General features: G+C 41.7%; 12 protein-coding genes and 1 long non-coding RNA gene across 26 annotated transcripts; 6 read left to right on the top strand and 7 right to left on the bottom strand.

Moving 5' to 3' along the window:
- Positions 1–7101: 7101 nt before the first annotated feature.
- Positions 7102–13404, bottom strand: LOC118690237 (uncharacterized). The gene is made up of 3 exons (XM_036389012.1): positions 12820–13404; positions 7749–11335; positions 7102–7510 (listed from the first exon to the last, which is right to left on the bottom strand). Exons 2-3 carry the CDS (start codon positions 8176–8178, stop codon positions 7149–7151), a joined length of 792 nt encoding a protein of 263 aa, XP_036244905.1. The 5' UTR covers positions 8179–11335; positions 12820–13404; the 3' UTR covers positions 7102–7148.
- A 14689-nt stretch (positions 13405–28093) lies between these two features.
- On the top strand, positions 28094–42716 carry GYG1 (glycogenin 1). Of its 2 annotated transcripts, XM_036388748.2 has the most exons (8): positions 28094–28188; positions 31467–31602; positions 33475–33649; positions 33963–34125; positions 37577–37703; positions 40826–41045; positions 41662–41712; positions 41930–42716. In XM_036388748.2, the coding sequence occupies exons 1-8, from the start codon at positions 28182–28184 to the stop codon at positions 42089–42091; spliced, it is 1041 nt and encodes a 346-aa protein (XP_036244641.1). In that variant the 5' UTR covers positions 28094–28181; the 3' UTR covers positions 42092–42716. The 2 variants fall into 2 exon arrangements, with proteins under 2 accessions (XP_036244641.1, XP_036244642.1); XM_036388749.2 differs by lacking the exon at positions 41662–41712.
- A 15145-nt stretch (positions 42717–57861) lies between these two features.
- On the top strand, positions 57862–61827 carry LOC118690362 (tubulin alpha-3 chain-like). The gene is made up of 6 exons (XM_054515863.1): positions 57862–58043; positions 58488–58659; positions 59286–59508; positions 60045–60193; positions 60529–61209; positions 61430–61827. The coding sequence occupies exons 1-6, from the start codon at positions 57862–57864 to the stop codon at positions 61724–61726; spliced, it is 1704 nt and encodes a 567-aa protein (XP_054371838.1). The 3' UTR covers positions 61727–61827.
- A 790-nt stretch (positions 61828–62617) lies between these two features.
- HPS3 (HPS3 biogenesis of lysosomal organelles complex 2 subunit 1) lies at positions 62618–96063 on the top strand. 3 transcript variants are annotated; one of them, XR_004980764.2, is made up of 19 exons: positions 62618–62953; positions 63921–64415; positions 65678–65864; positions 66836–66921; positions 68609–68801; positions 69070–69151; positions 70926–71080; positions 72611–72713; positions 72923–73104; positions 73462–73639; positions 74281–74511; positions 76152–76337; positions 77500–77688; positions 78243–78350; positions 78703–78909; positions 80262–80352; positions 81486–81701; positions 88091–88273; positions 92228–96063. XR_004980764.2 is itself a non-coding variant. In XM_036389166.2 (17 exons), exons 1-17 carry the CDS (start codon positions 62731–62733, stop codon positions 81611–81613), a joined length of 3024 nt encoding a protein of 1007 aa, XP_036245059.1. In that variant the 5' UTR covers positions 62618–62730; the 3' UTR covers positions 81614–85435. The 3 variants fall into 3 exon arrangements, 1 of the variants encoding a protein (XP_036245059.1); XR_004980763.2 differs by having other exon boundaries at positions 81486–82040; XM_036389166.2 differs by lacking the exons at positions 88091–88273; positions 92228–96063 and having other exon boundaries at positions 81486–85435.
- Positions 83131–101925, bottom strand: CP (ceruloplasmin). Its single transcript, XM_036389167.1, has 20 exons — positions 101847–101925; positions 100418–100587; positions 98570–98814; positions 97376–97588; positions 96609–96782; positions 95780–96034; positions 94426–94591; positions 93354–93493; positions 92668–92799; positions 92334–92545; positions 91678–91828; positions 89867–90079; positions 89319–89526; positions 88078–88217; positions 87476–87604; positions 86816–86922; positions 85887–86103; positions 85093–85232; positions 84528–84690; positions 83131–83489 (listed from the first exon to the last, which is right to left on the bottom strand). Exons 2-20 carry the CDS (start codon positions 100570–100572, stop codon positions 83419–83421), a joined length of 3231 nt encoding a protein of 1076 aa, XP_036245060.1. The 5' UTR covers positions 100573–100587; positions 101847–101925; the 3' UTR covers positions 83131–83418.
- A 1368-nt stretch (positions 101926–103293) lies between these two features.
- On the bottom strand, positions 103294–113027 carry TM4SF18 (transmembrane 4 L six family member 18). 2 transcript variants are annotated; one of them, XM_036389241.1, is made up of 6 exons: positions 112953–113027; positions 107471–107681; positions 106579–106668; positions 105783–105925; positions 105506–105686; positions 103294–105102 (listed from the first exon to the last, which is right to left on the bottom strand). In XM_036389241.1, the coding sequence occupies exons 2-6, from the start codon at positions 107645–107647 to the stop codon at positions 105088–105090; spliced, it is 606 nt and encodes a 201-aa protein (XP_036245134.1). In that variant the 5' UTR covers positions 107648–107681; positions 112953–113027; the 3' UTR covers positions 103294–105087. The 2 variants fall into 2 exon arrangements, with proteins under 2 accessions (XP_036245134.1, XP_036245133.1); XM_036389240.2 differs by lacking the exon at positions 112953–113027 and having other exon boundaries at positions 107471–107788.
- On the bottom strand, positions 111495–116790 carry TM4SF1 (transmembrane 4 L six family member 1). Its single transcript, XM_036389239.2, has 5 exons — positions 116614–116790; positions 114764–114853; positions 114526–114674; positions 112953–113133; positions 111495–112023 (listed from the first exon to the last, which is right to left on the bottom strand). Exons 1-5 carry the CDS (start codon positions 116788–116790, stop codon positions 112009–112011), a joined length of 612 nt encoding a protein of 203 aa, XP_036245132.1. The 3' UTR covers positions 111495–112008.
- A 24249-nt stretch (positions 116791–141039) lies between these two features.
- Positions 141040–148461, top strand: TM4SF4 (transmembrane 4 L six family member 4). Its single transcript, XM_036389003.2, has 5 exons — positions 141040–141236; positions 141483–141572; positions 144645–144778; positions 148029–148218; positions 148444–148461. Exons 1-5 carry the CDS (start codon positions 141066–141068, stop codon positions 148459–148461), a joined length of 603 nt encoding a protein of 200 aa, XP_036244896.1. The 5' UTR covers positions 141040–141065.
- A 2713-nt stretch (positions 148462–151174) lies between these two features.
- Positions 151175–195305, bottom strand: WWTR1 (WW domain containing transcription regulator 1). The gene is made up of 6 exons (XM_036389066.2): positions 194671–195305; positions 172194–172330; positions 161414–161598; positions 156652–156785; positions 155991–156103; positions 151175–154929 (listed from the first exon to the last, which is right to left on the bottom strand). Exons 1-6 carry the CDS (start codon positions 195057–195059, stop codon positions 154745–154747), a joined length of 1143 nt encoding a protein of 380 aa, XP_036244959.1. The 5' UTR covers positions 195060–195305; the 3' UTR covers positions 151175–154744.
- Positions 195306–198499: 3194 nt separating this feature from the next.
- On the bottom strand, positions 198500–202071 carry COMMD2 (COMM domain containing 2). Its single transcript, XM_036389115.2, has 5 exons — positions 201889–202071; positions 201726–201803; positions 200852–200934; positions 199435–199608; positions 198500–198942 (listed from the first exon to the last, which is right to left on the bottom strand). Exons 1-5 carry the CDS (start codon positions 201953–201955, stop codon positions 198745–198747), a joined length of 600 nt encoding a protein of 199 aa, XP_036245008.1. The 5' UTR covers positions 201956–202071; the 3' UTR covers positions 198500–198744.
- A 251-nt stretch (positions 202072–202322) lies between these two features.
- On the top strand, positions 202323–220913 carry RNF13 (ring finger protein 13). Of its 3 annotated transcripts, none has more exons than XM_036388374.2 (10): positions 202323–202425; positions 205785–205912; positions 207991–208071; positions 212012–212137; positions 214053–214140; positions 215845–215935; positions 216415–216520; positions 218541–218634; positions 218986–219066; positions 219465–220913. In XM_036388374.2, the coding sequence occupies exons 2-10, from the start codon at positions 205799–205801 to the stop codon at positions 219827–219829; spliced, it is 1146 nt and encodes a 381-aa protein (XP_036244267.1). In that variant the 5' UTR covers positions 202323–202425; positions 205785–205798; the 3' UTR covers positions 219830–220913. The 3 variants fall into 3 exon arrangements, with proteins under 3 accessions (XP_036244267.1, XP_036244266.1, XP_036244268.1); XM_036388373.2 differs by having other exon boundaries at positions 202339–202456; XM_036388375.2 differs by lacking the exon at positions 202323–202425 and adding an exon at positions 202751–202772.
- Positions 220914–222953: 2040 nt separating this feature from the next.
- PFN2 (profilin 2) lies at positions 222954–228204 on the bottom strand. 2 transcript variants are annotated; one of them, XM_036388377.2, is made up of 3 exons: positions 227982–228204; positions 226818–227010; positions 222954–224677 (listed from the first exon to the last, which is right to left on the bottom strand). In XM_036388377.2, the coding sequence occupies exons 1-3, from the start codon at positions 228111–228113 to the stop codon at positions 224580–224582; spliced, it is 423 nt and encodes a 140-aa protein (XP_036244270.1). In that variant the 5' UTR covers positions 228114–228204; the 3' UTR covers positions 222954–224579. The 2 variants fall into 2 exon arrangements, with proteins under 2 accessions (XP_036244270.1, XP_036244269.1); XM_036388376.2 differs by having other exon boundaries at positions 222954–224991; positions 227982–228194.
- A 115-nt stretch (positions 228205–228319) lies between these two features.
- LOC118690042 (uncharacterized) lies at positions 228320–268082 on the top strand. Of its 7 annotated transcripts, XR_004980729.2 has the most exons (9): positions 228321–228594; positions 237823–237983; positions 240060–240271; positions 247422–247631; positions 250394–250477; positions 251201–251324; positions 260290–260501; positions 264844–267013; positions 267388–268082. It is a non-coding gene; the product is annotated as an uncharacterized LOC118690042 (long non-coding RNA). The 7 variants fall into 7 exon arrangements; XR_004980730.2 differs by lacking the exon at positions 267388–268082 and having other exon boundaries at positions 228320–228594; positions 235956–237983; positions 264844–265098; XR_004980733.2 differs by lacking the exon at positions 267388–268082 and having other exon boundaries at positions 228336–228594; positions 260304–260501; positions 264844–265098.
- Positions 268083–286053: the final 17971 nt, after the last annotated feature.

The following is a 286053-nucleotide window of genomic DNA, read 5'->3' as shown; positions in this document are numbered from 1 at the left end:
CTGCCAGCTCTCTTCTTGCAGCTCCAGCTCTGTGTTTCTCCAGCTTCTAAGGGCAGCATCTTGATCTTGGCTCCACCTCGGCAACAATTCAGTCCCCACACAAGCCTCTCACAACCCCCCCACCAGCAATATTCCAGCCCTGCAGTGATTTTACCTCCCGCCCAACAATCCCTTGTCACTGTGCCAGCTCCTGCATAAGTTCATCTCATTGCCCACAGCCCCATTCACAGGTCTAGGACCTTTTCTGTTTTCATTCATATCACAGCCTTACAGTCCACTTCCCAGCCCCACATTGATTTCAGTTCCACCTCGAGAGGTTCCATCCCAGGCACAAACAATATTCTACCATCGACGGGGTTTTCAGGCGCAAGGCTGCAGCCCCCTTTCCCGCTCCACACGTTCTGTTCTAGTTTCAGTCACAATCCCCAGCCCCTGCAGCCACGTCACAGGCCTACAGTGATTTTGACGCAAGAACACTAAGGTCTCCGTGCCAGACCTATAGTTCTTATGCTGTGTTCAGCCCTGATTCCCCACCTGCAATGAAGACAGCAACAGACCCAGTGATTTCAGCTCTTTCAGCTCTTGACCCACAAGCTTTATTTTACCATCTCCGTGCCAGCCCTATGGTTCTTATGCCATGTTCAGCCCCCATCCCACACCTGCAATGATGACAGCACCAGGCCTACAGTGATTTCAGCTCTTTCAGCTCTTGACCCACAAGCTTTATTTTACTGCCAGCTCTCTTCTTGCAGCTCCAGCTCTGTGTTTCTCCAGCTTCTAAGGGCAGCATCTTGATCTTGGCTCCAGCTCGGCAACAATTCAGCCCCCACACAAGCCTCTCACAACCCCCCCCACCAGCAATATTCCAGCCCTGCAGTGATTTTACCTCCCGCCCAACAATCCCTTGTCACTGTGCCAGTTCCTGCATAAGTTCATCTCATTGCCCACAGCCCCATTCACAGGTCTAGGACCTTTTCTGTTTTCATTCAAATCACAGCCTTACAGTCCACTTCCCTGCCCCACATTGATTTCAGTTCCACCTCTAGAGGTTCCATCCCAGGCGCAAACAATATTCTACCATCGACGGGGTTTTCAGGCGCAAGGCTGCAGCCCCCTTTCCCGCTCCACACGTTCTGTTCTAGTTTCAGTCACAATCCCCAGCCCCTGCAGCCACGTCACAGGCCTACAGGGATTTTGACGCAAGAACACTAAGGTCTCCGTGCCAGACCTATAGTTCTTATGCTGTGTTCAGCCCTGATTCCCCACCTGCAATGAAGACAGCAACAGACCCAGTGATTTCAGCTCTTTCAGCTCTTGACCCACAAGCTTTATTTTACCATCTCCGTGCCAGCCCTATGGTTCTTATGCCATGTTCAGCCCCCATCCCACACCTGCAATGATGACAGCACCAGGCCTACAGTGATTTCAGCTCTTTCAGCTCTTGACCCACAAGCTTTATTTTACTGCCAGCTCTCTTCTTGCAGCTCCAGCTCTGTGTTTCTCCAGCTTCTAAGGGCAGCATCTTGATCTTGGCTCCAGCTCGGCAACAATTCAGCCCCCACACAAGCCTCTCACAACCCCCCCCACCAGCAATATTCCAGCCCTGCAGTGATTTTACCTCCCGCCCAACAATCCCTTGTCACTGTGCCAGTTCCTGCATAAGTTCATCTCATTGCCCACAGCCCCATTCACAGGTCTAGGACCTTTTCTGTTTTCATTCAAATCACAGCCTTACAGTCCACTTCCCTGCCCCACATTGATTTCAGTTCCACCTCTAGAGGTTCCATCCCAGGCGCAAACAATATTCTACCATCGACGGGGTTTTCAGGCGCAAGGCTGCAGCCCCCTTTCCCGCTCCACACGTTCTGTTCTAGTTTCAGTCACAATCCCCAGCCCCTGCAGCCACGTCACAGGCCTACAGGGATTTTGACGCAAGAACACTAAGGTCTCCGTGCCAGACCTATAGTTCTTATGCTGTGTTCAGCCCTGATTCCCCACCTGCAATGAAGACAGCACCAGACCCAGTGATTTCAGCTCTTTCAGCTCTTGACCCACAAGCTTTATTTTACCATCTCCGTGCCAGACCTATGGTTCTTATGCCGTGTTCAGCCCCCATCCCACACCTGCAATGAAGACAGCACCAGACCCAGTGATTTCAGCTCTTTCAGCTCTTGACCCACAAGCTTTATTTTACTGCCAGCTCTCTTCTTGCAGCTCCAGCTCTGTGTTTCTCCAGCTTCTAAGGGCAGCATCTTGATCTTGGCTCCACCTCGGCAACAATTCAGTCCCCACACAAGCCTCTCACAACCCCCCCACCAGCAATATTCCAGCCCTGCAGTGATTTTACCTCCCGCCCAACAATCCCTTGTCACTGTGCCAGCTCCTGCATAAGTTCATCTCATTGCCCACAGCCCCATTCACAGGTCTAGGACCTTTTCTGTTTTCATTCATATCACAGCCTTACAGTCCACTTCCCTGCCCCACATTGATTTCAGTTCCACCTCTAGAGGTTCCATCCCAGGCACAAACAATATTCTACCATCGACGGGGTTTTCAGGCGCAAGGCTGCAGCCCCCTTTCCCGCTCCACACGTTCTGTTCTAGTTTCAGTCACAATCCCCAGCCCCTGCAGCCACGTCACAGGCCTACAGTGATTTCGACTCAATAAAACTAAGGTCTCCGTGCTAGCCCTATGGTTTCTATGCCATGTTCACCCCCCATCCCAGACCCGCAATGATGACAGAACCAGCCCAGTGATTTCAGCTCTTTCAGCTCTTGACCCACAAGCTTTATTTTACCGTCTCTATGCCAGCCCTATGGTTTCTATGCCATGTTCAGCCCCCATCCCACACCTGCAATGATGACAGCACCAGGCCTACAGTGAATTCAGCTCTTTCAGCTCTTGACCCACAAGCTTTATTTTACTGCCAGCTCTCTTCTTGCAGCTCCAGCTCTGTGTTTCTCCAGCTTCTAAGGGCAGCATCTTGATCTTGGCTCCAGCTCGGCAACAATTCAGCCCCCACACAAGCCTCTCACAACCCCCCCCACCAGCAATATTCCAGCCCTGCAGTGATTTTACCTCCCGCCCAACAATCCCTTGTCACTGTGCCAGCTCCTGCATAAGTTCATCTCATTGCCCACAGCCCCATTCACAGGTCTAGGACCTTTTCTGTTTTCATTCAAATCACAGCCTTACAGTCCACTTCCCTGCCCCACATTGATTTCAGTTCCACCTCTAGAGGTTCCATCCCAGGCGCAAACAATATTCTACCATCGACGGGGTTTTCAGGCGCAAGGCTGCAGCCCCCTTTCCCGCTCCACACGTTCTGTTCTAGTTTCAGTCACAATCCCCAGCCCCTGCAGCCACGTCACAGGCCTACAGGGATTTTGACGCAAGAACACTAAGGTCTCCGTGCCAGACCTATAGTTCTAATGCTGTGTTCAGCCCTGATTCCCCACCTGCAATGATGACAGCACCAGACCCAGTGATTTCAGCTCTTTCAGCTCTTGACCCACAAGCTTTATTTTACTGCCAGCTCTCTTCTTGCAGCTCCAGCTCTGTGTTTCTCCAGCTTCTAAGGGCAGCATCTTGATCTTGGCTCCACCTCGGCAACAATTCAGTCCCCACACAAGCCTCTCACAACCCCCCCACCAGCAATATTCCAGCCCTGCAGTGATTTTACCTCCCGCCCAACAATCCCTTGTCACTGTGCCAGCTCCTGCATAAGTTCATCTCATTGCCCACAGCCCCATTCACAGGTCTAGGACCTTTTCTGTTTTCATTCATATCACAGCCTTACAGTCCACTTCCCTGCCCCACATTGATTTCAGTTCCACCTCTAGAGGTTCCATCCCAGGCACAAACAATATTCTACCATTGACGGGGTTTTCAGGCGCAAGGCTGCAGCCCCCTTTCCCGCTCCACACGTTCTGTTCTAGTTTCAGTCACAATCCCCAGCCCCTGCAGCCACGTCACAGGCCTACAGTGATTTTGACGCAAGAACACTAAGGTCTCCGTGCCAGACCTATAGTTCTTATGCTGTGTTCAGCCCTGATTCCCCACCTGCAATGAAGACAGCAACAGACCCAGTGATTTCAGCTCTTTCAGCTCTTGACCCACAAGCTTTATTTTACCATCTCCGTGCCAGCCCTATGGTTCTTATGCCATGTTCAGCCCCCATCCCACACCTGCAATGATGACAGCACCAGGCCTACAGTGATTTCAGCTCTTTCAGCTCTTGACCCACAAGCTTTATTTTACTGCCAGCTCTCTTCTTGCAGCTCCAGCTCTGTGTTTCTCCAGCTTCTAAGGGCAGCATCTTGATCTTGGCTCCAGCTCGGCAACAATTCAGCCCCCACACAAGCCTCTCACAACCCCCCCCACCAGCAATATTCCAGCCCTGCAGTGATTTTACCTCCCGCCCAACAATCCCTTGTCACTGTGCCAGTTCCTGCATAAGTTCATCTCATTGCCCACAGCCCCATTCACAGGTCTAGGACCTTTTCTGTTTTCATTCAAATCACAGCCTTACAGTCCACTTCCCTGCCCCACATTGATTTCAGTTCCACCTCTAGAGGTTCCATCCCAGGCGCAAACAATATTCTACCATCGACGGGGTTTTCAGGCGCAAGGCTGCAGCCCCCTTTCCCGCTCCACACGTTCTGTTCTAGTTTCAGTCACAATCCCCAGCCCCTGCAGCCACGTCACAGGCCTACAGGGATTTTGACGCAAGAACACTAAGGTCTCCGTGCCAGACCTATAGTTCTTATGCTGTGTTCAGCCCTGATTCCCCACCTGCAATGAAGACAGCACCAGACCCAGTGATTTCAGCTCTTTCAGCTCTTGACCCACAAGCTTTATTTTACCATCTCCGTGCCAGACCTATAGTTCTTATGCTGTGTTCAGCCCTGATTCCCCACCTGCAATGAAGACAGCACCAGGCGCAATGATTTCAGCTCTTTCAGCTCTTGACCCACATGCTTTATTTTACTGCCAGCTCTCTTCTTGCAGCTCCAGCTCTGTGTTTTTCCAGCTTCAAAGGACAGCATCTTGATCTTGGCTCCAGCTCGGCAACAATTCAGCCCCTGAACGATCCTCTCAAAGTCCACTCCACCAGCAGTATTGCAGGCCTTCAGGTATTTTAGCTCCCGCCCAATAATCTCCAGTCGCTTTGTCAGCCCCTGCATAAGTTCACCTCGATTCCCACAGCCCTGTTCACATGTCTTGCACCTTTTCCACTTTCATTCAAATCCCCGCCCCACATTCCTTTCAGCTGCACCTCTAGAGGTTCCATCCCAGGCGCAAACAATATTCTACCACCAACCACGTTTTCAGGCGCAAGGTTGTAGCCCCCTTTCCCACTCCACACGTCCTCTTCTACTTTCGGTCACAATCCCCTGCCCCTGCATCCATGTCACAGGCCTACAGTGATTTCAGCACAAGAACACTTTTGTCACTGTGCCAGCCCCTGCCTAAGTTCCCCTCGATGCTCACAGTCCCATTCTCAGCCTTAGTTTCTTATCCATTTTTCAACCACAATCCCAGCCCCACAGTGATTTCAGCTCGATCCCTAGAGATGCCATTACAAATCTCCGCAATATCATGGCATCGACGGGGCTTTCAGGCACAAGGTTGCAGTCCCCTTTTCCATTTCACATATCCTGTTCTACTTTCAGTCATAATACCCAGCCCCAGCATCCGTATCACAGGCCTGCAGTGAGTTTAGCACATAAATCATACAGTCTCTATGTCAGCCTTCCAGTTTCCATCCCATGTGCAGTCTCAATCCCAGCCCCACAGTTTCCCTTTCCCAGCCCCAGGGATTTCAGCTGTTGACACACAACCTTTATTTCACTGCCAGCTCTCTTCTTCCATCTCCAGCTGTGCTCTTTTCCAGCTCTGCCAGGCAAAGCTGCTCTCAGGTTGAAACAGGGTTTTGGCTTTGGCTGCAGTTTTGGGGTTTCACCTCCACGTTCAGTATCACCATTGCCACCCCATTTTGGCAGTTATTATTCTATTTCCAGCTTTTTCATTTTGTGTCCCATTCTATGGTTATTTCTCAGATCTACAGTGAGCATCCCTTTGAGCAGTGATTGATGCTGCAGCACTGCAGTCCCCACCCTGGCCCCAGTGATTTCAGCTCCAGTCCCACAAGCTTTATTACACTGCCAGCTCTTCTGTTCCACTTCCTGCTCAACATCTTCACAGCAATGCCACATAACGCTACTTCTGCTTCTCAGGGCAGGATCTTTGCTTTAGCTCTAGCTCTGTGTGGTTTGAGCTTAGATCACAGCCCTTACAGCAATTTCAACTCCAACCATGCAGCTCACCTCCCAGCTCCACATTCCTTATTCCCAGCCCCACAGGGGTTTTACCCCAAACCCTACCATATTTCTGTCTCCTCCAGCTCTGCTGCCTCAGCTCCAGCTCCTCAGCTTCCTACTGGCTGTAGCTAAAAGCTGCTCCTGCTTCTCACTGCAGCTTGGGGCTGTTGGTAAGGTCACAAATCAGTTACTGCCATCATTTCAATATCTCTAGAAGTTGTCCCACCCACCCCTGTGGGATCCCAACTTTGGGGACACTTGAAGCCTGAAGCTCAACATCTACTTTCTCCCTCACTCTGGCTCTCAGCCCAGCACCTGCACAAAGGCCCCCTCACTTCCTCCCAGGCAGCTCCAGGGGCTGGGAATAGCCACCGGGCTCCTGCTCCCCCATCCCAAAAGGCACCCTTGGGCTAGTTCTTGGGCCCTGGAACCCCTCTGAGCCCCCACACCCTCAGCCTCTCTGCTTGGTACCACGGGGCAGGGGCTGGGAACCCCCAGGCATATCCTGCAGGCCCTGTGCTGCAGCTCCGTGCCCTTCTCCCATGGCATTTATCTAGCCCCAGCATTTCCACCGCTCCACATTGTTTTGGGCCTGACTCATGTCAAAATCATTATTCCACACCCTGGGGTTTTATATGCCCACTGATCTCACAAATAGTGTTTCAGCCCCAGTCCCACAACCCTTACTGAATTAACATCAGATATCTAGTAAAGAAAACAAATCAAACCAAAAAGATGTAATAAAACGAGCAATAATAACACAATAAAGACAAAATAATTAAGTAGAAACAAAATAAAGTAATAAAAATTCAAAAAAAGCAAGCTTTATTCCTCGTATTCTGAACAATACTTTAAATCCAGAAACCGCGAAACGGCTTCTTCCCGGCCCCCAGTGACAGCAGCCGGTTCCCCCCCCGCGCCACTCCAGGCCCCACACCAGCCGCCAGCTACCCGAGCCGCGCAGGGCGCGGCAGAAAGAACTGGACACAACCGGCTCCCAAATGCTGCCGCAGGCGTCGCCTCCGTGCTCACCAGCGCTCCCCGGATCAGCTGCCACTGGGGTCCCGTCCTGGCGCAGCGCCGCTCCTCCGATCGCGCATCCGCAGCTCCCGTCGCTCCCACGGCGCCGCTCCTCCGATCGCGCAGCCACACCTCCCGTCGCTCCAGCTCCGCCGCCGAACTGACGCCTGCGCCGCCCCAACGCACGCTATTTATGCCCCAGGGCAGGACCAGCCAGCCAATCACAATCCGAGGCAGCGCCTGCCAGCCCCACCAATCCCAGCCCGCCCATTCCCGCCGCGCTCGGCTCCGCGACCTCCCGCAGTTCCCTCAAGCGCTGCTCCCGCCGGCATTGCAGGGGCCGCGTCCGCCCGCTCCCCGCCGTCTGCCCGTTTCCCTGGACCAGAACCTGATCCCGGTCAGGACCTGAACTGAAGCTCGCTCCCGGCCCGCCCTTCCCGGCCCCAACAGCGCCTGCCGAGGCAGCGGCAGCGGGGACACAGTTCCGCCGGCTCCCAAAGCGGCGTGGCGGGAGCGGCGCCTCAGGCGTACGGGGGAGTGGGGCCAGGCTGAGGGGCCGGGCCGCGACTGAGCGGTCTGATTGGCGGGACAGCGCCCGGATTGAAAGGCTGTGATTGGACAGGGCGGGCGGAGAAAGGCGGGCCGGGATTGGCAGTCTTGGGAGCCGTGAGGCTGCGGCCCGTGGGAGCGTGGGGCGGAGCCTGGGCTGCCCGAAGGGTCCGCGGGCGCCGTGGGTCCCGCTCGCGAGACCCTCCCCCGTCCCCTCATCCGGCCCTCTCTCGTGCCCAGGTCCTGGCGAAAAGACCCCCGCAGAGCCCCTACCGGAGCGCCCCATCGGCACTCGGGGCAGGGGCGGGGGCGGTGGGGGTGGTGCAGCCCGGGAGTGGTTCCGGGTCGCAAAGGCGGACTCTGCGACAGCAGCGCGGACTAGGGAGCGGCGGCGACTTGGTGAAGAGGGGTTTTGGTAGCGGCGGCGACATGGTGAGGAGAGGGTTTGGCAGCGGGGAGTGGGGAGGGCGAGCAGAGCCCGCTCCGGGCTCTGGGCGCCTCTTCCCCTGCAGTGCTTCCGCTTCTGCGGGGACTTGGCCTGCCCCGACTAGCCGAGATCAGCGCCCTGGCCAAAGTTACGTGCCCGCGTCCCCCCGCCCGCTGCGGGCCCGCTGCTCACCCTCCTTCTCCCCCACAGTGGTCGGATGTTATAGATGATAAAACAATATTGGCTTTCCCATTCATAGATTAGCTTTTTGCATCACAAGTATTTTGATATGGTACAACTTGTACTTACTTTTAACTGCTTTGTATTGTGTAATATGCCAGTTTATGTATGCACTGTGTATTTCATATGAATAGTAGTGTGATAAATACATCGTAGGCTTTAACAGAAAGTTAAAATAGAAACTAAAATACTTCTATGTAACTAACTCAGAGAATGGTGTAAAGCAATTACTGTGTTTCTTGTATCTGCGGAGTGGCCCGGCCAAGTGATAAGATAACAGTGACAAAAACAAAGCATAAGCATCCAGGAAGATTTATCAGCTCTGTCGGCGCTATCAGGGAGTGTGAAGCAACAGGATAAAACTACAGAAAGAAATAAAATATTTAGACCTAATTTACAGAATGTTCTGCAGACAAGTCAGAGATTAAAACCAAACAAGAGAGTTCCTGGAACACCAAAAACTCAAAGGAATGTTTGAATAATGTATAAGCTAATGAATATGGCATGTAACCCCAGCAATGTAACCATATATATTGAACATGATTTTAAGCTACCTCTGTGCTCTGTGGCCGTGTGCCAAAAGTACCCCAGTGCTAGATTATTTTGTCCTTTTATCCTTTATTAAACTTTTAAAACTTTTAAAGAGTGAACTCTGTTTATCACATCAGTGATGCTTAAGCTGATCTGCATCCCAGTGCTTCGGGACCTGCTGGGGGAGGCCATCGAGGTAAGTGTGGGGCTACCACAGTGGAGGCCAAGTATTTCAACACCACAATAGCATAATCAGCAACATTAATTAATTTTGTGTTCTTCATGCAAGCCTCAGCGTTAGGAACGCTACCAGCCTCTACTAGCATTAATAATATGCATAGTAAGTGTTATTAGTATTAATATTTGGGTAAGAATTGTTAGTGTTTACACTGGTAGTAAGTGTGTTAGCTGGTGTTTACTGTGAAGCTCTGCTCTCCCACAGTATGACAAGATCCTGAAGCTGTCCTCAGGTGCAAAGTTAGGTGAGCACTGCTGTCCTTACCACGATCCCCCGATAGAGCCATGTTCCAGAGATGGGCAGCAATGAATCTGCAGATGCCTTCCCAAGGTGACAGAGCTCGCCCTCCCTCCCGTCTGCAGTCAGGGGATGTGAAGGCAACCATTGCTGTCCTCAGCTTCATCCTCTCCAGTGTAGCCAAGCACAGTATAGACAGTGAGTCTCTGTCAAGTGAGCTGCAGTAGCTAGGACTGCCCAAAGACAGGGGAAACCCTCAGGGTGGCACCATAAGCCAGACCTGATGGGAGGACAGGCTGCCTGCTGTGCTGTCCTCCATCAGCTCCCTCTGTGCCATCAATCCCTGGGGGCTCCTCAGGTGCTTTGGTGAGGTTGGGCAGCTGCAGGTCTGGTGTGAGCAGAGGGATTCTTCTCTTGTCTCCCCTCATGAGCAAAGCATGCCAGCCAGTTGTGCTGTTCTACACATGACTGACCCACAAAACTGCAGGAGACTGAAGACTTGTAACAGGTGCACAACAGGTTCAAAAGGAACTTGGGAAAAAACCTCTGTCTTTCTCAGTCCAAAGGGACAGCAGAGCTCACATCTGCTCACAATAATCCTCTGGAGAGTGGAGCAATGTTTGTATGGAAAGATGATGGGGGGTAAAATCAGAGAAAACTAAGTTACATTTGTATTCTAACAGGAGTTACAACGGGACAGAAATTTTAGGGTAAAATACAGGTGCTGTTCCCAGGATGGAACTGGGTTGGCATGCTGCACAATGATTCCCCATACAACCATAAGCACCTGCTAAGGGAAGGGTGCAGTGGAATGGAGATACCTCGACCAGGCTCTGCCAAAATCCTTGGCAGCAACTTGATGGTACTTTGAAGCTGATTAACTGCATAGCAGCTGTGAGAGAGATGTCTTGCTGCCAAGCTAGCAACGTGGCAAAATCGCTTTCCTCAGATGAACGTGGTTCATTATAGCCTAATTGTAATATTAATGCATACCTCCATCCCAAAGTTAACTGCCTCCAAATTATGAAAACCTCTCAATGGAAATGAGCCCTATACATTTTTTTGATTGTATCTTTGAAAGTGAAGTGAGAGGATTTTACACCAATCAGTAGCAAATATATGCATGAGTAGAGTCACTCAAGCTTCACCTAAATATAAAGAAATACTATAAAAGTAAGCCAAGAATGGAGAAAAAGTTAGTGAAGGCTCCATCATAACTGCTGGGATCAGTCAATGGGCTGAACCTGTCTTCTGCCCCATAGGAACCCCTGTTGGGTTAGAAATGCACTCTGCCTGCTGAATATTTTTATTGGGGACTACAACTTGTCTGTATATTGCTTTGAGTAAGTTTTTGCAGTCAAATACTATCACTGACAGATGCCATCACCAACAATTCCTGAACCTTAACCTGTCACAATTTCATAAAGAGCATAGTTCCATAAACTGTTCCATAAAATTCCAAAGTGTGACTCCTTCATGGATGCTAGCAGTTGCCAGCAGCAGGTAACATATTCAAATAAGAAGTCCTACTGAGAGGTCATAAAGTGGAAAGACCTGCTGAGGGGTCTCCATTACGTTCTTGGCCTATTTCCGTGAATGTCAGTCAGACTTCCCTCCAATCCAGCAGGACTGCTCAATGAAGGGTCCCTGTAACAGGATGCTGACAGACTGGTCAGCTTTTCTGGCGCACTGATAGCTGGGCAGCTTGTTTTTCCTGGAATTTCTTGAGCAGCAAAAGTGCTCCATAAGCACTTCTCAAGTAATATCCTCCTGTGAAGGACAGCAAAGAAAGAACTTCTCAGAATGGTCCCAGTCACAAGTACAGGCAGTTTTCTTTGAGATACCTAAATATCCACAGAGAGGCACCCAGCCACACACATAGATATGAGAGTCCCTGTATTCTATTGCCAAAATATTTACACACAAAAGTAAAACAGCTCTCTTGCTTGCAAAACACTGGAAGGTATGTTCTCAGCTGCTCAGAGAGATGCAGTGGTTGCATGGGCTCCATATTACACAGCAGTGCCCATGGCTGGTTCCTCTTGTGCTGAGGAAAGCTGATTCCTTAAATGACTCCTGAGTGCTTACTCCACTCTTGGAACACCAGCTTTATTCTAAACAATTTCCAAACACTGTTTTAGTTTCTTTCCAAGCTTTGGAGGTGGATGAAATAACCATGGCTGTTCAAACAAAGTAAGACAGTCTACCAGTGTTCATCAGCTTAAAAGCAACCACCCTCAATGGCAATAAAGCAACAACTGAGTGTGAGATTTGTAGTCTGGAATCATCCCAAAGAATTGCCTTTGTTTTTAAAACAACAACTGATCTGTCACCTTCTTACAATTCCCCATAACATCCAACTAGTTCAGGAGATGGTGTGTACAGTCGTGCATAATCCACCTTTATAATAGGGGTAGAGAACAAATTAAAGCCACAAGAGAGTTGCCAATGTACTAAAGAAGCTGCAGGGTCTCAAGAGTCTCAACAGGAGGTAACAGTCCTCAGCAACCAGAAGAAACAAAAGACATGCTGTCTACTTTTCTTTTTAAAGTCAACTATTTGAGTGGGAGTGTCTAGCTAAGAGGTAGCACAGTCTCTTCAGAGGTATTCAGATGCATTCTATGCCCACAGTAGTATTTTCTGTATTACTGACAGCATTCCCTCTCAGCCTTTAGCTTTGCAACAAGATTAACATATAAAATTCATGCAAGACCCATTAGACAAATTTGACAATACATTACAGTTGAAATGCACAACCCCAAAGCACTAAACATTTTTTTTTCTGTACAGTAGAGCTGAGCTAGTGCAAATGACAGGCCCAGCCAATAGACGGCCTTCCTTTGCTGCATTCAAAACAACATGACAATAGTCCAGTAAACCTTTCTGCTTTTCAAACACGTGCATGATCACCAGCTTCACATCTCAAGTATCTTCCATGCTAAGATTCCTAACAATGCACTCAAGGATGCTCTGTGCCCCAAGCAAGGTACAGACTAGTGCCAAATTGGAGGAATCATGGCATGAATTCTCTCAGGCATACCGGCATGCAAAAGGATATAGCAATTTCAGAAAGCCAAGATATAGCAGGAACAGGAAACCTCCCTTTTGATTGCTCACTACAGGGGTTTCTGGTATAGAAACCACTGACCTGGACTTCACTGAGCTGCAACACAAAGCTGCTCACAGCAGTCAAAGGCAAGAAGTGCACACAGCACCAAGAAGCAGCACCTGGACTTCGGGGAACACAACCTTACCGAGCTCCAGAGGGGATGACGTTTAGGAACAATTCTTGCTGACTGGAAGCAATTCAGGCCACAGAAGCAACAGGAGACTACGAATGCCTGGCGGCAGAAGCGCCACAGCTGTGCGATTTGCACTCTGGGCACTGTGGCCCCACAAGGGCAGGACAAGCACGAGGCGGAGGCGCCCAGGGAAGGCGTGAGGTCCCGGCTGCGGTACGGCACGTTTGTTACAGCACGAGGCGGCGGCACCCAGGGAAGGCGCGAGGTCCCGGCTGCGGTACGGCACGTTTGTTACAGCACGAGGCGGCGGCACCCAGGGAAGGCGCGAGGTCCCGGCTGCGGTACGGCACGTTTGTTACAGCACGAGGCGGCGGCACGCAGGGAAGGCGTGAGGTCCCGGCTGCGGTACGGCACGTTTGTTACAGCACGAGGCGGCGGCACCCAGGGAAGGCGTGAGGTCCCGGCTGCGGTACGGCACGTTTGTTACAGCATGAGGCGGCGGCACCCAGGGAAGGCGTGAGGTCCCGGCTGCGGTACGGCACGTTTGTTACAGCACGAGGCGGCGGCACCCAGGGAAGGCGCGCCGTGTGGGCGGCGGTCCCGGGGCACTGCGCGTGCGCAGCTGCGGCCGCTCCCTGCACACCGCGGCTCTCCGGAGTCAGCATCACCTCCTGTCAGCCAGCAGGTGGAGACAGCGAGCTGTCCCAGACGCAGCTCCCCCCCCCCCCCCACCCCGGCCCGCCGTTGTGCATGCGCAGTAACTCACTGTGCTGCGCGTGCGCCGCTCTCCGAGTCGTCGCTCATCGCTTTGCTTTTTTGAGTCCTGCCGCTATGTGCCCGCATTTTTGCTGGGTGTTTTTATCTTTGAGGAGTTTTATTACTCCTTTTTAATTGCGCATGCACGGTGCTGCAGAGTTCGTATGCACGGGTGGGATTCTCTGTGCTGCACACTATGTGCAGCGTTAACGAGCAGAAGAGCCCAGCCCGTGCTTACGTTTTGGGACGAGTGCAGCAATGCACAAGATGGATGTTTCAAACAAGGCAGGTGATTGCAGTGCAAACAACCTGGCAGGTTGAGGGTGGCACAGAACAAAAGACTACTGCACAGTAGCAGAAGTCAGAATTGTAACGTGGAAAAACATGCTCTCCTTCTCACCCCCAACACAGGAGCCCGGGATGGACGTCCTGGAGCACATCCAGCAGAGCAGCAAGGAGCTCTGCAGGAGCCACAGCCCTAAATTCTCACGGTGGCACCGAACATCTTTGCGTCCTGTCAACCTCACCGCCCTTAACTGGCCCCAGGATGGCATGAGGCACTCAATTCTGCGGCTTGTTCCCATTCACACGTGGATCTGTCATCACTGGCCTCATTAGGGAGATCTCTGCCCACACTCATTAATTTTTGCTCTAGTAAGGATGCACATAACTTAGGAATTAATTCAGAACTCAAGTGTGCCTCTGACTGCTCTGAATGCAGAAATAATCATCTTGAACCAGAACTCCCTCTGGTTCAACACACACACACGCTCCCATCCCCTATAATACTCCAAATGTGTCTTGCATACTGAAAATCCATATAGAGTTGACAGACATTCACATGCACACTAGAAAAAAAAAAGGTAGATCAGCTATCCTCCTACTGCCTATTCATCATGCCCAGAAATAGATCCAGGGTATATTTACCAGAAATGTAAATGTATCAGCATATAGTTTTGAATTTAAACATGCTGAAAAAATGCCATTGCATGAAAATTAGGCTAAACCTTCTCCAAAATTGGCAACCTTTAGGCTTAATACACGAGGTCTGATAGGTCTGATCAAGGAACCTACATAACCAAAATGTGCATGCGAATGGAAAAAACGGGAGAAGAGGGGAAAAAAAAAAAAAAGAGGGAAGAAAAATGGCAATAGAAGTGTCTAATTTAAATGCAGTAAAATTCAATTCTGAATGTTTCTTTCCTTCTAAGACTATTGCAAAAGGCAACAACCTGAAGGTCACCACTAATCCCATAATTACAAAGTACCAGAACTAAACTGTAACCAGTAAGGAATTTTGTTATTGATTGCAGATTACAGTTCTGTGGTCTGAACAACTCTGTGATGTTGGGAAATTAATTATGGAAAAGTAAAATCACTTCCCCCTTGGAATAATCCTACTGATGGTGGAAAAAGCACTGCTGGGTAAGGTTTTCAGTAATTATGTTCAGTATTATGAATCTTGGCAAGGAGTATTGTACTCATTTAGCTTTGACTTGATCTAATGGGAGGGGAAGAAAAGAGAAGAAGCACCTACTTTCAGGGTCTTCCATATGTGCCGGAAGAGTTCTTGCAAGTTAATAACTAGAAACAAGGCAGAGAGAAAGTAGTTTAAAAATTGCAAAAGTATCCGCAGAAATTTGCAACAAGCTAGCAAAGTTCTCTTTCCTTTTTACATCCCAAAGCTTCCTGTCAGATCTTGGTTATCCTAACCCATTTGCCCAACCGAAAAAAATTGCAAAATTTAATATAAATCCCCATAAATTAGACTTCAAATTGCTATTGCACAGTTATTTCAGCTGTGAAATGTTTCTGGTAGCAGCTTGTGACATCATCTTCATGATCTATAGTCTGCTTTTTAGTCACCATAACTGCCAACCAGCTCACTGCTTAGGCTCAAAAGGTGTGGCTAACAAACCCCTGAATTTGTAGAGTTCACTTCAATAAGTTCTTAACTCCCACAACAAACTCCACAAAGAGGCTGGCTCAAAAGCCACACCACTAATACCCAGAGGTGATGACTAGCAAGCCACAAGACAACATTAAGCAAAGGTGCTGTCTCACAAACCATAACACACTTCCACAAGCTCCCCCACTTGAACAAGAGTTCAGTACAGCATAGAATATGATAGCTGTACTTTGCTCAGGAAAAGCATGGGAACAAAACAAAGAATTTCATCAGTCCTTAGATCCTAGAGTGCTCCTGCTGTGTGAATAGTCCGAAGCTGAGATTGCAAGACAATGGAAGAGAAAGAAAAAGAGAAGGGAGGAAAAAAGAGACAAGAGGAGCAAGCGGGCCCGATCCGCTCCCTTTTATAGTTAATATGATGCACGCCTCTTAGGCAAACTCGATTTTTCACACAATTCTCACATGCACAGCCAGCCCTTAGAGCCCTCAAGGGAGTGAGTCGGGGGCGGGGGGACGGAACTGACCACTCGTATCAGGGTGGAGCAGGAAGTTGGCTCAGAACACACTGCCCCACCTCTGCAGGACCCTCTCCTCTGATCACCTTTCCTGTAGCAATACTCAGAATGTTTGAGACAAACCATGCTTAGGTCTGGTCCTCTACAGCCACAAAGCAAGGAGGAGAGCAAGTTCCTGGGCATGGTGAGGTAAATTGAGACCTGACGATTTCTTGAGGATTGAGGCAGCCTCTTCCGCCTTTTACTTGTCAGTCTGAATACAGCATATGCAACTTAACTGCATAAATCATGAATAAAACTTTGAGAAATGCATTACTGTGAATTGAGTTACATTTTCCCTGAAATCTTAACAGTATGCACAGAAAGCCAAGAATGAAAATACAGAACAGCATATGGTTTAAGCACAGCTACTCTTCTGTGCAGCATTTTAGCCAAATCTAACATCCTTAAGTTGTATCAAATAATTTAACCAAATCTTGCACAATAAACATGACAATGGTCAGTATTTAAAAGAAAAGCAAGAACAGCTGAATGCTTTTCAAAGCAAAAGGAAAATCTTTTTGACAAAAATATCACACAGCAACATAACAAGAAGGGTTACAAAGATAATCCATCCTCATTAACAGTGCTTTCTCCGTCCATTCTTAAACATAGTTGCACTTGAATCTTTGGTCATTGAAATGAGATTTATGAGGATAGATTCTGGTAGGAGCTTGTGACATCACCTTCATGTTCTACAGTCTGCTTTTTAGTTCAGCATCAAAATCTTGCATGGGCTTCGACACAAATGAAGCTTTGACAACTGATGTCATCTGAAACCAGCTAATGGAATCTGTCAATGTTGCATACCAAATCCAATACACAAGGAATATAGTTTGAAGAAAAGAGTTAAAATTCTAAATTTCTCAAAGAACATGTTTCAATTCTTACCAAGAGCAATGGCTGGGGAAGTTCTGGAGTGGCCAAATGTGCTGTCCAGAATTGGATCATCTCCTTTGCCTCCACACGGATGGACAGAAGTTACCCCTCTGCATGGGATGCATTTTATACCATGTATGTAACTACAGGGTGGCTTGAAGGCACTTTTTTCCTGAATTTTTACAGTTCTAGAGGTAGCACTGTTATTGACACAGGATAGCCTCTTTACCAAAGTGAAAAAGGAAAGATTCAGTTCTCAGTAAAAGTATGATTTTAAAAGTGACTATGTCTGTGCATGTCAGTTTTCAGACGCTTGGCTGAGCAAATGAACACTTAGGAAAATCTAAGAAGAATTTTCAGATGTTTAAAGATTTACTGAGAGACAGATAAGAGGCATATTTGTTTCTTGTTATTTCAGCCATTAGCACAAGAAAGGTAATGTTATCTAAGTACTGAGGGTTTTTAGCATCGTCTTAAAAGCAAGTGCAATGTAAGATGTGCTGCATTTAGACCCACCAAGAATTGTTTCAGCTAATTCCATTCCTTTACTGGAAAATGAGACGTAACTTTGTTAAGGAAAGATGGAGCAGAAAAATCTAATTGAAGCCAAGTGGGATGTAAAGTATCGTGCAGCCTTAGTGGCTGTACGCCAGTCCAAGCGAAACTGCTGACTGTAACCCCCTCTTACATACTGCAGTCCAATGGGTTCCTAGCAAAGTCTTGCTATAAGGAGGCTCAGCTAATGCTCTTCTTGTTTTCCACAAGTCTTCAGGGCAGGTTTCAAGAAATACTGCCAAATAGCCATACCTAAGAAAGCACTCTAACATGTCTTCAAACTTCTCCCCCAAATAATTTGTAGCTTTCTTATTCTCTCAGCATTGAAGCCTTTTAAAAATTCATCTCACTTACTGTCCCTGATTTTCAGCCAAAGTCCCTGATTTTCTCTTCTCACTTCACTAGATCATTGTCATCTCCTTGCCAAGAACCCAGAAGAAATATTGTTTTTATTTTTGCAGGTTTCTTCTGATTCTAAAACCTCTTCAGAGCTGAAATTCTTTTCAGCCTTTTGTGCCTTTCAGTTTCACTTATTCTCATTTATGCTGTGCCCTTTTCCTTTTTTCTTTCAAGCTTTCCTGTACTTTACACTCCTTTTCTTTACAGCTTTTCCTGCATTCTCCCTCACTATATAGATGCAGAGAGAATGGTTTTTGCCCCACCGCAAGCCCAGCAACCAAGTCTCTGCCCGTGTAGTTCAGCTGAGCTACACTGTTATTTGGTCTGGCTACTCTCTTCCATTCCATAATAAAAGAAGTCAGGGAGCCAGGTGACAGCCTACAGCAAATATTATCTGCTGGTTTTGTTCTCTGTCTTTTCTGAAAAGGAATGCTGAGAAATCTAAATAGAGAGTTTCAGCTGAAACTATAAGGGCAAAAGGTAGAGCGAGACGTATGTCTCCCTGTGATTAAAACTGGGGCCACTTTTAAACCAATAATAAAAATTTTCCTGGTGCAATGACCTAACATCCTGAGTCATTCAAAGACTGCAGCACAGCAATATAACAGATTCCAAGAGACCTCAAAATAAGGAAACACTTCTGGTTTGATAGTATAAAGGACATTTATCATAAGTGTTTGTCACTGAATGTATTCTTAGCGGACTCAGTTGAATGAAATGAATTTTCAAAGAAGTACAAATCCTGCAGTGGAGTCCCAACAGAAAGTTGAGAAAAGCAGATAGAAGAAAAACAACATTGGAAATCTATATGACTTATGCCTTATGCCCACTTTACTGGCAACCAAGAAGGGCTGGAAACAACCTCACATGAGCGCATGTGTTTGCTTGTCCAGGTTTATTCATAATGTACTTGAGAACTGAACTAGGGTCACCTAGCTGTTGCCAGGAGTTGGTGACAGATGATCTGTACAAATACTGAGAGCCTGCCTGGTCAAATGTTAATAAAGGTTTGTTCTTTTACAGGAGGTTTACTCCTATAAATAGTGTGATTGAATAAACAGTACTGAGCTTTAGAAAACCTGGGATGGTCAATAACCTTGTTGCTGCAAAGGAGAGAAACAAAGCTGTAGAAATTGCACTAATTACTCCTCTTATATCCCAGAATACTTCAGAAGACTGCATGGTGGAAGGCAAAAAACACAAGCTTCAGTCCCACTAAGCTCACCAGCATACAGCCAAAGGTCTAAGTATCAATGAATATGCGTAAGGAGACAAAAGGTGAGAAATGCACTAAGACCAGAAAGTGATACCAAGATCTGTTACAAAAGCTACATGGCCCTGGAAATGTTTCTGCCTTCACAATGTGCAGAGTAAGACATTCCTATATTAGGGGCAATGAAGATCAGCATTTCTGGCCTGCTTCCTTATATGGTAAGGAATTGTAAGGCTTTGAAGAGAAACATAAAATATAATAGCTCTTAAATCAGTAAAACTCATGTCATTGCTCTTTTCAGTATGGTGGATCCAGTATGCATTCAAGTTTTTCTTCATTCATGTTCTCGTCCCTCAAAAATTAATTGTTAGATTTGCAGATAATCATAGAATGGCTTGGGTAGAAGGGATCTGAAGGATCATCTGGTTCCAACCCCTGCCTCGCTTCCACCATGGGCAGGATGTCAACCACTAGAACAGGTTGCTTAGGGCCCCATCCAACCTGCCCTGGAACACTTACAGGACTGGGACAAGAGGTATTATGCTGCATCAAACCAGTAGCTGGGAAAAAAAAAAAAAAAAAAAGAAGAAAAAATAAAGAAAAGAAAAAATAAGACAAGCTTTTTAAAACATTCAAAGGTTTTCATTGGGTTCAAAAATGATGTGGCAGACCTAAATAAAATTAGCTGACCTATAGACAATTTGAAGGCAATTGCTCAGAGTTTAGCTAGGTATATATCAGCTAGATCATCTCTGAAAGAAAAGAGAGCGGACGCTTTGAAGTAAAGGAGGAGTTAGTAACACTGAAGACAGTGTTAAGGAAGAGAAACAGGTAGTTTGCCTTATTAACAGAAAAGTTAAGGAGGAGGTTTATTGTGATATGCCATAAAACGAGTGAGGTTATTACTGAGTCCATGGTTCTATTTGAGACCAAAGAATGTCTTGCGTCCAATAGCTTGTCTACTTTCTTCTACTAAATCAGCTGATCTAGTAAAGACCTCTACCTGTGATTTCTGTTTCTTATGTCCTGCTGTATTGTCCACGGTCACATTTCAATGTCACAGACATCATATTGAAGTAAGGGGAATTCCACGGCTTGCTCCCCCATATGCTGCAACTGGCACTAAAACTCTCTTTGTACCAGCCATGATTAGCTGTGAAGACACACTTGGACACAGGTATTTGAAGGATGTGATGAGCAACAAAACAAGATTATAGAGATTTCCCTATGAGAGTTGTTTCATATAAGCAGCTCATAAAAAGCCAGATTAAAAATTGGAAGACCCCGACTTCAATATATAGTTTATGGTCCTGTCCATCTCCGTTTATCATCTTAATAGTTTAATGGCCACATTCTCCAGCATGACTCTGCAGTGCATAAGAGCACTCTTACTGACATTTCCCAATCCTTTCACCTATCACAGATGTCCCCAATTGCTACTCCTGCTGCTGCCTCATTTCTTGCTCTTTTGCTCTTCTTTCACTTCTCATCTGGACCAATGCATAGCTTTGATCAGTCTTAACTCTCCAAGTGCAGTTAAGAAGCAATACAAAACAGAAAAACAGTGTGTAATTAGTAATTTTAGGAGAATGCAGAGCTTTCCCCTTCATTTCTATTACTTCAGAACAAAGCTCTGTCATCTCTAATACAAGTAATCACAGAAGGGTGTCATTACAAGTTTCTATATAATATTTGAAGACTACCAGTGGCTCCACATATACCTAAGATCCTAGAAAAAAGAAACGCATTATTTTAAGTGAACTTAAAGACATTAAATATTCCAGGGATGAAGAAGATAATGGAACCAAAACATTTTCTAATTTGCTATTTGTAATTGTTACTGGCTTCATAAAGAGAGGTTTACTCTTTGCTGTACCTTTTTCTCAATGAAACACATTTTCTCAACATATATTGACATAAACGACTCTGTGCTTTATCAAAATGGGCTTCTTGAACATAACCTTTATTGATGTTAAGTGCTTAATAACTACAAGCTAAATGCAATGGTCTCTCAGCTGGACCATTATACCCATTAAACTTTTAAATAAAACAATTTTCAACTTATCTACAAAGTAGGATGTTTGTAGTATTTTTTTAAAGCAAGAATCATGCCACAAATAATTCTGTACTATAGCATTTTTAAAAGAAAAAAAAAAAAAAAAAAACAAAAAAAAACCAAAAAAACACCCAAAAAAGCATTTAAAAGAAAAATACTGGCTGGGGATTTCTACTACAAAATTTTTATTCCTTTTATAATAGAGAATACAGGAATAAAATCCAGAAACTTCATAGCAGTCATCCTTATGGGATCTAAAATATTCAGAACATCCCTTGATAATGGCTATTAGAAGACTATATGGAATCCCTTAAATAACAAAAAGTATGCCTTAAACTTTTCCTGAAACACTAAAAATTTCATTTTAATCAGGGCTCCTGCAGAAGATACTGGGGAATACAGAATGAGAAAGCTCTGTAGCCTTGATTTAGTGCTAACAAAATGTTAAAGTTAAGCACTGAAGTTTACTTCCTACCTAAGATGTTTCAGTCACAAGCATTGCAGGCCTTCTAAAAAAATTTAAATAATCACGGAAAATATAAATTCAGCCACAAAAATAATACTAAAAAACTCTAAGGTTCAAAAGGCACTCAAATCCCCCTGCTTTGTATCTTAAGTGTCACCCAAAAGAACTATATGAGTGTAAATTGCTATACCAAACTGATCTTCATAGGCAATAGCTGCATCAAAATATAAAGTCACTAGCAAAAGTGTCAGAAAAATGCAAACAGAGCTTAGGCCTTCTTACTGTGTCAGTCATGGATTTTAGGACAACCAACAAAGTGTCCTTCCATCCCCAGTTTGTACTATTAAATTTATCTTTCTATGAGCAACTAATGTAAAGAATGCAGGGCATGGGTAATGTGATTGCTGTTGCCCAGTCCAGTGAACAGAACTGCTGCATCTGCATTGTGAACAATCTGGAAGCTGTGGGGAAACATTGATGAAAATCCTGATAAAAGACAATGAAAAAATAACCGGACTGTACAGTGAGAAAAGCATGAGTGTTGTTTCAATGTTTGCACAGGATAAATAATGCTATGGCCTGTATGAACTATGCTGCTGGAAAATCATCATTGAACCACACCTGATACACATGGATCAATGATTAAGAGAAGGCATTGTCAAACTACTTATGTCCAGCTTCTTAACATAGTCCCAAAATATTTTTAAGAAACCCATTTCATATACTGCAAGGCAGCTATATTTGACAGGTATTGTAACTATGAGAGAGTGTAAAATTAAGGATTAACCTTTTAACATGTGGACATTTTCTTGGAATGATGCACCTGAGATAGCAAACATACCCAGCACAGCCAACATGACAGAGCAAGAAGTTGTTTTCTACAGAATTTCAACAGAAAAACAATTCTTTATCTCTTAAGTGAACTTTACAGCACTACAGCACACAATTAGTGGGATTGAGGCACTCATAAGACTGACTCAGCACTCCTTTAACAGTTCGCCAAATACATTTTTTATGCCCAGCCTAAGTATTTTTTAGTACTGTAACAAAACCTCTGTCCTTCAGCACCTCTGACATTGGATTTAGCAGAGAGATGGGACTTCATGCCTACAGACCATATCGTGCTATGATGGGTTTGACAACAAGGACTTCTCATCATCTTATATCCTAGTCTAATGGCCTTTTTCTAATGCAAACCTGCACATCCTAAGATAAAACTCTATTTAAAGAAGACCCTACTAACTAACCCTTGAGCACACTGGCATTCTTAGGTCAAGAACCCAGGAATCTGTACCTCTAGGTTCACATCATTCAGCTCTGATGTCAGTGAGGTCAGGTGCGGAACTTGTTACACCACAGATCTATACTGCTGATGTTCTGTGGAGTCCTGAGGAATTAGTGTAAGAAAGACCAGTGTTACCCAAACTGATGGGGTCATGCTGAAACAATTTCTTTGAGGTCAATTAAAATGATGTCCCAAGCAATGTTGCTGTAGCTTCATGCTAGCAGAAACTGCAAACTCTCTGCCCATTTAATCTAAATGAGACCTAGGATCACTTCAGTAAAAAAATGAATGTAGTAATGGTTAAATGCTCAAAGATGGGGAATTAATACTTATGTAGATTTTTGACAACTATAATTGATGCGCATTATTGTTAGTGCATCATCTCTATAGTAATAGTCTAATCCTACACAAAGACACTGGCTCTGTCTAGTTCAAAAAGGAGACTGAGGAGCAACTTCACTGCTCCCAGCAGGTTCCTGAGGAAGGGGTGTGGAGGGGACAGTGCTGGGCTCTTCTCCCTGGGAGCTGGGGACAGAATGCCTGAGAATGGCTCAAAACTTTTCCAGGGGACATTCAGACTAGACATTATTAAGGAAGCATTTCTTTACCAAGAGAGTGGTGAAACACTGGAACCGGCTTCCTAAAAGATGGTTGATGCCCCAGGTATGTCAGTGTTAAGAGGCACTTGGATTGTGCCTTTAATACTATATTTTAACAATTTTTCAGCCGTGAAGTGGTAAGGCAATTGAACTAGATGATCAGTGTTGATCCTTTCCAAATGAACTATTCTAGTCGAGTCTAGTCCTGATGCTATTACACTTTAGCTAGGGAAGAGGTCCAAGAATCTCAACTTGGTGATACTAAGGTTTTTCAAAAGGGAGTAAGTGCATTCACTTATTATTAATCCTAAATGCCATTCCCAGTATATCACCCTGATTTTTTTTTGGTTTTGTTTGTTTGTTTGTTTGTTTGTTTGTGTTTTTTTGGGGTTTTTTTGTGTATGACTTACCCTAAAGTTAATTGCTTGGCCTGGCCTGGAGGAAGTACTAGCTTGAAATTCAACAAAAATCTAGCATGGAACAGAAGCATTGCTCTAAGTCAGAGTAACTTGGTAGAAGTATTGCCATTGCTTCCTCTCAAATCCCTGCTAAAATTTCTTGATAACTTTGCATCTCCAGGAATTCTATCATCCACTAGTTTTTTAAGTATTATAAGTTTTAGCACTTCCTGTGTAAGGAAGAACATGCATGTTCAGGTGACATACTAGAATTTTTCTATTTTGAGTTTAAAACTCTGGTCTGTGGAGGTAAGCAATTATAAGAGTTGTTGTTACCAACTGAGATAGAATACAGCTAGAATTCGGATACATGATTGCAACTCCCCTGTACAAATATAGAGCAAGAGAGCGTTTTACTGTTTCAAGTCAAGTGGCAAAGAGAGCAAAAAAAGAGAAATACATAGCTGTCCTGCCTGAACTTATCACCATGGCAAATGACGAGTGGAACTGGTAATAAGCCCGTGCTTTCTGCTCTCAGCCGCATGTCCTGATCAGTAGGTCTTGTAGCCTCCCATCCCAAAAGAATCACTAGAAAAGGAGAGAAGGCAAAGATGAAGCAGAGGGCAAGTTAGGAGAAAAACACACATACATCTGCCCTGTTTAGCCTATTTGCCAAAGGAAAGGAGGCTTATAAATCAGTTGTACATGGTTCTGTGTTCCTCAGTGATACTTAAACCTTTTCATTAAGTATAGGAAAGCAGCGGGAGGTCTCAGCATTAGAACTTTTTAACAGTCTTGTAAAGACTGGTGAGAGAAGTAACTATTTCTCCAATGCACCAATTTTCTTCTTAATAGAAGGCAAGTTAATCATGCAACCAGGAGAACAGCTTCTACTGTAGCTTGCTTGCATCGCAGATCACTGAGAATCCACCCAAAAGACAATACAAGAGAAACTGAGATCTACTCACTTCCCTGCTTATAGGAATGTTTATTTTATTGTGCTAAGTAGAAGAAATTATAATAATTCCTCAATCCATTAAACATCTGTTCACTGAAATGCATAAATAACATGAACCAAGCAAATTACAGAGCCTAGCTTTTTAGAAGACTATCACATTTATCTAGCAGGTGGATTTTTTTTTTAAAGAAAATAAGGTCAGAACTATAATTGGCTTTGGGACGGGCAAAGAGAATATCTGTTAGGAAAGCAGAATGTGAAAAGCTGAAATAAGTTAGAGTGACAACATAATATTTTGATTATTCAAATAGAAACATGAAAGTCTTTTCAGTCCTATTGGAGTAAGCTACATTACATTGAAATCCTAGCACTGGGAAAAGTTTGTGCCACATTTTAAAATTCTATGCAGACTACTCTAAGGACTCAGTAACTGTTCAGTCTAACTTCACAGTAAGGTCAAAATGAGAAGGGCTTCAAAAAGAGGAAGGGATGACCCAGTACAGTTTTTGTCATCAGGGAAGTTTGTGACAACTTCAGGACAAGACAGAGATGGCTGGACAAAAATGAAATCAAATCTCTCAACACAGTCTTGAATTGGGCTACATTCTTTTCACCTATCTATGCACTTCACACCATTGAGGCCTCTTTCCCAACCAGACAGAGTACCATTTTGATGTTGTAAAAACTGAATTCTAGTACTTTAAATTTCGACTGGATATATCATATTGATATATTGACTCTTTGGGGTTGCTTTTAAAATTTTTTCCCCCTGGATTTTGCAGAGGCAGAAATAATGTTTAATTCTGAAACCTTCTCTACGAAGTTTTATTAACTTAATGGTTGGACTCACTGTGCACATTTGCAAAATTATAATTGTAATCAATTTAAGTGGCTAATCATGTACTTTAGAAGTTTACACTAAACAGTCCTGTTACAGGGATAGCAGTTTCTGTTACTGCTATGTAAATCCTAACTATATTTTAAAGCTACTTCTTAGTACTTGGTATTTTGAAATGCTTTTTAAATTACATTATAAACAAGTTTCTATTAAAATAACACTATTAGTCATTAAAAATAGAAAATTCTAAAATGTATAAGGGTAACTGGACTTCTGTGACATGCATGGTGATCGAATTTTTTAATTGCAGATGACAGGATCATTTTCCATAGGACTTGCACCTTGTTCAGTGTGCCAGTATTCACCTAATGAGCTGCTAAGCAGCACTTTATCCATTCTTTCTGAATGCTGTCTCTTAATCCAGCAAAATCTATTCCTTCTCCCTTCTCATTATTTTTTTATCAAGTCTTATTGTGTGCTGACAAGTAAGTTTCCCTGGTTAGTTCCCATCCTCATATCTTACTTATCTTTTACCTACTCTTAAATTTATTCCCTTCCATAGAAGCTGAGGCCTAGCTGTTTTTTTTGTTCAGCCTATCCTAGCCGTCACTTCACGAGATGTTTTCCTGAGCATTCTTCTCTTTTCTGTAAGCTTTTTTCCTTCTATCCTCATGTCACATGATCTTTTCTTCCATTTGTACTGGAAGCCAATGGGAGACCTGTTTCCCAGGTTCTTCCTGTGACTTCCTACAGGTTATAGAGAAAGAAGTATAAACAGTCAGTACAAAGGCACAGATGTACATGCAATTGAGTCACACAAGGGAACCATAAAATTTACAGCCTGTTCAACCATGAACATTAGAAAAATTGCAAAAGTGCATGTGCAAACAAGTGTTAGCATAGGGGTGGATGTTGCACTTCTCTGTCACACTATCAAGCTGAACACTGGCAATCCTAGGGATTTTTTTCTGATTGTTTAATGTGGAAACCAGAAGGAATTATGCTCTTTTGCTCCACTCTAACATAACACAAAGGAAGCAAGGGAAGGGGGGGAGGGCAGTCACCAACAGTGGCTATTCTATTGTTTTCTCTCAAAAACTTGGCAAAGCAACAAGCTAGACACAGCTGAAATGTGCTGGCTAAAAACTTCTCAAAACTTTCATCTGAGACAGACACAAACCATCCCTAATACCATCATAGGGAAAGTTTGTCAAAGCCACAGATACCTGAAAAAAGGGTTGCATAAAAAAATAAAATATTACTAATCCCTGTACATGTACAACATTACCAGTACTGCCTACAATTCTGATTCACATGCTTTTATGCATACGATGCATGAATGACAAATTAATGGTATGCTCTAAATGCATATTTTGGTTTGGGGTTGTTATTTTGTGCTTGCTCAAGGAACACTTCCTTGATTTTGGTATTTTTAGAAGTACATCATTTGATTTCAAAACAGGTCTACAAAAATTGTCTCAGCTCAAATATGATCTCCCATACTGAGGAAATTAGGAGTCGGAGGGCTCTTTGTTCATTAGTTTGCATTTGAGATTTTTTTTGTTTTTTAAATCCGTTCATGGCTTATTTGCCATTTCAAGTCAGAAAGAAATCCCCTTACTAACAGACTTCCCTCCATTTATCATGATCAAAAACCAGTCATATTTCATTGTCTTGAGGAAGGTAACAGACTACAGGAAAGGATCTGGGCATCTTGGGGGACACGAAATTAAACACGAACCTAAATGTGCCCTTCCTGAAAAGGTGAGTGGTATCCCGGGTTGCACGAGGCAGATGGAGGGAGGGGATCCCTGCCCTCTGCTCAGCACTGCTGAGGCCACACCTGCAGGGCTGTGCTGAGTTCTGGGCTCCCCGGTTTGGAAGACATGAACACAGTGGAGAGAGGGCAACAGAGGGCCGCAAGGATGATGAAGGGACAAGAAACCATCTCTCCTAGGAGGAAAGACTGAGAGAGCTGGAACCGTTCAGCCTTGGGAGAAGAGGCAGCTCGGCGGATCCCGTCCACCTGTACTAACACCTGCAGTGCCAAGAGGACGGGACTAGGCTCTTCCCAGTAGTTTTAGTCCTTCTTCCCCCAGGGCTTAGCGGCCACAGAAGCAACGCTCCTCCTGTGTACCACCGCCGCTCCCAGCCTGAGCCACAGCACTCTGACACGGTCCTACCCTCCATTCGCGCAGCGGAGTATTTTAAGCTTTTTCAAGCTCCGCTTTACCCGAGAGGCACGGGAGCGGGTGGGCGGGGGGGTTTGAGGCCTCCCGGAGAGGACGCGGGGTCGGCCCCGGAAGGAGGGGGGGGGGGTGACGTGCCGCCGCCGCGGGAGGCCATGGCGGGGGCTCTGCCCGCGGCGCCGCGGGGATTCCTCGGGGCGGGGCGTCCTCCGGCTGCCACAGACGCGCCGCTGCTGGCCCCGCCCCTATATAAGGGGCGGCCTCAGCGCGGCCCTGACCGCGGCCATCGCGTCTCCCGTACCGACCTGCGTTCGGGAACCATGGCAGGTCAGTGTGCGCTCGCCCGGCTCGCGCCGCTCTTCGCGAGGGCCGCGCTCGCGGAGCCGCCACGCGGCAGCGGGATCTCCGCGGCGGGATCGCCGCGGCCGCCCCTATTTTTAGGCAGCCGTCCTGGCGGCGAGCTGGCTTCGGCTGGTGGGGGCAGGGGCTGCTCGCGGGGGCTTCAGAGCCGTCCCGCCGGGCACCGCTGTGCGGTTTGAGAGGACGCGTACGGTGCCGGCTCTTTCCGCCCCTCTCTCGATGCTCTGCCCCAGGCTCCGTCCCCTAACGGGAGAGATGTCGCCCGCGTGGCGGGGAGCAGGATGGGCCGGAGAGGCCACTGTAGGGGTACAGCGGCTCACAGGGGAAAACCCAGCCCTCTCCTGAAACGCCGAGAGAGCTTGTGATTTCTGTGATTTTGATACTTTGCAGTGAGTAGGTCCTTACGGCTTTCCACGTACGTGTTACTTCTTTCTTCCGTTTTTTTGTTTTTGTTGTTGTTTGGGGTTTTTTGTTTGTTTGTTTGTTTTGTTTGGGGTTTTTTGGGGGGTTTTTCCTTTTTTCCCCGATTTTCACCTAAAGTTGTCAGCAAAGTCGGTTTCATTTTCAGGTCTGGAAGCCTGCAGGAAGTCTGCCCTCCGATGCATGTCTTGATAAGATGCTCCTGTCTCTCTAGGAATCCTGTACTCAAAAAACAAATGAGATATACTAGCACCTAACTCAGAGAATAGGAGAAAAGGCAAGCACCTGTGAACTCTGGCTATGCCTAGGACAAATCTTCCAGGAGAGTTTTTTAAATGATCTGGGGCAAGCACTCCAGTAACCTCTGCAAGCCATCAAATGAAAGATTGCTTTTAGCTCAGACTTCCAGGATGCTAGTGGGTGTGTAAGGGCTAACACAAAAACTCTTGCAGAGATATTATAGCCTATGAACTGGGCAGCCAGAGAGTTCTCTGAAGTAGCATGGTTTTATCTGGGTAAGTCAATTAGGAAGCTGGGCAACTGCCTCTCATTCTGTGTGGTTTTGAGGACATACTCTCACCGAGAGTTCATTATGTTTCAGGCCTAGCAGTGGCTGCTGTGTAAACACAAGATTCTGTGAAGAAAGTGTTTACAGAAAAGGGGAAAAGGATGAGAAGGGAGACCCACACAGCTGAAATACTTGATGTTTTGGTAGAATGGACTAGTCTTTTGCAGATATAACTTCCATAGTAAGCACCAACTGGTCTTGCCCAAATTGTAGCATGAGCTCGTGTACTTAGAAATTATATGGAATAGAACACTTAGGTACGATATATAGATGATATTGAACACAGGGTGATATAGAGTAGATAGAATAGAAACTTTAGATATAGAATAAAACATAGTTTATTCGAAACTTTGAAAAGTTATGCTGACTTAGATGGTCTCCAGGTTGGCAATATTAACCTCCTGTCAAGCAGTTGTAAAGTTTCCTCCTAGAGTTGGGACGCAGTAGGGTTCTGCATCATTAAATTGACTTTATTTCCCTAAAGACCTTTGTGTGTGTGTGTGTGTGAATATTCAGTTTCAAGAAGATGAGACAGAGTAGAAGTGTACCTGCTAACAGGTCAATGAAGAAAAGATCTGTCTTTCAGTGGCAGGGTCACTTTAAGAATTAGTGCTACACTGCTAGGGGAAAAATACCCAAACAACATTCAGATGAATATTGGGCACAATCCCACTTTGTCTACGCTGGATTTTTAGTGAGCTGTCTGAGAGCAGCGTGTCAAACTTCCATGTATTGAATGGTAACATGCAAATTACCTAGTGAAAAACCCTGTCCTATTAGGAGGCTGTTTATACAACTTAAAATATTACACTCTTGCCCTTTAAAGAAACATAAAGTTGTTCTGCAGATTTGCTGAATATGAACTAGTACAAATAGGCAGCTAAAAGTGAATTGAAACAAAATATCTTTATTCCTGGCATTATAGAAGCTTTTTTTATCTTTGTGATTGACCACTATAATCTAAATCCCTTGGGACTAGTTGGTTTTGCTGCTAAGCAAAATAGAAGGTTTTGTAGCTGGTCTATAGATCTTGCAGACCAGGTTTGCAGAGCTTATAGGCAATTATAGTACATGATTGTCTGTCGTCAACTGTTAAGGGAGTATTAAGTTAAAAAGATATTGATGATGACTGCCTCGTGAGTTTAGGTGTTGTGCCAAACAACAATTTTTCTGAAAGGAGTCAGTATTTTAATCTTGCTACTAGGCTTGATAGTAAGCCTTTAAATGCCCAGAATTCTCACTCTGATCTAACCTAGTTAACAGCTTTTGTAATGGAAAGAAATCAAAGTTGATAGAATAAATTTGACTCTTGAAATTCTTATGAAGAAATTGTTTTGTTGATAGAGTGAAAATGGATTGGTAGGAAAGACCATGCTTTGTAAAGCGATATAACTTTGAAAGGAGGTCTACATTAAAATAGCTAACAGTGAACTGAAGAGCTTTTATAAGTTACTTGTTTGCTTTTATGAGTCCCCCTCTGGCAGTTTAAAACAACATGAAAGAAGGAAAAGCTTGTATAATATGGCTTCAATAAGTACTATAGGGTAAAACAGTCTGTCTTAATCTATATTTAAGATACAGCTGGAGCAGGAGATTATAGTATCTCTTTTTGCTCAAAGAGTAAAAATTGTTCCTGCAAGTTCTAAATTGCTTTTTGTATTACTAGTTACTTCCCGTTTAAATCTTGCATTCTTGTGACAGAGCTGCAATCATGGGTTGCAGAACAACTCATCTGCAAAATCCTGAGCTAGCAAAACTTAAATCTGTTGTCTAAGATATAATCCAATGCTTACTTTCATTTAAAAATGAATTGCAAGTTTTACGCTGCTTTAGCTTCAGGGTTGAGAGTTGTAGAGAAACTCTACATCCACTAACTTTAGGCCAAAAGCAAGCCCACAGACTCCAAACACTTTTTGTATAATAGCATATTAGTGGCCTAAGTAGAGCTCTTTAGAATTTTCGATTGTGTCTACTTTTGGCACGACTTATTTAACCTGTGGGCAAATTTGAACTGGTGCTCTCTTGAAACAGTCTTGATTTTTGTGGGTCATTTTACTGCATTTTGCCATGTGTCAAGTTACCAATAGCAAATATAGCTATGCAAACAATCTGCTTCATTGAGTCCCTGTACACAGAATTAAAGGGCACATCTTAGAGGCCTCACTGCAAGATTACCTAACAATACTAGGTTTCTAATGTATCTGTCTCAGAATAAAGTAGTGGATTGTGCTAACTTGACCACGTTCATTTCTTCCAGACCAGTCTTTTGTGACTCTAGCCACAAATGACTCCTATGTGAAAGGAGCGCTGGTACTTGGTTCATCCTTGCAACAGTATAGAACAACAAGGAAGCTGACTGCACTCATAACTCCTCAGGTATCAGATCTTATGAGGTAAGGTCACTTAAATGCTTCAGACTGCAACAGTTCCTGCTCATGTGCAGGTTGAAAAATGGAAGTTAACTTTCTTAATAGTAACCTTTCAAAGCTCTGGAAGCTAAACAGCTAATTTCAGCAGAACTCAACTTACCTGGAGTTCTATAAGTTCTTCAAACATGAAACTGTTTATGTTTTGGTGTGTTTTTTTTTTCTTCCCTACGATGAGTTGAACAAATAGTCTGCAGTTAGAGCTCTAAACCATGACTTGATACTGATATTTCTGCTGGATCTTTGCTCTTTTGTAGTCCTGCTTAGAATTGTCCAACAATGTAATATTGCCCATACGTTTGTTAGTGCTATGTGTATGCATGTGGAGGTGGGGGCAGGAAATTAGTGTTTGTTTGTTTTGCAGAAATATTCCCAATTGACATAATATAACACAAGCTCTATTGAAATCTAGCAGACACTTCAAATTTTATCATGGGAGAAGCGAGCAGAACTGAGGTAGCACCAAGTATGTCAAATCAGCAGCTGAACAGAGGCATCTAACAAGGTCACCACAGTACATCAAATGAAAGTAAGAGGCAACTGCTTCCTACAGCCTCCTTAGAATAGTCTCACTATGGAGTGGACTGGATTCTTTCCACATGTAAGAGGGTAAAAAAAAAAACCAACAAAACAGTTGATAGCTATGGGAACTACAGATAATAAGTCAAGATTCTCTACATGGGAAGTAATTCTGAAAAGAGTTATCAGTGTGTAGACACAATAGAGAGGTGACTCAATATAAAAATGCAGTGACTTTCCCTGGAGTCTCCTGGCAGCTAAACGGTTGTATTGCTTTTAAAATGTTGCATATAGGAACATCCATTTCAGCCTACTAGGTGAGTGTGCTCTTCTAAGATGAACCTTAAATGTGCCCATGTGCTAGTGAAAGCCACCTAGTACTGTGCCCTTAGACCGATGATACTTATGTACCTAATGGTGTAATTGGAACTTGCATTTCTCACCCTGTCTCCACTAACAAAGTATGCCTGAAGTTCAGAAGCACTGACCCACCAACTGTCAGTATAAAGACTGGCTTGCAAGGCAGAGTTCCAAAACTCATTTAAAAGCTCTGTGGGGCTTATATTGTACTGGCGATTGCTGAGCATTCAAGATATGCTGAAGAACAGTAAGACTTTACTGATGTTTCCTGTTTTAAGCAGCACGAACACCTTAATCTCTTGAACTAATGGTAATTCTCTATTGATGGTAAAGCAAAGGTTGGATATCTGCCACAAAATTTCACTACGCTGCCTGAAAGTTTGTCACTCCAGTGAATATGATACTGGTTCAAAACATTTTGTACCTACAGCCATAACTAGTTAGTCTTGAAAAGACTTCATGGGATAAAGAAAGTTTTAGTAACTAGGTCTATGCAGATGTCTCAAATGTCACAAATCCAGAACAGTGTAAATATTGCATAAAATTGTGTCTCAGCTGTTTTGGATTCGACTACTGTCCTGCTCAAGCTAGTCTAATGGCTTCCCATTTCTTAATTGTCTGCTCAGAGTAGGCTTTTAAGTTGCTAGATATTAGAGTCTGGATGAAAAAAAACCTTAGTGTATGATTTACTGAACTAGATAGCAATGCCCACTAAAACTCTGTGGAAGAAAAAAAAAACCCAAAAGACTTCTTTGTTCCCCAAAATGTGCACATTACAAACTTTATGGCAGACAGGTGTACTTGTGTGTTCCAAAATATGCAGTCAACTCTTACTACTTTTCAACAAGAAATGTTGAATAACAGGTTTCCTGTTATTCCACTTCTCTTTACGGAATCTGTCACGTGGTCTGCTGTTGGAGTAACACTAGAACTAAATCTTGCCAATTGATTCTTCCCCAGGAGAGTGCTGGAAAAAGTCTTTGATGAAGTCATATTGGTAAATGTCTTGGATAGTGGGGATTCAGCACACTTGGCATTAATGAAAAGACCTGAGTTGGGCGTCACACTAACAAAGCTTCACTGCTGGGAACTGACACAGTTTTCAAAATGTGTTTTCATGGATGCAGACACAATGGTAAGTGGCTGTGTCTCATGGTACTTCTCAAAGCCTCGTATCAGGGTTGTTGGATTTTTTTCTGTGTTTGTTTTTTTTTTTTTTTAAGAGTAGGGATAATAGATGGACTAGTAACAGTAAGAATGTGTGTGCCTTTTAAACTAAATTAACTGTTGTGAAGTCTGTGGGGACTATTTATGTCAAGTATTGTCTTCTGTAACATGAACACTGATAAAAGAACTTTCTTTCATGAATTAGTGTATTTGCCAAAATCCATGAAAAACATGATACAATTCCTCACCTAAAAGCATTTTTTGAACTTCTTTACAATTAGGTTTTGTCAAATATAGATGAGCTTTTTGAGAGAGAAGAGCTATCTGCAGCACCAGATCCAGGCTGGCCCGACTGTTTTAATTCAGGAGTTTTTGTTTACCGACCTTCCATTGAAACATACAGTCAGCTGTTACAGTTTGCCACAGAGAAAGGTAGCTTTGATGGTATGTATTAATTTGTATTTCAGTGTAAGTTAGACCAAAATGTAACCGTAATTACTATTGTCCAGTCTAACAGTATTTGGGATGGCTCAGTAACCGCATACATCTCATGGGGACTCTGTATGATAGAATTCTCAATGTAACCATGCAAAAATTGTATCCTTCTCAGAAATAGAGGCTATCATTACAATATGTGGTAAAATTACTTTTTTCAGGCTTAATGAAATAAAAACTGAGTTTGGCCTCCAGACTAACAGGTGTAGAATCATATAATAAGAAATGAAACTCCAGTAATATGCTTCAGACATTCCTAACATTCAAGGCTTGGATGTTCTATAGTAACTCAAGCTGCTATAGAAAAAATAGTACTGGTCAACTTGAGCACAGCTTCAGAGAATCAAACATTTGAAGATAGAGAAATCTCTTTGTATGCTATGTGATGGCTTCCTGTCATTATAGGGTAGTGACTGTCTCTTACCCAGTATCAAGTGCATGTAGTAGCCTTGGCTGCTTCCTACCATAGGTTACTTGCGTTCCGCCACTGTACCAGGTTTCAGCTTGAGAAACCAAGTTGTGTCGTCCTGTAAGTCTACTTAATCTGTTACTGTTGCAGGAAAAGCTTATGTCCCTTGGAGACAGCTGTAGTTAAAAGCTTCTGAGTATCACTGTCTCCTGTCACTTAATTTCATTATGTAACTACTGTGGTAGGAAACAAAGTCTAACTGAAAAAAAAATATAGAAAATGATGTAAATAAGACCATAAAATGAAACTCTCAGATAAAAGGTAATGTTGACTTACCTCTCAGTACTTTGTGAAAAGTAAAATATTCAGATGTCACTCCTAGTCTGCAGAATAATCCTTCTTACTGTAGGGATTCTTGTAAAGAACATTGAGCAGTTGCATGCTCAATGCTACCTAATGAAAATGAATACTGCCATGTAATAAAGGTCAAAGGTACAAACTGATCACCAGCTATAGCAAAATCTGTAGCATAATTCTGAATTGTTGCATTAAAACAAACAAAACCCCCAAAACCAACCAAAGACCCTGTCCTACCCCCCCCCCCAAAAAAAAACCAACCCCAATCCCCCCAAAAGCAACCAATCAAAAAACCCCCAAATGAATAGAACCATTTTTACAATATGCTTTCTGGCATGAATGCTAAAGCCATGCAATGGTGAAACTTCCTCTGTCCTAGACGCAAAGCAATTGTTGCAGCACTTAACAGCAAAAACAGTGGGCTAATTGTTTTCTTATCAAATTTCTGGAACTGTAATTTGTACTTCAGCTTCAAAACCTTAGTTTTTATTAAATGGTAGCACTGGTCTGAGTAATGATGCCATGGAGACCTAGACCATCTGTATAAGCTACTGCTGAGCTCAGGAACTTGGTAGGGAGAAAGGGAATTGAAAAATAAATTGACCTAGAGAGTAATAAAAGGGCCTAGGAAACTTAGTAAGAAAAACCTATGAAGGGTCACTGCTTTTAATGGGACACAGGGATGCAAACTTAACAACCTACCAAACTATGTGTAGTTGAAGTCAAGCTGCAAGTGCCTTGTCTGCAGTAGGAGTAACTAGGGCATAGAAGACCTTCCAGAATATTTCTTGTATGTAACAGCAGACAGCTGCCTCCATTACTGTTGTCCAGAAATGGAAGAATGATGGCTACATATGTAGACATCTACTCTGTCTGTCTAAACTTCACGTTTGTAGATAATAAAGATGCAACTACTCTAGATACAATCTAAAAGTAGTGGATAGGAAAGAAAAATTTGGTTTTAGAAGAAATCTGGTAGTACTGCTACCTTAAGAATGTTGCTATTGCTTAGACAATCCTCTTGCTCTTTAGCCTGGGATCCAAAATAGTCTTGCTGTATTGTACCTCGATATGTATTTGTAAATATGTAGTTAATATTAAGTACTGCCTGATTTTTCACCTTATGTGTGAGATCCTGTTTATATAACAATACTCCTGTTGAAGTCTGAATTAGGACAGCTAGATACTGCTTTCATTGTCTGCTTTGGCACAAATGCATGCAATCTGAAAAAAGGCCAAGGACGTAAACCAATCTGAGCAAGAGAAAGTCCTGCAGAGTAAGTTAAATACATGGTTGCTGCCCCTTCGGTTCTCTTATGATGGATACCAGTTTTTCAAAAGTGCTTTCCTTCCTTTACGGATTGAGAGGCAAGTCAGAGGTTTGAAATTGCTGGACTGAGTCTCTGGCTGTTTCTCATTCTGCAATCTGCATGTATGCTGACAGCTGTAACAGGATACCTAGAATTTATATTTGTCAGTGTACTGTCCGTACATCTAAGTTTATGCCCAGCGTCTAGATACTTCAGCTGCAAAAAGCAAATTCTGCTCAAATGGCACTGATGGTATAAACCTTAATACTGCCCTAAATTGAATCATAGGCCAATAAAAACCTTTTCCTGAGTCAGCAGAGACTGAGTCCTTAAGAAAATGAAAGATTAAAATGAAACATTGTCGGCTAACTAAGCTATCTATTTACCTACCCCTTAGTAATACTACTTGTGCATGCAGTGATAGGTGAAAGAATACAGCAAGTGAAAGTCAGAGGACTCTCTTCAATCTCCTTGATAAGAGGGATTATTACCATTTAAAGACTAATCGTATTCATTGTGATAAAGAATGAATGGATGTAGATAAATAGGTTTTTACTTCTCAGTTGCTGCTTATAAACTAGTCTACTCTGGCCTGAAGACTATATTTATTTTTTAGCTAATCTACTACTGAGATACCAAACAACTTCAGATTCACTTAACTTTGTAACAACCTCTACTTGCAAACTAAGACATGACCCTTCTGAACACAGATTGTTATCCTCATTTAGTGGTTAGTCAGGAGCTTTTTAGTACAGAATTAGGAACACCTGTTATCTGTTAAGGAATTTGATGGAGTTTTACTATAATTGTCAACAAGACTACATGTGCTTTTCTTATCAGATCAGTGTGGAGGTAGATGCATCTGGCACTGCAGGTCTAACAGGCCACTGATACCCTAACTCTGTCAGGGAGATGATGTTGGTCATGCATCTGTAAGCATAAGTAATAAAACTTATTGCTGCCATTTGATCTTCTGAGCTACAGCTGAGCAGTGCTCAGTTGTACTGTTTTATTGTGGGGTGTTATTGCTGTGTTATACCAATTGAACTTAAGCTATAAAAGAAACTGAATGGCAGAGTTTGTGAGCAGCTTCCTATCTTTAACAAAAGTAACCCCAAAATTTGCTATTTCATTCTCTGCATTTTTGGAATATTCAAAGGCTGCAAGGTTTACAGGGTTGTTCACAAATAGAACTGTAGTGCTCTGTGCCAGACTTCAACAGGACACGATAACTGCATTACCAACTCCTGCTTAGTAAAGTGACTGAAAAAGATCTTCAAATAGCTGTCTGATGGTCGTGGCCTATTAATGCTTTCTCTTTTAGGTGCAGATCAGGGGTTATTAAACACCTTCTTCAGCAGCTGGGCAACGACAGACATGAGCAAACATCTACCGTTTATTTATAATTTGAGCAGCACTTCTGTATATTCCTACCTTCCAGCATTTAAAGCGTAAGTTGAAACTTCAAGAACGCCTGCAGAGCTTACATAAACTAATTTCTTGTAACAGAATGAACAGGCATGATGTGAGCTTATGCAGGTTTTTTAGAAGTAGACTGTTTCTCCCACTCAAAATATTGTAATTTCTTCTCTTGAAAAAAAAAAGTTGAATTGATGAAAATCAAATTCAGCTGTATCTGCAGCTTAAACCACTCATCCCTGGTGATAACATGGAAGTTGAGTAAACACATTTGACAGGTCACTTGCAAAAGGAAAAAACACTCCTCCAGGAGAGGATACAGTCTAGACAAGTTCGAACCAATGGCAGTAGGCTCTTTAATCAACTTGAGCTGACTTTCAGCATGTCACTGTGGTTTCCTTCCCACTTAGATAACTTGCCCTTTCTTCACTCCAGTTACTTAGGGTATTTAACAACCAGTAGTTACAGTTTCATCTAATCAACCTATACCATTAAAATAAGTGTGGTGAACAAAGATTTGTATCAAGCTAGAATTCTCTCCTAACAGTCTTTCTAGACCTCTCTCTGTTCCTTAAGTAACAGTGAGATTGAACAAAGAATACAGCCAACCACATATCATTGCATATCATTGCATATTTCCTCTGTGACAAAGCCTGTATCCTCCCTAGCTAGCAGTGTTAGTGTGGCATGCGAGTAAACTGTATGTCAGAGGCGGGGTTGCTCAAAGTGTTACAGCAATCCAGGAGAAAGGGGGCGGGGTGAGGGGGGAAAGAAGGGAAACTGAAGTGTTACACAGAAACTCTTTATCTATTATGAGCTACAGAAGTTGGAGGCAAGGAAGAGGGAAAGTGCCAAGTGCATAAAAACAATCTGATCTCTGAATGACATCAGGTTACTAGTGTCTAAAGCAGCAGCTGGCATAAGCAGGCCTTGCTGGCTCAAGGTCAAACTATGTCTTGTGATCAGAATACTATTTGGAATCTTGTCATGCTAAAAGTGGAACACTTATTTAAAGAAATATATGCAAGCCTCAGAATGACTAAGTAGCTGGATAGCATTTGATAAACTAACATCTATTGTAAAGTATGCCCTCTTTCCATGGCTGGCTGTTAGTCACATGACCTTAATTTTACAAATTACTTAGTTGACACAGAACACTAATTGGAGCTGGGAGTTCTTGACAAAAATTACCTTCAACTGATTGAATCAGTTGCTTAACTGAATTCATCAGACCTTCAAAAATAGAATGCTGGAAGTGCAGCCCCTTGTAAGCAACACTCCCTGCTCAATAGGTGGAACAAGTTCCCTTGGTTAGATCAGCAGCTACACTCTTGATGATCAACAGTTAGAATATAGTGAAATTTAAACCTACTGACAGTAATAGCTAAGTTTTTTGCAGCTTTGTACAGTGAGACTAGATTTCACAGCAGTCTCAGTAATCCTTTTTCCAAAGGAAAATGCCAATTCATGACAAATGCTCTCTGACTTCAAAACATTGATGAAGGACTTTTCTGGGAGATGTGGAAAGACAGATTAGTTGCTGAGGCCAGTGTGGACATAAAGCTTCCTAACAGTTGAGCTTAAATGCCCAAATAAAGTATTGCAGGTCCAGAAAGTATCTAGAAAGCAGATGCTGAAAACATTGTAGAAGCTTGGCATCTGTTCTGACTGTAAGTAGACAGGATACCAAGAGTATACTTCTCTATTTGCAACAAATGTCATGATACTTCTTATGCATTCTATTCTCTAGCTTAACTTCCCTTGATTTTTGAACAATAAGTTTCCTTAGAACAGCAGCAGCCCAAGATGAAGAAAACTCAGGTTTAGTACTGACAGCTAATAAAACTAAGGTAGTCCCCTTACACTAAATCTTGACTTTTGGGGTTTAAAGTTAAAGCCCAGTAACTGACCTCTTGAAGACACTTTTTTTCATGCAGTTAAAGCAAATACTTGGCCTTTCATGCACACACAAGTCTTCATTCTGCAGTAAGTTCAGTTGTATTGAAAACATTGAAATATAGTCAAGGACCTTAAAATAATATGAAACCTACAACCCCATCCAAATGCATACTTGGTTTGAATAATCTATGGCTTTTGAAACACACCCGTATTGTCTTCATACACAAAACTCTTTAACACCCGAGTCCTGGTCAAAATGACCAGCATCCGCTTAATAAAACATATGCCAAGCTACTTGATGTTACTCTCCATTTCAGTCATATTATGTTGACAAGAAAGCCTAATGTGATACAAACTGAACTAGGTGAGATAGTCACTGTTAGCAGACGGACTAGTATTGCTTGTTCACAAAATTGAATCAAGCTAAAACCCAGCTCTGGAACTGTAGGAGAATGACATGAATGTTGTCTCTTTCAGTGTTTAGTTCTCTACTTGAGAAGAGGTGCATCTCATCTTTACTTTTAATACAGAAGAACATACTAACAGCTGGGAAAAAGCTAGAAGTCCATATTGAAAATAGTTTAAATGGTTTCAAAAAGAAACAAAAATAACCCACTACCAAACTCACGCATGGTTGCCCTAAGGTTGTTTAGGAAGTAAGGGTTGTCTAAGCAAGACCCTGCTGCACCAAGATCAGGAGTGTTCTGAAATGCCTTGGTTATACAAAGTTGCTATTTTTCAAGGACATGGTCTCCTTGCAGCAGAGCCATCCAATGATACATTTCTACAGGGCTATAAACTGAAAGGGTAACTCTTAACACTGACTGTTCTCTACATAATACTTGTAATGCTTAACTCTCTGGCTTGCTGACTTTGGAGTAGAATCTTTTTCACTTTTAAAACCAGTTCCGATTGCAACGGCTGCTTGAGACTGCTCTCCCCTGAGCTATGGACATGACCCTAAAGACTTGAGTTGTCTGTAAGTATTTAAATAGCCCAGACCACTAGGTTTTGGCTGTATTCTGACTAGTGCAATGTAGAATTCAGCTTGCATTTTTTCCATTGTTTCACAATGCTTTCAGTCCCAATAGGCCTTGGCAGTTTGACCATTTAGCATTTAGCCACCTAAATATTCATATTTCTGTTTTCTGGACAAATACAGAAATAACAGGTTAAAAAAAGTTATGTCTGACTGTCTAAACTTGTTTTCTAGACACATGTACAAACTGACTTCTAAAATTTTTCTGCCCAACAGGTTTGGTGCAAATACTAAGGTAGTGCATTTCCTGGGAAGCACAAAGCCGTGGAACTATACATATGACTCCAGAACAAAAAGCATAAAGGGCAACATGGATGACCCTAAAATAGTTCACCCAGAATTCCTCAACATGTGGTGGGATACCTACATAGCTGATGTTTTACCATTACTAGAACAGCATGGAATTGTTAAAGAAATTCCTACAGGGGTAAATATGGTACGTGCTCTAATAATCTTGTACATCCATACCTAAGTATGGATGACAGGTTATTTACCATTGCATCAATGTCCCTTCCCTCTGTCCATCTCAAAGCATGGGTGTGGTTTAGTTTGTGGGATGCAGGGTATTTTAGTTTTGTCTTTTTAAGCTTGGAATAAATAATACTATAAAAGAGAAGCATGCTAGACAGGTCTTGGACATGGCTGTATGCTTGCCTAAAACAAACTGTGTACATAGTTAATGTAGCACCAGGTCTTATACTGTAGTAACTTCTTTGATGTAGTAACTTCTTTAATTTATACAGAGAAGGGTCTAAGTCTTAATGTGTTGCAGCTAATAAGGTTCTCAAGCAGAAGAACCCCAGTTCAGCATGCAAATATGTACATACAGATCTTGCATGGTGAATCACATTGCCTAGGACAACCAAAATAATGCTTCTAACTCTAGTTCTCATTCACAGAGTTTAGCAGCCTGCATCTGACTGCGGACTTCTTAGTTTTAGCTTAGTACATGAGCCAGTTTAAGTTCTCAGCCTTTTTAAGACCAAAGTTATTGACCTCTTCAGATGTGCTTCTCTTGGTAATCTTGCATCTTTCTAACAAACTATTTGCAGCTATCGGGCTTGGTCTATACTCTGGCTTTCTCTTGTGGCTTCTGTAGAGAGGTATGAAGAACTGAAATTTTACTTTTTTCTTTTTTCCCCTTGCTAACATCTGTAACTCTGCTTTGTTATTTTGCTAGGAAAGCTGCACAATCCCTACCCATTGGCAATGCTTGCTATTGCGCATGATAACATCAACTTTGTTGTCCCATTCTATGGCCTATTGCTCGCTTTAGCTGCACAAAGTATTTCTATATTTTTACTCTACCTTTCCTTTTAGGCAGAAGTTACAGAGGCAGTGTCCCACGTATCAGTATCACCACTATTACCAACTGAATCTTCAGAAGAACGCAAGGAACGGTGGGAACAGGGCCAAGCTGACTATATGGGAGTGGATTCCTTTGACAACATCAAGAAGAAACTTGATACCTACCTTCAGTAGAAGTGCCTGTCTCAAACAGTGGTGATGCAAGGACTTGTTCCAGAACTAACAGCTAGAAAGGTATAGATGGTGGTCAGTTACACTTGCTAGTAGCTTGAGGAAAAACTTCTTGGCTGAAGGCCTCTGCAGTGCTACAGATGAAGACTGAGCAAAAGCTAGGAAGCAGAATCCTTGGGCCACCTATTACTGCCCAATTTCCAATTCTCCATACTAGATAAAGCCAGGTATTTTCAGCTTAAAATTTCTTCTGTTTTGATCAATTGGCTCAACATATTCTTTAAACTGGGTTTGTTACCTCACCTCATTAGTGATTAGCATTGATTCCTTTGCTTGCTGTTTTAGATGTAAAATCTAATTCATGGGATTGCTCATACACTGGAGTGGTAGCCATTCTGCTTTACCATAAATGTATTAATGACACTGGGATACATACATGTAACAGTAATAGCACTGCTTTGCTCTTCCAGTCACAATTGCACTGAAATTTTGACCAGGTTCTTACGCACAGTGCCTGCAGCATGGCAGAATGCGTTTTTCAGTTCTGTATACTATGGGACTAGTAAACTGAGTTTTATCTGTTCCTTGCAATGTTGCACTTGATACAAAAATAAAAAGTTGTCATGCATTTCTGTCTTCCCTAAACTCTTGAGCAATTAAAAAAAGGAGCTTTAAAGCAGTCTAACTAAAATATTCAACAGGTATAAATATCCCTTAAGCTTTGCTGATGTTACTCAAGCTCTCATTAGCAAATGTCCATCTTTTAGTTCATAATTATTTAGAAGTACTTAGTCATTTGCTAGGGAGTTGTTTAGGGCCAATCCCTGTATTAACTTGACATAAATATAGGACAAGGCACATGAGGAAGTACCTGCTGAAGGTGTTTACATTAGTAACTTGACATTTGGGAAGAAGGCATCCTTCTTTCAAGTGACTAAAGAAACACCATCCCTAAAATGTAAGCCCTGTACACTGAACTTAGTCATAAAAACAACTGTGATACTACTTCGGCAAAGAAAGATTACATAGCTGCTTAAGTAACTGCACCTACCTTGGTAAGGAAAACTACTCTTTCCATGTATAAAGACAGTAAAGGAAGTGCTTTTTTTGCCACACTCAGGCTACATGTACTCCAAGATACATGGAAAAACAGTAAAAATAAAGCATGCTGATGACAGACAGATTGCCTGTCATCTGTACTAAGGTTTTCTATCCTTTAGTCAAAAGTCTAAACAGAGCAAAATTAGTGTTTTTTGACAGCTGTACCTTGCACAAATCCAGAAACACTAAGAAAATATTAACTCCTTATTTCCTAGCAAAGGAGGATTTTGGCTGGAATTTAGTGATGATGCTAAATCTTGAGCCTAGAGATAAAATAAACAATCACCAAGCTCTCACCATTTGCTGGTAAAGCAGAAGACATAATATGACTATAAGGGTTGGTCTATTTTAACTTGTTTCACTACTCAATTCCTCTATGATTTAGTTGTCCACCATTTAGAAAAAATGCTAAAAGATGAGGTCCAAACCAATGTAGCTTGTAACTACTTAAAAGAACATAGTATCTGAACTGCAGGTTGTAACTAGCCCTTTCCTGTATGGGTTTTTCTTTTGCTGTGTTTTTTTGTTTGTTTGTTTTGTTTTGTTTGTTATTTTAACATAGAAATTTGAAGTTGTGTGAAAGCAGGAGGGATTACTAGTTACAGTCTGTAATGACAAAAGTATACTTTATCAAACAAATATTGGAGAGTTCTGCATACTCAAAGACTACTCTATGGAAAATAGTAACATACTCTTTTAAAGCCAAACAGTCTACATTGTCCTCCCTTTGTCTGTATTCATACTGGAGAGTAGGGACATTACTTCTTTTTAAGCTTAGTTGGAGAGAACCAAGAAAGTATAAAAGTATGATACTCATTACCTGCCTGAAAATTTGGTTTAGCATGTATGTTTCATTACATTAATACAATAAGATAAGGAGAGATGCTGAATAAGATGAAAACCAGCATGTTTTGTGTTAACAAATACAGTTAGTGAAGAAAGATAACCTGTGAAAAGAATTCTGCTGTAGCCTCTGTAACTCATACTACGATCAAGTGTTTAACCACAGCCTCAGGAAAGGTATGACATCTATACCAAATTCTATGCAGCTTATTTTGAATAAAATGACCTTTATGTCATTGTTTGCCACTATTTCCTTCACAATTGCTGTAGGCAGCTTTTGCAGAAAAGCAAAAATCCCTTTTTTCCCTTGCAGTAGCATCACTTGATACATCAAGCAGTTTTCTGCTCTAATCTGAACATACTCAAAACAGCACTGTACTCTAAACATCATTATTCAGAAGAATCACAGCACTGCTTAGATTGCAACTCAAATATTGGAACTTCATTTGCCATTATGAAACCTATAATCTAAGGTTTTCCTTAAATGGTGACAGCTCAGAGCAACTCTTAAAAGCTTAAGAAGCATTTTTTCCATATACATCTTTGTTTTATGTATAAGGTAAGAAAAAAAAAAGGAACAAAAACCTCCAAACAAGCAAACAAACCCCAATTAAAATCAGAATCACAGGCTACTAACTCAATCTTTGGAATTAAAAATAATTCCAAAAGCTTACTCCTAGAACATACCATTCAAACTTCATGAAAGAGAATGCCAAAAGCCAAAGACTACTTACAGATCATGAAAAGCAGAAGAAAAATCCCAAACAGTCAGAACACCAAGGTGTTTAACTACTTGCTTACTGAACAGCTCCATCAAATCAGACAGGACTTTTCTGTGCTCAGGTTTTACATCTTTTCTCTCAGATATATTAATGGCTTTCTTGGGAGAGACCATAAAGCTTAATACTACCTTCAGTGAGTTATATATGGCTTTGGAACTTGGAAATAATAATCTAATAGATGAGAAAAATACTAGTAATTTGTTTTAGTTGTTTTCATAATCATACTAAGCCATTTTACAAAATGTCAGCATATGTTCACGTAAGTAATGATGTAGCTTGACTAGCCATAGAAAAGGTACTCTTGCCTGTGAAATTCTTACTTGCAAAATGGACATAACAAAAAAAAGGCCAAATTCTCCTTCATAATTGCAAATTATTTTTCCAGCTTATCTCTAAATATCAAAATCTGTAACAGCAAAACACAGAGTTTAACTTGCATAAACTCTATGCCAAACAAAAAAAAAAAAAAAAACCACAAAAAAAAACCCCAAAAATGGCACTTAAAACCCAACTTCAATCAGGTTTAGCTGTCTTCTTGTTCTTTTTCAGCTTTCCAGTGGCAATCAGGTACTGGGGTTCATGCTGTCTTCCATTGTTTGTGTCCTTCTAATTCTTTCTCTAACAGACTTAAAGTATGCCCTTCTCCATAGCTAAGGTCCTGGCTCTCCAAAAGTGGCATCAGTTTGATAGTTTTCTTGTTTTTACTTCCTTTCTCACTCCTTTCATTAGCCCTCTTGCTTCAGATAGTAGATATCTTCCCTTTATTTCTCAGTCCTTTTCCACTTCCTATGTTTGCAATTCATCTTATAATCAGCAGGTTGGTATTTTCAGACGTAAGAGGTGAAAGGCTTTACAAGCTTTATGGACTCCATTTCTCTGCTGTCAAGTACACTTCCCAAATCTAAACAGGACATAAATACAGCAATCTATGACTACAATTCGAAGTCTGAGCATCACAGTGAAGGGAGCAGAATATGTGTTAGGTAAACACGTTATCAGAAGATAAGAATCAAATGGAAAGAAAGGAACAGACAATAAATATTCAGCTAATGCTCAACTGAGATTCTTTAGTGCTGTTTTTTACTCTGTGGTACATGAACGGGTGTAGTTTACCAAATTCTTCCTCCATAAGTCAAGTGGCATGCAGATCAGCATTCCACTGAGACATATGTATGGAAGTGAAAAATGTGTCATTTTTCCACTGCAAGTGGAAAAGCAGTAAAGGAAAACTGTTAGAAAGCTGGCAGCTATAAAATAATTTGTTTTAATTTATTTTGCAAGGACTACCTCATTCACTGACACACGAGTGGATCAGTTTCTACTTTGCATCTACCACGGTCTTATTGTTCAAAGTGTCTATTGAAATTACTAGATAGCATATTGCAATTCATGCCTATGATTCTAGCATTTCATAAAAAAAACTTTACAAAAATCATTGGAGTTCTGTTAAGTAAAATATTAAAAGTGTTTCACAAATTTAAGTACTGCCTTTTTACTAACTCCTGGGAAGTAATTATCAGAGGAACTCCCTCCTGCACCTGTATATTATTCAGAAATAGTAAAAAGTACTTTTAAAATTTTGAATTAAATACCTTCTTTGGACATAGCCTGCAAAAGTAAGAATTCTTATGATGTGTCACTGACCACCTTTTCTGAAACAATCGGTCCAGATGATCTCTTTGTTTATCAGGCAATACTAAGATAGAAACATGAAACTAATTGATTTAGAGAGGGTTTTGTCTGAAGGAGAAGACACATTATTTACCTTTTATTACCTTTTCACCTCTAAAATGAGATGAAACGCTTGCAGATAATGATGCCTTAGGTTTTAGCTTTTATATTTTTCAGCTTCTGTACTGCTTTAGTGTGTAGCTCAGAGTTTCATATTAAGGGATGGTAAGCTCTCTTCACAGAGTAGCTAGACAAGACAATTCCTTTCCTAGCTTGGGACCAAGGACAACCACCCAAATTTCAGGCCCAAGAACATAAACAACATGGACTGAAGAGAGAAAAACAAGAAGGATGGGACTTCATAACCTAAAGCTATAATTGGACAATTAACTCCAATATGCTAATGGACCAGAACTTATAAAAGTGAGAGACCTTGTGACTGGTGGTCCATTTATTTGTGACCATTTTGGGTTCATCTTGGATGTAGCTCTGGCTGGGCTCTTGGGCTGCCCAAGGTGTATCCATTGAGGCCTTTTAATAAATTCCTACTTTAGTCTTTAACTCCATCCAGCCTCTGTTCTAGGTCAGCCTTGGTATGGCATCAGTTAGAATGCATGAATACACATTTTGGTTTTGAGGCGTTTTTTCTGCTCTTAAGTACTGTACTAACAAGCAACCTTTTGAAGAAATGAACACTGAAAAAATTTCAGGAGTTTGCATGCTTCTAAATTAACATTTAGGAGCAAATTAGTTTTTATAATTTATTTGAAGCATTTATATTTTGAGCACAAAGACAGCAAAACTGAAAATTAACATGGGACATGTAACCTGAAGAGAAGTATTATCCAAAATATTAAATATGTTATTTATGTAAAATACCATAGGATCAAGCTATAAATCAATCAGAGCCTTAACTTCATTAATTTTTTTTTGTTATATTTCACTTGCTGAAGGCTTTTTGGTAGCAAAGGCTCCTGCTGCAAGTTCCCTCTTCTTGTTCTGAATTTTCAGGATATTATCTTCTACTGAATCCTTCACAATAAACGAAAAAAAGAAAACAAAAAAACCACCCACCCAAACCACTGAAATAAAGATGTTACTTTTCTCTAAATAAAAGTTTAAAATGAGAAGTTTAGGTATTCTGGGAAAAATGCTAGGGGGCTGAGTATCCTAAGTACAGTTGCATTATTTAGTTATTAATTTGTAATCACAGAGAAAAGGGTTGTAAAGCAGTTGGAGGAAAAGATGAGGTCTTTTAATTTTTCTGGGCTTTTTTTGTTTTAAACATTTATTGGAAGGAAATCTATATCTTCTTTTAATGAGGCAGGCTAGCTGCTCTTCCACAGCTAAACAAGCTGCTATGACAATGACAAAAGCGTTCTACATACCTTCAAGATAATGAACTGTAATAGCCAGGCTAACCAACAGCTATACTACCCCATCTGAGTCACTCCAAATAGCTCGAGACATTCAATTTCTAATATTAAAATCTTACAATCCAAAGCACACTTCAACAGTCACTCCACAATTTAGTTTTACTGGTGAGACTGTGATGGCACAATTATTTTTGAAATGCTGTAAAGCTTCTTGGAAAAAAAATATTTATTCATAACCAGAAAACTGTTGGGATTATCTTTTAACTGACCTTAGTAACAACAGCACTATGCTTCTGACCCAGAATGCGACACGTCAAAACGCTGGTCTTCTGCAGGGGGATTCCAAGCTATTAGTAGCAGAAATGAAAAAGTTAAATAATCTCCCTTCAAAACATAGTAGTATGCACATGGCATCACAAAGCAGATATTGTACCATCAACATCATCTTCAACAAATACTGCCTGCAGATGAATTACTCCCTGCCTAATACTCTTTAAGTATTCCACTGTAAAGAAAGGTTTTAGAACTTCTGGTTATATGTTCATAACAAGCAGGAACTTCAGGGAAATGCTTTAAAAATAGAGTTTGTCAGGAATCTAGGAGACATCAAAACAATCCTGTTATTTTAATTCTGAAACAAACACTGCATATACTAACTGCTTCAGTACCCTGAAGAAAAATCTAAATCAGCTGGACATAGGCAGTTACTTAACAGTAAAGTGGACTGTTAAGAAAGCCCACATATGCTTTCATTAGTATATACAATAATCACCATGTTAGATAAACGAGAAATTTTGCCAAACACAAAATGATAGTGTAGCTATTACTACTTATACTTTTGATGTAACATTAAATGTGAGGATCTGTGAAATGCCAGGACTGTGCTCTGCATTTTCCCAGCATGTGTCATCTACCTACAGGTACAGTACTACTAGTTCTCAGAAAATAGATACTTTAATCTACATCAACTCTAATAATGTTCTGTCTCTTATATGGAAGTCTCGTGCAATGGGCTCGCCTTGTCATGTCACCCACATACTGCAGGTTGTCTAAGAATTCTTCTTAATGACTTGTTTTAGATTCTAAGAACCTCTGATGCCTACACACACTCAGAGACATCAAGCTGCAAAATTAGATAAAAGCCAAACAGGTCTTGTTTCTCCAACCTATGGTAGCAAGCAAAAGAGCAACAAATTATGTATTTGTCACTGCAACATGAATATTCCTGGCAAGCTATATACGGCAAACTGTTCTATTATTAATCTCACCATATGAAAACAACATGCTGTCTGGAGGAAAGACCTAGCCCAAACATGCAGAAGTATGTTCCATTCTATTTCTGCTGTAGTCAAGAAAGACTGAAGTGTACCACTTTCACTCTTCTCTCATCAGTCCAGCACAGAAAAAGTGAATTACAGTACTTCTGTACCTTTCTGGAGTATCATCTCATATAAAGGATACTGTATTTTACATTGGAAAATATTAAAAACACCTGAGCCCTAGAGAAATATCTGTATACTTGTGATACTCTCACATTAAAGGGTCATATTTCTTCCTAAAGGTGAGAATTCTGCATCTACGATTGTATTTAAACAAACAAACAATTATAAAGGATGGGGGCAGGGAGAAAGTAATCTAGTTGGATAAATATTCCTCCCTTGCACTGTGGTATTATACCTCTCAGAGAAGGAATACAGCTCTCCAAGTTACAGTTCTACAATAAATCCACAGAATTTGAAAAACTGATTACTCCACTGGTATTTCTGCTTCTTAAATCCTATTACTGCTGCTACTGCACTTCAAGGAATGCTAATGCATGAATGACTCTCATTTGGCACTGTTTATTCAAAAGTGAGATCATAAAGAAAGGATCATGTGGGCCCACTGCTCCTCCATCAAACATACGCAGGCAACCACTGCCATTTGGGGTGGTTACCATCACAGGATGGCTACCAGCAGCATGAGAAGTCACTGTTCAGTGGTCTATAAAGGCAGCAGTTATATTTGGCCCTGGGTTGTCAGATATACCTAGACTTGGTGTTAGCAATGCTTAGCTTATTTTCTTACAACTGCTTGCCACAATATGATGAATTCATTATACCTTATTCATTATCTTCACAGAAGATTAAAATTATTTTGCAGTTTCTACAAGTATTCAGAGAATTGTTGGGAAAAAAAAAACAAACAGACAGACTTGATGGCATTATGGTAGTGTAGGCCCCTTCCAACTGAATGGATCAATGCAGTCCTTACACAGACAATATTTGTGAAGATGCATTGTGATTCATGAAAAAAATTCTTTCATGGCAACTTCTCCATACTCTTACTCATACTTAATTTCTTTCATTTATTAAATAAATAGGTTTTGTCTTCATACTGTTACTATCCATTACCTGATGTCCAAGCTAGTACTTTTTCTTTACAATTGGCGGTGATGGATGCCCAAGTCCAAAGCTAAACTATTGCTTTAATTTACTCTGTTTCTTTCAAGTGCAGATTTTGTTACAGTTTCCAACTGTCAAAAAATTTGGGAATTAACAGCAGAGGAGTGAACAGGGGAAGGCAGGAAGTGAATAGAAAACCCTTAATCTGGTACAATGACACAACACATGAATCAGTTTTGCTCAGGAAACTATTTTGTTATCAATAAAGGTAATTTACATTTTTATTCTTTACAAATAATTTTGCATTTCTGAGTGCTTTAATGAAAGGAAAAAAACTTCCTAAATGTAAGTATTACCAGTTTCCCATGACCACAAAAGGTAACCTCAGACTAATGTCTTAATTTATAAATAAATTCTCAGTAATAGCAGAAGAGACTAGAACAGACAAGTACTACATTAAATATATACTGTTCCTCAAATTCCACTTAATGGCTTTTGCAGTTCATAAACAACAAACAGAAAGCCTCATTGAAAAGTATCGGAAAGAAAGAGAGATATGAAGAATGAACATAGCATATGCTACACTGTAAGATGTCATACCACTCTGTTAGTAGTATTACTAGCATTCTTTCCACTCATAGTAAATAAATGGACAGCAAAAAAATATAGTGTTAAAACAAGAAGATTCTAGGGAAACAAATGAAAGAAAGTTCTATTTGTCTTTTAAACAGATACTCATCATTGTCATTCTTTCTCAGACAGGTTTTCCTTCTGCCTCTTAGAAAAACACCAAAGAAGTTTCACCTAGATTAGGCCATATCATTATGAACAACCCATTACCACAACATCCATTAAAAACACTAGGAAAGCTGCTGTCACATTTAATCCAACTCCACCCACTTTCAGAGACAAAAGCATTATAGTTCAGGACCCTGCTTGGTTGCTTTGGAAACAACAAATTGCTTTCATTCTTTTCTTCTGTGCCATTGACCCATCCAAATGAATAAATGCAAGCCCTGATTCTCTAAAGAGAAAGTAAAAATGTTGAATTTAAGAATCCATTTTGGGTGACAACAGGAAATAAATACATTAAAATCCTGACCTCTGCATATTTAAAACTCCATTTTCTTTGAGAGATCTTTCTAAAACACCATAAAAGGATGTGTTTATTGAAAATAACATCAGTTCTACTTACTTCAAACAGTTTTCTATCAGTGACAAGAAAGTTGCGAACTGACAAACAACCAGACATTTAGCAGCCGGACTTATCCCTCCGTAGTTCTACTAAAGCATGCATAAGAGCGTTTATCTGAAATCAAATTAAGTATTTATCTGAAATGAAAGGAACTTATTTTGACTTGGTTAGAGTCCATTCCTACAGATGGCTTTGACAAAGTTCCCATTAACTGAGAGAAATCACTGTTCAGTAATACCTTTTAAATGAACTAATCTTGAATTCTGTGAGTAGGCTTTCTTCTAATTTCCATAGGAAACTATGGGTTCAGCATTTTTAATAGTCACAAACTACAGGGTGATTGAGAGTGCTTTGGGAAGGAGAATTCAGAACCAATTTTCCAGACATACTTCACATTGTCAAAAGTCTGCAAGTCCTCTATCTCCAGTGTATATGGAAAATAGGAACAAAGTACTGGAACTTCAGAGAATAAGGCTTAAGCCATGGACAGCCCCAAGGCAAGCGATCTACCATAGCAATACTCAAGAAGTGAGAAAGGCTTCCCCCAGATATACTGAGGCAAATAAGGTATGCAAGACCCTTGGCTAGGTATGACAGGGAATAAGGAGGCATCAGAATCTGTCTTGGAACTGACATGAGAACAAAAGGAACAAGGAATGGGATGTGAGGCAGAAGAACGCTGCTAGTTTTCTCAGTAAGGTTTAGCTATGATGACATAAAGGACCACTAACTAGAGAATGAAAGTAACTGCACCAGCTAAAAAGAAAAAGAATAAAAATCATGGTTTATTGTAGAGCATAATGTCTTAAATTAGCTCTTATGTCTCCACAAAAAGATTTTTAAGGAACAAATTTGTAACCAGCATTTGAAAGAACAATTTCTTCATTAAACGTTAAAAACTTAATGTTTCAGAAAAGCAATCCCAAAATGAAAAGGTCAAAGTACAAACAGAAAGATACAAATTCTGGCAGCAAATGAAAGTGAGACAAAGAAAAATGATGTGGCAGAGCTTGAGAAACAAGTCTACAAAGTAAAATAAGAATACTGCAATGTTTTTTCTGACAAGAGTTGTATTGAACATATGCCCATTTAGTTTTCCCCTCTAGAGCAGAATATATATTGCTTAAGTAAGATTTAAGAAATTATTTATTTAGAGTTTGTTTCCAAAAGTAAATTAGGATTTGACTAAGTTTCAGTGGTTATAAAACTGCTCTATCTTCAAAACCTGAAACAAAAAGCAAAGCTCTTTACCCGAAGTTTTATTTAATTAACGCACATCTATGTACCAACAATGACCAGCACCAATTTACAAGTGGTATTCCTTTTGTCTTGTTTCCCTGCTGCAAGGGAATTGCAGTTTGTTTGTGGTGTGATTTTAGTACGCATTTTCTTCTGTGCTGGCTAGACATGCTTGACAGACTTCTAAATAATAACTTAAGGTATGTTATCCATACATATATAATGTTCAGTATATTTACACAATTATAGAGTATGCTCTACAAAGCCGTAATGAAAGCTAAATAAAACATAACAGAACGCACCTTTGAGTTAGATATCCACTCCTGATCAGGCTTCTTTCCATTACTGGAGTCTATTTCCTCTTCTAGGGGACCATTCCACCAAGTTGTCTACTTGAAGCTCATTCCTACAGAGAGGGCATGTGGCTGTGCAAAAGCCCAAACAACATTAAAAGAAATGTATTAAATCTAGTTATTTATAGTGAATGATAAATACCACCTTTACAAAGCACCTTTTATGCATTTATTATATTGATGTAAAAACATCCTCAAGGATTCATTCTTGTAACACAATTTCTCATTTCTGATGTGACAGTCAAAATATTTTATTTGCAAGAACATTAACATGAGCTAAATGCTGCACATTTTATAAACACTCAGCCTTCCTTAAAAGTGAATTGGTCTTCTTTCTGAGCATATTTTTATTGAAATATGTATCTTAAGGTTTTAAAGCAAGGATATATTTGGGCTATGAGAGTAAGATTATTTAAAATATGAGAAAAATAAACCATCTTTCAAAGACAATATCTTTCTTAGTTACAAACAAAAGAATGACCTTTTACCCTTTTTCTTCAAAGCCTGCACAGAAATAATAGCAGTCTGATGAAATATGCTTTGTCAGGACCAGACATGGGGTATCTTCTCTTTTTCCCCAACAGACACATGAAATGAGACATAATTTAACACCAAAAGCCTTTTCCTCTGAAGTACATTTTAGATAAATCAAAATTTATACAATGGCACTTTCATAGGACTACTAAGAAAATTTAATCATAGACTGTGTGCACTATACAAATGGACAATTTTGTGAGGCAAAAATGACAGACATGAAAAACTTCTCCCTAATGAAGCAACCCTTTAAAATTAGGTAACACTATTTATATAGAAATCTGGCCACAGAACCAAGGCATCTTTAGAGAGGATTCAAAGCAGACCTCACAAAGCACATGAATACTGGGGGCTGCTAATCTGGAATGAATTGATAGCCAATTAGAGAGACTAGCAGTCATAGTCTGATACATCAATTTATTGCAGCAATAAAGATATCTTTTCAACAGGCAGACTCTCTAACACAAACAAATTTGAAATAACAGTTTTCCAAACATAGTGAATGAATGAGCCATTCCTGATTTGTCAGCAAACCCAAAATCCTCCAGTGACAGGTCAAAATAAATGAATTCTATTAAATCTGAAAAATATTTTCTGGAAAAAAACCCACAACCTCCTAACAGTGATCATAGACTTTTTATTTTTCTTTTTTAATAAAAAATTCACATCTTTATGCATCCCTTCTCCACTTTAGTACTGTAATTATAAACAAAACACAAAAGTCAGCTGAACATTGCCAACACAGATACTGAAGACTTATGGTAAAAGCATGTGAAAATGACAAAAAAGTCTTACAATGAACAGCCAGAAGAAAAAAAAAAAAAAAGTTTGAATGCACATCTGGATGCACATCTGGCAAGCTTTTGTAAGAATGCAGTTGATACACAAAGACAGATTACTACAGAGATCTTACAGCTTTATTGTGGCTTCTGCATAGGATTTTTACTTACTTGCACAACTCTAAATTTAGTCTCAACAGAAGACTAAAATGAAGGTAGTATTAACTCTCAAGCTGTTACATACCAAGAAGTTTTTCCAATTTTGGTAAATGCTTTTAGGTTAACATTAGAAAGATAAAATTATTTCCAAGTTTGTAACACTGTGACATGCCAAACTTTTCACTCAGCAGTTTTGTGCTTGCAGCTTCACATCTCATTTGTATTAATAATGGAAACCATCATCTTGCCTGGAAGAATCCTGCTTGAACCCAAGTTGCTCTGGGGAGAGGGTATTTTGGTTTATTGGTCTGCTTGTTTTCAAGGTGATACCTAAAGTACTTTCCCATGTTATTTACTATGAGAGAATTGCATTGTAACTATTCAGGCACAGAAAATGCCCAGATCAAATGCAGTATTAGTACAAATACCTATCATGTGGAAACAGTGAATTCCTTTGCAATTTAGATGCATTTAGATGCATGTCAGAGTCAACTTTGGAATTTATAGATGCATGTTTAGATGTCAGTGTTTTGGCTAAAAGCTGCAAAAACTTCCTTGACAATCAGGAATCATTTTGAAGGTAAGAAAGCTTATTCACTCACTGTTTTAGAAACTTATGATAGTTCAAAAGAGCAGAACCCATACCCACCTCTGTTCAGACTTCACTACTGTGAAAGCAATCTATAGACCAACACAGGACTGGACAAAGGCGGTAGTTCTGGAGATTCCATGGTCCTTTCTTGGCAAAACATAGTAAGTAACTTGACTTTACAGTCAAGTAGTATATAATGATGATAATTCCATCACATCATAACCCAGTTTATTTCTCTCCACGTTAAAATCACCAGAAGGTTCAGTAGGGACACTGACTCCTACTAAGAACCTTTGCACTGGAAAAAGGCCTCTGCAAGTGCTCTTTCCTTCACTAGTTTCCCTCAAATTTATCAGAAACTCTAGAGGGTGGGATAGCTGCATCAGAATTTTGTGTATCTGGCAATGGAACAATGTCAGTCCAGAATCCAGACAGAGCACCCTTTCCACCTCTGTCTTCTTAGGTTGACTGACTATGCACAAGCAGGGACTAACCTGTCCCTCCCTGCTTGTTCCTAATAAAGAGCACCAGCCCGGTTTGTGCTAACATTTGCAGCTCTATTCTGAGGGGGAGTCAGAACAACTCCCAAGAGTAAATGCAGCAGAACTAGATACAGATGGTGAGACTACCATGCCATTATATTTCCCTAGAAAGGGCAAATAAAAAGGAAAAGTATGTCTTAGAAGCACACAAGAAAAATAAATACTATGGTTTTCAAAAGAGCAATTCAAGTATACTCATTCACAAGCTTTTCCTGGAGAAAGCCCTGAGAAGTGACTAAAGATGGCCCTTTAGCAAGACAGCTATTTCATTGTCCAAGTTTATCAGCTTTGAAAAAGGAGTGTAGACATGATTTTAATTCAACAGCCAACTTCCAATACACAGCTTTGGTCTCTTTTAAGCACAATAATATATATGATCACATACAAGCAGTGAAGAGGCACCCAACCATGTGGAGGCATACAATGGCTGCACACTTTTACCCCCGGGAAAAAGTAAGGTAAGAACTACAGAACAAGCTTTTGAAAATACTGGTAGACCTTACCACTGTTCAGTTTGACAGCTACTCTCTCCATAGTTTGACTTCAGGCCAATAGTTTTTACAAGCCAGATAACTAGGTTTACACGCTTCACAATTTAAACGAAAAATAGCTTCTGGTGATAGCAGTTTATTGCTTTTGAATTGCTATTAGAATTACTTTTAACCATAGAACAACCAACCTCTTAATTTCTGAGGACATCAAAAATACATGCTTTACAAAACACATGTGCACAGTGTGTTATCACAGGAAGAGTCAGTGATTCCAAGCAAACTGTGCATTCTTCATCTGAACCAGACCTCAGAACCAACTTAATTTTACTCACTAATGTCTCACACAATTCTTTAGGAGTTTTATCATTTGCAAATACAGAAACATACTTAAACCCAGAGATTTCCATGCAGGAAACATTCTGATCTCTCATACTTCAAAACAGTTCCATTGATCAAAATGCAATCAGAACACTTGAAACACAGTGAGGATATAGGCTACAGTGCATAAAAACGCAAGCTGTCCCATACTACAGAAAATTCTGGCCTAACATTTCAAAATATATTAAGAGTAATCCTACTTGGAAAAGCGGTACTTAGAACTTAAAGTATGTGCAGTGATAAGTATGTATGCAACACAATGCCTAAGAGGAATAAGCAATTTTCCTGTGGCAGCTGTTCAAGAAGCAATTATACTATGGATGTGGCATTATTTATAGTTAAGATTGCTTTAAATTTTAAGTAAAGAAATTCAAGCCATACTTGGTTAATAATTAAGCTCTAAATAATTATTGAACAATTTTCAAATATTTTTTCCATCCTGTATTCTTTAGGAAAATAAACAACAACCTTCTAAAAAAGGTTCTGACCATATCTCATTGGTCTTCCGGATCCTGAAAATCAACAAGTGTGTCCTCCTTGTTGTCTTACAAAAACTGCAAATAACACATAATGTTCAAAGAGGCAAAGATGTTATATTTTGACCTATTTCTTTGGAATACCCTAGTACTCTTATATTTCAAGAGCAAGAAATCTTTTTATTTGGCACTTCATTTGATATCCTTACTAATATTTCAACTGAGCATATAAGCAAAAAGGCACCTGTCTCCTCCCTCTTCCTTGGTTGGTTTAAGGAGTTAATGACACAATCTCCAGAAGTGTCAAAGTGAATCTGCCTAGTCAAAAGCAGGGAATGGAAAGTGTGCTCACTACTCATAGAATGGCACTGTAATTACAGTACCACCTCAGTTTTGTATTTCTATCAAATAAATCTCCCTTGGGAAAGCAGATCTGTATGCTTTTACTATCAGGACAGACCACAGGAAGTAGTACTTGTCTATCACTACACCAGTACGGACCAAGCTGACACATGAAAACAACACAGCACTGTGATACCGCCCCACCTTTCCTGCAGGCCTCGGCAGCGAACCCCGGCACCCCGCGGCCCTTTCCCGCCTGCAGAGGACGGGCCGCGCGCGCCCCGCCCCGGGCCGCTCAAGCCCCGCCCCCGGATACAGCCCTGCCTCGTGGCAGTCTTCCCCCTCGGCGGCAGAAGAGCACCCTCGGCCAATCAGAGGCCTTCCCTCGCGCCCCGCCCGCGCGGGTACTGGCCAATGGGGAGCCAGCACCTGAGGCGAGGGGTTCGAGGCGGTTAACGGTCGGCAGTTGGTGCTGGTCGGTCGCGGCGGCGGACGTATTGTGGCGCAGTCGGAGTTCGTCACCTTAACGAGGCACCATGGTGGGAGACGGGATCCTTGCGGCTGTGGGGGGAGAAAGGGCGTTTGGGAGACGGGATCCTTCTGGCTGCGGGGGGAGAAAGGGCGTTTGGGACCGCTTCTGTTGCCGCACTTCAGGGGAGTTCATGACTGCACGTGCTGCGGCGGAACTCGCAAGCAGTCTCTGCTTGAAGTCCCCGTGGTAATTCTAAGGCAGAAGGGTTGGGGAGAAGGTGAGAAATTAGTATGAAACCTTATTAAGTTTAGGGGAGGCGAGGCATAGAAACCGACCGGTAGCTAGCAAGACGAGATACGTGCAAAGGAACTCTGTTCGGAGCAGGTACCTCCCGCGCGAAAAGGCGAGGGACGAACTGAAAGCTCTGTCCAGGCGGCGGGGAGATAGAGGGACAGGGCATGGTGCCGCCGGCCGGATCTATATGCCGGTTTTGTGCCGCCCTGGCGCGTGAAGCCGTAGAGGGCACGGCGCGTGCTCGAGGGACGGCGGCGGTGAGGGCCGGGCCAGACGGCGCGCGCCGTGAGCCGCTCCCTGGACATAGCCAATCAGAGGAGGGGGTGTGGTCGTCGGATGTCAGGGGCGGGCCGGGCGGCGCGTGCCGTGGGCCAGTCGCTGGGGCTAGCCAATCAGGGGAGGGGGAGTGGCCGGCGGCGGTGAGGGGTCCGGTGGGCGCCGCGAGTCTCGTAGCGGATCTGCGGGACTGGAGCGGAGACTGGAATTTAATGAAGCTACCAAAGAAACGGGAAAGAGCACCCAGACACCTTGCTTTTTCTTTTCCGCCTCTGCTTTTTTTCCATCTCAGGTGTAAGGCAGTTGAAGTATTGGGAGATTAAACATACATGGCACAGTTGCTTAGAATCAAGAGCTAGCTTAAGGGGCAGATTATATTTGATTGGGACTCTTAAGACGATTTCACGTAGGAATATGTGTGAAAAAAAGATGTACTAATTGCTAGGACCTAGATACTGGTATGCTTATTATAAAGGAAAATGTACTGAATGGTCCTGTGCAGGAAAGATTCTTGCAACAGGTACCCAGTATGTGGTGTGGTAACGAGTCAAGGAGATTGGGAGGATATTATATAAAGAGGTCTTCCAAAAACTAAAAGAAGAGTAAAAAGAGACTAGGCTGAATATTAAAGTTGGAATATATCTGCATTATATATATATATCCCATTGTAAGGGATAATGAATTTGTATTCACCCATGCTTTCATAGGGACTATGTTGTCTTTAGGATCTTCCAATATTCACAAAGGCAGTGCAGGTCAGCAACGGTGAGTAGTGCCTTGCCAGCAGCCAACAACTTGTTCTCTTAAATTGTGACTTAAGGGCAGCCAGGGAATATTGCAGCAGAGAAAGATCATGGAAGGTACAACCCACGGGCAAGTAGCTCCGTGTCTCATTATCATTCTCTTTTTACTTTGCAGCGTGAATGCATATCCATCCACGTTGGCCAGGCTGGTGTTCAGATTGGCAATGCATGTTGGGAATTGTATTGTCTTGAACATGGGATCCAGCCTGATGGTCAAGTGCCTAGTGATAATACTATGGGACGTGGAGATGATTCATTTAACACTTTCTTCAGTGAGACAGGAGCTGGTAAACATGTTCCGAGAGCAGTGTTTGTAGACCTAGAACCAACCGTAGTTGGTATGTACCCAACATTAAAGATCTTAAGTGAAAAAGTGAGGATCCTTTATGGATTCCCTACTGTCTTTTTTTTTTGTTTGTTTAGAACACTATAGATTTTAAAATGTGTGTCTGGATGCTGTTTTGACATATGTGGTTATTGTTATTGGAAAGAAATTAAATAATGGTCTACCAGTAACAATATCTGGAAAACAAGAGAACTTTTTTTTTATCTGGATCATCTTTCCAGACTGCTGCACTGCATACAGAGTTTTGCTTGAGTGCTATCCAGTATTGTGTCTGTACCTGTAATGTAGTTTTCTGAGTGATCTCTGTGTTCCTTGAGTACAAATACTGCTTTGTGTATGCCTGATGTTTACCCTGAAACAAAGGGGCAAAAGTTGAGCCAATTTCTTAGGCTAGTCAGACACGCTGTGTGTAGTCAGAAATGCTGTCTACACTCTTTTGACACGTGTGCTTTGTGTGTAGTCACTAGGCAGCACACACAGAACTGAACAGATCAAATTTATGATGTGGTATTTTGGGTTTTTTTGTAGATGAAGTACGTACAGGCACGTATAGGCAGTTATTCCATCCTGAGCAACTCATTACTGGGAAAGAAGATGCAGCCAATAATTATGCCAGAGGCCATTATACCATTGGAAAAGAGATTGTTGATTTAGTGCTAGACCGCATTCGCAAACTGGTGAGGATTCATGCTGCAAATTAGTATTTAAAGTACTTGATACAGTTCTAGAGAAAGCTATATTGATGGTTTGCTGTTTTTTTGTTAACAATTTTGTGCATAGTTAATTTTTCAAAACAAAATAAACCTTTTATTGCCTGGTGTGCGCCATCCCCCTTTTAAATAAAAACTCAATCAGTTAAACCAGAACCTTTCAAGAACACTGTTTTTTAAATAATCACAATGTAAAACCAGCAAACTTATGACAGAAATGCTTTTCAATTATTATTTTAATATTGATTTCTCCAAAACCATCAATAACTTTTTTTCTCCCATTTTTTTCCACCTTGTTATAGGCTGACCTCTGCACAGGGCTGCAAGGCTTCCTTATCTTTCATAGTTTTGGTGGAGGCACTGGTTCAGGGTTTGCATCACTGCTCATGGAAAGGCTCTCTGTTGACTATGGCAAGAAATCTAAACTGGAGTTTGCAATTTATCCAGCACCACAAGTTTCCACTGCTGTAGTGGAACCCTACAACTCAATTCTAACTACCCACACAACATTAGAGCATTCAGACTGTGCCTTTATGGTAGATAATGAAGCCATTTATGATATATGTCGTCGTAACCTGGACATTGGCCGTCCTACTTACACTAATTTAAACCGATTAATTGGGCAGATTGTTTCATCCATCACAGCTTCACTACGTTTTGATGGAGCCCTCAATGTAGATCTGACAGAATTTCAAACTAACCTGGTTCCATACCCACGAATCCATTTCCCCTTGGTAACATATGCCCCTATCATCTCCGCTGAAAAAGCGTATCATGAGCAGTTATCTGTGGCTGAAATTACCCATGCTTGCTTTGAACCAGCCAACCAGATGGTCAAATGTGACCCTCGCCATGGCAAGTACATGGCCTGCTGCATGTTATACAGAGGCGATGTTGTGCCCAAAGATGTCAATGCAGCCATTGCCACTATCAAGACTAAACGTACCATTCAGTTTGTGGACTGGTGTCCAACTGGATTCAAGGTATGTAGCCTATTAAGTACATGATAACTAAGTGATTAAGAATTGTGTAGTCTTCAGAGATGTCAGTTGTGCTACAATGTTGTAATGTCCCTGTTAAATATTTTGAAAAGTACAAAATTAAGCTTTTTTATTTACTTGTAATCATGGTGATTTTTGTTAACAGAATTGAGTCTTTAAGCCTTGGCATTTCTAAAGAAAGTTCTCATTTGTTTTCTTAAAGGTGGGCATTAACTACCAGCCTCCAACTGTGGTGCCAGGTGCTGATCTTGCCAAGGTGCAGCGGGCTGTGTGTATGCTGAGTAACACAACTGCTATTGCAGAAGCATGGGCTCGGCTCGACCACAAATTTGATCTCATGTATACTAAGCGTGCCTTTGTGCATTGGTATGTTGGGGAGGGGATGGAGGAAGGAGAATTTTCTGAAGCCCGGGAAGACCTGGCTGCCCTTGAAAAGGATTATGAAGAAGTTGGCCTAGACTCAGTAGAAGCAGAGGCTGAAGAAGGAGACGAATATTGAGAAAACTAAAGCCTGGAAAAATCTGTTCACCAAAACAAAAAAAAATCGCAGAACCCTGTTTGTTTTCAAATGTGCTTCCAAATAAAGTTCCAAAGATTATACTGCTGCTTTTTTTTTCTTCTTCACTATTAATGTGCATATTCATGAAGGAAGGACAATTTGAGATTGCAGGTTTTGGTAGTGGATCTTACCTGCTTTAAAAGTACATAGTAATTTTTAGCTTCCTACATTAGCATAGTAAAAAAAAAAAAATCTCATATTCTTTACTAGTATGGTGACATGAATAGAGCTTTAGAGACATATGGAAGCAGCTCTATCATAGGACATTTGGCTGCAAAAAGTGCTGACCCAGCTGGTTACGGCATGGTGCTAACAACACCAAGGTTGTGGTTTCAGTCCTCGTGTAGACCATTTAGCTAAGAGTGATCCTTGTGGAAATATTCTGTGAAATAACTAGGCTTTTGTTTGGGCGGGGTTTGTTGGCTATTAAGAAAGAATTGGTGTATTTACAAAAAAAGCCTGCTTTTGACGCTGGGAGACGGGAAGAACCCAGGTTTCAGTAGTCTAATGCATTAGGTACGCTCCTGCTGGCAGTAGCAGCTCCAAGCCGTGCCCAAGTGAAAGCTGCTCTGCACACAAACCACCGACCAAACACCCGTCAGCAAGGTCTTCCATTCATGAGCCACCGTTCCCAGTCCTCCGTCTCACGCTCCTCATGGATCACTCTCAGTTTCTCTTTCCACTCGACAGCTCCACCAGTGTAAGGCGCTGCTCTGCCATGACGGAGGATTCCCGGGGGTGCTCACCGAGCAGCTGAGTCACGCCAAGGCCATACGGAACCTCGTACGAGAGTACCTGTGCCGAGGCAGCCACACCGCCGCCCGAGCCCGCCCCGCACAGCGCCGCGCGGAGGCGGGTGGGTGTGCCCACCGCGGAAGTGCTGGGCGCCGCCCCGGCAGGCTGCGGGTGCCCTCTCCGCTGCCGCGCCGGAACTTTTCGGGACTATGGTGCAGCTTTACAATCTTCACCCGTTCGGGTCGCAGCGAGTAGTGCCTTGCAAGCAAGAACCGGCGCACTTCTGCTGCGGCCAAGACGTGCTGTTCGTGGCCAGCACGGCGGCCAGCTGCAGGGTGGACGTGTTCACCGTGCGCGAACAGGGCCGCTGCGAGGCCCTGGGCTCCTTCGCCACACTGGGTCCGGTGCTGCGCATGGCGCACAGCTCGGCAGGTCAGTCCCGGCCATCGCTGGGTCCGTGAGTGCTCGGCCAGGGAGACCGGCACGCGTGAGGTCTGAGTGCGTGGAGCGGCCCTGGGGCTCCGCCGGGTGGGGATGGAGGGCCAGCAGGGCCAGGGGCCGGGGGCTGCGGGAGGCGGGCGGCGAACAAAGCCGCTCGGGCTCTGCCGCGGAAATAGTGCCTGGCCCTCCCACCCGCGTCTCCCTCAGGCTCTTTCTCAGGGTGCTTCCGAGCCGGAGGTGGGGCGCACCTGCTGGAGCGGGCTGGCCTGCGGGCCGGGCAGGGAAGCGCAGGCCGGTCCCAGCGCTGGCAGCGCTCGGGCCTGCAGGGAGGGTGGGATCCGCACCTCCCTTCATCGTCTGCCTCCGCCTCGGTTGCGGTCTGTGCACCTGCCCCTGCTTGCTTTTTTCTTTCTTTTTTTTTTTCTTTTTTTATTTTGCCGGGGGGGAATAGTTGATTTTTTTTTTTTTTGGCGGGGGGGTTATTTGTTTTGTTGTTGTTGTTGTTGTTTGTTTCGGGTTTTTTTCTTGTATTTTGTTTTTAGAGCACGGAGTGGGGTGGTCGTTCCAGCCCATTCCACAACTTTTCATGAATCTATTGGTCCATTGCTTTCCATGGTCTGTAGAGAACAAAATATTTCCTCATTAGTGGATATCAGAAGGCGGGGAGGTGGGGGGAACCTTGTGTGCAATCACAACTTACACAGAGGATTCACACAGGAGTTACTCTGAACCTACATCTGTAAGTCTTTGCTTTTAGTAATGTGTGAAGTGTGTGCCCCCTAGCAAAGAAACCTGTGCTTTGTATTCAGTTAGAGGAAAACTGGTGAAAACTGTTTCTGGAATTTTTTGTAAGAGTTGAGACTTGAAGATGTTTTTTGTAGCATACTACAGCAGATAACGAGCTCAGAAACTGTAATCTATTTTTAAATGATTATCAGTATGACTGCTTTCTTTTAAGGAGACTATCTAGTGACAATTGAAGAAAAAAGCAAAGCAACTTTCCTAAGAGCATATATGAACTGGAGATGCATGTCTGCAGGGAGTTCTCGTGTGTGTGTCCGGATGGTTGGTCACAAGATGGAAGAGTCATACAGTGAAGCCTTAAAAGAACAAATGTCAGTTGTTGAAATGCCACTTTCAGATCCTCCACTGTGCATTTCATGTTGTCCTGTGAATGGAGATCTACTTGTGGGCTGCAAGAATAAACTTGTCATATTCTGTTTGAAATACTGTGTCATAAACCAGAATTTGACTGTGTTAGATTTTGAACGCTCCTTAATTTTGCACATTGATAACCTCATTCCTGCTGAAGTTGCATTTTGTGCCAGACATATAGCCATAACAACAGAGCTGGATGTTCTAATCCTGAAACTGGAACTGGTCCAGCAAAGTGCAGACAGGACAGAGCAGTATGCTCAGGGAGTCAGTGCACCAGAGAAGGCTGTGGATGGAGGTAGGTGCTGAAATAAATTTTTAAATTTTTTTAATCTCCAAGAATCTGCTAATTCATTCCCGTTGTTCTGAAAGTAGTCTCGAACAAGGTCTTTGCCCTTCAGAAAATATTTCCAGATTGTCCTATCACTGACTATCAGCTGAATATTCTAGAGCATGAAAAGTTGTAGCAACCTGTAGTTGGAGGTAACATTTCAGACAAATATGCCATTGTGCTCCACCTTTAGAAGATAGTACAGCCTCTGCAGACGCAGAATTAGGTCCCTGTTTTAGGATGCCACAATGGGCCAAGTTAAAGTAGTAATAGTTCAGTGTGCTGTGTTCAGAAAAATTATTCTATCAGTGTCACTGCCTAAGTAACTGGCATACACAATGAAGAATGTTTCTGTTGTGATATCTGTATACTTTTTTAACTGTTAGGATCAGAACCTGCCATAATCAAGCAAATTCTCCTTTTTCAGTCCCTTATCTTATTCAGGAGCTTGTCTTAGAATTATAGAAATCCCAGAAACAGATGTACTCAGGAGGTTTCATTCCTGTATATTGCAGGATATTGATCCATATGTAATCAACTATCAATTCCCACTTTTCCGAACATATATGTATCAGATCAACACCAACAAACCTTAGGAAGGTCCTTTCTTTATAATTGAAGAAACTTAAAAGGAGGGTCATTTAGAAATGGAAACTGTACCTAGAAAACATTTATAGGTAAATAAGACTTTTCAGATAGGGACAATATAAATGCAATGTTCTTCACTGAGTGAAGATGGGTCTTTTCTCAGATAATGGTGTCCTCCCCCTGTTGTTTTTTTTAATTACTAAAAACCACATAGAAAAGTTCTAGTTACTTTCTGAGTGTTACTAGGATTTGCTTTCCAGTACTTAAGTGAGCAAAAGATAACACAGCTTCCTGTGATAGCTGCATTTGCCTTCTCAAAATCTCTTCAGCCAAAAGTGAGCATTTTTTGATGACCAGTCATTTGTGGCACCAGTTGCCGTTGACTCACCTTCTAGTGAGCAGTTTACCTGTTAGGGTTTTTTTCCCCAGAAATCTTGACTCTTAAGTATTCAGACTGTTAAGGCTTAAATAGGAATTGTTCCCATCTTCTAGTATGGCTGTTTTCAGAATCTTGTGGTTTGAGGAAGCCAATGCTAGCAGGGTAGCTGTAATTGGTGTATTTAATCAATATTGTCATACTATTTTCTTACTGCTGTGGTTGGAGTGGTTTGAACAATTAAGATAGCATTTTCATTGCTCAGGTGTGAAAGATGAAAGTCCTTCAACACATCCTTTACAGCTTGAATTAGATGAGTTCATCATATGTCAGAAGCCAGTGGAACTGCTTGGGGAAGAAAGTAAGCTATGTGAGATACCTGTCACACTGGAATCTACAGAGTTACCTACAGAAGACACAAAGCACTTCCAAGTGCAGTATCTGCTTTTCAGGTATTACAGATATATTTTCCCTTTTATGGGTTAATTTACTACAAAAAAACCAAACTGCATTGTGTGTTTTGTCTTTTTGAAAGGAAACCCCTGATGTTTTGACTTCTGGGGTTTTTGTAAGGTTTGGTTTCTTTTGAACTGAGGAAATCATGGGATACCAAGGAGAGTCCATTTTTTAGTATCTTGGAATATTTCAGTCAGAAGGGATCTGCAGCAATCATCTAGTGCAATTGCCTGACCACTTCAGGGGGGAGCCACTCTTAAAGTATATTGTTAAGGGCACAGTCCAAACGCCTCTTAAACGGTGACAGGTCTAAGGCATCAACCATCTCTCTAGGAAGCCTGTCCAGTGTTTCACCATTCTTGGTAAGAAAATGGTTCCTCACGTCAAGTGTAACCTTCCCCTGGCACACCTTTGAGCCTTTCCCAGGATCCCATGGAGAACAGTTTTCCACCTGTGTCTCCAGGTCCCCTCCTCAGGAAGCTGATTTAGTCTTCCTTTTTCACCAAAATTTCTGTCAAAAGCTAAGGAAGAATTGATGCCAGGGTCCAACAGTGAATTCCAAAGTAAAGCAGGGAAAAGGATGACACATAGTAGGAAAAAAATAGTGTTGGACATGGCCTGGTGTTCCATATAGCTCAGTGAACTAAAAAGAAAGATGAAAAAAAAGATTAAATTGACGTCAAAAATCAGTTGTGGGATTTCTTCAGTGATGTCAAACTTTGACATGCATCTTGCAGACAACCAAAGAGAGAGGATTTAGGTTGCAGGAACTCTATTAATAGAGTTCCATCTAACTACCATGTGCTTCTTTGCATTGCTATTAACGGCATTGGTAGTAGGACTGTGCATTGTTGTTGAGTGTTAAAACATGAGCTTTCTTTCTTTTATCCAGTGCTGTTTACTTGTCCAAAGTATATAATCATAATTTTTCACTGCAGTCTCATGATTTTTTGGACTGTTTTCCTAGACGTTTTGCACCTGGCCAGTCACCTTTTGGGTTTTGTGAAGAGATGAAGTTGCACTCTGTTCAACTGCTTCCTGTATACCAGACAGGTAAATGGATATGCATTAATACACCATGGACTGTGTCACAGGAGGCTTGGAAAAGGAAAGAGCTTCATTGTGTATCCTCTTTCATACACTGTCTATGATTTGTTTTTAAATTGAGATCTTTTCTCCCTTTTCAATGATTTAAACTGAGCTTCTGTTAACAAAAAAATATTTTAATTCCCCCAAGTTCTACATAAAACTTGAACTAAAATACCAATTCAACGCACTGTGTGACTAAATCAGCTCTTATCGGTTCTTTACCAATAAATTTTGTGTTGCAAACCAGTTACTCTTTACATTGCATTAATAAAATTCTCCTTTGTATTTACTACAAGATACTAGACTGCACTCAGCCAGCTGAGGAAATCAGAGTAGTAAACATTAATAATCACTAAGATACTGGTTACCTTTCTGAAGGGCCTTAATTAAAATTGGAAGGGATGAATGCAGATTTTAGGGGTTCACTAGCTCAAGCCCCAAAAGATCCATGGAAGAACTTAATGCTGTATGTTAGCAGTCAGATTTTGTAGAATCATAGAATGTCCTGAGTTGGAAGGGACTCACAAGGATCATCGAATCCAACTCCTGGGCCTGTGCAGGAGAACCCTAAGAATCCCACCAAGTGCCTGAGAACATTTTCCAAATGCTCCTTGAGCTCTGGCAGGCTTGGACCGTGACCACTGCCCTGGGGAGCCTGTTTCAGTGCCTGACAACCCTCTGGGAGAAGAGCCTTTTCCTAATAGCCAACCTAAACCCCCCCGACATAGCTTCATTCCCTCAGGAACTGCATGTAGAATGCTCTTAGATCTCTCCTCCGTCTCCTCCAGGCTGAACAAACCAAGTGTCAGCCACTCCTCCTATGGCCTCCCCTCCAGACTCTTCACCGTCCTTTTAGCCCTCCCTTAGTCTCTTGTCTAATAGGTTTATATCCTTCTTGTATTATAGTGCCCCAAACTGCCCCCAGGACTGAAGCTAATGCTGCCCCAGTGCAGAGCAGAGCAGGACAATCCCATCCCTGCCCCCCCAGCAATGATGTGCCTGATGCATCCCAGGATACCGTTGGCCCTTGACTTTTACTAACTCCTCACTCATTTTGAGATGGTTTACTGTCTGCTAAGTAGCAATGCCTCATTTAACTTGCAGCTGACTGAAAAGAATAAGCTACTTGCCATTTAACTCCAGCTGTCTTATGCTCTTGTGTGATTTACAGGCTTTGTTAAGAGGGTCTCTAGAATATGATCACAGCTGTTACCTGCTAAAGTGGCATCCTATAAATTCTGCGATTTCCAGCCTTTTGTTCCCTTAAGTAATACCTACTTTTTTGTAAGCTGCAGCTCTGGATGAGCATTCATTCCAACTCAAAAGTAATTGTCTAAGATCAAGCTTTCAGTCCATGGATGCTTAGTTCTGGTGAATTTAGGACTCTCTAATGCTGTTACATCTGTAAATTTCTTCTCTAGGTGCTACATTCATATTTTTGTGAAAATGCTTCCAAATGAGGTTACATGCCATACAATTTTTTGACATATGCACTGAGCTTCATATAAAACTTCTTTTTACTAGCTACTAAGAAAACTAGTCTGCAACTTGGGCAGGTTTGATTCTGTCCTTTAGGCATCAGGCTTGGAATGGAATTGCTGGGTTTTTATTTATGAAGCACATAAAATGCCTTTCTTATTGTTATCTTTAGGAATTCCTGCAACAGCCTATGAGGAAACTGAGAACAAGAGAAAACTTCTGAGTCTCTTCTGCTTTTTCTCTTTACCTCATGTTGGATATCTCTACTCTCTTGGGAAATTAGTAGAACTAATTTCTACCTACCAATATTCAGAAAAGTCAGAGCAGGCAGTCCTCACTCCACAGTTCCTACACGTCATTACAAGGTACTATGCTTATGGTTTTACTGATAGTATTACTATGTTTCTCTGTGCTGCTGTCCTTTCAAAATTTTTTTCCCCTCTGATGTGTCCTTCGTAGCCTCCTGGAAATCTCTGGGCAGGCTCATGTGCTAGTTCAACATACCCTCCTGCTTGGGCTTTTAAGCCCATTTCTTCAAAGGAAAAAGAGCTGATTAACTGTAATCTTGGCTACATGACTTTTTCAAATCTTAATTTCTTTTCTTCATTGTTGTGTTTTCCTCTTTTCCTCTAGTCAGAACCTGCAGTGCTTCACAGTGCGATGCAGTGCAGCAGCAGCTCGTAGTGAGGATCCATATATTGACACGACTGTGAAGGTACACCTCTCATTACCTCACTAATAGAATGGGAGTAGTGGTATGGCACTTAGTTGACCTAAGGTTTAAAATCCTGTTCGTTTCTGGTGGCTGAACCAATAAAATAACATCCAAAATGAATGGCATGTTGTATTTTGGTGGTCTACAGATGTCTCAAAATCTGTTGTTGCCATGTAAAATTTTAGACCATTATAGAATGTTTTCAAAAACATGAAAAGCAATAAAATCACGTATTTTTAAAACTAAATTCCATGCTTTTCTGTATAAAATTGAGCAAAGGGTGCAGAGTTTTCTTTTATTGTATGATGTTTCTCTCTCTTAGGTGTCCTTGAAAAAACAGTTTTTCTAAGAGGCATGTAGGCAATCAAACAAGTCTGCTACCAGATACTTAGGGCATGTTTTTTAGAAGGAGGGCTTTTGATCCTTGGAGGTCTTAACTTTTCCCCTTCCTTAAATTGCTTATCAGTAAAAATCTATTGAATGTAAAGATTGTGATATACGTGAATAAAAGTAGTAGGAAAGATAGACGGAGGTATATTCTAAGGTAGCATTTAAGGATTTCTTCTGAGCATGTAGATAGCAGATATAAAGAAACCATAGGACATTAAAAGTTTTATAAACTTTTCAAGAGCCAAACATGTATTCTCTGCTCTGGATAGGTAATACCAGCATGTGACACAATCTCTCCTGTCCATTCTCTAGTCTCAGCTTTCTACATTTTTACTGTGCGTTATATTAACATCCATCATAGTTCCTCCAGTCAGTCAACAGGCTGCCTCCTGTGTCTGTAGGAGTTTTGGAGAGGTGTGAAGGCTGCAGTCCTACACAGATTTCCATGCTGCAGCTTGCCATCCACAGTGTGTCCACCCACTCTGGCATGGATCCATCCATGGGCTACAGTCCCTTCAGGGACATCCCCGTGCTGGTGTGAGTCCTTCATGGGCCAATTCCCTCATGGGTATCTCTGCCCCAGTGTGGAGTTTGAAGTGTTATGGCGGTTATTTTTATTATTTGCCATTACTATTTTTCCTGCTGTTTTTTTTAAACCAGGTTTAGAGCTGCCTCATTCTGGGTCTCACGAGCCCAGGGCAGTCTGGAGCCTCCAGACCACCACTGTAGGCCTCCACCTCTTACAAGAAATTGAGGTTTCTTCAAAAAGCAGGTTACTCATGTAACACTGTGTTGTTTTGTTTCACTGTATATGTTAATTTGTAAGTGTACTATTTTATCTTTTTAAAGCTGTAAATTTAGAATATTTCTGTGCAAATGAGGCTGCATTTTTCAATTTTAAGTCCAGTATAGATGATAGCATATGTTTTACGTGAAAAGTGCATATAGAACAAATTGGGAAAATAATACTGGCTATGTAAGGTAACAATAAGCAAACAAATATAATACTTCTATCTGTACTTGCTTTTTATAAGCAACTCAAATCAAGACTTTTATAATCAGCGGCCAAAATCAAACTAATCAGGATAAAGTTTTCTGTGTTAGGCATCTATTTCAGGTTCAATTATTTTGAGAAGCATAGCTGAAACTGTGCAGTTGCTTTGAAGAGTGAAATATTTTTTTTTTTCCACTCATTAAATAATTCTTGTCAGGCCTTTATGAGTATTTTTATTCTTGCTTATATGATGCACTCAAAGTTAGGAAAGCCAGTGGATGCTTTTAATGTCAGATCATTGTACAAAGGTTACTTTTTTTTTTTCTGATTTATTTAAAAACTCAATGTGCATACCAAGTGGAATTACAAAACAGTCACTTTCCTTTATAGGCTTGTCCACCTGTCACACTGGATGTCTGTACATTAAGAATGCAGCTTTTTATAGGACCAAGAGCTATCTGTCATTTCAAAAACCATATAATTCTTTTGACTAAGGCAGACACAGAAGATATTACCGAAAGAAGAAAGCCTACAAGAAGGATGCTGTAAGGATTTGTGTCTTTTAGGGAGCTGGTACTTACAGCTCTGTGTACAGTGTTGAACTTGTGGATATTGCAATTTAAGAGAGGTTCTTCTGTTGAAAAACTCTTGAGAAATAGTTACCTTCTAAGTGACTGAGAAGAGCAATCAAGCTTTTATTTTTTTCAATTCTGTTGTATTTACTGACATAGAAGAAATGAGCATAAAGTCACAAATGCCTGAAATCAACAAAATGTTAAAATAGCATTAGTAAGAATTTATCATGAGAATTTACAAAGTATTTATCTTGAGAAAAAATGTAGAGTACCAAAAATATGTAGTGCCATAGCTACAGGTCACAAAATATGTCGCAGCACAAAATTAAATGTCTTATCTTGGCCTAAGGGTTCTTGCCAAGAAAGTTGTGAACATCACTGTAGTTATCAATGACAAAAGTTGGTCAGACTTTGCCCCAAGTTACAGTTGTAGCATGTGTGTAGCCAGAGGTATATCTGACTTTTTACAAATTTCCAAGGAAACTGCTATTCCCTTTCCATTTTTGAAGGCTTTTCATAAAACAGCTAAGGAGCTATTCTAAGCAGTTATTCAGAAACCACATTTATTAAAGTTGGTTTAAGTTAATTAACAAGAGTGGGACAGCTTTAGTTGATTGAGGAGTTAGTTGACCCATATTTCATAAAGTCTAGAGCAGACATTATTCAGAAGAAGATAAGGAGAAGCCTGTCAGGAAAAACGACTATTCCAAATACTGTAGTTTTCTTGTATAAAGCACATTTTCTGCCAGTTGCATTGTTTCAAATATTCAAATATTCTATCAAATTGACATTTGAAGAAGATACGCTTTTTACCTTCTGTAAAAAATGTAATGGACAAATACTAAGCTACGTAGCACAGTCATTTGAAAATAGGATGTAAAAATCTTCTCGTCTGTACAGTTAAAATTAAATTTAAAAACAGAACAAAAAGAGTCTGTTTTCTTACAGTTTTTTTAACCTTAGGGCTTTATAGACCAAGCCAAAGTTTTAGAATAAAAGTATTCTGATACCTCTTTATGCCATGTGTTGGCAAACACTTTGATAGAGCTGCAGGGGCAACCATGCACTACTAAGTCCTTACAGGAGATTAAACAGCTAATTTAAATTACTTAACTGTTCAAGGTGTGGTTGGATAAGGCTCTGGGTAGTCTGACCAGTTCAGTGGGTGGCATCCCATGCATGTGATGGGAGGGTTAGAACTAGATGATCTTTAAGGTCCAAGCCAAGCCATTTGATGATTCTATGCTTCCTGATACTCCCTGGTGTTAAGCACAGGAGAAGAGGTAGTGGACAGTTCTGATGATGACTCATATGTGTGAACATGCCTATCCCTGTTCTGTTATTAGCCAGTATGACTTAAATTCACAGCTTAACTCTCCAGCACTTACTGGTCTGCAGACATACCTATTTATGCATTTGAATTACAAAATGAGTGGGGGTTTTTTGGTTGCATGGCGTTTATTTCAACACTGACAACTCACCTTTTTTCTCTGGTTCCAGAAAGGCTGACTGCATTAAATCCAGAACAAATTCTGAGTCAGAGCCGGGTTGGAATTTATATATTATAAACACTGTTTCAACAATTCAGCTTTACAGAGAAATGGTATTGCTCAACTCCTGCTTTTGTTATTTGCTAACTGAAAATAAGTACTGCTAGTTAATCTCTGATGCATGTCATTGCTGAATATGGTGTAATATATTTCTTGTGAATAGCCCATAGTCCTATTTCAGACAGATGCTGTCCTCATTAAAATTGTTCCTGTATATTCTTACTTTTGTCAGCAGCCTAAGTATATGCTGTGTCTGTTCTAGGTAGAATATAGTAGAACTTACGAAAATGTTAAAACTGAGAGCTGCATCCATCTTTTAAGTGAGGCTCACTTACTGGTCAGAGCAGCTATAATGGACCCTCATTTCCTTAAATCAGATGAGAAGGAAGATCTTCTAAGAGCATTCAGAGAAAGTTGTGCCTTCTTAGGAGACTGCTACAGCAGGTATGTTTTAGATGTCAAAGTGGCATAGGCATGTGTTTCCAGTGGTGTAACCTTAAAATGAAAATCCACAATTCTTTGCTATTTTACATTAATATTGCATATGTCATACAGACCTTTCTGTTTTACAAAACCAGCTTAATCTAGTCTTCTCTTCTGGTTGTCTTTATTGTCATTAAACAGAATTATTCAGAATTATATTGAATTCAACAGAATTATGTTGAATATGAACAATATGTGCAGATAACTGATGTGCCTGTGACTTTGTTTGATGTACTTTTAGTTCTTACAAAGAGTGATGGCAAAAGCATTGCCCTTAGTTGTTTTGTTATTTTTTTCCTTCCTCTCTATTTCCTTCAGGTTTGACACAAAGGATTACCACCTTGCTTTGCCATACTACAGAATGTCAGGTTTATCCATGACTGAAGTTTTAAAGAGACTAGTTTCAGAAGGTGATGAAATACAGACATACGAGAGAGGATTTATATTTTACTTAACTCATTCTCTTAATGAAGACTCAAATGAAGAATTAAGTAAGGTAGAAATAAGTTGGTTTATTTGTAATCTGCTAATGTAATTCTGATTTTAAGAATTGTGTATCAAATATTAATCACCTTCCCTTTGAAAATGATGAGCTGCTTTTCTAGTTTTACAGTTATTCTTTTTCACATTATTTTTATTTTCCCACTGTTGTTGAATAGCAAGCAGTACCTGTGATGCTTTGGACTGCATTCAAGCAATGCCTTACACGTTTGGCTATCATGATGCATGTTGCTATGATCTGGTTCCCACTTGCACAGAGACACTTCTGTTTTAGGAAAGCCCTGCCTCAAATTTCTGTCATCTTCCATTTCTCTAACAAAACAACCTGTTTCTTTGATCATTGCTAAATTGTACCAATTGCTAAAAACAATTCATTTTGGTGGTAGATATTCTCCTAGCATGCCAGAATATGAGTTGAATCACTACCAGTTAGAAATCCTTTACTTTTACCAGTAGGGAGGAGAGAGGCAGGAAAGGTGCTGTGATTTGATAGCTAAGCTGAACTTGTCTGTTTTTAAAAAAAACAAACAAACCTGTCGCAAAAAACAAAACAACAGAACTGCAGTACTTTCAAATGCCATAGAAAAATGAACATCTGAAAAGGTCTGAACTGTCAAATGGCTTTTATTTCAATAGGAATCAGGAAATAAAGTTCTCCAGATACTCTATCTTGCGGACCCTGTGCAGCTTCCTGATATCCTTTGCAGTCCCAGCATGAGAAACATATGTCCTTTGACAGCTGTGAAGTATCTTCAGAAAATAGAAAAGATGATGCCATCAGTGGTCCTGACACTTACTAAGGCTTTCTTTGCTCTGAAAATGGGAGACCTGGCAATGTATGAACATGAAATGCACTCCTATAAGGAGGTAAAGTATGCCAAGAGCATGAGCTGTTCATGCTTTACAAAGTCCAGGGCAATAGTTTGACTTGTAGTTGCATTTTACAGTAAAAGAAGCTTCCAGTCACTCCTCTTTCTCCTGATAGGCTGTGTAGACTCCACTGAATGTCTGCAGTAACAGTAGAATGGAGGGCTGACATACACTGGGAGTGTACAGTTTGCCCTACAGGTAGGGTAGTCTTGTCTTGGCGAAAACTTACAAAATAAGCAAGTTTTGAAGCTCTTTATTATGATCAATTAAATGTTGTTTTACTGGGATGTAACCAACTCTGCCAGTGCTCTTCAGCTGCATGGGAGGATTGTATAGAAGCATTTCTACACCTCTCCACCTGAAATTAATATGTGATATGCCCATCAAAACACCTGTATACAAACAGCCATTTTAAAATTTTTCTTGAACAGAGTATATGTTCATTGTGCTTACAAACTGAAGTTTCTGTATACAGTTTCACATCTTATGTGGAATCAAAGCACTTAACTCTTATTAAGACCAGATCAGAACCTACTTCAGAGCTATGAAAGTAAGAATTCCTCATCACTGGGGGCAGAAATGTTAGTGGAGCTGTCTCTGCCACAGATACTCACATTGTGTGAGACCAGTCTGTAAATTACTTCTTGTTGAGTTTGATCAAGACTGTGGAATATTAAAAGGTAGTAGAGGCTTTTTCTTATAGTGGAATATTGGGAGTCTAAACACTTTTGAAATAAATGGATAGCTGTTTCAAACTTAGATATCATGCTTTGGTGGAAAAAGTCCTGCAGAGTTTTTAAAGTTAGCTGGTTTTGAGTTGCAGGGTCAGAACTGTGGGGAGCTGTTTCAAAAATTATATTCAGCACCACCTGCTTTTGCAGCACGATCAAGTGAAATTGCCATGTTGTGAGCACACACACTGCCTGGATGTTATTTTGAGAATAAGGTGGCTTAGGCTTGAGTCTTTTTGGTTGGATTTTCTTTCTTTCTAATCTGATCTGTTAAATATGTTGTATTGCTCTTCACCTTTAAAAAAGCATTTTATTTCAAAGTAGGAAAAAACACTTTCAGAAAGCTAATCTTAATATTTCTTCTAGGTCTGCCTTATATGTCTTGTTTAATTTAATTTACTTAGGCATTATTTTGCCACTGCCTTTAAAATGGGAATAATATGTTATATTCACCTTCATAAGCACTCACATAACTCAAAATAGCTTCTTGTTACACAAAGTGAAGCACATTTTGATCATTGTTTCAGCGGTATTTTCAAAATAAAAATCACACTTCTGCGAAGTAGACTCTTGAAAAGTCAGCCAGTGATTTTTCAAACCACCCTGTATATCAAATGTCTTGGATTACTTAGTGAAATCCATTTTATGTGCTCACTAACTCCATCTTTCAACTGAATATTACTTTCAGTGTTCAGGTACAAGGCCTGTTTTTCAGGAGTCGCTGCTCCAGAATGTAGTTTGGATCTCTGTCTCTGGAGAGCTGCTCTGTGAATTGCAGAAAGGATTTGCTTTCTTCCCTGACTGCTTCCATCTAAATTTCACTGCCAGAGGAAATACTGAGTTTACTGAGTAGAATAATCTATATATTGAATTCTTTACCTGATTTGTATCTATTGATGTTTGTAGACAACACTGGCTTGCGGCTTCATTGGGCAACCACGGCTCCTGCAGCAGCGTAAGGAAGGAATTGTTACACCAACTGAGTTTGCTGTTCACCTGAAGGAGATGCAGCCTGGTTTACTGGTGGCTGCCACTGTGGCTTTACATGAGAACAGTAAAATTGAACTAGAAGAAGCAGATACCTTTTTCAAGGTTGACCTGTGATCATGTGTTTGCTTCTATTTTTTTCATGGTGACATTGTTGTGGGAAAGAGAAGCAGCCTCAGCTGCTCCTTCACTCACATTTCAGCATTTCTTCAGAAAGAGCAAGATGACAGGTGGAGATATTCTAGTCATGATAGATGGTTACAGAGTCAGAAACCGTACCTTATGGAATGAAATACTGGTTAAGTAAAGCAAAAAAAGAAAGCAAGAAACCAACCCATTAAGTTCTTTGCTTTTACCCTGTCATTTGAATGGAAAATACCCTCATCTCGGAACCCTTTCGGTGGCTTCCTAGTAATTGAGCTTTCTAAGGCCATGGAAATGTTACAGAATTTAGATAAATTAATTCCATAATCTTCTTTTAAAGAAATCTTCAGAATTAAAACATACCTCTAAAGAATCCAACTTAAATATGTAACAGATATGTAATGTTCTGATGATCTGTATAAATCAGTGAAAGAAAAGTATGTGTCTGCAGTTTATAAGAAATACTAATAGCTTTTCTAGTGTCCCTGAAGTTTTCTTTCTCTCAACTGGGACTAGACAAATGTGAATAGCAACACTTAGGTTAAAAGATGTGTTCTTCAATGTACGTGTGTTGCAGTCTTAAGTATATCTGTTACTGTGAAAGACCTATATCAAAAAGAGCAAGTCATGAAGTTCCAATTAGAACAAGTGTTGTTGTTTAAAACCATTTGGAAACCAAGTAAGAACTCTTTTTGCTGGCACAGCAGGTCCTAAATCATCTTCCTTGTGGGTTCTACCATGATACCCAGCTGAATTACACAGCAGATGTTATAATGGACTATAGAGACTTCTTTTCAAGACACTTACTTGTCTATCGACATATGTAAAAATGCTCCTCATTAGCAGTCTGTAAATACTTGCTGACAGTTGTACTGACATTTCTGGCAGTAGAGTTAATCCAGAAGAAGAAATCACATCTGTTGGTCAGAATTGATTACCTTAAAATCATCTAATGAACTTTTTACTTTGCATAGCAGTGTATTACATAGAATCACAGGACAAAAATGAAATCAAAATTCTGCTTCTAGTAAAAGTGAAAAACTGTTCCTCCTGTTTTTTCTAACTTTTGCTACTAATAATTACCATAGTCTAACTTGCTGTCTTCTATCATTTTTGTTCTTAGATGCTGTGTAATAGCAGTGAAAACACTATTCCCCAGCTCCTGGTGGATTTCTGGGAAGCTCTTCTTGTAGTGTCCTCTCAGAAAAAAATACTTCAGGAGCTCCTACTGAGGGTTACTTCTCAGTATGTTTGGAGAATATCAAAGAAGCAACTTCCTGAGACTAAGCCATTGAAAACAACAGAGGATCTAGTAAGTTGTAAACCACACAGAGTAAGTTTTAGGACTGCAGTGTTCCTCCACAATCTATCCAAGTACCATCCTTAATATTTTAATTCTAGATAGTTTATCTCTTAAAAGAAGCAAGACTGAAATAAAATAAGTTGATGTGCAGTTTCAAATTAGTATTTCTGTCTTTGGCCAGTCTTGCTCCTTGGGGACATTTGCAAATACACTTCCAACAGGAGTCAGCTCTGCATAGAAATAAGGGTTAAAACGAAACAGAATTTGTCAGGTGGGTTATTTACAATTTTACTAAGCTAACTAAATGAGGAAATCATGTGAATGATTAATTCTAAAGAATTATGAACAGGAAAGCTGAAATACAGACGTTAATAGAAGTTATAAATAAATAGAAGTGTCCAGTTTATTTGTTATTAAATTGTACAAATCAGGCAAGAAGGGGTAGGTGCTCTTCTAAATTATACTGTTTGAGATTAAAATTTTCTTTACTCAAATGAGCTTCATATGGTACTGTCACTAACAGAAATGTTTCTTTTATTGCAACTTAATTCTGTCTCATACAGATAAATTCCTGTAGTCATTTTGGGTTGATTGTTCCATGGATAGCTTCCATAATGTCAGTGGGATGTTCATCTGACAAAGATTACCATGAAGACATCTCAAGACTACAGGTATGAAACAAGTATTACATCTTACTGCTTTACATCTTAGATCCATTCTGCAAATATTCATGATTCTGTGACTGACTTTCTCCAGCAGACTCTCCTTCTTCCCCCCTAAGCTCTCCAAGTCAAAATAAAAGGTTGACTGAAATGATGCAAGAAAAAAATACTGAAGAGTTCTGTTGATAACAGTATTTACATTTGCATCTACTCTAAACTTGCTTTCCCAATTTTCAACAATATTTATTAAAGGAAGTATATTTCAGGATTATTCGAACAAGTAAGGGCTTTTCTTCTAAGGTTATGGTTAGCATTTTTTGCAATGTTTGTCTTAAATCCAAACAATACTTCTTGTCTTCAGTCTCTTTTATGCAGTCAGTCAATCAGTATAGCTTCAGTGCTGCCTGTTTTGGAGCCCCTGACAGAGGCTGACAGTGTTGGCCTCACTGTCCGTGTTCTCTGCAATACCCGTCTGGGCAACTACGAGGAAGCCATTGACCAGCTGCTCAGAAGGTGTCCTGATGCAGCTGTGTTCTACGCTCAGCATGAGCTGAAAGGTGACAGTCAGGTGGGCTACTTTCGATACAGTTATTCACTATCATTTGGGGTTTTTCCCAAACTGAGATGCTGTATGTACAGATGGACTCTGGATGGATCACATAGCCTAGCTTTCAGGCAAAGTAAATTGCTTAGCTTGCGTTCCACCTCTTCCTTGGCGTTTTAATTCCTTAACTCAGTCCTCAGTAATTGTAATGGAATATTTTTTTCCTCCAGTTTCTTTTGCCACGTACTCTATTCACTGAGGTAAACTTAAAGCATAGTCTTTTTAGATGGTACAGTGCCTCAGAAAAAAGAATATGTTCTTTTTCTGCTCTAAATGAAAAGCTTCTAGTTTCTCACTGACTGACTATGTTCTGAATTGTTTGTCAATGTTTATAAAGTGAAATCTTAGTAATAAGCTAACTTGACAAGAGAACATGGTCCCTTGAATAAAATTGCACTAAGTATGTTCTTCCTGTGTTCTAGTGACATCTTCTGATCTTCTAGCAATCAGAATGGTACCAGTACACTAGTGGAAAGATTGTATCTTTGTGTCCCATTTTCCCATTACACCTCTGTACAGTTTTAGCGTTGGAGCAGAATTTATTCTAGTGTTCCAGGACTACGGGAAGTAGTCAATAGAAGTAATTTCCATTTCCCAGCACAGCAACTCAATTAATTGCATGGAGCTCTGCTGACCAGAGTCAGGAAGTGTGATCTCTATCAGACAGATGTACTAGAACTCTATTCAGAACCAAATTTGAGCTTTTTATTCAGATCTGGAAATTGTTTCTGTGATTGTTCCCACATTAGAATAGAATGTGAGGTTGCAGTACTGCATCTGAACACAAGTGAAAGAAAATAGTTACCAGTTTTAAAGGAGGAAAGAAATCCCTTTCCTTCTCTCCATTCTTACCTACAAAATTGTGCACAATACCTAATTTACTACTACAGCTGTTGGAATGAGACAGATCAGGTCGGGAGACAGAGCAATGCTATTCATCACTTTCCATCAAGCTGTTTTCAGAGAAAAAATTCTCTGACTGAATTGGTATTGCTAATTAGGTGCTAATTGGTATTGCTAATTTTAGCTAATTGGTATTGCTAAAAGTTTAGATTGCTAATCTAAACTTTTTTCTATAGAGATATGAGGGACACTGTATAAAGAGCAGAAAAAAGTTACACTGAAGATTGAAAAACACAACATATGCAAAATCACTGCATTTCAAAGCATTATATAAACGAATTATTGAGTTCATAATAACTGACCTGTATTTGTACACATCTGAGCTTAGTTCAGGTTATTTTTAGCAGGTCTTTCATACTCTTAATTTCAGTCTTTGTGCATTTATACATTTGCTATTGGATTTTGTGGATTAGGCTCTGTGGTGGAACAAGCTGCTTCCTGAACTTTGCAAGAGAACTAGACTTACTGGAAATGACTGCCCCGTTCTTATTTCATCACTCAAAGGTAAATCAATTGGTTGTGACTCAACTCCAGAAGGCTTTGTTTATCAGCTAACATTCTTAATAACTGTTCAGGCTAAGGACTACTGAGATGATAATTTGAAAAAAAAGGGTCTTTTTCTTCAGTTAAAGCTAATGCAGTTTAGCAGCCTTTTTGGTCATTAGCACAGAGTTCTGCAATGTAGACAGTGTAGCCTCGTAAAAATCAAGGCATTAATTTTGTATTGAAAACAGGTAAATTGTTGTAATCATACTCTTTCTGTATAGGTAAGGAATAGACACCATTAAAAAAACCTCCTAAACAGAACTAATTCTGATTGGTTTTTTCTAGGCTAAATGACTATATGGTTCTTAGGTAATAGGCTGTTAGTGATAACACAGGGGAGGCTTAAGTGTGTATTGATGGTTAGTTCATAGACTAAAAAAAACAGTAGGTAAATACTAAAAGTAGAGAAATTCACCCTAGTAGTTCTGTAGTCCTATCATTATATGTTTGTAAGAAATTAATAATATTGTGTATAGCTGAGGGGCCAGTGTGATTGTTTTGACAAATCAGGAATATTAAGTAAAGCACATATACTGTTCGAAGTATGCTATTAGAATGCCTGAGAAAAACAGCATTGTGGCGTTGCATTGTGCAGCACAGTTCTTGTGAAGTCCTAAGTTTCTGGTGCCAGCAGTTTTTCTTTGGATTTATTTTCATGCAGTAACTGTGTTGTAATTGCATAAGAACATAACATTACACAGCTTGGTCTGAGAAACTTCTTTTAGAGCATCCAGTTTTACAGATAGTGTTGAGTGAGGGTACTAATAAGACTTCTAGGGCTTGCTTTGCATTTCCTGCAAAACATGTGAAATACTAGATCAGACTTCATTAGTGTTAGTGCCATGTGTAGACCCGATGTGTCTTGTTAGATAGAGGCTTGTTTTTGATTGAAGTCATAATTTCAGTTTCCTTTTTAGATGTCCCATAGTTGTGTTTGCGCACAAATGGCTATGTCTCAAATGTCATTCCAGTTGCAATATTTAAATAATTTGATTACTTAATTATTAATTACATTGTTAATGCTTTGGGTTTTTTTTCTTTGTTCTAAACTCAAAATACCTAAACAATATTTTCTCCCCTGCTCTGAGCAGAAACTTTATCAATTGTTGCAATGGAACTGGAGCTAAGGGATTTCCTCAGTCTTCTACCAGAAGATGGAACAGCAGCATTTTTTCTGCCACATCTTCTTCACTGCAGCCAGAGGAAGCTGCTGACCTAAAACAATGACCTATGGACCTGCTGTCCACTCAACTACAGTGTGGTGTAATAAAAAAGTAAATGAAACAACCAGTAGAACTCCTTATAAGGTACTGCGGGCCTCCCTTCACATACATCTTATGTCAACTGCTGAAGGACAGCTGTTTCCTGAGGCAAAGCATCTGTTTTGAAGCTAATTCTGGTGCCAAAGCAGCTAGGAAATACAGACTCTACAGTACAACTGAACATACAGTGTTCACTGGAAGTAAAATAGAAAGTCAGTCTTAAATCTTTGTTAGTTGGATCATGGACCTAGGGAGGAATTCAGGCGCAGGCATGTGTCAACTGTATGAGTAAAAGTGAGTACCTTACTCTTCCAAGTGGAATTGAGCCCAACTGACTTGATATTGCAACACAGAGATTTCCTTGAATTTCTTCTAGGGTTTTTGGTAAGCATCTCAGGTGCTTATGCATGTGTGTACTGATGTTTGTCTGTCTTGTGAGCAGAAAGCATCTTTCTGCTCCTTTAGAGCTGGAATTCAGTAAGCTGTCGCAATGTTTGTAATGTCATTATGAATGTAGTTTGGAGTTTTTGACAATTACCAAAAATACAATGACTCCCATGATACCATAACCATCTAAACCATCTAAAGGCTAATTAGCTGACAGTGACTCTATAAAAATGTTTTCACTGAAGTTGCAATGTTATTTAAACCTGTAGAAGTCAGTCAGGAGAGACCATCTATATTTCAGCTAAAATACATTAACAAAAAAAAAAGATAAATCAAAAGTAGTATAACTTACTCACATAGCATTCCTGCTACAGGTAAAATGAATTATCTAATTTGCTGATAGGTATTATGCTGGTTTCAATGTAACCGTTAAAAAAGACCTAAGCAATTTAGGCTTGTTAAGGAGAAGCAATTTCATTCTTGCAGGCATAAAGCCTAGATATCTTGCTTTCCTTTCCTGTCCCATACATCTTTCCTTCTCATTTGGCACAAATCTAACATGAGGAGTTGGGTTATTGAAATGCAACCATATCTCTCTTACTGTTTTTATTTTTGAGTAGCATCAGCCATGCTCTAACACTGCTGCTTCCACCTGTCAGGAAACACTTTCTTTTTCCTTTGCCAAGAGCTGCAACAGCAAAATGATTCCACTGCAGGGTTCGTCAGAGCAAAGCTTTTCAGTACCATAGTTACTAAATTTTGGCCTTCACTGTCTGCATTTCATCAGGCTTATTTCAGCCTAATTTTGGCTTGGAATTATTTTCAGAACAGAAAACCAAGTCTTTTAAATGCACATTCTTGAGAGTTACTACTGAATAAAATTGTAAAGTAATTCAATAGAAATAATATAACCATTTTGTTAACTGCTCAATTATACAATACTATATATCTTTTCAGAGTGAACCTATGGATAACGTGATAACCAAATTCCTGTTTTCTAAACATTTACTACAAACATACTAATAAAATGTGACAGTATGATGACTGATATCCCAAATTTTGCTCTTACTCAGGGTTATTGGCAAACTTTAAAAAAAAAGAACATTTTATTACCTCTTCCATGTTCCTCATCTGCTAAATAACAAGCATTAGCCATCACCTAGAATATGTTTCGCTTGCAAGATACTGTTTTCATTTACAGAAACATATATTTATAAGCTGTTACATCCATTCAGCTGTTTTAGTCTGTGGTTCTTTTCTTAGCCACGGCCATTATGCGAAATCTTCCAAACTTTGTAGAGATGAGTGGTCCAGAAGAATATTTTCCAAGAAATTAAGGTAGACCTTGGAGTATCACTGTATTAAAATGCTTTCATCATTCTTGAGTGCCTGGCATGCCTTTACGCTTGAACTGATGGAATAATCTTGGGAACAGAGACTGCTTGTCTAGAAGGAGAAAAATAGCTTTATTGTACATTTCATCAGAAGAATAGTCTGTGCATGCGGCCAGCAGAGTCCAAAATGAGCACAGAGGATCCAAGTACTTTCTGGGCATTGTGAGTTAGATTTAAAAACAACTTTAAGATGCAATGAAGGTTACATTTTAATGCAGTCTAGATGGTTAATAATAAAAAAATCTGATGAAAGTCTGTTTTTACATGTCTTTCTGTAGACCCTTAAATTAGCCTTGTTATTGTCTGGACATCTGGAATAACATACTCTGTAAATCAGTTTTAGTGTTTATAAAATTGAATTAGGTTCTGTTTCATATTCCAGTTGTTTATCAAATAGATTAGATTTTCTGTTTAACATTGCATTCTGTATTTTTTAGTATAGCTAAAATGTAAATCACATGGTTGTATATATATACATACATCACATATTTTGAATTATTTCTACTGTTCTCTTTCTCTCAATACCTGTTATGCTCTGTCTTTTGAGTACTGAAAAATGTTGGTTTTAAAATTGAATTAACTTTTTAGAAACAATAACTTTTCTTCAAAATTCAAGTTTTTTCACTGGTGATATTGCCAGAGCAAGGTGATAGTGTCCGTAAAGCTACAACATGCCCTTTAGAAAGTAAACACTGTTTTAGTTTTTCAGTACTTCAGCTGTATGGGGATGATGAATTCAGCTGTATTTATCAGTGGTGCTTGTTTTAACAAAGATTGAGATGAAGTCTGTCACTACTGGGTACAGAAATACTCTGTCTCATGAAGAATTCTTTTTAAATAAAAAAAATCTGTCATGTAGATTTCATGGATGGTAAGTTGAAGTAATAGTCAGTTATCATCCAGTCCTTTAACTACTTCATTTTCCTGAGCAGCACTGAAGGAAGTATGACCAGGTTGCCTGCAACATCTTGGCTCCTAGACATGGAATATTGCTGGGTGCCTGAAGTAGTTCTAAGTATGCTGGCCTGTCTGTGAGCCCCATTGTGCATCTTAAAACATAACAAACATTACTAAGCTAGGTGCCTCTTACCTTCCTTTGGGAGTACAGTGTAGGTCGCTTCCATGCCTGCGTGGATGTGGTCAGTAACATGACAGTGTAACAGCCAGGTTCCAGGGTTCTGTGGGGTCATTTCCACAGTTTGAGATGTCCCAGGGAACAGATCAAAGACATCTGCCCGGTAAACCCCTGTTTGCTTCAAGACAAAAAGAAGCAACAGTTAAACTGTGTTAAACACACGTTCTGTGTATCATTTCTACTGAAACATCACTTTGTACATCCACTTCATGCTCCAAAGTTTAATAAACTAGCAACTAAGTGGAAATGAAGGAAAACTATAGGTTTTGTCTTACCACAGCCATGAAAAATTCACAACTATCTTGTTGAAATAATGTCTGAGGTTACCAGTGAGCGAATGCTACTGGCAGATATTCTCTGGCTCTTGTATGTTGATCAAATACAGGTTTGAGTCATAAAACCCTTATGGTCAAAGTACAAGCCCTGCTTAATATTGCAAGATGACTTTTCACCACAGATAACAGTCCCTGATATTTGACTTACCTCTCATTCTTAACACAGCAAGAAAAAGACCTGATACCTTGTAGTCAAAGCTGTGACCATGGAAGTGTACTGTGTGAATGTCTATCTCATTGCCCATTCCCATCAGATACCAGCTGACATTATCTCCAACGTGCATGGTCAGGCCATGCAAATTTCCAAACACCTTTCCATTAATGGCTAAAAAGAAGGAAAGTAAGACAGAGAAAACAAATAAGATTTTGTATCGTGTATTGGTACCTCTAATATAATACAGATTGAAAGATTTAAAAGCCAATGCCAAACAAAAGTAATGGTTTTGGATGGTACATGATGAATGGTTGTGTTTATGTTCCACATTAAACTAGAAAGAAAGACATAATAAAGGAAATGTCTTTGCTGTACATCGTTGCTAATGTTGCAGTTTTTAAAGAGCTGTGGGAATTGCAGGTCTTTTTTTAAAGATCTGCAGTTCCTGTCAATCTTTGTAAAAGAGTAAGCTTTACGAAGACATGCTTTCAGGATTCACGTAGACTTTCCAACATATCCAGAGCAGTTGTTTACTGACATCAAATCAGAACTTAAAATTTCATATTTATTCTTTCTCTACTAAAACTTCAACATAATAATATACCAGGGGATTTTGTTGTTGTTAAGGGGTTTTTTAACTCGTGAAAAAAAAGTCATTCACTGGCATCAGCAGTGTTTTCAAACAGTTTGAGTAAAGTTTTTCAGGCCTTCTGTCCTGGAACTGGAAATTCGAGGGGCTGAGAAAGTTGAATTTATATGCACCACTTTCAAATACATAATTTTGTAGAATATGCAGAGCTATATGAACTAAATTGGGAAACATACCATGCATTTTATTACTTTCAAGGAATCCCTCATCCTCTTTGTCAACAAGGTGTGGGTTGGTAGAATACATTTTAATGTTTTCATCCAAGTACCATGACTCATTTTCATCAAAAACCATAAAGAGAAGAGCAAACTGAACTTTCTTTTTAGTATGAAATGATGGCCAGTAATGTCTGTGACACACAATGAGTGTGCCTATTAATCCACTATAAGTGTCCTGAAATGACAAATGAAAACCACATACTTGCAAGATATAACTAAACAGAAATACTTTCCATGACATGCAGGAATCCTTTTACTATCTTCACAGCTATCAGTATCTGGGAAGAAGGGAAGCCAGTGTCAAACAAAGTTATTTCTCCACTGTTACATGCTACGCAGAAATCAAGTTCAATGAAGACTACCTCATTTTCATCTCTTGTTATAAATATTTCTTCCATATTAATTTACTGCTCTTTTTTCAAACTATTTTTATAATTTTGAGCTTGATTTCCATTCAAAATATACTTCTTGACACTGTTTGTATTTATTGAGACAATGGCAAGAATACATTAATTTCCATTAAAAATACTATATTAAGCTAATTCATGTTTGGTAAAAAATAGAAGAGTTGTGTTTCATAGTTGCATTTCAGTTTTCCTCCAAATGACTGATTAGATATTGAGCAAGCTATAAAGTTTTAGCTTTGAGAAGGGAATGTGAGATGACCTGTACTAACAGCAGAACAACCAGGAAGCAAAACCATGAATGTCTGTAGCATTGAATTTCTGCCCTGACGTTCTTGCAACTTGCCTTCAAGAAGCATATAAATTCAAAGGTATGGTAATAGGGGAAATACCTTAGCAGAGAAAGCAGAAAAATTTTCAAACTCATCTACGTTGACTATATCTATGTTGGAGACACAAACAAAACTGATATCAATAATATACCTTAACAATGTCCACTGTTGAATGGTATGCCCATGCAATACAATGTGAATCTCCTCTCCCAGGACTAGATCTCTCTGGGATTTTCCAGACATACATTGTTGTATCACCTGAATTAAATAAGTATCAATTAATTTTTGAAGTTTTCAATGTGCTGACCCAGGTGGTCATCATGAAGCAGATGTTATTTCCATTTACAGCTTATTATATTTGTCTTGAAGTTCCCATTTACTGCACTGACTAGCTGATGGCCCCTTCTGCAGATCCATGATTCTTCCTGACAGTGGTTTTGTGTGTGTGAGTGTGTCTGCACTGTCCAGATCACCATACTTAACAGTCGGTTGAATATTTTGTAAAGATCACAGAGGAAATTGAGAAGTAATAGCATAAGCTATGCTTTCCCTGTGGAGCCAACCTGTTTGCTTTCATGAAAGGTGCAGCCACATTGTATCAAAAAATTACTGATCAGTCAAGGACTTGGACACACAAATAATTATGAGGGGCATTTGAACTGTAGAAGTATTAGTCATAATCGGTGTCAAAAATTTAAGAACTTGAGGCAAGACAAACAAAAATGATGTTTTTCCTGCTTCTGCAAGCTTGCTAAATCTTACCAGAAGTCTTGATGTTATCTGCTGGAAATAAAAAAGGGTGGTTTGATACCTGGGTTAGTCACAGCAACAACAGAACTGTCTGTTTTCACTCCATGGGCATGGATAGAATAAGGTCTTGATGCTAAGTTTTTAAAAACTATTACAATTTTATCTCCAGTGTTTGACACAAGCAGCGGCCCTGTTGGATTGAAAAGAAAGATTAACTTGGTTTTACAAAACATCAGAACAGACAGCCAGCCAGCTTGTTGTGTTCCAATTCACAACATTGGCTTATAAGTCAGATGAAAACTGTATAAAGAAAATGTTCACTATGACATGCCAACTTGAGAAGTTAAATTTAGGCCTCTACATCTCAAGTTCTGAGCACTTACTGTGTACCTGAAGTCAGTTTGGATGTTGCTGCCCAGTTTTATGCTGACTTAGAATCTCTGACCAAGCAGCAAACCAAAAGGGTTTTTTTTCCTTGTAGAGCAAGCAATGTTATCTTGCAGGGAAAGCACTGCAGTAAAAGTAGCACTTCCAAGTAGGTTTTCCATTTAGATTGAGGCAATTTTTTGTGGGTAGAACTGCACTCAATATTATTCAAATAGTATCTTTTGATTTGTGTGACTGCATTTTTTGCATTTTCAAAACTGAACATGATGACTTTACCTTGAATTTCCAGGTGCTGCTGCTCCTTAGCTCTGTTTTTGGGAGTACTGAATGTCTGATCGGTGTACTCGCGATATACTACCTTTTTGTACTTTGAGCCAATGAATTTGTCATCTTTATTTAAAAATGGATTGCCTGGGCTGCCAAAAGAAGAAAGAAGTGCATTCCTTCATGTATTTTACAACATCTTTTGCAGGTATGTCAATTAACTATTAAGCAAGAATCTGGCTCAAAAGAAGTAGTAATCTCATAAACTGCAAGTATCTTCAACATGAACACATTCTTGTTAAGCTGGGAGGTTCCCCTTTAGAAGGTTAAAAACCCAACTATAAATAGATCAAGTCTATGGTACTTGAAAAAATGCTGAGTGCTTGGCCTGGCAAATGCTGCAAACTGCATGAAGACACACAGCAACTTGCACACTGGAAAACAGAGCCTTTAGCAACTTCAGTGTACACCTAAAATGAAGCCTAAAACTTGTAAAGCTGAACTGCATGGGGAGTGGACACAATATGGAGGGGAAAAGTCTGTTAACAGCATAGTCCATATTACTTGTGCTTAGAATTATGTCAGAGTCCACAGGGCAAAATATGTACTATCAAACTGAGGAAAAAGAAGAAAATACAATTCAGTTAATAACAAAATACAGTTATAATCTGCTACTCAAGTTATTCAGGTAGAACACAGAAATTCGTCATTCTTGTTTAGCCTTTTCTTCTAATTGGCATGAATTAGTTTATCTAATCAGTTCTCTCTCACTGAGATTCAAATACTGGAAATAAAATACCAAGACAACAAGCTTAATGATCAGTGAGTTCATTCATGAATGTATCTTGTATAAGCTCATGAAATTGAGAGGGGTCAAAGAACCTTACTCAGATTACAAATAAACATGAGACAAAGACCTTGTTTATCAGGACATATGACAACGAACATTTTAAGCTTTCCACATCAAGGACTACCAACATCAGTAAATAACAAATGCACATGCATTATCCAGGATCCATTAAAATCTACACTTGTCCCACAGAAGATCTGTGTGATTTCTCAAGCATTATGCTGTCTGGCTCAGTTACATGGCAGCACTGCTGGGTAAGAAGAAATTCGAGTGAACTCAAAATATGTTTATGAAAAGAAAGTGTGTCTAGAAACGTCTGGAAGAGGAAAAGTTTCAGAGGAGAAATGAGTTGCTCCTTCGCTTTTTTTTTGCATTTTTCTCCCCTGTGTACATTCTGAAGTACCTTTCCTCATGGTATTGATGCCGCTCGAATTCCCATGTCCTGTTAGGAGAATAGTCCCATTCAACTTCCACTGCAGCAATGTAGTAAATCTTTTCTTGCAAATACTTAGATAAATCTACATTCCACTGGTGGCATTTTTTCACTTTGTAGTTCTGTTTCATGCCCCCAGTGTAGTGGTCTGCTGTCAGGCAGGACACCTCAAAAACTCCTAGGGGTCATATAAGAAACAAAGACTTGAGGAGACTGAGACACAGATTATTGCTCATATAAGCAATATCTTAATATAATTATCTCATATAAGCAATGTCCAAAATCTTTGTGCAGCATGGCTACTTGTAATAAAATTCAGCCTACAGAGGAGCTAGGATAATTAAGGATTTAGCATTAAGAGCATATGTCCTTACAGTTGGCTGCCCTTCAAACACAACTGTGCATAGTTTTAGCACCAGGATCAATATACCACCTACTTAAAGCTTGTCTCTATGCACAAAGCATTCATAGGTAACAGTTTCTGCATTAGTAACAGAATTTTTAAATAAGACATTTACCTTCAGAATCAGGCTTCATAATAGCTGTAAGAACTGTATGTGGAAACAGATTTGCTGTATCCCTTCTTGTTCCTTTAGTTACAAATGTGTTTTCTGAGAAGTATATCCCATGGACGTCAACTTCTGAACCCAAGCCCATCAAATGCCAGGAAACAACACTTCCTTTACACATCTCAAGACCAGGCTGATTTCCATACATATAACCATTAATGGCTATAGAAGATTTGAGAAAGCAAAAGCCACCTTGATTAATATATTACTTAATTCTGCAATAGAGATTAACTAATAAACACTTCAGATGTAATGTCATGCCTTAGACTGGCAGAAATATCAATGATAAAATACTTTATCACATCAACAAAACTAAAGAATCAATTCAAGCAAAACAACTTTTAAACCCCAGTGTTTAATTTCCAACTGTTTCCCTTTTCAATGTCCACAGCACTTATCACTACCTTGGCCAAATGGAAATTTCCCTGCTTTCTACTTGTCATGTATACAGGATGAATAAAAGATCCTGTTTTATACCCTGCAACACCCTCCATCTGTAGAGTGGAGGCAATCAGAGGGGTTTTTTCATTTGAGTTACTAACCCTTTCTAGATAGTCCTTGGCAAAACTTTCCAATTCTGGGCTTCTCAGGTACTACTGAATGCTCAGCGCCAAGAGTCTGTAAACAGGAATGGCCTGAGGTGAATTTTTTTTCAAAATGCATAAAAAAAATATGCTTAAAGATTAGGACTTAATAGCAGGGTTAGGGCCTGAGGGTAAAAACGTCTTTTTCCCATGAAATTTGAAAAACATTTCTGCAATACTAAAACACAATCAGTGTGAAACTCAATTCTGCCCTTTTAAAGAAGCAAAGAGCCATTCTGAGGCAAAGTCTAGCTGGCAGATGGAGGGAAGGGATCCCTGCCCTCTGCTCAGCACTGCTGAGGCCACACCTGCAGGGCTGTGCTGAGTTCTGGGCTCCCCAGTTTGGAAGACATGAACACAGTGGAGAGAGGGCAACAGAGGGCCGCAAGGATGATGAAGGGACAAGAAAGCTTCTCTTCCTACGGGGAAAGGCTGAGAGAGCTGTGATGACCCTTCAGCCTGAAGAAGGGGCAGCTTGGGGGATCTCACCCACCTGTACAAACACCTTCAGGGAGAGTGCCAAGAGGATGGAGCCAGGCTCTTCCCAGTGGTACCCAGTGATAGGGACAGAAGCCCTGCTGACACTAACAGACACCAAATGGCACACAGGAGATTCCCTCCAAAGACCAGGAAACACTGTGAGGCTGACCAAGCACTGGCAGAGGCTGCCCAGAGAGATGGTGGAGTGTCCATCCTTGAAGGTATTCAAAAGTCATCAGGACATGGTCTTGGGCAAGTGGCTCTGGGTGGCCCTACTTGAGCAGGGTGTTGGACCAGGTGATCTCCAGAGGTCCCATCCAGCCTCAATTTCTCTGTAACTCTGTGAAAGACCTCCTTTCAACTACACCATCTGCAAAGCAGAGGTCAGTCTTGTCTTGCTGACTGGTTGCACTCATAGTGTTGCATACAGGCTGAAGACCTAATTCTTCCTTCTATCTGCTCGAAGTGGTACATAACCATGTTTTCCCTATTACAGGGAAAACAAATGACCTTGAACAGCTGGCATTATACTTTAAACTACCACATTTGGTTGAAACTGAATTGCACTGAAATGTTTGGGGTTTTTTCCCACTGGAAAGGAATGCACTATACAGCTTTCCTGCCTCAAACATGAAACCATTAAAGTAAAAACCTTACTGCAGAAATTAATATTTCACTAACTTATAATTTTCTTACAGTGCATTTTGTTAGACTCTTGGAAGTCTTCATCATCTTTGTCAATTTTATCAGGACTTAGTGTAAACATCAAAATATTATCATCCAAATACCAGCTCAGATTCTCATCAAATACTGTGGCAAGTAGAAAAAACTCCATGTTCACATTTTTCTGTTGAGAAGAAATAGTAGAAGGGAAAATAGAAATGAATGAACAGAAAATGTCAGGGGCAAAACTCCTATGTTGTAATAATTTATGAGTACAAGTCACAAAATAGAGTAAATGCATACATTGATACTGCATTCTGATAATCTCAAAGCTCTGTAATTGCTGTATCTGGTAACTAAGTATCTACTGCTAATGTTCATTCTATCAGCAACGACCACCTCTGGAAGTGAGTTTGTATTTGATCTTTAAAATCTCTACATTTTCCTAGAGATTCTCATCCTATCTGAGACTTGAATGCCAGCAGCTGCTCATGACAGTGGTGTTTTCACATAGCAGTGACTGTCTATCTGGAGCCATATTGAAAACCAACCCCACTTTCTTCATGTTGTTTATTCCCCTTAGGACATCGGTGAAACTGTAATGTGGAGAGGAGGTGGTGCGGTCTGAGAAGAGAAAGCAGATTCAGCTGTGGCAATGCAAATGTTTCCATTTTTCTTCTCTGACTGACCTGTTTCCCAGAAGAAAGCAGAGCTCCTTTCCTGCACACTAGGAGAGGACCCACAAGGCCAGAACTGGTGTCTCTGACTGCATCTACAGCTGAGTAATAAAGCCAGGTTAAGCAGTCTGGGTCTTGGTCTGTGGGACCCACATCTTCTGGCACATCCCATTCATATGTAAATGTGGTGCCAGGACTCACATGAGAGGCTGGAGATTCGGTACCTATAACAGAAATCAGCATTGGGAATTACGCCAAGTGCACATTCTTTCTTTTCTCACCTGCAGCATATGGGCAGGTCAGACAGTGAGTGCTCAGATGCTGCAGCACCCTGTGGGCGGCTCACCGGTGCCGAAGCGCGCCCCCGCCCCGCTCCTGGGGTAGCTCACGCCGTGGGGTTGGATGCTGAACGGGCGTCTGGCCTTGTTCCGGAAAGTCACCCTGATGCGCTCACCCACTTCAGCCCTGATCACAGGTCCTGGAAAAGCGTACACGATCTAATTATGGGATATTTCCATCAAATGGTCACCTTGAATTTATGGCATTCAGTGGCTGGCTTCTTTTTCCCTTGCATGAGGAATGCCCCTGGGCCTCTGTGGCCACAGACCAGGTCCCTGGCACGTGGCCTGAATCACACAACTGCCCAGCAGCAACCAATTCCAGTTCACTTGGAGGCCCAGTGACTTTCAGGACAGTTCCTTTCCTTCAAAAAGCAATTTACAGACATTAGCACCAACCCATGCCAGGAGCAGCAAGGTTATCAATAGAACTAGATCTGCCTAGCCTGGCTTTGTAAGTAAGACCCTGACCTTTGGAAACCATGGCATGCTCCTACAGGGAAGCTGGGTACCATGGCAGTGTTGCATCAAGAGCTTCTTTACACCTTGGGGGAAACCACAGGCACTAGTGACTGCCAGAGGCAGGGAGAGCTAAGGGCTTCTCCTTGGAGGTGGGAGCACTGCTTACTAACCAGTGGAAGCGACTGTTTACTCACATAAATCTTTGACACAAAAAAAATTTAGACTTTCTTACCTAGGAGTCCAAGGTGTGCTTCCTCTGCAAGCCTTTTTTTATGTTCAGTGAAAGAACCATCTGTATATTCTTTGTAAATTGCTTTTTTGTAGGAGCCACCAATTCTTGTCTCACTTTGTTCAAAAAAGATGTGAGATTCACTGTGTAAAAGAAATTGCCATAGATGCAAACACTTCAAGTCAAATGCTCAGTTGTAAAAAAGCAGTAAGACCTTAACTCTGTTTTTGGAGCTATGGCATGCTGAGTTTGTCTTTTGGGTTTCTTTTCAGTGGTATGGTCACACACTTATATGCAGTGACTTAGAAGATGTGCAGGAATCCATTATCCTTCACTAACTTATTAAGAAAAATCCACTGTGCTGAGCTGCCCTTACAAAGCCAGTCTGCTTAGAGATTGATTAGTCAACATTTCATAATCTTGAATTTACTCTTTTAATTAGAAGTTACAAAAATTCAACAGGAGCAGATGCGAACACCAAGAATATGTAACATCTATATAAAAAGTGAGAAGATTCAGTCGACACTTCTACTCTTTAAGAAAGGACCTTTCAGTGTTTTCCAAGCACTATTCAAACATTGAACTGTGCCTCATTGCTTGTGGAAGAGCAAGCAGATGAAAAACTTGAGGAATCAATGTATTCAGTGTGTCCAGGTCGTAAATATGTAAACACAGTGTAACGAGCAAAGCTATCCCATGCAATCTGTTTTCTACATGAGATGCTGTTAGCATGAGTTTCATCATTGAAGGCAATGGTCATGATCTCCTGCCTTGTTCCCTAACTCAAGATAATCAACCATCTTGAATAATAAGGAGTCACAGCCTGTATATGACACAATAATTCATCTTAATCACAGTGAAACAACTAACATAGTAGCAAAATTTAAGGTAAGATTACAGGGAAAACAAATGACCTAATTTGATCTGATACTTATTCTAGCACTAATATTTAAGCACAGATGAGGACAATGAGCAATTATGCTTAAAAGTCAGTTCTGCCATATGCTTACCTTGTTTAGCATGCTTAAATCAATTCTTCCTGGAAAATAAAACTTCTTTAATTAGAGGCATTTACCTGTCAACAATTAATTCTTGCCCTGTAAAATGGTTCACTGCAGATGGGCCATAATTCCAGATGATCTCTTCAGCAGCAAGGAAGTACTGTCTTATCTTTGTACTCTCACTGTGACCTGGTGTGGATTTCTTACAATCTTCTACTTTAAAAAGGGCCTGCATACCACCTGGGAAAAAATAGGTAGAGAAACCTGGGGAGAAGGAACTGCATTTTGTTTTCTCTTTCCCTGCATCCAACAGCTCTTCTGTTCCCTGGACAATTCCCACACCATTGATGGATGTGCAAATCACAAAATGGAAGATAAATGCTGTAAAAGAAGGTGTGCCAGCTGAGCTGGGATATAGAAACACAGCTGTGGTATCCACAGCAGGCAGACAGGCATGGTAAAGGGCATTCTGCTTGTAAAGCTGCCACTGGCATGGCTAAGAGGATTAGGGTAGAGTGGACACAGTGCTGTCCATGAACCATTCAGCCAAGGTCAGACTGACCATCCTCTATCTAAATATATTCAACAACTTACTTGTGGAACTCCCAAGTCTGCATCCTAAGGGAAGCAGTTAGCAAATCTGCTTGCTGGAGACACAAATAATATAGTGAAGAGAGCCCTTTTACAGCTATAAATCTGGCCAATTTTTAGGGTTTAAGTCTTGATCAGAATGCCTCAGCCATATCAGGATATTGCTTGATCTGATAAAGCTTGGAACCTCTGTGTCATTGAATCTGTAGGTTACACACTTTTTATTTTGGAGTTTTCAAATCTTGGAGAATGACTTTCAGTTCTGTGTTCTTTCCCACTTTGTGATAAATCACTTTGCTCACAGGAATATAGATCATACAAAAGCCTGGAATTAGCTTCTAAGTATTTAATATGGCTATTAAAACTGAAAATACAGGACAATACAGAGAAGCGAAAAGAACATCTCTGCTTATTCATGAATGCACTTTCCAGAACATGTATTTGTCAGTAGGCAAGTTAGCCTGCCTGTTCTGTGCCCTTTTTCAAAGATGGAATGAGCCCCAACTTTTTTGTTGGCAAACAGAAAATTGTGGTTAGTTATCTCCAGCAGGGGGCAAACATCATGCTGGTTTTTTGCCCAACGGCGAGGCTTGCAAAAATGCAGTTGGGCTAAGTGCTGCCAGCTGATGATGATGTCCATTAGGGAAAAGAATCCCTTGATTCCCATCTATACAGGCTCAAACCCATCTAATGCGCTTGTAGGCATTTCATTTACTTGAGAGTTTTTTTACCTAGAGGAGAATATTGCCTGGCATATCACCAGGTCAAGAGCTCTGCAAAAGTGACTCAGTAAACTCTTAAGGTAAAAAATTCTGATCACTGAAACTTGTACTGTACCTTCAATGTGGTCATTCACTTGGCAGCTGAGCAGCCATTCCCCAGGGCTCCTTGGTACCATGACAGCATCAATGAATGTGGCTGGGAAGAGGCTGATGGTGTCAACTCGATGATGCCTTTCTATTAAAGTCTGTCCATGAAAGTAGGCTGAATGGATATCAGCTTCATTACCCATGCCAAAAAGATGCCATTTTATCTTATCTTCCACACACATTGTGAGGTTTGGGAGGTATCCATACATGTATCCATTGATTGCTAAAATAAATGTTATTTATTACAGTTAACTTCACAGACCTTAGGATGTTTTCTTCAAATGCAGATATCATACAACCATTGCTCTATTCTTCAAAATAGAAAGAGCTTCAAAAAAAAGCTCCACACTTTTGAAAATCACTGCCAGTACCAGACACATGCTTCCTCTACATAGCTATGATTCTGGAATACATGCCAGAGCCAGAGGTATCTTATTTGTTTACACTAACAGTAAGAACTGTTTTTCTAAACTATGACATTATAGTACAGAGCTCAGGACTAAGAAACAGAACAAAGTAACACAACGCTGTTTACACTGCCTGGGAAAATTACACTGGCAAAGAGCTTCATGGCCCCTAAGAATTTTGTATCACAACTCCAAAGATTTGATTGTACAATACCTGCCATCACTTTTAAATTTTAAAATTTTTATTTGAAGAATCTGTCTTAATCCTCTAAGAAATATTCCCAATTTAAAAAAAATAAAGTTCTACAATTCATCTTTAAAAGAGACAAGACAGAAAAATATTACTTCACAAGATCAGTGACAAGCAACATTGATATAATGTTCTCTCACAGTGCATTTTATTGCTTTCCTGGAAGTCCTCATCATCTTTGTCCACTTTGGAAGGCTCAAAACAGTATGTTCTGATATTGTCCTCTAGGTACCAACTGAGATTTTCATCCACCACAGAAAACATAAGGATAAATTCAGCATCAAAGTGTTGATCAGTGTCCCTATTCATTGTATCTGAAAAACAAAGGGGTATATTCAAAATCTTGGTAACTAACATTAATGTTTTTGTCAGTTTTAACTCTAGTCTCAGTGGGGCTGGACCCTGTTTACTTCATGTTTTGACACTTTCCTTGAGCATGACTGTATACATAAACTTATAGACACACTTAAGAAACAAAAAATCTCTTTTGATAGATATAAAATTACTATATTATTACTATAAAATTATTAATTACTATATTAATTAAAATTTTAAAATATTATATAAAATTATTAATTACTATAAAATTACTGAGAATAAATATTGCATGTTAATCTCTTTCTTATATTAGTATTTACAATTCCTTGCACATTGCTAGCATAGCACATCTCACTCATATGAATTTGTGAACAAAGCATTCTGCAAATTATATTCACTCTCATACACAAAATCAGACTACTTCCTACACTATTGAAGGCAGCTGATTGAGAAGACCAAAAGCAGTTATTTCAAAATCAATTGTAATCTTCTCCTCTTCCAGGAAATTATTTCACTGATACTTATCAATAATAATTATCAATCACCTTGCATTTGTGTTTATTTACTCACTTATTTATTTATGGTTTACCTTTCCTGCAAATTATTAAAGGCCCAACAAGCCCTGAGGCAACATCTCTGGGAGCATCTATGTGGGAGTGGTAAACCCTGGTTATGCAGTCTGCATCTGATTTAGCTGGACCTTGATCTTCTGTCACATCCCATGTGTAAGTGTACTGGCCTCCAGGCTCGACAGCATCATCTCGCTTTTGCAAATCTTTGGTGGTGTCAGGATAAAAAGCACCTGAAGAATTCCACATAGTTAACATTAGCACAACACATTCACAACAGGGTTTTAGGATAGCACCTGCCATGCTGAAAGTTGATTACATGCTGCAGCAAAATGGACTGAACATCTGAATATAGGTTAAAAACCCACAACTTTTAAATCAGATGAGTAGATGTCTTTCTCTTTAGGAATCTTTTCATTGGCTTTTGAAGTCCATAGGAGTACTTCAATTAATGGCCCATTAAAGATAGTCCTTAATTTATTTGGAGGGGACTATGTGCTTCCTGTAAAAAAGATAATAATTAAAATATTTGGAAAACATTTCTTAAATATTAATCTTGGAAACCGTTCTAAAACATTGCATATGCCCTGAAGGAATATAGGTGTTGCTGGAATGATAGCAACAGAAAATAGTTCTAAAACATTGCATATGCCCTGAAGGAATATAGGTGTTGCTGGAATGATAGCAACAGAAAAAATTCTGAAAAGTGTACGTACTGCTACATAATACAATGTTTTGATCTGACAGAGTGTGTCACATGCTAGTTGTAATGAAAACAAATTACTAAGCAGTATCTGTTTACCCATTTTAAGAAATTCTTGTGTATCTTATATACCATATACATAAATTTAGTGTTAAGAATTTGGAGCAGTACATTATTATCGTTAACGTCTTCCTCACAGCATCAAATTTTTATATATCTTCCATACCTCAATCTCTTATATACCTTTATACCCTTATTTTGGTTGAAGCACAAATATTCTTATTTCAGGTAAAATGTTAATCTAAAATTGCCTCCTTCACAAATTCCACTTTTGGCTTTGTATTTTACTCCTGAAAAATTATCAAACTTAGCTCCTATTTTAAATTGATTGTGTCCTAATTTAAATCTCTTTTTACTTGACCAGTCTTCTCTCTGATGGAAGAACACCACTTACACTCAAAGGGACGATTAACTTTTGATAAATTCTGGTCCAGAATGGAATCAAGCTTACCTTCATTTTCTTTTGTGTATCTTACACCATGGGGATGCAGCGTGTAGTTTCTGGAAGCAAAGTTTTTCAAGTGAATAGTAATGGAATCGCCAACTTCTCCCTTAATTATAGGACCTAAAAAACCCAGCCAGGAAGGTTTTTCAACTATCACATCATATAAATGATTAGTATACTGAATGTAGATAGCCTTCTTGTAAGTGTTTCCTATCCTGTGTGGTCCTCTTTTCAGAAAGACTTCAGCCTGCCTGTAAAGAAAAAACATAAATGCATCTGTCATGTGGTTTTTAATTAATAGTCTCAAATAAAGACCAGGTCTCTGCAGCACTGTGCACAACTACACGCAAGTCTTGTGGTGAAATAAGTTAATACTGCCCAAAAATGCAAAGCATTTTCTACAAGGTGGAGTTTTGTTTGAGCATATGGGGAAGGAATTGTAGGTGCCTTGGCAAGAGCAGGTCAGAAGTGCAATTAAAATGCCAGTCCAGAGCTCCACTTGGAGAGAAAAGGCTCAGTTACTATAATTCTGAGTACATGAGGCTCTTGAGCTGCAACCTAAATCGAACATGTATGGTACGGCTCTTCTTGGACCTTTTAAACAGCTGCCATTTAGTTGTAGAGTATTCCTTCTGCACTGTGTTTTTCCCTGCCCCTATAAACATCCATCTCTACACAAGCACACCTTCAAAAAGCATCCAGGAGGAGAAGCTGAAACTGAAAAGTACAATACAAAGGACTGGCTCCATTGCAGGCATACAAGCACTGAAAACCTGAAATTAATGTAGCATGCAGCATGTCACCACGACCGGGGGAAAGCAGTGAAATTGCAGTGAACAGCAGTGGCTTGTTGTATTACAACACAGCTCTGCGATTCTCAGACAGGATGCCCTGTTTCCACCCCCAATCCGAATTACTAGCCTGCTGAATCCCTGGCAGTGTCTTACCGCTCACAAAGTTTGTGAGTGGAAAAAATGAAAAGCTAACTGCTTCATCTCACATCTGATTGAGTGGCAGGTTATGGCTGAGGCTCTCACTAAAGGAAACAAACCACAGGAAATCTTGTAATCCCTCATCCACAGACTAAATGAGAACTGCATTTTTGAGATTTCTGACTTTCAAATTTCTGATTTCTCTCATCACTGTTTTTGCTTTGATACAGTCCTATATAATTTTTAGGGCACTGCAAAAAGAGAAGAAAGGAACAGTTTTCCTCTCTCAAATATTTTTCTGATGCCTTTTATATCTGGATTTTCTTCATTGATTATTCAGACCTCCAGAATGCTTCCCCCCTCCTCACCCTACATATCTTCAGCCTACTTACTGCTCTAACTCTACACAGGACCCTCTTTGTCTTGTAATGAGCAACCCAGCTCCTCCACTGTGGGTGGAAGTACCCAGCTGTGCTTCTGCACCAGTGAAAACCATCCCTGCTGACAGTGAATAACTAAAAAGAAAACCTGTACTCAGTAGGAAAGTTTTAAATTTATAATTTGTTTTTAAATTTGTCAGTTCTGCATTTAAAAACAAAAACCATGTCTTCAGCACTAGCACCTTAGACATTCAAAATTAAACACCATTAGATATTCAGGGTCTTATTCTAGTCTCTACTGAGTAAATATTTCATTACAACAAATTCACACTCTACTGCATATTCCAATGCTTTGAATTAGCAGAACATTGGAATGCAATTCTCAAGCAAGCCTGGAAAAAAAATCAAAATTCCCATATATGTTTGACAGAAAATCCACTGACACCAAGACTCATTTCACTGCCTTCACCAAGTTTTCAGTACAGCCCTGGTGACTAAACCAGATGAAGTTGTAAAATAGAACTCAACACTGCTTTACTTACTCTTCTTCTGCAAAAAGCTGCCCAGAGATGGCATTAGCATTGCCCGGTGCATAGTTCCAGACAGTCTCTCTAATGCCAATATAGTACTCCCGGTTCACTGCCCCAACGTGGCAACAGCAAGAAACCAGCGAGCAGATTAGGAGAAATAGCTTCATTTTGCATTCATGGACCTTGAGGAAAACATGAAATAAAAACACAGGATGGACACATGCAATTTCCTTTTATATGTTCCTATCCCTCCTACTCCCCATATCCTTACTTCCCCCTCCCTGCTGCTGTTTGCTTTTGTGGAAACAATAAAAACAATTGCACAATGTCTCTGTGTGTCAAGAGCAAACAAAAGATTCTGGTAACTTCATCAGTTCAGAAAAGCAAAGAAATTTTTTCTATTTTTGCAAACCTACAATCACACAAAATAGCATTCAGATTGTTGTAGAGTGCAAATCTTGTCACTGAATTGAAAGCAGATTTAAATGGATTTACAGACTTGGGAATTCTTTTAAAATGTCATCTGTGCTCTGAGCACTGACACAATTATACTCATTCTAAACTAAAATTACAATTTTCCATTGTATGGCAACTTAAAATTATCTGTAATAAGCAGGATATCCTTTTAATCTATTTTAATACTGGGCAGAAAAATTATGATTATTTTGGATAGAAGACTAAGATTCAGAATATAACTAAAATATAGCAGTTTTCCTTTAATGACATAAAAATCTAAGTCTTGTTCACCAGGACATATAAGATAATTCACAAATTTTAATCACTATTCCTATCAGTCACTGTCAGAATATTTAATTTCTTCATATTTCTACACATTTGGATTAAATGAAGGATTCTACTTCTCTCTACATGACAAAGCCAAAGCTGAGATTTTGAAATCTTTCCAAATCTATGATGAAATTCTGGAGTTTCACAGGTTGATGTCACATTATCAAAATTATTTCTGTAGGGATTTTTTTTCCTTTGCCACAGATGAAGATAAGTAGAGAAGTGTAAAGATCCACCTATTGGGGGTTGCAAATACCCATTTGTAAATTAAGTGAGGTAAAAATGAGAAAGCTTTTACCTCCTATTAAAATACTTTAATTCAAAGTCATTCCTTCATAAATCAGTTGTTCATGAGTATGTAGGTTTTTGATATATTTTTGTTCAGATTTCCATTTGATTGAGGAAGAGAAAAAACAACACCAGCAATACCCTTGAAATCTCCACATTTATTTGAGGGTAAAAGTATATGCTTTACTTTGCCTCACACCCCTGAATATTCTAAATTACTCTTCCTTGATTTCCAAAAGAACTGAATGGTTTTTTAATGTAAAAATATAACAAAAACTTCTGACAGGCAATATTTTCCACTTCTGCTTTTAATGGCACCTCCCCCAAACTTTCAGATTATCTGTATGCCTAAACACACTCCTCTTACCTTTTTCTTAAGGAGCTCAAAAGTACCTCAGTTTCTGAGGTCTGTTTTATCTTCAGAAGGTGTCTGAAAAGCAGGAACTTCTCTCAAGACCTAAATAAAAAGACCCTATTTATTTGGTTAAATTATGGGTCTGCAGTTTGGTGTCCTTAATACTCCTTAATTGCTTTAAACCACAGTACCTAATTTCTCATATTGAGGATGCTGAAATAGACTGTTTCTGAAATCCCCAAAATTGCATTGAAAAGATAAAGCAAATATTTTACTTCCAAAATTTTCCTTGAAAGAAAATAATAAATAAACCCCCAAATTGAATATTCTGACAAAAGGTCACATATATATTCATATTCATAAGATATGCATATCATATATATCATTCATAAGATCACACAGCGAGGCTGAATTGAACCCCCACCATTCACAATTCTCGCATTTGAATGATGTGTGTCTGTTGCCTGCTGCTCATGCTGCTGCTCTGGTTGCCTGTAAACCTCTGCAGTTAAGCACCATTTAAAGAGCTGGTGCAGCTTCATTTATCCTCTGCTGCTCTATGTGGAAAACCCCTCTATCCATAATGGGAACAATCAGGAAATTGTAGTTTTGCAAGAGTCACTTTTACCTACACAGATATTAATATATACTTTAAAATGCAAAGGTGTGGATGGGGCTCCACAGTATTTTGCTACAAAACTGGATGTCTACTGTGATTTCCACCTGCAGTCTTTTAAATGAATGGCATTACTGTCCCAGACACAAAATCCTGATACTCTGGCAAAATGCACTGGCTGTGGGGGACAAATAATGCTTGAACTCCTACTGCAGATTCATCACTAATTCCTCTCTGCCAGGAGTTCATAAACTCATATCCGCAGCTTTCTTCCTCCTGTGCCTGGGGTGTTTACATGGGGATTTCAGCATCTCATGTTCAGGAACTCTTGCGCAAAGAAGGGTTTCTCCACATTCCAACATGGTGCAAGCCTTGTTCTGGCCCTGAGGGCCACTTCTCCCTGTTGTTGAGGTCTGTGTTCTGCAGCTGCACAGTCACATTGCCTCAAACACCACCATCAGGCTCATTGGTTATGTCTAGATTTCGAGCCAATTCGAATTCAAGTTAATTAAAATTCTTTGCAGGAATCTTGGTTCTGCTACCAGAGACAGCTCATAGAGCCACTTTTTAAACACAATATACTTAGGATTGAATCAGGACTTAAATTGATTAGATCAAGGTTAACTTTGCCTTACATCCAAAAGGCCTGTGTGAAACTGGCTGTTAAATTTGGAAATACAGCCTGCTGTTAGCCTTTAGTATTCTTAACAATTTCAAATCAATAAACTGAATCTTTGAAAGCAGAACCACCAAGTTTCAGTTGAGGCTGGTTGTGGTAATGGAGATGCCAGATTCTGGATTATGGGTAAAAAGGGTTGCAGGATCAGGAAGCCAAACAAGAACTACATTACATGTCTCTTTATTTAATTTAAGCCCCAAAATTAAGAGATGTCTGTGATAGATTGGAAATGTAAATTCACCAGGCACAATCACACAAAAAATGATAAAGACAGATCCAGAGTTTGTAGGCAAGAAATCAGCAAGATTCTCTGAGATGTTTGGTGGGAGTACAGGTCGCTTTTTAAGTTTTCTTTCTTTTCCTTCTGTCCACAAACAACATCCACAAATCCATAAAAATGAAGGATTATAATTTAAGATAAATGATATGTCACATATTTAAGTCTAGAGAAAAACAAGTGTGCAATGGCAGTCTTCATTTTATCATCATGCCTTTGTATCATGCACCCCTGACAATCCATGCCAGGGTGAACCATCTCCAAAAGACTAGCCCCATTTTTAGATATTATTAATTACTTTATACTTCTTGCAACTTAAAAGAAACTAAGCAATTAAAATTTTAGATGCATTCTTGAAATCCTACAGGAAGAAATCAGCTATACAAAACCATCTGACAAAGGAATACGAAGGCAAAAACTCAACATTGTCTTGAAACAGAACTAAATGACTGATATATTCTAATTTTTTCTAAATAATTTACCCAAAGCTGACACTTATTGTATGGTTTGCATTTCTAACAGTGTTTAGTATTTGATGACAATGTACCTGAGTTTGCACTAGTTCTGATGTAATAGGCATACATGCATTATTGTAAGTCTGAAGTACATATTTCTCTTTCCTCTTAGTGTTCAGAGGAAAAAACTAAAAAAAAACCAAAACCACGAGTGCTAAATACAGTCAAATGCTGGCCATGCAACTGCAAATGAGCCAGGTGTCCACTTAATTGTGAATCCCTGAATTTTCACTGAGAATGAAAAAATAATTCTCTGAGAAAGTAAAAATACCTTTTAGCTGCTAATTTAAAACAGGTTATTCTTTTTCATTGGATCATCATTGTCAAGAATGTTAGCCTTTCAGTGTAGCAAGGTCAGGATACTTGGAAGAATATTAATAAGCTAGCACTGGGTGCCCACAAAGTTCCCTCATAAGTTCCCTCAAGTCAATCATACTTGACTAAAAGAAAAAAATTTTCCTCTAAGTGTAAAGTGAAAAAAAAACCCAATGCAGCTATTGATACGTACCAATTAGTAGAGCTGAGTTCAGACCTGTATGTCTAATATGTCAATCAGGCCCAGGTGCCTTTCTTACCACAGAAAGACTTGATAGACGTTTTTCAGTAATTGCTTTTTGCAGTTACAAACTTCTAAGATGGAAGGACAAGTGTAGGTTCTGCCCACCTCCTTCCATGATTGCCATCATGGTCTGTCTGTAACTAAAATTCATTCATTTAGAAATCATGGCTTCAGTCCGTGCACTAACAACCCCTCTTGATGTACTAGGCTTTGAACCAGGCCCTTTTGAAACCACAAACAGTCATATGGTCTAAGCAATGACAAGGGAGTACAAAAGCAGTTCTACAGCATCCTATTAAGAAAAAACAATAAGGTGATTTCAATACAAAAGCAGTTCCATTATATTAAAATATCCCTACTGTCATAACAAGTTGGAGGGTAAAAAAATTAAGTGTCCCTGCCAGGCGCAACAGGACAGGTGAAGAAAAATGTAGATGTCAGACAGTTCAAATAGACTTCATCCAAAACATAGAAGTTTGACGGACAGAGATTTAAGATAAGGGTATCATTTTTCTTTGTAGCACTCAAATCTACCGCTATGGATTATGGAGAGGTTCTCTCTTTTTCTGGGGATGGGGGAGAAGCAGCAACAATTTCCTTGCCATTTTCAGAGAATTCCAGCCTGCAAGTAAAAAAAAAAGTGCAAATCTTTCTCATTATTGCTGTGAAAGCCACACATTAGTAAGAATGTCTGTCAATTGAATGTTAGAACAAAGGTGTTCAGCAACCTCTGCTGACAAAATAGTAATGGACTTGGCATCCATGTTAATTTCCTAAACACTTTTGTTTCTCCTCAGTCCTAGTCTAAAAGGTCAGAGTGAGCAGCCACTAGCCTCTGTATACCACAAGAAATTAGTGGATGAATCTAAACAAACAAATGTATTATCAGTACATATTCTCTGGAAAAAATATGCCATAGCATAGAGAATGCATAAATCAAAAGGGTAGGTCTACAACTGAGAGAAATTGCTGAAGCTACAGTGACAAGGAGATGCTGAATAAATAAACCTCAGATGTTTTGTTACCTGCACAAAAACAGAATAGGTCCCACAGAGTGTTCGTTTCAACTCAGTGGCTACTTTGAGAATACAGATGATCAACTGCAGTCCGCTGAGTGCTATCAAAATCGAGAGTAAAATAATATTCCACTCCACAACATTAGCAGGTTCTGTGCACTTAGACCAGGCAGGGTAATCTGTGAGGTACCTATTAGAGAAACACCAGACTGAAGTAAGAAGAATGTTTCTGACTACTGATTTGATAAACAATTTCTTCCAGAAGAGTTAGACCAATGTTTCTTACCCCCCAGCAGTGTCTTTGAAAATATAATTCCATCCACTTGATGAATTGCAGAAAGGGCCTTGAATCAAATGCAGGGTAAAAATGATGCAACTGTATCCCGAGAAAGCAATTCCAAGAAGGGCTAGCACAATAGAAATAAAACTCTGAAGTAAAGAGAGAGAGAGAGAAGTATTACCTTGTGGGGATAGTGTCAACAGCAAATATGATCATTCAGTCTGTCTAGCTACTTCCTTGGGGCTGAATTTCACATTTGATTTTCCCAGTCTTCACAACCCAGAAAGAAAAATAGCAGGTAAAGAATAGTAAGAATACACATACAAAAGAAAGATTAAGACAGGGTTTAAGACAGTTCTACAACTATAAGTTATCTATTAATTTTGTGGGGTTTTTAAACTTGTGTTTTTGTAAAGTTGTTTCCCAAAATACCAGAGGAATGCAGCTGTGTATTAAATATGTCTGCATCCCAGATAGAGTGTATTGAGTAATTTCTGAAAAAAACCACTTCCAAATAATACAGGCAAAGGGATGAAGCTATTTAGCTGGTGTGCTTTGTCCTGTGTTCTTATTTTATTTTACAAGGATTTGGGGAAATGTGTGTCTAATTTTTTTTAATCCTGTTTATGCTTCAGATGAAAGAAGCTACACTTTCTGTGACCTTGCAACCCAATTTAGAATCTTCTGTGAAAGGAAGTGAAAACAGAGCAGTGGAGAGGGCAGCAGGATGTGCCGGAGCAGGAGCAGGAAGGCATTGGAAACAAATACTAATGTGATGCACAGAAATAAAACACAGACTCACCCTGTAGGTTTTGTTACAGCTCTCACTCTGGCAGCACCGATAGAACACACTACACTCCAGTGTTATTAGAATTACTGCCAAAAGAAGGATCTATAAGAGAACATCATACAATCAGTGAGATAACTGCAGATACTAAGCCAAAGTCTCCTTCACCTTTGGAAGTCAGGGACTGCATCTCTTCTGCTGTCTTGATATTTTAAAGCTGATCCATAGGACAATTACTCAAGGCATACATGGAACTCGAGTGGTTTTAGTAGGCTGCTGGTGCACTTGAAAGACAAAGAGTACAGCCTCTACCATCACAGTAAAGTGCTATGACCTTGGGCACAGCTACACCAGTGAAGCTGAAACTATAAAACCAAGGTCACAAACAAAAGAATCAATACCAGTGAAAAGAAGGATATTTTATTGATACAAACACATCAGTTCAACACCTTCTTGCTGACACAGGCACACAAATCAGAGTATTGCCTTCCTTACCAACACATTCACTCTAGAAAAAGTCAGTAACACAAACTTTTGATTACATTCACCTGGACTTTCATTTGTCTTTGAAGTTCATTTGGGTATAAGACCTCTAATTCAGCCTCCACAGGTGATTAAATCAATATACTGTTTGCCTCCATAATGTAAGCATAAATTACATATAAACAAAAAGACAGCAGAAAAAAAACCCCAACACACCCTGCAATATCATTTGCACTTAATAACATACATAACTTGTCATTCAGTATACTATTTTTTTCAGTTTGATTGAGTTTTCTGCCTGCAGTGGTTTTTATTGAAGAAATCCATATGCTCTTTTTTTAAAGCAATTACATTACTGAAGAGTAATCCAATATTATTTGCAGTAGAATGCAATTCATTAAAAATTCACAGACTGAGCACTTACCATCACACCTGAGAAACAGATGCCTTCAAAATACCACTCATGGCTGGGGAACTGGTAACTGGCAGCAGGCAGAGCTTTCCCGTTTGGAAAGTATAGGAGGATGTTCACAACAATACTCCAAAGTGCAAGAGGTACCAGCAGGCAACTCAAACAGTTTCCACATGTCTCCAAAGCCATCTCTCAAGAACTCTGGAAGTTTTCTTCTTCTAAGCTAATAAAAGTTTACAAGACCTTCAATATAAGAAATATTTTGACCTCCCCAGCTTGATTCAGTATTTCATATTCACAGGAACCAGTGACTGGGGTGTGATTCCAGGAACAGAAGTGCTTAACAGTTAGCAGAACAACAGATTAATATCACTGTGTAAACTCACTGTCTTGTGTTAAACATGGCTTTATGTAGTCATTTCCCTTTTAAAAGATCCTCCTTTGTGATCTTCCAAATGAAATATGTCTAGGAGTCAGACTCAGGAAGGAACTTCAAAGCTCTCATTTCCTAGTACTGCTCAAAAATGTCCTCCTCCCCACCACACAAACTGCAACATAGTTTGTGACAGAAGCAAGGTTTTTCAACCATACTGCAGCATAGGGAAGGGGGCTCTAAGAAGATAAATATGCCCAGCCTCTGTACAGAAGACGACACTTTGCCTTATACTACAGAGATTTATTAGGAGGACCCTAAGGGGGAACCAATGAGATAATGACTTTCAGCAGCAGGCTGAGTCTGGGCCATCTTGCAAAGACTACAGAAGCCCAATTAACACTGGTTAGAAACTGCAAGGCAGACTTATTTTCACACTTTTAATCAATTACTCTTTCCCACAGCATTATGTGGCTCCAGTACTTTGCAAATTAAATCCTGCTATTTCTCCAGTTGTTTCATTCTGTGCTTACAGCTGAGCTTGCACAGCTACAAGCCTGACCTATGTACATGTGATTTCTTGTGCAGGACAAAAGGTCTGGCTGTTGTTTTGAAATGCCTGCTGTTTGCACTGTGCAAAGCCAAAGTCAGACAGCTTTCCAATAGTCTATGTCATCATTCCCCAGCCCCAGAGCACCTAAACGCTATCCCAGTAACACAGAGCCAGGGCAGTTTGAACACTTGCAGCACAACCCAAGCCTTCAGTCTTATGCCCCTGTGAGTCACCAGAAAAGTAACTCAAGAATGACCTTACGCTTTACTCAATAGCAAAGTTGCAGCTGGAGAACAAAAAAAAACCAAAAAAAACCCCCCAAAACCCCCAAAACCAACCAACCAACCAAACAAACAAAAAACAAAAACCCCCCCCCAAAAAACCCCAAAAAAACCACCCCCAAAAAACCCAAAAAATCCCCAAAAAACCCAAAAACCAACCAACCAAACAAACAAAAAAAAAAAAAAAAACAAAAACAAAACAAAAAAAAAAAACCCACCACAAAACAAATAAAAAAGGGGCCTCTATCAAAAGCAGGAAGGCTGTTTCTAGAAGCAATGACATCCCAATGTATTTTCCTTCTGTTTCCATGTGAGCTGTTTCAGGCTCGTCACACATGAGGCTCCTCTCATCCTCTCATAAAAGCTGTTTGGATTGTACGTTGTAACTAATTCCATACTATCGCTTAACATGAGATCACACAAGGAAATGGGCAGGGGCGGTACTCACACAATTCCACCATTCTTCTACCTGTTCTCTGCTGTGACTCTCCTCTTTTCCTAGGAGGCTTCATTTTGAAGTCCTCATTCTTAATCTTCTCATATTTCCTGTTTTACTCTCTCACCACTACAGATACTTTTTTTCAGGTCTTCCTCTCATCAGAATTAGTAGCAAACCTGCCTTTCCAGACTCATAGGCAGAGACAGAACTCATGTCATCAACACTACGCCACAGAGAGCAGAGGAAACAGCTGCATAAAAATCACGCACATCCAATCCCCATGATTTTTTTAGTACAGAACTCAAATATCATATAATTGGCTGAAATATTTTCTTAAAAGCAAAGGCCAAAATTAATAGCAAGCATCTTATTTTATAATCAAATTTAATGTAATTTTCATCATAACCTGTTCTGATTAGAAACTACCTTGAGAAATGATGACTGAAGCAGCATTTGTTCTGCAGTACAGCAGTCTGCTTCATGACTTTGCTTTTGAACTGAGCCCTGCAAAGCTCAGTGTGGTTATTTTTCTGGCACACAATGCCACTAGAACAGGAAACAACTACTTTATACTAAGAATTAAGCAAACCTGTAAGCTAGTTTCTCAAGCATCTTGCCAAGTGTTGCAAGCACTGCTTTTCCATTGCTGTCATTATTCATGAATTGATTCCAAGCCTGTTACCGAAAATTCATGTTTACTCTGTGTGACTTCTCTGCCAGCTGATATGAATACAACCTAAACCAATCACTTCTTCACAGTGTAACTGATAAATCTCTCAAAACAATGTCTTATGCACCGGACATCAAAATAATCCAGCTGGCCATTTTTTACATGACAATATAGAGAGTGAGCAGTAATGCTGTGCATTAGGGCTACAAGAATCTGTTGGTGCTGCATGCATTTGTGCTGAAGTTTTGAGTCTAAACGCTAGCCTAATCATTCTATATATTGGAATTCTATATATTGCAAAATTGTTTCAGTTCTTTAAGTTATTGTGTGTACCAGAAAAACAAATAAGCATTATGCAAGAATAAAGGCAAAAATCCTTAAGTTGCATGGTAATTATACATTATTCTATTGAGGACTTTCTTTTCCATTTTCTCTCCTTCCATACCCCATTTAAACTTGAAGATATTTTTTTTCAAAACTGTATCTTCACACACAAAGACACTATCACACAGCTGCAAGGAATTGTGTGTGTATACATATGTGCATGCACGTATTCTCCTTCCTCCCTCCCACAGCAGGACAGGACAGGGATAGACACTACAAAGAAATGGCATTAAATGGCAATAAAGTCCCCCAACTACCTCTATGTATTTAGGTATGAATAAATACTCTTGCAAAATTCAGGTATCCTGAGATTCTAGATACAAACTCTTTTCATCTGACAATTCTTTTGCTGGTGTAGATGTACGTAGACAATTTTGCTTTCACAGTTCACTTCTTTTTTTCAGGTATGTATTTGTACAGGGCAGACTTAACTGTGCAGACAGCCTGAGATACACCTGAAGTTTCTGGCTGTCTTTAAGGACCACCCTCCTTGTTACAAATAGCCTAAGGATGCACTGTCACTCACTGGAACTTTTTTATCCCATGAATAGAAACTAACTTGATTGTTTTCAAGGACAGTATGAACAGCTAAATTCAAAAACTGAGCCTCATTCCTTTGAAATAAAGAGCATGTCACATTTTGGTTTTCACTTGAAAAATGCCATTGCCAGCAGCAATGCTACATGCTGGCTTTGCCAGCAATGCTGTTGGCAGCACATTATTCAGATGTACTTGTGATGAAACATTCACTCTAATGTGCAACAAGCTATACTTCAAAGGTTCTTACCCAGGACCTTACAGTAATGCCTTCAAGCTGATAACCAGTAAAGTCAGGTATTTCAGATTAATCTGTCTTTACTGACCTGAATTTGGGCTGCATTCCTTGAATGCTGTGAGGCCTGAGGGTAGCTGAGGCAAAAAACAAGAGTCATGCCCGCATCTTGTTTTATCTCAGGATAAAATGGAGCAATCAGGAGGTGATCCCCCTTGGGAGACCAGGAGGTGCTAAGCTAGGCTCAGATGTGCAGGGACCCTCTCAGCTCCCTGGTTGAGAGCTGCCAGCCCTGACCCAGGACTAAGTCTCCACATGTGCTGTTGTATCTGACCCAGAGCTGTTGTTGAACCCTTATTGAGGAACAAACACCTGTTTCAGTTCAATGAGCCAAACCAAGCAAGGAAGCAGTTCCTACTCTGGCAGAGCCTGCTGGAGAAGAAAAACAGGTTATAACCTGACTGCATTAAATCCATGTTCTCAGGCCACCACTGTCCTTTCCTCCAAGACCAGGCAAGCAGTGTTTCAACATGGGCAGGGAAGGAATCAATGACACCTCCTGGGTATTTTTAATACAAATCTTTATTTGTGAAATACAGGGGAAGTTCAGAAAAATTCTTAAAAGCCCTCAGTCATCCACATTTTACTGCTGCTTTGGTTTTGGTCCAGCTAACCAAAACCTTTTATCCAGGCCAGGCTGGATTTGGTTTGTGTTCATTCCAAGATCGGAATGAAAGAGCAACTTTATTGGGAAAACAGGACAAAGTACAGAGCTGTTGTGTCAGTAGAAAGAGAAAAATAAATAAAGTCACTTTAGTGACATGTTTTAAGGCAGTTGCCTGTACCAAGATCAAATGAACCAAAGATATTCAGGATACATTTACTTTCAGTTCAGGCAGGTTAGTGGAAAACCTGCATATGACTCCAACGGCAAAGGCCCCAAGTCAGTTAAATTCATGGCAACAGCACAGATTGACAACAATGTGTATTTCAGTTTGCCTGGAATATTTAAAAAAAAAATCCACAGTATATTCATTACAGCACACACATGCACCAATGTCAATACATGGTGAGGTTTCTAGCAAACATATGTCTGTGGGGGGGAACAAAAAGAAAGAAACATATTAATAGAAAGAATGCTAATATTGTATCCAACTAAAAATGCAAAAATTAACCTGAGCACAATTAGAAAACCATAGCATAGCTCTTCTATACTGGAGTTAGAGCAAGGAAGACAGGGGGAGAAAGTGGCAATAGCTTTGAAAGAGCCCCAGCACCCAACTGTGTCAATTAAAAATGTGAAACACATGCTTACCTATAGTGTGTGATATAAATTATATCTGGTTCATGCTTTAAACTATGGTTTTTCAAACACTAGCACTCTGATACTGATTTTGGAATATGTCCAAACTATTTAACAAGGCTTTAAAGAAATTTGGAGAAAATTTCCTTTCCTCACTAAAAAAAAAAAAAAAAATCCACCTTCCAAAACCTTCCAGATTTGTCTGCAGATTTTATTAGCTATTTGCAATTTAATTCTTTCTCTTATCTTACTTCCACTGTGCAAGGCCAGGATGCTGCAGTTTTCATTACATGCAGCATATTGTCAGTGGCTTATGAGCTGCTGTGGACAAAAACCAAGGCTAATACAATATAGTTAGAACAAGCACCACAAAATAACACAATGGTTTAGGCAAAGACCACAAACACCAGGAGATCAGTATCTCAGTTATATCACCTATGCAGTGTGATGATTGCATGTGTCATTGGACAGACAAAAGCCCTCTAGCTCCTAGCTCTTAGGCAGATTAACATTACGGTGACAGTTGAGGAATCAGCTGAAAGCATGTGATCAAACACTACATGAAAATTCTAACCACAGCAGGGCTATAGGAACAGCTGTACAGGGAATTGTTGCTTAAGAATTCCTATAAAGTAATTGCTGAGTAAAACCCCACAGTAGTATAAGTAACAAGTTATATGTTCATCTGAGAAGCATGGGTACGTCTGCAAACTACTTACCTCCTCATGACTGCAGCACAACCCACACAGTCCTCCAAGAATGCCATTGATTATCTGTATGAAGCACAGAATGAATTCTATTCCTCCCAAAACAAGCAGGATGGAAAAGAGGGTGACGTTCCACTGCACGATGTTTTGAGGTTCCTGACATTCAGACCACTTGTTATACTCAAACAAGTACCTGTACACAGCAATTAAAAGCATATTAACATTGTGTCAGAGTAGGATACTTACCATACACTATAACCAAATTATGTCTAGCCTGTAACTCTATTGAGGCTATTCACTCTATGGAGTCCTAATAGGCTAGGATGCCTTAGAAATAGACTCCTAAGGGAATAGAAAAAGCAATGTTTTACTCTATGCAAGGTTTCTTTAGTTTAGGAAGATGTTGAAATATCAACCACACATTTTTGTTGTGTCTTAATTTCTTTTTAAAAAAATAATCTAAGGTATAAATGCAGGTTAAGGTTTCCTGTTGCTGGTTAAAGTGAGGCACAAACTCAAGAAAGCTGAAAGAGCAAAGGTTTTTCTCAAAACAGTCACATGAGCTTTGCAAGATTGGGCTTTTTTTCTAAAGATAGCAATCATTGATCTGAGGCAAATGGGTCACTTTCTCTCCTGTGTCACTGTCTTTGGGCCCTCATATGCTTACTTGGATGAGCCAAACACAAAAAAAATATGGTGAGGTACTGCAGTATTTCAGCTGTTACTGCTCACTCACATCTTGAGAACATCAGAACTTGCCTTCAGCAAGGACCTAAATTAGTTCTTCTACACTCAGTCACAGTCAGAAAGATGGAGAAAGAGGAATGATACAAGTGAAATACAAACTATACAAGAGATACAAGTGAAATATAAAATTCAAACTCTGCTGCAAAGAGCTTTATGTGGTTTCTTAGAACTCCAACTGTCTCTAGTCTGGCATCAGCCATAAGCTGTTGCTAGATACACCCTTGAGGTTGCCAGCCATACAGACACTTTAAATGCCCGCCGTGATATGAACCACATCAGGATTTATGTGCATTAATGGAGAATAGCACACTGAGACTTTTTTCGCAGGAGAACCTTAATTAGGGTTAGTTAGGAGCTTCTTGCCCTCTCTGTCCTGCAGTGTACAAAGATTCTTATAAATCTTCTCAAGTTTCATTTATGAGATTCTATGCCATTGTCAGTAATGTGGGCATTGTGCCACTTTATGCTGGTACAAAGCAGCTTCAGAAGCAAGATTGACAAAACAGACTCTGACACAAATGATAAGACAAATATCTTAACAACCACTATTCCTAGTTTGTAAATACTTCAAAGTCCTAAAACTTTATATTTTGTTAGAGATGTTCCTGGACATGAACAGTATATGATGTATAGATTTAATCACCTATATTTTTTTAATGGCTTTGATTTTATACTCTAGGAGCAAGGGTAATTGATGCCATTTGTTAAGTTCGAATTGGGAAGGATAGATTTATGAATAGATTTTGGTATATGGTTACTGAACATTGCTGAAAGGTACTGGAATAAAGCCCATGTGTACATTGGGAAGAGATAACTTCCTCATGAACAGACAACTTACCCTCCAGAGGAGTCAGTGAAAGGATAGATCCAGTTTCTTTCTAGGTGGGTAAGACAATACGGTCCTTGAGACAAGCCCAGTGCTGAAATGATTATACAGTATCCAGAGCCAAGGATCCCAACAAAGGCTGCCAGAACTGAGGACAGCATCTGCAGAGCAGACATAAACATGAACGTTCAGCACAGCCATCGCCTTGTCTTTGGGATTACCTGGGACTGGGATGTACAGGCTCACTTACCGCACAGCTCTTTCCACAGCCCTCATGGCCAAAGCACCCGCAGCAGTCGTCATTGTGAAGCCCAATGAACACTGCAGCTGGAATGAGTACCTGGGTATGGAAAAAAAACCCACACTGTTCTTTTGGTTGCACAGAGAGGGCAGATATAATACAGTACTCAAACTGCATTCATTTATGTTGCTACTTGGCAGTAAGCTGTACAGGTCATTCAGCTTTAGTCCTATTTAACACAGTAGGCATCTCACTACTGACATCACCAACTCCAGCACATGTACATTTCTATTGCCACTGTGGCAATATTGCACTTAAGCACAGAAAGAAACTGTTGGGGTGTTGCTACATTTAAAGTATTTCAGCTTTAAAAATTTCTCTTTTCATTAAATGCTGTATTTGCAAATAAAATGCTTTGCAAAAAAAAAAAAAAAAAAAAGAAGGGCATTAGCTTTATTCCAATGAGGACTACAAAATAAAGTTATTTGAAAAACAGCTGCTGCCAATATACTTGTTACTTAAGAGCAATCATAATTACCTGTGTGAAAAACCAGTCTGACTACAGTAGAAAGTCTAATAAAATTTTGCTCAATTCAGACAAACATCTTATTATAGACATCTACTTTTTTCCAAGATTTCACAACCAGTTCCCAGTGACAGAAATGCAAAGTAACAAAGCAGAAGCTATCCATGAAAAGCATAAACCATCCTGAGTTTTTAGCATAAAATCAAGAAAGAACTGAAGGAGCTGAATGAACAAGAAGGAGCTGATTAAAAAGAGGATCCTCCCACCAGCAATAATAGCACTTAACAGTGTCCACTTAAGACTCTACACCCAAGAGTACTCTGGAAAAAAAATAAAGAAAGGGTAGAGAGTTATTTGCAAATGCCACAGACTTACTTAACATGAAACTAGGACAATAACTATCCTGTTGAACAGACACATACTTGTCAACCCTTACTCAAACCCAATGCTGAGCCTCAATGCTTCAAGTCCAGAAGAGGTTGTACAAGTGCACTGCAGGAGAAGTTCCACTGGTTCCATTTGTATTATTCTGTGTGTAAAGCCCAGTCTTTGCAAATCCCACTCTAGGTCCCAATGGGACTGTAATACAGCTGTAAGCACCTCTCACAACACAAAACACCTTAGCATGCAATTGTTTCAACCTGTGATTTGCAGACACCTTGAGATCATAAAGTCATAGTCTTAAGAATTGGAAGGGACCTATAACCTATTTCTAAGAGGACTTCTAAAAGAAGATGAAAAAGGAAGCCTGGAGTTAGAGGTCTTAAATATGCTGCAGTGTGATCCACAAAACAGAAAAGATAGAAAATAAGAACTTCAGATTAATGACATCCTATAATAAACACACTCAGTCCTTGCATCCTGTTACTCAAATGCAAAGCTTTGACAACTACCACTCGATTCCTCTGAACAGCTAAGGCAGAGAAATAGCTGTCAGCATGTCAGATAATAGAAATTAAGGAATTATATCTAAATGCTCATTATTTAGGGACATTTAAAAGGAAAGTAGTTCAATAATATAACAAAAATTTAAGATTTAACCATTTATGCTAACTGTGACTTGCTGAGAGGCTTTGTTTCACTTTTGCATTTGGATTCTGTGCCCCTGACCCTACGATTTTTTTAGCTTTAAAGCGACATAATGTTGTAGATAACAAAATCAATAATAATTAATTATAGCTATGGGATAATATAGCTCTTTTTTATATATACAACTACAGAGACACCTGTTGACAAAGATATTTGATTAATAAATTCAGGTAACCAGTAGAGAAAGAGCAGTACCAAGTACCTCCAAAATAAATTTGAAAGAAGACACTAGGTTAATACTTACCAGAAAGCCTCCACCTAGAATGCCATGAAGGCACTCCACGTATTTGCTGAGGTGATGCTCTGAAGCAAATCTTGTTTCACCATTGGGAAAATAAAGTAAAGTGTTGGCCACAATGCAGAGGAGGGCAAGGATGAGCAACTTATAACCAACACATCTAGCACACCTTCCAAAACACATATTTTCAACTTTAAAAATCCTCCTTCAACTTGTCCAATTCAACCTATCTCACACCTATCCACACCTAAAAGAAGATCAGTGTTTATTCTTACCTCCTTAAATACCAGGGGTTACCTAACTACCTAGATGACGTTTATAACCCTTCCTAACCACCATTCTCAATTGCAGAGTGAGAGGGCAGGGATGGCAGAACACCACCGCCCTTTTAAAATGCATTAATTGTAGATTAACCAAGTGCAATGAAGGAAATACTGAATACTAGGTGATTTCACACAAACATATGATGCTTGGAATAATCACTGGTGAACATGATTAGATGTGAACAACAGGCTTAAACCACAACACAAGTTCTGTTAGGAATTGAAGGAAAGATGTTTTGTTTTCTTTGTTAGAAGCAGCCTTGAATTTTAGGTTTATAGGCTGATTCAGAACAACCTGAAGCCAGGGAGAGACTTGGCTGACTTCAACAGCATTGAGTCAGAGTTTTGGATATAAACAGAAAAAGGTCTACAGCAATAAGAAGTATGTAGAGCAACCTCTCACTTTACTATCCTGTTGATGGAACAACAGAAAACCTCACCAGGAGGTTGGAAAACAAATAAAAGGAACAGGTAAGCTTCTTAGGATTGTCCTTGTTCTTTCCATTATAAGAAAAGCTGATTTTAGATTAACAGTCAATTAGTAAATGGTTTGGTAACAGTTAAACCAAGCAAACACTCATGAAAAATACTGCTTAAAAAAAGAATTATAAAAGAGAGTCCTTGCACTGAAATATCATGTATAGAACACACACAAAAGAAAAATGCCAAGAAAGAAACAGATTATATCCAAGGTTTCCAAATGGTGTTTTATGTACCAGTAACATTAATTTCCATAGTAAATAGAGACACAAAGTGCACTATAAAAATTAAGATCTAGCCTTTTCTCTTTTCCCTCTTGCAAATTTTTCTAAAATAACCCAGAGCCTTTTTCTTCAGACACAGCTCAACACAAAGGTGTGAGCTGCCATGCCTACTGCCATCACATGACAGGAGGTAACTAAAATGCACAGGCCCAAACTAGATCCAGGTGGTGCTGCTGCTGCCATCATCACAGTACAATGTATTTCTCATTGCAAAACCAGAAGCTAGACAAATCGAGTTTGGTAATGTACAGGATATTAGAAGACTATAAGGAAACTTTAAAAAAAATATTCAGGTTTTATTTTTGAAGGTGGAGTGGGGTATGTTTAATAGCTAAATAGCATGGTATACACAAGCCCAAGTCAAAACCATGGTATTCTTGCAAGAGATGTGTGCAACTTATGCTGAGAAAGAGTGTGCAAAAATAAAAGGTGGGGGGTGAAGCAGAGGAAGAGAGCAGGCTGGTGCAGCTGTGGCTTTGTGATGTAACTTCTCCGGGTATTGTTGATGCTGACCTTGGAGACTTCCTTCATTATGAGAAATATCCTCCAATTGTACAAATATAGGCTGGCCATTATTGTGTGCTTCACCTCTAATGACTGAAACAACCCTAAACATTATTCTGCAAGTTTCCTCTGCAGAAGAAGACAGACGCTCAACTGAAAACTTCCTTTATTTTGTTGGGCTAAAAGCCCAAACCACTCCTTCCCCAAAACTCACCACCCAGTACTCTTCCCCCACCTCAACAACCACACCAACATATCACCTGTGGGACATGGATTTAAAACCCTAGCCCTAATCATATATTTGAAAACTTGTAAATTTGTTCTATTTACAACTTAAATAATGGTTTTCGTAATACTTCGTTTAAAAAAAAATTATGTCATCAAGAACACCCTGTGTTTAAAACCAATTCTATATTTAAAATATCTTCCAATGACCTTGAAAACAGTGGAAAGAAAGAAGGGAAGGGAAGGGAAGGAGGAAGGAAGGAAGGAAGGAAGGAAGGAAGGAAGGAAGGAAGGAAACATGGTATTTGATGCAAATACAATTTTTTTACATTGAAAGATCTGGTCAGGTGTGAATCAAGGGGGCTTGACTAGTGCCACTGCCATTTGGACACCCTATGATACAGCTTCTACCAGAAAGTCTAACCAGAATATAACTTTTCTTTGCAGAATTTTCATTAACATTTTCACCATCAGAAAAATTTTAATGGAGGAAAATGACTCTCATGGAAGCATTGACAGGATGTGGTAACTGTATGGCATCTGCAGGTGAAACACAGCAAAGGAAATAATGGCATGGGCTTCACAGACTCATTTGGAAAGACTGGGCAACATAACATATGTATTTACACAGGTTAATAATTCCCACGTGTATTCTCTTGTAAGCTGTTCTCCTTTGGTCTTTTACTGTTTAATAGGTTGCTGCTCATGGGGGCCAGTGCTGACTCAGACAATTGTTGGGACCATAGTGGGAATGTGTGGTCACCTGTTGGCTAAACTAAGGGCAGGGTCTTGGCCAGCTGTGCAGACAGAGCTCCTGGTGACCTTAGGACAACTCCAACTCCCTTTGACCCATCGATGCTGCCATCCATTTCTCAACGTTCAAATGGTGCATTACCCATATTTTCCAGTAATCATCCACAAAAAACACTGTGATGCAGCTGTAATTGTCCTCACCACCTCTCAAGCCTACATTGGTTGACAAACTCGACCTGGATAGTCACAAGAGGAAACTGCTCATCATGAAGCCCTTGGTACCTATGGTCTCCTGGCCACAGAGAGAAGAAAGTCTCCAGATTACTTTTATTAATTAGATCACAGCTCCTCAGATGAACTAATGAGCTACTAATGAGCACAAGCAACTACCTATTGTTATGAGAGCAATTGCTCCTAACACAGCTGTAATACACATGCATGTGCTTGCTTGCTATCTCTGTCACCACTTTGAGACAGAAATCTGATCTGAACCATAGAAGTCAGCGTGGAGTGAGTGCTCACACTTCTATGTAGCAACACACACTGACACATACAGAAAACATTTCGTTTATTAGTAATAATGCTGACCTAAGAAGGAGTCAGCAACTATGCAACAAAAGTAGTTTTTCCATTTAACCTACCAGTTTGGAGACTGAAAAGCTTACAATCAGGGCAGAGCTACCACTAAATGAGTGTACAGAAATCCCTCTCTTTAAAGAAGAACCCATAAACATTACTTAAGAACAACTATTACTGACCCTGGAGTTGCAATACCACAATCAAATAAACCACTTCAAACACTGTTTTCTGGTGACATACAAAAACCATGCTGTAGCCTGCATTCATTAATTCTTTCAACAATGTTATTATGATAAAAGTAGGACATAGGACAAACAAATCCTTTTTCTATTTCTGCAGCAGCCTGTAGGTGAAACCTTGGCCTTGCAAAATGGCCAGCAAAAGTTTGTTTCACTTGGACTGTACTATTTACCCACAGGTTTGCATTTTAGATTTCTAGTCTATCCCTAAAAGTGTGATGTTCTTGCAAAAGTTAAACAAGCATGAGGCATTAGCATCACAGTACTATAAGCATCCTCTCTTCTACATTGTGTGTTTGTAATGACTGTATGGGTCAGAAAATTGGCATCAGTTTACCATACAAAGTCTGCATCGCACAGTACAAGGAACAGATGGTCTTACAGCTCGCAGTGTGTCACTGATGTCTCCCCTCTCCTGCAGCAACCACAAAAAACAGACACTGAAAACATGGAACAAAAATTACCAGTGTTATGTCTTTGGGTCTTGTGGTGCAAAAGTCAGTCATTAATTACCTTTGTGTTTTTCTTAAAGTGATCCTGTTGGTAGTGAACTACTAATCCAGAAGAAAAAAAACAGACTACCTCTATCATACCATGTATTTTAGATCTGTAAGCTGAAAAAAAAGGAAAGAAAATTGAAAAGTACCAAATCATTTGCCTGGTTTTTTTTCCTTAGCATATGCTTCATAGATTGGTCATGCAGTCTTGCATCTGGAATTAGCCATTAGTAAGTTCATGTCAATTAAATGTTTTAATTATACTTGCTGAACAATCCCACAACTGTTGCTTTGGCTGGGAACAGTCTACATATTTATTCCATAGCAGCAGGATGGGAAATGAATGTTTAAATTTAACATGTCTTTCACATTAGCATGACTAATATTCCAGCATGTTGTCTTTACTTGCATATCGTTCAGCATCAGTGGCAGTTGAATCAGACATCACAACCAGAAAAGCAAATCAGACATGATCACAAGACTCTTAAAAAATTATTTCCTAAACTGCAATCCCATCCCTCCATCAATCTTTGCTATCATCATTCTAATTGGAATTCTGAAATCCATTTAACAATATACACTCAGCACACAGAATCTTTGCTACAAGATGTTCCTTAAAATGGCGGTCAAGGATAAAACCAACCATTTAACTCATGTTCCTCCAAGGGGTCTGAAAAATGTTATACAAAAGTAGCACACATTTTTAGTAAGATGGAAATTTTAGGAAAACCCCCAAACCATTATTTTAAAATTATTTAAAAAAAACAATTAAAAAGAACCAATTAAAGACCATTATTAAAAAACTAATTAGTTACAGAGGATTCTTTTTCATCTAAGCAACATTTGAGGGAGAAAAGCAGAAGAAAATAACATTTAAAATTGATTATGATTTAATTAATTCTTAGTATTTTTTTAAGGTAACATACTGGAACAACACAACTGAGACTGTATGCTGTGTAAATCTGCAAGACATGTCTACCATGTGGTACTAGATACAGCACTCTACTGCAGCTGCTCTATTCAAGGGTTTTCAAATGCACAGATATGGTGCCTTTCTAATGAACTGCAATTGGCTTGGAGGATGGGGAAATACTAATTTCCTGAATTAGGACTTTTCTATTCCTTTGTACTGTAATTACAGCTAAAAGTAGCTGTGTCATTTGGGTATAAAACCATGGAATTTCATGCTGCAGAAATACAGATGTGTTCATTCCAGAGAAGCATTCTGTCCCGCAGCCATCTCCTCCTAGGAGTCAGATCCTGCCCATGGGACTTTTTGCCAGTGCTCAGAAGATAGACTACCCCAAGAATTCCACCAGCTCCCTCTAGTGATAATCAGGCTGTGACCAGACAGGTCCTGCTGGGCCCATTCATGGGCCTTTGACTTCAGTGACCTCTGGCTCTCAAGTCTCCCACAACAGCACCTGAAATACCATCTTCAGGTGAGAGGCATCTGCCTCTGGTGGAATACAACAATGGTCAGTAACAGCTCCTGGTGGCACAGGAGCCAGGCACAAGGCACTCTTACAGGAAGAGGAACTGAACGAAGGTACCATGCCCACCAAGTGACACCTTTGACCAGACAGGTGGGATTTGGTTCAGGTGTTAGTTCCAAAAGAGAGTTCTTCCAAAATATATATATTATATATATTATATATATATATATATAAAACTTATAAATGTTAAGTTAAAAAAGAAAATAAACCAACTTTCTTCTTTTACAGAAAAGTAGTCCTGCTCTCTGCTCTCCATAAGCACAAAGACAAAGGAAACAAAACAAACTGGAAGCTTCCCCTAAAGGTGAGGAGAAAAAAAAACCCTCAAAAAAATCAAAATACCACAGTTCTTCCCCAGTGCCTACACTGAATCAGATGGAATTTCCCTCCAAAAAGGCAGGCACCATCAGGCAGAGGAAACTGCAACCCTGTCAACATAGTACTTGCCTGTCAGGAAAAACATCCTGGGCTTTTATGTGTTATACTCCATTGACTCCTGGGATTTTGATAAATTACACTCTGCTCTAAGATGAAGACATAGGGTTACTAAAGGAGCACTACTTAGAGACTACAAAGGGCTCAAGGAAAATTAGGATGCGTCCTGTGAAATCATTACAATTACAAAGCCATTACAGCATTGTTCACATGCAGACTTTTAGAGTAGGTTGCTGATTAATCCAGCCTATGATTAATGTGCAATGAATAAAAATATTATCCCAACAGAAATCAGTTTACAGTCAATTTTCATTACAATTTATTATTATTATTTTAATTATTGAGCTCTTTATCTCAACCCATCAGTTTTCTCACTATTAATCCCCATCCCACTGAGGGCAGAGTCAGCAAGCAGCTCTGTGCTGGCTGGGTTAAACCATGACAAGTGTCTGAACAGTACATTCCTAGTAATGTTAACAACAAGGTTCTATTAAATTTTATTGCTAGTACCTCAATCCTGATAACACTAGGATCATGAATGAATGAATGTTGCCAAGGCAGAATCTGGATTTTGCTTTTAATTATTGAAGATTATAAAACAGTAATCTGAAAAATAGAAGACATTTCTACTTTTCTGTCAAAATAAAATGAAGACCTAAAATTTACAAGCTCATCTTGCAACAATCTCAAAGATCATCCTTAACATTGTAAATTATACTTACAAAGAGGAAAAAGAAAAGTAATCATCATTGGTTAGAGGGTACATAGTTGTCAGGGCTATATAACTTTGCACTGTTAATAGAGTCATTTTATCTTGATGATAAGGAGTCCCAGTACCTTAGAAGTCATGACAGACACTTCTGTCTTTCCTTGCCTTAAAGAAAAAAGGCTCAGATACAGCCACAGAATTGCAAGAGCATAACTTCACCGACACTGCACTTGCACAGTTCTGCATGGAACTATGGCACAAGGCAGAACTTAGACTGTGAACTATAGACAAAAGGCTAACCTGCTGAGGCTAGTGAAGGTGTGCAACACCCTCACCTCCTAGATTCAGTCAACACACATCTGACAGTCTCTCCTCTCCTGGAATTTCACATCTGCTCTGCAGAATGAGAAAACAGACAGAAGAGGCTGGAACTCCATTCCTGTTCTCCTTTTGCATTAAGAAGGTGCTCTGTGAAACAAAAATGAGTTCCTTTAGTCAGGCAGAGCTTAACATCAATAGAAAATACATATTTTTAAAAATTTGAAAATTAACTATCCTGTCATGTAAGAGTAGTATAATTTGGACTGTCTGATCATCTTCTCAAACAGTCTTCACAGACACTAGAACATGTTTTATTGGTAGGTACTTTCTCACTTGTGGTCCAAGTTCTTAGCTATCTGGAACCAGTCCTGTTCCAAAGCCCATGCAGTTGCATTTGAATAGAGTGCAGGCCTCAAGGCATTAGTTCAAGGATCCACCACAGTAAAGTAATTCATCTCAATTCTAGTGGCAATACATTTTCAAAGCTAGATTTCCTACTGCTTGAAACACAGAAAATAAAACTTAGCACACACAAAAGTTCTGTGTCAGTTAAAAATTAACTATTTTATACCTATAAGACAAAACTTAGCCCTGTATTGTGAACTGTCCTACTGGAACCAAAGGATATAGTCAAACAGGCATATGACAAAAATAGGATCCTAATCCATATTCACTTTCTTAAAGCAAAGGACTGTATTAGGCTAGATGTCTCACACTAGTACAGCACTGGAGAACTTTAAGGAGAGTAATTCCATATTGGTAGAATAAGCCATAATGTGCCAGCCTCATGTTGTGCCAAGGGAGGTTTAGATGAGATACTTGGGAAAATTTCTTAGCCAAAAGGTTTGACCAGCCCTTTGGTGGAGTCCCCATCCCCAGAGGGATTAAAAAGCTGTGTAGATGTGGCACTTGGGTGAAACAGTTAGGGTGGCCTTGGCAGTCCTGGGGGAATCATTGGACTCAACGGTCCCAGAGGGCTTTAATAAACTGATTCCATACTTCTATGATAATCTGAAACAATCGAGACACACCAAGGTTTAGATAGACACTTGGAAATGATAGGTGTTATCATATGAAAGACAAAATACTACATGGAGCCAAGGTCCTCTAATAGTTTTATGGAGCCAAAGTCCACTAATAGCTGTAAAATGCCTATATCCATAAGACATTCAACTTTATAACTAATAATTGGTTAGGTTCAAATACAATCCTGACAATAAATTAAAGTAAACACATCTATCTAAAGTACACAAACCCAGACTAACACAGCCTGTTACTTACACACATGGTAATTTCTACCTCTGCATAAGTAATCACTGTGATCATGGATTTCCTTCAGTTCATTTTATAAAGCAGTCATTATGCAAAGCATTAAGATGATTTTTAGCTACAAGATCTTACTAAGCATAGATCCAATTGAATTTAACCGGACTGCAAACCTCATCAGCCTCCAATATTTCATTTCTTCCCCTCAAACACACTAATGAAACAAAACCCTTAAATAGAAAGATCACTGCTGACAGCCAGCTCTTGGGAAGCAGAATGGCGTGGTGGGTGTTTGGAGAGCTTCACTCTAGGGTCCTTCTTCCAAGCTCTGCTCCACACACACTGGTGCAGCTCCTGCCATGCTGAGCTCTCAGCTGGGAACAGAAACTCTGGGCCTGGACATCTGCCACAGAAAACAGAGGAGCTCTTGGGAGAACTGCAGTTCTCTTTGTTTGAAGACAGTCTCCCTCTTCTCCCCTTCACCGAAGGAAGAAAGGTTGGCTGGGATGCTGCTGGTACTGCATGTTCTGCCCCATGTGACAGAGACCAGCTCTGAACAAAACAGCTGCCAAGAGGTACCAACACCTAAAGACACAGAGACTTAGGAGCTCCAAGCTGTGCCGTAGCATTCATTTGCTTCTCTGATCATGAGATGACTGAGATCTAAGGTTTAAACCAACTCTTTTTCCTTTTTACTATTCTCTGACTCTCCAAGCAACATTTTTTATATTACTGTTAGGAAAGAGGAAAATATCACAATAATATCACAAGAGGAAATTACACAATAATTTTTTTAATTGAACACTTTCCAGCTTTTGCTTAAAATTAGGTTAAAATATCAGTGCATCTCTTCCCTTTCTTTACTTTTTAGCTGATTTACAATCCACAGATTACTTGTTTTTAATAGGTATTTGCTGCTTTACTACTTTAACAATGATTATTTTCTTTTTTTCTAACTACTTTTATTTTTTTTAAGTAGCACATGGACTAATGTTATAAAAATCCCAGGACTAATGTTATAAAAATGAACAACTTTTTTAGCTGAATTATTTAATGGCGACATACTTCAAATACTTGTGAGGGAGGTCTGACAACCATTATATGTACAGACATGGTTAGAATCCCCAGTGACAGATTTCCTCCTCACACTACAGAGTATGCAAGGGAAGAGAAAATATCTCTAAAATAACCAGCTGAGAACACCCCTTAGCATCAGATCTGGGCAGGCTGTTTTCCCAGGTGCCTTGTCTGTCAGCACAGACTGAGTGAAGTGAAGCTGAGTTCCACAGCCTCAGCACCTAAGAGCAGCAGCAGCAAAGCTGCAATTGCAGTAGATTTACCACACGTTGTAACACAGCCCGTGCTACTGCACAGGAAAAAGCAGTAAAAAACACTGTGTATCCAGACATTATTCACATAGCTGAAGGTACTAATTTCATCATATTGCTCACAGCATTGTGCAGTAGTTAGCAATGAGAAATTCTGAAAAGATATAGAATTCTTTATAAAAATCAGTTAAATCATACTGGAAATTTTATTTAAAGTTTATTTTGTTGCTTGCAAAACATAATATTTTCAACACAGAATTCAAAATGGTCTCATACTAATAACCTCTCTCCAATAAAATCACACTTCGATTAGAAGTAGAAAACTATTCATTTTATAGGTTACCTGATCTGGAGCCTTGCCTTTCACCTGTGTCAAGGAATACTCCTTTTGGACATTTTGAACATTTTTGAACAGTGCCTGAAAAATTTTGTGGATTCATTCTTCTGTGTCTGAATCTTACTTTCAGAGTTAATCAGATTTGAAAAACAAATACATGCCTCTGAAATTTCTTACTGGATATAAAAGACATACCTTTAACATTAGAACTCTCCAAAATGTTTATAGTCAAACCTATGATTCTTTCTCCATTTGGAGGCATTTCCCAAACGTTCACACACTACAGGGAAGAAAAAAAGCTTTTTCTTCCTGCTTTAAACAAAACAAAACAAAATCATTATTAGAAATTCCTATTAAAACCAGCAGAGTGAATGTATTTCTTCATAATACAAACTCCCAAAAGCAAGGTAGTCTTTCCCCACTTCTCTAAATCAATCTTAGAATAAGATATAAGCATTATGAATTAGCACAGTGTTCTGCAGTAGCAACCCAATTTGCCCAATCCAATGTAAGAAAGTCCTAAAACTGTCATTATTATTACATGAGGGGAAATCTTGTTCCTTCACACAGAATAGATTTCACTTGCAGATGAGTTACAGAAGGGTGGTTTTCATAATGCACTTGAAATTTGCTTATATGTAACAGTCAAAACAGTTTATAAGAAATATGTAAAATTATGAAAAGCCCTTTTTTACCTTCAGCATATGATCTTGAAACAAAATAAAAAGCCTGGAGTGCCAGTCTGCCTGCTCACAAGAGGACATCAGTGGAAGCAAAGTGCCCTGTAAATCCTGCCAAATATATTCACACCTGAACTTTTACTTTGTTGGAAAACTGTTACTCTAGTCCTGAGCTCCAGGACACAGCTCACTGGGCTGCTGCTGCTCTGCTGTACTGGGCGCCTCTCAAAACCTTTTGCTACTTGAGATGGCACACAAGAAGGCAGCACAGCCCGCATGACCTGCCTACTGATAAGGTGTTTGACAAAAAGATGTGGTCTACTAAATCCTGAGGCTGAGGAAGGCCTGTGACTTTCCTCATGTTAAGGAGGAGTTTTAATGATCTGTTGTCAAGAATTGGGCATGCCAACTTTTCCTACATCTGTACTCTAAAAGCAGTGATGTTCACTCCAGTTTTAAAATGTGCCTCTGCACAAAATTATTTGCTCCAGCCTCCAAAATCTACCTCATTTCTTTGACAGGATCAAGGCATGACTCACTCCTCCTGGCTAACAACAAACTCAAGCAGCCAGCTAGATCCATCCCAATGGGAGGAATTCCCTCTCCCTGCCACAAGGCTGACACAGTTAGCCTCACACCTGCTGGAAATTAGTGTCAGTTCTGAGGTGCCTTTGCAGGTGTCACTACAAACCATGTCACGACAGATCAAGCACTTCTCTTCCAGCATACATCATCCTGACCTCAAGCTAACCCAAATTATCTTGCTAAGTCTACAAAAATCTTGTGAGGTTTTATGTCTGCTTTCAAAGATGCTATGTACCTGGATATTTTGGTTTTAGCTCTGCTAAGCACACGAACGTTCCCTCTTTGAAAATAGTTGATTCACTTGCCCAACAGGTAGCCCATTATATTTAAGAGTCTGTCCTCTGTTGCTCAACCTGGACACAGCTGTCATGGATGTAATTAAAAAGTTTCCTCAAGTAAAGGCTACAAGCATGGGTGTGGATGTAGCCAGGTATTTCAAAATAGTCTCTGTGAGCCATGCTGTAGACTTCTGCTTCTTTCTAAAAATACTTCTTAATAGGCAATGTGTGTGCCACTGAAGGAATGACTAAGAACTTTTTCCTGTGAGCCCCAGATTAGATGGAATGCTCTCCCTTGGTGTTACAGGGTGCTGCGTGTAAGAGGCAGGTGTGCAGAGTATGCTGACCTGCCTGCTGAGAAAATGCAGCTCATAAGTTCTAATAAAAACCTTCTCTTTTCCTACACACTTTGCAACTCAACTATCATTATATAGTCTCACTATAAAACAGAAATGCACAAGTTTTCAGGAGTATTAGGAATATTAGGAAAAATAAGCAGGCAAAACTGAAATATCTAATCAGAAATAAATAATAAAAATTTAAAAAATGCAACTCTGCTTTTCTAAGTATAGTACTTACGAGGCATACCTACACATTCAATCATATCTATACCTTTTGGGTAGAAGCATTCCAACTGAAAAATAACTTGGGAGCAAACTCTCTGTGTATCAAATGCCCTAGAATATTATGTAGGACTAAACATACTGGTCTTTATTTTTTGTATTTTTTTTTCCTAATATTCTTACTACGTTGTAACACCCGCTATGCATTTAGCAGAAATGCCTGTTATCAGGGATAATTATTGGAACAGTCAAGAAAACAGAGATCACTTTTTAAATAGCCTTTGTCTTAAAAGTCCCGTATTTGTTACTTTTTAAAGACTAACAGAAGTTCTGAAAACACCTGTTTCCACATCATTACAGATATGACCTAAATGCACCACCACTAAGGAAGTATCATTTCTACGGTCTACCAGCACTATTCAGAAGATTTCCTGTTTTCAAGTGGAGCAGGAGGAAAATACCCACGCAGTACACACCACCAGGTTCAGCAGCAGATTTCTCACCATTTAAATCTAAAGAGCACAGTGCATTCTTAGTGACTGCTTCCAGCATAACATGGCTGAACAGGCATGGGAATTCCTCAGTGATTTCCACAGGCTCCACAAGGGAGAAGGCAGAGCAGATACGTCTGCCATCTGTCAAGTCAAATCTTCAGACAGAAAATCACCACCTGAGCTTGTCCCAAAGAGCATCAGGCAAAAAGGGCACTGTTTTCAGGGAGGAAACAGAATGCTCCTATGTGAGCAGCACAGCACAGGGACTGAGCAGAAACAGTGAAGGAGCACAGAGCCAGGCTAAGCACCAAGTTTCTAACACCACTAATTGCAGAGGAAGATCTCTGCATGAGGGCTACGTGTGTTTCCTGGAAAGACACTCAGCTTGTACGTTCCTGCTGAATTGTTGTTCCTGCTGCAAATTGGTTGCAGTTTACGCACCAAATCCCAAGGGGATTTTAACTAGTGTATTGTGATTTTCAGCATCTTGAAATTCAGGTCACTTACTCTGTTGCCTAAATAGAAATCAGAAATAGAAAAGCCCATGTCCCTCCTTGATTTTCATTTAAAGACAGACAAAAACTAAGAAAAGCCAGGAGTTTTGACAAAATCAAAGTGCGTATCTGCTGTGTCTGGGAGAAACTGGTTCTACCTGCAAGCATAAACATGGATTTGAAACAGCTATTCAGACAGAGCTTCTTCTTCTCTTCAATGCTAGAGAAATGGCAATTTTATCCCATGCCAAAGAACATATAAAAGGCTATAAAAAGCTTAGCACTTTCAAAGCTGTTGTCAAATTCACAGGATGAGCTCCACATTGTAATTAGAGACTAATAAGTCAGTAAAAACAGCAAAATACAAAGATGAAGCCGGGAATAAAGACCTCATTGTATTAAGATGACAATTCATGTAGCAAGTCAGGTAGTTTTAAGCTAGTATTGATATACATATTTCAAGAGTATACAATAGCTTTACTCAAAAAAGGCTAGGGTGTGACAAGAGGTGAAGCCCTTGCACAAGATCATACAGTAACCATCAGAGGAGCCAAGGTGAATCTTGACAGGCCACTTAGGGGCAACCTGGAGTGGTACTATAATGCATAGTGGTTATGATCTAAAAGAACCTACTTTGCTAAAACCAGGTTGTAAAGGTATACTAAGGTTTTGGAACATATTCACCAGTTAAAAAAAAATTTAGTCTCCACTCTAGAAAGGTAGTGTTATTCCCAGCTCCTCTAAATGGTGTGAGAATTGGCTACCAAGAAGCTGACAAACAAATAGCAATTTCCTACACATTGAACTTGAAAAGAAATGCTATTAAAACAGATCCTTACTACCATATATGTAAGTTCATTCTGGAGTCCTAAAATCACTCCAGACCGCTAGAAGTCCAAGAGGGAAAATTGAAACAGAGAGACACCTCAAAAAGAGTTTGATTAAACTATTTGCACTTAATCTAACCAGGGACTTCTCTTGTCAATAACAGCTGCATGCAACCCAGCCCATCAGCGCAGCCCTCAACAGTAAACTCCCTGTATTCTTCTGAGATCCCGTTCACACTCATTCCCTGAAATTGGTCCTAGCATTCCTGTGGTCTTACTTGGACTGGATCAGAGAACTAACAAGGATGAAAACTAGCCCAGTGGTGGAAATTACAAATTACAAATTTTCAAACCACTTTTGTTCAGCCAGATCAGCCCATCTGCAAAGGGCAGTGGCACCATGCCAGCACCATGCCTGCTCCTCTGGGTGCTGGTGGAAACTCAGGTGGACACTGCTGACCCCCAGCCACAAGGAGGCCCGGGTCTGCTGCCTGGGCCAGGACAGGAGCCCTGCAGCCTGGAGCAGCCAAAGCACCCCTCACTACCAAAAATGTGCTTTCTGTGCTCTTGGTGAAGTACCAAAAACACAACAAAGGGAGCAGGGGAAGCAATTGGAGAGTCTTAACAAAGTGCCAGAGAGGATGAGCCTGTATATTGGGGTGGTATCTTTTCAGATCCCTGTTTCTGCAGAACAGAGGCACCTGCTGCGATATTCCTTCCATCAGAGTGTCTCACTTGCAGAGGTGATGGTGCTGTGCGTGGGGACAGGGGGGAGGCAGAGCCGTGGCCATGGGGAAGTGGCAGCAGAAGGCACCACATCTCAGGGGTGCAATTGATCTCTGGCCATGGTGACAGGAGGAGATGATACAAAAGACAGCTTAAGGGACAGACAGGAAAAACAGAAGATGTGAACTCTAAGGTCTGCCACAGTCCCTTGACCTCAGGCCAGCTTCAAATGCTCAACATATTTTTCATGATGAAATACAGATAACTAACTAGAATGATCTCTTTTTAAAAAACAATCTAAATTATTCCTATTTTCTTGCTAATCACTCTAAGTCCAGAATTAGGCTCTTGGAATCTGAATGTTTGCACTGTTACAGTCCATGGCAGCCCTTACATAAAGATAAACACAGCAGAAGCACTGCACTTTTGAGGTCATACAGTACACTTCATCCCAGATCCCTGATATAAATGCAAGAGATCCATTATCTGTCAAAACAATATGGGAGTGTTCTGAAAGGAACAGGGTACAGCCTGGTACCGTACCATTAAATATTAACACAAGTGATAACTAATCTACTCAAGGTGAGTCAACTCTGACCACAGTTTTAACCATTTACCAAAAAAAAGAAAGTTTAATACATCAAGACTAAGCACATAAATTGTTGTAAAACATGCTACATTATAGTTTTGTGAGAAAACACATATGTGAAAAAGATCCAAATTTTATTTTGCTGCTTGAAAAAAAATAAAACCAAAAAATTTTGTAACCAACCCTGAGTTTGCAGTTCTAACAATTTCACAAACCCCAGTGTTTTGCATTCAAACTGGATTACTTCTGCGCCTTTAGAAAACAAAATAAACCATTAACCCCTACATGATAAATCTCAAAAATAAACTGCATTCTGGTAAATGTCTTCTGGATTTTGCAACTACATGGTAGCCAACATCAAATTTTATGCAGAAGCATCAAACTGAAACAGAAGCAAGAGGTTATTTTCCAGAATAGACTAATAGTTACCTGGCTCTATCACACTCCTAAACACATTAAAAATTCAAGAGAGAAAGCAAGAGAGAGAGGGGAGAGAGAGAGAGAGAAGGAAAGAGAGAGAGAGAAAGAGAGAGACCTTGCATTATGCTTCCTGCAGCTGAGATCCTGTGTGAGCTTTTAGCCTGGATGAGCCTGCATTATCAACAGCCTCACTCTCAATTACCTGTTTATTTTTTGCTGACATTCAATTCTCATCAAACTGTAACATTGCATTTCCTACACAACTATCTGTTCGTGATATGGAAATTTATTGTAGTTGCCCACTTACAGCTGCACAGAAAGGCCTATCTTCCACTCTGTTCAGCCTTACTGACACAAAGTTGTCCATGAAGCAGAAAGAGTTGCCATGGAAATAAAACCAATTTAACAAAAGCTGCTGAAAGACCCCCATTTATTAAGCTATTATAATAAAGCAATTTTTCCTCTCAATAAGTGTAGCTAGTATCATCTCAGTGACGCAACAAGAAAAACCTGTTGTTCTCTTCTGTAGATTCCCTGCTTTAAGGAAAAAGGTTTCAGTTGACGGTCTTGCACCACTCATGGTAGAGTTTAAACTGAAGTGGTGGAAAGGAATTAATTATTTGTGTCAACTTTGAAAACCCAAGTGAAGGTCATCGAATATAACTTGTTCCTGACAATAAAGGTTTTTTACTTGTTTTGAAACAAAAAGATCTGATTTAAAATACCACTTGTTTCAAGTTTGTTTTCACTTCTGAAATCAAGACTCAAATTCTTTTGGAAACACGTATCATGCCTGTCTTCACTATGTTGACAAAATGAAATGGTCCATGTAAGTCTCAGAAAAGAAAAGAAACTTTAGAGTATAATAAAAAACACATCTGTGAAGTAGTTAAGACATTCCAACTCTGTGTACGACATACTACACCTAAAAACCATATGGGCTTTCAATGAGGGAGTAACAGCTAATTTGGTTTCAAGCTGGGACAAACTTGGTCTGCAAAAAAAAAAAAAAAAAAAAAAAAAAAGGAAGGTGTAATCAAATGAAGGGAGAGCTCAAATGTCCTTTTGTTTAGTAACAACACAACAACAGAACCCGAAAAAGATACTGCATAATGACAATGACAAGAATTATGCTGTAAGAAGGGACAGGGCATGCCCAGAGGCAAGATTTCCATTGCTAAGGTTCATTTGAAGCTTAATGTAGATACTGTAACCAGCAGTATAACTCTACTCCTAGCCTAGCAAATTTAATAGCAACTAATCCATAATCACCAGGCACAAGCAGTGCCTAATACAAAACATTTGCCTTAGACCATCTGGATGTCTATTTACAGAGCAACCACTTTGTTGCTGTACCTGCTGTAGATTTCATGATTGCAAAGGGCTGTAGTGGAGGGTGAGGGAGCAGCATGGAACATGCACCCCCACTCCTGTGAATTCGCCAGACACAGGGACAGGGCGAGCTTCTCAAAGCTGCAACAGCACAGAAAGAACTGAAGGGGCAAAGATGCTGGGAGAAGGTGTAGATGTTGTCCCATCTTCCCTCTGAAACTCTAATTAAGAAATCCAAGCTAAAAAAAAAAGCACTTATGGTCTGATAACAGGAATAGCATGGCTTGTCTTTGCTCTGTGGGCTTTTCTTTGGAGAGTTGTCTTTGGGGCTGTCAGTTGACAGCATGTCAGTAGACAGCATACAATTCACAAAACCCCCAAGTTTTCACACATTTTCAACCAGTTCATAAAAAGAACACAAACTTCCACAAAATTTGCTGGAAATTAGACTTAATGTTGCATGGTCTGTCTCAGTTTTTAAATTTATTTGTTAACTGAGAAATCAATTAATTACTACAATGGTGCAAAAGCAAATGCTCAGTCTCAGAGCTCCACTACTGCAGTGACTACTGCAGACAAGGCCACAAACATGTAGTCTCACATTGCCCTCCACGAGCCTGTGGAGCCTATTGCTGATAACCAGGAACTCCAAGGTCAAGCCACTAGCAACTTCAGCATATTGGGTAAAATAATACCATTTAAATTGTGGATGAAAAAGGATTTGGGTAAGACAATTTCTCATTTCTTCTACAGCAAGGCTTCCCACAAAAGTTTGAGGGAGCCATGGATACATCCAAGGTATACAACTAGGTTCTTAATGTATTTAGTAAAAACTAAATGTTTTATTTATTTTGGAAAAATGAAGAAAAAGTCACAGCTGTGAGTTCTAGGCATTCCACAGATAAAAACCCAACCAGCTGCTTCCTTTAGAATTTCTTGATTCTTGCTATCAGAGGAGAGCAGCATAGAAAAACATACTATTCAGTCTTGACAATCTTTCTGTAATAGAATTGCAGCATGAGGATAACAAAGAAAACAACTGAAGAGGAAATAAATTGTAAACCTGGACTATGACCCCACTCTTAACAAATGTCCGGGTGAAATCAGCACAGGAGGTGGACTAGCCAGCTGGAGGCATGTTTGTAGTTATGAGTAAGAGAAATACGAGGCATTACACATCCCAGTCTCTCATCAGATGGATTAAAGAGAATGGTGTATATAACATTCTTACTGTCAATCAAAAGCTGTACAGAATTGCATCTAAGTACATGACACATACAGTTTGGAAATACCTACAGCAATCCTTAGATTTGGATACACTCAAAACTGTAACAGTCTTTCAGATTTGACCCAAAATGGAAACAGTTCTACTTCCACAGAAAAGATAGCCTTCCTTCCTTTCATTCTTCATTCTGCCTCCCTACACAAGCCTTAAGGCAGACATATCCCTTACAGAATTCTGGAGAAGCAAGAGAGCAAAGAGCCAATTAGCCACAATCATGCCATTTTCATGGAGCATGTGATCAATTCAGTTGGACAACACAAGTGGAGAATATGAAACAAAGCAGCAAGGATGAAACTTGACAGAGAGACTGGGTTTGACGGATGTGGAGCTCACATCTCCTCATTACCACAGGAACCAGCATATGGGAAAGATGTTCATCATCACAAGCAAGCTGTAGAAAGAAAGAGCTGGCTCTCTTCTACTCCCATCTCCTCCAAGACTAGAAAGAAAGATGAGAGGTAAGTATTCTCTTCCAGGGTGAAAGTAAAGCAACTCCATGAAAGTTTGCGGCATTATTCCTGTTTTGCATTTGGGGCCACATAAGGTTCCTAGTTATGGTGAGTTAATGAATTCACAAAAGGATTTTCATCTCAATTACACTGGTATCTAGCAAGGGGTAAGAATGCACTGGCTTTATCTCTGGCACCTACCTTCCCTTAAGGCTATGTGTACACTTGATGTTTGCACCCCAGTAAAGACAGAAGCAATCTCCACCTGCACCAGCGCTGATGGTTTGGAAACAAGGAAGGCAGCAACCACAGCCACAGTAGCCACAGCAGCACTCCTGGCATTCTATCGGGTATTTGCACCAGAAAGGCTGGTAAAACCCTGGGCTGTCTGTAAGAGCCCTTGAAAGGAGAGTGGGAGAACAAAGCCAGCTGAACGGCTTTTGTCACACACTATAAGAATCTGAGTGCTTATAAAAGCAAAGAAGGAAATTCCAGGTCCAGGCATGTGATGGGAAAACTTAAAGATGTTAGTTGTTGCAAAAGACAAAGGGATAGAATAATTTCAAAATATAGACATAAAAAGCCTGTTAAAACCAACAATACAAGAATTAAAATCTGCCCTCCCTGAATATGATGGGAACTATGTGTTTCAAGTTGTAGCCAAGATCTCACTCAAGCAACAGTAATTTCAATTTCTCATATTTTCAAAGATTTAGAGTCCTTGTACAAGTATTTCTTACAACTGAAATTTTCTTGTGAAATATCAGGTACGCTGACTGCTAGAAAATGAAACTAGAAGCAGACCAAAACAGGAAAAGCACTGGGTTTCTGTGAGGATAATACACATGGAGACACACTGTATATTGCTGCACTCTTCAGAAACACACCGAATCAGGATGAACACTGGGCTCTGAAGACATATAAGTGACTAATAGTCACTTTGATACAGAAAACCAAGCCCAGTGATAGCATCCTGTGACACTTCCCTGCAAAGCAGGGAAAGAATAAATGCGTCTGGTAAAAATAGGAGGCAGATTAATCCGTTTCTAAAATTTGAAGCAACTGGCATAATTTCCCAGGTATATCCTGCTTGTTTGCTTGTTTTTGTCAAGAGGAAGAAGAAAAACTAAATTACAGCAGGAGGCTAATGGTACCTGATGGACAGTTGTGCACTTCAGCAGGCATAGTGACAAGAAGAAAATATAACTGCAAATGCTGTATAACCACTGTAAATAACAATTTGTGTGACTTGGCAAAAACTTGTAACAAGACAATAAAGAGCACACAGCCCCACAGAGAAATAAGTAACAGGTAACCCTAAAGGAAACAATTCCTTTGTTCTCTCATTTTTGTAAATACCTTAGGTGGAATTTTTGTCCTAATTGTTAAAAGTACTTCAGTGGTGCTTAGGTGGTCCACCACAATTCTGAAGTCCCTTTGCTTTCTCTTACAGACATTGTGGATTACAAAAAAGGAAATTTCATTAATACATAACAACACACTTTTCATACAAATGAACAAAAATAAATATCATAAGATTCAAGAAATGTAACAGTAGAAAAAGAGAGGTATTACATACATACAGTCATGTAATTTTTGCTTACTTTAAAGTAATATAAATTAGAGAAGCATCAGAGATTGCTTAGAGCCCACATGCCCATTTGCTACTGGTTGACAGTTACTTTTGGACTCATGTTCAGAGTATGTCTCCAGGAGAATGAAGGAATGGAATTTTATTAAAACCCTTACAGAACACACTCCATGTCAAAAAGGGCATTTGTGGGAAAGCTGGTGAATGAGCAGTGGGGACATGTAAAACAGAACATGACTATGGAACAGCAAAGTATAAAGTTGAGTTACAGTACAGTTGAATACAGTAGTTCTAATGTGCCTTCCAGCCCCCTTCTTCTAGACACTCGTCATCAGCATACTTGGCTTTTCTGTATTCACGGTGATGCAATGTCCATGTGTCACTGAGGACACCACCCAGTCCAAGCTACGTTTTCCATAAGCTCTGAGCTTTGACAAAGGTCAAAAAGATATGAGGGAAATACTATGTATATCAACAGTCTGTCCTCAGAGCTTGGGAGAGTCCAGCAGCTGGGGCTGGGACAGGAAAACCTGTCGTGAGGAAACCCATGAAACCTAGCTTTTCCTTAGGCATCTTCCCCTCTCTGCTCTCAGGTGCCTCACATACAGCCAGCCCCCAGGTCTGACAGAGGAGCCTGGGAATAGGAAAGGGAATTAATTTCTCCCATGCCAAAGCTGTGTATATGGGTGCAATGGTGGCTTTTACTTTTGTACATACATAGCCCCATTTTCAGCTTCTCACTGACATGCATTACATATCCGTGCATTTCACGGTGAAGGAGTGCCTGAATCTCCAGCAAGAGGAGCAGGGTCTGCCTCCTCAGTACATCCCACTGGATGTACCCCTTTACTACACAGCTGTCAGAGCTGGAGGGCTTTTTAGAGGTCTCAAAAAAACAGCTTGTGCTAATGTGATCCTTCACTGCAATGAAGATTTGGGTCACATGAAGGGACACATTTTTCAGCTCATTCTCCTTTGCACTCTCTTGAAAGAAAGAAATTTGGTGCACAGTTTACCAGCCTCTCTCCAGCCCTCAATGGAACTGCACAACACCAAGCATGCATTGTGTTACACGTGTTAAGAGCAATTTGATGCAGGAACATCCTTCAGTATTTCTTGCTTGACATCTATGTGTCATCATATATATTTTGTAAATTATTAAATATGTATATGTGTAAATGCATACACACAAGTTTACTAGCAACAGCAGAGGCTTGAGCAGACCTGTTTTCTACTAGGCTAGTGTAAATCCCATCCTACCTATAAATTTGTACCATCCCACTCCCTCCTGGCTCAATTTAAGGGAGGGTCAGTACTTGTCACAAGCTTATCAAGCTCCAGGTATCAAAAATACATTTAGAATATGGAAGCAGCCACACAAATCACAAGAGCAAGGACTTATGACCTCAGGTCATAACTGTCTAATGAGTTCAGTAATTGACACAAAAAAGGATCAAGACAAACCTATCTACAATTCCAAATTACTAGATACATCAAAATACAAAATTTGAAAGGTATCAGCACTGCTTACATCCTCCTGAAACTACCAAAACTGAGTGGCCTGATACTCCTATAATTTTCTACAGGAAAATTTGTCATTTCACTTTTCTACACAGCATGGACTTCGTATGACTCAGGAGATGAAGAGTGAAGGAAACACCTTGCTCAAGTACACCAGAAAGGAGTGCCTTCCATTATGATACTACAGTTTCTATATACATGCTGCTCAAGAGGACAGGATGACACAACATTGAAAGACTGGTTCCACCCCAGTTACCAGAGTCTCCAAGATGAAACATTTATTCCAGGACTAGAATTGTGGCTAATGTTTGACAATGGGTCACTCCTCCCAAATAGATGGCCAGAGTTGGAAAACATGGGTGGGAATGGAAGGGAAGAGCCTCTTTCAGAGCAGCTGAGTGTGCAAGCCAGTCAGTTTTTCCCTGGGGAAAATGCTTGACTCAATCTGAGTGCTGCTTTCCAGCTCAGGTTGGATGCCACTTCCCTGCTAAAAATAATGTGCAGCTTAACTCCTCACATAAAAGCTGGCAATAGTTTAAAAACTCCATGCATAAATGAGTATAGTTGAACAGAGGGGTCTGGCTAGACTTCAGTGGCACTGGCAACGTTAGTGAGTGGAGGAAGGAAAAGTGCAGGAGTGCTGTGAACACCTGGCAACAACCTGATGGAAGAATCTGCCTTTGAACCACTTGCTGTGAAATAGGATGGCAGGGTGCTGGATGCAATAAAACTTAAAACTTTTCCTCTTTACTGCAAAGCCAGGATTCACTGGCTGCAAAAACAAAGCCACATTGTAGTCAGATAGAGAAAGGGAGAAAGCCAACTAAGACTTATATTCCAGCTACAGGAAACATTTTCCCAGTGCCTGTTACCAAGGCACTGTAAATTGGAGACAAATTACAGGGGTTCTCTACCAAATGGGAATGTTGCGAAAGCCTCTTTAATGTATCAGGTGACATATGGAGAGTTTTCAGGTTCTGAATCTTTGACACAGAATCAATTACTGGCTGTTGAAAGCCATGAAAACTGCTTACACTGGCCCAACTGACATCCTATCGACTACCACATGTAAGCTGTGCTCTCTCAGGATTTTTTTTCTTTGCTTGCTCTTTGATTGCATAATAGCTTACTTCTTGAGATGAAAAGTTGAATTTATGAGCATGTGCCTTTCAAAATGCTATCCTCAGGGACCATATCTATGTTGCTGTTACACAGACAGGACCAGAGGCTCCTCTCTCCTTCAGGGACCAACCAACAAACCAGTGGCAACACCTTGGGCATTGTCGACTTTGTGCAGAGGAACAGCAAGGTCAGACACACCACACCCGGACACGGCTGGCAACACCCTGGCAGCTCCCAGTGCCTGGCAGAGACAGCTGCTCTGGCTGAGCAGTGTGAGCTGCAAAGGGCCATGCTTTCCAAACTGTACCAAACAGCATCTGTTGCTCTAGCAAAAACACTAAGGGGAATCATGATGACACATGAAAAACAAAAACAGTACAACCTCCAGAAACTGTTTGGTAAATCATCAGCTGCAGGCTCCTGTGCCAACAGCATGGAATGCACTGTGATTCATGGGGATCTTCCAGTCCACCAGGAACAACCACTGTCACTGTCCAGGCTGTTCTGCTAGATCTGCACTTCATACCAAGAACCTGTTCACTTAATTCCTGTTGCATTATGTGCCAACTTGAGAAGCCACTCAAAAATTCGTCTTAAAAAGTACCTGAATAAAACCTTTTACAAAGTAAACTAGTGTCATTTCATCAGAAATCATGAGTCTGCTCAGCACTGCAGTTCCTAGGACTGGTCCTCACAAAAAAATCGTCCTCTGCTCTTCCTAATATAATAACAAATACGTATGATTGGCAGTGACAATCATTTCTTGCCATCCTTTATTGAATAAGCTTAAGTTTATTAAATATTGTCCTACGAAAGTAAAAAAATGTATGAGTTATCATAAAACATGGCATATGCCATAATTTCAAAATAAAATCTATGGAAAATACTGTCAGGTTTTTGTTCATCTTCATCATATAACTTAATATTTGGTGAAGAGGGCTATTAAATATTAGAGCATTTCTAATTCAGTCTTTCGTGCAGTCTTCCATCATGTAGAATATGAAATTACAAAATAAATATTAAATCAATCTTTTAATCCCAAAAATAGAGAAGAAATGCATGCCCTGATGCACAGTCCAACCACCTAACTTCAATAAATAAGTGCTTCTCATCTCGCTGCAACCCAAGAACTTTCTTGGGTTTGTGGATGTGTATCTTTATTGGTCTAAAATGGCTCATTTTTGTATTAGCTAGTTTCTCTACTGTTTCAATTACAGAACTGTCTCACGACATGTAAAAACTTGGACTATGAATATGTTATTCATATCAGCTGACTCATTACGCATTTTTTGTCAGTCCTTGCAAAATAAGTGTTTTCTAGTATGAAGAAAGATCATGTGTTGTAAAAATGATGATCCAGAACTAAGACATGTATCAACCCATGACCTGAGCCCAGATTATGAAATGTGTCAGCCACCTTAGTAAAATATTAACAGATTTTGTGGGTTGTCATAGTAAAATGAGAGGTTGCCCTGAACGTAATTTCATTTACGGATGTTCAGAAAATTGACATCACAGCTGCAAGGACATATAAAAAACCAGCACAGTGCCTTTTCAACTGACTGCAGGAACACTGACAGGAGCATTCTACAGGCTCAACTCCTCTAACAGCACAACAGAAACTGGATTTTGCAAAGTACACCCAGAAACTTCTTTTTATAAATCAGTTCTGAGAACATCTGAGAGATTTTATCTTCAACTGTGTTTACAATTCCTTTAAAGAAGCATGTGCACGGGAGGCTGTGCCAAGTGCCTGGGAAGTACTCTCATCCCCCTGGCTGTGCTCTGCACCCTCGCTAATATTTTGTTGTTTTTCCCTGGAGGAAAAGTTGAAGAGAGTGCACACATTACAGATGAAGTTTGGTACTTTGGAGGGATCTTGGGATCAGGTGTATTGGTAAGTGTCTAAATTCAGACATTTATACCTTTCCCCCACCCACAGCCATGACTGGCATTGTTGAATTTTCTCAGGACTGCAAATTCCTCTTGGATAAACAAATAAGTTATAAGCCATCCAAAGGTTTGGCAATAAGTAACCTAAACTAATGATAAGGAAAAAACCCAAACCCATAAAATTACTATATTTAAAAGAAGATGTAATTTGAATTAATCCCAGTTCAAACTATATTTATATTATTCATAGATGATCTTCCCTGCCTTGGTATTTTTGGGCCTTCAGAATAATGATTGCTGTGGATGCTGTGGTAATCGGAGCTGTGGAAAGAGGTTTGCGGTAAGTGAAAGGAAACATGGCAAAAAAAGTAAAAGCTGAATTGTTACTGATATATGTATTTTCCTCTCACAGTCTTTGCGAGTCTAGATAGAGGCTTTCTTAATGTGGGACAAACAGCCCTGCCATTTGTTTGAGTGCTGGGAAGTAGAAATAGCAGGCTGTAAAAATTGTATTATGCCTCTGATGTTTTACCACAGGTACTACAACAGTATGGCCTCGTTGGTTTTTGCTATCAGGATAGCAAAAGGATATCAAGATACTTATAGTTACTATCACAATTAAAATTTATTGCTGAAAGATCTACATTTTGTTTTGCAGAGTCCTCTCCTTAGCCATTTTTTGTTGGCAGCTTTTAAAATCACTCTGGCAGTTAGACACTACATTCCCAACTCACTACAGGCCCACAAAATGAGATGTGTCTCATTAGATACAGAGGAAGATTTTCAGGAAGGAATAGACCTCGGGACATCACCTAATACAACCTCCTACTTTAAGCAGTGTGAGTGAGGTTCCACTTTGAATTTATAGCTATCTTACTTTCACACTAGAAAAGTTTCCAAAGAATACTTTCAGACACTAGTAAATACCTCAAGCATTTTAGTTTAAAAATTAAATCAGAAAAAAATTATTTCTAGTAGGAAAATATGTCTTTTTGAAATAAATTCTCTTGATCCAGTAGATCAGTAAAGTTTTTAAACAAAGGAACAGATTTTCCAATGAAAATTAAAAAAAAAAAAGAGAGAAAAACAAATAGGAAAAGATTCATGCCTATGAGGTTGACTGAAGAGCTTTCCCTAAATTCTCTTTTTGATGCTGTCTTCATGCAATACCAACAAAACAGGTTGAACCTTGAGAAGGAGGAAATGGAGCCATCTGTTTGTCTTTACAACACTGCATGATCCATTTTCTGCAAGCAGTCAAGAGAAGCTGGTTGAGTTTTGCAGACCACATACCACTCCACAGGCAGCCAAGAACTGCAGTGCTGCTGCTGCTCAGCCGGGAGTGACCAGGGCCACACGCGGTGACCAGGGCCACATGCGGTGACCAGGGCCACATGCAGTGACCAGGGCCACACGCGGTGACCAGGGCCCCCCTCCCGCCGTGACCAGGGCCACACGCGGTGACCAGGGCCCCCCTCCCGCCATGACCAGGGCCTCCCTCCCGCCGTGACCAGGGCCACACGCGGTGACCAGGGCCCCCCTCCCGCCGTGACCAGGGCCACATGCGGTGACCAGGGCCACACGCGGTGACCAGGGCCACACGCGGTGACCAGGGCCACACGCAGTGACCAGGGCCCCCCTCCCGCCATGACCAGGGCCTCCCTCCCGCCGTGACCAGGGCCTCCCTCCCGCCGTGACCAGGGCCACACGCGGTGACCAGGGCCTCCCTCCCGCCGTGACCAGGGCCACACGCGGTGACCAGGGCCTCCCTCCCGCCGTGACCAGGGCCACATGCGGTGACCAGGGCCCCCCTCCCGCGGTGACCAGGGCCTCCCTCCCGCGGTGACCAGGGCCTCTTTCCCGCCGTGACCAGGGCCTCCCTCCCGCGGTGACCAGGGCCTCTTTCCCGCGGTGACCAGGGCCTCCCTCCCGCGGTGACCAGGGCCTCTTTCCCGCGGTGACCAGGGCCTCCCTCCCGCGGTGACCAGGGCCTCTTTCCCGCCGTGACCAGGGCCTCCCTCCCGCGGTGACCAGGGCCTCTTTCCCGCGGTGACCAGGGCCTCCCTCCCGCGGTGACCAGGGCCTCTTTCCCGCGGTGACCAGGGCCTCCCTCCCGCGGTGACCAGGGCCTCTTTCCCGTGGTGACCAGGGCCACATGCGGTGACCAGGGCCCCCCTCCCGCGGTGACCAGGGCCCCCCTCCCGCCGTGACCAGGGCCTCCCTCCCGCCGTGACCAGGGCCACATGCAGTGACCAGGGCCCCCCTCCCGCGGTGACCAGGGCCTCTTTCCCGTGGTGACCAGGGCCACATGCAGTGACCAGGGCCTCCCTCCCGCGGTCACCAGGGCCAGCACTGGCTGCATGGGAGCCAACCTGCAGGTGTGTGGTGCTGCCTGCAAATCAGCCTGCCTTCTCTGCTGACAGCATGCTAGAGTGCAGCTGACTGGCAGTATTGATACAGTCAAGAGTGCCAAGTACACTGTACTCCAAGAGTCCTATGGACCTTATCAGCATCAGCATGTCTGAGAACCAAATTTGGTATTTTAGCTGAAGCCCATTATTTTGATGTCTACTACAAAATCATAATTTTAAAGTTAGCCCTGACAGATATATCAACATAAAAATGCATGCCAGGACTCAAGACAAGACTCTTGCAATGAGGTCTGAACAAAAAAATCACATTGTACTTGATGATATTAGAGGTCATTTCCAACCCAAATTATTCTGTGACTTGAAAGTAATGGGTTTTTTTCTTCACCTGTATCACTTTATTCCAATAAAGCACATAACCTTAACCTACAAATTGTTATAGCTACAAGTATTTCAGAATTCAAGCAGTGCATTAGTTCTTGCATGATTTTACTTACATATTAGTATATATGGAAAATTCTGTAATAGAAACCAGAAAAATAAAGACATACTTTCCCATCTATTCCAATTGTAATACTAGAGCTTACACCTGTGAGGAGAAAAAGTATACTAATATGAAACCTAAAGGGAGACTTGGGAAGGAAAACTATAATTATTTGGTCCACATATAACCAAGACACCAAAGCTAACTTGTAAAGGATACTGAAGATTTTTTTAATGCCTTGAGTGGTCCAAGACTTTAGTCTTGCTTGCAGTGTCCTGAGATGAAGGTCTGGCCACAGGGGAGCAGGAGGCCCCAGAGGGGAGCAGTGCCATCTGCTGCCAGTCCCTGCCTTCTCCTCCTCAGGAACACGGGGCCAATGCTGCTAAAGCTTTAAAATACCAATACAAGTATGCATTACACATTTTCTATGCAATGGAAACTAATAGACTTCAGCTGTTCAGGTGTTGACTATTTGACTATTAACAGCTGAATTTAGGGAACATTTCAGGGAACAGCTGAAATTAGGAAACCAAAATAACATTATTTTTCTCTTCATCAGATGTTTTCTTCTATAATATTTGCTGCCGTTGGAGTTCTGGGAGCTGGATACTGCTTTATTTTGTCAGCAGTAGCCCTGAATAAAGGCCCTAAATGTCAAAGTCAAGGAGGTTGGATCTACCCTTTTGAGGCTGGGTAAGACAAGGCAATCAGAAAGAAAAGATATACATGTTTTAAGTTTGTGAGATGATTCAAATTCCAAATCCGTTGTATAAAAATGAGAATGATATTGCTTTTCTAAATTATACAAGATCTTACAAGTGCTTGCAGCACACAGCAAGACTTCATAAGGTTCAAGAGCATGGATGTAAAGAAAAGCAAGTACAATAAAAACTACTGAGTTTCAAAGGGGCCTATAAAGAGAAATGCACAGCCTCTTCCTAGGTTATTCTTGGGATGATAAGCAACATACGGGAATAAATTCCACTTTGATGAATAGCAATGACACATTGAGACATCTCTCAGAGTCTTGAAGGAATTGGCTGATGTATTTGCTTAGCCACTCTCCATATTTGAAAAGTCCCAGCAGTCAGGTGGAGCCCCAGGTGTCTGGAAAAGAGGAAACAATACACCCATTCTTTCAAAAGGGTAGAAAGGTGGACCCTGGGAACCATCAACCTGTCAGTCTCCCCTCTGTGCCTGGGAAGATCACAGATGGAGCAGTTCCTCCCAGAAGGTCTGATGATGCACATGGAGGACAGGGAAGTGATTTGGGTCAAGCAGAATGTCTTCACCAAAGGCAAGCCCTGCCTGACCAACCCAGGGGCCTTCTATGATGGGGTGACTCCATCAGTGGATAATGGAAGAACAACAGAAGTCATTTGTCTGGACACAATCCCCCACAATATCCTGCTCCCTAAATTGGAGAGAGATGGATTTGATGGGTGAACTGTTAGATGGAGAAGAAAGTGTTTGGATGGTCGCATCCAGAGGGTGGTGGTCAGTGGCTCAGGATCCTTGGACATCAGTGACAAGAGGTGTCCCTAAGGGACTGGTGTTATTTCATATTTTCATTAATGACACAGATGAAGGAGGCTACCAATGATGATCAGAGGGATGGAACACCTCTTCTATGAAGAAAGGCTGTGAGAATTGGGATTCTTCAGCCTGGAGAAGAGAAGCTTCAGGGTGATTGTGGCTTTCCAGTACCTGATGGGAGCCTACAAGAAAGATGGAGAGGGACTTTTTATAAGAGCATGTAATGACAGGACAAGATAATGGCTTTAAACTAAGAGTAGGTTTAGATCAATTATTAGGAAAAAAATTCTTCCCTATGAGGGTGGTGAGGCACTGGCATAGGCTGCCCAGAGAAGTTGTGGATGGCCCATCCCTGGCAGTGTTTGAGGCCAGGTCGGGCAGGGTGTGGAACAACCTAGGACGGTGGAAGGGATCCATGACCATGGCAGGGGGATTGGAATGAGATGATCTTTCAGACCCCTTCCAACCCAAACCATTCTGTGATTCTATGATTATATTGAAATTTAATGGTATTCAAATAATTACAATATAATATAATATAATATAATATAATATAATATAATATAATATAATATATTCATAAATATAATCTATGTATAATTTTATTTTGGCTATGGCATTTCAAAGCTGCTTGCTCCTCATGCTCTGCAACTCAAAGATGTTCACTTTCATGTATATTTATTGCTTAATCCCAGCTATCTCACTGCTCAGACTGAAGTCAAGTTCAACAAACAACAGGTCACAATGTGCTACTGAGGAGAGCAGGTGTGATGAGAACAGAATGGCAAGGGCTGTAGTAAACTCTCCATTACCTCAGAGCCTTTAATGTAGTCTGCCTCAGTCAAGAGTGACCTGGCAGCATTTCTTATATAATATACCAAAAAAAAATTACTTGGAAAAAAAAAAGAAAAAAAAAAAAAAAAAGAAAAAAGAAAAGAAGAAAAAAGAAAAGAAAAAAAAGAAAAGAAAATGAGACGTGTACAGGTAGAGGATTATTTGTTCATGGGCCAGTGAGTGCCAGAAACCAACTCCCTTGGTCTCAGTCTGAGTCTTTGGAAATATGCTCTGTTTCAAACATAGTTTTGATTGCAATCCAGAAATCACTTGACAAGAACACAACTCAGCACTAAGAATATGCAGATGAAATATAGCCAGTGGTTAAGCAGTTTACAATTAAATCAAAATGTGAAGGTAAAAATTATGGAAGTTATTACCTTTACTTTACATGAGGCATCTAGAACAGCAAAAGCTGTTATTTTCAGCTCAGTGGACAAGAGGTGACATGCATAATTTCATGATTTGTTTTGATAATTCAGTTGCTTTGATTACAATGTACTACTCCCTTGTTCTCAACTCTACTTTGAGATACTGGATTACATGCCCTGATCACAGTCTCCCACCCACCCCCATACACAAAAAAATGCTGTAATCAAGTAAAAGCAGCAAAAATGCCCCTGACAAAACACTGTAACAGATAAAACCCATTTGGCACATGCTTGGCTAAGATCTTTTCTTCCCAAAACACTAAAAATGGTTCAATTGTATCAAACACATACTTGTCTCCAATCGCTCCCTTCTGATGTCTTTTCCAAATCACTTGCTTCAACTTATCTAGAAACTAAACTGAAGTCAATTGCTAGACAAGTAGCACCAGTGTGACAATGGAAATTTGTCGGGTCCGGCTGTCTGTCTCTGCCCCGACACGAGTAGTGTGGTTCTTGGGTGGCACGCGTTTTAAAGGACGAGTCTGGACTCTTCAGCTTTTCGATCTTCGATTGTTTATTATTTCTTATCTACAAAATTTTCTGTCTGCTCAACAGAGGTCTGATCTGCAAGCAGTCACAGGCACTCTCTGACCACCCACGGGGCGGTCATGTCCTTTTATACTAATATCTACGTACACAATATTTACCTTTATTTTCCAATGCTTTTCACCCATGTTAGCAAGTGCACCTTCACCATAAACCAATCCCCAAATGCCAACATCACCACAGGAGATGGAGGACAAGAAGAAGAAAGAAGAAGGACGAGACACGCCCTGATCCCTCCATCTTGTCTCCATAACCCCCCTGTACCAAAAACCTTAAAGTCTATACTTCACCCTCTAAATGTGTCTCTTTTACACCTTTTACTCTAAAGTGATTCTCCTGTCCTCAAACTCTTGTTATTTCTGTGGATGGATCAAAATCAAGCCACCAGACACTTCTGGCAACATTCCAGGATTTGCGAGACCCCCAAGGGTTCTCCTGGCATCTCTGGACATCGGGAACGATGTGCTGAGATCCCACAGAAATTCACTGAAGTGAGTGGAACCTCGGCCATGTCGCAGCAGTGACAGCCTCTCAGTGGTGAGAGACTCCTTTGTGAGTTAATATAGCTTCTTCCTAACTGTTTTGTTCTCATGTAGGGATTACCTTGCTGACCATGCATTGTGGAATAAGTGTACTTCACCTGATAATATTGTCCCATGGCACCTGACCCTCTTCTCCTTGCTGCTGGTGATGAGCGGGATCCAGGGAGTGCTCTGTGGCATTCAGGTGGTGAACGGCCTCTTTGGAACCATCTGTGGGGACTGCAAATGCTGCGGATGTTGTGGGGTGAGCAACTGATGGCTCTCCTTTGTTATTTTGTGTACTGATGAGTTACATACACACCTCTAGCTGACAGTCAGAAAAACTAAACTGCCCTTCCTCCAGCTCCATGATCATGTTTTCTAACATACTGCCAAAACCATACATTGTTGCCATTAGGAAATAATAAAAGCCTTTGAGAGTCACAGCAATAGCAACCAGGAAATTACCTCCATGTTTTTATTCTTACAGGGAGAAGGAACTGTCTAATGAATAGGAATATTGCAGACAACTCTCCTCATCCTGAGAGAATCCCTTCGGCAGCTACTCCACAAAGCAGCCCTCAGATGCACTGGCTCTGGCTAAGATGAGAATGAAGGGCTCCTCCTCCCACTAGTGTTATGAAGCCCTGACTCCCTTTCCAGCCTTCCTGAAATCTCTCATCATGGAATAAAATAAGTGAAATACAACTCTCACATTCATATTTATTTTTGTAAAAGAGCTTCCATTTAAAAAGAGGGTATTCTCAGGCAAAATACAAATTTATGTTACAGTTTCTATTCAGGTCAGTTAAGCAGCTTGTAAATCCCCAAAGTTTCCAATCTACACATGAGCAAAAATGCTGTTCATTAATCTTTTTGTAGAAGTTCAATTTAGCTGTATTTGGCACAATACTATGAAAGAGAGAGGAAAGACAATGAGAGCTAGCTCAAAGGCAAAAATACCTTTTAGAAAGAACTTTTAAAACTTTAAAAGAAAAAGCTACTTCCCGAAGGAATCAAGAAGATAGGAGGGATTGGAGATATTTGAGGGATTCAAATAAACTAATAAGCTTCTTTTAAAAAATTCTGAAACAAATTTTCACATACCAGCTTGCCAGGTTGGATGTCTCAATGCTTCTCAATATTGGCCATATCTGTTCTGTAAATTTTCCTTCTGAAATAATGATTCTGTGGTCTGTGCTTTCAGAAAATGTATGTCATGTACTGTGTATATACACTAGGAGATATCTGAAGAATCTAGAAGTACTTGAAAGCACTAGAAGCTGTTGAGCAATATGCAGAAATGTTAAACAGTTTGATATAGGTACTGAGAATTATGTTGTACAAGATGATAAATTACAAAAAACCTCTTCATAAACAGCTGTCTATCCCACCTGTTCTACTGCATTGCCCAGGAACTTGAGAGCACCCTTTATTTCAACATTGTGCAACTATCTCACATCTATTCTTTCATCTGTGGTGAGCAGCTGTCCTGCACCTCGTCTCACATTTGCCCTGTTTGATTTTTATGAAGCCTTTGGGAACAAGGAATGTTTCTCATCAGTGTTCAACAAGGGGATGGGGTAGCTGCACTGAGTACAGCCTTGATATATCAATAAGCAGAGTACATAAATTTTTGTGGGAGATGGGATAAGAAATAATGGGCAGCAAGCTATGAAACCTAAAACCATAATCAATGAGCTACTGCTTCTAAGAGACACCCAGCTATGTGATGGCTTTCTAATATGAGCTAATATAGAACTGATACTGACACAAGGCGCACACATTTCATCTTGTGATCCAGACTGCATTCACACCTTGGCCTTCAGGTGTACTGAAAAAGGGTAAATGAGCCAGAACCAGCAGCCCAGCTGAACCCACACTTTGGAGTGCCAACAATGATATTCCAAAATCTATTCAGTTAAACTAACATCTGAGGCTCTCTCCTAGCACTTAATTTCAAGCAAATCACACATACACAGTATCAATTCTGCAGTAACTGGAGATTGTTCTGTGTTTTTACTCAGCAAAGCATCCAGTAAAATGAAGGAGAGGGATTAATCCTAGAACCTCATAACAGAGAATTATGTAAAAAGCCAGTGTTAATTATTGAAAAGAAGGCACAGATAAAGAGAGTGCAGTGCTAGGAAGGGACAGAAAGATTGTGGTAAGAAAGAAGGCACAAACAAGGATTACTGAAAGTGTTAACAGACCTCAGGAACCCTGACCAACTTAAAGACCACACTGTGTTACAGTGTGTAGAATTATGAACATACACTAATACAGAAGTAAAAATAATAGTAATCAAAAGAAAGAATATTAGTATTCTTTGCAAAAATCTCAGAAATATCCATGCTGGCTGATGCTTTATTATTCACCCCTTAAAACTGTCTGCTGGGTAAGCAGGGTGCTGAGAGCATGGCAACTTCAACACGGCATGGCACTGTTTTAGCTGAGAGCTATCATAAAAGGATACACATCGGTTATCTAACAACTCAGATTACAACATGTGGAGTATGAGCATGTGACTTTGAGTCCATGCACTTCAGTGGGACAAAAGTGGTTAAGCCCCTGCACAGCTGAACTATATACAGTTAGTCTTTTTTGATTGTCTTCAATAAATAGACTGCAGAGAAATGATACATTAACCACAGGACAGGGTCATCTTTCAGGGAATGATGCATTAATTGGAGACTCTTTGCAAAAGGTTCACCTCTAAAGCAGGGAAGTAACATATACAATGTTGAAAAAATATTTGCTCAGCCCGGAACAAGGGATGTTTTCTCACATCATTCCAGTCTTGAATGTTCATCACCTGTCTCCAGTTCAACTTTAGCTCCCTCTTCATGGATTGTACATCACTCATAACCAGTTGCAAGGCAAACAACATCAAACCCTGGAGACATTCCAGCTGTCAGAGGGTGGAAAGGCTAGCTTCTTCCATTACGCTGACATGGGTGGGGTCTTAGCCCCCATATTTTAATTCAAATGTATATTGAATTGAATATACATATTGAATATGTATATACATATATGAATAATTGACTATACAATATAAAATTGAATATTTTAATTCAAAATGCATGCCTTTTTCACAGAACAGTATGTCCACACCTTTATTCTAAGCAATGTTTTACAGTCCCCTGGAAGCCCATAATAAAACCCTCAAACCCACCCTTCCCCTAAAGAAATTATTTTAAAAAAACAATATGCATCCAAAATCTTTTAAGTTCATTTGTATTTTTTCATGTAAAAGATCAAAGGAATAATTTTAAAAAAACCAATACAGAATCAAACCCAGGATACAACAGTTTGATCTGATTGCCTCTAGTACAATCTATTGCAAGGTACTAAAAATTAAAAATAAATGCTCACACAAGACATATAAAAAATGAAAAAAGTAAATAAAATAGTTAAAGAACTAGCATGTACATGGATGTATGTATTAGGAAACAAGTTTATTTGGACAACCACCCACATTTTTCTGTAATTAAAACAGAGATTTAAATCCTTCCTTTCCCCCAAACAGTATTTATTGACAAAAAGTCAAACCCAATCCCTCCCCAAGTTACATTCTAACTGTATTACCAGAATACAAACTGTAATTAACCATGTCCCATTACTTCTGTATCACCAAGACTTACATATGCCCCCTCAGGGATGGTCACAGCAAAATTGTCCAGCTGGCACATTGGTTGTATTTATACTACAAGTAGACAGTGTACAATTTAGTACAGTAAATGCTCAAAACCTGAAATAGTACAGTGAAATATTGTCAACAAAAAATTTACTTTCATATTACATATGCTTTGAATACTGAAAAATTCTGCCATAAGTCTGTTTAAAGCCAAAAACTTTTTTTAAAGATAACTTTGAAAAATAGATTTTATTGTCATTGCACTTCATCGGATACATTATCTCCGTAACAAAAATTAAAAGCTGACAGTGTAAAGAATCACTTTTAATTTAACCAAGATTTATTTCATGACTGAGTAAAGATCTAACCTAAGATTCTGGCAGCTGTGTCAGCCTGAAAGTGCTGCTCCACTCAGTACCTTCCTGTTTCAGATCTGCTACTGGTTTACTATGGAAGTAACACAGAAACAGAGTTTATGATTGCTTTATCCTTCTAAGGTCTTTGCACCAAGGCACTCAACCACCAGAAATAAAAAAGGAATCAAGCTTGCAGCTTCACAATTCTGATAAACACCTGATGTGATTTCACTAGAAAGTTGCATTAGTTTTCCCCATACACAGAACAGCCTTTGGCTGACAACAATGCATGTGGCTGGGCAGGAATCAGCACCAGCTACCTCACAGAGCTGCTAGCCAACCTGCTCAGAATATCTTCTCTTATGACAAACTGACATGTTAAATGCTGCAGATTTGCCAGTAAATGAACAAACTGTATTCTCTGAAGGTAACGTGTGGATGGGCACTACCACCTGGATCACACCAGCACGCAGGTCCACAGCTGCTGTGGGTCATTCCAGCACCAATGGCTGCCGGCTCCTTATGCCAAATGAGCAGTGCTGGTGACATGGCCTTCAAAGTTGGCCAGAAAATCTCCAATTCTTTACAAACATCAGTCATGGTACTAAATAATAAAGGCTTAGGACCATCTGTTTTTCATTTAGGCTGACAACCTGAAGAAATCCTTAAAAGAGAGAGAGGGATTAAAACTAATTACAGTAATATTGGTCAGCCCTGCCCGGTCCCTGTTTATTGAAAAGAAGTTTATGGTATCTCAACAGTTAGCAAAACTATCAAGAATAAAAAAAAAAAAAAACCAACTAATAACCCCCAAAAGAATAAAAGAAACACAATGCCCATTCAGCGATTAAATTCTGTGCAGACACAACTCCGCTGTTACATCTCTTTTTCTATTAAAAAAAAACAAAATGAGAACATTTTTAAAAAGCTACTTTTTACTATGTCATAAAACCTCACAACTGTAGGTCTTTGCCTAATATCTCTTTTTTCAAAATTTCAGTGTGTGTGCTTTTTATTTTCCTTCCTGTGACACCATGTACACTTAGAAGTTCAGCACAGACACGGTCATTTACTTTATTGAGTGCTTCTCTTATGTTTTTCACTGAACACCGGAGATTCATTTGCTATGCATCCCTGTCTGCAGCCATCCTTCCCAGCAAGGATCTACATTTATAACCTCATCATCATCTTCCAAATCTACTCTGTATTCCCACCACTTCATCGCCGACCTTTTCACCTACCTTCACCCAACCAGATGGAAAAAGGTCTTTAAGGGTCAATATTCTGATGCATCAGTAAGATCTTGCTAAGTGTTATCAGACCCGGCAAACACACATTTACACTTAGTGCTACATCTCTTCTTCTCTTTACAAAGCCTGGATTAAGCTTAGAGAAAAGTTATAATGCCTTTCATAAAATTACCTATTCTTCAATACAAAATGCTTATATCCATTAATTATAAATAAGATAATTTCAAAACATTTAAGAATATTCAGGACTTCATTTGCATTTCAGGGGAACTGCAGACTTAATGTTCTTGATGCCTTCTCAGTCCCAAACCTCTGATAAAGAAGTTTTGTAGGATATATAGCAGGCAAAACCACACAGCACATGCCTCGTGTCCTGTGCACCAGTTATGGTAAATGAAAGACATAAAAACTAAGCAGCTTTACCAGGTGAGTCCCAATGCTGCTTTAGCAGTGCCCTGATAAAAGTTCCTGGTTCTTTTTCATGTATAGAACTACATGTATTTTTACATTGTCAGTTATAAACATCACTGAAAACAGTATGAGGAAGATTTTTCTTCCCCTATGTATGACATTAACAAGTTGTGCCACATTTTCCAGAACTGATTTTAAAAGAATATTTTTGCATTTAAGATACTTGCCACAGATTTCATATATATAAAAAATTGCTTGTTCATGTGTTAAGTTACAAAACTGTAGTGCTTAATATAATAAACTAAAAAACCTAAGAATTTTTTAAAAAATGCTTGTTCATAATACATTTCTTTGTTTTTAAAAGGCAACAGTCAGTACCAGCCTGGTTTATTTTGTAACAATATTGTAGTGTAAAAATGTTGCTAAATAATTCTGGTACTTTGAGACTAGATGTAATTATTTTCTGAAAACTATACAGTAATTTACTGAAAAAAAAGAAACTGCTACAGTAGTGTTTGTGCCTTCACAAATATATAATAGGAATTATTATGCTTGATATGGATCTTATTTGAACTGTATTCTATAGAGAACAGTTAGTCACTAACAACTAAAAAAGCTTTTTAAGGCTTAAGTAATTTGATTTTAAAAAAGCTTCTGATAGTATTGTCATAAACATAATAATAAAACTGCTCTCATGTCCTGATCCTTTGCACTTTTTTTGAACCAAGTGACCTAGGAGTTAGCTTTTCTGATGCACAAAGGGTCTGTGATGTCAATCAGTACCCAGGAGATCAGTCAGGGATGTGTACAAACATCAGCCACTTTCTGTCCTAAAACTGAAGCGTTTCTGCCCGGTTTGAAAAGGTAAAAAAGTACACAGATGTGTAAAGTGGTATGTTTTTTTTTTAAGAAATATATATCCATGTATGTATTTTATATATATAGGTATAAATGTATTTCATACTTAAATTAGTATCAATCAAATTCAGACAGATATTAAACTGACCATAAAGATGATGTAACAAAAGTCAATATGGCAGTATGTTGTATCTCTTGAGGATATTTAGATATTCTATGCCTACCCCAAGAGGAAAAAGAAATCTGAATTGCACTGTAGGCCCAACAAGCATTGCTTGATTACAGCCAGGTAAGGAAGGGCTCGTTTTTGTTAAGCACTGACTCCACGTCGTTGAGAATAGGGATCAAGTCTTCTGACTCTAGAGTCCCAAGATCAACGTTTGTCCCTGGAAGACAGTCGAGGAAATCGGGGAAACGTGTTTGTTGTGGGTTTAAGTTCATTGCTGTCTGTGCTAGAGTTTCTCCTAGGAAAAGTAAAGAAGAACTTTTGAAGTACCAAAGTCTTATTGTGAGTAAAAAAAAAACCAACAGAACTACATAAAAATGTATTCCCCCTTTCCCACAAGCACTTGGGAGCACTCCTACTCCACACAAATTTTATCTCAAAACTGCATTTAGGTATAGAGTACATATCCTCCTAAGAACATTCACCCTGGCTTTGATCTCAAAAGCACAAAAGGTCATTTCCAGCAGTGCTCAAGGCATCCAGCTCTGGTCTGCCACTTGGGAAGCATGACAGTTTCAAGTTTGTTTCCTGGTCTGCCCAGGAAGCAGCAAAGGGCCCTCATGTACACCTCCATCCTGTTCCCTGCACCAGGGGCAACGTTGTCTGTAGGAAATAACTGAAAAAAGTGCTTTACAGCAATTTAGATCTGTAATATGACACTTTTTTTCCCCCCATAAATTAATAAGAACAAGCATGAAAACCTTTAATAGATAAATCTTTCATTCTCTGCATAATACTGAATTTCTAATGACTTCAAAAGGAAGTTTAGGTGAGGAAGTGCTGAGAATTTCACTCTCTGAAAAAACTCATGATTTCCTAGTAAATTATTTCAGTATTTTAAACACCATGAGGACATTAACATAAAATAAATATGTATCAAAATGTAAGCTAGCTAAATACATTCTGTTTGAAGGAAAATGCAACTTAGCCGATGTAAGAGACTTACAAGCAAGACTGATTTCCCAGAGTTAGAAAATGTATTAATTTGTACATGTAACACATAACAAGCTTTTTAGTCCCCCTACCATGGACAATAGTATGAAAACAGAAATTAAGGCTTGCATTTTCCAGGTTTTATTATTCTGTTTAATATCAGTCTGAGGTAAAAGAGCAGAATCTGGACCTAAGTTAAAGCTGAGAACTTTCTGGGCACTAAGCACCTTCTAGGCCTTTTCTCCCACAATGTCAGTCTGTTCTCTTGATTAGGAAAGCTGCAGATTATCATTCAGTTATGCAATTATAAAACATTACTAGCCATAATACATGGATTATACTTTAAGCTAAATCTGAGTATTCTACCTGTATCCATCTCATCTACGTTGCTGAGGAAATCTTCAGGTGTTGTTGGTATACTGTAGCATCCTAATCCCAAGCCACTGTCTGTACTCTGTTCCCTGGAGTGGTATGGCCCACTACAAATTGAAACATGAAAAACACTCAGTAAAGATGCTCTGATAGACACAGTTCCTGAGCACAGTGTTAGAAGAGAACACAGAAATAGATACTGAGTCATTAAGCCTCATCCTGTAACTGTTGGCCACTGATCAGCCAACATAATATTTGCATCACATCAGCCCAAACAACAAAGTAATTTAAGCAAGGTCACTCTTACATTTTGAAATACACACATGCATATATAACTCTCTAGCTGAAATCAGTTCTGACAGCCTAAAAAGTTGCATGTATTTACTTTTTTGTTACTTAGATAACATACCTATTCTACCTAGTCTTCTACATACACTAACAATAGAATTAAAACCACCTGTTACAATTTATTGCTTCTTTTAAAGATTCCTTCTTGAAGCATAAACTGAAAGATTTCAGGCCAGCCACTCAGCCATACCCTCTGTTTACAGTAAGTAAAAAAAGAAGATGATATAGGGACTATTTTAGAGAGACGCCTGTAACAGCCCAGAGAAGGCAACAGAAGCAATTGCCTAATGAAGAAGAATGAACTTGCCTGTTCAAAAAAGGATCTGATCCATTATTTGTAATAGGCCTCATGTCCTGTGTCATGGCAGGGGTGTTCACAGCTGTCTGAACTGGGACCATGTTTTCTGGGTCTACAGGAAGTTGTCTGCAAAGAGCAGCCTCCTGAAAAGACAAATAAATACCAGGGAAGGGTTATTCCAACAGCTCAGAAATATTGTAGTCTTGTAACAACATATAACGAACACATAACATATACACTGAAGGAAAGTAATTCTGAGTGATGTCACTATGAGTATTTGTTTACTCTGATATGAAGAAAACCATGATGTAGACAGACCGTGTCTTTCATGCCCACCTGTGCTAGCTTAAAGCACCACAGAATCTAGATGTCAGTTCCACCATGTCTGGAAGCCAGGCCTGCAATTCAGCTACCACAAAGTACTTAACATGTTACAAGAAAACCACTGGAACCAAGACTGTGATTCAATTATCTTTAAAATTATTGAGAACGCTCTATTATTTAGAACACTCTGCCTAATAATAAGCATTTGCTTAATGACCTGTCTCATGTCTACTATCTGCAGGGTGACAAACAAGCAATCAGAGCCAAAGGAAACTTATTTTGCAACTCTTCCTGAAAGATAAATTCTTCCAGCATTATCTCTGTGAAACACACATGACATCTAGTGGTACAGAGTTCTATACAGAAGTTGTCTGACCTCAACTGGATGTTCCAAATAAAAATCCGAAGACCTTAAAATAATAAAGCTATATCTATTCTTACCATAATTAACTCCACTTACTTTTTTTTTAATGAAACAAGCAAAGTAAATATTTCGTTTAAATCCTAGTAGAAAACTTCTCTGACTCAATCATTGTCTCCCCAGCACACAAAGGATTAACAGGTCTTCAAGGCTAGAATATGATGTTTTACTATGTTTTCAATTATTTGTTTCATTGAGGAGGAATGGTCTGGTCTCTTTGTGAATAAAGTAGCACATATTGGTGCCCATAAAAGCAGTATTTCCTTTATAACAAAATTATCAATATATTCATTGATAAATTACAATTTACTTTAGATGGTGTCAGTATTTAGCAAGTGTTAAAAACAAACATTCTTAAGATTCTTAATAGCTTATGTATGCTAGGTTTTTGATTAAATTTGTCAAGTGACAATTTTAATGGTGACATTTCTACTTAGAATTTAATCAGCTGGAGTCTGTGAAAATGTACAAACCTCTTAGAAGAGGAAGGTGTATTTTTTTAGCTGTCTACAGGCAGATATTTTCAGTACTTTTTAAAAAATATAAGAATGACATCTACAGCCACACGAGATTTAGACAGGCCATCCAAAGCAAAACATCTCTAAGCTGAAAAGCCTGCAGCACCATAAAGAAAAACTCCCACTATCAGTTACATAATCTAACTTCCTGTCTCTTCTTTGTTGCAAAAAACACCATATTTATTATAGAGTTACTTGATTCACTCTCCCTTGGGGAATGGCTCACCTCCCATGTCTTTATTTCAACATTGCTGTTGCTTGTAATATTAACTCCATGCGTACTTTTAAAATGTGGAAGAACAGACTCTTGCACACTGGAGTCAGATTTGGCTGGGGAAGCAGACAGAGTACTGGCTCCACCATACATGACATATGTTCTTCTCCTGTAGGTCATTTGTTCAGAAGTCACATTGCAATTTTATAACTACTACAGATGTCAGATTCCTTTGCTCCTTTGACATTATTACAGCAATGGTAATAGAGAAATGGATCGACTACACAATACCCAAAACTTTATGATACCCTACTATGTCCTATTCTCTATTCTAAGCACGACTACAAGGTTTTTAAGAAGAATATTTGTAAATCTCCTACCCTAGGATGAAAGTCTGGCAAAAAATGGCAGAGATGTCTCGCAGCCCTGTGAGCAGCAATATCAGTCTCAGCCACACCAGTGAGCTCCCAGTCTTTTGAGTGTAGGAGCGTGCCTCCACTTTGGCCAGCAGAGACCACCTCTGGCATTCAGCTAAGAAGGGACCAAGTGCCTTTAGTGATCTGCTTGGCACTATGACGCACATAAACCCAAAGAAGACTTTCAAAATAAGTAACAAAATAAAATAAACTAAAAAACCCCACAGTATTCTGATATCAAAAAGTCATGTCAAAAACTTCACAAGTGGTTATCTTCAAAACCCTTTTAAAGCTTCACAGCATTATAGTGAGTTGAATGATTCACTGCCTCAGAACACAGTTCTGATGTAAACCCTTTTTTATCTGTATGCCTGACAAGCACAGAAATTTCTTGTCAAATTTCCTGGAACTCTTCTCGGCAGAACTGACCTGAGTTCCACCCTTAGCTGCCAAACTCTCATTTCCAGCTGGGGGAGATGAGTGAGAGCATTTTTACAGCGTGTTTACATTGCTGGTAGATGCAGTTCCTCTTCTGCCAGTCCTCATACTTACGGTGGAAAGCAAGAGATGTAGAAATTGCCTGTGCCACCAGTAAATCACACCCTCGGCCAGTCTGTGCAGTGGGAGGAGCACAGCACAGGAGCACAGGGGCATTTTTCTCTTCAGGTTGTAGCAGGCCAGTAAAGGTCTATTCTGCGAGGACAAAACAGTGATAAATGTTCCTCTACATGTTGCTCCACCGCTTCTTCAGCCTCTTCTAAGTCCCTGTAACCTTCTGGACATTTTCTGCAATAGGAGCCCTGGACCAGAAAGAAGCCTCTGAGAAGTGCTGCCTTTTTGGGACTATTTGTACCCTTCAAATGTATGCACAAATACAGTGCATAATGGCCCTGGTGCACACAGAGAAATGCTGGAGCACCTTCTCTGCAAGACCTTTCAGAGATTTCTGACTGACATTACCTCTACCAACTTCCATTTCCAAGAAGCTCTTTAGTAGCAAGCAGATTCTCTCTTTTCCTTTGGAAAGCTGGCAAAACCAAATTAGTGTAAAAGAACATTAACTCCTTATAGAATGATAAAACTGAGTAAGGAAACCTTTAAGTAGATGCTATCATACTGGTTTTCTGAAATGCTGCCCTTCTGGCATGTACTCAATCTAGAGTTCTAGGGTTTTAGCAACTACATGAAGAGGAGGACAAAGAAGGAAAGAAATTCCCTAAGCCAAGAGCTTCCAGAGCTATGACCTCTTCCAGGCTGGGCATGCTGCTCCACCCCAGCAGCTGCTGCCAGGAATGGCTGTGGGGAGCCAGCAGCTGCTACTGGGCTGAAAGGTTTGTGACCCTCCAAAGAATCCTTTCCCTCTCGCTCAAATGCTCTGCACCTCTTCACAGCTGCTCGAAGCAGCACACACCCTTACTCAGCATTTTCCCCTTAGATAGGTTACACTAGAAAAGCAAAAACAGCAAGGGAGGGTCAGAACAGGAGTAACTGTACTTGGACACTGATGACCCAAGAGGATAATTGCACCCTCACTTGCCAGGATTCAGGATTCTGAGGTTACTGGAAGGAAGTTCACAACATTCTGTTAGGAAGAAGAGATTTTGGATCTTGCTTTCCTCTCTAAGAGTTACACCAGTTGTAAAACTTCAGTAATGCAAAGTGACGCTGTGCTGCTTCATGCAATGTGGAGCTTCAAGAAAGGCTACAAGGGCAGGGTGGTACAGGGCTCAGTAAGTGGAAGTCTTGACTGAGTATGGCACAACTGCAGAGCGCTGTGAATGTATTGGTTTCACAGTCGCAAAGCAGCAAAACCCTCCCTTGTGTTAATGGCACAACTGTTTTGAAGCCTAATTTGCTCGTCTTGAAAAAAGAATAGAGCCAAAGAGAGTAAAAATAACTAAACATGTTGTTAGCATGATGACAATCATGACTAAGCTCGTACCAAATACCCTCACTCTCTTCTCACATCCATCTCTGTTATGAGCTCTTCATGGGAAAGGAGAAGCCACACGAAAGACTTGAGACCACTGCCCATGTCAGAGACTGCCGCCTTATCTTGTGAAAGTTGCTGTTTTTAAAGGTACTTAGAACTGGTAACTGCAGCATTTGCAAGGCCACAAAAAATGATGTGTTTCTTGATAAAGTGTACTTCTTTCATGCTGTTTCTGAGAGAAACAGATTATCTATTTTTTTCCACTAAGGAATCTGATTATTATGCCATACAAACACAACACCACTAGTGGATTTGACTGTAACAGGTGAAACACAATTCTTAAAACTTTGTTTTCTTAAGGCAGTATAAAGGAAATTACATATCTATTTTGTACAGAATGAGTCATTATATAGAGCTGAAACTTAAGAAATAGAACAATAAGCAAAACATCCACAAATAACCAACTCTGAAAAGTCTTTAGATCAGAGGTGTTCATGTAAGATGTGAATGTGATTTTATTTTAACTAAAAGGCAAAGGGTGCAAATTAAGAGAGTACAGACTGGAGTCAAGAACAATTCCATATGTTCTTCCTTTATCTTCAGTGAAGTATGAACATGGTCTCCTATGCAAACCAAGTTAAACTGCACATGAATCAGCGTGCCCTAGTTGCTTACGGACAGACACAGAACAGAATTTGGCCCTTACATGACTATTAAGAAAGACGGCAGGTCAGTGACTTCTGACTGATGGCCATCCTGTGTTCTGTTCAGTGCTAGTTTTGAGAAAAAAAATGAAATTATCTGTTTATATTAGCTTTTTGGTTACCGTTCTGTAAAACCATAGTTAGTCTTGACATAAAGTAACAGAGCTACTAAGTGTACTTGTTAAAAATGATGCATTGAACTAAAAGCTCTTGAGCAAAGTAAGAGTATCTTTGGCGTTACCTGTCGCAGTAACTCCTCCTGGCGCATCCGAATCCGCTCCCTCTCCATCTGGATTCTCTGGAGCCTCAGTTTCTGCTGCTGCTGCTGCTGCGTGGCCAGCGCGCCGGGCAGGGTGAGCAGGGCCGGGGGGCGGCTCGGGGGCGGCAGGGCTGCTCCGGGGGGCAGCTGCGGCGGAGCGCTCAGCACTGCGAACGACAAGAGCCCGTGGCACGGCTGCAAGCACTCACCATAACAGAGGGCCAGGACACATGCTGCTCTCTCACAGGAATGCATTGTTAGAATTGCTGCACTTCGAATGAGTGAGAGAACGACTCCATCTGGCAAGATCCGCACTAGCAATTGCTTAATAAATGATTTTATATGTTCTGAGTGTATCAAACAGGAATACTTACAATATAATAATATTTATCCTGGTCTGTTCAAATATTTACCTAATGAACTAGTAAATAACATTTTTTAAAATTGAAAATTCCTAAAAATGTGCGCCTATAATAGGCAGTAAGCTAGTAAAAATATTTCAACTTAACATTTTCTTTATTGACAGATTTAAATCAATTATTACTGGAAGTAATTTCCAATTAACAACTGAAACCTTTTCTGCTAGAATATGACCCATCAGTCCCCCACCTTTGGTAGGATATTCTAAAGGTTGACAGGGGAAGAACATCATAGATGGCAGGGTTAGAAACAGGACCTTTAGTAAGCAAACCTGAGTTATACCCAGGTAAACCCCTTCACTTGCTGACAGAAGGCTGTTGCTGAACAAGTTAATACTGCTTAGATTGTTAATATTTCTTAAATCAGCATCATCTTTTCTGATCAAATTCAGAAACTATAAATCAGAGCAGAATTCTCTGTGAGATGGACATCTTCATTCATAGAACTGCTATGAAAGAAACTAAGTCTGTGTAGCTCTCTGTGTGTCACTCTGAAGCCAACATGTCACAAAGCTAATAGAATGCCCTGTCACCTCAGACAGCAGGTATCCCTCCTAGCTTAGCAAGACAAATTTCTTCCTGTTTATGGTGCTAAGAATAGCACCATAATCCAGGATTGAAATCCTCCAGACAAGCCAGGAGTGAAACACAGTGAATTTTCAACATTTTAACTCTATGGTTTGCTCAGGACCCAGGTTAGATTTATTACTGATGCAGATCAGGCCTAGCTGCATGGACCGGGTGAGAATTAGTCCTGGGCTATCTCCAGGACCAGTCTGGATCTAAGGGCAGCTTTACTACCTGTAGGTGGTGCAAAGCCCACACTAATAAATCTTTCTGGACCTTGTGGAAAGCATGCAGGCAGATCCAAACCATCTTTGCAACTTGCTTACAGAAGCAGGTGTTCTGGAGAGCACTGCACACTCCAGTGTGTCATCCCACGGGAGGTTGAGATTGGAGATTAGGAAAAATTTCTTTGCCAAATGGTTTGTCCAGCTCTAGCACAGGCTGATCAGGACAGTGATCCATCCCTTGAGGAATTTAAAAGCTGTGTGGTTGCAGCACTTGAGGACTTGGTGGTGCTGGGTTAATGGTCAGACTCAATTATCTCTGAGGGCTTTTCCAACCCAAATGATTCATTGATTCCAATTCTATCAGATCTGGGCTAGATCTTAATGCAATTTCATATGCAAGACTATAGGTAATGTCAGGTAGATTTTGTCTTGCAACCCTACTTACCTGGGCAAGCCCCAGTACCCAGGCAGAACAGCAGCCTCTTCAAAAGAACTGTGGCAAAGTGTGATGATACAGTTATTACAGGACTAAGACTTCTTACTGCTTTACCAATTTTCACGGTGTCAGTTTTTCAAACAACAAGAAAAAAAATTGAATAAACTAAGTTGCTTTTCTTAACAGTAGAGTTACAATGATATGCATATGGAAAATGGAAAAATATTTTATCTGGAACACTTTTAAGCATGCTTGATAGGTCTGATACTGTCTAGACTTCAAACTAATAGTGCATCTTTAAATACACTGGTAGAATAAAAAGAATCCCAACAATAGACAAATTACGCTTGTGGTACATACTTGAGCTTAGTTTGTGAAAAATATTTTACCTAAGTGCTTTTCCTAGGACTGCTCAACTGAACCAGAACTGAACCCAAACAGCAAAAGTGGGTTGGTATACAGCTGGTAACTTCTTGTCACTAATGGTCTGAACAAGCCCAGTGAAAGGAAAGTCTTGTGTCAGCCCTAGTGAGCAACTTAACAAACAAAGACATTCTACAAATCTCTGTTCCTTGTGATATAATCATATGGCACATCTGTTGTGCTATTTATGAGGTTTTAGTAATTCCTGCTTTAATTTATATTTCAGCTCTGAATTTGTATTTGAATGGTATGAGGATCATAACAAAGTTTGGATTAAAAAAGAAAAACCTGCAGTTCACATTCCAGCTAGACTGCCCAACACAGACCCCACTCTGACACCATCAGACACACCAGGGACCCCTGACAGCTCCTCTCAGCCAGAGCTCTGCAGAGCCTTTGGACCATCGGGCTGGTTTTGAGAGGTTAAAAAGTTACTAAAGGAAAAAACAACTGGTCTTCAGTAAGCTTCAATTCACTAGGCAGGGTCTGGGACTCCAATGTAACATTTCTAAAGTTCTGCAAAGAAAAAATATTCAAAAGCTCAAATTTACCACTCTGTGGTAAAGGAGAATGGGTCCAAAATGAGAGGAGAAAAGTATCATCATTACAGCAGACAGACTCAGGGTGGTCTTAAATTCAGTTCTCTTGGGGAAAACCTAATTATTTTGCAAAATGAAGTAAGTCTTTCAATAAACAGCCATTATGCAATTATCCAGCCCCAATGAAAGCAAGTAAAAACATGGAGCTAAGTTCCAAACCTGAACTATGCAACCACAGTTCCATTGCAGTTCATGAAATTGCAATTATTTTGTTTACATCAAGTTAGACCTATGTGGTTTTCTTTTTCCAGCTAGAAGAAAAATAAAATAATTATTTTATTGCTTTTGTTTGCCTTTAAATTAATAGTGATATCCTAGTGAATTAGGTTTTCTGACATTGTAGGAGACCTTTCTGTGGATGACCTTACTGGATATATACTAGGCAAGGATTATTTTGTGGGCAAGAGACATGCAAGTTGCAGAAGCCAAAACATGCAAGTGTTAATCATTTTTGACATATGCATTGAACTGATTGCACCTACTTTTATGATTAAAGTGTCAGAAGTGTCTGGACATTTTTATTATTTAAGTGTCAGAAGAGCAACTGGGGGTCTTTCTGCTCTGTTTATAGGCAGCCCAGACACAAATTCAGATGAACTAGCCAAAGCCAGGTCTCATGCAACACAGTCTGATGAAAAACAAATGTCTACAAAGGTTAAAAAAAACCCCAAAAACTGAAAAACCAGCCATACTACAGTTCTGACTTAGTCATGACACTGTAAAGAAAAAAAGACTGGGCTCCCCTCCTTTTCTCACTCCACTTCAGCCAACAAAGAACTGCTTGTTTCATTTATTTCCCAGAAAGAAGCATTAGCCTTCTAACAAGGTCAGCAAAAAATGCTGCTTTTCAGTTCTGGTGCATTTTGTTCCAAAAATCTGTAAAGTATTAAAGCAAAAAGTTGCACCATCCCAGTGCACAGAGACTCCTTTATTCAGACTTCTGAGCTGAAAATAGCTATATAGAAATTTCTCATCAGTTTCAACTGTTAAGGCCTGTGACATCCACATTTAACTAATCTTTCCCATCTTCAATGATTTAAGATTAAAAAAATCAATACAAACAGCCTGCAGGTGCAACATCAAAGCTATGATTTAGCAGGAAGTTATTTAAAAGATTGGAGATTTACTCTGCAAGCACTTTTAACAATAAATCAGTAACAAAAAGTGATGATGGGAGCTGCTTGAGTGGACAGACAGCTTTAATGCTAATGATTAATTACTGATGACTGTTAGATTTAAAATATTTAAGAAATTATTTTTACTTTCGCTTCGTGCAGTCTTCAGCTTTTACATTTCATTTCCTTTGAAACTATGGAAATGACCCTCCACTCTTGCACTGGTACATGTTTGGATTACTAACCTTGAGGGGAAATGCTTACACCAACAGGAACTTCTTTGTGTCAAAATTAAAAATTACTAGAATTTGAAAAAATGCCAACATCTCTCTTGAACACATCAACCTTTAGCATTTCAGATTTACTAGATGGTCAGTTGCTGGTTTAAAGGTGTATGTCCTTTGATTTAATTTACTGTATACTTAAGTTACTTCCTATTAGACTCTGGACCTATTAGCCACCGTCCCTAAACATAAATAAACTACTCCATTTGAGATCTGTCTGAGAAATCACTTGTTAGAGATTTTAATTGCAAACTACCAAAATCCCCTCATTCTTTTGAGAGCTGCATCACAAAACACTCATTCCCACAGATGAGTGTGCAAGTCCTCTATAATACTTTCAGGTCTCAGAAAGTAATCATCAGAAGCAGGTGCCAAGATTATTCACACTGACCACAAATGAATTGTTTGCTTCTTTCAGGATATCCAGTAATTAAAAATGATCTGGAACAGGAAGCCTTTCCACCACGCAGGTGGTATGAGGGTATGGACTATAGAGAGGGAAAAACATATTCCTCTCAGTGTCACACATGTCTAGCCAAGGCAAACCAAGACTTGAAAAATCCTGGACATTAGTGAACACTCTTCATGGACATTAGGGAACACTAAAATACATATAATTTGGTTTTGAACACTTTGGGAGTTTCTGTGTTCTTATCTCCAGAGACTTCTTTGACATAGTTACCAAAACTGCCTTTTATCATCCTTAAACAATAGTAGCTACACCTCTTTTATCATGGCAGGATATGGAAACTTTGGTTCATGTGTTTATTGTTCCTAGACAGGATTTTGGCATTGTTTTATTGATTGGATTTCCTGGCTGGTTAAAAAAATTGAAAGCAGAGGTAAAGTGCTATAAATCCCACTTGTCCAGACCCATTTGAAATATCATTACCAATACAGCTGAAAGCTAAACTTCTTAGATTCATGGGTGATTTTCTATTAAACAACAAGCATCAGAAGCTCTTCACAATAAAAAATTCTAATCTGTAATACCCAATGTCCTACATTTTAGAGAACCAGTGAATTAATAGTGAAAGCCATCCTGTTTGTATCACTTGGGTCACACCTGCTTGTGGGTCTTGACAGAGTACATTCTGAGGGTAAGGTTCTCTTCCTCAGAAAGGAAAACCAAAAATTAAATAGTTCTTCACCTGGAGTTTGATACAAGAAGTACACATGGTTGAATTCTCAGGATCAATGCATACAGTGACCCTAAACAAATTAACATCAGGTTTTCCACTGTCTTCTGCCTGAATTGGTTGATTTATAAAATGAAGATAAATATTACCAGCTCTACCAGAGATGAGTCATGTCATTTTTCTTATAGTCAGTATTTACACATAATCTGATCAGGTGAAAGTGGAGATGTCAAGAACAAACTAAAGTACATGTGGCACCCTTCTCCCTCTGCCAGAAATTCTTCTCCATTCTTAGGTGGGTGGGTGTGGATGTGGGACATGTTCTGAAACTGCTCTACTCCGTGCTGATGATAGAATTTTCCTCATGGTGCCAGTCTCCTTCCTGAAGAACATGTGAGAACTGCAACAGGACCTTCTCCTCTGTCACAAAGGATTTCTACACCTGTGTGCACAAAGTCCCAAGCTTCTGCTCTGGTCCCACCATTGACCCTGCTTTCAGTAGAGGCTGGGTTGGAGCCCTTGCAAGGCCCTTTCCCAGCTAAGCTATTCTGTGATGGACACAACCATAACTTGTGCAAGGCCTCAGCCGTGTGTGGAAACTCATCCAGGAAAGAAGTCCTTACCTCAGAACAGGCATCTCCACCTTTGTGAGCTCACAACATTAATACTGATCTCCCAGCAACTGTCCCTCCATTCAGTACACTTGAATGAGTCCACTAATGAGGTTCTTATCAAACCTCCTTGAGGATGTGACTAGCAGACAGCTGATAAACCAGTGGCACAGAGATAAAGTAATACACTCTGCTCCAGATACAGAGTACAGGAACACAGAAAATCTCAGGAATTGTAACACTATGATTTTTTTCCTCCTGTAAATGTGCATATTAATGAATTCATTCTGGCAGAACCTAAGAGGATATATATTTATAAGTTACTATGTCAGTGTACAGAATTAAAAGTGATCCAGGTACATTTTCTGAAGGCAGCCATATCTGGGCCAACAGATACTATATATCAATCATCATTACAGAACAGCCTCAGTCAGCAGGGACCTTGAAAGACCATCTTGTACAAACTCACCTGGAAAACAATACATTGCAAGGGAGAAAACAGAGAGGGTAACAGAAGATGGCTCAGCTCTAAGCAGAAGATCCACATGAATACAGCTTGCTCCTGAGCTCCAGACCTTGTCACTCCCTCCCTGACAGCCAGGTCATAAGTAACTACAGCATTTAAAACCCTTTCTGCCCATCAATCCCATCTCTGTGCACAGTCTGATGAATCACACAAGTTCTCTTTTGTACCAGAAGGAGTAAAACCAGGCACACCTTTCTGTAACTGCTGCTGCAGGAGTGTCCACTGTGAGGAAAGGCGAAGGGGACAGCGGCGGCTGGGCAGTAGGGAGCATCAGGGACACCCCACCTGGCTGGGCTTTGGCAGCTTGAGTTAGACCAAACACCAATTTTAATCACGGTTAGATAAATTGAAATCCCCCTATCCACACCCAAACAAACTCAGAAGCCTTTCACAAAGTGGCAGTGCCCAAATCTCTCAAACCAGCAAACTCTGGGCACCGCTTAACACACATTTCTGTCACTCACACGGGACGTAGAATAACTGTGCCTTGCAGCCTGCAACTGCTATTTGCTCCAAGGCCCAAATCCCACATCCAGCTGTGCCACAGGGTAGGCAAGAAGTCTTCTGAGGTTTTTTGCAGATAGGATGTTCTTTTTGTATGAGCTTTTTAAGGAACTCACATATAAATTCAAGCTAACTCATGCCAAAAATGTAAATACTATTAGAGGGGTTCATTATTTTATGGAAAAATAAATTGCAAATTGTTAAATTTGGAAAATATTTAAATGAGGACCAGATTGTGTTTACCCACTGAATGAAGAGTACAATCACAAAAGAAATCTGTTTAAAACACTTTGAAGGGAGAAGGAAGGAAATAACAATGGTTTTGAGTGTTGCTTAATGTAGAATACAGAAAGACTACAAAACAAGTAGCATTTAATTTAAAAAATCTTGCAAAAGAAACTCCTGTAAGGACCTATTTTTTCCTCTAAATCTTGCTACATGTGGTCCAAAATCATCCTCCACCATCTTTTGACAGCAGGGAATGCCGTGAAGGCAGAAGGGGTGTGCAGCTCAGACTGAGGCAGCAGTGTGACCCACGGCTTGGTGCACTGCAGCTGCTCTCGCCTTCCTCTCAGGCACAGGGGAGATCACTCTCCTTGTTCAGGGACCTCAGCCTGACAGCTAAAACAAAGATTTAAAGTAATCCCTCCTTCCACAAACGGCCCTTGATTCTACTGCATTAATTGATTGGCAAGAGATAGGTAATACCTGATTAATCAGCTGGAAAAGACTCTGTTTTAGAAGGGAAAGAAAATTAGGATCTCTGCAGAATCAGCATCATGGTAAATGAAGTTTCTGAAGATGCAAGAAATACACTTTTTCTGCTTGTCTTTAGTCTGACACTGATCACTTGCCCTTTGTTTCCAACAACAAAACATACACTGAAAACATTCCTATTAATGCTGTGCTTTCCTTACATCTACAAATATACATATACAAATCATCTTAGAACAACAACAATGGTAAAATGAACAAGTCTAAATATATGCTAACCTGCAAGATCATGTTTTCAATCTATGTGACAAATATTCCTTTTCATTCCTGAAATGTCACTGTATTTAGTCATGGTGTTTAAATGAGCACAGAAACCTGCATAGCATACATTATTTTCCTGTAAATTCAACAAGATGCATCAAAGGAAAAAACACCCAATGCCTTTGTTCTATAACATTTAAAAGGCAGTGCTTTAAATGTTAGTGTGAAAACTAAAGCCAATGAAGTGTTCACTTACAGCTCATAAACAGGCAACATAAAACCATAGTAAGATAAAAGCTAGAAAAATACAGCAGATTTTTTGTGGTATGACTACTAACTTCAACCAACTTTCACTATATGCTTTTGTATGCCCCCAACACAGGCATACTATGATTTGGTATCACTTAGTCCCACTCTGTGCTTTGATAAAATGTTTGTAAGTGCCTTTGTACAATTCCCAGCAAATATTGCTGAAAGAAGTTTATAAACCAAAGCAACAAGCTGTACAAAACAAAACATATTTTCCTCCTCTTCATAAGAAGTACAAGGAAAACACATGTGTTAGCAATTGGAAGTGCAGACCAGTGTGCAGACCTGAAATACTTAAATCTTTTTCTTTTAAGTGGCACATCTTCAAAAGAAAAACTTCTTTTAGTTCCTACAGAAAAAAAAAAAAAAAAAAAAAAAAAAGCTAAGGCAAAAGACAGAGGCACAGAAGGCACAGACTTCATTTGCTGCAAGGTCACAAAATTAGGGCCAGAAGAGTGTGCTCCCCTCATATCTGTGAGCTGGGGGCAGGATCCCTCCTGGCTGCCCCTGCAAGGGGAGCAGAGTGTGGGGCTGAGCAGCTGCACTGCTGCCAGCTGCCTTTTGGCCACGGCAGTTTAAAAGCAGAGGCATTCTGCTTCAGCACTGGAAACGAGAGTCACGTCGATTTTAAACTGCCATGTGAAGTATTCAGGGGCTGCAGGGTTCTCTGCAGATTACTGCAATCTTTCTGTGTAATTCCTCTGTGTGTATTTACATGCATATACACAGTTTCTAGATTAAATCTTGCAAGATATATTTTTCAATAAAATAGTGTCACATTTAGTGTGCCTTTGAAAACCATCAAAATGAGAAAAAGCTCATCAAAACATATTGATGGAACGTTTTCTGGATTAAATAAATATGGATACTGAGCAGATTTTTGCATACTATTTCTAGTGGGAAATTCAATCATACATCTGAACCACTATGCCAAGAACTGCATATAAGCCTACACAAAAAATAGAACCTCATATTTTACATATATATATACGTATATATGAAGGGTACTGAATGAAATACAGACTGTATTTAATGGAACAGATTTTGAAGTCTGTGGAAATACCCTTATCGGGCATATGAAATACCTTCAGGAACAGACTTTTCATTAGGTATAGACTTTTATTTCTAATCCTTTGAATCTCAAGAAAGACCCTCCTCTAAAATTCAGTATACATGTGTTTTAGTCCAGGATTTGGCTTTCATTCACTTCCACTAATAAACTGAGGGGAAAAATGTTCTGTACAGTGTCCTGATTTATGGTACTGTTTTTTAACTAGGGACAATGCAACAGATGTTAACATAAGTGGAGGAGTTGGTATGAACAAATACCCTGCTGTCCTATTCTTACCTTACAGCCATTCCAGCACTGCTATAAACAGACTGACCCACACGCAGCTGTGGTTTGAAGCCACAGCAGAGCAATTGTTAGTTTCACCATGTGCTACAACACTCTGCAGATACCCTAACCTTTCAGATTTTTTTCCAATTTCTTCTGCAGATATCCACTCTCACATTATGGTTTGCTACTGCCCACTAAATCTTGTAATGCAACCAACACTCTTACTGCATATATGCAAGCAAAGCAGTTGATGAGACAAAGTTAGAGAAAAGAACTGAAGCTAATTACCTCAGAGGTCCTAGGTGTTTCTTATAAATTTAAGACCAAAGTAAATATTGCACTACTTCTATTGGTGATCATTAGCAGACAAATGTTCAGCGTTTTCTTGTCATGTGAAGAGACAGCACTCATGAACCACACTGCAAGTGGACAATCAAGAAATCATGAGATCAACTTACCAAAAATTAACCAGAACAAGAAACTGCTATGTGTTTTAAAGTCTCCCTTTTTGACGTCTTGAGCCTGTAAACTCATCTTCTTGAGTAGTAGAAAAGTTAAAGCTCCAGAAGTGAAATATTAGGGATTATTCGTAATTCTCAATTATACGTGAAAATGTTCTCTTCCATTTACAAATTTTCTTTAAAATTTTTGAGTTTTAATGGCTTTATTTTCACTAAGGTTTAAATCTGGCAATATCAGATTTATGCAAGTTGACGATTAAATTTACACTTGAAGTGCTAAACAGAAACAGCAAGGGAACCACACCAGTTATAAGAATTTTGTGGGTAATTCATACTGCAAAGACTTTTTAGTAGATTGCAAGTTGCTTACAGTGCAGAACCCCACTATGCAAAAACCCCACCACCATAAACAAACTAACAAGCAAACCAGCTACACCTTCTGACCTGAAGAAACGTAGGACTAACTGTGCACAAGTTCTCCAACAGCCTGGACATGATATGGAGGGCTTATGGGGGTTTTATACCACCTCAGAACAGAAAAGCACAGACAGAATTTATTTCTCTATGTCTAACACTATGCCAAAAAGCCATGGAGGCTCTAAAATAGATCACAAGATGTTAGAACTTCACCTCAAACAGTACAAATTCACTTGCTGCCAAGTCTACAGAGGGGAAAATTAATTAAATGAAGGGCAGAACATACTGTTAGGTCTGACAGCAGAATCAGAGCTACCTTCTTGAACCAAAAATTACTTTGACAAACAAATCAGAAGGTGTCTCTCCTATCTCTTTTTTGTTTTCACCAGAGAGATGCCATCCAGTACTCACTGAGATTTGGCTGAGACATCGCCATGGTCCTCTGTGGTGCCGGTGTGGACGTGGCTGCAGGATGGTGGCTAATGTGATTCAGTGGCTGGTTCATAGGTTTTCGAGGATCTTGCCATGTTGTAATTTTTTCTATATGACTGAGAAAGAAAAGATACAAGCTTAACATAAAATACCTGGTATATTATTTAGACAGTTAAGCATAATGTCATGAAAATCCTGTTTGGTTTTCTTATTCCACATCTGCCCTTGTCATCTCACCCTCACCCACTTGAAATTATCTATCATCTGGTTGCTCACTTTTTCTTCTGATCTTCTGCCCCTGCTGTTCTAATTTCTTTTTGCTCTACTGCTGAATAATTACTTTTACTTGAACAATTGAAAAATTCTATTGTCATACTGAAAATCTGTAATGCACACTCATCTTCAGATTATTTAATTGTCTGAAAGTTGTTTACTCTTGTCCTACCAGTCTTTTTCTAAATACACAATGTATGGCCATTCTTCACTCAGCAATGGTCATTTTCCTGAGTATTGAAGAGACAAGTATTTGTCTTGCCAAATCCAACTGCTTTCTTGCTTTCCACATTATGAAAACTATGTCTCCAAGAATACCAGCAAATATTCCCACTACCAAACCAGGCAGATTACAGCTTTATGACTCATGTGTAATCACCAATTTCTCTGTAAAGACACTGAGAGTTTTTATTGCAATGTAGTTAACAACATACCTACCATTTCAGTATGCAAACTCTCATATACATGCATTCTCCCGAAAACAGTGGAATCATGCACAAATCCACATAAATTTTACAGTGAAGTAACAATAACAATGATCCCTGTAAAATATTTTTGGCCACAGAATTCAGCGGTAAAAGAACTATGGTTTTGTTGCAACTGAAAGTTTACACTGAAATGCATCTGTTTTGTAAGAAATTTAACAGGAGAAGCATTTTAAGGATTAGCATGTAATTCTATTTGAAACAAGAAAAGAAAAAGGAAGTACGTTGAAGCAATCAATAGTCTACTATCTATCAAGGGATTGCCTGGCTTCAGGCCCAACCAGCTAACCAGGTAACTGTCTGTACTGGAGTGGGCTCTCCTCTATTAGCTTTTTAGTCACAAAGAGGTAAGTCTTTAAGAAGAACATGTCAAGAGGCATAAAAATTTAAACATTCTGTGTTTGGAAAACCATTTTGATTCAACTTTCATAAAAGAACAGCCTAAAATTTTTACTGAGCTCCATCTTAAACTTATCATTGCTTTTGCAGACCCCAGTGGCACGAACACCGCTGCTGTCACCACTCCACACCCAGCTCATCACCAGACCAATTTCACAACCAAGTTTCAGTCTATATTGTGATGCACATCTTGGGTATTACCAAAATAGCGTGAATTACAGGAAGTTAAAAAAGAAAAGAACCTAGACCATTTTTTAAAGAACAGAAAAACGTGACATCTTTATGCAGTCTGTAGCCATTTTCTTCTCCTAATATTTTGCATTTAATGTACAATTCTCAAACGGAAGATCACACTTTTACATGATTGTTACTCAGCTTCAAACTGCTGAGTCACTTCCTTTCTTCACAGCCTCTAGAGTATTTGTTAATATTCACAATGAAACCACTCACCATTGCTTCTCTCTAGGATTAAAACATTTAATAAATTAAAATTTATTCTCCCATCACTGTAAATTTTTATTATATTTTAGCTTTTATTCTCTTTACTCTTATATTTCAAGTGTAAGAATTCTTGCATACAGTGCATGAAGTCACGGAGCCTCAAACTTCAGCAATATCTTGCCTCATCTATAATATTGAAATAGAACTATGTAGATAATTAAAGAACATCTACGACTTACTTCTATAAGATTCTTATTTGAGGAATATTCAAACACATGACAAGGCAGCCCCAAAATCCATACTAAAGTTCTCACTTTCAAGTTTTTCATAAGCAATTTTTGCATCTCTTATTATTATAAATCCTAATATCAGAGCTGGCCATTTTTCAACAAGGTCTTCATTCATAAACAAGCAGAACAGAAAAGCAGAGATGTCCATTTTACTTTCTGTTTCTGCATCATGAGTGAGACTGATGGGGGTCTCCATATGCAAACCAGAATTTTACATGTTCCAATAAAATCAGGGAAAGTTAAATATTTACAAACTCAATGATAAAAAAACTCAAATGAGACACACAAGAATCTGACAAATAGGACAGAGAACATGCTACCATAGCTGGTTCTCCAGCCTGCTCAGATCATGGCATTCCCACCCATAAAGTCCTGCAGTGCACCAATACAGCAAGTAGCAAATTGTATCCCAACAGTAGACCCTCATTAAAGAAAAATTAAACCAAAGCTCAGATATAAACAGCTGAGTATTTTACTCGGACTTCAGGATTCTGTTCCACCTTAGCCTTTTGTTAAATGCCTCCTGTTTGGGCATCAGTCTCCTGCTTTGAAATGGCAGAGTTCCCCTGAATTTGTGCTGCTGCTTCTTCGTCCTGCATTTTGTAACTGCAAGGCTCTAATCCCTGACTTCCACTGCAGCCTTGCCAAGACATCTCAGTGAGTTTAAATCAGCAAGCAGCAGCATTAGGGACACCAATTCTCTTTCTGCTTGTATGCACTCCAACAACCAATGTATCTCAGTGGGCTCTATTTTCAAACCTTTTTTTCGTGGTTTTTTTTTTTTTTTTTGTTGTTTTTTGTTTTGTTTTGTTTTTTGTTTTGTTTTGTTTTTTCTGGTATTAGGAAATTCAGAGCAACTTATCTAAAAAGGTTGTAGGGGAGGTGAGAAAGACAAACTGATTATTCTGTAAGTGCACTATCACCTGAAATAACACAAACATGGAGTTTGACCAGCAGCGTGGAGCTTTTTTGAGGTACTTTCTCAGGGCTTAAACATAGGGACTGAGTGTGGGTTTTGCGAGTGAGCCACATCAAAGTGAAGCTGCTGCTGAGTGGGAAGCTGGTGACTCACCACCTGCACAGCCCTCAGCTCTGACTCAGAGCCCCTCCGAGGGAGCCACACTCACACTGCCTTGGAGCACCTCCAGCCATCCAAAGCCAAACATTGGGAAATCTGTTTACATCTCCTGGAGCAGAGCCAAGGCATTGCCCAACCTTCTCTTTGTCCCTCTGCTCCCTGTAAACAAAAACAGCACAGAAAGAAAGTGTACTGGAAGTCAGAGGCCATTCACACTGCTCTGACACTGTGTGATGTGGAAGATATGCCTTTATACAGATGGGAAGATTTTTAAATTTAAGAAAATTACCTCAGGGACACAACATTTGAGTCTATTGTCTGAGCTTGCTCAGGGTACTGCAGTGCAATTTCTGGTAAAACTACAACCAGGGCCAATCCCCACACTATTCCAGTAATCACCACCATGCAGGATGCAGCAGCAAAAGGGGAACTGTGTACAAACTCACAGAATATTGGGCATCTGTAAAAGTCTAGTACCATCTACTTCTTAAAAAACTTACCTCTAGTATTCTTTTTTATGTGATCTTTTATTTCTTACAGTCACAGGTGAGGAAAATGCAAGATGTGAATGGGAATGATTTTTAGCTTTAGAAACAATTACCCTATGTGTACACGTCCAATTCTCCCAGAAACTAATGGAATTAGTGAGTATACGTGACACTGCACTATGAAACTAGCCTAAATGCTTACCAGTAGTAGTTACACTTCTTGGGACACTTAGAGACCTCCAAACCCACTGCTCACCACGGAACCACCTCCTCCCTAAGGATGGCAGCAGCAGTGGTGCCACTGTCATACCTTCACGGGTGCCTTGCCTTTGGGTGGTGAGTTTGACCAAGGGTAGGACCAGGAATCTCTGAAGGGGATCAAGAGGATCAAGAAAATGCTATAATTAGGTGGTACTTCACAGCAGCTTATGGCAGCTGTTGGAACTGGTGGGAGGACTGGCTAGGGGTGCCACAACAACTGTTGCCAGAGCGAACACAGCCGGTCACCCTCAGCACTGCCCCTGCCTGTCCCACCAAGGTCACCTTGTGCCAGCACCTGCCAGCTCTGCAGACCTGGGGATGCACTTCTGTTACTGCCATCCTTCTAATCCAAAAGCAGGAGGAATTTACTGTTCACTAGAAATCAGTAGGTGAGAAACATTTTAGATTACCTCTTATAAAAACACCTGCGCATATGCTATATGTTTTCCTGGATATTGAAAGACAATTTGTGAATGTTTCTTGCTGGGAAAGGCAGGACGTGGTCCAACAACTGCATGAGAATACAGTGTTCTCTCCTTAGATGCCTTCCTTTGCCATGCTGCTTTTCCCCTTCTCTCACCACAGACTGGAAAATTTCAAGAGCAAAGCTCTGCTCTCATTGCAACATGAAAAGACTCCACGGAAAGTACAGCACCATGACCTAATGTTACACATGCACCTGTACATTTGATTACTTAAACTCTTTAAGCAGACTGCAGCCGTCCCTGTGATGTAGCAGCTACCTTCAAACATGGAAGAGACAGTCACTTCTCCTACAAGTGCTTGAAAATCCTACAATTTCAGTAGGATTTTCAGCCCAATTTTTATGGCTTGTAACTTGTTTACAGCTCTTTTAAATTCAAACTTAAGTGGAAATGGGACTGAGTTAAATTATGATCTGAATCACATCCTGCTAAAGACAATGTGCTTCACGCTGGCATGAACCCACACAGAAAACGTTTGGAGAAAATTCTTGGTTGGCATCAACAGTTTACATGCCAGACTGTGCAGACAATGCATCAATGTCATTAGGCTGGCACTTGTCTCAGACTTTTTTTCAGATTATATTCACATTACCGAAAAAAAAGTAACGTGGAAAGTTTCACACAATGAACACAGCTAACTCAGTGCTAGCTTCTCTTCACTCCCTTGCAGTCATGCACTGTAATACCACAGTTAATTATCTAATCACATGCTTTTTCTGGAGAGTACCTGTCTTGCTCACAAAGCACATTTCACTATTCAAAGGCTGCGCTATGAAGTATTTTCTTAAACCTACATGCAGCTTCATCCCATAGCTACTGCAAAATTTTCAAACTCCGCTCTAGTGACAAGTGTAATAAACTACCCTTAAAAGATAATGAGAAAATCATCACAGTGAAACTTCAGACATGTCCATTAGGTTTTGCAAGGCTATCCCCATTCTACAGATCAGGGGTACAAGATATATAACAGTATTCAGCGCTTTCAGGGGGTACTTTGAAACATCTAGCCCTGAATCTACAAAATATGTATTGCTTTTATGTTCAAAATCCTGCTGGTTGTTTCAGATACATCAACACACTGATCTGCCTGAGCCTGCAGCCCCATGTGAAGAAAATGGAGAAAAATACTTGAAAAGAAGAGGACAGGGCCAGGCCACTGCTCTACAGTACCCTTCAGCCAGGACAGCATCAGCTGTGAAATGGCTGAGACAGTGTCAGCCAATGTCACAGTCAGTTCTGCTCTTGTGATTTTTGACAGAGAAGGAAAAAATGGGAGAGATTAACAAAACTCTACAGCACTATTTTCATTTTACACCAAAATCAGACATCAAAAGTCACATGCTGTACTAAGATTTTAGTATGAAGAACTTCCCTCTGAAAAAGAAGAATTTTGTATTTTCAGGCACTTCCAAAGCACTTGCTGGCACTTCAGAGTAACCTGGTGCGGTGCACCCAGTGTGTCCACAGCTGTTGCAAAGCACTCAAGATGCCCCCACAAACACCTCAAAACAACCAGTGGCTCAGCCCAAACATCTACCTCAGCAATTTAATTATATGCCAACATTACTCACTGTTAATAAGGAATGGACAATATTTTGCCTTATTCAAAGCCAAAATGTTAATAATATTTTGCAAAAATCACGTACCCAGTATATACACGTGAAACTAAAATAGCTATTAGGTGGAAGAGCTTAGAGATGCATGCTCCTGGTTCCATTTCTGCTGTTCAACAGTTGGAAAGAATGAGAATATATCATTCCTTACACCACTAAAAGCACACAAATATAAAATCCAGTATTTCTCAATCACTTTCCTTTAGAGTGTAGAAATTAATAACACTCAATAGTTCGGCCCCTTGTTACTGTGGGAGTTCAAGTGAGGCTCTGCAGAACTCCAGCTCCCAAGTTTGAGCTAATCAAATTCATGGCACTTGCTTTTTAGACACCAATAATGTTTCATGAAAATTACATGAAGCTTTAACAAGGAGCTACAATGTAATTATTAAACTGATTGAACCATGGACTTTGTTCTCCTGTTGCGTATTCATCCTCATCTCTGATCTTGAAGCTGGAACATTACATCTGTATTTGAATATTTATTACACTATGCTAAGTAACTCCTTCAGTGAAGAGAGTTGCTCTTTTCCTGAATTAGTTTCAGCATAATTTGCTGTGAAGAGAACTTCGAGAATGTCCTGCTAAGCTCCCCTGTAACTGACTGATTCCATTGTTGGTGTACATGGAGGCCTTAAAAAACATTAAACTAGTTATACAAATGGAAACAAAACACCCTTTTGAGTTCTATTGACAACTTAACCTTTAGAATTTGGATGAAATCCCAATTCTTGAGAGAAAGAAAAAAAAGGTATTGAATGAAGCTATTATATAGAACATTCTTAGGGTTTTTAAAGTATACAGTATATAATAGCATTAATACATTTGTTTGCGTGATGAGTGCCTGTAGCACTCATATTTAAAGAGACATATAATGATTTTATTAATACGATGTTTATTTTATTTAGGGGAACATGTAGCCATTTGAAGACAAAGCATTCTTTTGTGAGCGATACATGACATTTTCAGAGGTGTGCGGTTTCTGAAATTGTTGAACAGGTTATAAAATGAAAGGTTCTATCTGTCCTCTCCTTGAGCTAGAGGGCTATCACCAGGTCATGCTGCGAATGTCTCATTTTACCAGTATAAAAGCCACGTCAAAAGGGACCATATTTAGGAACAATCAGGGTTTGCATACATAAAACATAAATTGATGCTGAATTGTAACAAGAATGGGAGAAGTGGCCCAACCTAATAAACAGTCTTTGACTACCAAGGTGGAATTTCTAGACAAGCTGTTATTACTTTAACATATTCTGCATTCTAGTAGAAATGAATGCAAAAACAAGAACTCCCCCTTCAACTATGCAGTGCCCTTATAAGGACACATTGAAAATCTTCCCCAGGCAAGAAATGATGGTAGGATAGAAAAACAACCCAGAGCAAAACAGGACACAAAATACCTTTGAAGTTATAGAAAAAATACCTAACATTATATCCTACTGCACTGGCCAGAGGCAGAGAAATGCATGACTCCATGGAATTTAGTCTCAGAATTCTCCTCTGTAACCAAAATTTTTATTTCAGGTTTTGGTTTCTGAGTCCGTCAGAAAATGACTGTTAATGTTTCCAGGGCGTTGCGCATTTTGGCATGTGCATTAACATGCCAAACATTTTATTTTTTAGTGAATTTAATAAAAAAATTAAATTCACTAAAAAATAAAAAAAAAAATTAAAAGAGGTTTTTTTCTAGTACTGGTGCCTTTTTAATTTAGAGAATTTAGAGGGTTGAATTAATTGTCATAACACCAATAAGACTCTATTTTGCTATTTAACTAACATTTATGCACTGTTTTTCCTTTGTAATTTGAAGAATTACTTGTCAAGAGCTTCAGATCATTGCAATATATTCAAGTGCACGTCTGTAAAAGGTTTTTGTTGCAGAAATAAAACTATTTTCTACTCTGCAAGTAGGCCCATCTGCAATCCTGCCTACCTTCTGATTTTGAAATCATACAGAGAACAGCATTTCTTCAAAAGAAAACAAAATACTGTTACCACAGTCTCTAGAGTTTCTTTCCACAAATGCACAGCAGTTGTTCTAACTTTTTCCTATGACAAGCTCCTGAACTGCTTGGTCAGGATTTCCAAACAATAACACAGATTGGTTTGAGGAGTGCCTTTGCCAAACAGACAATCCTCCATCACTAGAAACTGAACACTGGCTCAAAATACACACATTTGTGCAAAGCAGTTCCTGGTACTACAGCTCTCAGTCAGAGATCATTCTCACAACCTCAGCTTTCAAGTCAGTACATTTATTAAGCTCCAAAAAGGCCAAAATAACTTCTGTTCACTGAACAGAAGTTCAAAATAACTTCTGTTCACAGACAGCAATACTTATATTTTAATATGAATGCCAGTAGCTACAGCACAACAGACATGCAGAGCCAAACTAGATACTATATTTTTTTTTTTTCCTTCCATGACCCAAATCCCTAACTCTTCAGACCAAGATTTATATCTTGTAAATAAGACCTTGGTCTGCCAAAGAGCAAATGCAAAACATAACCAACTAAACATAACCAACTAAAAATATTGATGAGGCAACAAATTTAATTCAACATATCACTGACATAACTATTTAGATGAATAAAATTATTTTGGGTCTATATTTATCTACCTCAATAGTGGTTATGAGGTAGATAGAATTATTTAAAATACCAAGCCGCTCAAATCTCTCAACACTATAGAAAATAATTTGTTATTGAAATATCATCAGGAACAACTTTGTGACTGGTACCTGTAAACACTGAAGTTTTATTCAGTGCTCATGATTCATAACACTTCTATTTTTATCCAACCACAAATTGTGGTTCTTGGTCCTTGCTATCCTTTTAAGTGTTATATATGATGCAGATTAATCACAGAATCATAAGAACCATTGTTTCAAATCCATGTATTTAAAGTTAAATAAACACTACAAATTTCTTTTCCATGTGCAGTATGTACATAAGGACACGAATACATGATTACGTGATGGAGTTGTTCAGCCCAAGCATTTCTGCAAGGTCTAAAAAAGCTTCCACTCAGGTCTCTACTGACCCACCTGCGGGTCGGTGGCACTGGTGACATTCTTACAGACACCAGAGGGGCTGAGAATCCACACCTATCTAAAAAACAACCAACACAGCTGCTTCTTGTTCCCCTCCAGCCCCAACCCTACAAATCCAAAACTTTCAGATCTCATTCCTAGAGCAGAAAAAAGGCTCCAGACACCACGGGCAGAGAAAGCAGCTATCAGGATGCCTTTGGCATTTCCTCTGCAAAATAAATTCAATAGGAAAAAATCTGCTTCACTTAAATGAATGCTGAGACAACCATGACCTTGAATGCATCAGGACTTATCTTACTTCCTCCATTTGGGCCATTTAATCACTACTGAGAATACAGCAAGGAAAACAGACAATTCAGGAGATACATAATTCTTGAACAGACAAAAGGTAGATAAGAATGTTACCCTCTTTGTAAGTCCTCAGAAGGTGAGGAAAAGGAAAGCAATCAACCAAACTCAGCTGCTGGAGCCAAGGTTTGTGGAGCATGGCTCTTTCATCTTCCCTATAAGATTAAGAAATCCATTAGGACTTCTAATACTCAAACACACCCCTCCACTTTCAGGGCTGAAGAAATGTCTGATGGATTCTATGCAAATAATGACAAAATCCTGTCTTTTATCAACATCAACATATTCTCTACTGTTCCCTATTGCCCATTTAGAAGGTTCCCTCACAACATGGAAAAATTTCTATGGCTTCAATCTCTTACATGGCATATGCACATAAGAAAAATCCCATCACTTCTTTCAGTGGAGTCAGAAGAAACAAATTAAAACTGGTCAAATTTCTATAAACATCTGTTGGTTTACCTGTTTTTATTACCCTCTCAATTTTGAAGACCAGCTTAGAATATTTAAAAAAAGGTCTAAAAGAAATGGTTCTTTTCACAGTCAGCACTAGTTATCCACTTCTCTCTGTTCACACAGCTTAGAGTTATGAGCTGTGAGGGCCTCAGTACCTCACTCTAAGAGACAAAAATGGGATCAGGTTATGAATAACTTTTTCAGAAGCTTCTTACAAAACTCTGACTCCAAACATATTCGTTCCAGCTGTTCAGAATTTTAGTATACAAAGGTCAGGAGATGTCCTACTTGGATTATTTTTTTATTATGATTCATGGTGGAGGTGATTAACTAGCAGATGAATTTTTCTTGGACACTATTTCTACCTTCCATATGAGCTGATTAGTTCCCATGGAAGAAAAGGCAGGACAAATAACCACACTAATCGCCGGGGTTCAGAAAGTTGACCTTTTACTCAAATCTCAAAACTAACGTGTATCCAGGAAATCCTGCCAGACAGTCACTGTTTGCAAATGGTTGGGAAACATGATCATTTGCCATGAAAAACAGATGAAAAGCAGGAGCTGGTTAAAAGACCAAGTGTTTTCTCAAACAAAACATTTCCAAAATAAAGAAACAATGTCTCAAAACTGACAGTTGACCTGAGCTTAGGAAGGGTGACAGTTCTGCACTGGTGTTCTCTGTACATGAGAATTTAAAAATGAGACCAGAATTTCAAATAAGATTTAGCTGAACATAAGGAATTTCTGTCATTTCTGACACTGCAGTAATATTCCAATCAAACAGAGTCTATTTGAAAATAAATATTTTTAAGATTGAAACATTGACAAGCAAGGCTTCCCTTAAGCTCAGAATAATGTATAAAAGTATCAGATGTTTAGCAGTGTAGGTGCATCTTACTGATTTCTAATGGGGTGCAAGGAACACGTGCCTCAGGATTACTGGTATGAGAAGATGGGCACGGGTCACAGGAATACACTGTGCTGTACTCAAAAGGAGTAATGCTGTGAAATGGAGGCAGCACAAATCCCACATACTATTAGCAAGTCAAATGCAGTCCCTAAATCTATTTGTTTAGGAATGCAAGAGAATGACTGATCAGGCAATGTTTAGCCTAGACATTTAACTGGGCTAACAAATACAATTTTGACTGGGGAGTAGTGTGGAGTGTGTGTGTGTGTATGGAGTGGCTGGAGAAAAATGTTAGCTACCCTCAGAAAAGGTGTGGGTTTTTTAGTACTAAAATGTTGTATCATAGCTACAAAAAATGCTGACACTGACTGAAAAACAGAATTTAAAAGGCAGCGTCCTAAGTGCTGTAAAATTTCCTAATACACCTTTTAAAATCTGGTACCTAACGTGTGGTTTTTAAAATCTAGTAGGAATGAAATATTTCAGACCAGCTTCTTACCTGAAAAAGTCTCCCTGTATTTCAACTGGACCTCTTATTAAATAAATGCAGAATTATTTAATAGAAACATATAATATCCTGAGCTGGAAAGGACCCATGAGGATTATCCAGTCCAACGCCTGACTCCAAAAGGGAAACTTAAAAGTTAAACTAGCTATCTGAGAGTCATCCAAACACTTTTTGACCAACAATGCGCTTGGGGCCAATTCCCTGGGGAGCTTGTTCCAGTGTCTGACTGTCCTCAGTGAAGAGCTTTAGATTGATGTCCAGTCTGAGCTTCCCTAACGCAGCTCTCAACCAACCCTTGTGTCCTATCCCCAGGGATGGGGAGAAGCACCCAGCACCTCCCTCTGCTCCCCCCATGAAGAACTCACAATGTCACAGTATTTTCCAGTACCTAAGATATTGTTTACCTGTTATTTTCATGCAAGGCTCTGTCTGTCAGTGCTTACACTGAGTCCTGTCAAAATAAAGGGGTCAAAATAAAGGTTGCACAGCGAACTAAAAACTGCACCAAATTAAGCAGCAGGAGGTATGTCATTTATCAGCCCTGGATTTAAATTTGTAGCCCTCTTCATGGCACAGTTAACCCAGATATCTGAGGTTTGACCTCATACAGAAAAACTATGTGAACTGAAGAACTATTATGTATGCCTCATCTATGTTTAAAGAGATCATCCTCTTGCTTTAGATTACTTTAAATAATAAGCATGAAGTGAAAGTACAATTAAATATTTTCAAGATTTATTTAGGCCTAGCAGAGATGATCTGGCAGGTCAAGACTCTTGCATATGCCATCTAGAGTTACACTATCAAAGGAATAGTTATTCTAATGTCTCAAAGAAATAATTCAATTGTAAACTGCAAACTCTCAGGAGCTAACATTAAATAATTTTTTTAAAAGCTGTGGTTTATGTAAAATGTCACATATAAATTAAATCTTAAAAACTGACATAGCTTTGTCTCAAAGACCCTATGGTGAAACACCTATGCAACTTTTCTTTTTGATAAAAAAACCTGAATGACTAGAAAACATTTCCCTTCTGCCAGTACCTGAAACCCAAGCCACAACAGGGGCCTGCCCAACACAGTCAGGAAAAATCCAGGTCTGTATCAGATGGAATTCTTGCAGTGATATGTTCTTTCCATATGCCCCCAAGAGGAATTTTAGTTCAGAATTTTCTTCTTCTCTGCTGTTCCTAGTACAGTCATCAAGAAAAAGACACCACTTCAAATAAGAGGGAAACATTGCTGATGGCTTTGCACTGGGCAGGTGCTTTATAAATAGAGTCAAGATAATCTTTCCACACAGTATTTTACTTATCTGCAGAAGCCAAAACTGAACTTCACATATTTTCAACAAAGCTATTTCATTCCAGCTCTGAGGAAGTTCATCTCCTATTTGTCAGTGTACAAAATGTGAGAATAACAGAAGTCTTTTAGCTTGACTTTTCCTTAGGATGCATCCCTCTATCATGGGCGACATGAAGGACAAATCTTCAAATTTTCACAATGCTTGTGCTAAGGGAATAATTTTTCAATAATTTCTAATTTTTGTATTTACAGCAACAGTAAAGACTACAGCTCCCAGAGAGAAAAGAACAGTACCAAAGGCCCAGGGATGGAGGACCAGATTATTCACAGCAAGGTCAAGCCTAACACCAGTGATACAGCACAGCATCAACACCTCACCACTGAGTTGATACTTGGGATTGCATGTACTGAGAACCATAATCCCACTGCAGTGATTACTGTGGTATGGGATTTGTAATGCTCCACTTCCCTTTCAACATGTGGTCATTTTGCTTTTTACAGGTGCAAAATGTCTGTGGATATTTCCAGCACTCAAGAAGGTCATAATAACAAATCTGCATGCAAATCTGAGAATAATCTGCCTCTAGGATCAATCATTTCTACAGTAAAAAAAACCAAAAAAAAAACCAACCAAAAAAAAAAAAAGAGCCATGCTTAGTAACCTGATTATGAATATGCAGGGTTTTTCAGTCTATTACAATTAATTAGAACATTTTATCCATTAATCATGTCATTCCATTTTAAAAAGATCTCAACCTCATACATGCCAGAAAGAACTCCCAACTTCCATCTCCCCATTAGGTCTTTTCTCTTGCTTTGAAAAGTAGTTGTGCTGAAAATCTGTCAGACCCAGTGCAGCAATACTGAACAAGGGGACAGAAAACATCACTCACAAAAGTGCAGAGGCTGCTGCACGGAAACTGCTTTCATCTGAAGTTTTCATATGAGTAAGTGTTTTTTTGGGTTTTGGGGTTTTTTTAACAAGATCATCTTAAATTGTTCTTCACATGAGGTCCAGATAATAGAAGAAAAAACAGTGAAACTGTAATATGCCCTCAGAATCTAACAAAGAGTTACTTCCAGTTTGCTTTATACCTTTAGAAATTACATTTTAGGTAACAGCATGCATTTCTTTTCCAGTCTGTCTACTTCACAGCTTCCTGTTTTTTCTAGAAAAATGAATCAGTCATTTGTTTCTCTAAGATAAAAAAAGACCACTGAAAATATTGTTCTAGTAGAAGCCATCCTGACAGAAAAAGGAAATGTTCATGAGACAATATCCTCAGTAGAAGGAATTCTTTTAGTAAAGCAAACCAGGCAGTACCACAAAATGACTCAAATAAATGCAAACATATGTCTGTATCTGCAGGAAAAGCAGCACAAAATGGAAACTGACAGTGCTTCTGTATCTTAACTGCATCACAGTTTGTTTTATCTGCAAACTTATGCTCTTTCGCCCTTTATTGTCCAGCTCTTAGTTACAAGAAAGATCTGTCATGATTGCTAAAAAAACCGTGGAAAACTTCAAAATTTAGTGAATGTTTTGAGCAGCATTTGACCATAAATATACAGCATAAACACCAGGATCATTCCAATGCCCAAGTTTTAGCAATTATTTGACAAGAGAATCAGCACAGGAGCTGCTTTCTGGAATGTGCAGCACCTGAAACCACTTCTGTTGCACCAGACTGCTCCCTCATTTCCACACTGCAGTACAAAACAGGGACCTGCCATGGCAGCATGACCCTTCATCCAGATGTTTGGCAATGGAAATCGTGCCAAATTTGCCAAATAATTCACAAGATATATATATATAACTAAACAGAGTTTATGGAATCAAAGTTAGATCTTCCCTTTGTCTTCAAAGAAAGACTACCACAGAAAGAAAACATAATAATAATGTGAATTATCCAGTCACTGCAGATGACCGTTTAAAATAAGATTTCTTCATATATTTGGGTAAGCATTAGCATGGTTAACACCAAGAGCTATTTTTTCATTTACGACTTATGGACTTAAATTGCTAAGGTTTTTATAAAGTTACAAATCTCAAACCAGGAGCTCTCCTAGCTTTGAAAAAGCTTTTGTAACATACCTGCCTTTACTGACTAGTACTCTTTAACAAAACCTTAATTTCTTTTACATATCAATAATTTACTACTGCACTTTCAGTAAGTTATAAATAGTCTCACTAGAAATCTCATTTACTCTAGTTATTAAATTTTACATTGTCTGCTCTTTTGCAGTAGCATAATTTCATTGATTCTCCATTCCCACAAAGTCTTCCAGTAACAGACAAAAAACAAAATGCAAACTATAGAACATGAATAAAGAAGTAGAGCCCCCCACCACTTCTAATAAAAATTAAACTTTATCTAATATTATAACATACTATTGGTAATGTCAGGGCTGAGAGAGACAGTGATGGCAGCATCTGTGAAAATAACATTCCATGACTGGAAAAGTCTTTATCAAAGGAATGGCTGTCAAAGCATTATACCAGGTATATCCTCTGCAGTGTGAGGGGATGGCAAGAGTCACTGGCATCACCCCTCCTGCTGGCAAGGCTGCCATGTCAGAGTTGTAGGCTGCAGAGACACACATTTATTCAAAATGAAAATGTGATCCACAATTTCCTCATAAACTTCACTCACATCAAACTCTCAGTTTTGATGTGCCAGTACAATTCAGCCTGCTTTATACCTTTAGAAATTACATTTTAAGTAACAGTAGGCATTTCTTTTCATCATCTTTTCTTCATCATTCATTTTGCTTCATTTGCAAAAAATATTTTCCCCAATCTCTGAAGCAAAAGCACTTATATTTCTGTTTAAACATGTACAATAGAATGAGTAAAACATGAAATGGGAAATGCAGTATCAAAACCAAATGTGAAATAAAAAAACCTTCTGTGAAGAATTCCCACACAAAATTCTGGCTGTCAGCTCCAAAAGGCCAACCTTTTCTACATTCCCCACAGAGCTGCGCGATGATGCCCGCAGCACAGGCTGCACTGATTTACTCTGCTTTGTTTGAGTCCAGAGACACCTAATGTAGGTGAGGGCACTGGCAGGAGGCTGCAAAGATGGGCATCCGCAGGATGGAACTGCCTGTGTGCTCTGAGATGAACCATATGGAGCACATGTCAAAATTAGAAAAGCTGCTTTTGTCCAAACAGTCTGACTAAGCAGACAATCCAAAGCCTCTCTCATATGGCAGTCACTTCTATTCCTGAAGCATTTGAAAATAGAGGATTTTAGGAAACTTCTGAAACAACTTTGCCACTTCTACCTTAAGATTACAAAAGGCTGCTTAGGCAAACAAACAAACACCCAACAATTCAGTTTTGTTCTTTTTTCCTTTCATTTTTTTTGTTAAAGGTGACTTACAACCCACATTGGTCAGATGATTTTATCAGGTGAGGAGACCTTTGGAAATATGATCTGAAAATCTAACAAACTCCAGCTGGGTAAGGTGCCTTCCTTGTACATACCTCTATGTGCTCTATCTTCAAAAGCCTTTGGGGAGTTGCTGTAGTTTGTACAAACTATAGCTAGCTTTTGCCAGTGGCAGAAGTGTATTCAAAGAGCAATCTGTATTCTTTTCAGGGATTTTGAACTCCTGTTGCTGGCAGCAATCAATCAGGAATCACCAGCAACTGCCTGTGATATTTTGGTGATAAAGTCTGAGCTGATCCATGGGAACACAAAAGGGTGTAAGCTTGCATGGTAAGAAACAACGTCCATGAAGCAATATTTAAGTTTTATTACTGTACACTGCCTGTTTCAATACACAGAAGTTTTTTCATGGACAAGAACAGATGCTGAAATGAAGCCCAAAAAAGAAGGCACAGAGAAATTACATGATTTCCGAAGGGACACGGTCGGCAGCACAACAGGAACCTCACTGCCGTTTCCTTCAGCCCAGGTCAGCTCCCAACGATTCCCACTTCCTGCTGCTCAGAGGCTGCTGAGCTCAGGGGCCTCACAGTGACAGTGAAAACTAAGAAAATGCATCAATCAAGAAGTTTTGAAAACTTCTTTAAAAGCCCACACAAAATTGAAGGCTCGCAGTTCAAACACTGTGAAAATAACATTCCATGTTATTTTCAATATTACCTTCAATAATTGCTTGACGGAGGACTATTATTGCATTTTGTAATGCTTAAACCTTTTCTCACCAATCCATCATTGGAAAACAGGAATATAGAACATTTAATAAAAACCCAGTAGACAGACAAGGAAAATCGATCACAGGTAGGAAAAAACGATTACTTGTGGTACAAGAAAAAACTCAAAAGTACCATGGAAGCATCTTGCTAGTCTCAAACCTGGAAGACTGTCAGAATAATGCGTCCAAAAATTATCAGGGACAGATCAATACCTGATAAACAAAAAGGAACATTTTGATCATGCAAACAGAGAGGGGTCAGCAGACATGGTCAGAGAAACAAGTCACTGCAGGAAAAGCTGTGTCTGAGCCTGCAGCTCTGCTGTGCTTGTGCTGTGACTGCTGATGCACATGCTGTGAACCACGAGGACATGCGAGCAGCCGCCTCCTCTTTCACATCTCCCTTTATACTCCATTATTTTCTGGTGACACTCTAGGCAATTCTTTCAGTTTTAACACAATATATTCTGCTCAATTCTCTTAGCAAGGCTGTGTCTGTCTCTGCAGTGCAGCTTCCATCACATTTGCCTTTAAAATAGTCAGAGGTAGGGAAAACTGCAGTGTTCCCAAGTTTTCCATTCTTAAAGAATTCTCTAGGTCTGGACTTTGAGTTAAAGAAAATAAAAAGATCCACAAACAAACAAGCAAAGAAACAAATAACCCCCAAATATCTCCACCCTACATCATGCTGACCTTTCTCTCCCTAAATGAAGAGGGAAAATGCCACAAGTCTTTATGTTGAAACTCAGCCCACATGACATTTCCTTTGGATTTAATTGCTTTGATACAATTTGTATCTGCCAATCAAGCAAGGCCCTGAGCCCCAAACACTCTGTTACAAAGAAGCTCTTGTCCTGTAATAGGCCCCGACATCAAAAAGACAGAATGTTCAACTTCAGCCAAAGCATCCAAAAGGAAACAAGCCAAAGCCCAACCACTGACTCTTCCAACACTATTTGAAGGAGTGAACAGCAAAAATCTTGAAAGTAAGACTTTACAGATTCTATATTGTCAAGCCTGTTTAAAATTGAACACATCCATAACCTTCAGAAGCAGACATTTCTCCACACTGTCATTTATTACTTATGGAGTAAAGATGGTCAGGCAGACCAGCTTTTAGATATCGACTATAGCAGCTCACAAACATGATAAAAATAAACCTACTATTCATTTTCTTTCTTTGCGCAACCCAAACCATTTGTAAAGACAAAACCCTTTCAGATGGGTTCAGAGAAAAGGTCCAGTTTTCATGGTAGCATTCCTAATTAACACCTGTATCAATTCCATAGATATCTTTCTAAGAATATGCTAATTGTTACTATTTCCTAATCATTAATGCAAAAAATCAATTGTATTTTCAGCTCATCTAATGAGATGAATGTATGACAGTTGCTTTCCATTAATGCACAAGTACTCGAGGACTTTGGGTTAACACTATGACTAAAGGACTAACTTAAGACAAATTTCATTAAACCAATAATTCCATGTGCACATTATTAATTTATTATCTTAAAATTGTACATAAGTCCAATATATCAACACAGTAGTTTGTACAGGACAGCTACCACTGATTGCTTAAATAATTTAGAAATGCATACAGCAAAATTCAAATTCTGCTTCTAGACAGCTCTTTACAAGAATTTTCTTAAATATTTCCTCAAAGGAAATTCTTCTTGTAAATACTTCGAGGGTCAGTGCAGTCTTGCTTAAAGCTTTCTTCTTCACTGATGTTTCACTGATACTTTAGGATACAAAATGTAGCTTGTATCCTAACTCAGAAAACTCAACAGGAGAGGGAACTGGATCCCATCTGCAAATCAAATGCGTCCCTGAAGCAATTTTATTCCATATCTGCTTCAGTCCTCAGATTTTATTAAGCTCCACATTAACCACCAAATCCTTTAAAGCAGCACTGATGACATGATTTTTAGATTCTGAAAAAAACAGTCTGTTCATCATGGAAAGACACCATCTTGGACCAGAAAATGAATAAATACCAGCCTTCATCAGAAACTCTGTAGCTGGTTCTACTGCCAAATTCAGAGAAGAGCAGCTCATGGATCCTTGGTAGTTTTTAAATGGAACTCCAACATCATCCTCATTAAATCAGCACTTGAGGAGCAATCAAACAGACCACTAATGCTGTCAATTACAGGTTGAAAATTCAGTTTTGATGTGCGCATTCCAATCTCAGAACTTCTTAAGTATCTCTAAAATGAGTTATAAATGTGAGCTATGGTTGAATTTCTGACAATTAAACTTCAGTGGTGCATTACAGCTTCTTGCCTGTTAAGAACTCTTTAATGCACTCAATTTTGGATAAAAGCCATTGGCAATGATACATCCTGGTAGTGTCTAGCACATTACAATTTATTTTTAATAAAGGGATACTGGCAAGGGGAAGAGTTCAGACTCTAAGTCCCACAGGAATAACCACTGAAAACAGGGAACAAAAAAATTCACTTAAGGTGTGGACTAAATGCTCCAAAAGCCCCATGAATCTGTGAAATGTCTCTCTCTACTGCCCAACGCCAAAGCCAGCAGGGATGCATGGCCTCTTGCCTTGCACCACTCCTCTACAAGGACCAAGGAAAGCCAAAGCCATGGGAGCCCCCGCAGGACAGCCGTCACACCCTGAGGCCAGACCTGTGTATGCAGTGCAGAGGCACCAGCGCCTTCCACATTCTTACCAGAACCTGAGTGACCTCCTCAAGCACTGCCCATCTCCTCCCCCGCTTCCAGCTGTGTAACTACATGCACCAAGATGGAAAAGTTTCTCTATGACGAATGCTGTGCGGGACCAAGCACAATGTAAATCACCAATGTAAAATAACAACAGTCTCTACAGAATTAACACAAATGCTTTTCAAGGAAAGATCATATTAGAAAATCACTTCAGCAGTTCAGCTATCTTAGTACTATTTGTTTTGTCATTCTCAGGAAAAAAGATTTTCATTGTACTTGTGTTACTTTTTATAGTATTTATATTATTTATATTACTCTTCTGCTGTCCTGCTGAACACGCTTAGTTATATAAAACTGATCATGTGTTAAATCAAGTTCTATTCCAACAGAAACCAGTAAGAAAAAATCTGAACATTTTGAGTAAATGAAGTATTGTAAGTAATTAGCTTCCTTATCCCCGAGCAGAACTTACTGGCAAATATGTCTTGATATGGCAAATGTTTACCGTAACATTTTAAAAATAACAGTGATAAAGATAACAGTGGCAAAAGTTTCACAAATCTGTTTATGAGAGTCTGACCGAGAAGATCTCTACACACATTGAGAAAATATGAAACCCTCAGTCTTCATTTGAAATATGAGGCTGCACCAGCTAAACCAAGTTGGTATAAAGTAATACTTGAAACATTCTTTTTACAGAATACGTATACGTAGCCCAGCATGTAGTTCAATATGCAACTGACATTCCCTGCTCACGGCGTAAGAGCAGGCAGTAGGCCTGTCTCTACAGAAATGCTTTTTATCACAAATAGATCACACTTACATTTTTTTCCACACATGCTCACACAGAAAAATGCTTTAGATAACATTGCTGCAAGTGTGTGTTCATTAGCCTGTTTTCCAGCCCCCACTTATGTGGTTTGGTATTTAATTACAGGGTGGAGTGGTCCCCAGGCTACTTATGTTTCTTCCAGTCACAGCCAGAAAATTTCTGCAGGAACTGACATGCAGGACTGCAACTGCTTCAAGTTGTAGCTGGTTCCCCATCAACAAGATTAGCTCACTGTTCATTGAAACTCACACTAGTACTTCTGTTAAATAATTATTTAAAATATGTTTTAATACAACAAATTGCATTCTAAACTTCAACAGATAATTAAGGCTTTAATAGGACCTATTATGTCTATTTACTTTCAATTGGTTTCTCAATATTTTTTTTTGCTAATGCCAAGAAACAAATCTTTATCATTATGCTGGAAAGCATTTTTTTTCCCTTGAGTATAGAGAAATGTAACTTTGTATGCCTAGTTTAATCAAATATGACTTTTAGCACATCACCTATTATTTTGTTGCACACAGCTTTAAATGCTGCTTTCCATAATCAATCTTAAATTGTATTTTCACCTGAAGAATATTACATCATTTGTAAAATAATATCATTCACATGAGAGCATTTTATAGCTAAATATTACTCCCCAAAGCATTGGGGTATAACAAAATACATTGAAGGTATAAAGAAATGCATTATTCCAATTAATTTTTATATAAACGAGAGAAGTTCTATTGGACAGATAAAACTGGGGAAATAAAACAAATATTAACTTAGGTAACAAATTACATGCACAATGCCTATTATATTTTATATTTAAAAGAATGTTGTTAATCAGAGTATTACTGTTGACAGGATTTGGAAAAAAAAATTAAAACCGCTTGGAGTCTTTTACCTATGCTTTCATTTACTAAAGGCCTTTTATTTTTGGCCTAAGCAACAAGAATCCATCGACTTGGAAAACTTTGTCTCTAGGTCAGAAATGCATGACAGGAAGGTGAAACCACATGAGCTCATTTTGATATTAGTCAAAAGACACAGAGCATACAAAGATTATATTATGCAATGTTTAGCCAGAGGTATCTGAAAACACTCCCTAGCCAAACCCTAGCAAGAATTTATATTGAATAATTACTTATGAATGGTCTGTTACACTGCTCCTGTCAGTCAGCTACTTCTTTGTAGCTTGTTCTATTGAGAAAAATACATGCAAAGTGCAGAGACGTGAGATCTTCTCATTTAAGTGATAAACCAGATTAATAACAAAGTTTGGACCCTGGGACATATGCACACAGTATCATAAACAACATACAGTGACATACAGAAAAGTATTTACATGCTTTGCTGTTAGCTCAGAGTGTGACAAAAGGCAAAAAATCTAAACTCTGCAGAGTTATTCAGAGACTGGGCTCTTGAGTAATCCGTTAGAGATTCCAAACCCACAAGGCAAAGAAATCATTGTACAATCAAGTAAATTTTTTTCACTTTTCTAAACAGTTTTGTCTCTTTTTCCCCTCACACACTGTTTCTATGACATTTATGATGGCTGAATACCCACACATGGGTGAACATATGTGAACTCAAGATTTTACTCTTCTGAACAAGAAGGCTGTAGTGAGCAAGTAAATCACATCCTGGAATCCTGGCAGTTTAACTCCCTCAGTATCCTGAGGTAGATGCTTCATCAGTAAATGTTTTATTTCATTAGCAAACATTTTATCTTATTTACCAAATTAATGCAGTACAACTTAGTTTGCAATTAATCTGTAGCTGACTTACAGAATCTACCAAAATAAGGCACTGCTGCCTTACCACTTACTACAGCTATTGCTTATTTTCAGGCCTATTAAACGGCTTTGAATCAAGTGTCAATTGCCATAAATAAAACGCTCTGGCGAAAATGACTGGCCAGAAGAAATATCGGCAGTTGTGTTACCACACTTCCCAAAGCCTGTCGCTAGAACAAGGCGGCCTCCTGCGCGTCCCGGCAGACGGGGATGCTTCAGACCCACCGCGGCCGGAGCCGGGCCGGGCAACTCCCACCCATCCACAGCCCCTTCTACCTTCGGCAGGTCACGGGCATGCAGAGCTCTGCTCCCACGTTCCAGAAACTCCCTGAAATAACTGGCTTTCAACTTTTTCTCAAAAAAATTAAGTTTCAGAATCTTGGACGTGTGGCCAAGCAGGAAAGAAATTCGTTATCAACAAATACGGCAGGACTTCTCACTCGCCTCTCTCCCCCCACCGGGAAGGGATTTCCCCCCCGGAATGCCGCACACACCCCGGACCCGGAGGCCACCCCGCCGCCTTACGGCGCAGCCCGTTCCCGGCGAGCGCCCCGCGATCCCCCCGGCCGCGTCCCCCGCCGCACTCACTTGAGGAAGTAGCGCTGCCCGGTCTGCGTGAGCGCCATCTCCCAGCCCGGCGGCAGCGGCCGCTCGTCCGTGACATCGCAGGAGCGCTGCCGGAGGTGCCCGTGCTGCGGCGCCGCGCCCGCGCCGGGCAGCGAGGCGGGCGAGGAGTGCGAGCGGACGTGCACGGGCGCCAGGCGCGGCGGGGGCCCGCCCGAGTCCGTGCTCGACTGCCGCGAGTGCGAGCCCGAGTCGGGCTCCCTGAAGAAGGACTCGGGCAGGATCTTCTTGCGCCAGGAGCTGGGCCTGGGGTTCATCACCGCGTTGAAAAGCGCCTCCAGCTCCGTGTCCAGGTCCTGCGCGACGTGGATTACCTGCTGCCCCGGCGGCGGGGCCGCGGCCGCGGGGTTCATTGTCCGCGCCTCTGGCCCGGCGGCGGGCGCAGCCGTCCCGGGACGGGCGGTGGCCGGGGCCGGCCCCGCTGCCGGGCCGCCGCCGAGGACGTGCCCTCCGGAGCGGGCGGGCTCGCCGGGAGCAGAGCGGGCGGACGGAGCCTCTGCGCCCCCGCCAGCCGCGCCGCTGTCCCGGGCGGGCGGGGCGGCCCCGGGCAGCGCGGCGCCCTCCCCCCGGCGGGCAGCGGCGGGACGGGGCAGTGCCGGGACGGGGCAGTGCCGGGACGGGGCAGTGCCGGCGGCTCCAGCCCGGCCCCCGCGCCGCCCCACCCGCAGTTATGCAACTGCCGCGGAAACTTTGGGCACGGGACGGCCCTGGAGGCCATCGGAGCCCGCCCCGCCCGCGCCCCCTCTCGCGTCGCGCTCGCTGTGCCGCTCGCAGCCGGGGCATCGGCCGGGCTCTCCGCCGCTGCGACCCCGCTGGAGCGGCCGCTCCCGTCCAGCCCCAGCTCGTGGCGCCCGGGGAACCTTCGGAGCGCTCTGTCTCTGCCAAGCTAAGGAGCTTTGCTCCAAAACCGTTGTTCAGAAAGTTATTGGGCGATGCTAATTTCTGAAAGCAAAATGATGCTTACATTAGTTCACGTACAAGTTTAATTGCATGATTTAGTGATGCTATAGCTATGGGGAGAAATTAAGCATTCGTAGTGACATGGACAGCAACCATTTCGCTGTGATTTGGATAAGGTTTGGCCTTTTGCTGGCAAGTAGGAGTCCTGTGCAGAGCTGTATGTTACGTCCTTCCAGCTCACTGTCCATAGGGGTAGTTTCAAATGCAGGCATGATGCTTTGTGGATCTCTGCCCATTCAGTCACTTGTCTTTGATTTAGCCTATACTAGAAATGAGAGCTGTCATCAAAGTGCATGCCTGAGGTTTTCTATAATTATTAAATACAATTGTTGTTTTAATCTTGTCTCATTTTTTGGAGCATTTGGAATAACTTTTGAATAGCGATGTGACCAAAAATTGTTTAAATTCAGAAACTGTGTATATAAAGAATAATATTGTTCACATTCCAACTTAAGTGTTGGTTTTTACAGAGGGAAGCATCCAGTGTTTTTATGACTACACACAGAGATATCACACACTGACTAAATGAACACAACTGTATTTTAGCAATGCATTTGTTATTTTATTTCTGTGTTTTGGACAGAATCCAGGCTATGCTGATTGATAAGAATACACCCTCCTCAGTAATCAGAATCTACACTAGCAAAGTCCTAAGTAATGTTTTTCTGAACTTTATTCCTTATTTCTTTAAAATAAGCATGAACTTCTCTAAAGTTGCATTTGGCTTCTCTAGTGGAAAATGTGGTATAGGCTAAAGGATTTTCCTCCAATAATTTGAAAATGATTAAAACTGTAAGAATAAATTTTCATAGTATTGTTGTCATTAGTCTTTGTTTAGAAATACTAACTACCTTCTTTGGACAAAAAAATATGACCACCAGCTTTCAGGGCAAGTGACTCAATATGCTCAAGTCTGTGGAAGACAAGGACACTTCCATCACAATGGGGTTGGATTAAGTGATAATGGAAGCAAATCACAAGTGTGACATAGAAAGCTCCTTATCATTATTTCTTTGTTCTCATTGCAAGATTTTACATTGTGAAAAAATAAGTCAGTAACATTATTTTATCTCAATTTCACATTGTGTTCAAATGTTTTTGAATAGTACAGAGATTTTGTGTTCATCTGAAGGATTTATAAAGCCCAGTACTATGACTATACCCTATTGATTGTGGATTTTCTAGCAGCAAGTTCAATCTCTTCTTCAATGAAAACCCAAGCTTAGAAGTAAGTGCACTTTTAAAAGTACCCCTACATGATGAGCATCTAATGAGTTAAAGAAATGGCACATGTAGTTTTAAAGCTAGATCACTGCTCTGCATCAAAGCTCTTCATAGATTAACATTTTTCTGAGAAAACCTACCTAGGTGAAGCAACACCTGTGATGTCTCTTATAAAGTACAACATTCAGGGGTCCCTGGGCAAGCCTTGTTCTTTCTCAGTAAACAAGCGACCAGCACACAGCACAGCCTGGCATGATTCTGCCTCTGCTTTGGGTTTGCTCTGTGCAAGGAGACTCCAAGCAAGCAGCAACTACAGCTGGTGCTCCACATCCATCTGTGAGCAGCCCTACAGGAACAGAAAACTTGTGCTCCTCTGAACTAAATGGGAATGGAGAACAAAGAACACAATGGAACAGTAGTAAATTTAGAAAACCCTGTTACAAAAAATAACTCATAATATAATACTTTTAACCCATAAAATGGGTTAAAAGTAGCACTGTAACTTTTTTTAGTAGCTTCTGAAAAATGCTTTGTAGTCTTGTCATGTTCAAGGGTTTCTATAAAGCAAGTGCAAATTAATTAGAGAAGATGCATTAAATGTAGCTTTATATGGCTTTAATTGGGGAGTTTAGAAGAAAATCCAAGTCAGTATCCCATGGTGAATTCCTATTTTACCAGTATCTCTGGGTTACTGACACATGTGCCTTTTCACTCCCAGCCTCCCCTGCTGTACAGAGGCACAGCACCTGTGCTGCTTGCCCTGCAGTCACACTCACCAGTGGGATGGAAGTGCTGGCCCTCGGCAGCCGCCCTGGATGCTGTGAGGACAGAGAAGCAAGAACTTGCAGGGCAGTTCCAACCTCACCTAAAGGCAAATATGCTTTTCCAACAATTAAGCCCAAATCCTGCTGCCGAGCAGCTGCTTTTCCAGGCTCAGTACTTCCCCCAGAACAAACTGAAAGGTACAATTTAAAAGTAAGATGCTTGGCATAAAGGATCTTTCTCCTCCTCTCTCTCCTTGAGTCTCTTTGTGGATCACTGCCAGAGTTTGAGCTTCTCTCAATTTCACCCAGCTTCAAAGTTTACCTTTGACCATCCTTAGCTGAGGTAATTTTTTGTAAAAGGAAACAAAATCATTCAGTGTTGCAGCTTTTCCTTCTTCAATATTGCAACACACTGCAATAGAAAAACATGCAAGCTCTCCAGTGACATTCTGCATTCTCAACATCTGCTTTCAACTGACCATTTTACTCAGAATCCCCAAGGAAAACCCTTCCCCTTCTCAGTTAGCACATGCTTCAGGATATGACCCATGTGTAAACCTGCCAGCACTTACTGTGATGCCAATCAACTCTAGAGCAGCTGGATTTTTTAAAATGTTTACCTGAGAAAAAGGCAAATATGTTTAGATTCATCGGTGAGATGACACAAAAAGTTTCAAAGATCTCTATCTAAAACTTCTGCTTTGCTGCCCCGAGTTCCAGACTTTGGCTGTAGTGAGGAGAGATGGAATGAGGGAAACCACTCTCCTATGTATTGGCTAATCTTGTGTTTCACCTGAAAACAGAGATCAATTACATAGAAAATACCAGTCAAAAATCCCAAGTCATAATATTTGATCACATTTAATTACCATGTACTAATATGAAGATGATTGTGTGAAAAAGGTCACCACACATAGATGTGCGAAGCTGGCAGCCAAGGATATTTGGCCAGTATATACTGGCTCAAGGTCCTGGCACAGGAAAACAGTTCATCTGATCCAGATGTTTATTTTTCCTCAAAATGTATTTGTGAGCAGTGTTTTGAGTTGTTTTACAAACTGCTTAGCAAGACAGCAGAGGAGAACCAAGGTTATTTCATGTTGCGCACTATTCTTCTGCAGTGGTTCATCTTCATCTCCCCCAACGCCTGCTCCAGCTGTTGGATAAGGTGAAGAAGGGTAGCAGGGTCGGTTTGCAACACCTGGGCAATTTGATCTTCATTTTCATTAAGATGTAGCTTCATAGTCACAGCAGGCTTGATCTGTTGTCTCAAACTTCTGCTTGCAAGCTGCAGGAGGGGTCCAGTGGAACAGGAACACGAAAATGACCATTGGTTATCAAAGTCTGTTCTTAACGGCTCTCAAGAGCTTTGTAGAACCTGTTCAGACTAATGTTCAGAAACCCTTTGCATCCACATTAAAGATACACACAAGCTACTATTGTGTTTTATAATTAACACTAACCTGCTTTAATCAATGCTTTCATAATATTTCTGAAAATAAGGTAATAATCAAGACCAAATATGTTTAGTATATGTTAATATTTTAAAAACATCAATAGAACCATGAATTCAACTTTCATCAGGCAACAAGTACTTTGCATCATTGCATATCCTGTTCATTTCACAGCTGGCTGGCTGTGGGACACTAACAAAGTCATGTCACTTTTAAATACATGAAGTACTGCTGCCTCAATTGTTTTTATATTTTTTAGCAGGTTTTAATTATGCAAAAAAATTGTGAAGGAAAGGATGGAATACTAAAAACATCAGGGAAGTCACCTGTACATCTAGTCTCCACTCCAGACTGTGGTAGCTGGGAAGCCTTGGTGCCAGCTCTCCGAGAATGCTCCTGATCTCTTTCCTGTTGTCAAGGTACAGCTGGAGCAAGGATTTGTTCAATTCATCTGAGAATCCCAAAACATTAATGGAATCTTGGAAGTCAGCCTCAGAAATCTAGAAATAGCAATTTAGGCCAGGTAATCATCATTATTTCCTGACAACCAAATAAAACTGTAACTAAACATCACTTATGCTATGGTGCAGTTATTTATTTATTTTCCTGCAGGAATGTCCAAGTACAATTCTACACCTCTGACAAAACAAATATCCAGGTTTTAAAGGATCTGCAGAGGTTGATGCATTACTGCAGATTTGTATGAGATTCAGAAGCAGGTTTTTTTAAAGAACATTCAACCCCATCACATGTAAGCCTTCACATCAAAGACCAAAACAGCATGAGGGAGCACCTCAGTTGTGTCACAAGGCACGACATTTGTCAGGGTGCTCCTGTGCCACTGATAACCAGACTGCAAATACCCAGCAGTGATCTGCACGTGAGCAGCACACAGCACAATGCTCAGGCTCCTGTCCCAAGGGCAGGAGAAGCTTCACAGGCCTTTGTGCTTACTGCAGCAGCCTGGCCCGGCACTGGGGAAGCTGTTAGCGACTCCGTAGAAAACACCATTGTACCTCTCCAATGCACCACCCCGCAATAACAGTCTGTAACCAACCACATCCTACCACAGTACACTGTAACCTGTCACTCAAGAGCCCTTGTTTCAAGGAAAGGCTCTGCACCATTTCCATCCCCTCCTCAGCTACTCTTGGGAGCAACACTTGGGAGTTTCATCGGACATTCCTTGTCTCTGCACTCCTTCTCCACGTAGTCATTGCTCAAATATTCTACTATATCAATAGTTACAAGTTACTAGTCTTTCTGATGGAAACAGTAATTGTCCAACTACTAATCATTTAGTATCTACTTATACCCACTCAAACTTTTGATGCCAAGAGCTGAAAAAGCTCTCAAACCCACCACACTGGACAAAGACAAGAATGCTGAACAGGGGGCTAGTCTAGCCCACATCCTGTGCAGTAGCTGAACAACAAACTCTTCATTTGAGTTTTATTATTTAGAGTTTATCCTGAAGTAAGCTTCTCTATATGCAATAAATTACACTATTAAAACGTTGTTAAGTTTTGGCGTCAGACACTGTACACAAATTCCAGAGTCATACATGTAGACACAATGTTTCAATAAGACAACAGCATGAGACACCTTTTTCTGAAATTAAAATAATACACGTCATTAAATTTTGAGCTATCTTTTCCCCATTCACCAGCATTTTTAGAGGCCTACGTGTCCAGAAGACATTTCTAGAGTATCCCCAAATTCCTCATGAAAAAGTATACTTGCCATAAGCTTGGAACTCTCAGTAAGAAGATACACTAGTCCTTCTACCCCGTGCTGAATGATGTCAACGCTAATGTTCAGCTTTCCTTTAAAGAAAGCACAAAGTGTTTTTTACTTGCTAACTGTCGCAGCAGCGAGACTCAAAGCTGCAAAGTTATCAAATGCTTAATGTGCAAAATATGCTTAGAAAAACAAGAGGGTGTCACGCCTTTCCAATAATAATGTACAGCATATTAGCGCATAAAACTAAGAAAAACACAAACCAATTTCTTATGGCATGGTACAGAGAACGGCTTGTGTCGGAAAAGGGATGTCCGTATCCCTCCCCACTCCAGGCACGAAGCACCGACCCCCGCGGTGCTGGAGCTCCATGCCGCCAGCCCTTTCCCTGGGCCCCTCTCCGCCTTGGCAAGAGAGGGCCTTGGCAGTCCTTCGTGGCCGGCGCAGAGCCCACCGTGTTCCCGCCCTCCTGCCGCGGCATCACCACGGCCCGGCCGGTCCCCCCGCTCCCCGGCCGGTCCCCCGGCTCCTCACGGCCCGGCCGGTCCCCCCGCTCCCCATGGCCCGGCCGGTCCCCCCGCTCCCCAGCCCGCTCCCCGGCCCGCTCCCCTGGCTCCTCACGGCCCGGCCAGTCCCCCGGCTCCCCATGGCCCGGCCGGTCCCCCGGCTCCCCATGGCCCGGCCTGCTTCCGCCGCTCGCCCCGGCCGCGCTCCCCGTCCCAGTCCCCCCGCTGCCCGGCCGGTCCCTCCGCCCCCCGGCCCGCTCCGCCCCGCCCGGACCCGCTTTCCCCGCTCCCCCGCTGTCCCCGGCCCGCTCCCCGGCCGGTCACCCCGCTCCCCGTCCCGGTGCCCCCGCTCCCCGCGGCCCGGCTCTCACTGGCGGCGGACTCGCAGGCCCGCGGTGCCGCTCCCCGCCGCAGCTGCTCCAGCGCCAGGCGCCCCAGCTCGCCGACGGCTGTAAGGACAGAGAGAGAACAGACCCCGCTGCAGCCCCGGCCCGGCTCGGTTCACCCCGCCCGCGGACCCGCCGCGGCCCAGACCTGCGCCGCCGGCCCGCGGCAAACAGCCCAGGTGAGCTCGGTGCTCCACCGACAGCACCAGCAGCATCGCCGCGGCTCCGCCACCAACAACCGGGAAGGGGCGGCGCCCCGCAGGCGCCTGCGCAGCGCCGGGGCCGCGGGAACAGTCTAGGACAGCCTGGGACCCGCGGGGACAGCCTAGGACACCCTGGGACAACCGGGACACCCTGGGACAGCCGTGCCCCAGCCGTACCCCAGATGTGCCCCAGCCGTGCCCCAGATGTGCCCCAGATGTGCGAGGCGCTCCCGGAGGCGCCGCTTTGGCCCCGGAGGCGCTGCGCGCCCCCTGGCGGCGGGGCGGGAGCCACTGCGTAGCCACGCCCCCGGCGGGGCCGGGCCCGCCCCGCCGGAACTGAGTGACAGCCGGTGTGGCCAATGGGCTGTCTCGTGCCACAGCCCTCGACGGAGCGGCGGCAGGCGGGACTTCCGGCGCGGGCGCCGATCGCACGGAACGCGCCATGGCGTCGGCCTAGGCCGCCCGGGGACCGCGGGCCGCAGGTGAGCGCGGGGCGGGTCCCCCGGGCCGCAGGTGAGCATTGGGGCACGGCCGCTAGGCTCTCTGGGCGCTCCGACCGTGCGGCGGCCGAGCACTTTCGGGCCTGCTGCTCTATTGCGCAGTGCTTATTCGCCTCCACCTTTGGAGTGGCGGGGGCGGTGCCCGGTTCCGTAGGCGGCTTAGGCCCTGCCGGGGCTGAGCCCGGCTGCAGCGGCCGCGGTCCCGGGACTGCCGGGAACCGCGGGAGGGAGATGAGCAACGCGGAGCGGAGGCCTCTGGAGCGCTCCCCGAGCGTCGCGCTTGGCCCGGTGGAAGCTCGACCCCTGGTCGCGCGTTCCGTCTCTGCCGGGTGCGTGGTTCTTGAGGCGGGCTGGAGGTGCTGGTTGGGCTTGCGGGGTGACGAGTAGCGTCGAGTCTGACTAGCTGAAAGCCAAGTTCTTAGTAAAAACGTTAAAATTAATTGAGAGGAGTTGTTCCTGCATCTTAACAGGTGTGAATGCTGATCTTACTTCGCGTGCGTCAGTGTCCAGTATTGTGATAGGTCTGAGATGGACATTTGTGTCAGTAATGATACGATGGCATCAAAATGCAAGAATTCAGATATGGGGAGATTAGAGGACGTGAATGAGAATTACTGTTATTAGCTGTCTAGTTTTTGTTAATCCTCTGCTTATGAAATTTTGGAAGGTGCAGCCCAGTCTACCAAAGTATTTGGAATTTGTCACAAAGTTTCCTTATGTTCATATGTTTGTTTTTGTGATTGCTGTAAGATTAACAATCACATTTGGCTTTAAAAGAATAGAATTTAAGTTTGTTTCATACAAATGTACAAGTTATTTTTTTTAGAAGTGGGAGGGAAAAGCTGTTTTATTGAGAGAGTTAAAATGTAAACATAACCATGTGAATATAGAATTGCTTTGTGTTGTATTATGCTCTGAAACAGATTTTGAGTTGATTAAGATACAAATATCTAAAAATTTCATATTTAGGTGTAGTTTGTGAAGCCTGACCTGTGAATACTTGCCAAAAGCTGTGAAAGTTCTTGTCTGTGTCTCTGAGTTGTGCAATGTGTTTGTGACCTTTATCTTATATGTGCTTAGTGTATTTACTCCAGGGGTGTTTTGCTGCTCATAGCTGTGCTGGTCGAGCACACTCCACGTTTTCCCGTCCTCATTTCAGACCCATGACAGAGGGATGCAGCACTTCAGGCACAGTTTGGTTTGTGCGTTCTAGCATGGAGAGTGCAAAGAAATACTCAAAGTTATTTAAGGACAACTTTGTCTATACACACTGGTAAATCAAGTGTGAATCGTGGAAGGTTACTGCAGAGTCAGGTTGAACTTGTTTTGTTTAGTTTACAGTAGAGCCCTTTTCCACACACCTGCGTTTCTGTGTGCTCTGAGCTGCCTCCCTCAGCTGAGAGGGGCATGCTTTCCAAAGAGCCATGGAATTTCAGGAATTGTAAGGCTTTTTGGCTTGCATCTGAGACGTCAGATCCTGAGCACGGAAGAATTTGTGTGCATGTAACTTTGATGGGGAAGGGTGCACTCTGTATATGCATGTTGTGTGCAAGGATCACTATAATTCTTGTGTTTTCTAACCTTGCTTAATACTCTTTTAGTGCTTTTTCTCTGTGCTGGACTTACTGTGTTGGTTTAAGTGCTCTGGTAGCTTCAAGTGTATTGTTGTTTCTGTCATAGTAAAAATGGCTGTATTTTTGAAACAATGGTTCTTTTATCCTCCCAGTTTCACTGATGTCCTCTTTTTTAGGGCAGGCTGATGAGAGAATGTGATAAATCTTAATTTAGTAATAAAAGTTCATTAGTTTTGTAACTCACTACTATTTCTTTCCTGTGAGTGTAACTTCATTTCTGTGAACCAGTTGAAAATTTCACAAAGCATTATATATCTGATTCTGGCCAAGTTGGAACCATGTTGTTAATTAACAACATTAAGAGTTGTTAATGTCATATCAGTTTTGGAGAGCAGAATGACAAAACTTTATATACTACAGTTGAAAGTATCAGTATCAGCTGTTTCCTCCAAATACTACTAATAAATTCTAATTATCTTCATGTTAGCTTAAGTCAAGTTTATCTCTCTGGTATTTGCTTTAATTAATCACATCACAGGACAATGCTTTTTGGTTGAAAAACCCATGAAGGGTAGGTCAGAAGGACAGGAATTCTTAGGTTTTTCTTGATTCTAAAAAGAAAGTAGTAGTAGTGTTGGCTGTGATTTCTCAGTTAAGTCAACAGTTTTCAGAAGAAATAGCTACAGTCCAATGAAAATAAATTCACATGAAAGCATTTGTATAAGAAGCCACAGTTTGGAGGTTTTTGACAAAAAACTGTTTCAACTAACATTTTGCGTGACTTAATAAGAGTTTTTTTGTGAAGTACTTTATTAATTACTCCAGTAAAAGAAGTTAGTGGAGATCCAGGTGTTCAGATAATTACATTAAGTGCATACTGTGCACTTTTGGAACTTGTCTGTTAATTATTTTAATTCTTATAGCTATGTTGGACCTAGAAATGGACCCATTGTTTTGTGTTACAACTATTTTATGTAATTTCCCGTAATTTCTTATTTTGAGACTGTAAGAATCTCTAGAGACATTTAGACATCTGTGGACCCTACAATTCTCTTACATTCAGGAGTGCAAGTGGTTCCATTTCCCGCTGGATGTAGCACTTCATCGGTGCTTGTTTTGTACTCATGGGTATGAGGTGTACTGGAGCATGTTTATTTAAATTCTGAATGTGGGGTTTTCTGACTTGATCATGTTTAGGTGTGAGCTTTTATAAAGGGAATAAGATACTTTGTGCTTTCTGTATTCTTAAGAGGTTGCTTGCCCACAGTCATGGTGTAGCTAAGCCTGAGAGAAATCTCAAGTTCCTTCAAGTTGGTATTGCATTGCTTTTGCAAGTGTATTTTTGGAATCCATACTTTTAGTGGAATTATTCAAGGTACATCAGGAATTTTGCTGATTTGGATTTGTGCTAGAAGAAGGGAAGTTTAAAATGAAGTGTCTAAGAATGATTAATGTAATGTGAATGATCATCCCTTTGTACCCCTTGCGTTGCTTTGTGGTGCCTAAAGCCTTATCAAGTCTTGCTCTTAGAGTTTTTGTTGTTTATGCATGCTGTCACTCCCACGGAGGGACATGCTTCTAGCAAAAGGAACTTCTAAAATAATCGTGTAGCTTCTAAAATAACCCTTTAACTTTAAGATTACTTGTTTCTCAAGGTATGCATTGAATAACATTTTGCATATCAAAAGTTTTAAGTTACCAAGAGTCCTGTAAAATGACACAGGAAAGTATGTGCTATGTGCCTTGACTCTGATTCTTTCCTTGCAGATATTGAATAAAATATGCTGTTATCAATAGGAATGCTGATGTTGTCTGCCACTCAGATATACACTATTGTGACTGTGCAGTTGTTTGCCTTCCTGAATCTTTTACCTGTGGAGGCAGATATTTTAGCAGTAAGTATAATAATACTTTTCTACATGGATGAAATATCTATGAAGTTGAATAATCTCTTCAACTGTTCTATTAATGAATCAGTTTATACTATTCTATAAAAACTTTTTGAAGAAAAAATACAAAGAAACAATGCAGATAGATAATCACTTTATTATGGCACTGACATGATCATTTTATTGTGAAATTTTAAACTTTTTACTGTAAGCACAATTTCCCTTTCCCCTCTTTTCTCTGTCACCAAGTCTGAGCTTCCTCTTTTCATAAAAACCTAACTCATTCTTGCTTCTTCCTCTCTTAGAAAAGTTACTTAAAAGAAAACAAACAACCCACCTCAACCTCAAAAAAGAAAAACAGAGCACTTTGGAAATTTAGTTGGTTTTTTTTTTTTTTCCTATTTAAGCTTTGTGTGTAGTATTCTAAAACAATACTGTATAAAAATGAAGCGTGTTTTATTCTTAGATATTTGGAGGTTGCAGATTTATTCTGAGAATATCTTGAAGTAAGAAATTAAGAGATGAACTAGATACTAAACTGCTGTACAAAGGAGCCAGTGGAATGCTTAAAAGATGCTCAGAAGAGGGAATGTTTGCATTGTGTCACATGGAATTGCTGGTGCACAGATCACTTAGAGTCTTGAGAGATTTCACCATTTAATGATTAACCATTTGTTAGCAAAACTCTGGCCAAAGTTTTGGGTTCCTACCAAGGAAAGAAGTTCTTCTTTTCCCTTTAAATGTAGGAGTGGTCTTATGCTTCTATGTTCTCATATAGTTGCAGCCTCAAAGGATCTTGTCTATGTAAAGTGCTGTTATGTGAGACAGGATTGGTTATTTTTTTAAAAAGGGGTAAAAAGAAATAGGCTTGTGTCAAACTCCTGGCTTAAGCTGGGGCTTGTCAAGTGATTCAAGGGCAAACTGACAGTAGCCCAAGCTCAGGACATTTTGAAGAAGGTGAATGGAAGGTGGTGCACTGGTGCTCTCTGTGGTGGAGGGTCAGGAGGAGAGATTGTGTGGGGCACATTGGTTACATAGAATAAAGAAGCTTCTTTGAAATTTGGCTTCATTCCTACCTCTTTCCCCTCAAAGTCTGTGGGAAGAAAGCTCTTTCCAAACATTGCTCCTTTGGAAGACTTCAGCTAAATCATGGCAGTGTTTTTCTCTGAACTGTAGTTTGGATTCCCCTGTCCAAGCCTGGCTGGTAGGAAGCATCCCTCTGAAGCAAACAGGATCCTTACTTGGCTGTTCTGTGTGACAGTTGGATGATGTGATGAATAGACATTTCTGACTCACTAAACCATTTAATAAAACAACTGGTGCATGTTCAAGTCTGTTAACTGTAGAGTTCACAACTTCTGCAGGAAACTTTTTTTTAAATTAAAAAATATGCCATAAATACACAGCATTTTTTTCTGTTTGAATTCTGTGTTGGTTTGGCATGTTATACAGCCAGAGAAGATGAACTAAGAAAGGAGAAACAAAGCTTGCACATATTTAGGGTCTTTTATAGTATTCCTCTAAATTAAAATTAAAACTCATAGTTATAAAACAAAAACAGAGATACTTTTCAGTGCCTATTCTGCATGTATAGTTGGGAATTGGGAAGAGATGGCATATGGAGGCTACAGTAAAGCAACTCTTAAAAGCTTGCTTTCCCTGTACACAAATGAATTCAGGGCAAAAGACCCACCACTACCATCCAAAGAAAACTCCACATCAAAGTGTCCCCGCTCTTCAGATTTTTGCTTGCTTGGTTTTTTTGTAGTTTCTGTTGTGCACATATGATAGTATTTGAGTTTTATACAGTAGAAAGAAAGATTTGCCATGTAAATAGTTCAACAAAATATCTATTACTTACTTTCTTGTTCTGACAGCTAGATAAGAAAAGAATGATGTTAACATGTGAGTAGGAGACAGGTGGAATAAGCAGTTTTGTGATGTCATCGACATGGTCACAAGATGTCCTATGTCTGATGAATATTTTAATCTAAAAAAATACACAGTGATACTTGATTTTGTTTATACTTGTTAACTATTGGTCTTGTTGCAAATCTAATTTTTTTTTTAATTATTTTTCTTAGTATAACCTTGAAAATGGAACCCAGACATTTGATGATCTACCTGCTAGATTTGGCTACAGACTGCCAGCAGAAGGCTTGAAGGTAAAAAAACCCCATACATATACATATATATATATATATAGATATATAGTGCTTTTTTAAGCTGAGTTAGAGTTTATTTTCTTCCAGTGTCCGGTATGGAGCTGTGATTTGGCTTTGTGCTGAACACAGGGTTGATTATACAGAGGTGATTTTGTTACTCCTGGCAGTGCCCCCATAGCCAAGGCCTTTTTGCTCCCACCTACTGCCACGCTGGTGAGGAGGTTGGGAGTGCATGGCAGGCTGGGAGAAGACACAGCCAGGACAGAGGACCCAAAATGATCAAAGGGGTATTCCAGACCCTGTGACATCATGCTCAGTATATGAAGTGGGGGCAAGGAAGAGAAGAGAAAGGCCTTTTGAGTATGATGTTTGTCTTCCCAAGTCACTGCTGTGTGTGATGGGGCCCTGCAACACCTGCCTGCCTTTGGAGGAAGCGAATTCATTCTTTATTTTCCTTGGCTTGTGTGTGTGTGGCTTTTGCTTTTCCTATTACCCTATCTCTATCTCAACCCACAAGTTCTTTAGCTTCTACCCTGCCAATTCCCTCCCTGATGCTGTGGGTGGGGGTGTGAGTGAGCAGCAAACCTGCAAAGGATCTGATGTTGCCTGTGAAAAGGCCGATTCTTTTGCAAAGAAGTGAATTTTGGTAATCTTTGTCTACTTAAGGAGATTTTGCTGGAATTTTTATCAAATATATTGAAAATAGATAAATAATGGAAATCTTACTAAGAAGTTTGATAGACCGCTATTTTCTGTGTTTTGATGGCAATACTGATACATGACGTCAGTTACCTTGCACTGGAATCAGCAGAAGACAGACTAAATTTTGTGTGATACAGTTTTTTGAAAAATCTACTTGGAAGATTCATTGTCTCCCTACAGTCCTACATTGGGAAGCCCCTTCACACTGTGAAGGGGTGGCATGGCAAGAGAGATGCGTGTGGCCCAGGTTAATTATGCTGTATAAAACAACTGTAGCTCAGTTTTTTGGGAAGTTACAGCTGCTGTGCGTTTGCTACTCTGGGCTGCAGCTCTGCAGTGGTGCCTGTGTGCTGTGCCCAGCGCTGGGGTCCAAGGCAGGGATTGTGATTGATCCTGTGCCCTCTCCTTACATGGTTTCCCTTCAATTGCAGTTCACACCCAGTAGCAGGTGAGAAGGTCCCCCCATTCTCCCAGTGCCCCTTAAGGCATGGGTTACACTCATGCTCTTTTATTTCACTCTGTATCAATATTTGAGGAAAATGCAGATACACATATACATTTTTGTTACTTATCTGTTGGAGTGTCTTACTCCTTGAAATAGCATCATGTTGGGTAGGGATGCTGGGCCATGACTTGAAAACTGGTCATAATAATATCAAGAGAAGGCACTAGGAAGTGCTGATCTATTGAATTAGCAGAAAATATGCAGGTGGCTTTTAATTATTTTTTCAATTTTTCTTAATCCCATTTTCATTGATATGGAAAAATGTATAAATATTACACCATATGGAATTGAAAAAGTCGCCTAGTATTAGAGAAGACAGAAGTAAGATGTAAAGGTTTGCAAATGTTAGTGGAATTGGAAAGGGAAAAATTGTATTGACTTCATGGAAAATGATTAATATGTAAAAACTGTCCAAGATGGATATGGCCATGGGAGTACAGGTTAGGCTTTATCAGTATTTTGTACTGGATTAGAAATTCTGAAGACTTGATGTGTTCTGAAGTACAGCTGCAAGAATGTTTTTTACAGCAGGATAATTACTTTTCATGTCTTTAGTGTGGTCAGTACACTCACTTGGAAGACAGGAAGATCTGTAGGTGGACTGAGTGAAACTAACAGAAGAGAGATTAAGTTGAAAATAAAATAGGAAAGAACTGTGAGAGGTTAAATAAATGCATCTTCCTTAGACAGCAATGATAAGGCACATTTTGGTCTTTCTGGGTTCTGCTGAGGTAGTAGCTGTCCAGACATACTGGTGACAGTAGTAACTGGTGTGAAGGCTTTTATTCATATCTTTTATCTCTGTAATATAAAATAGAGGAGGTAGAAACTAAATTATTTAAAAATAAATTTCCTATGGTGATGTTAATGCTGTGAACTGGTGTCATAGTCCTGTTGCTTAGAAAAGTACATAAAAGCCAGGTGAATATCCAGTTCAGTTCTAGTCTTCACATTCTCTGAAGCAGTTTGTTGCTGAGATTATACATTTTGGTGTGCTGTGCTGAGTTCAGCATCAAGGGGCAGGGTCTCTCTCTCTGGCTGCCTGACCTGAGGTGCTCTGCAGTGACAGGAACCATTTGTTTCCTTTAGAGTCAGGTTTGTACAAGTCAGTGTCAGTAAGTTTGTTCATTTTGGATAAAATGTATTTTCTGTTTCGCTCAGGCAATTGAAACACTTGTCCATGAGAAAGGAGCTTGTGTCTGGCCATCCGGGCAATTTAGGGCTTGTGGGAGGTTCAGGCTTCCTTACTTTTTTTTGCTGTGGCAGTGGCTACATGGAATCAGTCATGTGGCAGTGATTCGTCTTGCTGTTCCCTTTGAACAATGTATGAGGGTTTATGACTGAGATGTGTTTACTTTTACAGCTTAGAATTCTTAAACAAAAATTTAGGCAGACCACCTTCCAAATTCTGGAGAAAGGGGAGTTTGTATTGTATTAACCCCATGGAGACCGTGAATAGCCCGTGTGGGCAGGAAATTGTTTTCATCTTTATTCTGTCTGTAAGCCTGTAGGGCCCCAAAAACTGGCTCTGCAGCATTGTTAATGTTGCAGTGTTGAAAGTAACCCCTATGCAAGGAAAAAAAAAGGAAAAAAAGCTGGTGGTAAGGTGAAAGGGTGGACTGCTCTTTAATTCCATGTTGCCCTTTTAATCCCAAAGGGTAATAAAGTACTGCAAGAATTCCTGTAACTCAGGAATTTCTGTGCAATTTCCCTCAAGCAAGCTTCATTTCCATGCCCAGTGAGTGTTATCATGGGGAGAAGGTATGTTAAAGCTGTGTAGTTGTTTACTGACTATATTGGGAATCAGAGGGTGATTAAGTGACCCAAGTAGTGAGCCAATTTAATACACCAGAAATAGATATAAGGAGCTTTGATTCTGACCTTTTTAACTCTTAGACAGCTCTGTGTCTTAATTAAGGCAGATGTCATCACATGTGTAGAAATGATGGAGTTTTAGAACTGAATATTATACTAAAACTTTCTCTTTGCATTAAGATTTTAATTAGTTTTTTAAAATGCTATGATATTTGTTACAATAGGATGAAATACTCTTTCAGAACTTGCGATTAAGATTTATTAGTAAGCAAGTTGTAAAAAACTATTTGTCAGATTCTACAGTAAGTGGCTATAGACTGCTGACAGAAGGTCACCATCTCAGCCACCTAAAAACTCAAAGATTGCTTCAAAGTTGGTATTGCCAGAGTTTCCTACTTCTTGAAGCTTTCAGCTGTAGCTTATTGAGTGATCTTTGCTTACCATAGCAAACCAACTGTTTTGTATGCTAGGTCAGTGCTGGGGTCATATAAATGGAACTTTGCTTGTGTTCTGTTGTTAATTGGTGAGTGCTGAGTTTGTGTTGGTGTTTCTTAGGCCATTGTATTTGTGGTTTCCTGTATTAGTCTCATATGTCCTAGAACAATAGTTACCCTATATTAATGTAGTATATGCTGTCTTCTTTTTTCTTGAATTACACTGCAGAGTCTGAGTATGATGGGATTAGAAAAACTGTATTTTCTTCTAAACTTTCTAATTCTTTACAGATATAAAAATTCTGATGAATCAAAATATGTAGTCAGGGAAGTAGCAGAAATCTTACTATGATATAGGACTGAGCTGATAATAACAATTTTTTTAGCTATTGTATGAAAATGTGTCATTTTCTTTCCATATACTTGACTACTGACCCTTTTGTTAAAAAGAAATGAAACTTCTTTTTCTGCTCCTGTTTTCTAGGGATTTCTAATAAATTCCAAACCAGAAAATGCATGTGAACCTATAGCCCCACCTCCACTGAGAGACAACTCCTCTGGTGCTTTTATTGTGTTAATCCGAAGGCTGGAGTGCAACTTTGATGTCAAGGTAAGATGTGATTTTTCCCCCCACCCTCTGTTTCAAAGAGTTTATTGGTGCTTCAGAAAAATTTCTGTAGTTAACAGTGGAATAGATATTGATACGAAGTGGAGGGAGAATTTTATTGTCTCCAGACAGATAAACCAGAGCTCACCAAGTCCAACCAATGGCTTCCCTGTGACTAAACACCATTATGTCAACTACACCAGAGCACTGAGTGCCATGCCTGGGCTTTTCTTAAACACCTCCAGGGATGGAGACTCTACCATCTCCAATGTTTTATCACCCTTTCTGTGAAGAAATTCTTCCTGATGTCCAACCTGAACTTTGCTGGCACAGCTTTAGACTATGTCCCCTTGTCTTACTGATGGTTGCCTGGGACAAGAGCCCTATTCCCACCTGGCTGAACCCTCCTGTTGGAGCTGTAGAGAGTGAGAAGGTCACCCGTGAACCTCCTTCTGTCCAGGCTGAGCCCCCAAGCTCCCTCAGCCACTCGTTGTGCTTTAGACCCTGCCCCAGCTCTATTCCCTTCTCTGGACATGCTCCAGCCAGGTCCCTTCCAACCCTTAATGTTCTCTGATTTTAAAAATGCACAGTTAGAATGATTTGTGTTTGACTATGGCTTTCTTGAAAATTAATCTGATACAATGAGGCAGCTAAGGATGTCTTAAGGAAAACAGGGCTCTTCAGTTTGTTGTTGAGTTTCATGAACTGAAAGGAGATTCCAGCTGTGTTTGCTTTTGCTGCTGTGTGGTAGATTCAGTTATGTGGTGATCGAGCCATATAAATTCTACCTAGACTGTAGCTTCCACCTGCAGAGGTGGGTTCACTGCGTGTCATCTGCCTTCACATCAGACTTGGGAACGGCACACAGTCTGTCCTGGGAATCTTGCCACTGCGTGTGCATATGGCTCAGTGGGAAAACAAAGGGGGCAAAAGTCCTCTACTTCTGTCTTATGTTGAAAATGACAAGTGTTACAAGTGCAGGTATAAGTTATTTCTTGATTTGTTTATGCATGCACTATGGATATTTTCTGTGGTGATGCAATATTGGCCAAATTCTCAACCATGCATGTATGTTAACATCTCTAAGTGGATTTGCCTTTTTTTTTTTAATATTGGAATTTCTCAAGGTGTCTACATTCTGCATCTTCCAGTATCATTGTTCTGCTGTTTGAAATAGTCATTAGCAATATGGGAAGAGAATTGGTGTTGTTGGGATGAAACCCAAAAGTTTCTCAAGGCGCTCTTAAGTGCCTTTTGCAGCTTGTGCAGAGATTTTTATACTGTGATGGATGCAGTAAAAGCAATATCCAAGATGAACAGTTGTAACTTAGCTAAGTTTATGTTGGTAATAGTTGCTGCAGTAAATGCCATTTACATGGACCTTGGGTTTTCCTTGTATTAATGAAAAGGTGAGTCTATATTAGAAATGTAATTGGTACACAGGATGTTAATAGTTTTGTACCTATAGTTATAATTTTGCACTTTTCCATGAGAGAGCTTCTTATACCTGGGCTTTCAGGTGAGATATTTGACATCTCTAAAGCACAGAAAAGATACTACTCATCTGACTTGATGAACTCTCAAGTGGTAATATCTAGATTACCAAAGTGAGTTAGTGCCTTTATTTTCAATTACGATGAAATATTTTTAACTATTTGTAGAAAGTTTTTAATTCTGTTTTTGATATATATATATAGTCTGTCTGCAGACAATATTAAAATGGCTTTCTGAAGAAATTTTTACATGAGTGTAAGAATAATTATATGATTTTGCCTTGAAAGGTGACACACGCTTTATAGGTGCAAATTATGTCCATATTAATAACTTTGTGGGAGTGCACCTTATCTCAGAAGGCACGGGCAGGCTACTGTATTTGGAAGCAATAGTCTTTCCAGTAAGCATTTTGTGTGGCTTACAGGTCTTAAATGCCCAGAGAGCCGGATACAAGGCAGCTATAGTTCACAATGTTGATTCTGATGACCTCATAAGCATGGGATCCAACGACAGTAAGTACAGGTATCACTTCTTCTCTCCTGTTTGAATATCATTTCACCCACTGGAAACAGCAGCACCACCAAAAAAACCACAAGAACATCAACAACAAAACCACCACCACAAATGAACAAAAACCAAAAACAAATTAAACAAAAAACCCAGATAAATCCTCTTGCTTTTAAGATATAATAACAGGAAATTTTGCATAAGAACAAATACATCGACTTGTGCCTTCTCTCATTGTTTCTTTTGGTTTTCCTTCAAATTTTAGTTCAAGTGTTCTGGGCTAGATTTATATTACTTAGGTGGAAAATAGCTGATGTATTCTTAGTTAAGTGGAAAAGTAGAAAATGCGCATTTGGCAAACTTTATAATATGACATTTTAGTATTTAGAGTCATAGAACCGTTTAGGTTGGAAAGGACTTTAGATCGTGAAGTTCATCTGTCATAGTCATTCCAGTTTGTTGATGCACTGTTGGATGCATCTTCCTGTTCCTCTGGACAAATGGATTCTAGCATATCACCTGCACTGATTTTCAGTTGGAAAGAGAGTATTTAGAGACCAGTGCACCATTTACCATTCTTGTGTTAGCTGTTCCAATTTTAACCTTCATGAAGTGGATATGTTTAGAACATCTTGAAATATAGTCAGAGTGCTGCGTTTGTTCTGTGATACGTGCTTTGTGTTTCTAGTGCTGTTAACTGCTTTCTTTGTGGCATTTCTTTATTTTGTTCAGTTTTCAACCTGTTCAATATGGAACAAGAAAATAAATAAGAGGAAAATAAATTCTTTTCCAGTGGAAATGCCATTGAGTAAACTAGGAGTGAACTTTGACAAACTACATGGGAGCTGAGTAGTCTGGGCAATTATGTGAAAGTGGGTTTAATGAATTCTCAACCCATATGAATCTTATTTTCAGGTTTCACTGAGTAACCAAAATGTAGAACAAGTTCCCAACACACACAGACCTCATAGAGTGAGCTGACGTTCAGCCACATGTGCTTTTGCCTTGGGGAACCTGACTGCTTTGAGATGGACTAAACTCAGGTTACTTTGAGCTTTAAGTGTGAAGTATTAGGGGGAAAATCAATATAACGTGAAGCTGAGGAGAGTTTTCTAGAATGTGTGACTTATCTTTTGATAAGTTTTCATTTATTACTGCCTTCACTGGTAGACAGAGAAGACAACAATTCATCCAGTTTCTTGAGACTGAAATATGTGTTAATTTTCTTCTTTCTTCTTTCTGACCTTATCTAGCCACAGTTGTTTCCAGTATGTTTATTTATGTTTGGGGTGAAAAGGAGGGAAGACAGATTAATTAAAACTTATAGAACCAGTTCAGAAAATCATGTAAGTTGCCAAAAATTCTGGAAATCAATGGAGCTATGTGACTTGCTTGAATCTCTGAGTGAAGAATGGTATTCTAGTTAAAATTATGATCCTGTTTTATCAACATATTTTGGTTTTAGGCTCCCTTTATTCTATTAGGAATTGAAACTTTTCTACCTGCAATAAATTCCCTAGAAATTGTGTAGGAAAAATAATAGTACTTACACGAAGTAAAGCTGTAACATGCATGTGCGTTGGGCTGAATGTCACTGTGCTAAAATGTCTTCTATTGTGATAGTCTCATAATGTTCAGGTCTTGTATCTTGAGTACCCATAGATGGTCCACATAATAATAGTTTTATTTTCCTACTTTTTTTTATACAGTTGAGATTTTAAAGAAGATTGACATTCCTTCTGTCTTTATTGGTGAGACGTCAGCTAATTCTCTTAAGGAGGAGTTTACTTACGAAAAAGGGTAGGTTAACTCACATGCAGCTGTGTTACTCCTTGCATTCAATTGTTGTCTCTTTTGAATATTTATGGCTTTTAAGTAGGATGCTGTGATGACAGAGGTTATAGGTGTTTCAGGTGAAGTCTTGTGGCTGAGAGCAACCTTCACTGTATGTTTTGATAGTCATGTTACATTTTTTTCATTCTGCTGTCAAAGCAGCTATGAGGTGGTTTTCCTGGTTTCTCTAGGTTTGATTGAGGTCAGTAAATAGTTTTAACTCAAAAAATGTTCTAAGAAACAGTGTTTTATACTTTCATTTAATTATCTTTACATTGTGTGGCTATGGACTGAATTTTCTACCTTGCTGTGCACAGGTAGGGTTCCTGTAGGGTTCCTGTGTCTTGTGTGACAATCTTTTTAAAAATTTTTTTATTGTATTTGCTCCTCAACTTGTTCATTAAGTTCTCATTAATTTAGAAGGTGTTATCTCTTCCTCCCCACAGTGGCCACGTTGTGTTAATCCCAGAGTTCAGTCTTCCTTTGGAGTACTACTTAATCCCTTTCCTAATAATAGTAGGGATCTGTCTTATTCTCATCGTCATATTTATGGTAAGTTTCTTCTTTTAATAATATTTTTTTCTTTCAAATCATCAGGGAGCTGTCACACACTGAAGTTAAAGGAAGGTATACAGTAAAGGAAGAGTCAAGCTGTGTGTACTGCACATATCTGTACCATGCTTACATGTAATCCTTTAGTTTATCAATAAAACAAACAGGTGCAGGATTTTGTCAAAGGGATATCAGGAGCCTTTTGCATGTTCTCCTTAGCGTGTAACTGCTTGTAGGAATTGTCCTCACTGCACTTTTAACTCCACAAGTGCTTGGCTTTTGGCCCCATACAGAGTGACCTTGTGCTCTTGTACACTGTGAGCATATCCTGCCTTACCAAACTTAGTAATCATTAGTCCCACTGCTCCAGGGTGCAGGGCTCACTGTTTTGTACTGCACTTAGGTGTAGCTATGAGTGTGTGAGCACAGAGCCTCACAGCACAGAGCACTGATCTCAGCACATGCATTGCTGTAGGGGTTCTCAGCTGGGACATCTCTCCTTGAAATGGGAAGGTAGCATAGTTACATATTTCCGGATACTCAGCATCCCATTTTTTTGTAATCTGTGCCAAAATTATTATTTTACCTTCTAATAAAAAGCAAGTAATGCATCAACTGTTGTATAAACACTTAAAATATTTTTCTGCATTAGTATTTTTTGCACTGGAAGTTACGTATTTCATTGATAATCCCAGGCACGTTTGGCACCATTGCAATTACAGCAACTCTGAAAACAAAGCAGAATGATCACCTAAAGATGAATTCCTTTTTAGCAAAGTTTTGCTACTGTCTTTTACAGTGTCCGTCTATTCACAACCACCCCAGGAAAGCTAATTGTGTACACAGGACGGTGGGTGAACTGTGGGTAGGGTCAGGCTGAGGGAGGTGCAGCAAAGGGGTAACACCTGGCTGGTGGCTGGGCTGCAGTGGTGCTCATCAGGAGTCAATTTTATGGCCAGTTCTCTGCTGTGTTGTTGTCAGCACCTGAGACAGAGGAGTCGAATACACACTGAGTAAATTTGCCAAGGATACTAAACTAGGAGATACTGATTCCCTTGCATATAGAGAGGTCTTCACAGAGACAGCTCAACAGACTGGAGCACTGGACAATTAATTGGTGCAGTGAAATTGATCTCACGGAGGTTCCAGGTTGGATTTGGTCCTCATTCTTTTCTGATTCTGTCCCTGCTTCTTTAAGACAATCTTGTTTTTAACTAGGAAATTTACATGAGACTCTTGATTGTCACTAAGGATCTGCATTACAGCAGAAAAACTGCAGTTTGTGCATACAGCTTACGGTTTAGCTGTGGTGAAAGAGCCTGAATGAACAGTTTAGATTCAAATATCCTTTGTTCATTTCTTTGCTTGTCATCATATTTGAAAAAATGTCATATCACAGGTGCTAAATTTAGAAATTGAACAGAAATAGCATTCGGGACTACGAAGAAAATGGAAACAAAATTTTTATTACACTTATTTGGAGAGCTTTGTATTTAGTGGGTTTTTTTTTTTTTACTGAGTGATCTTAGTATGGCATAGTATAACATGTAACAATAACTCAAAGTAAACCCTTTACTCCTCAACCTACTTTTTTAGCTAATATGGAAACTGTTCTGATGAATGTGGGAATAACTCTCTAAAAGAGCTGTCATAATTTAAACCTATAAGAAAAACTGACCAAACTTACTGAATTGTGTTTTGCTCTGCAGTATGCTTCCTGCTTTTTACAGGCCTCAGTAGAGGATTGCAGCAGTGGCCATTATTTTATGTAGGATACATACCTTTTTGTTTCTCTTTCCTCTCAAAAAAACCCTTGTGTACTCTCAGTTCCAAGTGCCATGTTCATGGAGAACAGCCTTTAGGCTTGTTTGGCTTCATCCTTGTGTTCAGCCAAGGGAAGAAGTTATTCTGTGTTAGCTAGGGTTCCTTTTCGACCAACTTACTGCAAAGCTTCATAAATCAAAACTTTTATTGTTCTTTTATTGGTGTAACTTACTATTCATGTTATCTTGTTATCTAGATAACAAAATTTGTTCAGGACAGACACAGAGCAAGAAGGAATCGGCTTAGGAAGGATCAGCTTAAGAAACTTCCTGTACATAAGTTTAAGAAAGGCAAGTGGATCATTCTTTGTCTAACTCACTGGATCATATTGTTTTTAACTCCAAAAACCTTGTAAATCAAAGGGGTATTAAGTTTCAGTGATAATTTTGAGTACACTTGAAATAGGTAGAAGAGTTTTGAGTGAAAGCATACAAAACGTTTGGCTTGGCCCTGTTCTCGCTGAAATAGAGGAGTTCTAACACTTCCTTAGTGGGTGCAGAGAAGGCTGTGGCCGAGCATTAAAACACTGCTTAAAAAAATTAGTGCAGAAATTGCATGCAAGTTCCGAAGCCCATGTGCATGTCAGGAGGGTCTGCTGCAAGTCCTTTAAAGTCAAACTAATTCTCAGTTGTATGCTGTAGGAGATGAATATGATGTGTGTGCCATTTGTCTGGATGAATATGAGGATGGAGACAAGCTCAGGATCCTTCCGTGCTCTCATGGTAAGCAACTGGGTTTTAAGTTTGAATTTAGATTAAAACAGCTTTCCAAAACACTGTCCAAAACCTACAGTGCATATGTTCAGTAAGTGATTTATAAAATCCCATTTTGCTAATAGGCAAGCTAAAAAGCTAGCATTCCCACTTTGCATTTTCCTTGGATATACACATAAAAGAAAATCAAGACTTGATGCTGTCCCCTAAATATCAATATTTATTGTAACACTTTTGCATTTAAATATAGGCCTTTTGAACAGGCTGCATGCCAACAAATTTGGCACTAGAATTCTCTGTGTGTTATGTTCTAAAATTCTCCAATGTCACTGAACAGAAATGGTTTAGCAGATTTCCCTGTCCTTTTCCCCATTATAATGAAGTCCTTGTATTTTATTTTCTAACAGCGTATCACTGCAAGTGTGTGGACCCATGGCTGACAAAAACAAAAAAAACCTGTCCTGTGTGTAAGCAGAAAGTGGTCCCTTCCCAGGGGGACTCTGACTCGGAGACAGACAGCAGCCAAGAGGAGAATGAAGTGTCTGAGAACACTCCTCTGCTCAGGCCTTTGGCCTCGGTCAGCACACAGTCCTTCGGGGCTCTGTCAGAGTCCCATTCCCATCAGAACATGACCGAGTCCTCAGAGTATGAGGAGGATGACAATGACAATGTTGATAGCAGTGATGCGGAAAATGGGATGAATGAAGAAAGTGTAGTGGTTCAGCTGCAGCCCAGTGAGGACAGGGAGTACAGAGTGGCAAACACTGTCTGAGACTACTAATGACCCATAGGTGTATGAACAAAAGGGTTCTTGAGGCTATTTACAAACCTTTGCATAGGGAATCTCTTTTAATCTGTAATCCATTTGGTTTCTTTGATAGGAGCAGCAGTTCATGTAGTAGTACTCTGGTTAAATCATTACAGGTAGATTATTTTTGATTCAGGTATTAAGTCACGCATTCTGTCTTCTCAAAACCAACACTTAAACTGGACTTCACTATGCTAATGAATAATGTTAATAGTTTATATCAATTGAAATATCGCAGAGACTGTCTCCTGTTGAAATGGGATTTCTCTGGAAGTACTTTTATTTCCATTTTGTAGCTACAACTGGGTCATCCTGAGAGCAATATTTATTATATGTAGATATGTGTTACCCCTTAGGCCCAACAAAAACTGTATTTGCATGTTTGTATAGTTTTCCTAAAAATTGTCACCACTGCTGAAAGGAAAAAGTAGAACAGATCAATATTCTATGTGCTGGTATGTTAAAGCAGAAGAAATTCCACTTTTATCTCAATGCAGTGATTCCAAATGATCCTTTGGAATTTGCCATGGTAGCTGAGTTTAAGCAGTTCCATTGGGCAATTCCCAGGATGAGGAAACTTAAGAGTATATGCTTAGTTTTGAGCAATTCACAAGGTCAGGTCCACCATAAGCACATTATTATCCCTCCTTTCTACTACTTCGTTGTGTGGGTTCCAGTGAGGAGGTGGGAGCTGGGAGATAACCGAGACAGAGGTTTTGTTCCACACAGAAAAAAAAGTTTAGGGTAAGTATTATATTGATCCTTGGCTCATATACCTCTTACTAAGAGCATTTTATGCTGCATTAGTCTGCTAAACTGTATATAAAAAATTGTTCTTTTCAAATACCTGATTTGAAAACAAGTGCTTACACCAGTCTCACAGAACTCAGTACTTACCAGTGTATCACAAAAAAGGTAGATTCTATATAATACCTCTGTAACTATGTAGAAAGTAAAACCATGCATATACTCAAATGGAGATTTTTTTATATGGCCTTGACTAAGGAAAGCTTGAAAGAATGTTAATAAACATGTTTTCCACTTTAAATATCAAAAGGACTTTATTGAACTTTTGCATCACTTGAGGCCTTGAGTACTCACCTCCATTACTGAGGCTGAAGTGCTTTTGAAGATGTGTAACATGGAACTATTGGGAGCCCAAGCAGATGTTTCCTGCATCATACTGTGAATCACAGTACAAGGGGTTGCACTGACCAGTGCTATGTGCAGGGGTCTGAGTTATGCAGAAAACCTTCATTTTTGTTCACTTCTAGCTTGAGGAGGAGTTTGGACTGGCCAGAGTCTGTAGTTTGCGTGGGGGAGTGTGAAGGAGGACCAGGGTGCTCTGAACAATTCCTTCCCAGCTGGCAGCACCTGCAGAACCACAGCCCAGTGCTAGAACCCTGGACAAGCGATGGCAGGTGAGGTGGTCCCAGATGTGGTTTCTGACCCTACACTCTATGTAGCCACATACTCTGCAGTGCAGATCTGTTTTCTAGGCCTGGCTGAGAGCTGGGAAAGTTTATTTTGCACAATGAGGCACAGCAAAAGGATAATAACAAAAGGATGATTCATCTCGGAACCACTGCTGCCAGCAGCCATGGGGTAATGACAGCCAGTGTAGTGGTATATTTTCACAAGGCAAAATTCCCCTTCAGCATGCATATGTCTAGGTGAGTCCAAATGGGAAAATGGTTTCTGAAAATGTAATTACTACACTGAAAGATTTTTCTTAAAATAGGTCCCTGCTGTTGCTGTGAGTGCATATGATTATTCATTATTGTATTCCAGGAACGGCCCCCAAAATCTGAAGAGTTCCAGAACCACAGACTGACCTAAACTTTTTAATATACTCTTATGTAATTCTAGTGCCTGCAGTCAGTTGCAGACAGTTATGCTAGGAAAATTCACCAACAAATGCATTTGAAAAAATAATTTGAACAACACCTAATTCTTAACCAAGCAGAAGGAAACAGGTGACATAGACCTCAAGAGAGGGAAATTGGTCAGAAAGGAGCAATGTCACACTAAGGAATGTGATGACAAGTACCTGGTGTGTGCTGCCAGCAGCTGCTCTGCCTCTGGGGTGCTGCTATAGTCAATTCCATCCACTCTGGCCTTACCATAGAATCGGCTCTCGGAATAGAATATCCTCATTCCTCCTAACTAGGGAGAAACAAGGTTCTGCCGTCAAAAGGTGAGTACAGCTTTGTGTTCAGACACTGAGCACAGCTTCACCTGTGTTTTAAGAGGGAAGCAGATTTGCATGTTCTGTACCGGTTACTACTGAAAGGCATTTGCTCTGTGCTCTGCGTGCGCTGGTCTGCTCTAACTTTGGCCTGGGAGATCCAGTTCAGACACAGAGCCACTTGGCAGTGGGACAATATGAACACTATATATAGGAAGGTTTTAGTTAGACCCAGGTCTAGTGCCAAACAGAGGAGCAGGTGCAGCTGACACTAATGATGAAGGTGTGGGGGAAGGAGGGGAGAACAAAGGTCCTGTCCAGAAGCACCTGACTAGTTTGAGGGTCCAGGAAGGCAGATTCACCTCCCATGATTTGGGTTCAGTGGTCCTCCCATCCCACAAGCTCCAGGGTTCACCATCACATCCCCTTGGGCCTGTATTTTTAGGAGTTCTCAGCAGAAGTAACAAATACAGGTGCAATCCTTTTAAGTAAGGGAGACCTTACATCTGCCCCTTCTCTGGGTGAGGGGAGCACAATCCCACCCTGGCTGTACTGACCTGGGCAGGCCACCACACTCCTTTGCCAGGTCCGATGTCAGGCTGCCTTCAGCTTGTTTAGGAATGGTGTATTGAGCATTCAGAGGGGTAGGGGAGCCCCACACCAGAGAGCTGGATAAACGTGGAATTAAGAGATGAGAAATCATCTCCTAATTTAAGATCTGCCCCAAAGACTGCCTGGCTTTTGACTAGTCATATTATCATACTACTTATATTATCATACTACTGCTGTCCTGCCAAACTTAAAACTGCACTTAGACTTCCTGCTAGCGGGGCCAGCCATGCACTGAAGGGCCTCAGAGGATTTCCTGGGTGTGAGGCAGAAAAATTACCAACAGTCTGATTTTGTTTGGTTGGAATAAATTTATTTCATCTGTCTGTAAACAAGGTGTTTTTAATAGTTATGGCATTTTTTGAAATGCATATTAAATCAGATGAGTTAGACTGTATCCCAGATGTAACAAAGTGCAGGGAAAGAAATGGACAAATCAGCAACAAGAATTTGTTTAAATCTGTACATTATCCACAAGGCCCAACAATAGAAGCAAATACTAGAATGTCCCTAAGGTAGTGCCAGTCAAAAGAAACCCTCAGAGTCAGTTAAAATCCATCTCACAATAGCAACAGTTCATTTTTTTTTTTTTAACAATAGTATGGCACAGAATACATATTAAAAAATTCATCACAAGACAGCCAAGTCAGTTATTCCAACCACTACCATCTCCCATTTATTCTTTAGTATACAGAGTTCTGCAGTTCTTGCAATGGACATACAGGTCAGAACAGTGCCTGAACTGAGTTTGGTTACAGACATTTTCAGATGACTCGTGCACAAGGCAGCTCACTCCATCATTTCTGCAGCAAGGGTGTGACAGGCCAGATGAAGATTTTTAAATTTGAAATGGTATTTTGACAGTTTAGCTTACAAACTACCGACCTTCATCCAAACAGTGGCTTCAGAGCAGCCAAACTCTGCACCACTAAGTGATCTGGCAGAAAGACTGAAGCCAGTCATAGCTCCCAGGGTAGCTGAAGGTGGCAGTTTTCCACAATGACATTGCAGTTTCATATTAAAAAACAAAAACACCACCCCCCACCCCCCCGACCCCCAAGCTGCAAATTAAAATTGGTCCTATGAGAAACTGAAACCAGACACACTCCAGCTGGTTATACCAGGCTAGCTAATGGCCACAGTGGCAGCCTTGCACAAGTCAACTACAGAACAGGAGCTGGCAAAAAAAAAAAAAAGTGCCTGAGCTATTGTAATGATGGAATGTCTGGGGAGTCCTTAGGATGGTGGTTTAAGGTCATGGGAGGAAGTACATCTGTACCCTTTCATAGTTTTGTGATTGCACTTGTTAAGCAGTACAACCTTCAGACAACATCAAGAAAAAGTAAGAGACTTAAGCCTACAGTGAAGTGCAATGACAAAACTAATGTGACATTAATAGCTTTTGAGTGGCAAATTGGTTAAACAAACCAGGCACTATAAAAATGGGTGTAAGCAAACACATGGGTTTAAAAAACAGAAACAAAGAGAGGGACAGAAATGAAGATATGCACACACTTTTTTCCTCCCAACCGTGCTCTGTGAAAGGAAGACTAGTGAGCTGTGACTTGCTCAAAGTGCTGAAGAGGCATTGATCAAATTAGATTGTACAATCGGCACCTTGTTTAGTATCTCAGTTGGTTTAGCTGTCAATATCATACTAATTGCTAAGACGAAGCAGAGCCTACACTTGGCATGTTCCCCTCCCAAGTTTCAAGTTATCATGCATATCATCATCATGGTGGTGCCAGATGGGCTCGGTTACCTACAGTGGTTACAGAGATGAACAAGGGGGAACTGGAGTTATGACAGTAGGAAATGGGTAAATAAAAAAACACAAACTACCATCTACGGTCTGGTAGCACTGAGCACAAGCGGGTGGTGCTGCAGACAGCTGCTAGGTGGATGGGGAGAGGCTGCTCAGACATCAGACCTCCTCAGGTATAAAGCCAGTTCATACGCTTTCTTGTTGAGTGTCCCTCCATGGACACCTTCCTTTCCCATGACTATAACCAATGCTGGAGTACACAAGGAAACAAAACAGAAATGAAAAGAATTAAAGGGAAAAAAAAAATAACACCTTTCCCCACCAACAAAGGGATACAAAGGAGACACAGGTTCATACCCCATCACCCTGCATTGCTAGTAAAGTTTCCAGAATGTAAGGTTTAAAGCTCACCGCCAGGAAAATTTAATAGCAATCTTCCCCTAATACTTAACAGTCTGCCTAACAACTAGAACCCAGAGTCTCTCAAGTATTTTGCCATTGAGTATGCCTTCTTATTCAATCCGCCTCCATGGACCCCTTCTTTGCCCATTACAAAGACCAAGACTGAAAGAGAAAAGAAAAAAAAAGTTTTTAAAAGAGTGTGTTAGACATGGAAATAATGCAACTTTTAGGCAGTGCAATAAACACCCTCAAATTCAAGATTTAGTATTTGAGTATTAAGCTAATTTAACAGTTTTGTTAAAACACAGATGTAGAAAGGGCTGGGAGAAAGTACAAGCTATCCTCAGGGATTTTATCTAACTGTGGAAGCTTTAAGAGTTCACTGCTGAGAAAAATGCCACCAGCTATCAAAACAGCATTACAATGCCTCTCACCATCACTCATCAGCCAGCAAGGAAATCCTGGCAGCAGTTTAAACACCTGTAGGAGCAGGGGTACAGTGCATGTGTGGCAAAAGAAAATTCCCATGATCTGGAACCAGAGTAACTGCCCTGATGCTGGTAAAAAACCCCAAAGGGTGAGTTGGGCTGAGACTTTCCATGCAGTAAACAGCTGTAAACCACACTTTTTACATAAGACAAAACACAGGGACAACTGTCATACTGAGGCTCTCCCCACTCCCCCAGTTCCAGCAAGGTATCCCAGATTATCTGGTAAAAGGAACGCTGGAGGCTCACCAGCAAGAGCCACTGTGAGCTGCCATGAGATATCCCCCAACAGGGAGGGGGACACAAGGAACACTGGGCTGCTACAGGCCAGGGACTGTTCACCAAGCTGGGAATGCTGCAGCCAGTCTACCTACACATGATCATACACTGGGGCCTCAGGTTGCGCCATGGAAAGTTTAGGTTGGATATTAGGAAAACTTCTTCACTGGAAGGGTTGTGCAGCCCTGGCACAGCTGCCCTGGGCAGTGGTTGAGTCCCCAACCCTGGAGGGATTTAAAAGCCATGTGGTTGTGGCACTTGAGGACATGGGTTAGTGGTGGCCTTGGCAGCACTGGGAGAAGGGGTGGACTCTATGATCTTGGAGGGCTTTTCCAACCTTAATGACTCTATGATTCTATCTCCATAGCAATTTGCCCATAAAAGCTTAAGACAGTTCTCATTGTCATTTCACAAGTCAGAACTCTGCTTGTTTCGCTTCAGTGCTGCCAACCCTCTTCCTGCATGCCTGCCCTGGGCTTTAGCCTACAGACATCTGCTCTGCCTTTGGTTTTACACCTATTAGCAAAAGTCTTGTCACTCATGAACCTGTTCCACAGCCAGCCCAAAAATGCTAGCCCAGGTGTTCCCAACATAAGGCACACCACTACTGGACGTTATTTCATATCCCAGATGAGTGCCTGCACCATAACAGATTTTACTGGAAGTTAAATGAAGAGCACAAAGGAGCAGGTGTCTGAGAATGAAGCACATTTCTCAGTGGTACCAAACTGGACAGGATTTTTCTGCCTGGACAGACTTTAGCAGGCTCAATAGCAAGTGCAAGAAAAGTTAATGTAGAACTTTTTAGTAGGAGCAGCTCATCCATGAGATTCACATCTTTGCAGAATAAACTTTCCATCAAGCAATTTACAATGAGAAAGCTTGCAGTCACTGCCTGTCATTAACAGACCCCTCCTGAGCTTCAAGTATGAAGTGATGGAATACCAGCTAAGCCTGCTTGGAGCTGCAGCCTGCTTTTTCCTGCTTGTCACAGACCAGTCAACTACTGCACAGCCTGGTGCTGGGCTGGGATGCAGGTGGGAACAAGGATGAGTATAATTCTCAGTCAGAACTCAGCTAGAGCACTGCCATCCACTCCCTTGCATCATTTCCCAAAATTAGCCATTAAATACAGGAGTTTGGTTCTCCTAATAGCTGGAGTCTATACTTAGGGTCACATTCCTAATTTAGCTATCTGAAGGTAGAGAAAAGGGTGCTTACCTCGTCCAGCTCTGCCTACAGCAACATTATATGTCGGCTCACCACCTTGACTCTTTGTCCTGATGTCCATTGTGCAGTCACCATCGACATACAGGCTATCTCTGATCACAGAGCACTTCTTTGCACCAAGGGTCAGACCATTGGTGAAGAAACCCTCTCGGTCTTTTCCTACAACCATATCTATTTCTCCTGGCTGTCAAAGGAAAGAGCTCAGAGTTAGCACGGAAGGGTATATTGCTGTAATTTCTATTTAGAACTGGTCCCGTCTCGTGTGGAGAGACCGAGGCCGTGATTTCCCCTCGCTACCCGCAGGAAGTGCTCCAGAACACAGGGCTTTGTTAGGCGCAGTCTGCGCTGCTCCGCGGTCGCTGCGCGCGGGGGAGCCTCTGCCTCAGCGATTCCGGGCCCGAGCCCGTTAAACGGCGCAGGGCGTCTGCCGGAGCCTGACCCCGGGCTGCCGCGGACTCTGTCCGCACCTGTCCCGGGGGATCAGCCCGGGGCCTGCCCGCACCCGCGGCATCAGCCCGGCTGCGGCCCGCCCGCGGGGCCCGGGCTGCTCCCGCCGCCGCGGCCCCTCCGCCTGCCCCTCGGGAAGGGCCCCGAGCCCGGAGCCTGGGGGTGCGGCGCGGGCCCGGCCGCACCGCGGCGGCCGCAAAGTGCAGCGTCACGGCGGGCCCGGCCCCCCGACCGCGGCCCAGGCGGCCCCGCTCCGCCTCGGCCGGGACCGGGCCCGCCGCGCCCGGGGCGGGGCCGCGTGGGGCCGGGGGAGTCGCGCCGGCGGCCGCGCTCGGCCCTTCTCTTCGGGCGGCGGGGCCGCGGAGCCCGGCGGGCCGGGGGCGCGGGCGGGCAGGGCGGGGGAGCATCAATGGCAGAGCGCCATCTTGGCGGAGAAAACATGGAGCCGGCGGCGCGGCGGCGTTCGAGCCGCCTTCCTCCGCCGCCCGCCTCGCACCGGGCCCGCCGCCCGCACCCCCCGCCCCGGGCCGGCCGCCGCCCCCGCCCGCGGGACCGGCCCCGCGCCGCTCCCGACGCGCACAAAAAGGCGGCGCGGGCGGCCGGGCCCGCGCCCCCCGCCCGCAAGGTGCCCCCGTCCCCCGGCCACGGCCCGAGGGCCCCGCTCCCGGCCCCGCTCCCGCCGGCCGCGCTCCCGCAGGCCCCGCTCACCGTGATGCTCTGGAAGATGCCGCCGGCCGTGGCTGCCCAGACGTACTTGGCGTCGCAGTAGCCCACAATGGCGGCCTCCTGGCAGCAGCCATCGCACATCAGGTTGTCCACGTAGCTCTGCCAGCCGGCCATGATCGCGGGGCGGCGGGCGAGGGCGAGCGGGCAGCGGGCGGGCCGGGGGCGCGGGGCGGGCGGCGGTCCCGGCGGTGCGGCGGCGGAGCGGACCGAGCGCTGCGGCGGCGGCGGCGCGGCCCAGCCCAGCCCTGCGCTGCCGCGCCGGGGGCGGGGGGAGGAGGGGCGCGGCCGGCACCGCCCCCGCGGCCGGGGGGAGCGGGCCGGGGGCCGGGGCGGGGCTGCGGCCGGCGCCGGGACCGATGTCCGGTGCTCGATGCCCGGGCCCGGGGCCGCTCGGCCGCTGGAGATCGGTGCGGGCAGTCCCGGCACTGCTGCGGGGGCCGGCCCAGCCCGGCTCGGCCCGGTGGAATTGCGGAGCGGGCGGTGCGGGACCCTCCCCGCGCCCGGCTGGGACCGCGCGGGGCAGAGCCGCGGCGGGGCCGGAGATCCGTGCGGCCGCCCCGATGCCCCCACCGGAGGCCGGGAGCGGCCGGGATCGGTGAGTACCGGCGGTGGCGCCTTCCAGCCCGGCCCGGGGCTAGCCGGGCGCGGCCCCCGGGGCTCAGGGAGAGGCCGCGCTGCCTGCCCGGCGGGCGGTCCCGGGGAGCCCGGAGGGGTCAGGGCCGCGGGGCAGAGCGGTGCCCGCTCCCGTGCACAGAGGGTCCGGCGCCCCGTCCTTCCCGTGCCCCGCTCTGCCCTCACGGCCCCTGGCAGTCGCTGCATTTGTGTTGTTTCTATAATCTCAGGTCTGCCTTCGCGTCCCTCAGAGAGGGCTTGAGCCCTGCCTGCCTCGCCCGTGCCCTTCATCCTCCCGGACCTCAGGGATGCGTTCCTTTCTCACACACCAGCATCTGCTACATTTTTTTTCTACAAGGGGTTGTAACTGGTGGTTTTGTGGTTTATTGTTCCAGGTTCCACCAAGTCTCTATTGCAATAATTTAGTTCCACGTTCATTACAACACCCGAGGCTGGTGCCATTGGTTTGATGCACTGATACTGGGCCCTGGGCAGGATGGCTTGGCTGCTCCAAGGCTGTCCTGGGTCGCAGGAGTGTTCACCAGCACCTTAAGGGTGTGTTTCGAGGCAATTGTTCTGTTTTTCATAACATTGAAATTGGTGGGCGGTCACCTTGCTTTTGAGCAGGGTGAGTTTGCTTTATTGGATGACTGTTGTGATTCTTGGGGCAGTGCAGACGGGGAGGATGTGGCCTGGCCGTCCATGTCAGTAGCTTTGTGGCTATAATTCAAGGAGTTAGATCTCATAGCTGAATATGCCAAGGCATAGTATACAATAAATGAATCTGCCTTTTCCTGACCTTTCCTTTACCTTTCCCTTACCCTTCTTTTCCTTTACCTCAAGTCCCCAGGTATTCATTATGGATAACCCAACAGCACACTTCAGGGTTTCATAGTCCTTTAACAACCTAGTTCTATTGTCATTGGATTGAGTGTTGTTTAGTACTAATTGCTTGGATTACTAGATACTTGGAAAAGAGCTCATTTCTATCTTTTACCTTAACTCTATAAGGGTTTCTTTTCTCTATTTTGTTTTCACAGTGCCTTTACCCCTCTGAATTTGGACAGCCATCATCCATGTATCCCAGAAATATTCTCGTGTCACTGTATCTACCAATGAGTTACAGTCTTTAAAGTTGCTTTTAGCTTTTAAAATAGCTAAAGCTTTTTGTGCAGTTTGACTTGCATTCATCATCCTACCTCCAGAGATTCCTTCCGTGGGAAGGAGAAAATGTTCTCTTCTGTCTGAAAGTGCCATTGAGGGTCGCTTCTCTGTTTACTCCTGGTCTGTAGGAGGTCCCAGTTAAACATTCTTACTAGCACAACATGAAATGTATCCATCTGAAATTAGTGGGAAGCTGATGAGCCCATTAGTTTTAGAGTTCAACCAAAATATGTTTGATTTTTTGTTGATTGTCTTCAAGTTGCACTAAGGTTTCCAAATTGTGTTACTTTAATAAGTTGATTTAATGGATATAGAGACAGACATCTCGTGACCCAGGGGCAGGCCTTGAGGATTTTGGAGCTGCTTATTTGCTATGATTATCCTTTTATTAATCATCATTATCCTTTGATTAATAAGAGGTGGGCTTCTCTTGGACAGCAGGCTGCTTGGTACAAGCATGCAGGTATCTCACACAAGAACCTGTGGGTTTCCAGGACTTTAGCCAAAGGCCCTCTTGCCTGAAGGGATCTCACCCTCCAACACATTTGTCCATCCCTTCTGCCCAGTGAGCATCTGTGCCCTCCTGAGCCCTTGCAGCCCAGCATCCCGTCCTGTTTGACAGGAGGCAGAGAGCCCATGGTCGCTGGCAGCCCCGAGCTGGGCCAGGCTCTGGGGAGGAGCTGCTGCTCTCCACAGTCCAGAGCCACGCCAGGCTGATGTGTGGTGATCCAGGGCTTTGCCTCTGTGACAGGTGTTTCACCTGCGTGTCAGAGTGCAGAGAGGGCCAGGTAATACTGCTCTCGCCTCACAGGCAATATTATCTTTTAACAGCTGCACAGACCAGGTGATCAGTGGTGTGAGGTCTGTTTTGGTGTGTGGATTGTGTTAGCCATACAGGGAATACAGACATCTGTTTTGAATGATTTGAATTGGAAATACCTGCATGGAAGTCTGGGATCTCCTTAACATAAATGGTTGGATCAGAGTAGAGGATTTCACGGCTTGGTAGCTCAGCATTTAGTCATGTTATTTGTGAACTAACTCTAGAAATATATTTAGAAAGTGAAGTCTAAATTGGGTTGCTGTTATTTAATGTTTCAAAGCTACCAGGTAGGTTGTATAATTTGCAGATTCAGCAGTAACGAGTCATGTTTCTGAAAATCATGATTCTTTAATTTTATTTTCACTCTTAGGTGCCTCATTTGGTTGTGTGCTGTATACAATTGTTACAATACTGTTTGTGAAGACACTACTGCAGCAGCACCTTTGAGACTGCTGTGTTTAAGAAAATGAGGGTATGCTCTGTATGTTAAAGATTGTAAGAGCAGAGACCTTCAGTGTTGTTGGGGTTGTTTTTTTTTTTTTTTGCTATAAGAGTTAAGTGGAATTTGAGACATTTCTGAAGCAAAATATTTATATATGTATAAAAATATCCTTGTTAAAATTGATAGATGTAGTAGGTCATTTTAACATCAGTGCCTAGACTCACATAGGAAATGGACTGCTTTTAAGCTATAGCCATATAGTACATAGTTGTGAAATCATTATTTCTTGCATTTTAGTCTCTTCCTACATTTCACCTGATAGTTGTTCTTTCTGGAATTTAATTGCACACTACAGCCACAGTTTGGTAGGATGTTGTGCAGCTTGTAACAATTCCTGGTCTTTTACTTCTGTTCAGAACTTTGTCTAAAATTGATGTTGGATCACATCTAAGAAAAAGAATAATTTGGAAGAATTCTAAAGTACTGGCTGTGCCTAACCAGAGTGTACTCACTATTTACAGCTTTGTGAGAAACTTGACTGCTTTTATATTGTTAACAGAAAAACTGAAATTGGCCAAAGACTTGGAGGAGGATTATATTTTGTGAGTAATGTAACTTGGGTTTTTCTGTCAGGCCTTGTAGCTACCAGTACTGCTGCTGTGCTTGGAATGATGAGACAGCCAAAGGCAGGACTTCTCACAATAGGATTGTTTAGGCTGGGAAAGCTCTCTGGGATAATTTAGTCCAACCATTATGATGTCACAGGTTCTAACTGTCTTTGACCAAATTACTGTTTTTCACCATTTGGAGATTACTGTAACCAGCACTTAGGTACAGACAAGGAGGGCAGTCAACCAGCAGCAGAACGCAGCCTGGCTTCTTTGTGGAGAAAACCTTCCCAGAGGCAGGGCTGCAGTGCTGGGCTCTGTGGCTGTGCCCACGTGGGCGCTGCTCTGGTGCCTTCCCCTGCTGACCACGCTGGGTCCTGCTGGGCCCTGGCCGTCTGTCTCTTCACCACATGTGCTTTTGGAAGTGCAGAGGGAAACACCAATTGACAAGTGCTACAAGTCTGTGGATTCACTGCTTCTGGGGTCAGCCAGGAGCAGTGTGTGTCAGCCTGGTGAGGGTCAGGCTGGGCAGGGTCCTTCCACAGCTACCCAGGCAGGGGACTTGGCTGAAACCCCAGGAAGCCACCAAAGACCGGGATGAGTGTTAGCTAGAAACAAATTATGAAAATGACATATTAATGTGTGGAAAATGTGAAACTAGGTTTAAAAAATATGGTAATTCAAAATGCAACAATCATGAAGACCACAGTACAGAGTTTTATTGCACAGCTACTAGAGCTGTGCATGACGAAGGTCCTGTCCCATGACAGCACAACTGTGACTGCGCTGCAGACAGCCTTGTACAATGGCACTTAAACCATCCAGAAAGTTCTGAAAAAAGGGTGCTTTTCTGGTGTATCTTGCATTGTTTGGATCAATGGTTTAACTTCATGTTAACTCTCCATTAGGAGAGTTTCATCTCCTTAGAGGATTTTGGCCTGGTATGGTTTTACCAATAAGATAGCTCAGCAAAACCTTTGTTTTCCTATGTAAGACAGTTATGTAAGCAGTTCTGAGGGGGTTCCCTTGCTTATTCTTTATTTAACCATCAAGTTCAAACAGAACAAACCCACAATGTAACTCTGAAAATCAGACACAGGAGTAGGGATATGGCTATGTCATATAAGAGCATGAAATTGCTTCTGTTTCAGTGGCTTCCAGAAGTACTTAAAATAGGAGGAATGACAGTTCTTTATGATTTACAGACCAGCCAAAGCACTAAAAAAGATGTCTAAAGTCATGGAACTTTGCTCAACTTTAGGATTTTTAGGGTGAATTTTTTATCTTGCTGGTGGTCAACAGAAAAGAAATCTTATTCCTAGAAATTAAAGTACATTGTATATAAATTCTTACTTGGAGAAGTAGTCTCTGGTTCATAATGGTGTCTTTGATGAGTCCCTATACGAGTAACAAGTACAGAATTATGACACAGCTTTCTATGCCTCACAGTTACCAAGCAGTTGGACTTCTCAGTGTGCTTAGATCCTGCAGTATTTTGTTTTGCTTAAAGTCAAGCAAACAGAACCCAAATAGGTGACTGCTAACTGTTCAGTTATGAAATAAAGAGTATGAAACTGTGAAATTCATTAAGTTTGTAGATAGCTTGATGCAGTCTTGGATAGGTGTAATCATACTCAGTCTTAGGTCTTTATGTTATTTTGCCCAAACTTGTGACTCATCACATGCCTCTGGCTGTTGCAGTGAGTGAAAGGCTGTGGGGAAGTTAATCTTAAAAGTCAAAACTGAGGCTAAGAAATGCAATAAGAGGGTTGGAGAAGCACAAAGTTAGAGGGAGAGAAAGCAGAAAAGTGGAAAATGAAGCACAGCAAGCACGGGCTCTTGACAGTCATTTTTTAATGGATATTTGTGCAGTGTGGTTTAACAGGGACAGTTAACAATCTTACTGTGGTGTAAAGTCTGAACCTGTGACCCCTGTGCACGCTTCACTGACCACAACAAGAAGTGATAGAGATGAAAGAGAACATTTAACTTTTCACAGGCTTCATCTGCTTGGTTTTTTCTCTGTCACAGTTGACTGGTAGAACAAATTTATCATTTTCAGAGCTGGTCTGCATGTTTTCAGTGTGCTAGCATGCACTGAGAAGAAAATCCGGTTCTGACTGTTGTGCTGTGGCAGGAGCATGGAGACCCTGTCCCCTGGGACACCATCCCAGGCAGCAGCTTTGTCCTGCCAGTGTCTTGGTGACAGCCCTGACAGACGGTTCTGTTTTTGTAGCTCACAGTTACTGTAGGTGATTGTTTCTGCACCGCTTTCTGCTGCACGTTCAGTCACCCACATGATGCAGCTGGGGAGCTCTGGAGCTTTGTTCAGGGCATTATTTTCTTCATTCAACTTGCTTTCCCTGGTAACATCTGTAAATGTGTTTGTCTGTGTGCGGCTTCCACCTCTAATCACAAATTATTTTGCTGTTAATGCTTGTTACTTGTTAAAAATCCAAAGGATTTTTGAATGACAGATACATAAATTTATCTGTGATACACAATTTCTACCTAATACATCCACTGTCTTCAAAAGCATTTAATAATAATTCTGAAGTCTAAAAAGCCATATTTTCCTAGCAAAATGATAGCAGTCTAGCCTTATACCAAATTTTTCTTTGGTCACAGAAAACTTGATCCTAGCTATAAGCAACAGTCAACTTGCTTGATGTTAGCTCATCAAAGAAGAAGCAGTGTATATTTAATATTTAGAATATTTTGGTGTGAATTTTTGGTAGTTGAAGTACTGCTTAGTTTCATCATGAAGAGAACTATTTCTGCCATAGGTGTAGTGCTTTTCTCTCATTTGCATCCACTCAAATAAATATCACATTTTTGAGGAACAAAGTATATGAAAATTGTTCTGCTCAAAGTTGTCTATGTAATCTTAGAAGTGTATTCAGTCTGAAAATGAAAGTCTAATACTGTGCAGCTGTAGAGCAGCCACTCTGGTACGAGTGAAAGGAAACATGAAGAATATAAAAATGGGAGGAGTGGGGAAAAGTAGAAATGAAGAAAGGGGAAAATAGCCTAAGAATGATGCAGTTTCATTTAGAAGGTTTTATCTTCTTTCAAAACACCTCTCAAAAGACAATAAGTCATTCTGTCTCTCAGCTGAACTGTTCACTGTGGAAGGTGAGCGTGTGGCAGGCTTGAGGAGCAGAGTCACTGCGTGGAGCTGGGGCAGCTCCTGCTGTGCCACACTCGTGGGGCATCCCCAGAGGCCTGGGCGTGCTTCAGGAGGTCCTGATCTTGCTGTACCCCCATGCCATGGGTGGCCAGTCCCCCAGCAGCACTGCTGTGACCACACAGTGAGTGCCTGCGGAGGAAACGTTGGATCTCAGGCAGGGAGCTGTTTTGGAGCAGACAGATGAGGTATTGCTGTCAGCCTTTACACAGCCGTGAGCAGAGTCATGGTGGTGGTATTATGAAGAAGAAGAGTCCAGTCATCTGCTGTGTAACTCTCCATCCTCACCTGTCTGTTCTGCTGCCATCCTCGTGCATCAGTAGTGCTGGCAGTGCATCCTCGGTCGCTGCTGGCGCGCCTTCAGCCGCTCACCCCTGCGGTTTGGTCCCGCCTGCTTCGGATGGGGCCGTTCCCAGTCTGGGCTCAGGTTATGTGAAGACAAATGTGGGACAGATGCATCTAATACAGCTTGTCTGTACTCTGTGTCCAGTTGGCATAGTGCTTTTTAAAGCTTTATGACTCAGGTGGGTTGCATTTAACTAGGACAGTGAAAGGATTCCTTCCATTACATACTTCTTTGAAAGTCAAATCTAAAATGCACAATGAAGACCACTTTTCTTAAATGAAGAAACATGACTTCCACATGTAAAAAAACTTCCAACATTACTGCTTTGACTGAACCATCTGAACAGCTGTCCTCTGCTACACAAACCTCCTCCTTGTTTTGGGTAAGAATAGTGTGTGCTTATAGGAGTTGGGACATGCAGCATGGCTTTGTTACAGAGCTAGAAACAGGTGCAGTTCTAGCACTTGCCATTGGGAAAAAACACAGAAGAAGAGAGGAAGGGAACATTAGCACCAGCTAGGCTATTCTGTGAGTTGGTAATAAACACCCATTTTATGTGCTACCATTAGTAAGTGTTTGTGGAGGAGATGGTGCCTTGCCAACAAGGGCTCAAGCCATGTATCAAACAGCAAGGGCATTTCAGAACCATTGATGGCCTGATTTTGGATCGAGGTTGGCAGGGTCCTGGTTCCCTGGATCCAAAGAGAGGAGCCGTGTAGAACATGTTGGTGATGGAGCAGGGACCCCTCTCACCATGGTGGGCTCATGTTTCAGGTGCTGTGCCATGCCCTCTGCTTGGCCCAAGGTACTGCAGCTTTCAGACGAAGCCTTTATACGTCCCAAGAGCGATCCCGCAGTGTCCCGCCGGCGTGTGACAGCGCTGGGATGCCAGGCTGGCCACTGCTCCTCGGGCGCTCTCTGAGAATGGTTGCTGGTTTTGGAATGAAAATCTCCCAGCAACTTCCCGGCCCCTGGCACTAGATGGAGCTTCAATCTACTTGCACTTGGAAGTCTTTAAAGTTCAACGACAAGATAAAAATAGAGAAGAATGCATGAAGATATGTGTGCCTGCTGCTACACTTACAGCACCTCTTTCCGTGTTTTTAGCAGAGTGGTGTAAATCATAATTTAAATTTAATCTAAATGAAAATTAAAACATTGCCACAGAATCTGCTTGTTCTAATGCATGCATTATAATCATTAGCACCCTTTAATGTACTCTCAGGTTCACAGTGGAAGTTGCTGTAAGTACACTGGAACTGTGCTGCAGAATTAAGGTAATGCCTGGGCTGTGCTGAATAAAGGTAATGCCTTTTCTGAACAAAGTACCTGGTTATATTTCAGGATGTGGTGGGGATGACCACCCCTTCTGTCTGCTGTGCTCATGCAAGAATACATTTGTATTTTCACTTTGTGCTACCAAAGCTAACATTTCAGAATCATCTTTTTTAAGTCACTTCATTTTTCCTCCATGTGTTACCCTTGAAAATATTGAACAAATAGAAACAAACAAAAATGAGCTTTGAAAATGTAGTGTTCATACTTTTCATTTAGCAAGCACCATGTCTCACAGGCCACACACACATAGCAGAAATTCAGACCATCTTTTCCTTCCAGAGGAGTAACTGGAAGTAGATTTAGTTTTGTTCTTGGGTGCCTGTGATCTTATCAGCAAGAGACTGGTTTATTCAAAACTTTTGTCCAAGCACTGAAGTAGTCATAAAAGAAACTGAAGTTGGGAACCAAAATGGTGACACTCATAACAGATTTTGTCATTAAAGCACTTGAAGTATTGTTTTGTTGCTTCACTACAAAATCTGACTTTGAATTTCAGTCTTCTTCAGAGGCTTTGTGCCAACCAGCAGGAGGATAGGGACAGGTGGGGTGCCCAGAAGGCCTCAGGAGGGCAGGGAGCATTTGTGGGGTGCCTAGTATGTCCTGCAGAGATTGCACAGAAATTGTCATTGTGTTCTCCTAAAGAAAGCTTTGCTTGTTTTTTTTTTAAATAAATCTGTTATTTGCCTCAAGGATGCCTGTTATGCTCGGTCTGGGGCATTAGAGGAAGGTCTTTTGAAATCTCACACTTAAACTTTAAAGAGCTAGTCTGTCATTTGCCATTGCACTACGTCTGTCACTCTGTAGCCTTCCAGAGAAGTGGAGCTTCAGTACTTACTAATTTACAAACTGTTCAACCATTTTGGTTCATTTTGATTTCTCTTCAGTGAACAAATGAGGATATGAGCCAAAATCTTTCATCCCTATCACAGCTGAATATTAGTAGGTGAGCAGACAGTCATTTTGTCATGTTGCTCCCCTCTGGCAGGGACAAAACCACTCCTTGAATACGAGAGGCTTAAGCAGGACATGGGCACTGGACTGCCCTGCAGCAACAGGACAGATGTGCTTCCCAGGGTGTTCAGAAGATCTTTTTATGGATCTCTGAAGACTGTAGTTGCAGAAACATGGGCACTTGGGAGTTCAGGCAGCTGGCAAACAGGAATGCTGGAGCTCCAAAAGTCCCTGAAGTGACCAGACCCTTCTGAAGGCTGTTGTGAGGGAGAGGACATTTGCCAGAGCAGGAATTGGACTCAAGTGAGTCTGGTCCTGCAGCCTCTGATGGCTGTTTTCTTTGTTTCCCCAGGTCATAAACACCTGTGTTTGAGCTAGTTCCAGAATGACTGGCATGAGAACACCTGCCAGGAGCATGGAAATCCTGTACTGTGGGTGACTTCCAACCCAGTGTTTTGCAGGGAGCTGCCACAGGAGCTGCGTGTTGGGCCATGGTGTTGCTGTTAGACACAGGTGATGAGTGGGGGAGCACAGCAGTCTGCTCCAGTACCCAGGGATGTGCTCCCTTGGGAAGAGACTGCTGCTGGGCCTGGGGGGAGCTCTTTTGGGAAGAGGCTGGAGCCAGCAGTCTGGCTCTGTGCACTGCTGGTTCCTGTTCCTAGCCTGAGCAGAGCATGGGTTGGTGACCAGGGCAGGAACGTGAGGAGGCACCATGCAGAGCCCAGGCAGTGGGGCAGGGCTCTGTGTGTGCTGAGTCCTGCGGCCACTGTCCTTTCCCTCCTCTTGGAGAGGCTCCGTCCTGGTGCTCGCACCTGGTGAGTACACAGGGCAGAGCCATGGCAGCAGCAGCAGCTGCCCAGTGCTGTGGCAGTGCCTTTGGAGTGCAGCAGCTCCTCAGAACGACAGGGACAGCCACGGTTCCATGAATAGCAAACCAAGTGACCTAATTCAGCTCTCATGGGCAGCCCTCAGCTGCTCCATGGCCGCTGCACTGGAGCTGACTCATCACTTCCAGAGCGGCAGAGGTTGGAGCTTTCAGGCCCTAAGGATTTTGCTGGTTTGTTATTAATTTTAAATTGATTAAAATGAATTTTTAAAATACCAGGAGACACTTGCCTAAAGAAATGGTTATTAAAAAAAGAAGGAAATAGTTGGTCTGTGGGAGTTAACTGTGTGCTTAACAGCTGCTGGCTCCTGCAGCTGAGGACACCCGTTGCAGCTTGGAGGAGTCTTATGTCAGCTGTTCTGTCCTGGCAGATTAGCAAGAACAGGATTAATCCATCATTATTATAAAAAACTGAGAACTAGAAACTGTCCTTGCTTATACCAGCACAACCCCCTTGTGTCCTTGTCCATGGCAGAATGCTATTACAATCTCACCTACACAGCTTTGCCCAGAACTCAAGATCTCCTGGGGGTGTGCATCCCTGCAGGAGCATCCCATTCCCTCCAGCATCTCCCGGTGCCTGACGAAGCTCCTCACATGGTCCGGAGACTCTGTGGGGTGGCCTGTGGGCTGTCTGTACCAGGAACAGGCTGTGTGTCCCCTGCTCGACCTCCCGGGGAGGGTGCCATAGCCAGGGTGGGCAGGACAGATGGGTGGAGGATCCTTTTTACCACTGTCAGAGGGCAGTTCTAAATAAGCTTTTCCCCTGGGATGTTCTCAGTGCTGTGCCCGCCTCTGCCGTGCCAGGGGAACTGCCTTACCCTGTGGAGCAGGAAGATTGTTCTCTCCAAAGATTGCCATCTGCTGCAGTGTGACTGCACAAGTCAGGCTTATGCAGAGAGATGAAGCTTTTCCCTTCTGCCTCTCCCCTTTCCCTCAGGTGGGGCAATGGGTGCAGCCCACCAGCCAGCCAGCAGCCCAGGGTTGCCCACTGCCACTAAGGATCCTTCTGTGCCATGGTGGGCTCCAGAGATGCAGGAACCCCCTTCTTGGAGGCTACAGAAACAAGGTCAAAGCTCAAACTCCATAGGGATTTCTCCCTGAGAGTTCATCCTGAGGCCACCACCCCTCAGCATTCTTGCCACTGCTCTGGAGGGGTATGGGCTGCATGGTCAGGATGCCACGCAAGGTCTGGCCCTGGTGTGTTGGTAGGGATGGTGCTCTATTCCAATGAAAGTCAGGGTGAGCTCAGGCAGCATAAACAGATTAATTGATGCAGTTTTTTGTCCAGTAAATAAACACCAACAAATGAAAAATAAAAAAAATATGGGTGGGTAGGTAGAAGGTTCCATGGTACTTCAGAGAAGACAGGGCAGGAAGGTGAGAGGTGTGAAGGAGCAGAATATGGAATCCACCTGAAGACAGTGAAGCAGCAGACATTGTCTGTCAGCCTCTTTTATGTCTGTCTTAAAAAAGAAAGCTGTTCTTTCAGTGAAACCAAAGAATGAAAATTAAAAAGCAAAACAATGCAGAACAATAGAAGACTTCTGCAAAAACAATTTGACACTTCCTATTGATTGAAGTAATGGAGCAGCAAGTTTTACCAACTTGTATAAAAGCATCTTTGGTGTTCTTTAAAAATCCTTGTAAAATATACAGTGATGTCACTCCTGTGTTGTTCACCTGTCTGTTCTCACCTCTAGATGTCCAAAGCTGAAGTGGTCTCACTTCATGTGCCAAAGCTGAGCCTGTTTCTCCTGCCTCTGCCCTGCACTCAGCAGTCGTCCTTGCCCATGGTGCTGTACAGCAGCTGTTGCTGTGGCTCATGGAACACCTGAGAGGTCCTGCCCACTCACCTCGTGTCAGATGGGATGGCTGCAGAAGCCCGTGTCTTTCCTGCATCCTCTAAGACCAGGTAGGATGGGTTCTTCCTTGGGGCTGGATGTCCCAGCTCTGGCAGCAGAGTTCTGTCCTGGGTGGTTCTCACTTGCTGTGCTGTGCTTCCTTTGGCTTCACCTCGGGACCCAGGAATGATGACCAAAGAGCAGTTTGTGCTGTGTGGCATCTAGACAGATGCTCTGTCATAGAATGTGGAGGTTTTAACAGGTTTCAATTTCTTTCCAACCAAGCTACTTTCCAAATCAGTAAATTATATGAACAAATTCCTTTTTATGCTCAGACAGAATCAGATTTAGTGTTTAACACAAATTAGAAAATTATGAAGTTGAGTAGGAAGAACACTGGGTTACAAAATGTTCTTGCTTCCTTCATTTTGCCAGTTATAATTTTAGTTTTAATTATTTATGGCACTCCATAATGTACTAGTTAATTTACAGTAGCATATTTTGGTACAGTATTAAAATTAGTGACAGGAGAGTTATTGCAACACTTGCTGTTTACCATTTGCTGAGTAATGTACACATTGATTATGCATATATTAGAATGGCTTTAAAGTATATGTAGCTTCAGCTGGAAGGTTAAGATGTTTTAGACATGTTTGTTCTTCAAATAGTTAAAAATAGTGTCCTCTAAGACCTTATCCTAAAGTTGTACATGAAATCTGTGCCTATTCATGGAAGGAGGGTTCTGGCAATGTGAAAATTCTTTCAATCTTTGTAGGGCCAGGCCTCATCAAGCAGACATTAAAGAGCACTTCACTGTTTTAGGGGCAATATTCTTATATACAGTTATTTTATTCCTATTTCTTTTTAGATGAAAGGGTCCAACAAGTCTGCCTTCTCAGTCTGTACAAGCTGCTGCAGAATCTGTTTAACCACTGCTGCTGTTTATGAGAATACAGGTGTAGGGGGTGGAAAAGTCCAGTCCTTGGGCACATGAAACATAACTTTGAGAAAACAAAATGCTGTCAGGTTCACAAGGAAAACAGACTTGAAAATAAAGCAAATATTTTTTCACACTTGTTTAAGTTTTATCACTCAGCTGTGCTATTTCTAGCAGTTGTAGACATAACATTTTGCAGAAACAAATTTGACAGATCTATTCAGCTGGCAGTACTAAGTTTCCCTGTACTGATACCACATCTTGCCAACAATCCTATCCTATGATGGGAATTGTGTTTGGTCACCTACAAGACAACTGGCTGCCTTCATTATGCATTTCCATTTTTTTTAGCCAGAGATAAGACATGCCCAACTAGACCAGAAATTAAAACAACCAACATGTCCATTCTTGTTTGGTGAAAAAGTGGCTCATGTTCTTAGAGCAAAGCGATTATATTCTCTGTATTTTCACAGGTTCTGCTATTTAGTGGTAATAGCTGTCGAGCATCAAAAAACCCACAACAAACAAACCAAACCAAACCAAACCAAACCAAACCAAACCAAGGATACTCTGCCTAGCAAGTGTCCTACCATACTCCCTATTTTACTACTTTTAGCCCCAGGTACTGCTTCTGAAACAAGAGTGATTCACCCCCTTGAGCTCTACCCACAGCCAGACTGAGGGTTGAGTTTTCCTGCTCACCCATAATCTGCCTCCTTTCTGTCCCTCTGCCTTTGGAATCAAGTGCCTTACCCCAAAAGCCTTGTGCCCATCGTGGGCATGGTGCTTCCCCAAGGAAGCTTGAGAGAGACACAATATACATTTCCTTAAGTTTCCAGGGAATCCATGTGCAGGGTAACATTTGGCCCATGGTGTGGTATGACACCAACTTGCAAATAATATTGCTTCTAAGCATAAAGGCTTAGAAAATCAAAAGTTTTCCTGTTAAGGGGAAATCTGCAACACTGATTTGAGCAAACCCTTCACCATAAACTTAGGCAGGACTTGGTCAATCCAATTGGGAAGTGCAGAGTCCTGCAGTGGCTGTTGTTTTCTATATTTCTTTAAGAATTTTGTGTGTGTGTATATTGCAGAGAGGCAGAAAAATCACTGAAGGAATTACTCTTTTTTTTTCCCTTTTAATTTGCTCGTAACAAAATTGAAAGTAAGGAAATCTAACCAGGAAGAACACCCACATGCAGGTACCACATGCCTGCATGCACCTACATTCAATTGATGCAAATAAGCTGAATTTAAAATGCTCTAGAGAACAAAGTAGGGCCAGCTGGAGGATTTCCTGCTGGAGAAAGGAAAAGCCTGCAGAGGCAGTGGGTTGGAATGCTGAGCAGTGACACATTCCTGATGGCTGTAAATAGGGTATGGGAGGAGGGGAATGGGAATATCTTGATTTGGTTATTTGGATTAGTGAACTCTTCCAGTTAATGATTTTTTTCATTTAGCATTCAAAATGCTTGTGGGGTTTATATTTCTTTACGTCTATTAAAAAAATTTACATATACATATACATGTACATATACATGTACATATACATCTATTTGGGGTGAGTTTCAGTAATTATTCATTATAAGAGGCTCCAGAAGTACTGTGTGCGTGTCTCTTGAGCACAACGAAGCAACAGAACATACAGAAAAGGGTGTCAGGGTGTCTCTGAGCCAGGTGCCTCCTGGCTGTGCAAGGTGTCAGTGTTCCACCTGAGCACACGGCTGCTGCTGCCATTCTCTTTTGACTCTGGCTTGCCCTGTTCTCCCGTGCAGCCCTGGAGGCAGGGGATGAGTGCCCCGAGAGTCACAGGGAGCCAGAGCCATGGCATCTGCCCCGTGTGGCTCCCGTGCTCTGGCACCACTGGCTTTCCTGCAGTGCTGACCATGGCAGGTGGCATTCGCTCCGTGAAACACCATGTGGATTTGACTGTTTCACAGACTTTTAAAGTTTCCAGTATTTCATTTACCAGGGACTAATAAAAAAAGCTTGTTGGAGTCAAGTAAAAACACATTTAATTCAGTACTTCACTTGCAGTCTAAAACTCACCATACCTCTAATTTTAACTGTAGGCTGAATCATTTTCATCCTACTGCTTTAAAATCAGGGTTGTTCTGCTATGTTGGGAAGTACAATGCTTTTTTTCTCTCTTAGATCTGTCCTGCCAAGCTTCTATTGCTTGGTGCTCTTGGATGTAAAAATGACATACAGCCAAGGAAGATTTGCACAGTTAGTTTTATTACTGTAAGCAAAATTGAAACATAAAGGATGCCAGCATACATTATGCAAATTGATTTATAAAAAAATATTAAATGCAAAGTATTAGTCCCAGTGAAATATTTAACCTTGTTCTGACATAATTCCTCAGGGCAGAATCTGCATTGGGTGTGCAGTACAATTGTTCCTCAATACTTCTCTCTGGGTTTTGTTCCTCTTTAGCTTGCTGATTCCTCATCTGCCAAACCTTCTGCTGAAGCTGCAGTGGTTAATGTTTGTCTAATTAAAGCACTATCTTATTCCCTGTTCTTAAAACTACCTGATTTGTTTTACACAAGTCCAAATACTTCCATTTGAGAGAGACTCTTGGCACAATAAATACAGGTGGAATAGTTGTAGCCTGGCAGTGCTATAAACCATGGAGACAGCAGTGAGGTGAAGCCCTGAAGCAGGTAGGGCTATTCCAAACACTGCATCTGCAACACCCTTGTACCTGTGGGGAGAGAGAGCAGAAATACAAGGGGAACACCATGGTGGGTGTGTGTGTGATTGTAGCTCATCAGAAACATTGCTTCCCTGGGTCCCTGGCTTAGGATGAGCATGGCAAGACTAGAAAAACACTGAAAGTGGCACGAATCCAAGACTGAGCAAACTTGGTCTGTTTATGTATAAGATCTGGGTTGATCTAATTTTGCATTTAGAGTTTGGCTTCTTCACATGAATTTGAATTCTAAAGCAGTGACTGATACTTATTTATTTTTACTTTGAGTTAATTTGAATCTGCATCTCGGCAACAACTTGTGTCTTTGGACAGCACAGAAGATACTGTAGTGTTCACTTCTGTAACAGAAGTGTATAGAAATGCTCTACTGATGTAGAGCTGTTTCACCTCTCAGTATGGAGAAAGTTTCAGTGCTGCCATTCCACCTGGAAGAGGAGCCCTCCTGCCCTGCCACAAAACCCATCCTGCCCTGCCATGGGACCAGGCTGCCAGAGAGAGGGCATTGGAAGCAGGGAGAGGAGCCTGGGTCTCTGCTGGGCAATGTTCCTCCCAGGCTGGCCCATGTTCCACTTGCAAGTGTTACGTGTGGAGTGTGGCCCATAACATCTTTCCTTGTGAAGCTTTGCTTCACTATCAAAAAGGCAGAACAGATTTCTGCTCCCTTCCAAGTGTGAGTCAGTTTGCACAACCCCAAACCTCCAGTTTGCCAGGCTAGTTCTGGAGAGCCTCAGCAACAGTCCCTGCTTATGGAGACAGGCCAGCAGCTGTCAGCCCTGTGAGTGGGAACAACTGATGTTTTACATAAGAAAACATAACTTGTTTTAGTTGGCTTTGTCTATCTATTTTCTACCTTTGAGTAGTTTCAACCCCAGTTTACCAGTCTGCTAGGGCAAAGTAAAGCACCTTTCAGTCAGGTGTTTGCCCTGATCAGCCCGACATCAGCAGGACCAACAGCAGAGATCTGTGGTGATTACTTGTGCTTCCAGAGGCTGTGGGATCTCCCCAGAGATCAGCCCTGTGGGATGGAGCACTGGAGAAACAAAGCAGGCATGTGGGCAACAGGAGATGTCTGTGCATGGGTGGTTTGTTCACTAACTGAGTGCAAGGCTGTGCTGATCAGACTTGTCCTGCAGCAGCTGCATCTATCTGGTTGTGCCTTTCTGTCATCAACAAGCAGGTGTTGGCCACAGAAACAGGCTGTGCTTCATTGCCTGCTCCCTAAAAGCTGCCACCTGAAAAGCTAGTTGTGTATTTGTAGGCATAGACTTATCTGTTGTTGAAAAAACCATGTGTACAACTGTATCCCCACCCAGCTAGGCAGACACAAGTGTCTGCTGCCCTAGTGACTGCTGCCCTGTTGCATCCCATATTGCCCATGAAGCATTTCCAGCTCTTGCAAATGGACGGTGGTGGAGCATAGAGCAGCACTGACTAATGTCACTTGTCAGGTGCTTCTGAAGGACAAGATGGGGCTCAGTGTTTGGAATACACTTCAAAGGATATCTTTGCCTGAATTCTCCATGGCTTCAGCACAACAGTAGAAACACCTTAGTAGAAGCACCTCTTCCTATGTTGAAGATAAATTTATTAAGAAAAATGTAGACTACAATGAAGTAACACTTAAAAATATCAAAAAGAAAACAAAGATGGATTCAGTGAATAGTCTATGTCAGAGCAGGGCTTCAAATAGGAGTTCCCTTTGTGCACCACCTCAGTCTGGGGGAGGTACAGAGTTTATTCAAATTGAGTTAATCAGGTAACTGATTTGTCAGATTTGTCCAATAACAGGGACAACTGTGTGACTGATGAAGGGGTGAGATGAGAAGAGGTGTGGCTGTTCACAGGCAGAGGGGAGAGTGAGTCACTGACATGTGCTCCGTGGTAAATGGAGAGCAAACGCAAGTGATTATTGGCATTCAAAAGCAGTTAATCTGGTCACTTGGACAGTGTCAGTTTGCATCCTTGCCTTCTGAAGTGGTTCATTCTCCTATCTGTAAAATGGTTGTGACAGTCCCTGCTCAGCAGCCTTGCTATGCCATGTGTTAGCAGTCATGGCTAATGTCACTGTTTGAAGTGACTTGTGGCTGTTGCTTTCCTTGGAATTGCAGTATTTCTGCTCAGCAAAGGTACAGCTAACCTAGAATAAAGGAGTGAAAACAGCAAGTGTGAGATTATGTGATGCACAGGAAGAGGAGGGAGCTCATTCCAATAAAGCATGCAGTGGCATGTTGAGGTGGAGCTGTGAATCCAGGCTGCAGGATGCAATCTAGGATCTGCCTGGGCTTTGAAACTGGATGTGGCAATCGGACGGCAGTCATGTTCTCAGCTGCTGTGGCTGGCAGTATTTTGGAAAACAGCTTTGACACACACATGCATAACTGATGACAATGGCCTTGTGAATGTAGATAGAAAACAAGCAGCCCCGACCCCAGAACGCAGCAGGTGGTGACTGGTTTCTCCTTCGTGGAAACTCCCATTTATTGCAGTGGAGGCTGAGGCCGGTGTTCCAGGCAGAGCAGTCTTACAGACTCATAGAATTGTTTAGGTTGGAAAAAATCTCTAGGATTAAATAGGCGGTTTCCAGGTGTGATCTGTGGTGTGTTCTGATTCTGAAGTATAGCTGTGGGTGTAAGATGTGCAAATTGGAGCCTTCTGTTACAGAGCACTGACATCCTGCTGTGGTGCAGCAGCAGAGCTGACGGCTCCCTGAAGTCACTCTTGGCTGCGGACAGCAGCCGAAGCACGCTGGGGCAGCTGGACAGAGCTGAGAACGCGGGCTGCCTGCTGCTGGCGGCGAGGGAGCGGGGCTGGCGGTGCAGCAGGCCCCGTGCTCTGGCAGCAGAGCCAGGGCAGGCCTGGCCGCAGCTCCCCTCAGCACGGCCCGGGCCCCGCCGGGCTCCAGCGGCGCCGGGCCTGCCTGGCCGCGGCGTGCCCGGGGCAGAGGGGCCTGCGGGCGCCGCCGGGCCTGCCCGTGAGCGGCTGCTGTCCGGCACGGCCGAGATGGCTCCCGTGAAACTCTGGTGACCGGCGGGCAGCCCAGCTGCCGTCCCGCGGGGCCCCGCGCACCGGGAGGGCCGTGGCCGGGACTGAGGCAGCGCCGAGCTCCGGGGCGAGCGCACGGAGCGGTGAGCGGGGATCTCTCCTGCACGGGTGGGCTGTGTCCTGTGCTGTTACCGGGCGGAGCTGCAGTGAAACATCGCTGTGCACATCGCACATACTGCGACAGGGGCTGTCTTTAACTGTGGGAGTGTTCTGCTGTACACCAGCTCCAGACCAAACAGGGCTCAGCCTCCTCCTCCGCTCATGCAGGGATGTTGGGAGGATGAATCTCATCAGGTGTAGCAGCATCCAGACACCTCACAGGCGTTCGATTACAGTAGTATCTGCCTCGTTCAATGCCCAGAGGGATAAAATAACTAAGGAGATGCTACTCTTTTTTTTTTTAACACTACCTCTCTTTTATTACATGGGTTAGTCTTTGTTCCAAACACAGTCCAAGCTGCCTTTGAAATCAGCAGTGTAACTGCATCCTCATGCACTGTATCATTTCCTTTCTTTTTCATAGAGTCTCGTTGTGTTTCTCCCTTCCCGAAAGCGAGAGCCTGCGGGCGTTCGCAGCGCCGCGGTCTGACACGGAGAGCTGGAAGCGGAGCCGTGCAGTGATTAAGTCACTCTCACAAGGTCACGCGGTGAATCGCTGCTGCTGCCAAGAATAGCACCCCGAGTCTCTTGGCTCTCTCAAGCCCACCCTCAACACTCCAGCCTCCTTTCCTCGGTGAGCATGATCTGATTCATAATGCAGCAGCTCTGCTGTGAGGCTGGCTACCTCTGTGATCCTGCTGCGGCTACGGAGGAAAACAGCCAGGCTCAGGCAGCAGCAGAGATTTGCACACGCCTGTAGCAAAAAGTCTAAACCTCAGAAATGGTATTTAGCAGCTTATCTTATCTACAGATAAGCTCATAAAATGTACTGACTGGTTAAAAATAGGTTTTAAAGTTCTTGGCAAACATCTCGGGCTTTTTATTCTTTGTTTTTTGCTGCAGTACAAAAATACCATTTCAATTATTCTTATTAGCTTTTTCTGGTCTTTTTGGAAAAGGACCAAATTATTGATGGGTGTTTTTAGCTTTTAATTGTGCCTCAAGTGCTAAACTTATTCCTGCTATTTGTTTGCAATATGTTTAGGCTATGTTTAGGCAAATGCAAATGTAAGTGGTTATTCAGTGCCTTTGGCACTGTGAACAGAATGTACTGAACTCCTGGGGCTTGGTACAAAGCCTCAGCCTCCAGCACTAACAAAGCCTGTGCAGGCAGCAGCTAAAACAGGAGAACTACCTAGGCTTGACAGAGGGGGTTCAGAAGATCTGGGAAGACCATGAATCATGTGCCTAGCTTTTGTTCTATGGACTGGGTAAACGAAATAAGGGCATTTTTGCCCATGTCCTGTTAGCTGAGGGTGCTCTGGAGGTCTGAGCACACTGAGCCTGCACTGCTGGGGCCTGTGGAGCCTTTGCAATGTGTAGCTCAGCAGCAAGGTTCTTCTGGGTGTCCTGACAGTCTGCGTGCTCCTGGAGCATCGTGGAGGCTTTCCCTGGCCAGCTGGAAGCCAGCACGGTGCTGCTGCCTGCTGCGTGGTCACTGCCAGCAGCTCGGGATTTCTACACTTGTTTGCCTGTTACCCAATCTATTTCAAGCTGTGATGGAATAAGGATGGCATTTGATTGCAGTACAGTGCACAACTGCTTGGCTTTTGTAACCCGTGTTTTAAATGGGAGGTTTTTCTATGTGTGCTTTTGCCTTCAAATAACTTCAGGCTTGTAGGTTTAGGCTTGGTGCTCTCTGCTGGCCTTTGCTGTGGCCTGATGAGACAGCTCACGACTCTCGCTCCAGAGGGTGCTGGGTTACTGAAGTGAGAAGCCCTCAAAGGAAGAGGGTAGTGAGGACTGTGGGGCACATAGAAGAGAGCCTCCATCCTGGTCTAGGTCTCACGGTGGAAATAAGGATGTCTTTGTAACTCTTTTTATTGGCTGGGCTTTATTTATCATCTCTACAGTGTGTCTGTGTCTCCTGATCCTATGATCCAGAGACAGAGGTGGCATGCTCAGTAAAGACTTTAGTATCTGGTGCTACAGGATAAGTCTCTCCTGACATGGCATTGGTCAGCTGCTAATGCCGAGTCTAACACTGTTTTTCTGTGTTCATGTGCTCTAACAGCAGAATGAGTGGCCTCCATCTACCACATAACATACACCTAAAACTGGTGTTCTGTTGTACCCCAAGTCTGAGACTTCAGCAAGCAGCCTGTCATGCAAACTTGGCCCCACAGTTTTCAGTGGATTAGGTACATTGGTGGTTATAGTGAAGCTTAGTCTCATGTCACTTGTTTCAGTGCTGTGGGGAGTGAGGCAGCAGGCTTGCTGCTTCCTGCAAGTGAGTGCAGACAGGAGATGGATGTTTGCCATCCGGAAGGAAAACCAGAACCGGCATAGCAGGTAGTCAGTCAGTCATGAGAAAAGGTAAAAAAAAGCACTTGGTGGAGAGGGGGATGAAGTACAGAGGGGCAGAGAGGCAGTGATCAGTCATAGATGCCTTTGTCTCCTTACATCATAACCTGAGAAACTCTGGAAAGCAAATGACCAAAGCTGCTGCTTTAGGCTGTCTTTGGGTGAAAAGGAAAGCCATGGGCCATCCCTGCTTTATTCTGAGTGTCTTTCAAGGCCTGTGTTGATAACTGATATCCATAAAACAAACATGCATTGGTTGTCATTTGAAATTAGATTTCTGCCCATATATTCTCTTGCTTTCCTGTTTTGATGGCCAATTTTTTTATAAAAACTTTTGATTTTATATTTCCAAGCTGCACATACAAATACCAGATTTGGGGCAACTATGTACCTCATTCATGCACACAAATATCTGATACCTGTGACACCCCAGGACTGCAGCCCTCTCCCAGCCTTGAAAGCCAGAGCCCAGGGGCTGCTGAGCCATTGTGCAGGCTGGTGCTGCATGTGTGTCAGACAATCACCTTCTGCACAAAGCGAAATTTTAGCTGATGAAACCTGCACCTGTGTATAAGGTAGGTTAGAGTGAAATCTGGAATAGCTGGTATGTTAGCGTGAGCTACAGTTTGTGCTGTTGGGGCCCCAGGCATAGCTCATTACTGCAACTGCTATTTCCCCAGAAAAACTTCTCTTGAAGTAAAGAGGCAAATTGTAGCAATTTGGCCCAGTGCAAGTACATGATGCCCCAAAATCTAACTGTGCAGTCACTAAAGAGAAGGCTGCTTGAGTCAGCTTTCAGTGAGAAGTATACAAAGAATTTGATCCTTAGAAAATATAGCTAATTTATTGTCTAATTTTAGAGTACAGCTCCTCTACTACAGATGCTATCTGAGGGACAGCTCAGAACTACTGAAGCCAAGGCTAGCATCCTATCTTATCCTGGTTTTACTAAATCAGATTTAGGGCCAGTAAGACCCAATGGGTCTTATTCTTGCATGTACTTTATTGCTGTGTCCTTTCTGTTGATTTCAGGGTTATGAAGCTTTCTGCAGCAGGATTTGAAGCAGCCAAATTCCAGCTTAGATCAAAGTCCCTAGGATTCACTTTTGATTTCTGGTAAGGCTTCTTTATGGTATTCCTGATTCACATTTTGAAGTCATAAGGTTTTATTGTGTATTAAATGCCATAGGAATTTTCTGCTGACCTTTCAAAAACTTGTTACACTTCAGTGTCTTTTGCTTGTGATTTCCAAAACAACCTGTGTTCCATAAAAGCAATTCTTCACAAAGCTTTGGATGTGTTTTCCAGCACTTCCTGAGGGTGTCCCTGATCCAAGCTCTGCTTTGGTGTGGGTGCATGAGAAACTGAGAGACTGATTGCTTTCTGCAGCTCACCTTCATTTTTCCTCTTGTGTTAAGGGCCATAAAGCAGAAAAGAAATTGAAAAATGGGAGCTGAAGATAGTGCTGTATATGTTCTTGTGAGAGCTGGTTTCCCTTCTTACTCCTTGCCTCTTAACTCAGTTGTTATGTATTTGTATTGAAAATGGAGGATTTTTGTCTGGCTGAGGCAGGCTGGCTGCCAGCTGGTGGCCACCAGTGGCGCAAGGGCCCCTGGCCCTGGACAGGCCACTTGTCCTGTGGCACTTGCAGCAGCTGGCTCTGGGTGACCAGCTTGCTTTACTTAGAAGGCTGAAACATCCATGGGCTGTGACACGATAAACTGATCAGCTGATTGCTTTGGAGCCTGCAAAGCACAACAGAGGGTTGAGTTTTGTTGCATTTTGAGCCTGTAGAAGGCAAAAGTAACCCTCTGGCATTCTTTATTTGTGTGGTCCCAGGATGGAGTATGGCGAGAGCGTGGTGGGAGCAGACAATACTTGTGCTGATAGCAGAGATTGAAGTGTTTCCTGTCATGGAAAAGATAACAAGCCAGTTCCACATCAGCTTTCTTTTCTGAGACTTGTGAGTACTGTCAGTGTTGCTGCTATTTTAATACATGAGCTGCTGCCCTGAGTGGGATTCACACCATTGCTGTGCATAGTCACCTGCCCAGAAATGGATGAAGGGAGAAGAGTGCAGGAGCCTCCCAGTGCTCCCTCCTCCTGTCTCCTGCCCTTCACAATTTGCTGTGTTGGGAACTGCTGAAGATACAGCAGGGGCAGGAGAGACCAAGGTGGCAGCAGAAGAGAGCTGCCAAAGAGAGATGAAATGCACGAGCCACAGGTAGAGAAGGCCAGGATGCCATCCTCTATTTTGGCCATGGTCAGCCTGTGCTGAGGAGAGAGAAGGCCTCCAGAGCTGTTCCCTGTTATGCCTGGCCATAGTAATCCATAGCTTGAGCAAGGAAAAGGCCATCCCTTCCTCCTGACGGGCGGAAGAACCTGTCCAGTCCTGAAGATATATCCATCCCAGGTGTGTCCCTGTGGTCAGTGCTGCAGGAGTCAAACTCCTGCTCTGGCCAGCTCAAAGGAATGGTATCAAAAGGCCAACAACAAGCTCACCTGATGCAGCTCTGGGCTTTTGGAAGCTCATGTTCCCAATCAGACAGGCAGATGGTGCAGTACCAGTAAGCGAAGTTTCTGAAGGGATAAATTGTCAGCTAAATTCTACTGCTGGAAGCCTTGCACACATGGAGGACAGCAGGTCTATTTGCTGGGAAAACCAATAGGTGCAGGACCATCCCTCTGACCAGGAAGCACTGAACATTAAACAGAAGACCATGCAGATTCTTTTTGAGTTTTTATTTTCTTGCTATAATAGCAGGCAAAGAGGAGTAGATTTTTCTGGAGAATACATCTACAGTGTGCATGCACTCTAGTGCATTTGTCATTGCTGTGAGCAATTAGTATCAGGGTTGACTGAACAGCAGCTTGTGTGGATGCACCAGGTGTTTTATGCACAAACTTGGAGAACAAGATATTGATTGATCTTAAGACCTTTTTTCCACGGTGTTCTGAAAGGGGCAGCTGGGACACAAATCTACTTTGGTGAATCTGAGACACTCGGGTCTCTTTTATTGCCAAAGAGGGAAGGTGGCCTAGTTAAGCAAGCTGTAGTCATTGTCAACACCCATGGTACATCTCCTGAGCCAACAAATAACCCTTGCAGTGGATGTCAGTGGGTACAGAACTGGACTGCCAAGAAACTTCTTAGAATTTCCTTTCCTTTTGCTTCCTTGGGAGCAGGATCTTCTCACAGCCACCTTTAGCCAGCATGAACTGCTCTTCTATAGCGTGGTGGATCCTTAACAGGCGTGGTTGGTCTGTTTCCACTTGGTTTCACCTGTGCTATCCAGCTTGCTCAGCAATGATACAGCTTTCTACAGCTTGGTACCTTGAAAGTCTTTTCAAGTACGAGGCAGGTACTTCAGGAAGAGAAGCAGTGATTCAGTGCTAAAGCTGCCCATTCTTTATACTCAAGCTTGTTCCTGTGTGTGTTTAGACATTCATGCACATCCCTCCAGCATTTTACATCCTTCTCCTCTTTAGTGCTTTATCTCCCTTCTGCTCTTTGGTGCTCCTTGTCTCTTGCCAGCTCTCTGGTGCAGAGGGGAGGACACTGTTTGAGGGGAGTGCTGTGGATCAGCCTCATCTGGCATCTCCAGGAGCACTGTGTGTGTAGTGCTGGATGCTTCAGGAGAGCCTGCTTCTCCTCCCACAGCCCCACCATACATCCGTGTTCTTGCTGCTGCCTCCTGTAGCACAGTCATGCTTTGGCCTTCCCATCCCTGCCTGGGCTCCCTTCTGCAGGCAGCTGCTGGTGAGTGGCCTGTTTGCTGTCTGGCTGCATCCACTGTCCCCATTTTGTTTTCTCTGTCATTCATTGATGGGTAAATACCTTGTGCAAGCTCCATGCCCACCTGTCTGGAAATCGTTCTCTGTCTCTGGTTGTGAGTGAAATCTGCATGTTTGGTTCATCTTCCACTTCCTGGCTCTGATTCTCCTCCCATTCCTGACCAGTGTGGCTCTGCTGCACACATGAAAATTGTGCAGGGGCCAGGCTGGAGTGAGCCAGGAACATTCATCCCCCAGCACCTTACACTCCTCACAGGTACCTGAAAGAACCAGTGAAAGTGGTTGGTGTCCTGAATGTGCAAATGCAGGAGTGTGACAGATGAGCCAGTTGCCCATTTTTTGGTGGAGTAAAGCAGGTGTATGCAGACAGGCAGGGTTCTACTGAGGAACCTCCTTTGTGTATGTGGCTGCTCCAGGTTGTCCCCAGTGCCACATTACTGCTTGTGGGCCCTGCCCTCGGCCTGTGGTGAGAGATGAGCAGCTGGCAGGAGGTAGCAAGAATGTGCTACTTAAACATAGGTTGCTAATGGCTGTGTTCCAGTCTCCAGATGTGTGGCTGCTCTGGGATGCCGGGAGCTCCCTCTGTGCTGTGGCAGACAATTCCATTATTAGATTAGTGGCAGCTTTCCATATGCCAACACTCGTGACTGTAGCACTGTTCAATTTTCACTGCTCCGAAGTATTTAGTTTGTCAGTTGTTAGCTTCTGCTTTGTAAAGATCAAATGCCAAAGTCCTTCCCTAGATTTTTACCCACTTAGGGGTGGGACATGGATTCTGTATGAATCCATGGATTCATACAGATCAGAGGCAGCATAAGGTCTCGAATTCAGAAATTCAGTCACTTCTAGGCTAATCTGTAGAAACCCCTTGTCTTCAGGGATGGGGGTCTAATCTCCCTTCTTCTGTTAATTTCTATTTGGAGAAAGGAAAAATCAGTACTGCTAAAGCCACTGCCCACTCACATTTTGAAGCTGGACTGTGCAGATGAGGCGTGTGGTTGTGAGTGCCTGACTGAAGGTTTTGGCTCCTCTCTAGTGTGGGGAGCTGCTGCTGCTGTGAGCAGATCATCCTGCAATTCACTGCTGGGGGCCTCTCTTTAATTATTGAGTGCCAGAATAGATGTATATTGAGTTACCTTGCTGGCAAATATAATCTCCAGCATTTTGTGTAACTGCAATATTCTCAGTTTTCCTACCTGCATAACATGGTCTTCTTCAAAGAATCTAAAACAAGACAAAATACAGTTTTATATATTGCTTGTCTAGCAGTACATGTTTCCAGAGAACAACAGGTTGCACACTGGCTTTGAGGATAGCCTTCCCTGGCAGCATGGATTGCTCTTACATACAGCCAAGCCTGCACTTGGATGTGCAGCAGAATGAAGCAGGATGTGCAAGGTGCACTTTTAAACCAACCAACCAAACCAAAAAACCAACCTCCAAAAAATTCAGAAAAAAGAGAGAGCAGTCTAAGCCAGCACAGCTTTATGAGAAGAAAGTCCTGCTTATCAAACCTGATTTCCTTTTATTACAAAGTAACCCACCTAGCTGATCAAGGAGAGTCACTTGATGTAATCTTTTGAGATTTCAGTAAAGCTTTCAATACTGTCTCTCATAACATCCTTCTGGACAAACTGTCCATCTCACTGCTGATAAACATGTCATGGGATGGGTGAGCAGCTGGCTCACGGGTCAGGTGCAGAGGGTGGCATGAGACTGGCACCGGTCCCTTGGTGGAGTTTTGCAGGGCTCCACCCTTGGCCCTGTGCTCTTCCACATCTTCATAAATTACTTGGGTGCAGGACTGGAGGGATACTAAACAAGTTTGCAGATGATAAAAACTGATAGGAGTTGTTGACTCCCTCAAAGGCAGGGAGGCCTGCAGAAAGACTTCACCAAATTATAGGGCTGGGCAATCACCAAACTTGTGAAGTTCAGCAAGGGCCAGTGCCAGAGTCTGCACTGGGAATGGGGCAGCCCTGGCTCTACAGGCTGACTGGGGAATGAGATGCTGGAAAGCAGCGCCTGGAACGGGCCCTGGGGTCCTTGCTGACAGAAAGCTGAAGATGAGTCAGCAGTGCCCTGGCAGCCAGGAGGGCCAGGTGTGTCTGGGGGCATCAGCTGGGCAAGGGAGGGATTGTCCTGCTCTGCTCTGAGCTGGGGCAGCCTCACCTCGAGTGCTGGGAACAGCCCTGGCCACCACAATATAAGGAAGGCATTAAGCTGTTAGTGTCAGAAGGAGGGCAGCGATGGTGAAGGGCTTTGAGGGGAAGCCAGATGAGGAGTGTCTGAGGGCTAAGCCTGGAGAAGAGGAGACTAAAGGGAGACCTCATCCCAGTCTACAGCTTCCTCATGAGGAGAGGAAAAGGGGCAGACGGTGATCTCTGTGGTGACCAGTGGCAGGACCTAAAGGAATGGCCTGAAGTTGTCAGAGGAGGTTTAGGTTAGATATTAAAAGATGTGTGTGGCATTGGAACAGGCTTCCCAGAGAAGTGGTCACAGCATCAAGCCTGACAGAGTTCAAGGAGCATTTGGGCAATACCTTCAGGAACATTGTGTGATGCTGCAAGACCAGGAGTTTGACTCCACGGTCCTTGTAAATCCCTTCCAACTCAGCATATTCTGTGATTCTGTGGATTTTGCTTTCACTGCTCTGAAATGTTCCATTTGTGAGCTGTTGCTGTAGAAGACCTGGCTGACATGTCTTGATGGAGCTGCAGTGGAGGTTCTGGCCAAGTGGTGCATGACTCCAGAGGCTGCCTGCACCCATGCAGCTGTACTGGTGTCACTTGCAGGAGCCCTTGGAGATGGAAGTGGGGAGAGAAAATCAACATACACGTTTATAATTTTTCCCATCTTGCAGAGATGCAAATGGTGGCCAGTGTCCCCTCATCCCTTCTCTGTCCTGCTCTCACACACAAGCTGCAGGCACCAGAGCTCTGAGCCATGGATCCCTTGACCTTTGGTTCCTGTAAAATCCTCTGGATAAGAAGTCTCCAGTGCTCACAGACATGATACAAATTTCCATATGTTCTTTCTAAGTATGGCAAGCAAACCTTGCCCTTCCTTATTTTGCAAAAGAAATAAAACTGGTGAATTCCATGTAATCCTGATGACAGGATAACAAAGGAAAGAAACATTACCCACTGCCTAAATGGAAGACAAGGCAGTAGTGTGGTTAGTTGAATACCTCTGTTGGTCACAAGTTTCAGAGAATTCCATGAGTCAGGCAGGAGCGGTGAGCCCGAGCTCCCTCGTGTGTGACCCGCAGGTTTGTCCCTGCAGCAGCGCTGGCAGGTCCTGGCAGAGCGAGTGCGGTCGGGATCTGCGCTGCTGCGTCCTGGCGAGAGCAGGGAGGCAGGGCTCCATCTACCGCTGTGCGGGGAGAAGGCAAAAACAACCAGGACGGCAGAGCTCCTGGGTACAGTGAACTGCATGCGCTTTTCTTTTTCTCTTTTTTCTTCTCCCCTATGGTTTCCAGAGCCCTTCACTTCCAATCCAGTTCCCTGACTGGGACATTGTGCAGGTTTGTAGCTGGGGACAGTCCCCGCTTGTTCATCATGTCATGTGATAATGTGAGGCTGGAGAAAACAGCATGGAAACAAAGTGACTTGTACACACACACACACACACACACACACACACACACACACAGAATTGGAAGCAGAATCTGAGATGAACCTCGATTTCCACTCTGTTTATCTGACAGGATGGGGTTCATGCTCATGCTCTGTATGTTGAATACAGAGAGTTCTTGGAGGGCTGCAGGAACAAGAACAGGATCAGGATAGTGCTCAGTTCTGGGGCTTCTTGCTTGGTCTGCCAGTGCTCTGCTTCTGAATCTCCTGTCCTTGTACAGCCAAGACATGTTTCTTCTATACTTACCTATGCCCAGGCATTTATTTGAGAATGGAGCTCTACATGAGCCATAGGTCCTCTTCTGCCAAGCGTGGGGATGCAGTGAGGGGTGTGAGCCCTGAACCCAGGCCTGTATGCAAGTTCTGCGGGCAAATTTGGTTCTCAATACTTTCAGCTAAAATCCTACTCTTTCCCTTGCAGATTGTAGCTGAATTGTGGACCAGGTTGTCCAGGGCAGCTGTGGCTCCCCATCTCTGGAAGTGTTCAAGGCCAGGACAGGGCTTGGGGCAGCCTAGGATAGGGGAAGGTGACCCTGCTGATGGTGGGGTTGGGGGACAAGATGGTTTTTAAAGGTGTTTTCCAACACAAACCAGTCTGTGATTCTATATTAAAACCAGAATATTTTCCCCTGTCCTTGCTATCTGCAATCACCTGAGTTAACCCCGCTGTGCTGGGTGAGATACTGTTTTATATACCTGGTACTGCCCAGTTTGAATAACTCCTGAAGGATAATGTGTGCAGTGTCGTTCTAGAAAAAAGGCAAGATTTTAGGATTTAGAATACTAGGAAAAGGTGCTAATTTCTCTTTGCAAGTGATTTGCTGGTAGCGAGAACCCATCATTATTCAGTGCTTGCAAGGAACATGAGACGTGTCTGGATTCTTAGGCTTCCACAAAAAGTTAACTGATAGTTCTGCACTGATGGCAGGAAGAGTTTGAGCTTACATTATTTGACTGGGAGAGCTTGTCTCAAGTTATGTGAACAGATGTTTCAGATTTGAATTCAGCCTGGCAGAAAAGGGATCTCAATCTAGTCCTCTGCATTTCCCATCTTTTGCTTGGGAAAAAAAAATCATAAGTAAGTTTCTTTTTTTCCTTTTAACTGGATTTTTCTTTACTGTAAAACCAAAATGCAGACTCTCCTGGAAAGGAGGAGAGAGTCACTTTTATCCAACCCAGTACTTAAAGCTTTTCACCTGTTTGCTCAGCTGCCTTGTATTTGTCAGCATTTTCATCTGTGGAGCTGCAGTTATCTCTGAAAAACATCACAAAGAATTAAACACCCCAAAACCTCCCTTCAGAAGACATGGCCTGCTTTCCACATTTTGGTGCATTACACAGCCAGGCAGCCCTTTGTGTAGTGGCTTGTGTGCTGCAGCAAGAGGAATGTAAAAAAAAAAACCAAAAAACTTCTTCTGACACAGCTGTCAACAATTAAACTGTGTGAGGCTTTGCTCACAGAGGTTAGGGAGAAGCCCCGGGAAATCTGAAAAAGCTTTCAAGAGGAAGCACTGAAAATACATGCCAGAAATCAAGGAATAGATTGCAGATGACAAATACACGTCTCCACAGACTGTCGGGGAAGAATTTGGTTTGACAGTGGCTGTGGAGCCATGGAGCTGTGCTGGATGAGGCTGAAGGTGGCAGTGAATGGAAATAATTAAGCCAGCCAAATACTGACTTTTATGGGAGAATTCATCCATGTATTCAATGGGCAGATCCCACAGATGGCTGGAAGGTGGAGGACCCTCTACTCCTGCTGATACTGCTGTGCAGTTTTTATAGCATGCCTGCCGTCTGCAAACCCTGAGGACCTGTTCTAAGGCAGAAGATGGTGTGTCACCCGCAGCTGGGGACAGGGCAGCAAAATGATCTGCTGGAGTTGGAGAGCAGCAGGTGGTGGCACTGGAACGCCATGCTGTAACATGCCAGTCCTTGGCGTATCCCTGCAGGCCTGGAGGAGATCAGGTCTGCCATGAGCAGCAGATAAAGAGGTAAGAAGTGAGAGGAGCACCCGCACACATCACCCTGGGAGCTACAGGGGAGGCCATGCTGCCAGGCACCGTGGGCACAGGCTGTCCCACCTCCTCTCTTGGGCAGAATGAACTCCCATGGTTGGGTTTAGCCAGTGACCCTGGGCGTGGAGCTGCTGACTAAAGCTGGCCTCAACAGCATCTCGGAGGCCAAGAAATCTTTGGGACTGGAGGAAGGGGAACTGAACACCTGTATATTCTCCTCGGTGCCAGCACAGCCAGTGCAGCAGAGCTGTCCCCACACTCAGGACAGCCCAGCCTTGCGTGGGAGCTCTCCTGGCAGCATGGGAGCACAGAAGGAGTTGGGTGATTATAGTCCCTTGTTTACATGGTAGCAGAGTCACGCTGTAGGCACGGTGCAGACCCTGCAAGTTTGCTGCTGCTGCAGCAGTGTTTGTAGCTTAGGCCCTCAGCTTCCCAGGGATTTCAGTGCTGTGTGATGTGGAAGTAGTGCACCCTTTCCTTGGTCACCCCTTTTTCCCACAAAGTGTCTGCTGAATTCTGCCAAATTAATAATTTATTCAGCTCTCTCACACTGCAGCCTGTGGTGATGCAGCCATTAACAGAGCAGGTTTGAGCAAGGCTGGGAGTTCCCCAGTCCCCAGAGAGGGCTGGAATTGTCCCGGTCTCCTGGGGAGAGCGTGAGCGTGGTGGGAGATGGGATCTGCAGGGCGCAGTGAGCGGTCTGAAATCACATCTAAAATAGCTGAACCATGACATTTTCTCTTGACAGGAGTGGTGAAAGGCCACAGATGCTTCCTTTCTGTGACTCAGAAACTTGCAAATCTTCTTTGATTCACACCTTATAAGTAAAATTAGCCTGTGCCTCACTACTGCCAAACTCTTTGAAAGCAAAGATGCTTGTACAAAGGAATTCAGCAACAGAAATGCAATTCACTTGTGGATCAGATTATTATTATTTCTGACTGGAAGCAGTACCAGAAATGCTTGCAGGGATTTCCACTTTGCCTTTGAAAAGATGTCCATATTGTTGGTAGAAAAATAGCTACTTGGGAGGATAATTCACATATGTTAGGGGACAGGGAGGGGAATGAGCCCCATGAGGCTGCTGCAGTGATGAGTACAAGAGTTCAGCTTTGGCTATGACGTTCAGTCACTTTGAAACAGGGATCTTCAGCTGTTGTTATTGGGAATGTTGTGACGTGGGCTGCAATTGCTGCTGCTCAGCAGGACATTTCCAGCCCTGGGCCTGAGCTTTCACCCAGCACGTGGGTCTTTATGCTGCTTATGCCTTGGCATCCCAGAGAGCTGTCAGACACATTCCTTGCATGTGGGGATTCCTCAGGTGAGACTTAATGGAGAGAAGGATTTTGTTGATTCTTAAGGCAGTGATTGTTTGTGACACTGATGAATGTGATGTTACCTTGAAATATGAACTCACCATCAGCTGTGAGCATCAGTCAAGAAAAGATCTGGCACTTACAATCCATGCTGTTCACAGTCTGTGTTTTGCAGCCAGCTGTAACAGAAGCCTCAGTTCCCGTGATGATGCTCCTGGGGACAGAGCCCGATGGCATCTGCGGAGTGGGGCATGGAGGCCCAGGGACCCCGAGCCACAGAGAGGGACTGCAGCCCCGGTGCCCTGTGCCCATGGAGAGACAGCAGAACGTCATGGTGCCCTCAAAGCCAGCACAGAGCAGACATCTCCAGCAGGTTAACAGCCTGGGACAGCCTGGGACAGCCAGGGGCAGTGGGAGCTGTGGACTTGTAATGCAGAAACTTGTTTGCTCATAATCTGTGGGGATGAGTTTTGGAACAAAACCAAGAGTGCTCTGATCATAGTCTGAAATACTGATATAAATAGTGGAAGGAATGGATGTCTGTAGTATAATATATATAATACACATGCAGACATTTTTCTTCCTGGCACACCAAGAGTTGTAAACCAAATGAGTACAAAAGCAATTTACTTAAGAAAAAGTTAGGCACATTGCACTGGAATTAGAACTGGTTATACTACTTTACCCCAAAATAATATACTTGATATCTTTGGGTGTCAAGTGAAGCCTTTCTAAACGATGACGTGTTTTTGTGGCCACCTTGGCCAGGTTTGTTCTTTCTGCTTGATGAACAGTGCACAGAGAAGGGGATCTCCAAGGAGTGAATTTTTTTGCCCTTTGGAAATGTGTGTGAAAGGGACAGCAGCATATGGACTTGGCATGCCCCAGGCATGGCTGTGGGAGCCTGGAACATTTCGTGCCTGCAGCAAGTGTAGGAGAAGGGAGGAGGAGAGTGGAGCAAGCGACTGCAGTGAGCTGCGTGGTGATGGCAGTGAGTTACCCTCTGAGAGCAGGAGCAGCAGGGGCCCAGCCCTGGCCCAGTCTTCATCACAGCTGAGGTGGGGAACAGGCCTCGTGCCATGCCCCTTCCTTGCCTCATGGGTCACAGCAGAATTGGGAGGTTCTCATGAATTGCCACAGGCAACATCTCGACCAGAGAGTGCAGATAAAATTGCTGGCCACAGCAAAATCAAGCCAGGTGCTGAAGGAAGGGACGGAAGGTGGGCTGGCTTTGGAAGCACAGCTCTGTCAGCAGTCAGAGCCTTCAGCTGTGAGTGGAGGCAGAAGCATGCCGTGGCTTTTCCGAACGTACCACTATAAGATGTTTTTATGGATCAGAGACTCCAAATATTGTACAGAACAATGAACTAAAAATGAGACCATACAACTCTTGCACAAATTGCAGATGAGCACAGGGCAGGTGAGCATAGCACAGCCAGGTGGGCACACACAGCACACATTCACAGAAAGCCTGAAAGAGTCTGCACGTGGCCATATCCTGCACAGCAAAAGTCTTCAGCACATTGTCTAAGGCAGAGCTTGCAGCTGTAATGGCAGTGCATTTGGTCTCTCATTATGGATCTTGGACAACCACCCATGCAACTTGAAAATAACTTGTACAGTTAAATAGGGTGTGTTTTTCTGTGCTCCAAATGTGTGATGCACCCCAGGGAGGTCCAGTGAAAGGTTCGTGTTCCTTTCGGTAGGTGTTATTGCACACCTTAACAGAAGATGTTCTGATCCACGTTCAAGGAGTACTGATAGAGGCTTGAGCCTGTGTCCCACTGACATCCTGAGCAGATGCTTTTAGTCCCTCACTTTTTAATGTTGGTGTCTCCCTGTTGTTCTTGGAGCAGCAGCAGCAGCACTGCTCTGGCCTCACTGCCAGACGTACCTGCACGAAGATCCGGTGACACCGCACCATTGCCTCTCCCGTTTCTGCTGGATGGTGTCCTGTCTGTTCTGCACTGCTGAGGGTTCCCACACCCTGGCAGTGAATATCACATCCCATTTTTGTGAAATGAGACTGATTTGCAGATACACAGTCTCTTCCTAGAGCTATGCCTGCCCCAGTAACTGCTGGGAACCCCACAAGCCCTGGCAGAGGTGGCAGAACTCCCCTGTGTGCAAAGCGTGCCAGGCTCACGCAGCGCTTGCTCATGGAGCAGGGAGAAGCATGAATGGGAGCAGATTTTAGCTTTATTTTAGTCAAGGAAATCCAGGGATGTTAATTACTGAGCTGTCATCAATTTCAGTGACTGCAGAACCCAATTAGCCTCTAATTTTAGTTTCATGCTAATGCCATTGTCAGCTCTTTCCGTACCACAGGTGAGGCAGTCTTAAATGTGGCTCCACAGTTGCTTTGTGTGGGTGGCTGCTTCCTAGAACCTGACACACAGCAGGGAAATTGGGGCAGCATTTAGAAATGCTTTGAAAGGCCCTGGGGTTTTTATACCATTTTTTTTATTGCTGTCCCACTGCTGCCACACACACGGCTCACGTGGGCACCAGCCCTCATGAGGCACAATTTCCCCTTGGCTGACACCCCACCTGGCAAATGATAAGGCTCAGTCCTGCTGGGGGTCTGAAGGGGGGAGGCTGCTAATTGCAGGATGCCCTAGGCATGCACCCTGTACCTGTAAGCAGCAAGGAAGGACTGGAGTGTTCTTTAGGCAGTGGCCACCTGTGGCTTTCTGGGAGACACCAGGAAGGATGGCCAGCTCTGTCCCACTTGTGCTGGCATGGTCTGAGTGCTCTCCTGGACCTGTGTGCTGTGCTCCATGCACCCCTGCTCTGGGCTGCAGCAGCACTGAGCTCAGCCTGCCCAGGATTCCTCGGCACTCGCAGGGGTGGGAGTTCCAGCTGTGGCTGCACTTTGTGGCATTCTTCTGCTTGCAAGTATTTCTGCACAGCTCTGGTCTCCCCATGTTATTCCTCATGGATCTTGTACTGGTGTAAAAGTGGTGCCCGATGGAATAGCCTGGGCTGTCTGGAAACACCTGGACACAGCTGGGTTTGCAGCACAGTCGGGAGGTTGGTTCTTTTCTGGAAAATGGGAGATGAGTGCCAAGATCTGTACCAGGAGCTCAGCACTTTTATCCAATGGAGCCAGGCATGGGAAAAATGTCCATAGGATGTAGAAGTTTATTCAAACATGTATTTAATGTTAATGAGTGGGCCCACAGCACAGCTTTCTGACTTGGAAGCCAGTTGCTGAAGAGCAGCTGAGCTTGATTTGCAGAGAATTGTTGTTCTCCGGTGGATTTGCAGGTGCAGCACAGTGACATTTTAACTGTGTGGGCTTCCCTGCTGTGCTCTCAGCCATCCTGGAGGGTACACAAAGGCTGGAGGATGACTGGAACACCATAACAAGTTTTCCACAAAGAAGCTCAGTGAAGCTTCAGAAATCTCCGCTGGTTCATGCTGCTTCTGAGACATGTCCAAGCTGATGGTCACATATAGGTCCTTATAACTCCTTTTGAAGGTTTGAATGCTTTGTTTTGCAGCAGAAGAGCTTTTCTGGGCATTATTTGTGCTGGACTGACCTTCAAATAAAACTGTTACTAAGACCTGACAACACAGTAGGTATGACAGCCCTGTCAAGGAATGGATAATATCCGGTCTTTAAATACACTTTCTATTTATGCTGGCAGTGTACAGGCATCTCAGGATTTTACCTGCTATCCCAGACTTACACTTCAAAAGTGCCACCAAGGAAACTTCTCTGCATATCTCTTTCTATTTCAAAACTTCTTAACTGAATAATATGAGTTGGCAGATACATCACTGCCTGTTGAAGCTCACAGCAGAAGAATGTTCAAAGGGAAAAGAAAATATTTGGAAAGTATTTTTTTACTATCATCAAACAGACCTGGAAATTGTATCAACTATGGGGATATACCAGTCGTTCCTGAAGCTTAATTTTTCATGGTTAGTTTATTTTTCATGTTTATCAGAATGTTTCAGTTCATACCTCAGACACCTCAATCTCTGCAAGTGTCAGGGTCCCCTGGAGGGGCCAGCAGCTCTGTGTGCCCCCAGATCAGCTGGCAGACATCTGCCTTGTGTTAGGAGAAACATGATCTTCCCACTGGCTTGGACCCATGGAAGGGGGTGGGAACACTGTGAAACTGTTGCTTAAACCAACACATAACGCAGCATTTCAGAATAAATAAGCAAAATTGGTTGCCTGCATTTTCTTGGGGAAAAAATGTTGAGCATTTTCAGGAAAAAAACGATGCTTTTCCACACTCTTTTGTAGAAGCTGCTGTGGATGCCAGGTGGGTTGTTAGCCCTGGGATTGGCTGCTGGGGCCTGGGCCACAGAGGGATGGTGGAGACTGCCTTGGTTTTGCCATCTGACTCCAAATCTGGCTTCCAGCTTTCTCTGACACTGCTAGTGCAGTCAACAGGGCCTGGCTGGAGTTAATTGAATTAAATGGGACACTTGCCAGGGACACCAGTTATCTCCTGCAGTCATTAGCACAAGAAGGGTGTAAGGATTAGCTCTTGTTTGCTGTCTCAGGTGTTAGTGGCGATACCAGCTGACATGTTAAGGTCTTGTCAGCAGCAGCATGTTCTGGAAGAGACAGCAGCCTCTTTAGCTGATAATACCTGTATCATTTCTTTTAAATGCAGGTATTCCTCATTGGAGTAATTTTTTTTTAGTCCTTGCTTAGGATAGTTTAATGAGTTTCATTTCATCTCTCATTTCAGGGGATCAGCAAACGTTTATAAGACAGGTACACTCCCTTTGGACTGACAACACCTCCCAAAGATTCACTCTCCAGCCCTTGGAGCTTCACCAGCCCTGGGAGCGTGGCCATGGTGAGGGGTGAGTGCTGCAGTCACTGGTGCTGGCAGTTGCTGGTATCACTTGAACTCTGCAGTGGGGGAGGAAGGACCTGAGCTTTTGATTTCTGAAGGATATTGCTCTGATAAATAAAGAAAAGATTTAACTACTGCAGGAAAGTGTGGAGATTTGCTCTGTGGCATTCTGGATGAGAAATTCTGGTCCTGAAGTCTGTACAGTTACTGAGGCAGCAATGGGCACATGCCCATGGTTCACCTGCAGTGGTGCCCACATCCCACGTGCCCAGTCCCAGCTGAGGCAGTGCCTGTGTCCCACCCAGGGCAGTGCCCACTTCCCATGGCCCACATTCCCCATGTCCCACCCACAGGGGTGCATCCTCTGGGTGGCTCACCTGGAAGTGAAGCGCTGCTGCTTCCTGGGGCCGGGAGCACTAATTAACACTAATTAACAAGCAGAACTGGTGATGAAGTGCTGAGCTCAGCCATCTCTGCCATCCACAGTGTCTGGGGGAGTGCAGCCTCTGCACAGGGCCTTTGGGGGGTGCCTGGGCAGCAGAGCAGCCATCCCTGACCAGGCAGTCTCCAGTGCCTCTGGGTGCTGCCACTTGAAGCTCTGGGTGAGGGTTCCCTGTGCGTGGCTGGCAGGGAGGTTCTGCCAGAGCCACGGGAGCTGTGGCTGGGCCCTGCTGGGCTGGGTGAGAGCAGCCAGCACAGCCAGCCTCGACCTTGGCTCCTGCATGGACCCATGCCCCTGGAGCCCCCTTGCCACAGGCAGGCTCTGTGGGGACACTGCCAGTCCCACACAGCCCCTCTGAGCTCTGGCTGCTGGGAAAGGCCCACTTTAAACTCGCTTTGGGCGGTCTTAAAAATTGCTGAACTTTCAAACTAAGTTCTTGTGATGGAATATTTATTGTTGAACTCAGCATGAAATGTAAAATAAAGCCTAAAACTAGGGATGCTTTTGATTTTAGTGTAAATGCTGACAGCATTTTTAATTTATACAGTATTTTAAGAGTGAATGCTTAAAATTATTCTGGTGTTTTGTGTCCTCAGCTGTTTTTCTCTCTACTGTGGTTAGCCCTAGAGTCTGCATTGGAATGAGTAACATGCAGAGATCAGAGACTTACGACAAGCTCAGCCTAGAGTGGTTTAAGACACGTAAGTGTAGGATTTTCTGGCAGTGCCAGGGGGTCAGAGCTGCTTTATGGCCCCGTTCCATGTCAGAAGAACGGCTGAGGCGTTCCTTTGTGCTCACAGTACTGTAACAGGGTCAACTTTCACCTGGTTGGAGCCTGCCAAGATCACCAATTTGAGTCCATTCTGCCATTGGAAAATTGTTCATTTTCATGGATAAGTCAGAATTAATGTTGTGTGGCAGTGGGAGTGCAGGTCAGTGCAGGGTCAGTGAGGTGCTGACGGCCACTCTGTGGCTACTGGCCATGACCTTGGCACAGACTGCCAGGGCCAGGGCTGCCAGGGCCAAGGCACAGCTGCCAATATCTGCTAGACTCTGCAGTAGTATCAAGAAATACAAATATACAAACCTAAAAATCCACAAAATGCCTTTTGGTCTCTTTAACAGAGTCACATCAATGTTTCTTTCATGTAAATGTCCATGGGGCTTTGCTGCCTCCACAGTGAAGTGCATTCCAAACAGTAACTGCAATAACTAGTAAAAAGAATTATAAGGCATGGGGGCAGAGCTGGGCTCCTGCTCTCCTGCAGCAAAGACACTGCTGGTTGCAGCTCTGGAGGTTGGCACTGATGCACTTGCACTGCACAACCATCACTTTCTCAAATAGATATGTCACTTACACTTTCCTTAATTAAAATTTCAGCTATTCCTGCCTCTGCGCACATGCCTCTGTGCACATGTGTCTGACTGAGCGCTGCCATGTTTGGAGCTGTGTGGTGGCTGTTGTCAGAACCCAGGAATGCAGCCTCAGGAACAGAGCCCTGCGCAGGCAAACTTGGTGGAACCTGGGCAGTGTCTGCAGCAGCAGTTAGGAATCTGGGACTGGGAGCTGACTGTACTTGCATTCCCAGGAGGACAAATCAGGGCCTCAATTGCCAGGTTTGCAATTTTTAAAAAGCCTTTACTTTAATGAATGTGTAGCGTAAGTGTCATTGTTCTTTTCGTCATTCTGGGTTGTTTTTCAGAAAACAAGATCAGTTTAAGAAATTTAAATCTCTGCTAAAATAGAAATTTTATCTAGAGAAGTCCCTCTGTGCTTCCATTCTTAGTATAAACCAAATTTATTCACTTCTGTAGTTGAAATTGCATTACTAAAGAACATAAAGTTTCTTTAGTGTTGCTTGATGGTTTTTGTCTGGTTTTGAATGGAAATTGGGATTGTATGACCATCTTGTGGCTGTAACACTTGTCAGTTCATTTAAATTAATGTTTTAGTTTCTTATTTATTCTCGCAAAGTTTATTGGTTTGTTAGGAACAATACCCAAATTTGTGATGCTGAGAAGGTAAAGCTGCAGCGTGAGCCCACCTGGAATCCTCGTTGTAGGAGAAATGCACTGGGAGCAACCATGGACAGGCAGGTTCACCAGCACTCCTGTGCTCGCTCTGTTTGTGAGTCTAGTTGTGTGTCTCGTGATTTTCAGGTTGTTTTTCGTATCCTGATGCAACTGAAAAGTCAGCCTTTTTCAGAAAGGTGTAGAATCTAATGAGCAGCGTGTTTGAAAACCTCAGCTGTTCCCAGGACACAGGTGAGTGATAAAAACATGGCACAAGCAGGTGGAGATGGGCATCTTGGAAAGAAAACATCAAAGGAATCACACAGAGGTCGGGTTGGGCAATTCACAGGGCCAGGGAGCTGGAGATGTGTGCAAAGCCACCCTGCTCTTCACTCGGTGCCACTGAGCTTCAGTTCACAAAGAAAGTAGCTGGAAAAGTTACCCAGAAATAGATGACCTTTCAAAAGGCCTCTAATATACAATTACCTGATGTTCACTGAAGTGGTTCACGTGCTTCCCACTCTAAATGATTTTCTAGGTTCACCCATGTGTGAAAAAGGGTCTGATTTTATGGAGGAGGGCAATGGAGGAAAGAAACTTCAGAAAGGAGAAAAATATGCTGGGGAATTTTACTGGTTGTTTGCTTCAAGGGAAGAAAAGGGCAAATAGATGCAGCCACCTCAAAGTCACCTTTTGACTTTGAACTTTAAAAGAAAGGAGCATGGGAGAACTCTGAGGTATTGACAGCACTTGACAGAAGCTGTTCCATGGAGATAGGTAGGAAATTTAGGATCCAGTGGAGTTTGCTTTCTTAGCCAGATTACAAATTCTTTTCTTCCCCACAGTACAACAAAATTATTACAACCCCTGTTTTCCTTACTGCCTTTTCTTTCCTTCTGCCCTGGGTCACCTGGCACAGGAGATCCTTTGCCTGTGTGGGCACCAGTGCTCACACCAGGGCTGGCCATGCCCCCTCTGCAGAGTTTCAGCTCTGATCCTGGACCAAAGCACGTGAGTTATCTGGGGCTGCAATCTATAGTGGGCTTTAGGCAAAATACTTTTCTAAGGAAATTATTTCTATGGTTGGAACAAAGTGCCTCTCCCCTGCACCTTTCCAGTGGCAGCTGTGCCCAGGTGTGCACAGCAGTCTGGCTTCAATAGTTCAGTGTTCTCTTCACTGCCCTGACCCCCAGCAGCCCAGGGGGAAGGGGGCAGAGACCAGCCCCACGTGGGAAAGGAGCAGCATTCAAAAACCCAAAGACTTCTTGAAGCCAGGGAATGGCATTCCCACATGTGATGAGAGAGCACACTGGGCAATAGAAACTATGTTTGTATGGAAGGAAATAATTTTAAATAACCTTGGAATGTAAAGATTTTCATGAACAAAAGGAAATGGCGGTCCCCTCCCCCATCTGCATTATCTGACAAAACAAACAGAGACAGGTCAGACAGACAAGAGCATCAATGTGGTGCTTGTAGCACTGAAGCACTTTTCATTTGGTCGAGTATCTGTTTGTGGGGAAAAAAATCCAAAGTTGAGCTTTGGATCCAAAGCATTAGACTTGCAATTCCACAGAATTTTGTGACTTTGGAAATGTTCTATTGTTTTTCAGTATGAGCTCATGGAGCTGGAATGAAATTGTCCTTTTGGGACAAATCAAAATAGATGAAAAATAAATGCTCATGTCAGGTCTGGAGACCAAGGGGGTCCTGAGCCATGGTCTTTAATAGGTTTCTTTTCCATCAAGTTCAGGGGCAACTTTGAGCAGGATTTGCTGCAGTTGAGGGAGACAGAAAAAAATCATATTAAAAATAAAAGAAGAATCCTGAATAAGGTTTTTCAAAAAGCCATTTATATCTTCGATAAGACATCCAGATGCAAAAGTGAATGGTGAGTCAGGAGTGCACTCAGGCACACGGTTCCAGCAGCAGCTCCCGGGCGCCTCTGCCTGTGGCTCTGCTGGAAGGCAGGTCAGCTTGAGCTCACAGCAGCATAACTGTGGGATGATCTGGAGCTCCTCATGCTGCTGCCTCCTCCTTTTGGAGGCCACACAGTGTGCACATGCTGTGTTCCTGAATTCATGCCTTTTCTGGCGATTTGTTTGCCTCATCCTTAAATTTCTGTGTTCATCTCCAGGGCCCAGAGCTGTGCCAAGCTGCCAGCAGCTTGCTGAGACCATGGGCAAGTGCCTTAGCCACCAGGGTGCCAGGAGTGCAGCCACACACAGCTGCACTCCCCATGCTCTAAGGGCAGTGTGCTGAGAGCTAACCATGGCAGAGAGACTGAAAGATGTGAGAGTTTCTCCTGGAGCCTGCTTTAACTCTCCATGGCCCTGTTTGGGAACAGGCTGTAGTCACTTCATGCCTTTAGCTTGAACTTGCACTTCATCAGTCTGGGAGGAAGAATGGAAGAAATGTTCTGAGAGAAAATTCCATTTATGTCTTCTGCCACCTGCTAATGGCATATGTGAGCTGCTGCATGCCAGTAGCTGATGGCAAAGATAACATCAGTGTGGAGAAAATTGTGCAGTGCTGAAAAGGAGACTCATGTTCCAGATGACCCGATAGTTCAGCGCCTGCTGGAGCCAGGTGTGGGGCTCTGCTCACCAACTCTCACACAGACACACACAATGGGATGGCCTTGCTGCAATCCCAGAAATCATTTTTTTTAGGGCAGGCAAAAGGACAAAAGCTGAAAAGCTTCTATTCACATCCAGCTCCAAATCAGGCTTTGGTGCATATACCTCCAGCCTAATTGGTGTGAGCCAGGATGAGGGAGGCTGACAGGAGGGAAGAGCTGTCAAAGTGCCCGGTAAAGCTGCTGGTCTGAAAACTGACATAATGGCAGAGTAGACACAGTGGGCAGCTCTTCAGAAGTAAACATCCATTGACAGTAGGATCTTAGAAATATTTGAGGCACTCAACAGCAAAATCCTTGTTGCTTTTCACCCTTGTGGCACATGGAGATTTTGCTCAGTGAGGGAATTCATGGTGTTTTGTGTGAGCTGAGAGGTAATTGCGAGCAACTACTTAAATAGCCTAATTATGTTTAGAGAAGGCTGGTCCCTGAGAGCAGCTAGGATCTGTGAATAAACATATTGACACAGGTGACCACCTGATCTGTGCATTTGGATCTAAAAAAAGCCACTTTGCTAAGTTTAAATACCTCAAAGTAAAGCTGAGCAGACACCAGACGCCAGCAGCCGTGCCTGCCCAAAGCAGCAGGGCATGGGGCTCAGCACGTCCTGCCAGCCCAAGGTATCCTCCTGAGGGGACCAGGGTCTTTAAATACCAGCCCTTAAATGCCCTGTGCACAGAGAAAGGTGAAGGGACTGGGCCCCCTAAATGGGGGATGGACAAGCCCAGAGGCTTACCTTGCTTAATCCTTGGGCAAACATGCTCAGTGTCTGCTGAGTGCAGCAGCTGATCCCACCTGTGCCAGCACTGCCCTGCACAGCTGGCCCGGGGCTCCCAGGGGACAGAGGGCACCTGCTCCCAGCCTGGAGGTCCCTGGGAATGGAGAGATCCCCCTCCCCACCCAGGGTTCCCAGGGGACTGTGGCCCTTAGCAGTCAGAATTTTTGGAAGAGAAAGTCTGTGAGAGAGAAGACAAATGTGGAGCTGTTGAATGTGTTCAGCCCTTCAGCACAGGGGTTGAAGAGTTCACAGTGACAGCTGAGATAAGGCCAGCCTGCTGGTGGGCCCCAAGCTGCCCCTGCCCCAGCAGCCTCCTCCTCCTCCTCCTCCTGCAGTGAGCACCCAGCTGCCTCATCCCACTGTTAACCATGTCTAGATTCAGCACAACATAACAGCACAAAATTATAATACCTTGTGACATGGAAATGGGTCAGAAGCAAACTCTGTGTCTTTCTGTATTAACACAGGTGCCACTCCTGGCTTGGAGGGTTTCACAGCCCTGAGATTTCGCTGCTTATGACTTGAAGCAACCAGCATCACCTCAGGCTATAGGCAGAAAAATTTCATTGAACCACATTGCCTCTCTGCTAGACAAACTGCAGAAAGATAACTTGCTCCCAGAATGTCAGGGTTGTCTGGCCACCTTCCAAACAATCGCTGCATTTCATGCTTGAATGCCTATCAGTGAATTTCCAGTACAAAATGTGAACAGAGACAACTAGAAATCAACGTCTGGTGTTTCCTTTGCACCTCCCCAGAGGGGAGGGCTGTTGGCATCATATATTCAATCTCTCAGCACCAGCAGACACAGGTCAGTGACAAGACAGGTGAAAGAATAAGGCCTGAGGTGAGTAGGTGCCCGGTACAGCCACTGAAGCTGCCTGCTTCCAGGAGCTGAGGCTGCTGCTCTTGGGGAAACAAAACTCCTGCCTGGTAGTAAACATCTTCAGTTACCTTACAGAAGAACTTAAAAAGCCAACCAACAATCACCTAGTCAAGTGTTTAGGGTGGAAAAATATCAAAAATCAAGATGAGATGGACATGGCATGTCTCCTGCCTGGAATTCCTGGGAAGGTTTGTTGGGGGCATGCCTGGTCCTGTAGTGCTGGTTGGACACAGGGCCAGGAGCGTGCTGTTCACCCAGCAGCCTGATCCCCATCCTTCCTGTGGCTGAAGGAGATGCAGGTGAAGCCTGGGTGGGGCAACTGCAGGTGTTAGGAAAGATCACTTATGCCCACAGGTCACTTCCCCAGCAAGGTGTACCTTGTTCCAGGGGTGTTAGAGCCCTCCCCAGTGGCATGGGACCTCAAGGGGGTTGAGAAAACCCTTGGAGCAAATAAGGTGAATGGCACCAAACGTTCTGGGGAATCCATTTTGGGGAATGTTGCCCACCCGTAATTCAGAGCCACTCTTTGCAGCGAGGCAGTGCAGGCAGGCAGAGCAGTGTTCATGTCAGGATGGTGCAGGTCCCTCTGCTGTGCTACAGCTGAAGCCCCTAACATGGAAAAAGAGAGCCTCAGTTGCAGGGCTGAGCAGGCAGGGTCAGATCCTGCCACAGTTTTGACTCACAACTAGACACACTCCATACTTTTCAAGTTGCAAAACTTAAGCTTTTTGCATTTCAGCTCTGCAAATGCTAGTCAGTGGTTTAGCCACTTTTCATCTGTTAAACTTCTTGGGTTTATCCATGCTCCATCCAGAGTTCCACCCATTAAACTCTATTTTTACTGCCCTTCCTCACTTGTAAGTGGAGGAGGTCACCTTCACAGAGGCTGGTTCAGAGAACAGTGGTAGTAGCCATGGAGTGCCCTATCCAGTGAAGTCTCAAATTAAAGATAGGATGGCTCTGAAAAACATGATAAAGTCTTTGAAAATTAAGATAATACTAGTGCAGACCCAAACCTGCTGCTAGTGTGAGATTCAGAAGTGTTGCTGCTGAACAGCAGTTCCATGCCAGGAACCTGCAGCAGCTGCTATGGATGCAGATCCATCCTTCAGCTGATCCTACAGCATGGGTTCTGGACTCCTCCAGTTCTTGGCCTCCTTCACCTCTGCATCACCAGGATTTCCTCAGCATGGTCATTAACAGCTCACACATACTTGCCACACCTTGCAGCACACGCCTCTGCATTCCTCACCCTGCTCCAAGACATGCTTTGTTCATGGGCTCAGCTCTCAGAGCTCCCACTCACCCTGTGATTCACATGGATCAGGTTAGATGAAGTGCTGGCAAGTTGTGGTCATGATGGGTTTAGCCCCAGCCCTGTCCTTGAAGGAACAGATCCTGTCACCTAACCAGTACTTTTGGCAGGTATTTTACAATTTGTATAAAGAAAAAATGTACTGGAAATACCTTATCTGTAGTGAGAATCTCTGGACCTCAGTACACATAGAAATCCAGCAATGTCCATTGTTTGACATGCTTGTGTCTGTTCTATAACCTGTGACCAGAGTTCATAAGCTTTCTCCCAGCCTTTTAAAGCTTTTCCTGCCATCTCTCACATTTGCCAAGTCTCCAGTCCCCGAGTGCTGCCAGTATTTACAGCTCTCGAGCTGTTGGGGCAGACAGCTCTGTGTGCAGGGATGCAGTACCTGGGAGCTGTGATGGGACAAGCTCAGGGCCCCAGCACCTGACCCTGGAGGGTGCCTGGACTCTCAAGCTGGCACAGGCCAGATGGAAAATGATCCCATCTCCCCCTTTCTCATTGATGTTCTTACACAGCACAGCAAATCAAAACCTCAGACCAGCACAACTCCTAATGTTGCTTGTTCTGCAGTCTAGGGGGGGGAAAAGGAGTCCCAGCTCCTATTTTCCACATGAGTGGGAAGCAGTAGTGGTTGGCAGACCAGTGGCTGGTTTCTAGACTTGGCCAAGAGAAAGATCTGAGTCCTTGCTTAATATTAAAAATCTTGGCTTAGGCTGATTTCGTTTTCCATTTTTTTATTCTACTTTCAAATTTTATGTCTTTATTTTCAGTTTAATCCTTTCTTTTTAAGGTTTACATAGCATCATCTGCTTCTCCAATTGCTCTGTCCTTTAGCTAGACTTATGAGCTGCACTTTAAAAGTGGACACTGTGATCATCACAAAAATCCCTCCTTGTGGTATTTTTGCTAGCATCAGTCCCCAGAACATGGGCCTTAATGAAGGGAACATATTCCCTACTGATGTGCCAGACAAAAGTTCATGGCTTTGTCTTGCTGAAAATGAAGCCTTGATTATTCATGCAGTTCCCAATTAGTCATTCCACACCCTTGAATTATTTCTGACAGATGTGAAATGCCTTGTGCTGAATTCCTACTCCAAGGAACCTTCTGCATGACTGGTTTATCAGTGTATGCAAGCAGACTCATGATTTACAGTGCTTCATCATCATGGCATGTGTAACACTGAACACGATGACTAGGGAAACCAGACCCACCTATTTTTGGTCATAGGTTCAGAGCCTCCAAAATCTGCCAGCAGCTGCACAAGGGGTGCTCACACAGGGCTGGTGTGTGCACAGGGAAAGCCAGGGTACTCTGAGGATCTCAAGAACGGATTGTCTGAGGACATATAAATTCACTCTCAGGGGTGATATGGACACAAGTGCTGACCTGAAGGCCCATTTCTGTCACTTTTCACTTTCTTGCTTTGTCTTTGCTGCCGGGAGTGCTTTTCCCACTGGCTATGTGCTCAGCTGAGGTGCAAGTCAGGCGTGGTTCCTGTCCCTGAGCAAGCCCTGGGGATCAGAGCTGCCCAGCAGGGAGGGAATGCCCAGCTTGGTGCCCTTGCCTGCTGCTGGCAGTGCTCTCTGCTGTGTTTCGCTGCGAGGGAGTTACTGCACATCTCTCCACACATCGTCAGAGGCACACAGAAACTCTCATCCACAGCCTGCAGAACACAGGTCAAGGCTGTTTCCCAAAGGCTCTAAGGCTTCTCCTAAAATCAGGGGTCCCCAGGCTGGCCAGAGTACATTTATTTTCTCCTACAAGGAAAAGGCCTTTCAGGGAACCTTCTCTGAACAGGAGCCTCCTCCAAAGCAGGAGGGCAGTTGCAGAGAGGGTGCTGTGGGGCACAGACAGCTCAGAGCTGCTCTCAGCTGCACCCAGTGTGCACCACGGACAGGGAGCACAGCTCACCTGCAGCCTCTGGGACAGTCTCAGAGCACAGCAGGGCTCAGTCGGCTCAGAGAATCGCTGCCCTGCACATGCCATGCCTGTACCTCTCTGGAAACAGAGAGGTTCCTCACAAAGGGAGCTCTGAGCTCCCCTTGGACAGCCCCAGCAGCCGTCCCTGTTGGCACACCTGCACTGAAAGGGCTGACCTGCTCTCACTGCTGCATTTCAGCAGCATTCCTGAGCAGGTGGCCAGGCCTGGCTCCATATGAGGTTAAAGACATTACCTCTGCAATGGGAGATTTAAGGCTCGGTGGGATTCCACATTTTTCTCCTGCAGAAGTCTCTGTCACTGCAAAACAAAATAATAGCACCCAAAGCCATGTTAAGTCATTGTAGTGATTCCAAATCCATGATTCCTCTGGCTAATTAAAAAAGCTTCAAGCTTGCTCCAGGTCTTACAGCTGTGAATTTTGTATTTGCAGTCGTGAAACTCCCCTCTTCTTTTTATCCACAGATGGTCATGATGATGTGTTATTGTTCCATAATGAATCATTTTTGTGTCATGTTTGACTTGGTTTGGGGATTTAAATTGCATGCCTCACTGAAGGGAATCTGTAATTGAGATACAAATCTGAGCACCTGTGAAAGACTTCAAGTTTTGTGTACATGACTAAGTATAAATTTTTAAATGTATGTTTTACTACTTTAAAGGCATCTACACAGGATGTCAGTGGAGGTTGATCTGTCATCACTCTGTCTTGTCAGACCCACTGGATTCTGACAGCTGAACAGAGGCCATTAATTAAAGCTGCCAGGTTTTGTCAGGCCCTTGACATGCTCCCTCGATAATTCAGTCTTATGCATTTCAAGAGTTTGCAGCAGGAACAAGACCAAATCTTTCAGTTTCCCTGCTCCATTCTATGCCTCTCTTTCCAGGAAAGAGGATTTATTCCTGCATTTTGAAGTGAGGGTGTTGGTGTAACTTGGTTCTGCACTGAGAAGTGCCGGGGTTTGTGATGACTCCTCAGAGGGAAGCTGTGCAAAGGTTCAGGCAGTGACTCCCCACCCTCAGGAAGGTTACAGTGGATAATGCCACAAGTTTTGCAGGAATAAAGAGCTTTTTCTTACTGTTCTAAGAAGGTTCTTTGCTAGAATAAGCAAACAAGAATTGGACCTGACTCCAGGTCCCTCTGCTCCCACAGCTATCCTCACTGGAGCTGGCAACTGCTCCTGGGGAGATATGGCTCTCAGCCAGTCATCCTTAAAGGAGAAGGGTTGGTTTTGCATGTAACTATGACCTATTTTTAAATTTTTGCTATATATACAAATTTACTCTTTATAACACATCCACGGACCCTTTGGAGTGTATATGATGGAGAGCCAGTGATCAACCCTTAGAGTCATGTTTAGAAAACACCACCTTTGTTTGTTTTACATGTTTATAATTGTCTCTGGCTATATTATCGTTTGTGAATTTCCATGGTAGCTTTCAAAGTAATGTTGGTTTGTCTGGATAGTAACACTGCTAAAAAGCACTTAAAATGTCAAATACAAGAACAGTTGTTTGCTTCTTCTTGCTACTACAACCTACCAGAGATGTAAATCATGACCCATATTGGTACAGCTTCTGAAATCAAAGTAAAGCCAAATAATGTATAGCCCAGCACAGACATATTCCCTAATGACACAGAAGTGTGGTGCTCCAGCCCCCCATTTTATGGGAGAAAAGGAGCATATATGATAAGAGGTCAGTGCCAACTTCTCACTTCCTCAGCAGTGACTGCAGTTTTGTGTGGGACAATCTGCTCCTTCCATGCATTGCTCAGAGGTGGATCCTGTTCAGAAACCCCTTCTCTGCCCCCGTGGAACAGAGGGCTAAGGCACCTTCACGTGGAACCATGCTCAACTGGAATGTCACAGATTTGCCTCTGGGGCCAAGCTGAGCTGCAGCAGAGCATGGAGAAGACAGGTTTCAGGTAAGACAGCAGATGCAGTTTGCACACTTGTGAGGGTTGCTAACAGCAAACTTCCATGTGGAAGTCACGCGCGTAATGAATGTTCCAGAGGGAATTAGGGCTCCCATGCCTGCAGGGAGGCAGCTATGGAGGCAGGCATCTGGTGTCTTGATGTTCCAGAGGATTTCCCCACAGCTCAACTGGGCTCAGGTGGTGGGCTCAGAGACTCTGTTGCCCTGGGGCATTGTCTGCACAAACTAACACAGTAGCCAGGTCCCTTCTCATGGGCCTGCCCAGGGAATGAGGGACTCTGGGCCTCCTTGGGCCATCTCTCCCCTCAGTCAGCCTGCCTGAGGAGTTTGCCTTTGTGCTTCATGGAGTGTTGGCATCTCACAGGAGCACTGGTTGTGAGCTCGTGCACAGCACGGAGCAGGGTGAGGAATAAGCATAATGCTGAATTGAATTACAAGGTGGTGTGAGTAAGAGCATCTGCCAACGTCAGCAGATACATGAGGTCAGCAAGTTTGCATTCCTTCAGGTCAGAGAACAGAACAAGTGTGATCTTATCCCCATGCCAGTTCCCCCACGCTGCACTCGCTGCCAGGCTGACGACACCGGCCCTGCTCTGCAGCGAGGGACAGAGAGCAAACGGAGGGAGCAAACAGGCACGGGCAACCTCCAGGTGAGAATGCAGAGGAGAGCAAGAACACTGGTTTTCCCACAGCATGAAACAGCCAGGCTCGCAGCATGTACTGCCAAACCCATAAATGTTCCCTTGGGAAACCAGACTGCATTTATGAGGGACTGTGAGATCTGGTGTCTGCTCACCTGGGGAGCAGAAGAGGTATTCTGTTTAAAGTAATGGATCCAGTCTGGTGTCCAACCCTGCCACGCCATCAGGGAGAGGACAGCATAGCAGAGGAATTGCATTTTCCTTCTCCTCACTTGTTATTCTGTGTGGTCATGTATTAATTCTTAAGCTTAACTCTTTTAATTATTTTTATAACCCTTACTAAGGTCACTCTGAATATTACTGTTATCCTTATAAATACCCAACCCCCTTTCTCTAGAAATTTTATCCATCCAGCTAACATGCCCTATGACTTTGAAATCAGTACAGAGAATTTATCAACAGAATTTAAAATTAAATTAAATTTAGGATGAAAGCTATACCTTACACCCTCAAGGCTTATAAATTTAGTCTTTTCCAAGATATAAGTGCATGTCCCCAAAATGAATGTAATTCTGAAAATTTCTTATGTTGTTAGACAGAACAAGACAGTTTTAGAGGCAAACATATGTGTGCAAAAAAAAGTTAGGGTTACAAAGGCACATCCTGGATTACAGAAAACAAATATCATATCATACAGAGATTTTCATAAGGGTGGGAATTGCTCAGGATTGGCATGGGTCAAGCATAACTTTAAATGCTATTCCTTGGGCAATATCCAAAGGATCAGACTCCATATTGAACACCTTTGCTCACTGTAAACTACGCAGTATCTAGATAAGTGCTGAATACATAAATAGATTTTTATATTGATGTCAAACCCAGACACCTACAGGTGACTGCAGCTATTGGGTATCAAAGATAGAAGTCAATTTCTGAAACCTACTTTGATAACACAATTATCCTTTTTGATGCATAAAACTTGAATAGGGCTCTGGGAATTAGCAACATAAAAATAATGTCAGTGATGAATTTAAAATATTCCCCAAACATGGAATTATAAGGAAGCCTTGGGAGAGGTCTTGCGGTGAGCTTGGATCTTTCCACAGTTTTTAATTCTGAGTATTAGATTTTTCATAATCTCCAGTGGTTACTTGGCAGCTGCTGTGGGCTATTGGATGACCCATCTGGGCAGCACCCAGCTCCTGCCACAGGGCAGGACCCCACAGCTGCACGTGGGGCATCCTGACTGCCCATGCTGCTCCTATTTTATAACTGCAGATCTCAAACAATGAACAATGCTTGATAGTCATCGACCTGATTTCAAAGATGGAGTAACTGTGATGCAATGAGATGAAGAAACTCACTCGATACCATTGAATCAATTGATGTCCATGCAAGGATTAGACACATTTCCTCATTCTTGGTGCCATTTGTAACTTACCACAAAAGAACACTAAACCCACTTCTTATGGCCATTCTCCATGCTTCAACAGACCATGGCATCAAAGGACTAAGCAATAAATCTTCACTTCTTTAGTTTGTTTTTTTTAAAGAATGACTGTTATGAGAGAAAAGAGGGCTTCAGCAGCTGCAGGAAAGAGCCCTCACTGTGCATTCTTTCACCATGTACTTCCTCTCACATTCTGCCTTTCTGTTCCCTCACTGCCCTCCTGAAGAACCCTGAGTCCAACCAAGTGTTAATGCCTGCAGTGACATTGCTATGGATCAGATTCTGATCACTTTCATCATTAAACCCTTTTGTTAGTGTGAACCAGCATTCTGCCTAGTGAGATTGCTTATTGACCAGAACGTCACTGCTGTACAGTACCCAGCTTTGGATTTGCAGATCTCCAAATGTCTTAATTTACAGTGTGCTACTCCCTATAAACATGACTTTAAAAAAGAGGGATTGTCCTGAAGTCATGATCCTACCAGAAGCACCCTGTGAGGAAGCTTTTTCTTTTCCAGCTGAGTGGGCCAGTGCCAGTGAGCCCTGCAGCAGAGCATGCCCAGGTGGAACAAGGGCCAGCAGGCATTACCAGGCTGTGGGGTTCATTTTAGTATTTCAGCAAGAGGAGTCTGAAAAGTGTTAAGTCTAATGATTTACAAAGTGAAATCAGGGTTAAAGGGATCCTACCTGTGTGCAACTGTCAATGAGTCATAGGAGGAAGCAATCCACAGTCCATATTCCACAGGGAAAAGCCATATGGACTTGTCACTTGGGGTTCTTTGTACAGAATGCAGGTCCCTGTCAGGTTCCTGTCACTGGCTCTATTTCACATCCCACAGCTTGTCTTTGGGAGCAAAATTCCAGACCTACCCAGTTCTACCTACACTGATTTTAGCTGGTGTGCCTTCAGTCACACTGCGGCGTCAAACCCCTGCCCTGAGTGTGGCTCTGGCTTGCAGCCCTCCAGGTCTGTGCTGGAGAGCTTTGATCAGCAGCGCTGGGAGCCCCGTGGCTCCGTGCCAGCCAGCAGCACTGACCATCCTCAGAGGGCTTACTCTGAACCCAGCACATTCCTGCTGGCACAGGAATGAGAAAGCAATTCTGATAGGGAAAGATATAAACAGAAAATGTGGGAGGGAACTGAAAGCATCTCTCTTCTCCTTGCACAACTTCAGCTCCTGCTTTCCAAGTTTCTGCTGTTCATCACCTCTTCTGTGTGTCTGGGTGACCACTGGGCACCTGCATGGGTCAGTGCCACGGAAGGAGGCAACACCACCAGATTTCCCCTGAGATAAAGCCAAAGCCCAGCTGTGCTGTTCCTGTGTCTGGTCTGTATGTGCTGCATTTTGTGCAGATCCCTCCCCACCCTGACCTGGCAGCTGCCACGCCACACGTGCTGCAGAGCAACACCTGAACCTCCACCAGTTCCCTTCAGGTGCTGTCAGGTTCATGCAAACAACAGCAAGTGGGACTGTGGGTGGAAAAACACCCAACAATCCCCCTCTCCTTGTTTTGGAGGGAGTCTCTATGTCCTGACTAGTCCCCACAGAGACCACAGCTCCTCTTCTTGGAGACAATTCCATGTTGAGAGCTTTTAATGACTTTCAGATGTCTTAACAGAATACAAGCCCTTGAAGAGAAAATTCCTAGTCTTAACTTGCAGAATTTATGAGCTAATTTTTATCCATATGGAATTATTTATAGTGCAACTGAGGAAAAAAATCCTCCAAATGATGATGCTGAGTATATCACCTCTTTGCAATGCATTACTAAAGAGTTCCCACACCATTTAACACCTACAGGACAATTCCACGCATCAAAATTCTCATGCAGAATCTGTTAGGGCTTGCCATGAAACAGGTAATTACTTTGGGAATCCTAGTAGTGTAATTTAATTATTGTGGTATTTTTCATTTAACCCAGTAGTTTGTATCACTTCCATCAGTTTACTCTGACAAATGTCAGAACATTCACTTCCCCAAATGTTCTGTTTTCCCTTTTTTCTCAGGCTCCAAAACCTGACCTCTGAAAATGGTTTGAATTTGCAAACCCGATACACACTGAGATCACTTCTTCAGCATTAATGAAGCACAGGTTGTGCCTTTTAATCATGTTTATAATGGAAGTGCTCAATTATAAAATAATAATAACAATACAAAATGCAGGTCCTCATAAACAACTATTATTTGTCTACCCCAAACACTAGTTGTGCTTAGCAAGCTCTCAATTTCTGATGATTCTATTTTAGTGGATTTCAGCAGAACTACTTATATAAGATTTAAAACAAAATTAACAGCAGAAAAGCAGAGATTTACATGAAGAGAATTTAGGTTTATATTCACCACATCATTTTAGTGTCTGGCAGCAGGAGTATTTCAGTGGATGCAGTCACAGACGTTGATAGTAGCTGTACAGTTGGATGAGAAAAGCAAGAATTAGCCACAGAAGTAGTAGTTTTTTTGTATGTATTTTGCATACAGATTCCATGTGGAGACAGGGAATCCATCAATCCACTCTCTGCTACAAACCTCGCATTTGTTCTTTTGTAGCAAAATTAGAGCTAATCCAGACTGTAAGTTTTCTGAAGCATGTTTATGCAGAAAAGGCCAGGGAACCAGTTTTGGCTGACTGCTGTCTCATGTCCTGCATGATGTGGTAGCAATAGAGCTGTCAAAAATTGCTCAGAACTTAAATATGTACATGTTTCCCCACACCTTTATTTATCCAGCTCTGATCTCTGCTTTTGAATTCCTGCTTTGCAGGAAAAGGGGAAAGAGGGCATTGCACTTCTGGAAGTGAAATGTGAGGGGTGCAGGTACACATTCCCCTTGGAACCTGAGCATCCCACAGACCCAAGCACATGGCTCCTTAGCACAGATCCCATCACTCCAAACAACCAGGATTCCCTGCGATGTCCATTTAAATAGGCCATCTAAACATCATTATTATGGAGTTGCAATGGCTTTAATGTCTACTCTGTAGAGAAGTATTACATAAGTCCTTTAGGAACTCAGTCCTGAAAATAGATTTATAACTATGGATCAAATTGTGCCACATAGTACTTATTTAAAATATCTGACAAGCTCTCTGAAGTCTGTCTATGTTCCCTTTTTTACTTAGACAACATATTAAAAACAAATGCCCTGCCATTATTCATGCTTTTAACACTGAGATGTAATTGATAAAGCTGGTGAAAAGTCGGAAGAATGGTTTATACACAAAGCAAAGTGATTACTTACTGTTCAAAGCAGAAATTTTCAAGAAAATGAGCAACCTAGATTCTAGGAAATCCAGCCATGACTTATTGAAAAGTCCATTAAAATAAAACCATGCCAATCAGAAATATTCCAGACACACCAAGTCTATCAAAGAGATGTGGATTTTCTCCAATATTGATATCACACTTTACTTAATATGAGTTTGAAATAAATGAGAGAGTATGCTGCTGAATGCCACAAGAGCTCTCTGAAACCGTTCACATTTCTCTCTTTACTAGGTTAAATGAAACCTGATCTGGATTCCACTTGATCATAAGACTGGAATGCTGAAAATGCTGTAATCTATTTATACATCAAATTGAAGAAACATTGCATGTCTTTAAATTTCACTGCATTCCACTGTATTAGCTAAACAGCAACAGTTTACAAACTGTTGCACGTTCAAACTGAGAAAAAGACAGACCAACGTAACTTATTTATCCTAAAGCCAGGATTGATTTCCTGGCTTTAAAACTGTGGCCCAAACCCAGGTCTGCTCTGTGCCTTCACTAAAAGCCTCGTTCTTGCAGCAGCAATTCATCATTAGTGCCAAAACATGGTAGTTGCCTTATGATGACTTCCAAATCCACAGTTCTTTTTTAGCATCAAGAGCAATCCCAAACTACAATCCCAAACTAGATTTGCAGCTCAGATTTTGTCCATACTTCTCTTCCCTCTGCCTCTAAACCACAAATGTTCAAAATGCAGCAGACAGCAAGGCTGAGAACTACTGTGGTAAATAAGAGCAGCCAAATCCCACAGATGAAATCCATACAGGGGCTTATTCAGCCCAGGAGGTATTGGCAGTAACCCATCCACCAAGAGACCACCTCAGGCCCCCCAGCGGAACGGCAGTCTCCACAGAATGCTGTCATTTCCCTCAGTTATTTACAGAATAATTTACAGGACATTTACAGAACAGTGGTGTTTGACCTATCATTCTGACTAGAGGAGCTGCTCCTATTCAAACACCACAACTGTGTGCAGCACAAGATCTACAGAAAAAGTAAAGGTGCCCATCATGAAGAAGAGCCTAATTGCCAAAGGCCTGTCTGTTGATCTGTACAAATGTACTCCTAGATTTTAACATCTCTCAGTAAAGAAAGACACACCTGCCACTAACATTTGATGGGTTTTGCCACTGACTTGAGAGGGGTCAGGATCAGGCTAAAAACTGCTGATGGTATTTCATAACATCTATTCATTTCTACTTGCCCTTTCGATGTGTTTCAATGTGTGAAACAGTGTCCATCTTTCTCACTTGTCATTCCTATTTTTTTTTCATTAGTTGTTGGATTTAGTGCTTATTATTTCCCATGTAGAAGACTATGAACACTACGAAGACAAAAAGAGCAATTTTTTTTGGAGTCAGGGGAGAGGAAAATTCTGTGCTCTTTGTCACATGAAACTTTAAGAGCCTGAAGCTAAATACTGCGGTACTATTCATGGTTCTCTGGATAGTTAGTGGCCTTTATAAATGCAAAAATCCCACTTAGACATTCAAATAACTGATTTGCCATTTTCTGTGCCCTTCTCCCCTCCAGCAGTCTGTAACCTGGTATTTGTCTTCCAGGTCTTGTGTCTTACAGCTTGAAATTCAAAAGAACTTGAAATTCAAATTACAATTGCATCTCAGTCGGGATTGTGACTATTTGGGGTAATTTAGAGGAGTCTTAAAAACAAGAATAATTTGAGTCAATGTCTTACTGTCTAGAACCACAAGTTTCATAAAAAGGAAAATGTACAGTTTACAGTAAGGAATTGCTATACTACTGTTTATTTTAAAATTTATAGTTAATGCAGGATTTGATATGGGTCATCAGAAACAGAGTGCACTCTTAGAATACCCGGGTTTTAGTAACTCCTAAATTTCTCCTCAAATTTGAAAAGACCCTAGGGAAAAATAAACTGCTTGTCACTTGTTCATTACTGTGCCAGTATGTTACTATTGCTAAGACAGTATCAGATGACCTGACTAAAATTTAGGTCTCAGTACTCAACACACAAAAGAATGGTAAGTGGAGCCCTCAGCAGTTCTCTGTATCTGCAGATAAGGCAGATGATAGTTGGGAGAGAAAAAAATGAAGATCAAATAATGAAAAATAACTTGTACAGGGCCATACTGCAGATCAATACCAACTGAGGGGTGAGACTGAAGATAAAAACAATCCCCTGAACGTTTCCTACTGACTTCCCCTCAAACAGTCTCAGCCTGGACTCCTGACACTTGAGTAGACGCCCTAGTTGTCAGATCAATGGCATCCCCAGGCTAGATTTTCGTCTCCAACAGTAATCACCTAATGTCATTAAAGGCTGATAGATCTGAACCCATGCACTCTAGATACTAATAAACTGACTCCTTTTAATATTCCTACATCTTTCTTTTGAAAAACATTGTAATTTTAAAGTTTATATCAGGGCTTTTCAAAAGCTTAAATGTACATATACACCTATTAGTATACATGAATATTAATGTATAATAATATATAACATACATCAATAATATATATTAATATACACAACATATATAATATATACAATAATATACATCACTGTATATTAATACAATAATTTAATATGCATTAATATATTATAGATATATATTATATATTATAGATATTTATTATATATTATATATTATAAATATAATGTATATATTAATGCATATATATATACATACATACACATTAATATACAACATACATAATAATATATATTAACATACATCTTTATCCAGTCATGCATTCATTTCTGGGTGTGAGCACGTGTGGGGCTGTGTGCACTCCATAAGCATTCAGGGGTTTAGTGTGTGCCAGTGACACACAGATTTCAGCCACCATCAGTGGAAGCACCACCTTTTGACCATTTAAAATTCTAGAAACAAACAGAACATTGTAGTGCCATTTTCACTGGATATCTAGAGCTATCACACTCCAGAACAGCTTCTTTTTCAGTCTTCTATCACTTGTGGGGGCATTTCTGCCCTCAGTCCAGAGGCTGTGTGAGAGATACTTCTTTCACATGACTGGTGCATGATCTTTAAATGGCAAAATATGTAAAATATGTAAAATCACCCACAGTGAGAACAGGAGAACCACAAGGAAAGCCACTAAGGGTCTCACTGCCACTGACACCTGTATGGGGGTGAAGAGTGTAATGGTGAAGGTGATGGAGAGAGCGGGGAGAATTTTACCCAAACCTCTGTCAGGTGACACAGCAGCACTGAGAGGGAGCCTGCGGCCCTTCCCTGCCTGCTCCATCTGTCCTGTCCAGGTCTAAACAACCAGCACACGGACACCGGGAGGGTGCCACAGCGCCGGCGCTCGCACGCACAAACAGCAGGCACCTGGGAATTCCTTTCAGCTAACTGTGGCCAATGTTGTTCTTGAAGGAAAAAAAGGAATATGTACATGCTTGACACTTAATGAAAATATCAGTGTATTTGTGCCCAACATACTGGGATATTGTGCAGCACTAATTCAACATCGCAAAAATATTATCAGTGTAACGCTTGCAAGGCCATTGTGTGGATCTTGGCTAACCTGGCTGTGGGCTGTAGCAATTTTCATACTTGACTTTTCAGAAACCTTTCTGGTTTGTTAGTGAATCAGTTCACCTTATTCATTCTTGCTCCTTATCGTTTGAGTATTTTACTTTTATTAATCTCCCTTTCTCTTTGCTAGACCACACTAGCCCGTTCCTTGTCGGGCTCCTGAGGGCGGCACCCGGCCGGGGTGTGAGCAGCGCGGGGACCGTCGGGGAGCGGCGGGGACCGTCCCCTGCTGAGGCACCG

The sequence above is a fragment of the Molothrus ater genome, chromosome 10 (assembly GCF_012460135.2).
Source record: "Molothrus ater isolate BHLD 08-10-18 breed brown headed cowbird chromosome 10, BPBGC_Mater_1.1, whole genome shotgun sequence".
NCBI classification, from domain to species: domain Eukaryota; kingdom Metazoa; phylum Chordata; class Aves; order Passeriformes; family Icteridae; genus Molothrus; species Molothrus ater.
This window is presented reverse-complemented; position numbering and strand designations above follow the sequence as displayed.

Bases quoted from the DNA above. Each gene is read 5' to 3' on its own strand.
- LOC118690237 (XM_036389012.1), bottom strand. From the start codon at position 8,178: ATGGGGCGCTCCGGTAGGGGCTCTGCGGGGGTCTTTTCGCCAGGACCT. The intron at 7,511-7,748 runs GTCCTGACCGGG...GGGGCGGCGCAG, and splicing joins GGGAGCGAGCTTCAGTTCAG to GCGTCAGTTCGGCGGCGGAG.
- GYG1 (XM_036388748.2), top strand. The intron at 31,603-33,474 runs GTAAGGTCACTT...ATTCTTCCCCAG, and splicing joins CAGGTATCAGATCTTATGAG to GAGAGTGCTGGAAAAAGTCT. The intron at 41,046-41,661 runs GTACGTGCTCTA...AACTATTTGCAG, and splicing joins TTCCTACAGGGGTAAATATG to CTATCGGGCTTGGTCTATAC.
- LOC118690362 (XM_054515863.1), top strand. From the start codon at position 57,862: ATGGTGGGAGACGGGATCCTTGCGGCTGTGGGGGGAGAAAGGGCGTTT. The intron at 58,660-59,285 runs GTGTAAGGCAGT...TTTACTTTGCAG, and splicing joins CTGCTTTTTTTCCATCTCAG to CGTGAATGCATATCCATCCA. The intron at 61,210-61,429 runs GTATGTAGCCTA...GTTTTCTTAAAG, and splicing joins GGTGTCCAACTGGATTCAAG to GTGGGCATTAACTACCAGCC.
- HPS3 (XM_036389166.2), top strand. From the start codon at position 62,731: ATGGTGCAGCTTTACAATCTTCACCCGTTCGGGTCGCAGCGAGTAGTG. The intron at 73,640-74,280 runs GTAGAAATAAGT...TTATTTCAATAG, and splicing joins CAAATGAAGAATTAAGTAAG to GAATCAGGAAATAAAGTTCT. The intron at 80,353-81,485 runs GTAAATCAATTG...TGCTCTGAGCAG, and splicing joins TCTTATTTCATCACTCAAAG to AAACTTTATCAATTGTTGCA.
- CP (XM_036389167.1), bottom strand. From the start codon at position 100,572: ATGAAGCTATTTCTCCTAATCTGCTCGCTGGTTTCTTGCTGTTGCCAC. The intron at 86,104-86,815 runs GTATATTATTGA...TTGTCATTTCAG, and splicing joins CAACAGTGGACATTGTTAAG to GACACTTATAGTGGATTAAT. The intron at 85,233-85,886 runs GTATGTTTCCCA...CCTTCTTTTTAG, and splicing joins TGAAAGTAATAAAATGCATG to CCATTAATGGAAAGGTGTTT.
- TM4SF18 (XM_036389241.1), bottom strand. From the start codon at position 107,647: ATGGCTTTGGAGACATGTGGAAACTGTTTGAGTTGCCTGCTGGTACCT. The intron at 106,669-107,470 runs GTAAGTGCTCAG...GTTCTCTTATAG, and splicing joins TCTGTTTCTCAGGTGTGATG to ATCCTTCTTTTGGCAGTAAT. The intron at 105,926-106,578 runs GTGAGTCTGTGT...TCTTTACTTCAG, and splicing joins GCTGTAACAAAACCTACAGG to AGTTTTATTTCTATTGTGCT.
- TM4SF1 (XM_036389239.2), bottom strand. From the start codon at position 116,790: ATGTGTTTTGGAAGGTGTGCTAGATGTGTTGGTTATAAGTTGCTCATC. The intron at 114,854-116,613 runs GTAAGTATTAAC...TTCCATACCCAG, and splicing joins TTCTAGGTGGAGGCTTTCTG to GTACTCATTCCAGCTGCAGT. The intron at 113,134-114,525 runs GTAAGTTGTCTG...TGCTGTGTACAG, and splicing joins TTCACTGACTCCTCTGGAGG to GTACTTGTTTGAGTATAACA.
- TM4SF4 (XM_036389003.2), top strand. From the start codon at position 141,066: ATGTGCACGGGAGGCTGTGCCAAGTGCCTGGGAAGTACTCTCATCCCC. The intron at 141,237-141,482 runs GTAAGTGTCTAA...TATTATTCATAG, and splicing joins TCTTGGGATCAGGTGTATTG to ATGATCTTCCCTGCCTTGGT. The intron at 141,573-144,644 runs GTAAGTGAAAGG...TCTCTTCATCAG, and splicing joins GCTGTGGAAAGAGGTTTGCG to ATGTTTTCTTCTATAATATT.
- WWTR1 (XM_036389066.2), bottom strand. From the start codon at position 195,059: ATGAACCCCGCGGCCGCGGCCCCGCCGCCGGGGCAGCAGGTAATCCAC. The intron at 161,599-172,193 runs GTGAGTACTGGA...TGTCGTTCGCAG, and splicing joins GATGTCTCAGCCAAATCTCA to TGCTGAGCGCTCCGCCGCAG. The intron at 154,930-155,990 runs GTAGAATACTCA...TACTTTTCCTAG, and splicing joins CGTAGATGAGATGGATACAG to GAGAAACTCTAGCACAGACA.
- COMMD2 (XM_036389115.2), bottom strand. From the start codon at position 201,955: ATGCTGCTGGTGCTGTCGGTGGAGCACCGAGCTCACCTGGGCTGTTTG. The intron at 200,935-201,725 runs GTGAGAGCCGGG...CTTTCTTTAAAG, and splicing joins GGCCTGCGAGTCCGCCGCCA to GAAAGCTGAACATTAGCGTT. The intron at 199,609-200,851 runs GCAAGTATACTT...TGCTATTTCTAG, and splicing joins CTGAGAGTTCCAAGCTTATG to ATTTCTGAGGCTGACTTCCA.
- RNF13 (XM_036388374.2), top strand. From the start codon at position 205,799: ATGCTGTTATCAATAGGAATGCTGATGTTGTCTGCCACTCAGATATAC. The intron at 216,521-218,540 runs GTAAGTTTCTTC...CTTGTTATCTAG, and splicing joins TTCTCATCGTCATATTTATG to ATAACAAAATTTGTTCAGGA. The intron at 218,635-218,985 runs GCAAGTGGATCA...TGTATGCTGTAG, and splicing joins TGTACATAAGTTTAAGAAAG to GAGATGAATATGATGTGTGT.
- PFN2 (XM_036388377.2), bottom strand. From the start codon at position 228,113: ATGGCCGGCTGGCAGAGCTACGTGGACAACCTGATGTGCGATGGCTGC. The intron at 227,011-227,981 runs GTGAGCGGGGCC...TTCCTTTGACAG, and splicing joins GCATCTTCCAGAGCATCACG to CCAGGAGAAATAGATATGGT. The intron at 224,678-226,817 runs GTAAGCACCCTT...TGTGTACTCCAG, and splicing joins TGTAGGCAGAGCTGGACGAG to CATTGGTTATAGTCATGGGA.